Genomic DNA, 288,358 nt, shown 5'->3' with positions numbered 1-288,358 from the left:
AAATGATATATTATTATTGTTTCATATTTAATACTGACTGCTGCACCCCTTAATCCACATTTCTGTTATTTTTCCCTGTCGAAGGGGGTTATACATCCATCATTGCTATTAATTCCTCCTTACTTCCCACCCCTACTTCCCCCAACCTCCATTGAATTGCTATTCCTATTCCTATTTCTAAGGGGTTATCTGTTCTGGATTCTGTGTGTTGACAGCTCTTATCGGTACCAATGCACATACTCTGGTCTAGCAGGACTTGTAGGGTAGAACTGGGCTCATGATAGTAGGGAAAGTAAACATTAAAGATCTAAAGGAATATTGCATGTTTCGTTGGTGATGTGCTACACCCTGAATGAATCATCCCTTCTGTGAGGGAATGTCCAATTATCAGTAGATGGTCTTTGGGTCTCCACTCTGACCCCTCTCATTCACATCGATATAATTGTTTCATTTTGGTCTTCTGATGCATGACCCCATCTACACCTGGTGATCACACAGTCTGGTGTGCTTCCTCCATGTGGACTTTGTTGCTTCCCTGCTAGATGTCTACTTGTTTAGCCTAAAGCCTTTAAGACCCAAGATGCTATATCTTTTAATAGCCAGGCACCATCAGTTTTCTTCACCTCATTTGCTTATGAACCCATTTTATGTCATAAAAGTATCATACAGTGCCAAGTTGTTAGAACAAAGTGTTCTTGTGTTGAGGAAAGACTCAAGTAGAGGTCCAAAGGCTGTCTGCTACCTTAATACTTTAACATGTAAATATATGTACATACCGTATTTCCCCAAAAGTAAGACATCCACCGAAAAAAAACCCTATGTACAGTTTTGCCTCACTTTGAATTTTAAGGCATCCCTCAGAAAATAAGACCTCCCTCAAAACAAGGCTTCCCAAAGCCACTGTAACTCTGGACTCTGGACTGTGGCAGCGGGCACTGCTGTGTAGCTCACTGTTGGCTGTAGTGCAGCTGCACTAGACAGGAAGTGCAAGGTTTCTTTTAATAAAGCAATAAAAATAAACAATAAATGTTTACTGTATTCTTCTTGGAAAAATAAGACACCCCCTGAAAATAAGACCTAGCGCATCTTTTGGAGCAAAAATTAATATAAGACACTGTCTTATTTTCGGGGAACAGGGCAGTGTCCTGTCACCTAAGAGTTTAATTGGTACCAATTAACAATTCATGTAATGCAGTTCAGAGTTTCCCTATACGTGTATAATTTCCTTTCCTTGACCGTGTATTAAATTCTATACCAATGGATAATGACATGATCAGTAGAATTGTGTTAGGCCCCAGGTGGATGATTGATAATGTCCGCTATCATATAACAATAATGAGGACTCTAAAGTGATCCAGAAGGAGCACTAGTGATGTAGTGGCTACATGTTAGGCTGCAATCCCTATGGTTGGTGTTTCAAAACCACCAGTGGCTTCATTAGAGACAAACTGGGCTTTCTACTCCTGTAATCAGCCACAGTCTTGGAAACAATAACACGGGACTGGAAGTGTTTCCTTCTGTTGTACATAAGGCCTGATGAGTCATAGTCAGCTTGACAGCACCTGAAGAGAACCAAAGGGCCCTCATTCTGGGTTGTTTCATGATAAAAAAAATTAATTTGAAAAATCAGAGTAGAATAAAGAACACAGTAATGGATTAAACTGTATTTGAATGAGTTATCTGCTGGGATTATATGAAAAAGAAGTACTAATGAATAAAGAAAACTTTGTCCTACTATTCCCTCAGGAGTTTGCCTGGAGACATTTCTGAACTGCTTCTCACAGCAAGGACAGGCAATCTTACTTAGTGAAGGAGCAATATCAGAATGTCCAAGGCTGAGCGCACTGTAATTTGCAGGAGAATAGCACAAAGGTAGGAGCACGCATGAAGTGGGCTCTAAAATATATTAGAGGCTGCTCAATCAATAAGCAAACAAGTATAGGATGAGCATTTTATGGAGCTAACACGAAGAAAAAGAGAAAATCAGTGTTGAACACTGAAAATATTCAGAAGCAGCTTGGCAATAGTCATATATTAGGATTAGGGTCACAACACAATTTAAAGGACAAAATCTTCACAGTTGGACCAGTGGATACCATCTGGAGAAATGGAGAGAAGCTTGAAGTTGTCAAGGGTTTCATCTTGCTTGGATCCATCTTCAATCCCATGGGAGCAGCAGTCAAGCAATCAAAGGATGTGTTGCACTGCGCAAAGCTGCTGCGCAGACCTTGTTAAAGTGTTAAGAAGCAAGGTCTTTACTTTGAGAACTAAGGTGTGCCTGACCCAAGTCATGGTATTTTCAATAACTTCATATGCATGAGAAAGTTGGACATTGAGTAAGAAAGACTGAAGACGTATTGGTGCATTTAAATCATAGAGCTGTGGAAAATATTGAAAGTATCATATACTGCCGAAAGAATGAACAAATCTGTCTTCAAAGAAGTACAACCTGAATACTCCTCAGAGACATACTTGGGACCTGTTGTCAGACAATGGAAGTCCCTGTAAAAGGACATCATGTTTGGTAAAATTGTAGGACAGTGAAAAAGAGGAAGGCCTTCAATAAAATGGATCAACACAGTGGCTGCAACACTGGGCTCAATGTCAGAAACATTGTGAGGTTGGCTCAGAACCAGGCCGTGTTTCATCCTGTTATGCATACAGCCGTTTGGGGTCAGAATGGATTCATTGGAACCTAACAACTAGCACTGAACTAACTCCGGAGCAAAGGCCACAATCCACTTTTTAAAAACACATTTATTCTCATGGAAACTAAAACTCTGAAGAGTTCAATGTCTCTTTAAAAAATAATTCCTAAGAAAAAGCTCTTTCATCAGAAGACTCCATCCCAAAATGCTTCAGTAGTCAATTTTATCAAACAATAAGAAACAATAGCATTCCTGTGTTAGGCTGGGTTGACTAGTGAAACAATGACACACATATATGTGTAAGAAAGAGCTTTAAATCAGGAAGTAATTATAGTAATCATATATCAAGAAAATATCCCAGCCCAGGTCAACCCATGTCCATAAGTCCAATACTAATCCATAAGCTCCTTTTCTAACTCATGTAGTAGTCATATGTACTGATGCAGAATGCAGGAATATCACAGGCTGGTGGGTGCAAAGTCAGGGATCTAAAGTCGGTGGAAATATCGTTGGGCTCTGGCAACCTTCAGGGTGGCCAGTGAGCAGGACCATGAAGGCAGAGAGTGGCCCCCTTGTCCCTCCTTATGAACAGGCCACACCCACAGGAGGCACCACTAGGCTGTGACCTGATTGACAGGCTGGAACAGACCCATACATTTTTCTGTATCTTCAAGTTGACACCAAATTATGTAACTACCACAATTCCTAACCAAATTCTTTAAGAAAATAGAGAAAGGAAGATTAGCTTATTTTATAAGAAAATCCTAGTTGGTAATAGAAACAGGAAAAAACATATTTTAAATACTAATAATGGAGGAAGGCAGAACTCATGAGGCAGTATTATGCTCATACCAAAATCAGAAGGATAAAAATGCAAACTATAAAAATTATAAAAGAAACACAAGAAAATCATAAACTGATACTTCCATTTTGAAGAACCAAGAAGATAAACTCAAATGTTGGATTAATTACATCTTGGTTAACATTGACAAGCTACTTCTCAAAAGACATATTTTTATATGCCTTTGCTACCTATATACCCAGAGATTTTGTCTCCCCGGGGCAATAGATTCTTATTAGGCAAAACCATCTGTGAAAGTAGAAGGTGACAAATGAGAAGCTACATAATTGGAGGAAGAATATATATGCAAGTTGGGCTCAAATTGATGTCCCTATATTTGTGATACATATGAGGTAATAATTATCTAATCCTTAACTGAATTGCTGTATAAATATCTTTAGTGTTGCCTTCATGGCATTCAAAATCTGTCAGGAGGAAAATCAAATCTTAGGACCATTCTTCTCTGGGTTTTGCTGTTTACAATAATAATTCTGTTCCCCATCTACCTAGAGGTTTATCTAAAGAAAGAACTTTCCAAGAAAACAATTTTACTGAAAAGCATAGGTTTTGTCATTTCCAAAGGCACACAACAGTACTATGCTGTTAGAATATTTTAGCATCTCCCTTCAATAAATCTTTTATGCAATATATGTATCTTACTTCCTTGAGAATAGGGAAATAGAATGTTACTGTTTAGTGTTTTTATACTTGCCTGCCATAAATATTTAAATGTGACAGAACTTGTCTGAAATGTGCTTTTATTTTAGTCTAGCAAAAAGTTTGTGGGGAGGATCCTCTAAGTCTCACTTAACCTTGGGTTTTTTTATAATGTCACAATTACAGAAAGCCACAGTGCTTGCCTCAGCTCATTTTACTTTTAAACAAAGAGTATCAAATAATACGTATTGAGCCTGGCACTGTGGCGCAATGGATAGCGCACTGGGCTCTGAACTCTTCCAAAGAAGTCAATCAAATAATACGTATTACGCTCTCCTTTCCTCTCTCATGTATCCGTTCCCTTTTCTTCCCATAACCATAGACAGTTCCACATATGGTTATAGATTTTCCAACATGTTTGGTTCCTGTTGAATAGATTTTCACTGTTTTCAAGCTCTGAACAATTGCCTCAATATAAACAGAGAAATTTGAAATTTTTTTTTAACCTAGAGTGCTGCTTTCTGAAGTATTTCAGGGATCTAAATGTATCAATATTTTAAAATGTTCTAAATTTAAAAATACTTAAGACTAGCAGAATCCATCTTAAAATGTTTATTGATTACTTTGACATTTTGATACCTCGAGCATACTGTTTTTGCTCCTTTAAGTAGAAACCAAGAAAGTTTATTTTACATAAAAACACATGCCACATTATTTTTCTTCTTTGAAACTGCATACTTAACTGCCAGTAGAAGTTCCTCTGGGGCTTTAAAACAGGAATCAATTTCACAGCTGGAGCGAGGGTACATTTTTAGAGAACAGTTTTAGCCAGAAGAAAAAGCTTTGGCATTTTCCAGGCACACGAAGAGTTAAATTTAAGAAATTGCAAGAAAGAGTTTTCTGTACACTTTATTTGATGAGGAAAGCAGAGGAGGGGGAGGAAGTGGAGGAGGAGAAGGAAGAGGAGGAGGAGAAGAAAGAGGAGGAGGAGAAGCAGGAGGAGGAGGAAGAGGAGGAGGAGAGAGTAGGGAAAGAGGAGGAAGAGGAGGAGGAGAGAGTAGGGAAAGAGGAGGAAGAGGAGGAGGAGAGAGTAGGGAAAGAGGAGGAAGAAGCAGAAAATAGTAGATAAGGACCAACAGCAAGGCTTTACATTCCAGTAGGGCTCAGGGCTGCAAGCAATGAACTGTGGTGACAGACACAGGGCAGGCTCAGCCTGGGAATGGCGTTCGATCAAGTTTTTGAGACGGAACCCCGCTAAGACAAAAATACATTATTATTTGTACTCCCAAATGTATTCCAGGCTCAAGCCGGAATTTTAATAGGGCTAGAAATTTTTAATATAAAATAAAAGTTTTACCTTTTCGCATAGTCTAAAAATTGCGGTATTTGTTTTTGTGCTTGTTTGTTTTGATTTTGTTTTATTAGTCCGCACTTGGACTTGGCACTCACAGACATAGCCACCACATAGATATCATTTCATAAGGAAACCTTCACTACAAGTTTATCTCAAAGCAGGATAGTTGCTGTTGTTAATTCATTGAGATAGGATGTGAATTAATCGTATCCTCTTGCATTTGAAGGCAAAATATACTTTTTGGAAAAGAGACAATTCGTTGGCACATCTAATAGAACTCCATTCATAGTAACTTTGCTTCCGCTAGTGTTTAAATGAGATCATTTTCCTCCCTGTGCAATTGTCATCAATATGAAGTGGCGTGCACGGGACATTCTGAGTCAATGAGGAAATGTGCTACTTAATAAAGCGTGCTCAATTTTTATTGGTTGGTACATGTAAAAGGTGCCTCCTGTGACAGTTGAGCAAATGCTCTTTGAAAAACTTACAAATCTGTGTGCAAATATGTCTCTGTCGACGGGTTCAGCATTAACTAATACTTTGGTAATTAACATTTGATTTCACCCACAGACTGTTTTCAATAATAAATCACAGAGGATCCCCTCAGAAAATCTATCGGTCTGAGAAGCAAAGATGTTTTCTTTCTTTTTGTAGTTTTAACTAGCTTCTATTTCTGAGAATGAGGGGGAAATATTACCAACTGTGAAGAAGAAGTTGTGTCCAGAAACGTCACTGACATGCTCACTTTGATATGTATTATGTCAATAAAAATGTATTCTAATAAGAACTCTGCTGTAGCTCGAAAGAACAGCGTGAGGCTTTTTGGGTCTCTAGTACAGATGTTTGCTCTTGTTATTTGTCTTGTGCTCTTTGTTCTGTCAAGCTCCACTCTGACACCATCCATATTATCCAGACCACGTTTGCCAGAATGTCCTTTACAATACAAATGGCCCTTCATTGATGTCATCATTTCAGGAGTGTACTTTTTTCCTATTCACAAAACGAAAGCAAAACATACATAGAGACTGAAGGGGCATGGGGGATGGGGACAGGCCACTGATGAGTGACTGGGGAAGGGGAGGAGCAATCGGGAAAGTGGGAAAGAAAGAATGCATCAGTTAGCCTTGAAGTGAAAGGTTGCTGGGCATTTCATTTTCAGTTTTCCTAGATTCCTTGTCCAGTAATTTTCTTCCACTTTTTTACAAATAAGGGAACTGGAATTCAAGAAGATTTGCCCCAGAGAAACTGAGTTTGGAGCTGCGGTACAAAAGTCAAGGAGATAACTAAGTGCAATGGTTTGAACCTTCTGTATAGGATTGGGTATAGTCATATTATCCAATTAAAGGCTGTAAAGTGGACAAAATTTTGGTTTAGTGTCCTGAAGCTTTAAAAAAATTCATTGTGATTTAAGTGAAGCTTTAGAGTGCAAACTGGTTTTCCATACAATAATGTATCGGTGTTTTGCGTCATATCATTATGTCCCACATCCAAAAGGTGCAGCACTCTTTCCACTTCCTTACTGTACTTACTGTTTTCATTTGTCCTTCTTCCCTATGAATTCTTGCAATGGGAGACTGATCCCATTTGATTTCTCCTGGTTGATCATCCTTGGGAGTGCTTGCCTCCTTAGTGTAATTGTGCAAACTGTAGGCCTATCTATGGGGCAGCTGAAAGTTGAGCCTTGGCATGGGTACATACCGTTCCAGACCTCAAAGGCGACCAAGGGTCGTAGTCTCTGGCATTCCACTAGTCTCTAACAGATCAGTAAGCGTGGCCTTTTCTTTTTTGAGATATATATTTTATCTCACATTCTTCCGTTGCAGATTTGCCCAATGCAATACTGTTATTGATCTCTGGACTGCTGCTTACATGAACATTGATTGTGGATCCAAGTAAAATAAAATCCTTGACAACTTTCTTTGCTTCCTCACAGTCTGATGGGGGCAGAGGAGACAGGCTGGGCTTTCTACTTCCGTAAAGAGTTACAGTCTGGGAAACCCACAGAGGCAGTTCTGCCCTGACCCAATGGGTCGCTATGAATCGGCATAGACTCAGTAGCAGTGAGTGAGAAAATAGGGTCAGAGAAACATCTCATGAAGATATTCTAATTGTATGTATTAAATTTACAATTGCCCTTCATTTTGCCCACCTCGATCTTCAATCCACATTTCAAATCTCAAAGTAAAATGCCAATTTGAATATTTTACCCAACCACTTCTTCAGATACCCTATATGACAGACTAGAACTGTCGCATAGAGTTTCTAAGGTTGTGATGTTTATGAAAGCACACTGCCACACAGAAGCATTAACAGGGCTGGTGTCACCTGTGCAGTAATTTATGGTGCCCGCCCCCGTGAACCCCACTCATACAGGACACACATACTGCTCAGTGATATTATGTAATATGTTTAATATGTGATAAATATAGTACATTGTATAGTATATTGTACATTGTTTCAATATAATATTTCTGACATTATTTGAATACTAACAACGAAGTTGCTTTGTAGAACCTTCCTACTTTGGAATTACAACATTACTCATTATAGCATTATAAGTAACTGAGTGTCTTTTTTTGTTTTTTTCTGTTTCTTTTCCCTTAATCACTCCTTTATTCTCAACAAGTTTATTCATGCAGACTCACATATATTAGGTACTGCTTATTGTAGCTAATGGACTAAAGGCTCTAGCAAAGTCAGGCAGGAGGAAAAGACTGACAGCTATGAAAACGATGGTGTGTGCTTGCAATGAAAACAAATGAAACCACACGAGCTGAAGCATGATTGTAGTAATGGCAGCTCTGACCTGAGCTCATTATCAGGTTAAACAGTAAATGAGCACAGATCTGAATTTCGTAGGCATCCTGATACATGTAAGGTGGGCTTTCAAGAATATCTCTGCTCTTGTAACTGCAGCGTTATTTTTTTAAAAAACTTCCGCTGAAATAGGTGCACCTATACTTATGGATAGTCATTTGATGGCACACTCTCTGACAGTGTCACCCTGTGCAGTTACCCACTCCCCCCCACCCCCACCCCCACATATAAACACAAACATCTCTGGTGGGGCCATAAATCTTTGAGTGGCTGGTGCCTTTAAATGCAGACTGAGTTGTTAGTTCACTGCTGGCTTTAGTTAGTAGTTAACCTCTTAGGTATTATTCCACCAGGGATCCTTCTTCAATGAGACCAATTAAAATTAATCAAGATGAAAAAGGTTTAGTTCCAGCTAATGCTAAAGACAATGTACCTAAATATTTATCAGTAATAAGGACTTTATGAAATGTGACCGAAGTACGTACTTCAAAAAACAAAAACAATGGAAGCTAAGTTGATTCAAGGGTATTTTTTGTTTCACATTGCAGAATATCATCGATCAATGTGGCTGTACAAATTAAATTTCTTTAAAAATTGCCTCTCTATATCTTGATTGCCTAAAAGAAACACTAAGTACCTTTGTCAATTGAATAAGCTGCTGTTGAGTTGAGGTTACCGAAGAATAGCTGCACGTTTGGGCAGCAAGAAAAAGGGGGGTACTCAAGGGCAAATGCGACTTTCTGACCTGGGATTTACAGCCCCTTCTTGATGTGAAGACAGGTCTACACGTAAATCTTTGTGAACGGAGAAGTGAATCTATTCCCTAGGCTCTGTGTTACGTGGGGGAAAGAGAGCTCAGCAAGAACAGATGTGGCCATTCGTTCAGTTACCCAATGAAAACAAGTAATTACCATGGCAACTGGAAAATATCACACGGGGCACACACTGACCTCTGAGGCGCCGAGTGCCTGATTCTACACAAATGGAATCTATACATATTTGCCTGTAACGGAGACTTCCTTCCTGAGTGAGGCGGCAGCAGTGCGCGAACACTTATGATTTTTCTTCCTCCATTTAATACCCTCTAGTTTATTTTGATACAACAATAAATATACTGTTAAGAATGCACAGTCCTTGTTATCAGAACTATAAGATTTACTATTAAGAGACATAAATGAATGATGAATTACTATAAAATGATGAAAGGGTGCCTATTTACAAACAACTGAGGGAATACATTTCTCAGGTCATACCTGAAAGCAATTCAATAGCCCTTCAAAATAGGTGCAACTAATCAAAACCTGTATTCACATATTAATATATTAATCCATACATATGGTATATAAATACACACCAACCACTGGGTTTTTTCCCCCACTAGAAATAGTAACAACAAACCTCAGTGAATAAATTGTCTCTTGTAACTAATGGAGATGTTAACGTGAGTCTAATGTAAATATTCTGAAGATACATGGCATTAGGCATCTACTCTGCATAAAATTTTTCCTGTTAGAGGAATTGCAAGCACATGTTTCATTCAAACAACATCATTATTAGTGTAAGTACTCTGTGGTGAACATTCTCTGCCTTATGAACAATATCCCAAATTAAACTTTTGCATATGGAAACCTGGGCGTCGTTCAGCTTTTCAGAGAGAATTTCTCTGACGTGAGAACAGCTTTCTGAGAGCCGAAACTGGTAACTTCTGAAAGTTCGACTCATTTCCGGTTGGTCTCCCTGGCACCTGCAGAGGGGAGTTCACAGGAAGAGCAGCATGGGGGCTTAGCCTACACACATGCCTGACTCCTTCACTCGCCCGCTGAAAGGGTCTCATTTAATTGTTGTGCTCCTACTTTCCCACATTTTAAAGAAAATTGGTGTTATCTGAAATCAGGAGCCTGACTGTGCAATGGTACTCATTCCACAAAAGAAAGGTAACACGGGAGTTAGGGATTCCATTAACTCTCATACTAAAGTGTGAAATAAATCTATTTGCTCCTGGAGCTGCTTTGATTGTAGTTTAATGGAAATTGCCATAAACTAGGAAGAAATAAACTTGCTTCTATCTGCATGTCCACTATGGATAGTGGATACCTGATTAGACATAATCTGGACTTTAATTTTGTGTGGTGCCAAGTGTGGGGGTAAGGGGAAGTATTTCCAAGGCCCTTTCCAATCATAAAAGGTAGAACCTTTGTGAGCCTGGTCTGTAATCAATAGCATAGAGTTCCATACCCTGTGAGAATTCAAAGCTTTCTGATGTGCTACACCAGAGAAGCAAAAAATGTATAATGTATTCCCAGTAAGGTCATTCCTTCAAACAAATTTTTCCTAAATGTTAAAACATTCATTTTCAACTGTACTGTCAAGGTGAGACCAAGAAGAAAAATTGAAGCAAGAAATATTGTTATTACATTTGAATTGTCAAACAAAGGCGACATTTTGCATTAGGTTTTAAGTAACTAGAAACATATTGAATACAAAAAAACACCATAATCAAAGTTAAAACATAAACAACCTATTAGAAGGTATTTCAGACATATTAAATACCATCGTAACCAAATATATACAAAGAACTCTCACTTATACATGAACAAAGGATTTGAATAGAAAATTCACAAAAAAGAAATTCTAAGTATGAGAAAAAGGACAATCAATACCATAATGAGATACCATCGCACACTTATAATATTGACCAATATTCAATGTGTGGTGCCAGATGAGGCTTAATGCTCCTGTAAAGATTTACAGCCTCAGAAACCCACAAGGTAGAACTACGCTGCACTATAAAGCATCACAGTGAATCAGAATTGACCCGATGGCATTCATTTTGGACTTGAATGGCCTAACAAGGCTTAAGGTATCTAGTGTAGTGGAAAAATCCTTTCCACTTGGCTGTAAAGAGACACGTACAGTTTTCACTGCAAAATTGTTTATAGTAGCACAACACTGACTATCAATAAGCAACTGAGTAACCAGAACATAAAATATTTACAGAAGGAAAATATATACCATAGCAAATAAAGTACTTCTATACAAGAAGGAGCCAAAGTTTCACGTAATCATACTTTTGGCAAAACAATTTCTCAGAAACTAATCCGCAACTACTTGAGAGCTGGGAAGTCCTGCCACATTCTGAAGGAATGCAGAACAATGGATTTTTGTTTTTTAATTTTATGGCCTTTCTAGTTATGATCTTGTAACACACAAATGGATTGGCTGGGCCACAGTCTGGCGATTTACTATCCAAATATTGGTTTGAGCTTCTCCCTTCAATGGCATTGAGCCTCTTTCAGTCTTGCTACAGTATGGCTTTTCCAACATTGCCTTTTCCATCCTGTTAGGACTAATTTTACATCTCACTAACATCTTGAAGATTTGGGGGAGGAGCATTCTTTTGGCCCCAGAGTTCCTCTGCTTAGAATCTCCTATACCCAAGACAGAGTTGTGATACTGACTCCTGAGAGAGGTATCTGTGAAGGATTTGTTGGTCCACGGAGAAAGTACTGATCACCTTTGGGCAAGTAGCTTGCCAAAGGAGCTGAGTACTTCTGAGCAAGTTCAGGCGAACTCAAAGAGCTGTGACATTTGTCCAAGCAGGACAGAGGTGTTCTATGCAGATCTAGCACTCCTCAGGCAGCCTGGCAGGAGTCCAGTGGGCCCTCGGGCCTGCCAGTTCCCTAATAGTACAGTGATAGCAGAGGTGATGTGAAGATGGTATCTTATATGAGTCACAGCAACCTAAGAATAAAAACATAATTATAAGTATGGCAACCTAAGAATAAAACCATAATTATAAACCACTGCAATGAGTCAAGTCTGACTCCTAGCCACCCTGTTTCATGTTTCTGAGGTGATCCAGGTAGAGGAGCAGACAGCCTCACCTTCCTCCTGTGGAACGGCTGGTGGGTTTGAACCGTGTCATTAGCAATCTATGGCTTCCCCAGCAGTATCACTAGAACAGCAACATCAGAATGGGCATGGGGAGTTTCAGGAACAAAAAGGAATTTTTTTTCTTAACATTTTATTAGGGACTCATACAACTCTTATCACAATCCATACATACATCAATTGTACAAAGCACATCTGTACATGTTTTGCCCTAATCATTTTCTTTTTTTTTATTTTAACAATTTATTGGGGCTGATACAATTCTTTTCACAGTTCATACATATACATACATCAATTGTATAAAGCACATCTGTACAGTCTTTCCCCTAATCATTATTTTCTCTTTTCTTCTTTTACATTTTATTAGGGACTCAAACAACTCTTACCACAATCCATACATATACATACATCAATTGTATAAAGCACATCCATACATTCCCTGCCCCAATCATTCTCAAGGCATTTGCTCTCCACTTAAGCCCCTTGCATCAGGTCCTCTTTTTTTTCCCCCCCTCCATACCCATTCCCCCCTCCCTCATATGCCCTTGGTAATTTATACATCGTTATTTTGTCATATCTTGCCCTATCCGGAGTCTCCCTTCCCCCCTTCTCTGCTGTCCCTCTCCCAGGGAAGAGGTCACATGTGGATCCTTGTAATCAGTTCCCCCTTTCCAACCCACTCACCCTCCACTCTCCCAGCATCGTCCCTCACACCCTTGGTCCTGAAGGTATCATCCACCCTGGATTCCCTGTACCTCCAACCCTCATATGCACCAGTGTACAGCCTCTGTCCTATCCAGCCCTGTAAGGTAGAATTCGGATCATGGTAGTTGGGGGGAGGAAGCATCCAGGATCTGGGGGAAAGCTGTGTTCTTCATCGATACTACCTCACACCCTAATTAACCCATCTCCTCTCCTAAACCCCTCTATGAGGGGATCTCCATTGGCCGACACTTGGGCCTTGGGTCTCCACTCTGCACTTCCCCCTTCATTTAATATGATATATATATACATATATACACATACATATATACATATACACATACATACACACACTTATATCTTTTTTTTTTTTGCATGATGCCTTATACCTGGTCCCTTGGGCACCTCGTGATCGCACTGGCCAGTGTGCTTCTTCCATGTGGGCTTATTTGCTTCTGAGCTAGATGGCCTCTTGTTCACCTTCAAGCCTTTAAGACCCCAGACACTATCTCTTTTGATAGCCGGGCACCATCAGCTTTCTTCACCACATTTGCTTATGCACCCATTTGTCTTCAGCGATCCTATCATGGAGGTGTGCAGTCAATGATATGATTTTTTGTTCTTTGATGCCTGGTAACTGATCCCTTTGGGACCACTCGATCACACAGGCTGGTGTGTTCTTCCATGTGGACTTTGTTGCTTCTGAGCTAGATGGCCGCTTGTTTATCTTCAAGCCTTTAAGACCCCAGTCACTATCTCTTTTGATAGCTGGGCACTATCAGCTTTCTTCACCACATTTACTTGTTCACCCACTTTGGCTCCAGCCGTTGTGTCGGGAGAGTGAGCATCATAGAGTTCCAATTTAATAAAAGAAGGTATTCATGCATTGAGGGAGTGTTTGAGTAGAGGCCCAAGGTCCTTCCGCCACCTTAATACTTGACCTATAAATATAGACACATAGATCTATTTCCCCATCCTCCTATATATATTTGCATGTACATGTCTTTGTCTAGACCTCCATGAATGCCCTTTGACTCCTAGCTCTTTCCTCCATCTCCCTTGACCTTCTTCCTGCCCTACTACCATGCTTCATCGCCACCTGGGCTAGAGTATACCTCTTCTCTAAGCAACCTTACCCTTGATCGTTTTCCACCAGGCCTGCCACTCCCCCTTCTCTACCATTTGGGGTCCCATGTTTTTCCCTTGTCCCTGGGTTTGTTAACACCACTTCCTTACCCCCCCCTACCCCCCCACCCCAAGTCCCCCCGGAACTGTCGGTCCCGTTGTTTTTCCTCCAGATAGTTCATCCAACCTGTCCTATTCAGACAGACCTGTGGAGTCACTAACATGCACGAAAACTAGACAGAGGAAAACAAAGCAACAGTATACAACCAGACAACAAAACAACAAAAACAAACCACTGAAAAAGAACAGAACAAAACAGTTCACAAGAGAAAAGCTTGTAGTTAGTTCAGGGATCGTTTGCTGGCCCTTAGGAGCGTTTTCCAGTCCAGTCTGTTGGGGCACCATGCCCTGGCCCCAAAGTCCACTTTCAGCATTCCCTGGGGACCTTGCCACTCCATTCCCTTGCTGTTCCGCTGCACTCCCCCAGTGATTTGCCTCGGTGTGGTGGGATCAGGTCAGGTGCAATTCCCACACTGTGTCTCCGGTGCTGTCCCCTGTATCGCCCTTAGTCACTGAGGGGCATCATGTCTCATAGTAGGGCCAGCCATGTTGTTCTCTCTGTGGACTGGCTGCTCTACTCAGGAACATCATCATCACGGCCTGGTGGGCCAGGCTGTGCTCCACTCTCTCCTCCTGCCCCTTCATCTGCTCCCGTGTGCTCTGATCAAATATGTCCATCTCCCATAGCTGCAGAGTCAATGTCGTCCTTTGGAACAAATTCTTTTCGGGGGAGGGGCAGGAATCCACTTAATTTATGGTGCTGGGGCCAGCCTCCCAGACCTCTCCACCGGTTCCCTCCTCCACACTGGGATATTGCATTCACACCTTGCGACACTGGGTTGAAGTCTGGTCCCACTTTCCCTGTGGAGATATAAACAATACCCTCCCCTTCGGTGGATTAATGCCCCATGACCCCACTACCCTTTTCTTCCTTGTATTCATCCTCAAAAAGGAATTTTTTTTGATGATCAGTTTTATTGTTGACTGTCTGCCTTCTACAGTTAGGAATACCAGTTTGGACTGACAGCACTGCATGTCTCATGTGTCTGGTCCAAACCCAGATGAACTTAGCACTCGCGGAATGCTGGGTGCCCATGGATTCCTAACCGTGCGAAGGCTTTCTGGAAGTTTGAGACACAGTCTGTCGGTACGAGCGATGCTGAGAGACAGACCGTTCTGAGAATTTCATGGTTGGTTTTAGAATGTAAAATTTAGCCTAGAGACCTCACACAGAAAAGTGTTAGTTGAAGGAATAAGCAGAAATTTCTGAGAAAAATTTTCTCGCTCCTCATTAGCTACAAAATCAATCTCGCTGTAACTCTTTAGTTATGCTACGCTTTAAGGGTGTGTTACACGTTATTTCTGTGGTCTGGAAGCCTTAGAGAAGTCAAGTAACTTTGTCTCCACAGAATGAATTTGTTCTAGGCATGCTCAATGATAGCAAAGTAGGCACTAAAAGTTGGATGACATTTGAAGGTTCTGATTGGTTCAGGAAAAACAGAATTTTTAAAGTCTCCCCAACTGAGGAAAAAACTATACAGAAAAAAAGGCTGATATGTCTTTCCAAAATCTGATTCAACAAGCAAATGAAACAATATACAGAGAAAAAAATTAGTTCTTCAACTCTGAAGATTTAGGACATTGATTTTCTCATGTGAGTATTGATCAGCATTGACAACCTGAGTGTACTGAGTTTCTGATTCATAGATATGGAGTTGAATCCTAGAATCTGTTTCCATGTGATGTGGTTATGCATCTAGGAGATGTACATAGAAAATCATTATTACTTTGTAGTGGAAGTTCTAAGGATTTTATGTAGCTACTTTAACAGAACTTTGTTTCCTCCTTGGATTCAGTCTTTGGTGATGGTGGCATAGGGCACCTCGGGAACACTTAGATAGAAAGGATGGAAATATCAAAAGAGAAAAAACACTTTCTCTTCTTTAAGGAAATGCCCCCATACTGTTAGCATCCAGCCCCAGAGGTCAAAGATGTATTTTCTTATGGCAGATTGATTCACCAGCCCCTCCAGGAGAGCTTCAGCACCAGCCCACTAGGAAAGACCTTTGATTCGCAACTCACAGAACCATCCAGGCAAAGCCATGGCACTCAAAGTGAGTGTGAGTTTACGGAGGCTAGTTCGAGTTCATGCAGTTCTAGTTAAAATGGAGAAACAGTATGCCAGATTGCTTCAATGCAGGTTGCAGGTTTTAAAAATATTTAAAACCTTAAATCCAGGGGAAAATCAAAATTAATCTCTATCCAAACATCACAAAGAATTTATTGGTCTGGTTGAAGATCAAGGTAATGAAACATGAGACATCAAAAGTGGATGTCAAGCGAGGAAAGAGTTTAAAGGCTCGTTACATCAAGGTCCTTTTTCAATTGCCTGCCCATAAGAAATATGTTAGTAACGTGTGAGTAAGTCCTTCTTCTAGACAGATTACACCTCCTGAGCAACAGCGTGTGAGGTACTTGTCTAAAAATTCCACTGTGAGGAGAGAATGTGGGGTAGAAAGGGGGAATAGATTACAGGAATCTACACATAGCCTCATCCCTGGGGGAGGGACAGCAGAGAAGAAGGCAGGGGGAGACGTCAGACAGTATAAAATATGACAAAATAATAATATGAATGATAAAGGGTTCATGAGGTAGGGGGGAGTGGGTAGGGAGGGGGAACATGAGCAGCCAGATATTAAGGGCTCAAGTAGAAGGCAAATGTTTTGAGAATGATGATGGCAGCAAATGTACAAATGTGCTTGACACAATGAGGATGTATGGATTGTGATAAGAATTGTACGAGCCTCCAATAAAATGATTAAAAATAAAATAAAAAGTCCACTGTGATTATAACCAAGAATTTATATTGATAGAGAAATGTAATGTGCAGAATGCAAGAAGGATCTCTTTTATGCATTCAATCTCAGAGTACAGACTCTTTGGGGGCTTTGTAGACAATCATGTTTTCTGTGGCACATTGGTCACCAAATGTTAGCTGACTCATGACCTCAGAGTTCCATTTTTAGAAGGTTTCTTGTTGAATGGAGTTGGGAGTATTTGTGCCTTTACATTGACCTTATCCTGCTTTTCAAGTAGGCATGGCTTAGAGGAAAATGCCAAGTGACTCAGATAAAAGACAAACAGATTAATCTCAGATTAAAAATCCCAAAGTGTATTCACAATCACTCTTTTCCAGCTGATGCCTTTGACAATTAATGATGGTGGATTGGTTAACAGTTGGACTGCTACCCTCAGGTCCCTAGGTCAAAATCACCAGACAGAACCCTGGAGAAAGATAAGCCTCTCTACTCTTGTAGGAGCTACCTTCTGGAAACTCAGGAGGATAATTCCAACCTATTCCGTAAGGTCGCTGTGAGTCATAATCAACTCGATGGCAGAGAGTTTTTAATCTTCCCACCAATGATGTAGTGGATCTGGCTCATGAGAGCCAATTGTGAACATGTCTTCCCAGCTCTGCACTCAGTGGCACCATGTTGGGCATTTGGAATTGGCCAGCAGGAGAAGATTTACAGAAGAGAATTAGCAACCCTTGTGAATAAGAACTTCTGTGTTTCTGGAGAGCCAATTGTTTCTAGCTTAGCACAAAAGTACAGCATGTGTTTGTAACAAGTCAACAAGTTTCTGGACTGACTGTCCCGAGTCTGTCAGTGTTGCTTATCAATATTCGAAAGAGTTCATAATATTTGTTAAAAGTACGTATGCACTCAAATAATTGTGCCGCTGAAGTCCTCCAAAGCAGAACCCTCTAAGAAATAGGAAGAAAACACTCCCAGAAGCATTTTCCATTTTTCCATTTCCCAAAAGGGATAGCAGACTTCCTAAACTAAAGAGCCCAATATCTGATATTTGTTTTATGCATAGAGCAATGATTTATCATTAGATCATTGAGTTGATAAGCTTTATTTTATATAGAAAGACTTTATTGCACATGGAAAATTATCAGACAATCCCATAAGTATGATCTAAAGTCATTTAACATCCCAGACCCTGTGTTTTCTTACTTAAAAAGATTGGAGGAAAACAGAGACCCCTTTCCTTTCCTTCCAAAGGCTATATTGACTAAAATCAAGAGATAATGCACAGGAAAATACGCTTTACAATTTTAATTTGGTAATATCTAGTATGGAAGGCATTTCTTAGAAGCAAGAGAGATGGCCTCATGATTCTTTTGCACCATATTTCATACTGTGAAATTAATATACGGATTCCTCTAGAAAATAAAAATAAAAATCCAGCTTCTCTCTTTTTAAAATGATCGTTTTATTGGGAGCTCATAGAACTCTTATCACAATCCATACATACATCAATTGTATAAAGCACATTTGTACAATCATTACCTTCATCATTCTCAAAACATTTTCTCTCCACATAAGCCCCCGGCATCAGCTCCTTATTTTCCCCCTCCCTTCTTGCACCCCCTCCCTCATCAACCCTTGATCATTTATAAATTATTTTTTTGTCATATCTTACACCATCCGGTGTCTCCCTTCACCTACTTTTCTGTTGTCAGCCCCCCAGGGAGGAGGTTATATGTAGGTCCCTGTAATCGGTTCCTCCTTCCTACCCCACCCTCCCTCGACCCTCCTGATATCGCCAGGCTCACCACTTGTCCTGAAGGGCTCATCCGCCCTGGGTTCACTGTGGTTCCAGTTCCTATCTGTACCAGTGTATATCCTCCGGTCCAGCCAGATTTGTAAGGTAGAACTGGGATTATGATAGTGTGCGGGGCGGGAGGGGGGGTGTGGTGTGAGGGGGGAAACATCTAGGAACTAGAGGAAAGTTGTTTGCTTCATCTTGAAAAGCCAGCTTCTTAAAAATAACTACAAGTAAAAAGATCAAGGTCTGGTTTTCGTTTTTCCCCCTTCATTTTTGCTATTTCTGTTTTTAAAATTAATTAATTCTTTTCTTGGCTATTGGTTTTCTTCATTGTTGTCGTTGTTGTGTTCTCTTTTGTCACTTTGTCTTGCTATGCCTTGCTCTTTGGTGCATATTATTATCTCTGCACATCTACCTAGATAAGATAGGCTGGATGAACAGTCTGGAGGAGAAACTGACGGTTCCGGGGGTACATGGGAGAGGGGGGAGTAGGGAAAGGAGGTGGTGTTGACCAACCCAAGGACAAGGGAGCAACAAGTGATCCAAAATTAGTGGCAAGGAGGGTGTGACTGTCCTGGTAGGGATTCAGCAAGGGCAATGTAACCAAGCAAAATTACTGAAACTCAAATGAAGGCTGCGCATGATAGTGGGACAAGAGGAAAGTAAAAGAACATACAGGAAAGAACTAGGAGGCAAAGGGCATTTTCACAGGTCTAAATACAGGCATGTACATATGTACATATATTTATATAGGGTGGTGGGGAAATAAATCTATGTGCATATATTTATTGGTTTAGTATTAAGGCAGCAGATGGGCATTGGACCTCCAATCAAGTACTTACTCAATGCAAGAACACTTTGTTCTATTAAATTGGCATTCCATGATGCACACCTTCCTGACACAATCGCTGAAGACAAATGGGTGCATAAGCAAATGTGAAGAAAGCTGATGGTGTGCGGCTATCAAAATATATAGCACCTGGGGTCTTAAAGGCTTGAAGTTAAACAAACAGCCATCTAGCTCAGAAGCAACAAAGCCCACATAGTAGAAGCACACCAGCCTGTGTGACCACAGGTGTCACAAAGGGATCAGGTATCAGGCATCAAAGAACAAAAAAATCATATCATTGTAAATGAGGATGAGTACAGAGTGGAGACCCAAAGCTCATTCTGTAGGCAACTGGACATCCCCTTATGGAAGGGTTGAAGGGAGGAGATGAACCAGTCAGGGGGCAATGTAGCAATGATGAAACATACAACTTCTCTCTAATTTTTTTTCTTTAAATCATTTTATTAGAGGCTCATACAACTCTTATCACAATCCATACATACATCAATTGTCTAAAGAATATTTGTATATTCATTTCCCTCATCATTATCAAAACATTTGCTCTCCACTTAAGCCCCTGGCATCGGCTCCTCGTTTTTCCCATTCCTCCCCGCTCCCCCCTCCCTCATGAACCCTTAATAATTTATAAATTATTATTTTGTCATATCTTGCCCTGTCCAACATCTCCCTTCACCCATTTTTCTGTTGTGCCTCCCCCAGGGAGGAGGTTATATGTAGATCCTTATATTCAGTTCCCCTTTTTCATCCCACCCTCCCAGTGTCACCACTCTCACCACAGGTCCTAAAGGGATCATCCACCCTGGATTCCCTGAATTTTGTACCAACGTACATCCTCTGGTCTAGCCAGATTTGTAAGGTAGAATTGGGATCATGATAGTGGGGGGAGGAAGCATTTAGGAACTAGAGGAAGGTTGTATGTTTCATCGTTGCTACACTGCACCCTGACTGGCTCATCCCCTTCCCGTTGCCCTTCCATAAGGGCATGTCCAATTGCCTAGAGATGGGTTTTGGGTCTCCACTCTGCACTCCCCCTCATTCACAATGATAAGATTTTTTGTTCTGATTCCTAATCCCTTTGATACCTCGTGATCGCACAGGCTAGTGTGCTTTTTCCAAGTGGGTTTGTTACTTCTGCCCTCTAGTTCTTAAACGCTTCCTCCCCTCAACTATTATGATCCCAATTTTACCTTATAAATCCAACTAGAGCAGAGGATGTCACAGGTACAGATAGGAAAAGGAAACATAGGGAATCCAGGGTGGATGATCCCTTCAGGACCAGTAGTAAGAGTAGCAATACTGGGAGGGTGGAGGGAAGATGGGGTAGAAAGGGGAACCAATTACACGGATCTACATGTAACCTCCTCCCTGGGGGATGAACAACAGAAAGGTTGGTGAAAGGAGATGTCGGACAGTGTAAGATATGACAAAATAATAATAGTTTATAATTTATCAAGGATTCATGAGAGAGGGGAGACTGGGGAGAGAGGGGAAAAATGAGGAGCTCATATCAAGGGCAAAGTAGAAAGCAAATGTTTTGAGAACAATGATGGCAACAAATGTACAAGTTTGCTTGACACAATGGATGTCTGTATGGATTGTGATAAGGGTTGTATGAGCCCCCAGTAAAATGATTTTAAAAATAACCAAAAGTTTGTTGTTTTTTTTTTACTTTAGGATGCTATTGACATTCAGTACTAAGTATGAGATGCAATACTGTGTACTGTAGTGGTTACATGTTAGGCTGGTTTAAAGACATGAAGCCATCCTGGATCAAAAGAGTAATAAAAAAATCATCAGTTCAGGAAAATTAAAGGCATTTCATGTGATAGCTTTCAAAATGCTTTGTAAACAGTACAATTTCTAGCACCTTACAGTATTTATTGTGTTTATTGTCCTACAACTTGCCTTCTTTGATGAAATACGCCACTTACTTAACTTCTTAGTGCACTTCATTAAATTAACTATAAGCTGTCTCGTTAGAGGTAATTTAGCCAAGATAAAAGCCCAATATTGTATTCATTAACATCCATTTAGTAAAAAGGAGTGTGATGGACTTACTCACAGATTAATCTAGAACACAGACTAGCCCTGCAAGGACAAAGCAATGCATTGATTAGAGGAAGAGGCAGCGAAATTGGCTTTTAAAAGTTGAATCACCAGACTCAGTAAGACACACACACACACACACACACACACACACACACACACACACCTCATCTTTGGAGTTGATTCTGACTTATAGAAGTCCTATAGGACAGAGTAGAACTGCCCCGGTCAGTTTCTGAGACTTCAGCTCTTTCCAGGACTCAGGAGGACTCCTCTCTCTTCCCTGTGGTAGTTGGCGTTTCCAGCTGCTGACTCTGCAGAGGGCGATCTAACTAGTAACCCACTTCGTCTCCAGAACTCCTTCATCACCTGGGTAGGCAGTATAAAATCAAATAAAGTGTATGACTTGTCTCCTGATCTCCTCAAATTTTCAAATCGATTTGATAAAAGCTATTTTTGCCTGTTTTTCGTTGTCGATGGCTTCTGACTCGTTACTGCCTTGTAGCACAGGGAAATTGATGTGCCCAGTAAAGGTAATTAACACGGGCTTATTTGCTCTGATTTACTAATCACGTGACACTATTCACTTCAGGTTAGTTCATTTCCCTGCAGTGGAGTCCACTCGGACTCATGGTGGACAGATGAAAACTGCCCTGTTCCTTTCTGGGACCGTAAATCCTTAAGGGAGCAGAAAGTCCATCATCCTCACAGATCAGCTGGTGATTTCCAACTGCTAGCAAACCTTGGTTCCCGGCAACTTACCTTCTGTACCGGAAGTCCGTTCCTGTCAGGGATAGTCCATCTGAAAAAAGAACTTTTGATTCTGTGGAATGGTGCTGTCATTTTGGAAAGACAAGTGCCAGCACTACCCAGAAGCGGAATCATTGATGTGATGAAAAAAATGTAAATTATTTACCACAGATTAGTAAATAAGCATTGGAAGCCTGTTTCAAAAGCTGTCATATTTATGAAAATGTCTTTTTTTCCAAAGATGGCCGATGGATTTGAACTGCTACCTAGCACATCAGTATGATTCCATCATTGTGCTTTATGCAGCACGATACTCACAGCTTTGGGTTGATGCCAACTCCCAGGAGCCTTATATGGAATTTCCAATTCTATCAATAGTCACAGGAGCAGATAGCCTCAAATGCCTCCTTTGGGGTAGAAGTGGGTTTGAACCACCAACTTTGTGATTAAAAGTCCAATGCCTGACACATAGCTCCACCAGGTCAACTTATGCAATACATAATACATAATTCCTTCTTTAAACCTCGCATATGTATGATTCCATGTGAAAGACATAATATTTGTAGTGAATTGAAGCTAATAATACAAGACAATTGCTAGAAAACCATCCACAGTTCTTCACATATTAGGTAATGGTACCCCTCAAGCAGAGAAAAGATGGAAGTTTTCAAGGACTTCATCTTGCTTGGATCCACAATCAATGCTCATGGAAGTAGCAGTCCAGAAAGCAAAGGATGCGTTGCATGTGGTCAATCTGCTGCTAAAGAACAAGGCTATTCTTCTGAGGACTAGGATAGGCCTGACTCAAGCCATGTTATTTTCCATCGCCTCATATGCAGGGGAAAGTTAGACACTGAATTAGGAAGATTGATGTAAAAGAATCAATGCACTTGAATTGTGGTGCACATGAAGAAGATTGAAAGTACCGGGGACGACCAAAAGTATAAGCAAATCTGCCTCAGAAGTACAGTCAGAAGCAAGAAAGGCAAGACTTCAAGACTTCACCTCAAGCACTTTGATCATTTTATCAGGAGAGACTAGTCCCCGGGGAAGGACATCTTGCGTGGTACAACACATGGGAAGCAAGAAGAGGAAGGTCCTCAACCAGATGGATTGAAGCAAAGGTCGAACAGTGAACTCCCGCACGGCAAAGATTGTGAGCATGGCCCAGCTCAGGGCAATGTTTGGTTCTGTTGAACATACTGTCCCTGTGAGTTGTAACACAAGTGTATCTCATCGATTCTGTGGACATGTGCTGTCGACTTTGGAAAGACAAATCCCAGCCATACGCAGATGCAGAATCATTAAAGTAATGAAAAATGTGAAATCAGATGTTGTAGATGGAAAGTGTTTTCACTTTGCCATTTGTCTCTAGACTTAGTCATGCAAAACCACTGCTTTTGAAAAGAGACAACGGAATTTATCAATTTTTATGTTAAGTCTGCATTTTTAGTCACCTTTAGAATGCTTTCCTGCACTCAGATTATTGAGAAATGTACACATCTCCTTTTATGATTTGTGTGCTTTCGTTTATTGACTTGCTCTGTAGGTCCCTAATGTATTTGCTGTGTTCATTTGTTTCTTGGTTTGTTTGTAGGTCTAGTATAAGACCAGAGTCATCTTGATCTTCTTCTCAAAATGCCTATCCAGCTCTCTCTAGGCCTTTAATGAAAAGTTTACCTTTGCCCAGTTCATTGGTGAGGTCATGTCATTTTCCCCATATACTTAGTTTCATTGTGTATTTCTGAAGTTTCTCTCCTCTGCTAATCTGTCTTTTTACGGTCCCAAACTAGGCTGCTCTCTTTATAGAGGCTATCTCAAATGTTTTACTTTCTAATGAGCTTAGCTCCATTATCCTGTCACTGCTGGTGTTTCTGAGATATGCTTCCAGGATTGTTTTTCCCCATGAAATTTAGTATCAAATTTTCTAACTGCATAAAACGAGTTTATTGGTGTTTTATTAAACTTTGTAAAATTTACAGATTGCTTTTAGGAGAATTGACATTTTCACCATGTTGACGTGTCTTGTCAGAAGAAACAAAGGCTGTGTTTACTTTGCACAAGACGACACTTGTTTCTCAGAAGGGTGTTTTTCAAGTTTCTTCATGTGGGTTTCTTCTTTTCCTGCTAAATTTGTTTCAAAGTGTTTTATACACCCCCACCCCCACCCGCACCCAGTCCCTAGAACAAGACATCATGCTTGATATAAAGTAAAGGGGCAGCAAAACAGAGGAAGACCCTTGAGTAGATGGATTGACACAGCAGCTGCAATGTTGGCCTCAAACATAACAATGTGAAGATGGCAAAGAATCAGGAAGTGTTCCTTCTCCTATAGATAGATATGAGTTAGATATGCTATAGATATGAATTCAAACCAACTTGAAGTCACCTAACAACAAGAGAAAGGAACTCTTGTGGCCTTGTCTGATAAGCACCAGACCGCTAACCATAAGGGCAGTAGCTCAGACCCTCTGATGTGTCCTTGAGAGAGAGAAAAGGCTATCTGCGCCCATAAAGATTTCAGCCCTGGAAACCCCGTATCAGGTCTGTATGATAAGAGTCAAAGAATTGGCAGTGGGCTTTGGGATTTTTTTCAATGATACTAAATGGGGTTTCTCCAGAATGTCATCTTTTCCCCCGATATGATTATTATTGATTTTTATATATTTTTATGTATTCTGCCATATCATTCAATCACTCAATTTTATTTTTAGGTTGAAACTATTGTTAATCCTCTCAGGTTTTCTAGGATGACTAGTTTGTTTTCTGTTTGTCAAGAAATTTCAGTTCTTTTAGGTATGGCCTTGCACCATGCCTCCATCACAGCATTAACTAATAGAGAGGGAAGGGGGACATTGAGCTGAATCCTACACTAAGAGAGAATAAGGGGGGGCGGGGGGGACAGAGAGAAGACAGTGAGCTAGAACCATACTTGCACTTATGAAATAGTACCATTTTTTCTAAATTATGGTTAAATATCGATTTGTCTTCATGGATATTGTATCGATTTGTGTGCAGCTTCTTTATGGCGCTACTTGGGGAGGGGTCATTTATCAATGCACATGTCCTTTTCACGGTCTAACCTATTTTGAAGCTTCCCCATTTCAAGGGAAGTATAGGAAACGTATCCCCCTTTTTGCCTGCTTAGCTTCTCCCATATGTTTAAAATATTACTTTTATACACATGGAGAACCACATTAGACAGTATAATCAAATTTTTGGCTGAAATCATAAGGAACTCAAGAGAAAGCATATTTGCGTACTGTGTTTGTTTTCTTCTTTCCAGTAGTTTGAAGATTTCTTTTTTCTTTTATTTCTTTCCTGTTCAGAGGGTTTTTTTTTTCTAATCATAGAAATCCAGTGTGCGCCACAATGAAACCCTGCCCAGCCGTGTGCCATCTCACAATTATTGTCATGTTTGGACCCATTGCTGTATCCATTCCCTCAATTCGTCTCACTGGGCATCTTCCTCTTTTTCACTCACCAAGCGTGATGCCCCTCCCCAGGACAGAGCCTTCCTGACAGTAAGTCCAAAGTCCTTGAGATGAAGTCTCACCATCCCCACTTCTAGGGAACATTCTAGCTCTACTTCTACTGGTCAGCACCAACTCAAGAACTCAAACATATTAATTCATCTCTGGTCTTCCGGATTCATTCTCTAGCTTTCCCAGGGGCTTTAACAGAACATGGGTGAGGTGCACCTTACTCCACAAAATGACATCTTTGCTCTTGCCCACTTTAGAGAAATCTTTTAAGCAGATTTTCCCAAGGTAATCAGTATTTTCTCAATTATTGCTTCTATTAGCATTCATTGGGTAGACAAGTAAAACGAAAAGCTTGATAACTACAATCATCTCACAGTTTATCGTGATCTTGTTTATTGGTGAGGACATTTTTAGTTTGCTTTTAGGTGTAATACATACTGAAGGTTGCTGTCTTTGGCCTTCATCAGTAAGTGCTTCAAGTCCTCTTTGCTTTCAGCAAGTAAGGTTGTGTTGTGTGTTCATCAGCAAATTCTTAACGAGCCTTTATCCAATCCTTATGTGTGTTCTGCTTCATGTCATCCAGATTGTTGGATTATTTGCACAGCATGCAGGCTGCATGAATATGGCGAAAAGATACAACACTGATGCAAACTTCTCTTGATTTCAAACCGTATCCCATTCTGCTATTGGAATGACATATCTTGATCTAAGTGCAGATTCAACCTTAGCACAATAAAATGTTCTGGAATATCTTTTCGTCTCAATGTTATCCATAGTTAGTTATGATCCACAAAGTCAAACACCTTTGCATATTCAGTAAAACACAAGCAAACCTCTTTTTTTAATTGTGTACTTAAGATTCCTCTGACATCAGCAATACTATCCTTCGTGTTGACTTCTCTTCCGAATCTGGCTTGAGTTTCTGATAACTCCTTGTCATTGTGATGCTGCATCTTTTTATATTGCTGACTTCATGAAACACAAAGGAAATCTCTTGATAATTGAGACAACTGCTATCTCAATTCTGTTGTGTCACCTTTCTTTGGAATGGGCACAAATAGGGATCTCATCTAGTTGGAAAGCTAAGTTAGCTGTCTTCCAACCTTCTTGGGATAGATCAGAGAGTACTTCCAGCTTGGCATCTGCTTGTTAAAACATTTCATTGGTGTTCCATCAATTCCTGAGAACAGTTTTTGGTCAATGAATTCCGTGCAGTATGAATTTCTGGCTTTAATACTATTGGTTCTTGGTCATATGCTATTTCTTAAAACAGATGGACATAAACAGGTTCTTTCAGTACAGTGAATGTGTATTTCCTTCATCATTTCTGTATTTGTTACACACAGCATAGTAAACCAGATGGCTTATGATTATCTGATTCAAAATGGTCATGACCATTTCAGTTCAACTCACTAATACCTAAGAAGTAAATCTTTACATGTTTTATTTTTGATCACTTCTAATTTTCCTAGATTCTTAGTTCATACATTCCATGTTTGCATTATTCATGCATGGGTGTTGGCAGGAGCTTATTCTCGTTTTTGGTTTTGCCATATCAGCAAATGAAAGTCCCAAAAGCTTTGCTGGATCCATGTCAAAATAGCTGACGGTCCTTGGAGGAGGCAGCTCTTCCCCAAATTTCGATCATTTTCCTACCTGAGTAGCTTATATTCCAGTACTCTGTTCACAGTGTTCTGTTGTTACTCATAAGGTTTTCAGTGGCTATATTTTCATAAGTAGACCACTTTTCCTTCCCCCCGATCTGTCTTACTCAAATAGCTCTGCTGAAACCTATCATAGGTGACCCTGCTGGTATTTGGAATATTATGACATGGTTGCCAGCACTAGAGCAATGTGCAAGTCACCCCAGCACAACAAATTGATAGACAAGAAGTGAATTTAGGGGAAGCCTATCGGCAACAAATGCTGTTCATTTTTTGTTTTGTTTTTAAATAAGTATGCCTTGATTTTTTATGCCTTTTTTGCTGGATGCAGCTTTGTGGCTTAATGATGCTTTTTTCCCCAGCACTTTAAAGAATGTGCATCACTTTTTCTGGTCTCCATGTTTTTTGATAGATGATTTACTATTAAAATTGGTATTCCCTAACATAAGATGAATCAACTGCCTGCCTACTTTCAAGATATTTTAATTTGCCCTTACTTTTTAAAAGCTTGATTATAATGTGTTTTTAGCAAATATCATTAGTCAGGGCTCATACATGTTTTTTAATCTTTAGATTTGTGTCTTTTGTTAAATTTGCAAAGATTTCTGTCATTTTTTAGCACACTTTAGACCTGCCCCCTTTCTCCTCTCACTATTGATTAAAAACCCTGAATGTTTAATCATGTTTTAAAACTTCACACATCCAGAGACTTTGTTTATCTTTTTCCATCTATCCTCTCTTTTGTTCAGATTATATTGTTCCACACTTAATTTCACTGATTATTTCCCATGTTCTCTTCAATCTGCTCTTGAGTTAATCCATTTCATTTGTATTTTATTTCTTATACATTTTACTTTCAAAACTTACATTTGGTTCCTATTTATGTCATATATCTTTCCATTTTTAGATGCTCCAAGTGTGTTTTCAATTGCTGGCTGAAGCATATTGATGAGGGCTGCCTTAACTCATTGTCAGATATTTCTGTCATCTGTGTTATCTTAGCATTGGTCTCTGTTGGCTGCCTCTTCTAAGCCATGCTGTGATCTTCCTGGGTTTTATCCTTCCCCAGATAGTTAGTCTCAGAACTATCCTTTTTTAAACTTCATGTACATTGGGTTTAGTGCGATTTGAAAGTTGTTGTTTTTTTTTCATGTAACCAGTTCAAATTAGATACCCTTTTTCTTTCATTCATGGTGATATTGGGAGTAATATGGCTTCAAGTTTGTAAACCCTTAGTGTATATGTTGAATCATTCCAGCAAATCTTTTAGGTGGGGCTCATTATACTCAATTTCACATTTAAAGAACTTGAGGTTCACGAAATAACAAATGGTAGAAATGAGCTCCAAACATCGGCCAGTTTTGACAATCATTTTACTCATTGTCCCCATTTATTGCCTTTGGGCAGTTGTCATTCAGTATATGAAGGTGAGCGTATACACCAGAGCTTTAAGCTGGCTCATTCTGCTGAGGATCTGCTTTTCTACCGCAGAGGTGTAGAACCGGAGTCCACAGTGTAGCAACCCCTTCCACTGCTGTCCAGTTGATTTCCACTCCTATTAATCCTACAGGACAGGGTAGAGTTTCCCATTGTGTTTCCAGAGTGTAACTCTAGGTGAGAAGAGATAGCCTCTGATTTCCCCCTGAAGAGCAGTTGGTGGGTTTGAACCACTGATGGTGCTATTATCAGGCCAACACTAAACCACGGTGCCACCAGATCTTCACAAGTGCAACAAAATTCCCCCAAATCATCACTTTGGGATCTTATGAAATGTAGGTTCTGAATCAGTGTATCTGTGTGAAAATGCAAATTCTTAGCAGGGGGTTGAAATGGAATAAATTCATTATTAAGTCCTGATCAAAACTAAGATGACAGCTAAACCAAGTCCGTGATGTTCACCATGCTGCTTTCCATGGCTCACAGGTATTTTAAATGACCTAAAAGACATGATCGTTTTTCTCGTCCATATTGTGGCCGGTTCTTCTTCCTTGGTTCTCTCTCTCACATGCTGCAGGCATAATGGCCAAACTTGACCAAGCGAAGAGCGTATCCTCCATTACAACATGCAACAGGCCTTGAGATACTCAAACTCAACCCAGCATTTAGTGCCCTCATTAAAGTAGGGGGGCAGCGAAAAAGAAGAAGGTCCTCAAAAAGAGGTAGTGACACGGTGGCTGCATCAATGGGATCAAGCATGGGGACAATTGTGAGGATGACGCAGGGCCAGGCAGCTTCATTCTGATGGGCACAGGGTCGCGATGGGTCAGTACCAACTCAATGGCACTTAACAACAACAACCTCACCTATCAGACTTCTCCATTGTGAATAAGACCCATATTAGATGCATCAGATCAAGTCCCACATGCACCCTTGGTTCCTGGTTCAGCATGCTCTGTCTCTCTGCTATCATTTTGATTTCCAATCCAACACCTGCTTTGTAAGGTACTCTGATAGTGGCATGAATGACAATTCCGTTGACTGGGAGCCTTGGATCCTTGTTTTTTTTTTTTCCATCTAAACTACCTTCTAAGAGGTTCAATCTGCTGGGTCCCTGACACTTCTGGAACAATCTCTTGACGAGATGAATTTCTGAACCCACAGCCAGGTTGAGCCTTTCTGAGGCAGGTGTTCTTTGAGGCATAGTACACCTCACGCCAATAAAGATCGCTTGACAAACAGCAAAGTTCCAAACATCATCAGTCTCTCAAAAAGAAGCACGCATACTACAGGGCACATCTTAATGTATGTGTTTAAGAACTTAAAAATATATATTTATGCTTTTTAAACTTTTCCCAATAGTTTTATTGTGATAAAAGTCACATATCAATCAGAGAGTTCCATAGTTCAGTTGTATTGTGAAAGTGTTGTCTATACACCATCACAATCAGTTTCAGTGCATCCTGCCCTCTACCATCTTTCCCCCCAACATTCCCCCACCCTGTATCCCAGACAAACCATGATGTCAATTACTATCTACCCGCCTCTTCTGTGCTTCATATACTGGGAAACTTACCAAAGACCAAAAAAGGAAGGAAGGAGGAGACCACAAGCAGTATTAAAATAAGCCAGAGAGGAAACTCTGTCAAGAAACACTAGAGAAATATTTAAACCTAGAACAAATCCAGAATTAGTCAAAATATTTTTAAGGTTTTTACTTGTTGCTATTATTTGTTACATAGAATAACACTGGTGAACATGTCATGCAGAGAATCTGATCTATCCTGAAAGAAGTGAATGAATGACCTTATGAAAAACTGCCACAGAGGAGAGCATGCTGACGCCAGGCTCGTATACAACAGTAGGGCCTTCATAATAACTCCCTAAATGGTTTTCAAGGTCTCTGTCAACTACAAGGTCAGCTGTTGGAAATCACCAGCAGCTTGGAGGGAGAGAGATGCTTCTGCTCCTGCACAGATTGAGTCTACAATCCCCACAGGGGCAGTTCTACCCAGTCCTATAGGAGTGCAGTGAGTCAGAATTCACTCCATTGCAATGAGTTTTGTTTTGTCTTTTGGTTTTTAACCCATTGGTTAAAGGCTGCCTGGTGATGCTGCTGGGGTAGTGTTGGTCTGTTAAGCACAGGGTCACCAGATCAAACCTATTAGCCTTTCTGAGGGAGAAAAAAGGATTTACATATTCAAAAACCCTGTATTTAAAATGGATATGAGTCAGAATTGACTTAGTAGCATGGGATTGTGTTCTTTTTAGAGAACTCATTGATTCAGTCTCAACTAATTCAGTGCTTGAAAACATAATGAATTTTTGGAATATAGTAACTTAAGTGATAGAATATTTGGAATACTGTGTAACAAAATCAGGGGGGCCTTAAATCTTCTATATTTCACAGGAGTTGGAAGATACTCTGATAATGACCTAGTTTAAAGAGTTATTGTGCTGAAAGATAAACCACACCTTTATCTTTTCTTTTTTCTTTTAGAAAAACCTTTTGGCCCAACAGCACAGATTTTAGTTGCAGTAATTTGTGGCTATCAGAAGTAGCTATCTAAGAGATATTCATTTTTGTCATATTGAACTTGCTTAAATCTTTAAGGAAGAGATACAATTTCAGCAATAATTGAGAAAGTAGTTCATAGAATAAAAAAAGAACTTGGAAATGTATGTTTTAAAATGTTGCTATCATTATGTGATTTTTGTCTCTGAAATTTTTATTTCATCTCTAAAGAGTAAAATGATTTACTAAAAAAAGGAGTTCATACTTGACCACATCAACAAATTTGGAAAGAGAAAAATTTAACCTGTTAATCTTCCAAATAAAGAATTTCAGAATTTATTTTTAATCAATTTACTAAAAATTATTAAAACTCAGCATCATCAAAAATTCATTCTTTAAATAATAGATTTGCGAAAGAAGTATATTAGCTGAATAGCAACAAAAACCTTTGCATTGTTGATGAATATGGCTTTAAAATGTGTATGAAGGCTTAGTAAGTACAGCCAATGAAATCTTTCTCCCATTGATTGTATATCTCCATATATTTTTACATTGTGGTGAAAGGTACATAATTAAACATATTCTATTAAACGTTTCTCTATGTGTACAATTCAAAGTCATTGATTGCTTTCTTCAAATTGGGCAGCCAGTGCCACAATCTTTTCCTAAAATCATTCTACCACCATTAACTTCACATAAACTCACTAAGGGAAAGCTTCCCCTTGCATTCTCTCTCACACCTCTAGTAATCACTAAGAAACGTTGGGTTATATACATTTGCTTATTGCATAGGTGAGAACATGCATATTTTTTCCTTTGGCAACTGACATATTTTTCAGTGCATGATGTTTACAAGGACCATCCATGTTGTAGATTCAGACTTCATTAATGATGGTTGAGTAGTATCCATTGTGTGTATAAACCACATTTTCATATTGCTGCTACGTTGCACCCTGACTGACTCATGTCCTCCTCTAGACCCCTCTGTGATGGGATCTCCAGTGGCCGACAAATGGGCTTTGGGTCTCCACTCTGCATTTCCCCCTTCATTCACTATGGTAAGATTTTTTTCTGATGATGCCTTATACCTGATCCCTTCAACACCTCGTGATCGCACAGGCTGGTGTGCTTCTTCCATGTGGGTTTTGTTGCCTCTGAGCTAGATGGCTGCTTTTTCACCTTCAAGCCTTTAAGACCCCAGACATTATCTCTTTTGATAGCCAGGCACCATCAGCTTTCTTCGCCACATTTGCTTATGCACCCGTTTGTCCTCAGCAATCATATCATGGAGGTGTGCACCCAATGATATGATTTTTTTCTTTGTTGCCTGATATCTGATCCCTTTGGAAGCACGTGATCACACAGGCTGGTGTGTTCTTCCATGTGGGCTTTGTTGCTTCTGAGCTAGATGGTCGCTTGTTTATCTTCAAGACTTTAAGACTGCAGACACTATCTCTTTTGGTAGCTGGGCACCATCAGCTTTTTTCACCACATTTACTTGTTCACCTGCTTTGGCTTCAGCGGTTGTGTGGAGAGGGTGAGCATCATAGAATGCCAATTTAATAGAAGAAAGTATTCATGCATTGAGGAAGTGCTTGAGTAGAGGCCCAAGGTCCTTCAGCCACCTTAATACTAAACCTGTAAATACAGGCACATAGATCTATTTCCCCATCTTCATATATATATTTGCATGTACATGCCTTTGTCTAGACCTCTATAAATGCCCCTTGCCTTCTACCTCTTTCCTCTATTTCCCTTGACTTTCCTCCTGCCCCAGTATCATGCTCCATCCCCACCTGGATTACAGCTATACCTCTTCGTTATGTTACCTTACCCTTGATCATTCCCTGCCAGGCCTGCCACTCCCACCTCACCACCAATTTGGATCCCATGTTGTTCCCTTGTCCCTGGGTTTGTTAACACCACTTTAAAAAACCTATTCAAGTAATTGAAGTAATTCAGTTCTACACACAACGGGCTATCGTGAGTTTGAAAAGATTTAATGGCAACTGACAACACACACACACACAAGAAATGTGCTTAGATAGAGAGGTTTTAAGTTCAACTTCCCTCAGAGGGTAGATAATTATGCCACAGTACTCCACACCCACATGAACAACATAAATAAATGAACCCTTTGCCACAATCTCACAAATCTATGACTAAAGCTATTTACACATGAAGAAACATACATGCACAAAGTAGAAATGTATCAGCAATTGTTGGAAAATGGACAGGGAGTCAAAAGTACTACTATAAATCAAAAGCAACCTTTATTAAACAAAAATATGAGAATATGAAACTAGTGTTTCTCAATTACACCCCTATAGGTATATACATTTCTGAAGACAGTGTTTGCATCCTTCAAAGCTCTTCCCCAAAGAAAGCTATGCTCTTCCATTTACATCACATAACAACAGTAGTTTTGACATCCTTCACGGACTAAATTTGTGTTTCTTTAGTTTTCTTTGAGTGGCAACAGAGAAATCTCCAGGGGCAAGGGTAAGGGTCTAGGATCTGTTGGGTAATGTTTCCCAATGAACTTCTCATATGACTGCATTTGCTACCCTCCAACAATGCACAGCTGTCTCGTTGTGATGGAAAACATTCCTTGGTAAAATTTCCCGACCATTTCCTCTTTAATGCAGCTTTCAATTTTATAGGAATTGCTTCATAATTAACCCGCGTGACTATCCTGTGTTCCACAATAAATTCTGTCAGGATTACTCCGTTGGAATGGCCAAAAACAATGGCCATAACCTCCTGAGCTGACCTCTCAGCCTTGAGCGTAACTGGCTCCGTCAATTCCCTCGACAGCCACTGAGTTCCTTGCAACTTTCTGTTGAAGGTACCTTCAGATATTAAGCTATCACGGAAGCACTGGTCTGCATCCAAGCACCGATCACAGCGACATTTTTAAACACTTTTTGTTTGTAATACTGGGGTCCTAGCAGCAATAGCTTTTTAATTCCCCTCATCTGGATGCACCTTCTTTTAACTTTTGGGTTTGTCATGAAACATTTGTGGTAACAAAAGTTTGAAGAATAAAACTTTTTATCCCTAGATCTAAAAACCCTATAAAACACAATTCTGTTTGGACACACATAGAGCCGTCATGAGTCAAAGTTAACACAGCAGGCACTGATTTAGTATAAAGAGAATTTACTTCTCTGGTTTTAATATATATCCCAATTATAGCTTCTACTCATTATCGGGCTGCTGTTTTATGAAGATACCTATTTAGAAAGCAACTTGTATGATCTTTGCGTTAATATTCAACTGCAGTTTGCTCATGATTATACCATCTCGTTTCAACGACAGCTGGACCTGAATCTTTACCGAGGAAAAATGTCACACACACACACCACAAGTATCCTTTAAAACGGTTCTAATACATCTATTATAACACAAGATTTATTCCTGGCAGAATACATTCTACAGCTGCTATTTATATTCATTCTATTTTAATATTTTCTCTTTCTAATTGTAAACAGGAGGCCAGATAATAAAGATGAAATTCAAGAGGTTTGATGCTGCCTGAAAAGAAGGTGCTGAATTTTCTTCATCATGGGAACCATATGGGGAAAAAAATGTACACGGATTTCCAAAACAGTCTTCCACAGCTTCAATGGCATGAAACCTGAATGTTTCATGTCACCCTCCTGCATATGTATAAACAAAGAGTAGAAGCTCTTTCCAATGAGGAAGCCTGCTGTATCTAGATCCAAAGATTTTCATGACATTATGGTGAACACTAGAATGGGACTTGGGCAATTTATAATGATTTGAGAGTCTCAAGATATTGAGATTCTGTCATAAAATATTAATGAAAGAGTTAACAAGCCAATAAAGTTATAAAGGTGCACATCACACAGGAGAACTATTTGGTGACATTGATATTCCTAAGTGAGTTTTACGAACTAAGAATCTACGGATGTGCCTATTATTTTTTATCAGTTGAGTATGTGATGAATACATGCAAAATTTTCAGAGACAGATATCTAATTTGTTTCAGTATGTTCCAAAGCTATGGGCAGAGCAGAGTTCAGCTGGTGTTGATGTTATTTCCCTTTGGCTCTCATTCATCACTGGAACAAATGCAAAACAGTAGCACCACCATGAGAAACAGTATGGCAATTTCGAACAAAATTTAAAAATAGTCTTGTCATGTTGTTTATTATTATTCAGCTCCAACTCAGAGTGATTCTATATATGGTAGACCAGGATGCCCAATCCTCTGCCTAACTCAGAACTGTAATATTTGAACTTAGTATTTCGGCTGCTGTGTCAATCCATCTTATCAGGCCTCTTCTTTCCTCCCTGTTACCTTGTCCAAAGTAAGCGAGACAATATCGCACTAGCTTCGCTTCGTAGGAGCTTTCTGTTGGTTCCTTCTCCAAGACAGATCCACTTATGCTTCTGGCCATCTACGATATGCCGCAAATCCCATGTTCACACCATAATGCAAATAAATCAGTTCTTCAGCAGTCTTCCTTAATCATTGATCATATGGTGATTGAATAGACCATGGACATAAAACAATCAAATAGGCTACAGCTTGGGTCAGGCACATTGAAGTCCTCAAAGTGATGTCTTCACCCTTTAACAATTCAAAGAGATCTTGTGCAGCAGATTTGATCAATGCAATACACTATTTGCTCTCTTGACTTCTATTGAGTGTTGGTTGAGGATTCAATAAAAATGATATCTTTGACAACATCAATCATATTGCCTACTAGTACAATTAAAAGGATTTGGGTTTTCTTATGTCTTACCATATGATCCAGTAGCTTCACGCCTAGATATTTACCCAAATATAACTTACAAGCCCATGGAACCAAAAATGTATAGCCATGTACTCAAAATCCTCAGACCCTAGAAGAAATATAGATATCCTTCAAAATATAGATAAACTATGAGACATATAAACAATGAAATATTAGGTGCACTAAAAAGAATAAGGGACTGAGGCAGAAAAGACACGGTGATTCTAAAATAATTGCTCAGGGAAGGACAATGTGCGTGTGTGTGTGTGTGTGTGTATGAGTGTGTGTGTGTGTTTGTGTGTGTGTGTTAAGAACCAGAAAATAATGCCCTTTTTCACTACTTCTATTGAACATTGTACTGGAAGTCTTCGCCAGCGTTATTAGGAAAAATAGAAATCAAAAGTTATTCTAATAGATAAATATGTAAAATTCTTTCTATTTTCAGTTTATATTATCTTATACATAGAAAATAATAAATACTCATCAAGAAAGTTGTTGGGACAAATTAGAGGATTCATAAAAGTGACAGTAGAAGAGCAACATACAAAAATTAGTGGATTACCTTTACAGTGACTAATAGAGTTCTGAAAAGGAAATCAGGAAACAATGCCCTTTACAATAGTCATCTCAGAGATTAAGTACTTAGGAATAAGGCTAACCAGAGAATCAACAGGACTATATAAAGGAACATAAAAAGGACTACTGCAAAAAAAAGCCTACTCAAATGAAAGAATATATTATTCTTCAGGACAGTAAGACTAAATATTGTGAATGTGTTAATAGTACCCAAAAGCAATCAACAGTTACAGAACAATCCCAATGCAGATCCCAATATCATACTTTTAAATGCTTTATATAGAAAAGAGATGCCAGGTATGCAAAATACTACTAAAGAAGAGCAACGATGTACCTGTTCTCAATTCCCAATATCAAAACCTAACATAGAACCAGGGTAAACAAAGCAGCTTTGTTCTGGTACAATGATGAACACACATTGCAAGGGAACAGAACGGGGAACACAGAGGAAAAACCATATACTTACAGATTACTGATCTTTGATAAATGGCCAACACATATGAAACAGGAAAGGGATCATCTCTTTAACAAAGAGTGCTGGCAAAGCTAGATATCAATTTGCAGAAAATGGATCAAAGACCTCAATGTAAAAACTATTACAATGACAATGAAGTAATAGAATCAAATTTAGCAACCCTAATACATGGCGTAACTACACTATCCATCATGATGAACAATGCACAAACAACAGAAGACAAACTAGCTGAGTGGGGCCCCCTAAAAGTTAGGGAAATAAAAAGAGACCTCACAGACTGGGAAGAAGTTTTGGAAAATGATATATCTTACAAGGGAGAAAGACTAGACTTCTACTCCTGTAAGGAGCTACAGACTTGAAAACCCACAGGGGGAAGTTCTACACGGTCCTATAGGGTGTCTGTGTGGCAAGATGAATTCAATGGCAGAGGGGGAAGCTCTAAAATGTATAGAAAACATCAACACCCCAAGAAGAAAAAAGATAACTTAATTTTAACATGGATAAAAGACATAAACATACACTTTTCCAAATAGTACATCCAGAAAGCCAGCAAGCGTATGAATAAATTCTCAGGGACATTTTCCATTTGCGGGATGAAAATAAAAATTATAATGACATATTACCACACCCTAACATAAAAAGACACATTAAAAAGGCAAAAACAGAAAATAAAAAAATACTGGCCAGAGTGCAGAGAGACTGGAACACAGGTGCACGACTAAGCAGACAATGAAGCAGTGCTGGGAATCAGTATGGCGCTTCTTTCTAAAATCAGGAAGAAAAATACCATATGATTCAGGAACTCTTCACTTAGTAAATATCCAAGAGTAATAGGCATTATATAAGTAGATGGGTGGAAGCACAATCATTGTTGTAGTTACATAATTTCATGGCAACTTGAAGATATATAAAAGCATAGGGGTGGAGTTTAACCTGTCAATCAGGTCATTGTCTGATGAAGACTCCTTGTGGGCATAGCCTTCTCATAGGAAGATCCTTGGACCTCCCCTCCTAATTGTCTTCCCCTCCTTGCTAGTTGGCCACTCTGAGACTGACCAGAACCACCCCCCGAGAATCATTTATTGCCATTGGATCCACAAGCTTTTGCATCCACCAGCCTGTGATATTCTTGCATTCTGCATCATTGCTTGTGGCTGTGTGAGTCTGAATTGGGACTTATGGACTAATAATGGACATATGGACTTGAGCTGAACTGGGCTGGGATGTTTTCTTGATATATAATTACTTTTAGATATAAAACTTTCTTACACATCTCTGTCACTGGATTTGTTTCTCTAGTCAATCCAGACTAACACATCCATTTTCATTGCAGCACTAATTACAACAGCAAAAGATGAACACCACATAAATTCCCAGCAGTGGACGGATGAATATATATATATATATATCACATACACAAAATGGAACACTATATACGATTGTAAAATAATGGTTATGTTAAGCTGGGTTCTCTAGAAATGTCAATCCAGTGATGCTTATATGGGTATGTATATAGACAATGATTTATATCAAGAAATGGTCCACACAGTTGTAGAAGTGCGCAAATATAGTCTGGCTCAAGTATATGAGTCAGATATTGAGCTGGAAGCTTTTCGTGAATCATGTACCTTTGGGAGCTGATGAACCAGGAAGCAGGTAGATGAGGCAGGAAGACCACAAGCTGGGGTATACAAAACCTAATGAATCCAAAGTTGGCAGTCCACTGACCTTTCCTGGGGTCACCAGGTACTCTGGTAGTAGGTTGATGAGCCAGATGCAAGATCCAGATCCAGCAGACTTAGACGAACGTGCCCACAAAGTAAGCTTTAAAAGGAGAAAGCAATACCCTTGAGGAGTGTTTCTTCCATGTGAATCAGGGCTGTGACTTGTTCAAGGAGTCCCCACTCTACTCCAACTGATGGTTACTCACAGCGTTGAATACATTCTGTCAAGTACCGTCACGGAGTTGCTGATATTATGTTAGATTATAGTGTGGGAAACTACTATCAAACTACAGAGAACCCTGATTGGTGAGCCTGAAGAACATTATGTTTAGTGAAATTAGTCTATCACACACACACACACACACACACACACACACACACACAATGAGAGCACTATTATAAAAGTCAATAAAAGTTTTCACGTTAAAGAATACGTTCTTTAATTGGTGCGAGGGAAGGGGGGAAGGGAGGAATGGAAAGTTACTGGCTAGAGGGTAGGTGCTAATTTGAGTGAAGGGGAAGGCAGCATGCAATAATAGGGAAGATAGCAAAAAATAATGGAAGCAGGACAAGACATTGGGAGGTTTATAAGAGTTAAGGCAACAGAGGAAAATACCATTATATACTCAATGCTTGCTGCAATCGTGTTAATTGATAAATAAGTAGACACTCAAGTAAATCATAAAAAGGACAAAATTATAAAAATTTCATAGATATAACCAAACACCTGAGGCAAATACCATATGATACAGCAACTCTTCTATTTGGTTTACATCCAAAAGAAATAAGAGCTGGGCATCAGAATGATAGTCTTGGGGGTCACTAAGATCAATGGTCATCTCATAGTTCACAAAGACAATGTTCCGTACCCTATTTTGGTGGTAGCAATGGAATCTTAGTATTTTGTGAATAGCCATCTATGGTGCAAATTTGATCTCTCCATGTCTGGAATAATAAAGAATGAAGAAAATAAAAATGCATCTAGAAGCATTAGTCCTATGGACCATGCAAAAGCAGCCTTCATGAATCCATAGACCAGAACTACATAGTACCCAGTTATGACTAAGAACTGTTCTGAAAAGGATCGCATTTAAAGTCCTGATTAGAGTGAGAGAAAATTGTGAAACAGAACTCAAAATCAGAAAAGAGACCAGACCTACCGATTGGATAAATACCCCCCAAATACAATGGTCCTTAGCCAGCTTTAAGGTCTGGAACTGAATTCACCCTAGGTAAGAGTAACCAACCACTTAGATGAAAAGGGGCACATTTACTCATGGGCAAAGTGCAGGAGGGAAGGAAAGAAGGAAGAATGGGAGCAGGAAATCCAAGGAGGATGTGCACTAAGTGCTGGCACACTGAGGACATTGCAACAGATGAGTTTAAACAGATTTCATAGGAACTGTTGAATGTAAAACTGATATTTGCTCTGTAAGCTTTCATCTCATTTACAATAAAAAGTTTAAAACTTCACGGTTAAATGGTTTTGAAGCTTTATTGTATTAATTCTATTATGTAAAGAAGAAATATTGCAGATCTAAAATACTGAAAGTCATTTCCATTTCCCAATGCATTCTCTGAAGCCAGTGGAACTCTGGGCAAAGGCAGGCAAAGATATTACAAAGAACAAGAACTACATATCAATACCCCCTAGAAATCTAAATGCAAAAGTAACTAACTGACTTTTAGAAAATTAGATTAAGCAAAATATAAATGGATTATGCACCATAACAAAATAGGATTTAGCCCAGAAATGCAAAATTAGTTTAATATAAAAAACAATTAATACAATACTCCATATGTTATGAATTAAATTGTGTTCCCCAAGAAGTTATATTGAAATCCTAGTCTTCAGTACCTATGAATGTGACCTTCTTTGGAAATACCATGCTTGCATATTATATTGATTAATTTGCATGTTATTAGAGAAGCCCCTAATCCAATGTAATTGGTATCCAAACAAAAAGAGGAAAACATAATAGACATAGAGACTCCCAGGTAACTGGGCCATGTAAACAGAGCTCTGCTACCTCAAGCAAAGGAATGAGTGGATCAACCAGAATTTGAAGGAGACTATGAAGAAATCATCAGTAAAATTTTGCTGAATAGCATCAATAATAGTTGTAGAAGTACATTGAGAGGGAGCTGCCAGAGGTTCAGACCGGATTCAGAAGAGGACATGGAACAAGGATATCATTGCTGTCAGATATATCTTGGCTGACAGCAGAAAATACCAGAAAGTTTATTTACTTGTGTATTTGTTTGTTTGTTTTAACTATTCAAAAAGCATTTGACTATGTGGATCATAACGAACTCTATATGGCTTGAGGAAAATGGGAATTCCAGAACACTTCATTGTGCTTATTCAGAAGATGCACATAGATTAAGATGCAGATGTATAAACAGAACAAGGGAATACTGCATATTTATTCAATTGATATGCTGAGCAAACTAGAGAAGCTGGCTTATAGGAAGAAGAAGATGACATCAGAATTGGAGGAAAGTGTTTTTCTGGGTAGTCTAGAGAAACAAATTCATAAACACCCATATGTGTACAAAAAAGAGGTTTATATACAAGAGCAATTGAATATTGAGAAACATTCAGCCCAGTCCAGATCAAGCCCATAAGTCTGCTATAAAGTCCTCTTCAGACTCATGAAATACATGCAATGACAGCTCTTGTGGATCCAATGGTGGTGTAAGCATCTCAGTGCTGGCAGGGGTCTTCATTTGGCTTCTCCAGCGCCGAGGCACTGGCTGCCATCAGTCTGTCTCCATGTGTCTTGTCAGCTGCAATGTCTTCCAGGGAGTCAGCAGAGAGAGAGACAGAGACAGTGAGAGAGAGTCTCTGCCTCCAAGGAGGAATAATGGAGTTCCCAGACTCTTCAGGAGAAGGCAATGCCTGCACAGAGGCCTCATTGGCTCTGACCTGATTGACAGGTAAACTCCACCCCTTCATCACAATCCTCTCAAATTGACAGCAGATTATTTAACTACCACAGAAGGCTTATTCACGACTGAGATGTGCAGACAGCACATCCCTGCTTGCTGAAAGTGTGGAGGACTTGAACGACTGCAGAGAAGGATTGCAGTTTTCAGTACAGATTATGACTCAGCAGAAAGCAGACCCAAATCCTCACACCTGGACCAATCGATAACAACGTGGTAAAAGGGGAAACGTTTGAAGTTGTCAAGGAGTTTGTGGTGCTTGGATCCACAATCAAACGCTCAAGGAAGAAGTCAAGAGATCAAATGCTGAATTGTTTTGTGTAAATCTGCTACATAGACCGCTTTAAAATTTGAAAAGCAAGGCAGGGTGTTACTTTGAAGACTAACATGTGCCTGACCCAAGGCAGGCTATTTTCAGCTGCCTCCTATGAATGTGAGCAAGTTGGCTATTGAATAAGGAAGCACGAGAAAGGATGCAGCTGAAATGTGATGCTGGTGGAGAATATTGAAAGTACCGTGAACTACAAAAGGACAAGCACATCTGTCTGGGAGGAAGTCCAGCCACGGTGCTGCCTCGAGGCAAGAATGGGAAGACTTCATCTGACATCCTGTGGACGTGTTGTCAGGAGAGACCAGTAGTCCCTTGGGAAGAACAGTAAGCTTGCATGGTGAAATGGAGCAGCGGCACAAAAGCAAAAGACTCTCAGTGAGCTGGATGGACATGGTGGCTGCAACAATGGGCTCAAACAAAGGGTCAATGGTGAGGAAGGCGCAGCATTTGGCAGTGTCTGTTCTGTTGTGCATGGGGTCGCTATGGGTCAGGACCGACTTGGTGGCACTAACAACAACATGGATAACTCTTTCTTCAGAGCCTCCACTAAGAAGATGGTCCTACTGACAGTGTAAATTGGTGCTTTCTGCGTTCAAAGCCGTAAGAAAAGAAATCCATTCCACTCAGTCACCCTGTTTCTGACAATGGGGTACCACAGCCATAAGAATGTAGTACAGATAACCCTCACTTGAGGGTGGAACCCCAGTGGCATTGTGGTTAACCTCAGCAGTTCAAAAACCACCAGCTGAGGGAGAAAGATGAAGCTTTCTACTCCCTTAAAGAGTTACAGTCTCGGGAACCCAAAGCGGAAGTTTTACTCTATGTTAAAGGTCACCAAGAGTCAGAAATGGTTCTATAGAAGTAGGTTTGGTTTTGCTTTAGGACATAAATCAAATACCTCTCCTTTTTTTGTTTTTATTTTCATTATTGTCTCTTGGTATTATTATATATAAGAAGTATATAAGCTATTTATAGATGTCATTTGTCTTTAAATTTATACACATACCTATATAAACACATATATAGGAGAATGCTATTTGCATTTAGCTAGGTCCCCTGGTGGCACAATGGTAACACTTTGGGCTGCAAACTACAAGGTTAGGAGTTTCAAGCCACCAGCGCCTCTGCAGAGAAAGACGTGGCTTTCTATTCCAGTAAAGAGTTATTGTCTCAGAAACTCAAAGGGGCAGTTCTACCCTTCTTATAATGTTGCTATGAGTTGGCATTGACTTGAGGGAAGTGGGACTCCAACTCAGCTACCCCATGGAACAGGGCAGAACTGCCCCCTGTGACTTTCCAAGGCTAAAACTCTTTCCAGGAGTAGAAAGCCTCATATATACTCACAGATGTATTTTCTTACATACATACATTACAAATACAGATATTATAAAAATTGACCGTAGCAATGAAGATGAGTTGGGTAGTCATTTGTATAAGGTTCTGAGTCACGTGGATTATCCCTGGGAATGAGGATGATGGTACTAATTCAAAAGATTATTGAGAGAGCCCCAGTTGCATAGTATTGATACCTTGGGAAGCTAACGGTGAGGTCAGCCATTCAAAACCATTAGCTACTCGTGGGAAAAAAGAAGAGATTTTCTATGTCTCTAACAGAGTTATAGTTTCAGAAGTCGATGGGGCAGTTCCATCTTGTCCTTCAGAGTCCCTGTGAGTCAGCAGTAATTCGACTGCAGTGAGTTTTGAGTGATCTCCATGCTTCTTTTATCTTTTTTGTTTCATGAATTTCTCAGAACACATCACTGCTTCTGAAATCGGTCAATCGAATTTAGCAAACTGTAGCTCCTAATTAAGTGTAGTAATTAAGTGCAGCCCCTAAACATATATGGTAGTCATAAACAATAAATCATAAACCTGAACACCTGTGAATGAGGCATAGTGCAACATATGTTAGGTATATTATTAATAATAAGATGTACAAAAGGGTAATTGCACATATGAAGAAAATTGCATGTGTGTATTATACTAGGTCTGCACCCAAATGCATCATCATTCAGATTACCTGTACAGCATAGTAACTTAATTAATTAAGTAGTTTATAGTAATAAAAGAAAGGACAAAACCCAAAGGATTAGGTTAATAGATTACAAATGTTTTTAATGAAATCCAACATATGCTAATGAACGAAAGCCTCAATGAATTAGAATCAGAAGAGGATTTTTTCAATATCCTACAGGACATTTGTGTCAGAAACAAGCGGTGCTGTGGTATTAATCGCAAGGAAAATTGTCTGTTCTTACCATAGCTATCCAAATCCAGCATAGTACTGGAAATGTAAGCCAGTACAATAAAGGAAAAGTCAATATAACAATCACAAAGAACACTAAATTGATATTGGAAGAAAACTAGTAAAACGATTTTTATATACAGATGATACTATATTTTATGTCACTAGTTCCAAGAAATCTACAAATGCAACCTTTGATTGTTCAGAAGAAATTAATTCTGTATTTTATGTATATATAAAATCCATATACAATAATCAGATCCAATAACAAAGAAAACTCAGAAAATTAATTTAAGAAAACAACTTCATCTACATTAGCTTCAAAGAAATAAAATACTAGGGATATTTTCGGTTAAGTGTAATTCCTATACACTAAAAAGTACAAAACGTTAATGAGAGCAATTTACGAAGACATAAATCAACGTAGTAATACAAGACATTTCTGGATTGGAAGTGTCAACATTATAAAGATGAAATATTATTCAAAAATATGCAAAAGTCAAATGCCATATGTAAATACCAGCACCCATTTTGTGGTTATTGTAGTTGCAGACATTGATAAGTGGATCCAAAAATTTATGTTTAAATTTAAAGCCCTTTAAATTGCTGCATCAACTTTTAAAACAGATAATATTGGAGATATTATGCTACCTGATTTCAAAATGTACACTAATACTAATGAAATAAAAATAATGTTACTGATACAACAACAACAAAATCACACCAAAGCCATTAATCCTTACTCCATCTTGACCCTATGGGACAGATTAGAATTGACCCACAGGATTGTCAAGACTGCCACTTCATGGAAACAGACTTACGAAGCACCTGGGAGGCCTGAACCATTGAACTTTTGGTTAACCAAGCACTTAACCATTGAATCACCAGTCTTCCTTACTACTGATGTAAGGACAAACACATATGAGTATCATGCATAAATGAAGGCTAATCGAACCCATAAAAGCATGGATATAATTCAGTCAGCTATGCCAAGACAATTATTCTTTTCAACAAATGATGCTGGGAAAATGGAATACTCATATGCCAAAAACGATGAGCACTACTTAAGTGTCTGCTTGTTGTTCTATGGTTCTTTCTGTGTTTCAGTGATAATGGAAGTTATATCACTGGTATTTCAAGACTCCACCATGGTCATCTGTGGCACAGTTTTCAGCAGAGATTCTAGACTAATAACAAACCAGGAAGAAGGAATGGGTATTTCACATATGAGACATCAATCGCTAAAAACATTACAATAGTAGTAGAACATTGTCGCAAATCGGCTTCTTCAGTTGGAAATTATTCAATACAACTGGGGCAGAGCTGCCTCCTCAAAGCAGAATTGACCACAATAATGCGAATGAAGCAAGGCTTTTGGAACATTCACTTGTAGGTGGGGATGGCTCAAAATGAGAAGAAACAACTTCAAATGTTCATTATATTATTCAAGAAGACAACATAAAACATCATAATAAAATGTGAAAATACTGGAGTTAGACAGTCGAAAAGGGAAGATTCAATCAACATTTTTTAAGCTGAAAAACACCTGAAGAAATTCAAGCTTCATATTCAACGCTAAAGGATTTTTGTGAGGAAACTATGGAACAATCAGGTAGCATCAAAAGCAAATGGAATGAATACACAGTCATTGCCATATAAAATTGATTCACATTCAACCATTTCCAGAGAGAGCATGTGATAATTTTCATTTTTTTAACAAACCTGAACATATTGGATGAAAATTTCAAAGCTGTACTGAAGATTGCATCAAAAAACAAGTCTCCATGAATTGACCGAAACCCACTTGAAAGGTTTTACAAACTGAGGCATCTCTAGAAACACTCACTAGCCTAGGGCAAGAATGTTGTAAGACAGCTAAAGAAAGGTGACCCAACAGAATGGAGAGGTTGTCTTTCAATATTATTAGTGTCATGCAATTAAAGCTCTGTTGAAATAATTCTAAAGAATTACAGCATTCCATCAATAGGGACCTTCCAGAAACTCAAGCCAGATTTAGAAGAGGATGTGGAATGAAGGACGTCATGGTTGATGTCAAATGGATCTTAGCTGAGAATATCAAAACGATGCTTATTTGTGTTTGCTTATCTGTACAAAAACATTCAACTCTGTGGATCATAACAAACTGTGGATAATATTCGGAAGAATGAGAATTCAGAATACTTCATTGTGCTCATGTAGATCTTTTATATAGACATAGAGGCAATCATGAGGCCAAAATGAGGCCTAATTGTGTAGCGGTTACCAGTTGGGCAGCCATCTGCATAGTGAGGAGTTTGAAACCACCAGCAGCTCCTTTGGGCTTTCTACTCCCATAAGCAGTTACCATCTTGGAAACCCACACGGGCTCACCAGGAGTCGGCACTGACTCGATGGCAGTGAGACTGAGTTAAGAGGCAATCAATTGACAGAACAAGGGCATGTGCATAATTAAAATCAGGTATGTGTTCATCAAGGCTGCATTCATATTTATTCAATCGGGGTGCTAACCATGTAATCTGAAAGCTGGACTAGGAAGAACCATCGGGCATCAAGGCTGAATGAAGGCCCACCAACAACCTGCAATATAAAGGAGGAAAACTTGAGCAGGCATTGGCTGATGACAGATCAGAGATTACAGCTTTTGCTACAGCTCAATGTAAGGGGAAAAAATGATCACAAATGGATCAATGGACAACATCATAATGGAGGAAAATTTGAAATTGTCATTTTCAACAGTTTTCTGGGCATATAATTAACACATTATACAATTTAATAGTCAATTACATCAAGAAGAGTTGTACAATCATCACCATAATCATATTTAGAACATGTACTCATCATTATAGGCTCTGCATTTCCACACAACCTCCCCTACTATATCTCCTAGGAGCTATTAATCCATTTACTCTATTTATAGGTTTGCCTATCCTGGATTTCATATACAGAAATAACATTAAAAGCTAACTAACATTGACAAAGAGATAAAAATTCAATCAAAAAGAAAGAGAACCTTGTAAAGTTAACTACGGCAAACATAATAAAGGTAGAATGTAGTGTCTTATCACTTTCTCTCCATTTTGACCCATTTTAAAGATGTTTCCATTAAAAACAACTAAGGGACAGTCCCCACGGATGAAGCACCTGGTGAATCCCCTCTGACCATGGACCAGACATGTGAAGGGCCTTGCCACCATGCAGAGAGCATTGGAAAGTAGATTATTGCAGATACATTTAGTTCAAAATTTAACACCTTATGATTTTATCTTCCCTATGATCCATTTAAAATGTATTCCAGTGTTAAATCTTTTTTGCTATATTTTTATTTCATTTTTGATTTATGTACTTTAATATTTTTAATTATAGTTAGATGTACTTAAATTTTTACCAAGGGCATGTATTACTCATTTTTTATATTTAAATCATTTTATTGGGGACCCTTACAGCTCTTTCATAATCCATACATCTATCCATTGTGTCAAACACATTAGTACATATGTAGCCATCATCATTTTCAAAGCATTTTCTTTTTACTTGAATCCTTGATATCAGCTCCTCATTTTTTAACCTCCCTCTCCTATCCTCCCTCACTCACGAACCCTTGATAAATTACACATTATTATTATTTTCATATCTTACATCATCCACTGTTTCCCTTCACCCACTGTTCTATTGCTCATCCCTCTGTGAAGGGGATATTATAACTTGATCATTGTGATCGATTCTCCCCTTCTCCCCCCATCTTCCCCTTAGCCTCCTAGTATCTCTATTCTCTTTATTGGTCTTGAGGGGTTTATCTGTCCTGGATTCCCTATGTTGAGGGCTCTTATATGTAGCAGTGTACATGATCTGGTATAGTCAGATTTGTAAGGTAGAATTGAGGTCATGATGGTTGGAGTGGTGGGGGATGAGCTTTGGGTCTCTACTTCACACACCTCTCATTCACATTGATATAATTTTTTATTCTGGGTCTTTTATGCCTGATACCTGATTCCATTTGTGTTAGTCTGGGAAGACTAGAGAAACAAAATTCATAAACACTCATATTTTATGAGAGATTTATATAAACGGTAATTATACATTAAGCATCCCAAACCAATGCTGTCCAAGCCCATATGTCTGACATTAGCCCATATGTCTGACATCAATCTACAAAGTTCTCCTCAAATTCACAAACACATGCAATGACGCTGAATGCAGGAGGAAATCCAAATCAGTGAGCATGTAAGCAGGGCTTCTCCAGTGCCCAAGGCTGCATCAGGGTAGGTCCATGTGGCTTCTCCTCAGGGATGTCTCACAGGAAGTGAGCCTTGCCAGCTGAGGCAGAGAACAAGCTAAGGGAGCTGCAACTGGTCCAATCATCAAAGAGCAAGAGACCAGAGAACTTGAAAGGCAAGGCTCACCGAGCCATTTATCTCTCCGCCCTTCAATTAATCCCACATGCATTTATCGGCCAGGTTGGCACAATAAGCCTTAACTATCACACCATCGACACCTCATGATCACACAGGCTGATGTGCTTCTTCCATGTGGGGTTTGTTGCTTCTCAGCTAGTTGGTCACTTGTTTACCTTCAAGCCTTGAAGACCCCAGACACTAGATCTTTTTATAGCCAGGCACCATCAGCTTTCTTCACCACATTTGCTTATGTACCCATTTTGTCTTTAGCAATTATGTTGGGAAGGTGAGCATCTAATGATGCCAGATTATTAAAACGAAGTGTTCTTGCCTTGAGGGAGTTGAGACCCAATGTCCATCAGCTATCATAACACTTAACATATAAATATGTACTTATATAAATATAAGTACATATTTACATATGTACATGGCTATCTTTAGACCTCTATAAATGTCCTTTGTCTCCTAGTTCTTTCCTCTATTTCCTTTTACTTTCCTCTTGTACCACTATCATGATTGGCCTTCATTCAGGTTTCAGTAATTCCTTGAGGTTACATTGCACTTGATTAAGCTCCAGTAGATATCCTACACCCTTCTCTCCATCAATTTTAGTTCACTAGTTGATCCCTTGTCCCTGGGTTGGTTGACACCACTCCCCCCACCTTCTTTTCTCCCACCTCCCCCTCTCCCACATCCTCCAGGAACTGTCAGTCCCGTTTTCTCCTCCAAATTGTTTATCCTGCCCATCTTATCTAGATAGACATGCAGAGACAATAATAAGCTTCTGCTTCCTTTACAAATGATTTCATTTTATTTGAATCTACAATTGGTGTACATGGAAGCGACATGTCAAGAAATCAAACAGCATATTACATTGGACAAAGGTGCTGGGGGAAAATGTCTTTAAAGTGCTAGAGACTACATCTTTTATTTTGAAGACTAAGGTGCACTTGATTCAAGCCATGCTATTTTCAATGGCCTCACTGCATATGAAAGCTGGATAATAAATGAGGAAAACCTGAGAAGAAATTGATGAGTTTGAATTATGATGTGGGGGAAGAATGTTGAAAGCACCACAAGAAAGAGAGAAACTGTTGGAGGAAGTATAGTCAGAATTCCCCCCAGAGGTGAGCATGGCAAGACATTGTCTCACATACTTTGGACATCATGCTTGGTAGAGGGTCTCTGAAGAAGAGGAAGGCTATCGATGAAATAGACGGATAGAGTGGCTGCAAGAATGGACTCAAATGTAACAATAATTGTGAAGAAGGTGCAGAATCAGGCAGTGGTTAGTTCCCGTGATCCCAGGGTGACCATTCAGTAGCGCTTAACAAAAATAGAAAGGAAATGTTTGAGAATGATGGTGGCAACAAATGTACAAATGTGCTTGACACAATGAATGCATGTAGGGATTGTGATAAGAGCTGTACGAGCCCCCAATAAAGTGATTTTTAAAAAACTGAAAACTTTATCTCATACCATGCACAAAGATTAGCACAAAATTGATGATATACAAAAAAATATTTAATTTAAGGGTTAAAATTGAAGACCTACTAGGAGATATATGCACTTCTGACCTTAAGTTAGGGAAAATTCTTTAGATATGATGCTACAAATACACTCCACAAAAGAAAACATTTGGGGGATGGCATCCATTATGGTAATTGAAATCTTTTGTTTTTCAAAAGCTATCAACAATAGCTTATATATTATGTCAACTAGACCAAATCATTGATTTGGATAAACTATTTTAAATCACATATCTGATAATAACAAATTGTATGCCAATTACAAGCATATTTCAGCATTTCATTCTATTGTGCAAAGGTTGATATGAGTCAGAACTGACTCAATGACATCCAATAATAATAACTTAAATTAAAATATAAGAAGGAAGAACACCTATTGTATAAAACATTTGAATATATATTTTACAAAAATATAAGTGCTTCTTTGTAGGTTCATAGCTTCTTCAAAATTTAAATGTATATTTAAAATATTATGCAGTAATTTGTAATTTTACATATGTACTTTCTATGTGATTCAGTAATTCCACTTATTGGTATTTCCTGTGAAATATGAAATAGTCGTATAAAGAGTTGTGTACAAAGGTCTATAAAAGTGTCATTTAAAATAGACTCAAACCGAAAACAACCCAAAAATACTTCCAATGATGAATTAATATGCAAAATATTGAATATTCTTACATTAGGATACTTCTAATAAAAAGAAACAAATGCTAAAAATGATGGATTTTAAATACATTATGTTAAGTGAGAGAAAAGAGGTACAAGACTTCATGTGGTGCAATTCTATGTATAAGTAATTAATAGAAAAGGGTAAAAGAGAAAGATATAAATGAGATTACCAGGGGAGTGGCCCTGATGCTAGGAATGGGGGCTCAGCTTCACATAGGCATAACGATCCTTTATGTGGCGATTGAGAGTTTTTGCGGTAGAGTAAAGTGGTGGTTGTACAACTATGTACATTTATGAAAATAAAACTATTGAACTAGACACTTCCATTTGTGCTACACTAATTATATTTCAATAAAATTGATCCAACTGTAATAACATAGATGTCAGAGATACAATAAAAAATAATGAACAGCTTTTCATATACTCATACCATAGAAATGGAATTTTTTGTCAAAAACTTTTCCACATACACAAAGATAATAACTTCATTTCCAGATACCTTTAGAAGTAAAATCTACCTGATATTTTAGAAAGAAATAATAACAGTTCAACAAAAATGCCTACTACATATCAGCATATGGGGAAAATATACTCTTTCCATCAAATTTTATAAGGTCACCAATACCATGATATGAAGGCATTTCAAAAATATAAAAGAAAAGAAAATTAAAAACCAATATTCTGCATGAGTGTAGTGTGTTAAGCTTGGATGTCTACAGAAACACATCAATGACACTGGTATATGTGTAGGAAAGGGTTTCATATCAAAAAGGAACTATGTATCAAGAAGGCTTTCCAGCCCAGTCCAACTCAAGTACATATGTCCTTGTCCATAACTTCCTCTTCAGGCTCAAGAGGTACCTAAGAGCGAGGCCGGAAAATCACAGGTCGGTAACTGCAGAACCTCATGGATTCAAGGTGAGTGGAAGCAGAGCAGAGCAATCAGGGTCAGAAAGCCCACCTGGGGTTGCCCAGTGGAGACAGACTTTCAGTGAAATCCCAGCAAGGAGGGAGGTGAAGCAGCAGAGAGAAATTGTCTCTGTCCCATCATACTCTCACATAAAGGCCAGACCCCCAAGAAAGCTACCACTTGACTCTCAGGTTGAACTCTGCCCCTAGCCAGGGTGTCTAGTTGACAATATCTAACTACCACACATGCAAACAATAATCAATAGCATATTATAAAAAATAAACCCAATAACCTAAAAATATTATAAGAAAGACCATGTTTGTTTCTTTCTAGAAAGAGATGATTGGTTTAACATTCGAAAAGCTATCACTGTACCATTCTATCTTGAGAGAATAACAGAGTAATAATTTACTATTTTCCAAATAGATACAAAGGCACATCTAGAAAGTTGACAAACTATGAAAACATGCTACCCAGATATTCTACAACAAATATACAAGAGACCAAATCATTATGATAATTTGGTCTCAGATAATTATAATTATGATATGATAAACCGATAATTATGATAATCCTGAGTTTCCAAGGAAGATCCAGAAATAGACTGAATGCCAGGTAGGAGAAGAAACAACAAAAACAGTAAAAAGGAAACAGAGTAGCACGTTGCCAGCTAGCCTGAACGGGATAGCCATCTTGGACCTTTGTCAAGCAGTATTTCATCTGGACAGCAGCCTGGATGACCGGTGTCTTCAAAGAACTTTAACTGTGCTTTAATGAAGAGCAAACAGAGAATGGCACGTACAATGTCTATCACAACCACTAGGAGATGTAGCCAAGGTATCACCAACATACAATCATCAATTCAATACATATTTAAAAATTACGATGTCAAAAAAAAATTACGATGTCTCAGAGGTAATAGACAACTTCAGTTCACCTAAAGAAATAGAACTGTGTTAGTCAGGGTTGACTAGAGAAACAAAGTCATAGACACTCACATGTGTGTAAGGAAGAGGTTTATATACAAGAGCAATTGAAAAAAAAAAAGAGAGAGCAATTGAACATTGAGAAAACACCCCAGCCCAGTCCAGATCAATTCCATAAGTCTGATATTAGCCCAAATGTCCAATAACAATCTACAAAGCCCTCTTCAGATTCATGAAACACATGCAAAGATGTCAGATGCAGGAAAATCACAGATCAGGGGGTGTGAAGTCTTGTGGGTCCAGCAGTGTTATAAGCATCTCCGCGCTGCCAGGGGTCTCCATGTGGCTTTTCCAGTTCCCAAAGCAAAGTGTCTATCAGCTTAGTGCCATGTGCCCTGAGAGTGTCTCTCAGGGAAAGTGAGCTGAGAGAGAAGTGTCTTCCATCACTAAGGAGGAAAATACAGGAGTTCCCAGAATTCTCAGGAGAAGGCTATGTCCACACAATGGCCTCACTGGGTGTAATCTGACTGACAGACTAGACTCCACCCCTTCACTCTTAATACTCTCAAATCTCAAATTTACATCAGATTATGTAACTGCCACAACTCATATGTATATAAGAAAGAGGTTTATGTACAGAGCAATTGAATACTGAGAAAACATCCCAGTCCAGTCCAGATCAGTCCATAAGTAAAATATTAGCCCATATGACTAATACCAATCTCTAAATTCCTCTTCAGACTCATGAAACATATTCAAAGGCACTACATGTAGGAAGATCATGGCCAGTGGGTAGAAAGTCTTGTGGATCTAGTGACAGTGGAAGCATCTCAGCGCTGGCAGGGGTCTCCACATGACTCCTTCAATTTCAGCATTTTAACATAGCTCCAATGTGTCTTATTGTCAGGAATGTCTCACAGGGGAGTATGTGCCTTGCTTCCAGCAAGCTATTTGTCTCCTTAGTGTCTCAAAATGAAGTCGTCAAGCTGCGACCTGATTGGCAGGCAAAACCCCCCACCCCTTCACTCTTTAGTCTCAGATTGACAACAGATTATATAACTGCCACAAGGACAGCATGACTTAAGTAAGTGACTGGTTTACTGAGCAGGAGCACCATTTTCAGGACTACCTGATAAGGACTCCAAAAGAATGACATTTAGATTCTTTCAACAGATTGTGAGAAATATCAAAAGTAACAAGGAAAGCATTCAAACACAAAAAGTTTGAAAAATTCAAAAACCTAAAGGATACAAACACTAAAAAAAAAAAACAAACTAAAAGAACAAATCGAATGGACCATAATGTTAGAAGATGTTTTTCCTTCCCTCTCCCAGATTATATTTATATAAAGTTTATTTTGCCCAGTCACAAAGATAAACCTTTATCACCTAGAAGAGCAGAGACCAGAAACTTACCCTTTTGCTACATGCTGAGGCCTGTGCCCTGACTGGATCAGATGCTGTGAATTCTGAGGGTCATTCATGTGCTGATCTCCCTGTAATGGTATCTTTACCTCATGTCCAGCGTTTAAAAATTCAAATTGCAAACACTCGATAGGCATACCCAGATCTACTTGTTTTATCACGGGGAAAAAAAACAACCTTGAGAAATTTGTAGTTCAAATCTAGAATGTGTACGTGTCTATTGTTGACTGAAATTTTTGAGAATCAAAAGAACTGTCCAAACACATGAAAAATTTGAAATGGCACAAAATAATAATAGAAATCTAGAAGATTAATACCAAGATATTGGAAACAAATCATGAATTCAAAGAGGAAAACAGTAGAATTTAATCAGTGGAAAGTCAAATTAGTGAGCTTGAAGACAAATCTTGCAATATTAATCAGCTACAGAAAGAATTTTTATAAAAAGATGTTTAAAGAATAGTAGTAGCATTCCATGCTGCATGCTCTCTATGTAGTGTATATCTCAAATAAATAAGAACAACACATGAACAGATGTATATACATCCACGTTTATCACAGCAGTTTCTATAAAGCAGAAAGATGGAAACAACTAAAACTTTGTGTGGGGAGTAACAGATAAATAAACTGAAAATACACACAATGGAATATTGGGCATCTCTTAAAAAAAAAAAGATAGGACTCCTTCAAACCCCTCATGACATGGTTGGTCAAAATCAGTGTTTTGTAATTAGTCATAAAGATAAATATTTCATGACATAATTATAATGAAAGAAATTTGAAGACTATGATGAAGCCAAGTACAGGAGGATGGAGAGAGAGGAGATGTATTAGTCTGGGTACTTTAGAGAAACAAACCCACAGGAACTCATGTATAAGAGAGAGTTTTATATGAAAGTTAAGTGCACATCAAGAAAACATTCCAACCCAGTGCTGCCCAAGCCCACAAGTCCAACATTCACCCATTAACACATATCTCCAACACCAATCCACAAAGTCCTCCTCCATCTCACAAAACAGACACAGTGATGGCAACTGCAGGAGGAAAGCCGAGTCAATGAGCGAGTAAGCATCTCAGTGCTGGCAGGGTTCTCTACACAGGTGCTCCAGCACCCATGACTGCATATGGGTAGGTTCATGTGGCTTCTCCTCAGAGCTGTCTTGCAGGAAGTGAGCCTTGCCAGCTGAAGCAGGGAATTGCTAAGGTAGCTGCACCCTGGTCCGACCATCAGAAATCAAGAGAGCCGAGGACTAGAAAGGCGAGGCTCATTGAGACATTTCTCCCGCCACCCTTCAATTAACCCCACATGTGTTTATCCACATAGTTGGCACAATAAACTAACTACCTCAGGGGAGAAAGGGAAAGAAGGAAGGAGGGTGGGGACAGAGGGTGGGGCGATGAAAGAGCCACTACACAGGGCAGGGTGGAGGGAGGCGAGAGGTTTACTGGGAACTGTCACTGCTCTGCTGCGATGAGCTGTGAAACCACATAGAGCAGGCTTCCATTTGCATACATTATACTGTACTACAAATAAAGGGGGGTGTGATTTTGCAATGAATGCATCAATTAATTAAAAAAAATTTTTTTTACTTGTCTAATGCATTTAATGGTTGAAAGGTGTCAGTGGGTATTTGAGGGGAAAGACTTGTTATGACTTGTTTCATGTAATAAATTAAAATAGATGTGGCTTGACAGAAATATTTATATGAGAAAGAAGCCTTAACTTTTTTTTTACATTTTATTAGGGACTCATACAACTCTTATCACAATCCATACATATACATACATCAGTTGTATAAAGCACATCCATGCATTCCCTGCCCCAATCATTCTCAAAGCATTTGCACTCCACTTAAGCCCTTTGCATCAGGTCCTCTTTTTTTTCCCCTCCCTCCCCTCTCCCCCCTCCCTCATGTGCCCTTGGTAATTTATACATCATTATTTTGTCATATCTTGCCCTATCCGGAGTCTCCCCTCCCCCGCTTCTCTGCTGTCCCTCTCCCAGGGAAGAGGTCACATGTGGATCCTTGTAATCAGTTCCCCCTTTCCAACCCACTCACCCTCCACTCTCCCAGCATCGCCCCTCACACCCTTGGTCCTGAAGGTATCATCCACCCTGGATTCCCTGTACCTCCAGCCCTCATCTGCACCAGTGTACAACCTCTGCCCTTTCCAGCCCTGCAAGGTAGACTTCGGATCATGGTAGTTGGGGGGAGGAAGCATCCAGGATCTGGGGGAAAGCTGTGTTCTTCATCGATACTACCTCGCACCCTAATTAACCCATCTCCTCTCCTAAACCCCTCTATGAGGGGATCTCCATTGGCCGACACTTGGGCCTTGGGTCTCCACTCTGCACTTCACCCTTCATTTAATATGGTATATATATATATATACACACACATATACACATACATACACACACACATATATCTTTTTTTTCCATGAAAAAATTTAATGACAATTTTGTTTAAAAAATGAAGGGGTACAGCCTTTAAATCTCTCCAAATTCCAAAATGACTTTGATTTTTCTGTGGCACATAAGCTAGTTTTAAACAAACAAGATAGCTGAAGAAAGCCTAATAATTAAATGGGACACTTTCAAGAGGAATAACTTATGTGTGCTTAGATTTTAAAAACAGAAAGAAACAGAAAAACATCAGAGGGAAAATTGTTGAAGAAATTCATTGAAAGAAACTTCCCTAATTTCATCATGAAAGACTAAAAAATGTGCATTCCAGGAGCTGAACAAACCCTAAAAATAGATAGACTCTCTAGAAGAACATCACCACAACATTTCCTAATCCAGCTTTCCAAAGATAAAAGATAAGGAAATAATCTTGAACGTAGCTTGGGAAGAAACTAAAAAGTTGGCTACAAAGGGGAACCAATAAAACTAAGGTCATATTTCAAAGAAGAAACTTTGCAGCAAGAAGACAATGAGCTGATGTATATTAAGGTCTGAAAGAAATCATTGCCAACCAAGGATTATATACCCAACAAACTTGACTCAAAAATATGACAGCATTAGCTTATTTTCAGATGAACAGAGAGTAAAACAATTTGTACAAACTAGACAAAACTTATAAGACATACTAACGGGGATTCTTTGGGCAGAGAACCAGTAACACTGGGCAACAAACTGAGATTAAGAAACATGACAATATCCTGCGGAAGTGAACCCAAATATAGAAATATCTACATTGTTGCTGCTAGAGGTCATTAAGTTGGCTTTGACCCATAGCAACACTATGCACAGCAGAACAAAACCCTGCCTGGTCCTCTTCCGTCATCCCAATTGTTCCTATGCCTGAACCCATTGTTGCAGCCAGGGTGTTGTTGATGGCCTTTTGCTGCCCTTCTACTTTGTAAGCATGATGTCATTATCTGGGAATTAGTCTCTCATAACAACATGTCCAAATTATGTGTTCGAGGATGTCTTCCTATCCTCCTCTCTAAGGAGCACTCTGGCCTTACTTCTTCCAAGACGGATCTGTTGGTGCTTTTAGCAGTCCATGATACTCTCAACAGTCATCGAAAGCACCACAGTTCCAACCAATTCCTCTTCAGTCTTCTTATTCAACATCCATAATACGATCCACAGTAAAGCACCTGTACGCCATTAAAAATAAGGAACTAGAAGTACGCATTTATAACTACGATAATTACAAAATAAGTAGAAGCAATCATGTAGTTACAGAACTTTCAAATGGAGAAGAGGTCAAATATATTTCAAGATAAAACAGACTGCCTCCAAGTTAGGAAGCAATTACTAATTTACCAGGTACCCTTGAAGAATATGAACAGAACACATCCATTTTAAGGAAAATCTCGAAAATTTAATAAACACTAAAACAACAGAACTTTTTAAATGACAATAAAAATACTCAGCACAGAAATTTATGTGGAATAAACAAACTAGCAGCACCATGAAAAGCACACAATAAAATGTCAACAATAATGATACTGAACATATATTGATTAAATGCACCAGTCAAGAGACAAAGAGTAGCAGAATAGATGAGAAAACGGACCCCAACAATATGATGTGCTACTAGACACATGCTTCACACTAAAGACAAAGATGGGCTCAAACTTTTTAAATGGACAAATATAACAGCCAACAGGTGTGCCAATACTATTTTCCGATAACATAGACTTTAACACAAATTATAACAAAGGAGACTGAGAATGACATTATATAATGATTAAGGATCAATTACCAAGATGGCAAAACTATAATGAATATCTATGTACCCAATGAAAGAGTCTCAAAATAAAGTAATTAAATTCTTACAGAAGTAGAGGGGGAAAATCTCTACAAGAAGAGTAGGAGACTTTTCATATGCCACTTTCAACTAAAGCTAGGACACTAAGTGGAAACCCGGTAAAGACACAGAAGATCTAAAGGACACATTCTAGCAACCTAATCTCATAGACATAGACTGAGCACACTATCCAACAACAACACAATCTCACGTTTTTTCAGTGTACATGAAACATTCTCCACACTAGACCATTTGTGAGGCCACAAAGCAAGCCTCAATAAAATTTCAAGCATTGAGATATTACAGAGCATCTTCTCACATTACAGCACTAAAAAATTAGCTATCTGTAATAGGAAGATATACCACTATCTGTTGCTTTGTGGGCTTGTGATGGCTTATGTGTGGCTTATGTGTAACTGTGATGCTGGAAAATATGTCAATACGTCACCAGTATTTCAAATACAAGCAGGATCACCCAAAGTGATGTCAGCAGATCTTCCAAACTAATAATAGATGACAAAGGCATAGATGGTCCGCTTCACATCAATTAACCACTGAAAACCTTATGCATAGCAAGATAATGGACACAGTGTGGGAAACAATGGGCTCAAATATAAGAAAAATTGTTCGCATGTTCTAGGGCCAAACTGGTTTTTTTTTTTCTGTTGTTCATAGGGCCACATGAGTCGGACTCAAATTGACATCATCTAACAATAGAAATACCAAATGCAAAATATCCAACACATGGAAATTGAATAAAATTGTGCTTAAAAATGGATAAAAGAAGAAATAAAAAAGTTACTTCTCATAATCATTTAAGAACGTAAACACAAAATACCAAAACCTCTGGGACAAAGCAAAAGGTGTGCTCAGAGAGCAAATTCTATCAGTAAACACACATATCTAAAAAAGAAAAAGGAACCAAAACCAACACCTTAACCCACCATACCCAGCAATTAGAAAAAAAAAACCCAGCAAAATAACTCTATAGCCACAGAAAGGAACTAAAAAGAATTAAAGCAGGATTAAATAAACAAACACAGTACAAAGAATCAACAATAAAAGAAGTTAAAAGGATTGATAGAATCCACAACCCACTAGAAAATTGAACAAAGAGAATATACGCAACACTAATAAGAAATTAAATGGGAAATGTCACAAGAGAACCAATGGGGAAAAACAGTCATAACACAGTACTACACAGAATTCTACTGCAACAAATTTGAAAGCCTGGAAGAAACTGAAAATTTGGGGATAAATACTACCTCTCTAAACTTCCCTGGACAGAAATTGAAAACCTTAACAGACTTGTAGTGAAATAAGAAATGGGTCCGGTAATATTAAAAAAAAGCAGGACCCAGACAGTTTTACTGGTGAATTCTACAAAAAGAAGCCGACCCCAATTCTACTCAAACTATTCATTCCAGAGTGTAAAATAATGATAGAAAATTTAACTCTTGACATAAACGTATAATAAACCTGATACCCAAGCCAGACAGAGACATGATGAACAAAGAACACTGTAGAACAATATCCGTCATGAATACGCTGGCGTTTTGTCAGTCGCGACTCAGAGAGACACTGTGAACAACAATCCACTGTGGCTCCGTGCCAATTGTTCTTCTCTCTGAGCCCATTCTTGCAGGTGCTATGTCCATCCATCTGGGTGAGGGCCTTTCTCTTCTTCGCTGCCCTCTACTTAACCAAATATGATGTCCTTTTTCAGGGAATGGGCTCACCTGATAATGCATGCAAAGTATATGCGAAGTCTCCCCATCCTTGCTTCTTAAAAGAATTCTGACGATACTTCCAAGACAGAATTATTTGTTCTTTTGGCAGTCCATGGTACTTTCAATTCTTTGCCAGTACCATAATTCAAATGAAACTATTCTTGTCAGCCTTCCTTCTTGAATGCCCAACTTTTATATACATATAAGACAATGGAAAATACCATGGCTTGTATTAGGCATACGTTAGGCCTTAAAATAGCATCCCTGATTTTCAACATTTTACAGAGAACTCGTGCAACAGATTTTCCCCATGCAATGTGTCATTTGATATCTTGATTGATGCTTCCATGAGCACTGATTGTAGATCCAAGCAAGACGAAATCCTCGACAGCTTCAATCTTTTTTCTGTTAGCCATGATGCTGCCGACTGGTCCCGTTGTGAGGATTTGGGCTTTCTTTACATTGAGGTGTAATCCACACTGAAGGCTGCATTCCTTGAGCTTTATGAGCAAGTGCTTCCAGTCCTTATCGCTTTCAGCAAACAAGGTTAGGTTATCTGCATAGATCAGGTCATTAATAAGCCTTTCTCCAACCCTGATGCCTCATTATTCTTCATGAAATCCAGTTTCTCTGATGATTTGTTCAGCATATAGTTTGCATGAGTGTGGTGAGAGGATACAACCCCAACACACATTTCTTGATTTTGAAGTCTGCAGCATACCCTTGTTCCATTCACACAACTGCCTCTTGGTCCATGGAAGTCTCTTAATCCGCACAAGCACAATGAAATGTTCTGGAATTCTCATACTTCTCAGGACTATCTACAGTTTGTTATGCCCCACAGTCGAATTACTGTGTGTAGTCAACAAAACACAAGCAAACATCTCTCTGGCAGTCTCTGCTTTCATCCAAGTCCTTTTGATATCAGCAATGCCTTGGTTCCATGTCCGCTTCTGAATCTGGCTTGAGTTTCTAAGTCCCTGTCAATGTGCTGATTCAACCATTGTTGGACCATCTTCAGTAAAAATTTTATTGCGTGTCATATTAATAATATTGTTCTATAGTTTGCACATTTTTTGAAATTATTGTTCTTTGAAATAGGTATAAATCATGATCTCATCCAGTCAGGTGGCCAGGTGACTGTTTCCCAAATTTTTTGGCGTACATGAGTAAGTACTCCCAGTGCTTCATCAGTTTATGTAAACATTTCGATTAGTATTCCATCAGTTCCTGGAGCCTTGTTTTTGGCTAAGGCTTTCAGTGAAGTTTGGATGTCTTTCTTCAATACCATTGATTCTTGATCATCTGCTACCTTTTTGAAATCATTTTATGTCAATTTTTTTGTTCCTTTTGGTACAGTGATTCTGGCATTTTTCCATCTTCTTTTGATGGTTCCTATATCATTCAATATTTTGACCATATACTCCTTCAATATTTCAACTCGGGACTTGAACTTTTTCCTTAGTTCTTTCAGATTAAGATATGCTGAAGCATGTTCTTCCTTTTTGTTTTTTTAAATCTAGGTCTTTGCACATTTCATTAGAACATTCCACTTTGTCTTCTCGGGCTGCTCTTTGATATTTTCTGTTCATATCTTTTACTTAATCATTTCTTTCATTTGCTTTAGGTACTTGTGACAGTTGGAAAATCTCTTGTCAACTTGTAAAGGAGTGGAATCTAGCCTGTCAATCAGGTCATCACCAATAATGCCTCAGTGTGGGGATGGCCTTCTCCTGAGAATTCTGGGAACTCCAGTTTTCCTTCCTAGAGGCGGGACACACTCTGCTTTGTCTTCTTGCTGACAAGACACCTGGAGCTTATGCTGATGGAGCCATCACCTCAGAACTGGAGGAGCCACGTGGAGACCCCTATCATTGCTGAGATGCTTCAACCACTACCGAATCCATATGATTTTCCACCCACTGGCCTATTATCTTCCTGCATTCCACATCATTACCTGTGTTGTTGGAGTCTGAAAAGGAACGTATAGACTGGTATTGGACATATGTGCTAATGGACTTGATCTGGACTGAACTGGGGTGTTTTCTCAACATACAATTGCTCTCTTATATAAAGCTCTTTCTTATACACATATGTGAGTCTCCCTGGATTTGTTTCTCTAGTCTACCTAGACTAATAGACTACTTTAGTCATAAGGGCAAGTTTCAGAGTCTCTCCTGATATCCACATTGATCTTTCCTGTGTTTTAAATGACCTTTTGTTCCTTCGCGTATGATGTTCTTGATGTCAGCCCACAGCTCATCAAGTCTCTGTCATTAGTGTTCATTTAATCACATCTGTCCTTAAGATGTTTCTGAAATTTGGGCAGCATATATCCAAGGTTGTATTTTAACTCTTGTGGATTTGTTCTCATTTTTTTCAGCTTCAATAAAAACTTGTATATGAACAATTGATGGTCTACTCCAAATTGCTGGTTAGGTCCTGGCCTGGTTTACACTGCTGATGTTGAACTTATTTCTCATTTTCTCACAAATGTAGTCAATTTTATTTCTGTGTATTCCATATGGAGAAGTCCAGGCATATAGTTGCCTTTTGTATTATTGAGAAAAGTAATTTGCGATGAAGAATTCACGGGTCTTGGAAAATTCTGTCAAGCGAACTCTAGTTTCATTTCTATCCAACTACTTGTCCTTCCTCTTTGTTTCCAACTTTTGCATTCCATGAACATAAATTCTCAAAAAGTTCTTGCCAGTGGAATTCAATTACATATTAAAATAATAAAACATGATCAAATAGTACTCATAACAGATATGCCAGCATGGTACAATTTTGTAAAATAATTAATGTAATACATTACCTATATAACAATGGGGAAAACCCACACGATCATGTCAACTGTTGCAAACAAAAAAAAGGCATTTGACAAAACCCAGCATCCATTCCTGATAAAAACATCCAGCAAAACTGGAATAGAAGGAAAACTACTTGACATAATAAAGGATATACATACAAAACCAACAGCCAAATTAATTCTCCAACCATTTCTATCAAATATTTGCCAGATCTTAAGTCTTAGACAGATCTATAGAGAAATAAAGAACAATTAAAGGCACCTAAATTGGCCAACAATTAAAAGCTCTGTATTTGCAGATGAAATGATCCTATACATAGAAAATACCAAAGACTCGGCAAGAAAATTGTTGGAACTACTGGGAAGTTTCAAGGAGGTGGAAGGGTGGAAGATCAACTCACAAAAGCCATTGGTTTCTTTTATGCTAACAAAGGGATCTAGGAAAGTAAAACAGGAAAACACCACCATTTAAAATAACCACCACTGATTCTCTGACAAAATATTTCTGAACACAATTCCGCCTGTAACGCAGGAACACAGGATCTCTGTTCCACAGCTTTTTCCACTGTCCTCAGACATCAGTGCCACAGGCCTGGGTCGCCCCATTATTGTCAGATGACTCTGATTCATGGTGGCCATACGTGATGAAGCTCCAGCGTAATGTGCTATTTTATCTTAAAACATGTCTTCTTTGAAGACCATGTGGGGTTTTTTAGCATTTGCTAAAGTATTGAAGCATGACATCATGCTTGGTAAAGTGGAGGGGCAGCAAAAAAGAGTAAGGCCCTTGACAAAATGGATTGATACAATGGCTGCAACAATGGGCTCAAACAAGAAACTGAGATGGCCCAGGACCAGGCCATCTGCTGAACACTGGGTTGATCTGAGTCAGAACCGCCTCCACGGCACCTACAAACAAGAGGACTTAATGAAGGAGCCTTGTGCTGCAGTGGTTGCACATTGATTTACGAGCTGAAAAGCCATCCGTTCAAAACCACCAGACTCTCCAACATAGAAAGTCACGGGTTTCTATTTCCGTAAAGAGATACATTCTCTGAAACCCACAGGGGCAGTTCTACCCTGTCCTACAGGGTCACTATGAGTCCGCATCAACTAGAAGGCAGAGAATTTGGTTTGGGGTTGGATGTTTCCAACACTGCACAAGACATACTGATCCTCAATGTTCTTCCTTGTTTCTCTAAGATTCCAAGTTCACCAGGTATTCTGCATCCAGAAAACCTTGCTGTTGTTGAATTGATTTTGACTCAAACTGACCGGGCCTATGAGACAGACGAGCAGTAGCCACTGGAAAGCCATCTTCTTGACAGTTGAATGTCCTGTCTCCTTTCCCCTCCCATCTCGAGAAGTCCCACCAGTGACTGAGTTTAGAATGTACTCTTATGTTCTCAAGATCAGAGCATTGTAATGAATAATATTGTTCCTTTTGGTGTTGTAACCTGGATATTGCTATTTGTATTTTATTAACCAGGATGTTATAAACAATGCTGTAGCCTGTAACACTCACTAACTATAAAAAATAATAACATTAATTTTGCTTTCTTCTTCTGTCCACTCTTGCTCAAGTCCTAGACCAATGATAAATGAGTTTTTGCCTTTAGAGATGGACTGAATGTCCACTCAGAACTGCAATCAAAGAGTCACTTTTAGATAATCCAGTGATAACAGAATAAAACACTCTTTTAAATTTCAAGATAAATAAATAAAATAACCACCACAAAGAAGAAATACTTAGGAAGAAATCTAACCAGGAAAGCAGAAGATGTGCACAAAGGAAACCGCAAAACACTCTTACAAGAAACCAAAGGTGACCTGCATAAATGATAGAGTATACCTTCCTCATGGATAGACAGACTTAACCTTGTGAAAAATATCAATACAGATATCAAGCAATCCTGATTAAAATTTCAACATCATTCTTAAAAGAGATGGGAAAATTAATCAATAAGATTATATATAAAGGAAAGAAGCCCCAAATAAGCCAAACAGTACTAAAGTAGAAGAACTGAGTAGGCCTTTGACTCTCTGATCCAAATCCTACTACCCAGCCATACATAGTCAAAACACTCTGTTTTTGTAGAAAGATCAATACCGAGTTCAATAGAGCAGAATTGAAAACTCAGAGGTAAATCCTTTCGCCTAAACACAACTGATCCATGGCAAAGGGTCAAAACAAATAGAATAGGGAAGAGATCATGTTTATAAAATATGATGCTGGAAAAACTGTATATCTGCTTGCAGAAGAATTAAAACAGATCATAATTCACACCATTTACAGAAATGCACTGAAAACAGATCAAAGACCTAAATGTAAAGCCTAGGATTATAAAGACCATCAATAACATAATAGAAACAAAATTAGGAGCCCCCAAGCATGGCATAAATACAGTATACAGTCAAATGAAAAAAACAAACCACAGATGGCAAAGTAGGTAACTGGTACATCACTTGTGTGAGTTGAAAGATAATCCACAAACTTTGGGAAAAATTGCCAATAAACTATCAGACAAGGACCTAGTATCTAAAGTTTATAGAATTCAGGGGCAGTGGATTGTTTCCTGTGGTTCTTCTAGCTAAAGTCTCTAATGACCTTTGCCTGTATGGGTCTGGTCAGAAGGGGGAAGGTACTTTTAGTAGGCTTGGCCTGTAACTAATTGTGAACAGGATTACCTGGAAGGCAATCCTGCTGCATATAAAATGAGCCCTCTGGGGAGCAGTGTAAGGCATTTCATAACCAGGAAGAGCTAGGTATGGAGTGTGTCCTCTGAACCTGTGATCACAGTGCCGTGAATCTCCTGGGTCCAGAAGACAGTTCTGATAACTGAGAAGAAGCAGCAGAAGCAGGAGACAGAACATGGAAGAGAGTGGCGGACTTCCCAGTCCATGCGGCAAGTAAAACTGATTGCTTTTATACAGGAGGCTGGCTTGTGGAGGCGTATTTCTGGGCATTTACTTGGGGGAGGCGGCCTTGCTGACCCATGGAAGTGCAGCTGAGTAACTTTGGACTAGGATTTACAGCTGAGTGGTATGCTCTTTGAGCATCTATTGGCAGTCCTGAAAGAACTTTGTAACGTGCTGTTGAATAACTCTATCCTGAGCCTTTCTCAATTTCATTACAACCTATTCACGTCCTAATAAACCCTTCAATCCTGAATTTTGGCTGACATTTCTGTGTCGCCATTGCAATGGATATTAGAACCTAAATATAAAAATAGAGCTAGCACAAATAGTACTTCAACAATTCAATAAGACAAAAAAAAAAAAAAAACGGACAGAGGATATGAACGGATGCTTCATGAAAAAAGACATTCACGTGGTCAACAAATGTGAGAAACTCTCCTGCTCCTTAGTCCTTTGAGATATACAAATCAAAATCATAAGGAGATATCAGTCTACTCCCGAAAAATATCAAAATTCAAAATTATAGAAAGTAAAAGCACTACCGAGAGTGTGGGGGGTTGGGAATCGTCATACCTGCTGGGAGACTGTGAAGAGGTACAATTGAGGAAAGTAGCATGGAATTTCCACAAAAAGTTGTAAATAGAAATTTCACATGCTCCAGCTATTTTTGACTTAGCATGTATTTGAGAGAAATAGAATTTACCATATGAGTAGATATATACACACCCACATTCATTGCAGTACTATTGGGAATAGGAAAAATTGGAAACACCCTAAATGCTCATCACTGGAAGAACAGATAAGTAAGTATTCCTACATACACAAATGGGATATTATGTAATGAAGAGTAATGATGAATCTGAAAAAAAAATTCATATAATGGTGAACCTGGAGGATATTTTGCTTAGTGCTATTACTCAATCACAAGGACAAATATTGTCTGAGACAACTATCATAAAATCTCAAGGAAAAGTATTCACTCTAAGGAAACATTATTTTTTATGTTACCAGAGGTGGAGGGGAGTAGATGCATGTTCACTTTGGTGATGGGGATGCTAATATACAATAAAGGAGAGGTTATGGAAAAATCAGGAAAGCAGGTGAAGATACTGGGAGGTTTGCAAGAGTTAAAGGCAACAGATGATATACTATGATGTATACATAGTACACAGATCTACAGCTGTGTGATCTACAGGCAAACACCATGATATACACAATCCTGCAATAGTGGCGATCTACAGGTGATGCTTGGATAGACATGTAGGCTGAACAGATGGGTGAGGGAGAGTGAAAGTACATCCACAAATATACAAACGGTTTGGGCAGAGGCTTTTTGTGTATGTGCATTAATCTTTGCTGCAAATATATCCATGGTATAACATATAGAGGAAAAATTTGTGAAAACATTTTAGCTACAAAGACAGAGGGGATGAGTTTCTGGACCTGAGGGCTGCTAGGATCACATTCTGGGGAGCAGACACCAAGGTCAATTGGCATAACAATGTCCACAAGACAATATTCTACGACCCATTTTGATGAATAGTGACTGGGACTTAAAAGCTCCTGAGCAGCCATCTAAGGTGCAGCGATTGTTTTCCTTATCTGGTGGAAATAGGAGTGATGAAAATCGAAAGACCTGTGGAATGTTAGTCTAATGGACTTTGGAAACATCAATCTCTACCACCTTAGGACCCAAAATACTAGATGGTACCATTTGCTTTGAAAAAGGATCACATTGGAAGGTCCTGGAAATAAAATATAGAACAGAACTCAAAATCACGAAGAGACCAGTCTTCATGGTTGGATAGAGGATGAGGGGACCTCCCATATCTATGGTTATCAGTCCCTCTTTAGGTTGGAGGTCCAAAACTCCCATGTTCAAATCATCAGCCATTTACCATCAGAAGGGTAGCATTTGCCCAAGGAAAAAGAGTATGATCAAAGGGTCAGGAGAGAATGAAAGATGGAAATGGGTAACACAGGGCGACAGTGGGATAAGCATTGGTATATTGAGGGAATTGCCATGGATGAGTGGAAACACAGTATATTCTATGTGCTGAATGTTAAATGGATAACTAGCTCTGTAACACTTTACCTAATGCACCCAAAAAGGGGAGGGGGTGTTGATAAATAGATACTGAAAAGCATTTGATAAAATTTAAAACACATCATGGAAAAACAGTTTATCAATACTATGGTATAACAAAACATGCAAGAATACTCTATTGAACATATATTGTTTAATTTTATTTCATTAGGGGCTCTTACAGCTCTTCTCACAATCCACACATACAGCCATCTTGTCAAACACATCTGTACATATTTTGTCATCTTTTTCAAAACATTTTCTTTCTACAGGGCTGAGAGAAGATAGAGATGATCCTCAAAAGATATATATGACCATTTTATAGTGATGCAAATTTTAATATTATTAATGTTCATTTTCCCCTAAATTTGTATACAGACTCAATGTCCTTGAGTTGAACTGAGCTGCAATACCTTCTTCATATATAAAGTCCTTTCTAACAGTGATGCCATTACAAAAGAAGAAAGACAAACCTTTGGTGGGCAAAAATAACTTATTGCAAAGACAGGCCACAGGATCGCTGGTGGCACAACAGTGAAAGTGATCGGCAGCTACCCAAAAGGTCAGTTGTTCAAACCCACTGCCCCTGTAGGAAGAAGGCAGGTCAGTCTACCTGTGTGAAGACTTCAAGCTTGGAAACCCCCTGCGGCAGTTTTGCTCTGTCTCATGAGCCAGAATAGTGTTGCTATGGACAGTCAGGGGTACCAGGCCAAATTTATCTAGCGTAATAGAAACTGGGAAATGGGAGGTGGGTATTGACTGCAAATGAACTGAAGAAATATTTTGGAAATGCTCTGTCTCTTGTTTTGTATCGTTGTTACTGGGGTGTATACAATTATCAAAAGTCATAGAACTGAATACTTGAGCGCCATCCTTTCTATTGCATGTTAATTATACCTCCAGTAAAAAAAAGAATAGAAATGAAAAGTAACTTTACAAACAGCACTGAAGTGAGACTCCTTGGCTTCATAGAGAACTCTGCAATAAACTCACAAAGATATTGGTAGGATGGAGGCAATTCATTTTCTGAAACAGAAAGAAATGAAATAAACATGATTCCGGCAGATTTAACCCCTTACTCATCTATTAAAGAGCTCTGGTAGTGTAGTGGGCTGTGCATGAAGCTGGTAACCGCAATGTCAGCGGTTGGAAGCTACCAATCACTTTTTGGGAGAAAGATGAGGTTGTCTGATCCCATAATGATTTTTTGAAAGTCTCATCACCTAAAGGAGATGTTCTACTCAGTCTTACAGGGTCCTTGTCAGTTGGAATGGGTTGGTGGCAGTGGGTTTGTTGTGTTGTTTTTCTTTTCAGCTTGAAAAGGGTGTAAATTCCAAAGAAAAGGTTTTTCTACTTTAAAAAATATGCATCTATCAAAATTCTTACCAGCAACTCAATCCAAGTATTGTTAAAAAGCATGATTCATTATTTTGACATTGAAATGTCATAACTGTCTTTGATCCTGCTCCTTGGGGATACATTGCTTAAATGTGATAGAGTAATATTAAGTCAGAGGAAAGGAGTAAGTAAGAATCCCTTTTTCTGGATTTTTCTATTCTCAGACAAAAGGTGAATATGCAAAATCCAAACCGGCAGCTATCAAAATCCTGGACAGATTTCAAATACCGCAGAGTCATTGTTCCTTTTGCTGAAATGAAGTCCTGCTTCCTTTCCCCTTTGCTAGGCGGGTCTCAGAGTGGGTGTGGTGACTTCTACACATACACACACATTCCTCTTAAAACACACACACACACACACACACACACACACACACCCTTCTTTTCTCTCTTCTTGTGAAACACTGGACAATTGGATGGATTTCCTTGACCACAATGGGCTCCTAAGAATTCTCCCCCTTATGGTATTACTGCTGTTTAGCTAATCAATCATGTCACCCCATGGTGACTGGAAGTGCATGGTTTAGGATGATCAGCCCTGTCCCCTGCAATAAAACGTGACAGGAAAGCAATCAGAATTCTCCAGTTACAAAAGAATCCCTATCTCCAGCCCTTCGATCCCTCCTGGTAAAAGTTGCAGATGACCTTATAGAATCGTTGAGCAATAGGAGCTGTGCATTGGAGGGAGAGGACGTTCCAGTGATAGAGTATTGCCTACACTGCAAACTTCATATACTTTACCATGCACCTAAACTAGGGTGGAGGCGAAAAAAGTAATCGGAACCCACCACTCACCAGTGATTCCACTCAAGTGCTTCTTTTGAAGGCGGGGTTGGGTTAAGGATTTGCAATCACGATCTTTTTCTTTGGAATTGGAGAGCGGCTAGTACTAATGTAACTAAGGCTCCTTTGAATCAGCGTGTCTGAGACAGTAGTTGCCATCAGAATATTAGTCTTCTAATAGTAAGCATATTTTCCCCATAAAGATGAATTTAACAGCATGTAGTTTTGCTTCTTATCTACTAACTGTGGGACTGAATTAGAGTTTACCTAGAGAAATCTAATTTGTACTTTTGAAAACAACGAGAAAGCTGTTAGACTACAATGTTGTTATTTGGATCATATTACACATGCAACAAGAAGATAGTATGAAGCAAAGCTTTATTTACATTTCCTAAGTGTCTTATTTTCCCCCCATCTTGCTTTAAGTTCACTGCTTATAAAGGAAGGAGAGGTGCTGCTGGGAAAGATGTGTATCCCTCTTTGTGCAATGGATTAAGGGTGCAGTCTTGTTCAACATTAGGTCATAAATCAGACTGTGCTCTCTAGGGCTAATTAAGGGTTTAAAAGGGGAAAAGGTAAATTCTTGAATGAAGGGCCCTAGTCAGAAGCAGAGTTTGTTATTTCACAAAGGAAATAAAGAGATCAAGAAAAAGAGCAGTTTAAGAACATGAAGAAAGAGGAAACTATGACAGCATGTTTAACTACTTTACTTTCTTTCTTGCTCTCAGATGAAAGAATATTTGAGCTGCTAAATCTTTTGGTATATCGTGAACTATTTATTTTTCTATTGGGGCATTGAAATGTAGTAGCAATGTAAATTGATTACAGGATTAAAAATGAATCCCCAAAGAGCTCTTTTTTTAATTTTCATTTTTTTTCAAAGAGAGTTTAAGCATTGGCAATATAAGTAAAATCAGCTAAAGAAATATTAGGAAGAAAACTAAGTCTAAGTTTTCTTTAGCTACACGTATCTCCATAATTAGAATACACTGAAAAATTAAAGTGTTATTTTGAGTTAAAACAAACAAATAAAAAATAGTAAAAGCTCATTTCCCAGTTGATGAATTGTCTCAAGTTTTGATAAAATACTTCCTAGGTAATATTACTAAAGCACTTCATTTTATATTCTTGAGTCTAGTTAATATTTACATTCTTAGTATCAACTGATTTTAAACAGACACATCCAGAGACATACAGACCGTGTTACCTAGGAGATGTGGGATTCGAAAAGGAGACACAAACATTAACTTGGTACTAGGGAATCAATTCCCAAAAGGACACCAGAGGTCAACATTTACTTGGCTGTAGGACTATCACTCAATATTATCTGACTATCTATAATCACAGGAGCCCTTGCAGTGCTATCGTGTCTGGAAAAAATTGGACTGCTCACTGTAAGGTTAAGGGTTCAAGTCCACCTGTTGCTCTTTGGGAGAAAAACTAGACTAACTGTTTCTGAAGAGTCACAGCCCCTGACATCCTCCATAGGTCAACTCTGGGTCAGAATCAACCAGATGGCATGCATTTAATTTTCTTTTTCATACATAATTAATAACACGGTATATGCATTTTTCACTCCAATTTGTATTACTCATCAACTGCTTCATGAACTCTAGAAGAAAACATAACATTGGCTAATAGCAGGAAGCACTTGAAATATGCCTTGAATCACTGGTTTATTACTGTATTCATAATATCCAAACTTAAACCATTGCCATGGAATAGTAGTGTCCCATAGGGTTTCTGTCCTATGGCTGTGGTCTTTACGGAAGCAGATTGACACCTCCTTCTGCATAGCAAGTGGTAGGGTATTTGGTGGGTAACAGTCAAGACCTTAACTACTGTTCTACCAGGACTATTGGGGGTACTCATAATAAAAAGTGCCAATTTACTAATTTTCACTGAGTTCCGTATATTGATTAGACATAGATCATTTAATACTGGAAATTATGTGGTATCAGTAGTGAACAAGGGACAAAAATTGACCACCTTCATGGAATTTCCAAACTTGTTAGATCCCAACAGATATGAATTAACAGTGCATAGGAAATATGAGTATTAAATGTCTTCTTTGTAGCATCCAGAAATTTCCAGTTCAGGAATAATGAACATATTTTAGAAATATAACTCATGTCGCGTGTCCATCAGGGTCACATGCGACCACTTCCATCTCTCCATCAAAACCTACATCCAGATATTTGTACAGGGGTATTTTTAGCTCTGTGGGAAATATACTCTTGATTGTGGTAGAGCAGATCTTAGAGACATATCCAAACACCTCGAGGGAACGAGCCACTAGGCCTGGGGGAAATGAAGATTATAGATTTGGGGGAGCAGGGAAGACACCAAATTCAATTGGCATAACATAGTTCACAAAGACAACACATCCTATTTGGTGAGGAGCCACTGGGGGTTTAAATGATTGTGAGCAGCCATATTTAGGTGCAACTATTGGTCTTTCCAAGGAAAGAAGAATTTTGAAATCAAAAGACAGGTGGAGACAATGAACTCCATGGATGAATGGATCACATAAAATCAGAATCCGTGACCATGAGACCAGAAGAACTAAGCTGGTGCTCTACCAAGTCCTCTGGAAAGGCTCACATTGGAAGGTTCTGGATAAAGTGTTAGAAAATGTTTATTAAGAAAATCATTAAAAAGCTCTGGCTTACTGGTTAGTTAGAGGCTGGTAGAATCTCGAAGACTGTGACCCTTAGCCACCCTTCATGTTCAGAAACCCCATGGCTTAATTTTCAGCCAAACAACAGATCTTTAAAAGGAACAGTAATACTAGGGAGGTACCCAGACTTTAGGATAATGAACCATTTGAGATCAGAAGGGCATGCCTTAGCCAAGAACAAAGTTTCAAAGGTTTAGAAGCCAAGGAGGAATGAAAATATTAAACATAGGGAGAAAATGGGATAAGTGATGTTTATTATAGTGAGTAGATCACAATGAATGAGATGAAACAAGCTGTGTATATTTAAACCAAACTTGCTGCCATCAAGTGGATTCTGATTCAGAGTGACTCTGTAGGCAAGAGTAGAATGATCCCTGAGAGTTTCTAAGACTATAACTCTATAGGAGTAAAAAGTCCTGTCTTCCCCACAGATCGGCGGTTGGCTTCAAACTGCCCACCTTGCGGGTAGCATAGCAGCCCAACACATAACCACTTTGTCACCAGGGTGCCTCTGAGTTAACATTTACTACTATTTGGGTTTGAGTGCAGAGTGCTGATCAATTGTTAAGCATGTTATAATATATTTAAAAATTAACATTGCAAGAGAATAGATGAACGATGAAGGAGGACAAGCCCAACATGAGTTTTGATTTGTTGAATTCGGAACCTAATAGCAAGAAAGGAAATAGTGTGTGTGTGTGTGTGTGTGTGTGTGTGTGTGTGTGTACACAAACCCATACACGCAGAGAAGGCATTGCTAGCTGCCAAAAGAGCTCGGGAGCTATCTCCATTTAGGAGATGAGGTCTGAGCAAAGCCTTTGTAGGGCACTTTTAACTGGTTCTCTTTTCTCCGTTAAGGGACAATTCCCTGTTGGCCTAACGACAAGGTTAGTTAACCATAAGGTTTGCAGTTCAAACACAGCTGCCCCGAGTGAGAAAGGCTTGGCTTTCGACTCCTGTAAAGAGATACAGTCTCAGAAACCCACAGAGCAGTTCTACTCTATCCAGTAGAGTTGCTATCAGAATTGACTAGATCAGTGGCTCTCAACCTTCCCAGTGCCACAACCCTTTAACACAGATCCTCATGTGGTGGTGACTCTCCAACCATAAAGTTATGTTCCTTGCTGCTTTATCACTGTCATTTTGCTACTGTTATGAATTGGCGACCCCTGTGAAAGGGTCGTTCAACTCCCAAAGGGGTCTTGACCCACAGGTTGAGAACCTCTGGACTAGATGATAGCAAAGTAGGCTTTTTTTTTTTTTTTTTTTTTTGAGGCTTTGGTAGTGCTGTAGTTAGACATTGGACTGCTAATTGCAAGGTCAGCGATTTGAAACTACCAGCCTTTCTTCCAGAGTAAGATGACGCTTTCTACTCCCTTGAAGAATGATGTCTCAGACATCCACAGGGGCAGCTCGAGTCTTGTCTTCTGGGGCCTTTTTGGGTCAGAAGTCGCTCAGTGACAGTTAATTTGGTTTTGAGTTTCTTGAAATGCCTATGTTCTTATATGAAATTTATGAGAATGTTTGCAACCTGGTACATGTCAGAAATATTGTTTCTAGTTCTTAATTGTCTTAACTGACTTGCTCTGCCTGGACGTTTGGGAAAGCATTTCTTCATCCTCCAGAAGTTGAATATTCCAATCCTGCCCAACTAGTCAGGCACCCTCGTGGCCTAGGTAGTGTGTTGGTCAATCTGTGATCTGCAGGGTCAGCAGTCCCACTGAAGAAAGACGGGGTTTTCTAGTCCCACTGAGAGGTAAAGCCTGGGGAACTCAGAAGGTGCAGTTCTGCCCTGCCCTGCAGGTTCACCATGAGTCGGCATGGACTCAATGGCAGTGAGTTTGTGCGTCTTTTTGGTTTGGGGAGATTAAAGAAAATTCTGAGAGAAATCGGACTTGAATAGTTGGATCAACCCCCAAAACAAAATAAAACCTAACTTACTGTCAGTGGGTCAGTGCCGACTCATAGTGACCCTGTAGGAGAGGGCAGAACTGTCCCTGTGAGTTTCCGAGATTTTAATTCTTTATGAAATAGAAAGCCCGGACTTACTCCCAGAGCTTTTAGTGCTTTCGAACTGCTGGACTCCAACTGGTAACCCCTCTGCCTCTGTGGCTTCTCTTGAATCTCCCCAGCAAAGAGCTGATTTTTCTTTTTAGTTTTCATATCGTTTTCTTGTTTTTTCTTGGGATTAAGTTGATCGCTTTCTACTTCTACTTCCATTACTAAAGATAGTCATGCAAATGACTAAACCATAAAGTTGTATCATATACACCCATCCCTCATCGTTCTCAAACACAAACATTTCTTGAGAGAACGTGTGAGTTCTCAGGAAAAGACTGGCTGGCTTCTCTAAGGTGAATGTTGAAGGAAGCACAAGGACACCAACAGATCACCTGTAATGGTGGCCTCCTCTCATGGCACACCTGGGAAACTTTGTTCTTGAATATTCAAGCCTTTAACCCGACTACTGATCTCCAAGTAAACAAAATAGGAGGAGAATCCAAGCATCCGTTTATAATAGTGGTTATTTATACTTGGCTTACTAATGGGTACATAAACAATTGTTTTTATTGTCATTTTTGGTTTTATCTTCAGTTTATATCTGCTTATGTGGGGTGATATATTTTCTTTTCTTTAATAACTAGATCTTGGCCTTTCTGTAAAACAACTGAATATGCATGTTTTTCCTTAGCTGGCTCCAAAACTTCTTATTAAGCACTATTTCACAGAAAATAAAAAAATTACATGTTATGGTCTGATTGCTTAAAATAGGTATCTTTGCGTAGAAGGAAAAAAACATTAGAAGCATACTACTTTGGAAATATATCAGTTACTTTAGTCATAAAGAAAATTTATGAAAACAAAAGCAGATGTGAATGTGATTCAAATTTAATATACTTGTAATGTAAAGCAAAAATATAATACACCTGGATAGAGTTATGCAAATTGCTGGGGTAAAAATTTCCCCTAGGGATAGGTTCAATGTGTTCTCTCAATCCATTAACAAAAGAAAAAGTGGTGATAAGCTTTTAATATTTAATTAAACTGAGAGGGTTTTTTTCTCCTGTCCTAATGAATTAACAAAGCAAATATTTTTTACACAATTAGCATAACCAACTCTTTATGGTTGTGAATAGCCTCTGCGTTCTTTTTTTGGGAATCAAACCTTTTTATTACTTCATTCGATTGACAGGGCGCTCAAAGGAATCGGTTCGCTCAGACTTTTTCTCATTCGTAGACATAAGTCTTTTCATTGTATGTGGGTGTTCATTTCGTGAGCACAGTATTTATTTTGAAGTACTGCAATGTGGAATAGTAGAAATAACACGGGATTAGACTCAAAAGAATTGGGTTCAGTTCTGAAAAGTGATTTGGCAAGAGACCTTGGATATAATGTAATTAGTTGGCTTTTTAAAAATTTGTTCAGCAGTACGTTGTTTGGAAGATCAAACGGGATAATATATATATATATATTTTAAGTCGCAGTTATATACTATTATTATATTCAGGAAATAACTTTCTATAAACAATCCAGCCCGAGTGCCCCCGACACCTCTTTTTTACACACTGAAGGTAATTGCACACAGAATTAACATGTGGGCCACTTCTTTCTTTGACAAGAACTTTATTGAGCAATTCACCAACAATCTAAGAGGGTGGAAAAGTTACAATAAACTTTTTGATCTTAGCACATTAAAAAAAAGTCTGGTTATAAGGCGTGAGCAATCCGGTTCTTCACGAATCCCGAATCTGGTATTATAAAATAATTTCAAAAAGTTGCCAGCGCCAGCGGTGCCCTTGTTTTACATAAGCATCTCCTTTTATGCTACAGGGGCTATTTTAGAAGCCTTATGGCGATGGCGGCAGGGCATTGCGTTGAAGATCTATGACAAGAGTTCTTTCATCTTGCAATGTTTAAGATGATAGCGATGTGGCGCGACGTTGTGCCCGGATTCACGTTCATGATGAGTTCTGGGTCAGAAGAAGCCGGTTCGGTCCCCTTTGGACTAGGCAGGCTTTGGACTTCTGGCAAGAGGAGCAGAGAATTGGTTAAAGGACTCCAGTCTGGGGAGTTCCTGCGGACTTAGAGAAAGAAGGGGAGGGGGGGAAGAGAGAGGGAGGGAGAGGGAAGAGAGAGAGGAGAGAGAGAGAGGAGAGAGAGAGAGAGAGAGAGAGAGAGAGGGAGGGAGGGAGGGAGGGAGGGAGAGAGAGAGAGAGAGAGAGAGAGAGAGAGAGAGAGAGAGAGAGAGAGAGAGAGAGAGAGAGAGAGACACGCAGAGGTGGGGGGAGCGTGAGAGAGAGAAAGAGAGACCGAGAGAGGCCAGGAAGGGGGGCGGGGGGGGGGGCGGAGAGAAGGAGCTGCAGAGGCGTTGAGTTACGGGGCGGACTCGCCCACAAGTTCCGAAGGCCCCGTTGGCCGCGGGTTCTCGGCCCGCGCGTACGTCCCGGGGGCGCCCAGGGGCCCTGGGGGGTGGCTCCGATGCCGAGGGCGTGCTGCAGGGCGTGGCCGGAGCGGGGGCCGCGCGAGAGGGCTAGTGGGAGCGGGGCGAGTGTGCGGCCGCGTCGCCATTCCCCGTGACGTCAGACTGTATTGTTGCGAGCCGGGCCGAGCTGAGCATCCCCGGAGCTGTCACCGCGGCGGCCGCGGCGGCGGCGGCGCAGCGCGAGCCCCGCGCGAGCTAGCCCGGCCCGCGCCGCCCCCGCCCCCGTCGCCGCCGCCGCCGCCGCCGCCGCCCCCGCCCCGCCCCGCCCGCCGCGCGCCGCCGCCCGCGCGCCCCCACCCTCCGCACCCCTCCCCACCCCCTCGCTCCATCCCTCCCACCGCCGCCGCCGCCGCCGCCCGCGCGCCTCCCCCCGCGGAGCGAGTGCGGGTCACCGGGTCACTGGGTCATTGTCTCCGCGCCGGCACCCCGAGCACCCCGTGGAATCCCCCACGTCATCATCAGAACCATCAATGAGATGCAAACATGAAAGACAAGAGGAAGAAGAAGGACCGCACCTGGGCCGAGGCTGCCCGCCTGGTACGTACCGCCCCCCGCGCGTCCCGCCGGCCCCGCACTCGCCCCGCGCTCGCCCCGCGCCGGCCCGGGCGCCCGAGACTGCCACTTCCAGCCGCGCCGCCGCCCGCCCGCCCGCCGGGCTCCTGCTCTTTGTTATTCTGCCGGAGTGGGCTCGCCGGGGGCCCCGGGGGTGCGTGCGTGCGCGCGCGGAGGGGCGCCGCGATGATCGCGGGGAGCCCCGCGCCCGCCACCGCCCGGGACACTTCTCCCGGCACTGGCCGCCGGGGCTGGGGCGCAGCGCGCGGCCCGCGCTCCCTCCCCCGCCGCCCCGAGACCTTTGTGTGGCAATGCCCCCTCCCCGCCGGCCCCTCCACCCCCCGGAATGTCGTCAATCACTCGCTGCGCACGGTCTGTGTGTACGCTCGGCGGTTGTGAGTTCGTACAGCTTACACGTGCATGTGCGGTGTGTGTCGGACGCACACTGGTGGGGCGTGTGCATGTGGGCTTGGCCGTGGCGTGTCTGTGTGCCGTGTCCGGGGCATCCTGTGTGCACCCTGGTACGTGCATGTTTGGTGGGGATCCAGTTCGTGGGTGCTTGCAGGTATTGTGCTCCGCTCGATGTTTGTGTGTACGTTCTGTGCACGTGTGTGCGATTTGTGAGTGTGTGTCGGGTGTGTGTGTGGGTTTGGTGAAGTTGGGTCAGTGTCATTTGTAGTGGAAGATTATGAAGAGGGGACAGCTAGGTGTGTTTTAGGGCTGGCTTCCTGGGCGGTGTTACTAGGCGGCTTTTCCTTTGCTTTAACCTTTCCGAGTTTATGTTTTAATCATCGGAAGAATGTCTCTATAGATTGCCGGTTGGCATCGGGGCGGCGGCGCCTTTGGTTTAATTCATGTGTATATGTTTTTCTTCTCTTCAAGGACAGCTGTAAAAGGATTTTTTTTAAAGAGATATTTCTGTACAGTGGGTCTCCGGGGAATGCCAGGCATTACATTTGAAGTTGAGCCTTTCAGGGTTTTGACTGCATCAATTAAATATTTATTCTCCAACTTACTCTCTGCTATAAATTGGCCAAAAGCGAACAGACTGTCTGCAAAAGGGGAGGCTGGGAGAGGGGAGAGGCCGATCCCTGGACACGTTACAGGGTTGACTTCGCAAAGATTGTTTGACTGTACCTGTGATCATCTTTCAAAACGTTTGAGTAACTGTTATGGAGAACATTTGTCAAAAGTAATTATCTGAGTTTGGTTGAAGGGCCTTGCTGATATCTCTGGATTCTTGCAGAGGCTCTTAGATCATTGGCCCTATCGCCTTTCGAGGAAGTGGTAAAAGTCCTTTTTAATTGTAATCTAGTTATTGGTGGCGGGAGTGTCCAGGCCCTTTAACTTCATCTCTTAATGCTGTGGTGCCGGGTGTTATCATTTCCCCCTTTATCTGTAGTTGTGTTAATCACTAAATCAATCTCTGTGAATGAATGGGCAGGTGGTAGTCATTCGCTAATGAACTGCATCTGGGAGAGAAAATTTAGTTCATGGGGAAGATGCCAGGAAAGTGTGAAGTAGATGTCAGATGGATGCTATCGCTGAGTTTTTGCTAGCGCAGAGTACGTTACTTATTGTTTGCTCGGCCATTAATTCAGGGTGTGCAAGGCTCCGGAAAATGCATTATTCAGCTTTCTTGGAGTGGCAATCAAGTATTATTATAGAGTGACAGTGTATGTATTTTAAACAAGTGAACAAGGAGTTGACTTATAAATATTTTAAAATAATGATTCATGAATTGGCTATATCTGCCTGCAGAGAATTATTTAACACGTAACACGATTCTCATGGAATTTAAGACTAGTTGTTTGTGTTCAGTCAGTAAATGTTACCATTACCGAAAATACTGTGCTTTGTTTTGTATTCTAATCATAACATATCTGTATCGATACGTCTTGAAATAGATTTGTAAGCCATAGTTTTTGGTTAAAAGTTGGATTTTTCTCTAGCGAAGTTCATTGATGGGAAAAGACACTAGGAGTCATCAACACAAAAGAATTAATGATAGACCAGATGTCTCTATTTTAACCAGACATATTGAACTAGTAGTTATGGTAATTTTTCAATTTGGTTCAAGCTATTTTCTCCCGGTAGTTGTACAAATGTATACATGTTTAAAATGTGACAGTTGAAATAAAATCCTGAATGAAATGGTTAGTAATTGCACTGCAAACATCTTTTCCAGAAATTTGTGTATTGTAAAAGTGGCTTTGTAATTCTCAACTTATTTTGTGAAAAAGGAGACCCACTTGGATAACTGTGACCTTTTTTTTCTTCATGTTTTTCTTCTGATCCTGTGAATGCATATGAACTTGAAAGCTCTCTTCCAGACTTGCTCAATAACATATTTTAATTGATACTGAGAAAGGGCTACCTTTTTTTTACCGCCTTAGTGTAATCAGAAGACTGTAATGTCATTTTACAGTTTTACAATGCTCCTGATGATTTTTGTTTTTGTTAGGACTTATAACTTATTCTCCACCAAATGTTCATCTTGGTGACTGATTTTAGAAAGTAATGACTCAAGGTTGGATTGAGAGCCATGACTTTGTAAGTGGCTATTGCAATATGTGAACTAAAAGGAGAGTCCCCAGATCAACATTGAGAATAACCTTCCAGTTAGTACAAATGATCTGAGATCTTGTGTGTGTGTGTGTGTGTGTGTGTGTGTTTCCTGAAAGAGTACCTCAACTGAGGAAATGCAAAAATGATTTTTTTGAACTGGGACCTAAAGCTTATGTTTAAATGTAGCTTTGCATCCATCTTTAAAGAAAACAAATATATATGGAAGAACTGTTCTTTGTAGAGTAACTGAGAACTTTCCGGTAGCAGCCACATTTTTTTTTCCACCTCTTTCTTTGTGGGCAAAGTATATGGTCTACAAATCTGTAAACTCTGCCCCGGAGAACTCCAGGGATTTCTGTTAGCTATAGACACAGTTATCAAAATCTACCATTTTCTCCCTAGAAGTATGTTGTGTGTGCATGGGATGGGCTCACTCAGCTGACGGAAGCAGGAATGGTGATAAAATGTCCATGTAGTTTCAGAAATGAAATGATCCCTAACAGCCTGCCATTTAAGCACAATAAATACCAAATCTCTCCATATATATATATTGCTTTCTGCCCTGCATCAGTTGCAGAAATTTCTGCCTTTTTAGCTTTCTCCCCTCCCCCATGGCCTTCTGCAGTTGTGGTTGTTACTCTGAGCACTGCCATTTAATAGGGAGTCTGCTCCCCAACCAGATGCATTTTCAGCTGTTTTATTTGCTCCTCTAAGGTTGTAGAGTCTCAAAGGATCCCACAAAATCATGGACGTATCTTCTGTCTTAATATTTGTAGACCACAATAAGAATAAAAATCAAAACCATCACTCATGTGGAGCTGGGACTCTGACTTTAATCCCTTTGACTTTTATCTCAAGTCTTCAGTCTGTTACTATAAATACAGTTTAAACCATTGTGAAAGGATCTTCATGCTTCTTTGTAAAAAAAGGGGGGGTGGGGGAATTGACAGGACTTTGTTTTATGGCACGGAGGGGTTTCTTTGTTACTGGCTTAACACCGACCATACTGTTATTTCTATATTTATTCTACACTAATTCTCTCTTTTTGACATGCAAGAATGTTGCTTTGAGGAGTGCTCTGTGAGAGTCTCATCACTGTGTTCTGTAGGGAATGCTGCTGTTAAGGTAATGGTTCCAAATGTATTAATTTGTTCCCTGAGTTTCCTTGTATTTGTTTTATTCTTTCCAATCTTTGTTTAGTCTCAGTGGCACCTGAAAATAAATCTCTCCAGTTTCTTCAATAGCTTTGTGCTTGGTCGCAGGACAGATTTATTTGCTTGAGGTTTAGATACATTCATGTAGATACTGAATATCAGTTTTTTTGTCTCTCTTTTTCCTGGTAGTTCAAGGTGACCTTTGGAGGAGAAAATGTATATATATATAATGCTACAGTGTCTTCTTTTAGGGGAATTAAAAACAACAACCAGGTACATATTATTTTACGCCACAGCAGGGTTACTGAAGATTGTAAGTAAATCAAAATTTGCGAAGTCCTGTTTATTAAAAATTAAGCAAGTGGGATTTATTAATTAAAGGAAACCTGTGTGAATCTTTTGCACAATAAAGACTCATTTGCATAATGCATTACATTCTAAATAAACTATTAGGGTTTCATAAAACACGACAGAATGGTAACTGGTAGCTATTAAAATAGAAAACAATTCATAATTGCTAATTTGCTGGCTGCCTTGCCTTTTGTTTTTCTTTGTATTTTAGAGGTAAGTATAATTTTTCCTGAACGATGAGGATATTGGGGTAGGGATTGGTGCTGCTTTTGGCATGTAGTCATTGTGCTAACAGTGTTTGGCTTGTAGGTGAAGATTTGGGGTCTGGGTCACAGTCCCCAAAGTGAACATGAGCCTTAATTGTGATGATGCTCACTGGCTTAAGAGCTTGGCTAACATACTTGGGCAAGTTGAGTTTTATTTTCAAAACAAATTTCAATTGGTGTGAGTCAGCTGTTTTCTCTGATTAACACATAGCAGCATATCTTTATGTTTTTAGAACCTAAATTGTCATTTTGCAATTAGAATAGAGTTGAACAATTTCTAAGCCTGTGTGTAGGAGGGGGCAGGGGAGAGATTTTTAGCAGGGAAAAATGTGTTTGAAATGAGTTGTGGATGTAGGCTTAATGTTTAGGTTGTTAATCCTACTGACAAGAAACGGAATTTAAGGATTGATTCTTTTATGAGCCTTTCTCTTTCTTTTTCAATTTCTCTGGTCATGGATGATCTCTTGGATGTCAGAAAGGGAAGAGGTGAGAAGAGGTGACTTTTACACTTGTGGAATTATATTATACCTCTAACTAACTTTCCCCATAAGGTGAGCTGACTCACAAAGTCATTAAATTTATTTTAATTTTTGAATAGTTTCAACACTTCGGCAACCCAAATGAAAGTGTGAAATATGGCCCCTAAAACTTTGGAGGGCTACTCCAGGACGTTCAGAAGCTGGGAGAATACAAAGATGAACCCATCCTCACAGGAGAGTGGCGTTCATGAGAGACCAGAAATACAGGAGGACGACTGGGCAGACACCACCTGTAGCTGTCACAGGGATGAGGAAACAGGTGGAGGTGTACAGATTTCTAGCAGGGAAACACCAATGTGGTGGCATCACGAAAGGCTTAATGGATTAGGTGAAGCTTGAGTTGGCCTTGAAATATGAGTGAGGTGACAGAGGACATCATTCTGGGAAGAGTGCCGTGCATGCATGAAGGTGTACTGTCAGGTGAGGGGATGGGTTCTGGGTGGGATGAGCAGAAGACTTAGGGAGGTGGACACTGCGTTGAAATTGAAAATTCGATTGTGATCAAATTGGGGAGGGGTTTAAAGTTATTTTAAGTCAGCCTGACCTTGGAACTGATCACATGGGGCTAGTGGGATAGGTGGTAGTGGTTAGGGAATTAAAAACAAAACAACTTGAATGTTATGTTTGTACAGCGATATAATGACACCTGGGAGTGTTACTTAGTACTAAAGTCTTGAAAACAAAACTGATGTTAAAGACGAGGCAATATGAAACTCAGTCATCTCTATGGCATTTGTCGACGATGTGTGCACGACCCTCTGTTGATTCCCCCACAATATTCTCTGCAGATCAGCAAGGCAAGCTGTGATTATTACAAGTAACTGCCTCCAGTATGGTTTAGTGACTTGCCCAATATCACTAACTTACTCTTTAAGTAGCAGGCCTGGGATGTAGCCTGATTCTATAGTATCATTTAAAAAAAATGTTTTTTATTCTGTGCTTCCCTTCTGAGTTATTTAAACACAGCAACAAGAAGCCAAGGCGGGAATCTTAATGGATGTATTGAGTGGATTGGTGGCATTGAGGCATAGCAAACATCTTGCCTACAACAGATGTGCCCCTGCCTTTCAGATTGTCAGCTTTTTTTCCCACTTTTTTTAATAAAAATTCTGCGTGACATTAATTTTACTTAATTTCCAATTTTTCCTCCAAAGAACTATCTCTATCAGTATCAGATCCTGTCTTCTTCCCTATGGGCCCAGGAGGAGGGGGCATCTGGATAGAACCACTTTCAGCTAGTTGCCTGCACTGAGTGACTTGATTGTTCTGCTATTGTCCCCGCACAGTTGGTAGCTGCTGAAATCTAGCCCTGACTGAAACTTTCCATGAAGAGCCCTTAGGGAACAAATAGAAACATTCTATGATTAGCCACATTGTTTTCATTATTAAACAAATTTCCATAAAAGGGTAGCAATTAACAGCTTTATCAGCTTGAACTTAGACTTCTACCTCTCCTCTTCCCTCAATATTCCCACTTGAAGGGCTAACAATTAACTGTTGCTGGTTTTAATGTCAGCACTGACAACACCAAATTGGGACTAGGCACTTCTCTGGGTTGATTGACATGTAGCCCTCTGACACATTCTAATGTCGTTTCAAGGCAAATTCATGCCCTGGAGATAGAGCCAAAGGGCTTGTCAGAACACTGACTTTAATAGCTGGAATATATAACTTAAATGACACCCAAGACCTTAGCTTTGGTAGAACTTTTAGAACCTGAAGGAATTCTCCAAGGCAGGGTAATTTATCCTTAGTGGACAAGCTTGGGCATTGCATGGTTTTTCTAAGTGTACAATTGTGGAATACAATTTATGGCACAATTATTTACCATGAGCATATTTTGCATCTTAGTGTAACTCAGTCCAGAATAAACTAAATTACACTTTTTAGAGAAGATATTTTCCCAGTAACAGGGAAAATAATTGCAAACTTGGAATTTATTTTGAGCTTGTATTCTATTCTCTGCAGTTATGCAACAGTTGATCTCTGAATTTATTGTCTGTGTCTTAAAAGAGGGAATAATAGGGCAGGGAACTGTCTTCATTGTCTTCAGAACATAGGTGACTTTCCAAGATTTCATTCACTGTTATGCATTAGGATGTGCTTACTCTTTTCCACGAATTAGAAATGGATATTGGAGCTTGAGCTTGTTTTGTACCCACCCTTAGAGAAGGCATGATATGGTGAGGCTGTTGTTTATTTGTTTTAGTTTTTTTTCATGAACTCATATGTCATTTGTTTAAATGTGTTACGAACCCAAGTCTTGATTCAGTCGGGCTGAAAACCAAAGATGGAGACTCGGTGAAAGTGAAACAGGAAAGATCTACTTTAATTGATGGAGCAATGAGCAGACTTGGATAAATGAGTTCTTGAGGGGAACATGGGGGGCTTTTATAGTTTTATAGGTATATACTGGTAAGTAAATTGGGGGGGATTATGAATAACAAGCTTCAGAGGGATGGTCATGAATATGCCTTTGGGTAGGGTTATGATTCTTGACAGGAAATGGCTCATTATACTTCCCAGTTTCCAATGTCTTCCAAGTTGTTCTTGCTACTTCTTTCCGGGGACGTTTGCTTCCCTATCTGAAGTACTAGCATTCTGGGGTGACCTGAAAGTTGTGACTGCCCTTCTGAAGCCTGCTTAGTGGGTCACATCTGGTCAGGTCAAAGCTTGCTGGGCTGGGGTACTTTTGCAGAAGGAAAGGGCTCCACAGAGTTAGCAAAAAGGCAAGGACAGGTTAATTATGGCCATGGCCAATGCTTGGAACACATTGTCAGAAGAGACCAGTTCCTGGAGAAGAACATCATACTTGGTAAAGTAGAGGAGCAGTGAACAAGAGGAAGGCCCTGGACAAGATGGACTGACACAAGTGGCCACAAGAGTGGGCTCAACTGGAGGAACAGTCATTAGGAGGGTGCAGGAGCAGGCAGTGTTTTCATTTGATGGCCCTTCATACCAACAACATGTTCAGTATCGTGTGATTCCATCTCTTAACCTCAGGGTACGTACCTTGGACACTGTGATGAGATCTCTGTTCTGATCTCTCCCCCAAGTTTCTGACTTTGTTAACAATTTTTATTGTTTCTACCTTCAAACTGTAGCTATTTCAAATGAAATTATCCAGTGTAGTTCAATAGTTATCAGACACCTCCCATTCACAAGCCATGCATTGGGTACTCAGAGAAGACTAAATCAGCTTTGCCGTGTGGGAGGGACCTATCTATGTATATACATAAACACTGCTCTGGGAAGCAGCAGTCAACACTTGGTCAAAGGATGCATTCATTGTATTGGGCAAATCTGAGCCACAAGACCTCTTTTAAGGTGTTAAAAAAAGCAAGGATGTTGTTTGAGAGGACTAAGGTGCTCCTGACCCTAGCTATGGTATTTTTAATTGCTGTATATGTGTGTGAAAGGAGAATGTTGGACATTGAGTAAGGAAGACCAAAGAAGAACCAATGTGTTTGAATTATGGTGCTAGAGAAGGATGTTGAAAGTGCTATGGACTGCCAAAAGGACAAACAAGTTTTTCTCAGAAGAAGTCCAGCCAGAATGCTTGTTGAATACAAGGATCGCAAGACTTTGTCTAATATACTTTGGACGTGATATCAGGACAGACCAGTCCCTGGAGAAGAACATCATGCTTGGGAAAGAAGAAAGGCAGTGAAGAAGTGGATAAGATAAGATGTATCCACACAGTGGCTGCAACAGTGGAGGCACACGTAGGAATGATTATTCGGATGGCATAGGCTGGGGTGATGGTGCATCATCCATTATGAGTCAGAAGCTCCTCCTTCGTTATAATAACATGAAAACACTGAACTACTGGAGAGTAGTCAGTTCTGTCTCCTAAATATAGTTTAAATGTAGGCTTCTTCCCCCTGCCCCCTTCTTTTTATTCATTACAATTTATCTAGTTACCACCTTGGGGACCTTGTGCCCCTGACCCAAGTCATGGCATATTCAGTTACTCATAATCATTGCAAAAGGTGAACAACGAATAAGGAAGTGTGATGAAGAATTGGTGTCAGAAGGATGAGCAAATCTATGTTGGAAGAAGTAGAGCTTCACTATTCCTTAGATGGGCAAGTGATACATTTCATCTCACATACTTTGCATCTGGAGAGCCCAGTCACTGGAGAGACATTAGACTTGTTAAAGGAGAGGCTCCAGGAAAAAGAGAAAGAGGAATACTCCTAAGGAAATGGGTTGCCACAATTGTTGCAACAATGAGCTCAAACAATAACAACCATTTACAAAGTAACCTGGTCTTCTTTGATCCTCCCCCCCCCCCACCCCATTCTTGCATACTCTTATCTTTCTACAAAAAACTCTGATCTTATTCAGACATTTCTCTGCCGAAAAACTTAGTGATTACCTTTGTTTTATTGTAGTATAGTTCCATTAAAATCATATAATTTCCAAAGTTACAGAATCATAATAATAATAGCTCACCTTGTTTAAATGCTTTACTACAGTAACCAGTAATGGTTTCATGCCTGTCCAATGCCTGTGTGGTTGTTCAGAGTTCTAAGGTTGGTTTGTGCATATTGTTCAGAGATTAGTTGCTGGAGGAATAAAGGAGAGTGGCCATTGTCATCTTGCATCAGCTTCTGTGATTGCCTCTAAGATTCAACTGATCACGGGACCCATTGTACCATTGCCAGTGTGTTTATTCTGTAGCAACCCTATAGGATAGAGTAAAACTACCCCACAGGATTTTCAAAGCTGTAAATATTCAGAGATACTTTAAGTTGGAATTGACTTGAAAGCAATGGGTTTTTAAGTTTAAATAAGGAAACAAACTTTCACATCTTCCTCTGGTGGGTTTCAAATGAGTGAGCTCTCAGTAGACAGAATAGTAGTTATCCTCTGCATCACCAAGGTTCTCTTGTCCTGAGAAACCCTTTAAAATACAAGCAGCACATTAAAAACATAGGGGTAGATAATTGTTGTCCTTAACACTATGAAGGCCCTAGCATGCTTTGCCCATGATGAACCTGAGAAACCTCCCATCGGAGCTCTTGTTTATACTCTAAGACTTACGTTTTCTTTATAACTAAAAAACTGATTACTCTTAACAGTAATTATTTATATTCATAAATATATTTATCGACTATGCTCAGTGATATCCCTTGTATAACACTCTTTTTTACTAAATTGCCTTTGACTACATTTTTAAAGGTAAAGTTTCTGGAATGAACCCTTTTTGTTTTCACTTTGAAAACGGTTTTGTTTTTCTACTCACCTTAAAAAAAGAAATAAAGCCCTTTTTATAAAACTTTATTTTTAGATAACTATAGCCTCAAATGCAGTTAGACTATTTTGAAAAGGATAAAATATTATTAGCAAATTGCCACCCCCACTTCCCCATCCTCACGCCAAGCCTTCCCAACCACATGCAATAAACCTGAGTACTGTTAATCTGTAAGCAAACCTGAGTACGGTTAATCTGGATTTACAGAAGGAGGTAAAATTAGGAAGCATGATCCCTCAAGAAGGGAGATTATAATTCACAAAGTGCTACTATCACAAAGTTGAGCATGCATTTTAAAAAAAAAGAGAAATTTTGTAGGAAAAAATATCCCTGAATGATGTGCTTACCTCTGAATTATAATTGAAATGATACATTAGCTGGTTATAAAAGAGTATATAGTGAGGGGTGTGTGTGTGTGTGTTTATTATCAATAGTTTGGAATTGGTTTTTCATTGGATTATGGGATGTGGTGCGAGGTCTGTTTTGAGGTTAGTTCTTTTTTGGAAGAATCCTTTTGTGTGTCTGACAGTTGTTACATGCTTTCTTTGTTCTTAAAGTTCCACAATTTAAATTTGTGTCTTAAATGTTTATGATTATGGGTGGATTTGGCTCCATTTGTTCTGCTTTGTGCTTCAGAGTGTACATAATTGTTGCCTTTTTTATCTCCTTATGTCCATCTTAGTCCCAGCAGGGAACAGGCGGCATCATCTTAAAAGAGTAAGAAAGTGAAGGCAAAGAGAACAAAGGAGAATAAGGCATTTCAGAAATGGCTCAAGCAGAAAGCTGTTACCTCCCTTCGAAAGGAATGGTCAAAAAGGGCAAGGGGCTGCAACATTGTGTGTGGACATTATAGGGGAAAACTGCCGGACAGAAATTTCTCCCTAGTGATGCAAGTTGGGCCGTGATTCCCATTGGTCAGCAGTTCAAACCCACAAAGCTGCCCCACAGGAGAGAGTCTGGGCTTCCTACTCTTGTAAACAGTTACCCACAGGGGGTGGCAGTGAGTCAGTGTTGACTCCATGGCAGTGATTGTGGTTTTTCTGCTGAAGTAGTGGAACACAGTTACTGCCAGCCCTCACTCTGGCCCCGGGGAACCCATGGAAACCAGTACTCTGACTCACTTTTCTCTTCAATTCTCTCATCTCTAGTTGGTTGAACTTACTAAGAAGCAGAAGAAAGGGGAACTCCATTGAGGAGATTCCTAGACTCTGCTTCCTGGGCACAGAGCTGGGGGGAGAAGGCTAGAGAGTGCACATGGAAGAGCTAAAGAAGAACATTTAGAATACTTTGAATAGTCAGAATAGTTCTTTGAAGCCTATAGTGGCTTCTCATTATGCTAACTGTAGTCTCCACGTGGTTCAGTAACCCTTAAATAAGTCTCCTGCCTCCATCTCTTGTGTTGTCAGATTCCTCAACCACTGCTCTTCTAAACTCCAGTCCCATGGAAGCACTATAAAGTCTTTCATTTAAATTGATCACATTGTCTCCTCTTTCTGTTTGATCTTTGTACATGTTATTGCTTCTCTTGGTAAAATACTCTCTCCCCACACTTTGCTTTCTTTTTATCTGATAAATTCCTAGGCCACCTTCAGCTTTCAGCTTCTTTACTCCCAAAGCACTTTGTAGTCAGAACATTGTATTATCATTTGTTGTTCACTCTCGTGACTACTGTGGCCTCCCACGTGCCTGATATGCTACCTCTCATTAGGTTGGTGCTGATTATAGTTGAGTTAAATAAATGAGTTCAAGACGATGTCTCAGGGAGCTGTGTAAGCTAAGCTTTCAAAAAACCTTTTCAACGGATGTGTAGAAATGAAGAGCAGTTTCTCCCTAAAACGTATGCCCCCTGATTAATTTCTATATTGTACACTTGCTAAGTTGTACAATTCAGAGAATAAACCAGATTTTCCAAAAATCAATTAGACAAGTGGATCTTGAAAATCTGTTTATTTTCAGCCCACCCGTAGTACCTTTTATTTATTTATTTTTTGAGGGTAATAAATTTTGTAGAATGTATATATCATAACTTTTATATCACAACTAAAAGTAGGGGGGAAAAGACTATTCCTGCCATTAATATGTTGGTTGCCCATGAACAAAATAAGGTGGAACTTGACCTTTGAAAAAAGAAAACAAACAAACCTTAGGGCCAGAGTTAAATTCATCTGTGTAAATGTAAAGAGAAACTCAGTACATTGTCTTGTAGTAGAAATCCAGGAGCCAAACAGTAATAGTTTCACCTGTTTAATGAGGCACACTACTCTAGCTGATTTTCTAAAGCATTGTCTTCACACAGATTGTAAATGTTCATAAATTAAATATACTCCCTTTATGCATGTGAGTAAGATCTTCCCAAGTTTGGTGTCATAGACTCTCCTTCTTGAGAGTGTGGTAGTGTGTGTGTGCCGGTTGATGTCATCAGAGGATACTTTCAGTGTATCAATTATCTGTAGTAGAGTGTCACTGGACTAAACTTGCTGCAAGATGGAGCTTCAAAGAGTTGTTGGAAAATTGGGCTTAAATTGTTTAAAGAATTTCCCCACAGATTTCTGAAGCCCCTCATATATGCCTTGTCGCACTTGATCCTGGGAGAGCACACCCAGGAAACATTGCAATAAATTTTTCATTTGTCAAACGAGGAAATTGAGATGTAGAGAGTCTGTTAGTTGAATTTCTTATAGTGGCAAGTGGCATAGATTTAACTCAAACTGAAACAAAAAGACCCCTGTAATAAATCCAAGGGTCCTGCACAGTTGTGGGCGTGGGTAGGGATGTAGAAAATGCCATCAAGCTCTTTGCTTTTAATGCATCTTTGGTTTTGAGGTTTTTCCTTGACTTCCTATAGCAGGTAGGGATTCAAGCCAAGTCTTGGGCAAGTTGGTCACTAACTGCACACCCATGTTCTTCAAGCCTATCCCCATAGCATAAAGAGGATGTATCTTTTAAAAAACAAAACAAGACAAATCTCAGTGGCTGCTACACCCTCTATGATTGAGTCCTACACAGCAATGACATGGAGCAGGTAAACGTTTCCCAGAAGCACCACTTACAGGCAGATGGAAGGTACATTGAGAAAATTCATGATGACGATCATCATGCTTGCTACTGAGAAAGGTGTATTAACTTGCTTTGCTAGTAAGTTGAGGAATTCAGCACCCACAGCGATCAAGCCAATTTTGACTCATTGCAACCCTTTAAGAAAGTGCAGATGTGTACCTGTGGTTCTCTGAGACTGTTTTCTGGATTAGAAAGCCCCTTATTTCTCCTGCGGAGCAGCTGGTGGATTCGAACTGCTGATCTGATGATTAGCAGCCCCAATCCAGCTTTGCCTAACATTAGAGTCCCAGACCTTAAGCTGCACCAATGTAGGTACTTTCTCCTTCATTCTTTCTGGTATTATGTTAATGATCTTTGTTTTACATTGGAACAACAACAATAAAAGAAACAGTCATTGCAAGAATTCTAAAGCTGTCTTTAGTTCTGTTTTTACTGGATGGAGCTCTCCCTGAAGCCTACTTTCCTGATTTAGAGGCTAGATGTTGCCATGCATAGTTCCTGTTCTGTTTCCCCCACAGACCAGCTTTTTTTTTTTTTAACCATGACATATAAATAGCCTATATATAATGTTTATACCATGGGTTAACACAACTAAAAATCTGAGTACTATTTAGGTCTTAACTCTCTAAAAATATATATTTCTGGATGAAATTGTCAGGTACTTTCTGGATCCAACTTACAATTTTTATTCAGTCTCAAATACCAGTTTTCTTCTTAGAATTGATCATGGCTCTTCGAAGATGGTAGCTAAGGAAAGCCAATTTCTCTATAGAGTACATCCTCACTCATCCCTCTGAAAATTGAGATCCAGTCAGCAGCAGATAATGAGTCCTTCCCGTAGAATTCGAAGGATAGCATGGTTTTATTGCTGCCCTTTCTTTTTATTGATCTAACAAAGATGGTGCTTCAGAACATCTCTTCTTCACCTGTTTTATTTCCCCCCAAATCTTGTAGACATCTGTCCACACCCTTTCTGTTTGCATGGAGGTGGAGCTGCTGCTGAGTTGATCTTTACTCCTGGCCCCCATTGCACAGAGCTCTATTGTATTTAAAGAGGCTAACGTATTTAGCCCAGATCCACCAGGTTCTTTAATGAAGGGATGAGAAAGAGAAACAAAGGCACTGTTAAGCATAAGCACGTGTAATCTCCTTATTCTCACCTTTTCTCAAGTTTTTATATGTCTGTACCGCCTGTCGGAGCCAGAGCTACCTTCACACAGCAAGTTTCAGTCGCGGATGGAAGTCGATGGGCTCTCTCAAGGGCAGACAAGATTCGGTGGATGTCTGCATACATTGCGCTTCCTTTTTTTCACCTAACGCTTCTACTTTGCTTCTGAATTCACTATTTACTCGGCTCAGCTCCCTGGTCGGAAATGTTGGATTTATGAAGTTAAACAGGTTTGTTTTCATTTGTTAACAAGCTACCGTGGAGAATGAGGCTCTTGTGTGATAGCTTGTACTCTAAACTCAGTCCACCTTTTCATGAAAACCTGTCGTTGATTCTCTCAAGTGTGATTAACAGAGGTAGGCAGCTTTGGGGCAAGAAGAAACTCTTATGCATATAAAGGTGTCACTCTAAAGAATGGGTTATGGAAAAAGAGAAAGAACATTAATAGCATGTATTGTTTCCCTATTATTTTGTGTATGTGTGTGCATACATCATTGATAGTGTTGGACAGAGACCACAGTGGACAACAATATCTATGTTAACTCGAAGTAGCATTTCTCTGTCTGTAGCATATGGACAGCCAGCCATTCCCTTAGGAGCAACAGGTTGGTAGACGGTGATTTCATTTCCCCTTTTAGGATTGCATGTCTTTGACTCCTGGAAGGTAGGCATGATTATGTATGTGGGTGTTTTGTTATCTCCAACTTGAAACTTTTTGAGAACCAGTATGCAGTATACCTTATTTGCTTGCTGTGTGGATGACAGAAGCAGATATGACGGTATGAGTTAGATATCTGGTCAACCTCGTTCTTGGTTGGCCATGTAGTGAGAAACGAGCCTTCGTTTGAATGCCACAGATTGGGGAGTTGGTGTGGATCATTGTGCTTCCCAGCCTACCTTGAGAGATACCACTCTTATGAGAAAGCAGGTGTTTTAATTTCACTTAAATTGGTTTGTTTGTTTAGCATGACATTAATGTGCATGTACTTGCTCAGTGAGTCTGGTAAGGTAAACAGGATGAAGTCCTCTTTTTCTCCCCATTGCACTAAAATTGTGTGTGTGAAATACTCCATTCCAGAATGTATGCTTTGGTATAAAAGTTTAAATGGGTGAGAGTAAGAACATTTCTTCATTAGTCCAGTCAATACCCTACGCTCAGTCCATCTTTGCACGAATCTGTCTCTTTGGTGGGGAATAGTTTTGGGCGTTTTATGGTAAGAAGAAGCTCAAAATGTGCTTTTCTGGATTCCACAAGAGGAAAAATATGAACTGTAGGAATGAAATAAAATTTATTATTTTGTAATGGAAACAATAAGGAAGAGTGAGTTTTCAATAAGAAAAAAATTCATTCGTGTGTCATCTGAATATCATTCTTTTATATTTTTGACTTCTAGGATGGGGCTTCAAAAAGTTGTGGGAAAGTGGAATTTAAAGATAATGAGGTTTTTTTTCTCCCATGAATTTTTGAAGACCCCTCATATAAAGACTCCCTTTCCTCCCAACCTGTCTTCAGGGGCAGGCAGTTTTCTCACTAGAAAGAGTAGAACAATTATTATTAACGAGGACTCAAATTCCAAGATAGTTGAAGAGATTGAAAAAGGGCACCTGGACATTTTAAATGAGTTCAGGTTCCCGCGTTCAGACAAATTGTGCTTCATTAAAAAGGTCTTACCAGATTTCCACACCATTAAGAAAAAGAAAGCAGACACTGTAATAGTACCCCTTTCTTTCTCTCGCTCTCTTTCCTGCCTATGGGAATGCTGCTAGAAAGGAGAACCCCCACTAATGGATTATATTTCCAGTCTGTCTGAGAGATTCCTGTCTACATTGCCCTCCTACCAAAGGCTCAGTTGCCCTTGGGCTGATTCCCCCCAGTTTCTGCTCTTCGGTAGATGTAGTCTACAGAAACACCTAACCGCTTAGAGATTCCCCACTGTATCCTACCTGTTTATGTAGGAAAAGGGGGAAAATAAATAAATAAAACTGGTCTGGAAAGCCTGCAGATATTCATTTCCCAGGGAAGGGGTGGAACGTATGCATCTTAAAACAGAGCAACAATATTTGGCCAAACCTTCAACTCATCAATAGTATACCCTTATCTCTTTTGTGATAATGGAGCAAAAACTCAGAACATAACTTCCAGAATTTACTAGGAATTTTTTTTCTATAGTATGGATGGAACCCTGGTGGTATAGTGGTGGCCCGTTAGGCTGTGATCTACATGGTTAGCAGTTTAAAACCCGAGCAGCTCTGTGGGAGAAAGCCTGGGCTTCTTACTCCTGTCAACAGTTGCAGTCTTGGAAACTCATAAGGGCTTTGCTTTGAGTCAGCATTGATTCGATGGCAGTGCATTTGGTTATATAAATATAACCAATTAATAAACATCTATGTCAATCATAATGTATCCACAGAAGACATTGATTTTTTTTCCCAGTGAATTCTTCTTCTTGAAAGTGCTAGGTCTTCTGTGGAAATATCCCACTTACTCAAAAGTCACTGCCCTCGAGTCCATGTCTATTCACAGTGATCACCGAGGACAGGGTAGAATTGTCCCTATGGCTTTCAGAGACTAGCTCTTTATGAGAGGAGAAGCCCACTCTTTCTCCCTTCTTGGGTGTATAGTCCTTATAATCATAAGCAAGGCCACCTCTGAATTTCTAGAGTCACAAGACATCTTCCTGTTTTACATTGCAATAGTGTGGAAAGGATATGTTCTGCATTTACATTTCTCCTGCATCAGAGTAAATACAGATTACCCAGATGTTTGCTCTCCTATGTGCTTCATACACCTACAGCAGGTAGATGTGTCTCTTACAGTTGAATGCTAACGGAGTCAACAGTACCTGAAGTGTTCCCAATAGATGGCGAGTACCGTGAGGATTTTTTTCCCCTGTAGGGCTAGTGTCTTCTACATGAAGTGGGGTGAATATAAGGGGGAAAACCACCGGTCTACTTTATATTCAAGTGTAACTTATTCGTGCTAGATGGCAACCTTGGGGAGAAATCAAGTGTGACTTGATGTAGATGCTCACTTAGAGTTGGTCAATAGGCATCTCTTAGGATCTTTTTCTTCCAGAGAAATAGGTCTTTTGCTCACATCAGAATTAATATTTTTCCCTTCATTTTGACACTTACACATGGACCTTTCATAGAATTAGCTCCCAGCCAGGTTGTTTGCAGAACTCAACTGGGAAAATCTCGAGTGAGGAAGACGGGAAAGCCATAGAGACAATGTAATTTTATAAAGAATCTTTGGATGGTCCATGCACATTTGAATACTCTGTCTTGTCTCTAAAAAAGACTTGGTCTACACTTCATATCAACAAAAATGGGCTGATTGAAACCAGTTCTATTTGCTTTGTGCCATGACAAATCATGCCTTCGTTCCTCTAGCACACAGTGCAAGAAACAGGACTAAAAAGGGGGGCTAAGCGAATGGGGTAGAATAGAAAGATTTAGAAAACTTGACTAATACTCCAGTGGGTCGCAAGCCATTCAAGGAGAGTATAAAAGTGATTGTCAGAAGAATTTAACGTAAATTTTGATGGAGATGTTTTAGTTGTATCATCATGACTTGGATAAATCCCCATGGGAAATCTTTGACTTAATTTTAAGATAAATCTTTGCGGTTGATTTTTTGCCTGTGACACCAATTAATAACAGGGTCACACACACCACAGATGTCTCTTGGCTTGTAGGAGACCTCTGGTCAAATCTATAAAATCATTATATGCCTGCTTCATGTTTTTTTTTCTTTTTAATTGATAGCCCTCTCTCTATAGCCCAGGACTTAGGAATTATTCCCTTTAGCTATTATTTCTTAGCATTCTAGGCAAAATCTTTTTAAGACAAGAATTACTTAGAGCTTTGCCTTGTGACTCTCTGATGATGCAAAATGGCATAATATTGTAGAGATTGTCTCATGATGGATTAAAGTACATGTTTAACAAAAGGGCCCCGCTCTGCTTTATCAGAATGCTAGTTCATTGGGAATCTGGGTTACCAGTGATGAAGAAGTAGATTTTGGCAATTGCTGAGTTTTTATTCTTCCATCTTTAAAAGAGGTTAGACAAATTCACATCTGACTGGGAAATGTTTGTTAATGATTTTGTACCCTTTCCCCCCCAGGAAAGACATCAATGGACTTTAATAATTAGTCTAAGAAACATTCATGGATAGTGGACATTTGGTTAAAAAACTCAAACGGAAGCAGTTGCTGTTGGTTCGATTTCAGCTGTGGGCGACTCCATGTGCTTCACAGTAGAGCTGTGCTCCACAGGGTCTTAAGGACTGTCTGCTCTCAGGGATGGATGGTTAATTCTTTCTTTCAAGGTACTTAAGTTACTAGGGCAGAAGATGAGGTTTTCTATTCCCGTAAAGAGTTAGGGTCTTGGAAACTCACAGACAGGCTCCCTATGAGTGGGGATCGACTTGATGACAGTGTGTTTTTGGTTTTCAGTTACGATATCCCAACCTGAACCAGTAGAGTGAAAAGGGGACTTTCTGAGGGGTGGGTGGATTCAGATTACCCAGCTTGTACAAGGGGAATAACAGGTTGTCAATAACACCTGGGGAGGAGGATGGAGGTGTGCAGGCTCCTCTCTGTACAGGGGAGTTTCCTGAGCCTGGCTTCTTCCACTTGCCTAGAAAACATGTATAGCAAACCTGAAGGTCTCATCCCATGTCTTATCACCTGAAAGCAACTGGGGTTAGTTTCCCTGAGATTTAGGATTATGTATCCTAAAGAAGATCAATGATTGGTCCTCCCTTTGGGCAAAACCAATCACCTCATATTAGTAACGAGATTGGAGGCACCTACAAAAATATGACAGCTCCCATGTAAACCCAAAAGGGACAAGATACCTTTTTTTCAGAAGAAGGGACAAGGGAGTTAGCTATCCACCCAGCATCATACATGTGGAGTACCCATGTTTTCTTGTCATTGGTTCCTCTTGTGTGCATTCATTTAGGGGGTCTTTATTAAGTACTTATCAGATAGCAATCATTGGAAATTGCTTATGGTTGGGTACCTTCAAGTAGCCTCACACTCCAGCTCAAGCTTCTGTCAAGGAGGGAGCAGAACTGCGCATCAGTGTCCTAGACGGTAATCTCTCTGAAAGAGGCTTACCGGGTCTTTCCCCCTGCAGAGTAGTTGGTGAGTTCAAACCTCCCATCCTTTACTTGCACTGGTGATAGCCAGGCTCTTACTGGAGTATTGCTAGTGAGCAGCAGCAGCTGCAGCAGCAGCATCGACAAGAGCAACACCACCGTTGCCACCACTTTCATAGAGGGAATTAGAATGTATCACTGGAACTAGGCTGGATGGGGGCCAAGACAGCTTTTCTATGCAGATAGATTAGAATTTTGAAAGAACGTGGAAGAAGTCACATCTCTTAGCCCTCTTTCTTTGCTTGTATCTATTTCTAAGGAAGTGGATTTGCTTGTTTCCTTCTTCCTCCGCACTGCAGTATAACAGAGACTAATGTTCTCCAGAGACAGTGAAAAACTTCCAGAGGGTTTGTCCTGTGTTTCATTTTGGGGGGCGTGTGCTTGGTAAATATTTGTTAAACCAGTGAATTACTGAGGTGATGATACTATTGTCTAACTGTACCAGAGTCAGGAGAAAATGTTATTTAGTGTGACAAAACAAGCCTTATTGTCATTGTCATTCTTCAGCACATAACTGGTCAGAATCAAATAACTCCATGCAAGGCATTTTATATAGTTATTCGAAGATGCACTTCAGAGCGAATTTCTCCTGGCACATAGATCTGGATGCTCTGCCGCTTCACACTCGTCTGAGAAGAACACGGAAGGTTTTCCTCACTGATTGAATGATGAGTCATCTTTATTTTTTTTTTAACAATTTATTGGGGCTCAAACAATTCTTTTCACAGTTCATATATATACATACATCAATTGTATAAAGCACATCTGTACAGTCTTTGCCCTAATCATTTTTTTCTCTTTTCTTCTTTTACATTTTATTAGGGACTCATACAACTCTTACCACAATCCATACATATACATACATCAATTGTATAAAGCACATCCATACATTCCCTGCCCCAATCATTCTCAAGGCATTTGCTCTCCACTTAAGCCCCTTGCATCAGGTCCTCTTTTTTTTCCCCTCCTCCCTCCCCATTCCCCCCTCCCTCATATGCCCTTGGTAATTTATACATCGTTGTTTTGTCATATCTTGCCCTATCCGGAGTCTCCCTTCCCCCCTTCTCTGCTGTCCCTCTCCCAGGGAAGAGGTCACATGTGGATCCTTGTAATCAGTTCCCCCTTTCCAACCCACTCACCCTCCACTCTCCCAGCATCGTCCCTCACACCCTTGGTCCTGAAGATATCATCCACCCTGGATTCCCTGTACCTCCAACCCTCATATGCACCAGTGTACAGCCTCTGTCCTATCCAGCCCTGCAAGGTAGAATTCGGATCATGGTGAGTCATCTTTATTTTAGAAAAAATTCGATTCTACCTACTTATTTATTCCTAGTGTGCTTTACAGCATAAGGCTTATCACTTGTTCCAGCTGTTATTGTCTTGGTATTTGTTTTTGTTTGGGTTTGGAACAGAGTTTTAAGTCAGTTATTAAATATGACATGATGTCAATAATATGCATAAATTATATACACTCTAAGTTGTATGCCATAGCACTGATTCTCCCTCACAGTTACCACAGAGGAAAGAGTAGAACATCCACTAGAGTTTCCTAGGTGGCACTGTTTGCTGGAATTTTCACACTGATGGGTAAGCATTTAGGCTACTAGTCACGGGGTTGGTAGTTCAAATCCACTAATCTCTCAACAGGAGAAAGTTGAGCCTATCTGCTCCTGTAAGGATTACAGAGCCCCTATGAATCAGAATCCAGATTTGGGTTTTGGTTTGAATCTCTTCCAGTGCCCCTGGTGGCTTTGACTGCTGACCTTTGTTTGAACTAGCAGGAGAGTCTTCACATTGTGTCCCCCGAGCACTTTTATACAATGTATAACATGCATCATCTAAATAGATAATGTTAAAGCTGTTAAAATAAAGTGTACTTCTAAATACACAAACGTAAAAAAAAAAGGACTAAGTTTCTCACTTCAGCCTTTGTTTCTTTATCACTCTGTAGGGTATAACAATTTTTAACTGTCCAAATATTTTTGTACTGTCTCAATGTGTGTGTGTTGGGGGAGGGGTTGGTAGGTATTTCATTCTGCTGCACCCTTTCTGGACTGTGTATTATGTATTTGGGTGTATATAAATTGTTTTATTTCAAAACACATTTTTCCTGTTTTCAGCAAATGAGACTCACTTATTCTGTGCATTTAGATACCTACCCTGGTAAGATAGCCGGTTACGCATTGAACTGCCAACCAACAGACCAGCCATTCCATGGGGAGAAGATGACATTTTTTTACTGCAATAAAGAGTTACAGTCTTGGAAACCAATGGAGGCAGTTCTTTCCTGCTCTGTCGGGTCTGTATGTTACAGAATTGACTTGTTGGCAGTGAGGTGACGTCACAACCACGGAGTCACTTTCATCTCATCATAACTGTGTGTAGGGAGTTCAAAGCTGTACAGTTTTGCAGGTGGAGAGAGTCTTAGCTTTCTCCCGGGGAACTGCGGATGAATTTGTGCTGCCAACCTTGTGGTTAGCAGTTCAACCCAACCTGCTGGCACCATTTGGGCTCCTTGATATGTAGACACGAAAGGTTAGCCTCCAGATAGGTGTGTACCAGTGGGTGTGGTGATTGCTTGAGTTCGAATCCTAGTTCTTCTTTCCTGGGAACAACTTGAGATAAATTTTAGTTGTCTCATCTGTTAAAACAAAAAAAGAGAAAACGAAATAGTGACATACGTTTGGTAAATTTTGTGGACTAAATGTGTTACTTAACTCAAATTCTTAGAACAGCCTATATATATTTTTTGCAAAATGCTGTCTAGCATTATACAAGCTTTAGGTAATGTTATTATGACTTCAAATCCTTTGTATGGACTCTTGAAAGGTGGAAATTCTGCCTCTTCATGCCCCCATTTTTACCCAAATATCTGACACATTGTAGTTTATTTTGCAAATATAGCAGTCCCCGGGTGCATCACTCTCCTGTGAGCACTGTGCACATTACATGTGTGTGCAAGATATTTATGGGAACACTACAGCAATTGTTGCTTCAGAATGTTATCCTGAGGAGCATGCTGGCTTTGACTATTGATATCCCTATGGTTGGACAAAGCATTTAAGTCTCTTGTTCTTGGGGAGCAGGGGTGGGGTGGAGATACACATAAAGAATCTCAATTTTCATGATAAAATGCCAATCATCCTTTCATCTGCAAATCTGGTTTTTAGAATTGTGATATATATGAGGTCACCATGAGTTGGGATCAGCTCAACAGCCTTGAATAACCCGTGTTTTATCTATCATTAGTTCACACTAAAATATAAATAGATTCCAAGTCAGTGTTCAAAGTATATAATCTTGGTTGATCATGTTAGACCTTGGGAAGATTATCTACTTGAATTATTTCACCGACCATTCTCAGTTATATTTTTCATGTGATGTTTACCTTTTGGTGGAGGGTTGCAAAACAAATGTATCTTATCTGTATTCATATTTGTTAATGTTTCACTGAGCTTATTTTCCACTACCACTCTGTGTCTAAGTGTCTAGATGAGAATATTCTCTTCAAATTTGGAAGTCAAATCCTTTCTTTGAGGAACTCCAAAAACCAAACGCATTGCCATTGAGTGAAAGCTAATTCAAGCGATCCTATAGAACGACCCTTGTGAGCAGAAAGCCCTCTCTTCCCCTGTTAATTGACTAAGGTTGGCCTCTACGTTTAACTGCCATTAAATTAGGACAATGTTCTAGGTCAGAGTTGCAGCAAGCTTATCATCAGGCAAGATTTCTTCATACTAGAAGATTCCACTGGCATTTACCTCTTTTAAACTAATGAAGATTTATTTTTTTATAAGAAGACATGATAAGAAAAATGAGCCAGAGCAGCTCTGTGGCTTCACTGGCATAAACAATGATGGAGAAAAAGCTTGATGACATAGCCCAAAGAGAACGTGCAGCTAGGCGGAAGAGGGGTCATTGATAATGTCTGCGGCTGATCCATTTCTACAGGTGGACAGTTGTCCCGGGTGCTGAGTTTGACATCACGACTCTTTACATTTTTAGCTGTATGCCTCCGGTTAGGCTAAATGAACTCCTCTGTGCCTTAGTTGTCTCATCTGTTATGTTAGAAAATGATTTCAAGAATAGTCTCCACATGATAGAGTTGTTATTATTACAATTAGAAGCATTTACCTGAAGACTGGATTAAATCTTGATGCTGAGTAACTGCTCCGAAAAGAGTTGCCATTGGTTGTTATCTTTTTAATGCCAAAAGGAAAAAGAAATCGCCAACGACTGAGTTTCATCTCAACACTTCGCAACATTCCAGAGTGGATTATTAAACAGATGTCTGTGAGCATTTAGAAATGAAAGTAGTGATCCCACGAAGGCATTATGGATTCTCTTTAGTTAATCCATGCCAAACACCAATCATTTATTTTGATAGGATTACTAGACTTCTACATCAGGAGAATGCTTTGGTTAGAGGTACATTTCAGCCAGTCATTTGACATAAGTCTATTATGAAAGTCGTTTAGACCTGATAGACAATTATGAACTGGACAATACTGTAATGAAATGAATTTATAGCAGGCTGAACATCAATAGCAACAGCATATTGATTGGCTAGTCACTATCCATCTGCAAGGAGGTCCCAGTGAAACCCCAGTGCTTTGCTGCATTGTCTTGTTCAGCTCTGTCACAGAGAGCTGACGGGGGAGAAGAACACATCAGTCATGCTTGTTGGGTGCATGGATGACACCCAGCAAGCAGAGGAAGTGGGCAGCTAGACAATGAAGAATGATTTAGGGAGCAAACTTTATTAGTGTGAACAATAAGCTGCAGCTAAAAAGATGAAATTTAATTGTGATAAGTGTTTTTTTTTTAACATGGGTAATACCATAAAATGTAGCTGTCTGGGTGGATAATTAGACATTTGGGACCTAGAAGATTTCAGAGGCTGAAAAAGGGGGACTGAAAGAAACACTTTATTTCAAGATACATGTATGTCCAGCAGGTTTGGGAAATACATCACCGGGTGCTGATGTGGTTTCTGAAGCAGCTGTTGACAGACCTGGAGATTTCGGTTGACCCCATGCATGTTGTACTAACCCATGGCCACCTCATTGCTCTGACTCTGAGCAGCCCCACAGACAAGGGCCCAAATGCTCCCCAGGTTGCCAAGACTAGTTTGATGGAAGCAGGCTGCTGCGTCTTTATCATGTGGAGTGGCAGGTGGGCGGACCCACTGATCTTTGGGTTAGCAGCTGAGTGCTTTAGCGACCACACCATCAGGACTCCCTGAATGTGGCGTTAGCTTGTATGAATGGACTGATATAAAAACCAGTGGCTGCTGAGACAAGTCCAAGTCACAGCAAGACCAGGTGTTACAGAGCAGAACTGCACCTGAGGTTTTCAATTGCTGTGTTCTTTAAAAAGCAGACCACCAGGTCTTTCCTCTGAGGTGCCCCTAGATACAGACCACCACGCTTTCAGTTAGTGGTCAAGCACCCACACAATCTTTCGCACCGCCCATGGGCTCCGGATGTCCCTCTAGGGGATAGCAAAAGGGAGGTGCGATGGCTTCCCGCTGTGGTTTTTGACCAAATCTCATTTAGGATAATTATGTTTTGTATTCTGATGACTATAATTTTTGAGGACCTATTTTGAGAATTATATTAGCAAAAGCATTAGTATTCCAAGAAGTGAGTTTTGGATAAGAGAATGTCTTGAAACTATTTTATTTGAGAACTGCTGGGAAAACAAACAAAACTCCTAAATTCTGAGAATTGATTGACCTCAAAACAAAGGGAAATGTGGCCTCTGATCGTATTCCCAGCCTCCTAAAGTTATCTTCATTTTAAGCCTGGAAGTTAGGGAAGTGCTGTGGTTCATCGGGAGTAATTGCTGTCACATTCCAAGGTAACAGCCAGGGCTGGGTGGTAGAAATGATAGGAAAGCAGAATTTTCAGTTGATGCCAGCAGCACACTTTCTAATAATTACCAGTCTGAACACAATAGACTGCTTGCCTACTGCTACCGTGGCAGAAGGAATGCTTTGCTATTCATTAAAAAGGCGTTTTATGTTTTACAAGTTTCATATACATCATCATTTAAGTAATTGCTACTCTCTTTTGGTTTCATTTTTAGAACGTTGTGTACATGTGTTCTGTTTCTGACACTCTGTTTTCTTTCCACGTAAAAGGAGTAAAATTTTCCAAATGGAATGCGGGTTTTAAGTGTTTTAAAGATCAGAAACCAATTGAGGTGTAGAAAAGTTGCCAAGGACATTAGAATTCATCTTTTAGCTGCAGAGAATCCTATCTGTAAGTACAGGTAATGGCCGCTCTGTTTGAAACTGTTCAAGGACTCGTGAATTCATGTCTCTTCTCTCAGCTATGCTCAGGTTTTATGATGCTGAGCAACTGAAATCCTTTTACTGTAAGACAGAGATTTCTTTTGATGGATACTCTATGATTTTATATGTCATTGTTGCTTGAAAGTTTTCATTTAAATCTATAGTGTTGGAAATAACTTGTTACTGCTAAACATTCTTTTTTTGTACTTGATTTATAACACAAGTGTATCAGGATCATTTGTCCTTGTCTCGCACTATCAGAGCACGGTTTACAAGTAAACTGTATTGTTTGATCTCCTTTGTTGAAACAGAGAATACAATTGTTAGATGATGAAATGAGGCACCGTGTGGTGCAAGTTTACCTGGGAGACCTCAGTGGATACTTTTGGCAGTGGTCAGAGTATGAAGCACTTGATTACCAGGTTCCCTGGATTTGCCAGGTGTATTCACTCAGGGGAATCTGAGAGAGACTGTTTAATCTCCATCATTTCTCTGTAGCTCTTTTCCATGTAGTCACAAGATTCCTGTGTTCTTAGGCTGTGCTCAAAGGGATCTTAAAAAAAGAAAAAGAAAACCTAGCCCATGGTGTTAGCTAGTGTTCATGAACTCACATTACTGTAGGCCGCCATTTGAACATTAGAATAAATACTTTACCTCCATTGTCTCCTTTACTCTTCACAGCCCTTGTGTGAATCAGAAGGAACAAAATTAAAAGCCAGAGATGTAAAATATCTAAACTCAGAAAAGCAAAAAAAAAAAAAAGAAAGAAAGAAAGAGGTGGGGAGAGCCGACTCCTGCTTTATCTGACTCCAGTGCTGTAACCTTCACTGTAATGTTCTGAAAGAGCACCAACTCCTAGACTCTGTGCTCGATAGCATAGAGCAAGTCAAAGCATCTCTCCCAAATGAAGTTGGCCTGATGGCGTTCCAACCTGCATTTGTGGTGCAATAAGCTGGGCAGACGAATCTGAGCAAAAAGGCCAAGGTCATCAATCTCAGGATACTTGTAATATAGCACGAGGAATATCATTAAACAGGCAAAGCTAATTAATGAGAATTGTGACAGATGGTACAAGAGACAAGGACAGTTCAGCGTATTATCTGAGAGAGAGTTCCGGGAAAATATTGACCTGTCCTTAAGTGTGAGAGGGTCGAGTGGGGTTTATATGGTGGATAATTGTTTTCTGTAAAACCATGTGCTCATGGGTGAGAAGCAGTTTAACTTAATAGACAGAACAAACCTCAGTGGCAAATGGGCTAGTCCTGCCGCTCTGTAGCTGAGCTGTGAGAGCTCGGGGCTCGGATTGTCATAGAGGCAGCTTTCTACTTGGTGAAGGAGTTTGGGGTCTCAGGGATTGTACAGTGATCGTTTTTTTGAGTATTCAGTCACACTTTCATGGAACTACAACAGCATATAATTTCCCCATAAAATGCATTCAAGTGGAATGGAAACTTTAAGTATCATCTTTAAACCCTTAACTAGTAACCACATATGCTAAGCGTGGAAAACAACCTTATGGAACTGTGGTGCCTGGGCTGACACTTTCTACATGGTCTCTTCCGCATCTGAATGCCATCAGTGATCCAAATTCATGTTTTACCAGAAGGACACTGACACTGTGAGATTTCTCAAGAATCATTGAAATGGGGCATTTAACCCCAGAGTGTGTGTGATGATATATGCAAAAGAGAGAGTGCACAGACTGAGTTTTAGAGGTCTTCAGTGCATGCCCACCACAAGATGGATCGACCCAGTGGCTCCCACAGTGGGGCTCAAACAGAGGAAGGCTTGTGAGGAAGACGCAGGACTGGGCAGTGTGTTTTACTGTTGTGATCTAAAGGGCTGCTATGGTTTGGAGCCTGCCTTGGCGGCACCTAACAATAATAATGATTCTAATGATCTTGGAACAGTTTTACCCTTCATGTAATCCTGTATACATGTCCTGCTAGTCCACTTACTAGCTTTCTGACCTTGTTTCAATTGCTTCACCTCTGCGCATCTCAGAGAAGGGCAAAACTACCTCCTCTAGGGATCCCCAAGCTTCTTGGCGGCACTGGTCAAGTGTGCAATGAAAGGTTGGTGATTCAGACCCACCCAGTGGCTCTGTAGGCGAAAAGGTCTGGTTATGTACTCCTTTAAAGATTACAATGCAGAAAACCCAAAGCGACAGGTCTGCTCTGTCCCAGTGGATCAAATGGGCCTGCCGGCACACCACAGCTGTGCGTGTCACTGAATCATTACGTGCTGAATGAAAGCCAAACCAAACCAAAATCAACACACAAACCGACCATGACCACTGAGTCCATTTTATCCCGTAAAGATCTCACAGAATAACTACAGCGTTTCCAAGGCTATAATGCTTACGGGAAGCAGACTGCTGCATCTTGCTCACACAAAGTGGATGGTGGGTTTGAATTGCCAAGCTTTCGTGTAGCAGCTGAGCACTTAACTACTGTGCCACCAGGTTCTTTCGCTGTATGAAACTCAAAAACGTAATGCCATCAAGGCAATACTGACCTGTTGCAACCCAGTAGGACGACAGGGTAGAGCTGTCCATATGGTTTCTAAGATTATACCGGTAACTCTTTGTGGGAGTAGAAAGCCAGTCTTAGGATACCTTAATTGTGGAGTAGGATAAAATTGTGTGTGTATTGGGTATCACACACACATATATTATAACCCTCAAATCATTTACCTAGGGCATGAGACTTTGAACATCTAAACAATTTCTCAACTACTTATAAGGATTAAGCGAAGACTCATGAAGACTGATGAAGAAAGAAAATGCTTTGAAAATGAGGATGGCAATATCTGTACAAATGTGCTGACACTATAGATGGATGGATTGTGGTAAGAGATGTAAGAGCCCCCAATTAAAAAAAGAAAAGACAAAGCAAATCGGGCACAGCTGACTGAAAAGGAGACCGCAGAGCTAAAAGAAGGGAGATATCCATCAGTCAGTACACTGAAGTTGTACTTTGTGCTTGGTCCTCCCTGCATTCAAGTGGACAAAGCATACATAGGAATAGACACTGGTTTTCTTCCTATTGTGTTGTTGTCACATTTATTTGAGATATATTTATTTGTAGTGATGTTTGGATTTATTTGTTAGGCCATTTTTATCCATTCACTTTAGCATTTGTTAAATAAGCTTTAAAAAGTGTGTTTAAAAAGAGAAAGAGAGATAAGATGGATCAATGTTAGGAAAACATCCGTAGCCTTGCTAGTCATTTAGGATTACATAAATATAGACCTGTATCACTGAAATTAATCCCAGATTATGCAGACCTGTAATTTTGCAAGCAAATTATTAAGACCACTCTGAAAGTTCTCCATGGGGTCTGGCGGACCTACATTTCAACTTTTCAATGAACCTTGGCCTTGTGTATGTACTGCAGGTATGCATAGAATTACTTTTCTGTTGGAGAGGAGCCAAGAAAAGTTTGAGTTAGCTTTAAAGGGTTGAGGTATCATACTCCTGACAGAAAAAGTGCTTAAAGACAAGATCCAACAAGGATCTACATACATGTGACCTCCTCCCTGGGGGACAGACAACAGAAAAGGGGGTGAAGGAAACAAAAAAAAAAGACAAGATCCAAAACAGCACAGGTTTTCTTAACATGATTCTATTTATCAGGTACCACGGAGTTGGTTTTTGACTTGTTGATCTCCAAGTGACAGAGTTGACCTGCCTCATAAAGTTTTCTGGACTGTCATCTTTACAGAAACAGATTGCTAGGCCTTTGCCCCACAGAACTGCTGGGTGAGTTTGACGCACCAACTCTTTGTTTAGCAGCTAAGTGCCACCAAGTCTCCTTCACGTGACTAACACCTGCCCTGAAATCAATTTTTATTCATAATGGCCCAGTAGGGCAGAGTCTTTCACTGTCATCTTGTCAACCCCAACTCATCGTAACCCCGTCGGATAGGGTAAAGCTGCCCACTAGGATTCACAAGGCTGTGAAATTGCTGGAAACAGACTGCCACATCTTTCGTCCAAGAAGTGTGGCCAGTACCTATCAAATATTTGGTGATCTAGTTAGTTATCTCCTTCCGTTTATCTATCCTGCTGCATTTTAATTCAGATTTCTTTTTCTTTATCATTCCCTCTCTCGCTCCCTCCTTCCATTCCTTCTTCTGGGATAAAAGGTTGGATCAGGTTGTTTCTGTGACAAGACTGTCTAGTCTTAAGGCTGTTTATCTTTGAGATAAAATCTGATATAGTCACATAAGTAACTATAAAGAAGAAGGTAAAACCGGGGATGTACTCGCCAACTTTATGCATCTGTTCACATCATCTGAAAAATGGATGAGGATCTATTTTCAGACAATATCCCTTGCTGGGAAAGTAGCAGATTGCATGCATGTTTTTTTTTTTTTAGAGCCAGAGAGAACCCCCTTTTGGGAGAGCACATCCCTAGGAGCTGCAGCACACCAGAGAAAACTGTGAAGACTTAGGGGTGAAGCAGACTCCTGAGAGATGAAAGACCCAGCTCTAAGAGAGCGCAGGCAAATGAAATCATACATCCAGCTTCAACTCAGGAGAACCATTTCCTTTAAAAAGAAAGACAAGGCATTATGTGAAGACTGCTCACCTCTGACAGACTCCGATTTGTGTGAAAGAGACAGCGATATCTGGCCAGTGGTTTCTAATTCCGGTCTTCCTCTGGCAGTGCTAGCTTTAAAAGCCCCAGCTGTGCCTATTTTTTTGGAAACACTACATTTTTAAGGTTCTAATTTTGAAGATAAATTCAAAAGCAGCTCAATATTTTAGCAAAGTACATTGAAAACATGGGATTAAAAGGATCAAGTTGTAGCCAAAGAAAATAAGGTAGGAAAGAGAAATAAAATTTGGAGTTCATGCGAAGGAGACACAATTTTGACTATGATTTGTAAAAATATAATTATGTACCTCAACCTAAAAAAATTCAATTAGCTTTCATATAGTTAATAGTTATTCCAAGTCAGTGGCTTTCATATGTAGTAGCAATAAGTGCTACATGAAGAAGTGTATTCAGAGTTGCAACTAAAAATATAAAGCACTTAATAAAAAGCTTATTACAGTCCATAAAAGAAAACTTAAACAAATGGAACAATGAGTATGCATTCTTTCAAAATGTAATTAGGTTTTTCATTCAATATCAATCTAAATCTCATCTGGAAAAATAATGCCATGAATAATTAGAAACTTAGAAAGGAATAATGGAAGGAATGTCGTCCCAATATTGAATTAAGAAGGGTTTTAAAAAGTTCATGGAAAAGCTCTATCATCTCATCATTCATCCCCTCCCTCCCGAGTCTTTTTTAGCCTTCCCTCATATATTGCATTAGTTCAGCAAATAAAACCAGGGTGCTGCCAAGGCAATTGGCTGAAGGTTTGGCGGAACTTAGTAGGTCCCCGGAAGAGTCTCAGGATAGCAGTTTTCATTTTCTCCCCCCAGAGACCCTGCAGGTTCCCACAGGTATTTATAGTCACTGTTAGCTAAGGAGCCCTGAGGTGTACTTGCTTATGTGTTATTTGGACCCACCAGCTTCTCTGTGGGAGGAAGATGAGACTTTCTGCTCCTGTAATGATTTGCAGCCTTGAAAACCCACAGAGGCAGAAACTCAGTCTCTTATAGGGTCACTATGACTCTGTACGAATCCACTCAGTGCCAGTGACTATGGTAGACACGGAGCTCTCTTCTCCACCTCCACAAGACCAGCTATGGTTGTGCATATTTTACATATTGAATCTCTGAAATTATATATTGGATTTCCCATAAATATATTTATAACTCGAATATTAACGTGCAAGTAAAGTTTCGCAAAGTATCATCCAAAAACTGTTGCCACGGTGCTTTTACAGGCAAAGGCTAGAGGTTCAGGCTGGATTCAGAAGAGAACATCGAATAAGGGCGCTCATTGTTGATATAAGGTGGATTTTGGTGAAAAGCCTAGAATCAATTGTGTCAAGGCAGCTATCTGACTATGTGGATCACAAACTGTGGATAGCCATGAGAAGGATGGACACTCCAGAACACTTCCTTGTGCTCATGTGGAAATTGCACATGGATCAAGAGGCATTTGTGGGAACAGAACAGGGACATACAGGGATGTGGCTTAAAATTGAGAGGTGTGCATCAAGGTGTGAGAATAGAACAAGGGAATAAATACTGCAAGGTTTACAATGGAGGAGGTGTGTACCATGCTTACACTTCCTCAACGCACATGCTGAGCACGTCATCAGAGAACCTGGATTATATGAGGGAGAATGTAGCATCAGGATTAAAGGGAATCTTATTAACAACTTGTGATATGCACATGACACAACCTTGCTTGCTGAAAGTTAGGACTTGAAGCACTTGCTGCTGAAGATCAAGGATTGCAGCCTTCAGCATGGACTGCAACTCGATGTAAAGAAAACCAAAGTCCTCACAACTGGACCAGTAGGTGACATCGTGATTGATGGAGAAAACATTGAGGTGGTCAAAGACTTCATCTGGCTTGGATCCACAATCAATGCAAGCAAGTGGAAGCAGCAGTCAAGAGATCCAAGGATGTCCGCCATTGGGTCAATCTACTGCCCAGGACTTCTATAAAACCATTGAAAAGCAAGGAAGTTACTTTGAGGACTAAGGTGCGCCTAGCCCAAACCAGGGTATCTCAATCACCTCATATGCACATGAAAGGTAGACACTGAATAAGGAAGACCAAAGAATTATTGATGCATTTGAACAGCGCTGCTGGCAAGGAGTATTGAAAGTCCCATGGACTGCCAAAAGAACAAATCAGTTTGACATGGAAGAAGTATGAATGCTCTTTAGAAACCAAAATGGCAGGATTTTGTTGCAGGTACTTTGGACGTGTTTTCAGGATAGACCAGTCCCTGGAGAAGGACATCGTGTTTAGTAAACAGAGGTGCAGTGAAAAGGAGGAAGGCTCTTGACCAGATGGACTAACACAGTGGCTGCAGCAGCAGGATCCAGCACAACCGCAATTGTGCCCGGGGCGCCGCACCGCACAGAGTTTCCTTTCATTGTGGACCGGTTGGTCAGTCAGACCTGACTGGGCTGGCTCTTCACAGACACCCACCAGGCACGTTCGCACATGCGTGGTGGAGGTTGCCTGTCCTGTCAGAACATGGCCTCTGTGACCAGTTAGGGTGTGGAGAGATTTGGCTTCACAATTGAAGGTGGGGGCTAACAGTAGAGCTTACTTTGTTACAAACAATAAATTCCAAATGAGTTAACAAATAAGACCATGGAAGTAGTTGGGAAAATATTGATCTCTGTTCCTATACACTCCCTGTTGATGTTGTCTTCGTGGGTGATTTGTGACCTTAGACACACTATGTGTTAGGAAGAAGAACTCCTGGGTGGGTTTGAGCTACTAACCAACTTCAGGTTACCAGCTGAATGCAAACTCTCCCTCCCTCCGCCCCACCACCTTTTTGTGGTTAAAAGGAAATTCTAAAAGTAAAGGCAGCATTACCTTGAACACAGTGGATGTCAACGTGCATGTAAAAACAGAAAACTTTCCATATCTCCATTAAAAAATAACCCTAAAAAATAATAAACAAGGAGTAATCCATTTTGAGTATGAGGAACACTGAGTGTTATTCTTAATGTAAGAGAGCTATTTACATATGATTAAGGAAAACATTGATCTCAAATGTCATATCCCGTGTAATCATCTTGTAGGGAAAAAATAGTCTCATTAGTAGTTGCCCAAGTATCATTAAACTAACAATGAAATGCCACTGATTTCACCTATTAAGTTGGCAAGTATTACAAAAATGATAATGTTCAATACTGCCAAGTATGTGGTGAGAGAGGCAGGTTTTATCTCTCCTGGCAAGAGTATAAGTTGTTAAAATCTTCTTGGAAAGTATTGGCAGTATATCAAGAGACATGACAAAGTTCATGTCTTGTGATTCATAATAATAATACTCTAAGACTGCTACAGTGACTCTATATTTTGCAAATGTTTAATCACAATTTTAGTTAAATAACAGAAATGTCTACCAGTGGTGGGTTAAAAACAAAACAGCCAAAAAACAAAACGAACCTCCCTGGAGCCCATGCATGCCTCAATGGTAGACCTTCCTGAGGTTTTCAGCGGCTGATCACTTCTAGGAAGTCAGGAGCCAGAGCTTTCTTCCAAAGTGCTCTTGGAAAGATTCAAACCACCCACTCTTTGGTTAGTAGCGAGTACATTGACCATTTGCCCAAGAGTTATGATTTCCTTTTTGAAGACTTCACATTATACAGTTACAAGACACTAAAAAATGCTTTGGTAAAAAGAGGAGCTGATACTAAAAGCTCACATAGAAAGTAAATGTTTAGAAAGTAATGATGGCAATGTATGTACAAATGTACTTGATACAATTGATGGATGGATTGTTATAAGAGCTATAAAAGCCCCCAATAAAATGATCTTTAAAAAAAAAACAAAATACAAAATATTCTGTGGTGGAAAATTGAATGAAAAGATATTGGAGTTCTTCCACTAACTTTTGGAAGCCCTCTCCTATATACTGCATACTCTTTATATAATGTTATCCACATTAGGTTAAAACTAATATGTGTGAATGGGAAAACGTAGCAGGGAGGCAGAGGTATTAACAGTAGTTAACCTCGTGACTAGGCTAGTTGGGTGTATTTTGTATTTGATTTTCTTCTATGTAGGTATAAATTTGCATTTTTCCAAAATGTTTTTTTACCAGAAGACATAGTTATTTTAAGGAACTGTAATTACCAAAGGTAAACTTTAAAATTAAACTTTATCACAATGATGGCATTATTTCTGCTCCCGCGAGGTTGAGCCTTATTGATTTTCTGAAATATCTATTGGCTCTATTTCTGTAAAAGTTTGTCATGATAGTATTAAAGATTGTGGATGATCTTGCTCCCTTTCTTACCCTATTATACCCTGGCCCCCAGTTTCTCAGGGGGTAGGTACGATGTGACCAAGTGGAGAAGGTCATTAAATTAAAAGCCTATAAAGATATATTCTAATGCCACTTGTCTGCGTTTGATCATGTCAAGGGGGTGGTTCAGAAATCGAAACTGTGGGATGTCTGAAACAGCGGTACCTCCTGGTCAAGAGATTTTTGGAACAATCTAATAATTATGCCTGATAGCATTTCTAAAAATGCCTCCTTTATATTGGAGGGTTTTTTTTAAAGAGTATGACTGCCTTGAGAGTCTGAGTGATGTTTCTGCCATGTGTCACATCATTTTGCTGCTATCAGTGTTTTGTGTGTGAATGCAATTAACCCTGTGTTTGTTCTATTGGAGCCTTGGTGGTGCGGTGGTTAAAGTGCTCAGCTGTGAATGGAAAGGTGGGCGGTGTCAACCCACCACCAGCTGCCGCTCTTCAGGAGCAAGCTCGGCAGTCCGCTGCCATCAAGATGACAGCCTTGGAAACGCGATGGGGCAGTTCCACTCTGTCCTGTTGCGTTGCTGTGAGTCGCCTTCACCTGGCCAGTAGGACTAGGCTTGGTTCTGGTTTGGGAGACTGGTCCCACAGCTACTTGAGAACAACTGGTTCACACGCAGGCAGCCCTCCCCCTCTGTCTCCTTTCTCTGTCTTGCAGGAACTGAGGGTGGCTGGATTCTGGTGTTTTATGTGGCTTCCTCATTTCCTTCTCGTCTCTCATCCACTTCATGATGTAATTCTTGGCACTTTTACTTCCTTTGTAGAGTAGGATGTGATGTCATAGAGATGGGGACAGGGCTATCCAAATTCTCTCAATTGCTGGGAGGAGCTGCCCAGGTGTGCTGAGGGGCCTGTACTCAGGAAGAGAAACAGGGAGTCCTCCACAGTGAGTAACCCCGCTTTCAAGTGCACCCAAATTTCTGTTAAAACGTTGTCCCATGCGGTGGAGTTTCCTCTTCGGCCCTTTCTAGATTTAACCAGTTTGCCCTTTTGGATAGTCCCAGTTCAGCTCAATATTCCTCCTTTCTCTCCCTTGTCGTCGGTTTTTCCTTCTTTCTCTCCAGTGCTTCCCCTCCAGTCCCCGCTTTCCTCGCTTACTTGTAATATGTCTGTTGGCCTTCTGCACATACTTTGGATCAGAGATCATTCGTGCTCCCAGTACTGCATCTCAATTGGGGGTGATGCCTCATTTGGGATGTTGTCTATGTGACCAAAGCATCTCCTCTCAGTAATCCATAATTATGCATCATTCTACTTATAGTTCTTTATTTTAAAATTCTGTCAGCTTTTTTTGTGTGTGTGTGGATTTTCATCTTTTCTCTGTGATACAACCCTACCCCCCCCAAATCCATTATGCAGTTTCCTTATTGCCTCTCCCTCCCCCCACAAGATTTTTTACTGTTTTTTCCTCTTCCCTATACAGCTCTGCCCATGGCTGTTTTTGCCCCTTGACCTAGTTTTTGGTTTAGCTCTCCAAGTGTCCTCCTCTGTGGGAGCCATTTTCCTTCTTTCCGACTGACAGAAGGGTGTTTTCCGACTGATAGAAGGGTGCCACACCCAAGGCCAATGTCGGCCGTGGGCAACAAGAAGCCAGCCTCACAGTAAACAGGCACAGCATCAGGCATGTCGTTCAGTCCAGCACATCGATGGGCAGAGCCTTTGCAAGTGAAGTAGTTGAAGTTGGCCGTTGGTGGTAGGGGAGCTCATAAGGCTGTTGGGAACAGATTTGGAAACCTTTTTAATTTTTAGGTTGGCCCTCTTAATTCTGAATAACGATGGCCTTTTTTTCCCCATATCTACTCACATTTGAATCTTTAAGTTACACAGGGCCGTGACTTGTGTATGCTGCTCCTGTGCGCCATCTTTAAGTAGGTGTCATTCACCTGTGGAGAGGAGGTCATGGTCAGGATGTGTGCAGGCTTGGGTCTTGTTCCCAGATTGGGTCCCATAATCCCTGTTGGTGAGCAGTGTGGGACTGTCACATACTGCTGTCACTACATGTAACTCAGTCCCGAGAGGATTAAAGGAACTTGATTTCCTAGGCTTGTGAATGCTAGAGAATGAGCAACCAATCCCCTATGTCCCCCCAAAATAGGTAGGGCAGAAGAGGATAGAAGGAAAATGGGGCTTCGTTCATAAAATGGAGATGGGCTGAATGGGAAGAGGAGGGGGTTTCCTTAAATTTGAATTGGAAAGGCAAAGGAAAGGAAACTGAGCTGAACTGGAAAACGCCCTATACTGAAAACCATGGCTGTGTGCTGCTTTAACATTGTAGCCATGGCTTTTCCCCCCTACTCGTATGTTTTTGTTTTTTTAATATAGATGAATTTAATCATAAGATGAATCTGGTAAGGCTATTTCTGACCAGCACATTGTTTCCTGCTGTTGGTAGTTTTTAAACTCAATGTTTCCAGTGCTCTGGAAACATAGGAAGCAATTTAACAATGTGGAAACATCTTTACCAAAAGTATGAGCATTTTTATTAAAGTAAAGAAAATTGTACTCATTCACTAACTTGATTTCACATTTCCTTTTATTTTTTCAATTTCTGAAGAATGTCCCCTCAATGTTGCAGATATTGTCAAAATATTGAGAAAGAAGTTTGCATTTTTATTTTGGACACCTGGACTCTGTGATGGGACCTCATTTAGACAGGAGAGCTCCTTCCCCTTAAAAGAAATTGAAACATATATTGCATGATGTAGACACCTTTATCTTGTACAGTTTCAGGCAATAATGTAGGAATCTTATGTTTATGTTTACTTTTTAGGCACTAGAAAAACATCCCAACTCACCAATGACAGCAAAGCAGATATTGGAAGTCATTCAGAAAGAAGGATTAAAAGAAACAAGGTCAGTATTGGCATTTAATGGCTTGATGCTTTCATTGATTCTACATGCCACTAGTTGCAGAGTCATGGCTACGCTTCCACTTTGACATGAGAGTTGATTGAAAAGTCAGTGTATCCCTGAAAGTGCTTTTGTGATGGCCAAAGATCTGGATGACCCAGGATTTCCTTAGAGAAGTACCTGTTAGCTTAATCTGTTCTATTAGATGGATTGATAGGGAATGCCCTTGTTATTCACAAAGGGTAAGCCTGTACGGCGTAGCTCCTCCTTGACATTGCACCTGTTTCTCTTTCTCATTTAAGAGGTGATGATGTGTCAGAAAAATGCGTACTGAAAGAGAAGCATTGTTATGGGCCTAACAGAGAGATATAAATTGAACTTATCTGATAAAATGCATTCAAAGCGCCAACAAACGCACCCGGACATCAGGCCTCGTACATTTAGAATGCCACTACTTGAAACTTCCTTCTCAGCTGTTCGCTCTTTTTGGCTTGAGCACGGGTCTTGTTGAGGTAGGATTCGCCCACTGTGCAAGCCATTCGTTCAGCGCACCATTTGCTGCTTTTTAGTTTCTTCGCAAAGGAATCTCAATCTAGAACATGGTAATAACATTCAGAATGAAACCCTCTCCCCGTCAGCCCCTGGTAACCACTCATTAGTAGATTTTTGGCCTATGTGCATTTGCCTATTGTGGACATTTCTTAGAAACAGAATTATATCGTAGGTGGCCTTTGATAGCTGGCTTTTTTCACTTTGCATCTTTTTTTTTTGGTTGGGGGGAGGGTTCCTCCTTGTTGCTTCATGCACCGGCACTTTATTCCTTTTTGTGGCCCAAATAAGATTCCATCGTGTGAATATTTTTGTTCGTTCACGACAGCCCTTTATTTTCCTGTGTGCATTTATTTCCCAGTTTGCACTACCGCCAGCATTAGGCCATATAGTTGATCGTGCCCAGTGTATCAAGCACAGAGGACATTATCGGTTAAAGTACCCGCAGTGTTGCCACAAGTGTCCAGTACCAGCAAGAGATTCTCTCCCTGCAAACCATTGGGCAGACAGCAGGTGCAACTTGGCGCAAGACAGAAGCCCCAGAACTTCACTTGTGAATGGCTTTGACCGATACTAAGACAGTACAACAGAAATGAATATCCTCCCGAGGCTGTCTTTTCCCAAGAGTGGGGGGTCTGTCACGTGAGACTCCTCCGGTGATAAAGTGTGGGGAGCATCCCCTCTAGTTTAAGATGTCTACTTTGAAGTTAGATCCATGGATGTCACAGTATAGTGGGGCATGGGACGCCTGTACTCGCGTCTTTGACCTTACTTTAGAGACTTTTTTCCCTGCTTGGAGAACAGACTCCGGTCATGTCTCTGCAAACATGTGTTTGCAGTAACTGTTCCCCTAGCAAGTGGAGGCCGCCGTAGGGAGGAAAGCAGCTGACATGGCCTGGACAGCTTTGCTAAAGGAGATCTTTTGCTTTTGAGCCTGCTCTCAAGGTGAGGGGTCTAGGGAGCAAGGTGGGGATGGCCTGGCAAGTATTTTTTTCTCCTTGTCGCCTGTCAAAAGTCCTGAAAATATTTATGCCACTTAGAAAGCATTGGGAATGTTTGTGTATGGCCCAAATGAAAAGAGGAACTGAGAAATCTAAGGATCTCAATTCCTGTCAAGTATGGGCTTTGTGCCAGAGAAATCTGCCATCACGGACCTAAAAAGCATCTCCTGTAAGCAGACTTTGGAAGTTAGCTCATTGAGCTATTTTTCTGCCCTGAGTGACTGTGCTGCTCGCGGTAGTTACAGATTGTGCGAGATAAAATCCCTGCGCTGCGGCTCTGAGCAGCATTTTAATCCCACATATGACTGTACCAGCGTTATTTCCCATTTTCCTCAGCGTGCTGGTCTTGCTAGAACGGGGAATTAAAGCTCTTTAGGCACCCGTGGTTCATAAAGAGCAGCAAGAGGAAACAGCCCTTCTTTAAAGAGTAGTGACAAACAGCATTGAAATAGGAAAGAGAGCCTCTGGTCATCTAAGTAGGACCCTAGGGGGTGCAAGTGGTTGTGCCAAACCATTAACCACAAGCCTGATGGTTCGAGCCCACGCATAGTGTCGTGTGGCAGAAAGATCTGCAGATCTGTGTCCCTAAAAACTACAGCCAAGAAAACCCTGTGGGGCTCAGTGGTCCTCGGGGGCACCTGGGGTCTCCATGTCTGGGAATCAACTGGACCATGATGGAGACGCCCATAAATGCACCCCACTGGGCACAAAGGAGGAACATGCCTGTTATTACAGGAGACTGCTATTGAACACACCTGCATGGAAATCATGGGTGGAAAGTAAAGGAGCCAGGCCGAGCAAGGGAACACAGTCTGTTTAAGCTATAGTCTGTCAAATCAGCGCTGCATCGGCAGGCGACTGCATGCTCTGTTCTCCTTGCTTTTCCTTGTGTTTCCACAAATCTCCTTGCTCCTGGCAGGCCGTGCCCTGTTCTCGATGCTCGGCTTTGCGTCTGCTCTTCACAGCCCCTTCGCGAGTGCTCACGTCTTGGAATCATCTCTAAAATAAAAGTATATAGCTTCTGAGTGGGCAGGGTTTTGAGACTTTCCCTTATGCTCTGCCAGTGGCGTTGGGCCTTAGACGCTGACGTTTAGTTTGAGTCTATGTTAGTGTACTGTTGCGGCACCCTCTACGCGCTCAAGTGTTTTCCAAATATTTAAGGTAGCTGGATAAATGAACTGCAGCTGTTTGCATTGTTCTTCAGTCATGCTCAGTTTAGAGTCTTGGTAGAAGGTCAAGCCCAGCTGCTGACTTTCTAGGTAGGTGTTAATAAAGACTTGTGGATGAAGTGCAGGTTTGCAAGATGGCTGATTCCATACAGGTGCTTGATTGTTGAGTGGTACTAATAGCCCTCCTGCGGTCTTTTGATGAGAGGCATGTAGTTCCAGGCTCCCCCAGGCAGACCGAGGTTGTACCTAGCATTCCTGAAAAAGACAAGATTGGGCTATTGGAGGTCATCTTAATGAAGGTCATTTGTTTCAAGTTCAAGGGGGTACTAGATTACTTGTGTGCCAGGTCAGGCTTCTCCTATCCTTGACCTCACTGTAGTATAATCCCCCCCCCCCCATGTATATCTAACATGCTGGTCTGCTAGCTCTTTAACTGCAGGCTGGCTCATGCTGTTGGTACTCAGCAGGGACTCAGTACATATTTGTTGAGCAGGTCTTCCTTCTCAGGATGTTAATTACTGAGATCTAGTTGTGGCTTTCGTTTGCATTCAGAGTTAGCTTCTTTTAGAGCATTACAGTTCTTTGTCCTCTTAGTGAACAGTTGTGGTTCCCCCTCCCTTTTTTAATTGATTGGGCTTAAAACATATATTAAGTCATTCCATAGTTCAATCATATTCTGCAGAATTGTGCATTTGCTACCACACACCACAATCCTTTCTTCTTCTTCCTTCTCTCCTCTTCTCTTCTCTACCAGGAGTGCAATGATTTTGTGGGACTCCGCGCAGATTGACAGTCTACGTACGGTTCTGCTCCTGTTGGTTTTCAAATGCTCTAAGAGTCTCCGCTTTCACTATGTAACTTGCAACTGAAAATACACTGGTACTTTTGGTCGAGCTGGTGTAGTATTTGAATGTATTTAGACAGGAGATCTTGCTAAAGGCATACCCAGGTTGTGGGTAATTATGGACAACTCATATGGCCCTTAGTGTTGTGGACATTTCCCCTTGCTTAAAATTATTGAACCAATCCCTCATCTCAACAATTCTTCATCACAATCATCTTCATTTGTTGCACATGCAGCTTTTGAATTACTGAAAAGGTGCTCTGGGTCTCTCCTTGCAATTATTGTGATTAACATAGGTCAGTGAAGCAAAATACGAATGGTAAACACCTGTTTTGACTTACCTATAAAACCTCCTAAAAGACACGCTTAGGAAAAGATCGCCTTCGTAAACCGGGGACTGCCGGTGCTTTCTTTGGCTGAGATGAAATCTTGACATTTTATGTGATCTTTTCCTCATTTCAGGTAATGTACTTCAACTATTTTCAATGTGGACATGATAAAAAGACGGACATCTGTTTTGTATCTTCTTTGTTCTTTTGATAGACTGTGTATTGTATGATTCAATTCTGTTTAGAAAAGCCAGACTGGAATATGGACTTTCCATGTACTTTGAAAAAGATGTATAAATATTAATGAGCTATCAGAGGAACATGTGGATTTCATTGAGCAGATTAGTAATATGATCAGGGCATCATTTTTTGTGTGTGTGTGTGTGTTCAAAAACTTAAAAAAATTTGGTTAGTTTTACTTCCTTTCGCTATAAGAAAAAATTTTAATCAATATGGTTTTGTTCTACAATATCCATCCATACACTTGCTTAATGGATTCTGCGTGGGCATTTACAGGGTTGTGTTATTTTGTGGAGCCCTGGTGGTGTTGTGGGCTGTGGGTGGGCTGCGATTCACATGGTCGGCAGTTGGAAACCACCAGCAGCTCCAAGGGAGAGAGACTGGGCTTTCTGCTCCCGTCAGCACTGACAGTGTCTGAGACCCAAAGGGGTAGCCTTGTGTCACAATGACTCAGGGGCAGTGCGAGAGCTCCTTTATGAAGGTGCTCTGCGGTGCAGTGGTTTAAGAGTTGGGATGCCAATGACAAAGCCAGCAGTTAGAACCATATAGTCGCCCCACTGGAGCAAGATGCGGTTCTCTGCTCCCGTAGACTCTGTAGCTCTGCAAGTCCCAGGGGCGGTTCTATACTTTCCTATATTACTTTTTTCTTAACATTTTTTTTGGTCCTATAGATTTAATAAGAGCCATAGTCAACTAGATGGCAGTGAATTTGGTTTTGGGTTTGGCTACTTTGTGCTCAGGAATTGCCACTCATCGACCAGACAGCTGTTTGCAATGCTTCTAGATGATTTGAAGCCCTGAATTAATCCATTAATCATGTTGCTATGGAGAGGGGATTCAAATATGAAGGTTGCAGTGCGCTGCTTTTGTGGATGGCCACTTGCTATTCCTCTCTGGATTCCTTAGCTAAGAAGTCGCGCGTTCTCCCGGAGCTAGGGCACTGTTTCAGAAGACCCTCGTATGCACACTCATTCAGAGGAGGTGGCTGGAAGAAGAGGAGCACTACCTACCAGTTACCAGGTTGCTTTGGACAATTTGTTGTTGTTCCAATTCTGCTTTTGCTTTGTTGATTCACAAGCTATTTCTTTGCAGACAAACTGGGTTGAGGGGTCTTTGACAAGGAAGACTTTAGTTTGCTTCGCACCTGTAATCTGGGAAGCAACTCTTCCAAACAAATAGGTGTTTTATCATCGGGGCCTATGGAGGAGCTGTCAGGTTCTAGGGGAGACTTGTATTCCTTAGCTAGTAAGAGCCGAATAACCATCCATCAGAGGGATGAGGGGTAATTTTCTATGTGCTGGCCACTACATGAAAAGTGTCCAGCCACAATATAATTTGGACTCTGATACAGTGTTTCTATTCTTTAATGATAGAAAAATCATTTTCTAATGGGAAGTGAGATGACCATAACATTTAAAACCAAATGAAACCAAGAAAACACATCAGGAAACAACAACAGGAAAGGAACAAAAGCCTTTTGTTGGGCAGGGGGCCACCAAACTAGCCCAACAATATTTATGAGGCACTTTTTTTTGCAATATTATAGATGTCTTACTTTACAAAATCTATATTAGTGTTCATCAATTATTTACAGCACAGCAGACTATAATTACATGTCACAGTGGGGACATTTCAAAAGTTTTATAAACCATCTCTGCTGTGTTTACTGTTACTAAAAATATGGAGATTTTTTTTGGTTTTTGCAATGTAGAACATGTGGTGACAGCCTTAGATTTTGCGATTATTCTGGTTTCAATGAGAAATTTTTATTCCCACTGATAATTCATAGAATAAATTTGTTTTCGCCGCTTGTCTTAAGGCTTTCTCATGTTTTCTCTTTTTGCGACCTCTGTTATGATATGCTGAAATTAGGATCTCCACTTTGCACTGTGGTTTATTAAAGATGGTGCATTTTTCTAGGAGGATTAGATGCCAGAAAATTCTATTACCATCTATAGTGACAGACAATAAAATGTCTTGACATTTCTCTTGGTGAGATTTACGTTTCTAATTAGTGCTATAGGAGATGATTCTTTCTGGCTGCTGAACTGTTTTGTCTAGAGATAAGGAAGAAACACAGATAATTTCTATTGCAAAATCAATTCTTATCTCCAGACTCCATGTTGGTACCCTTCCTTTCATACAGAAGGGCTGGCCTAATTTGTTTGTGTTGAGCCATTTTAGAATAGCGTGTGAACTCACCGTGCCAACTCCACCATTTGTTACAGCCAATCCTTTCATTGGGCGAATGGTGTGCAAGATCAGCTATTCAGAGAGACATGTAGGGGTGACTCTATGGGGTAGCTAATTAGGAGCACAGGGTAATCTGCATATATTTGTGTGTACAGGTTTGTGTGTGATAGCGTCTAAGCAGCCTCTAAGCATACTCTAGCTCTTTGTTGACATGCAAACAAAGATTGTACTTATCATTGCTTAGAATAGAGATTTCTGTCAGATTCTACCTTCACTCTCTTCTCCTATAAGTCCACTGATGGTCCATTTTGGGGGAAGGGCTAGTGTTACTTTCCAAGTGCTCCTCTGTATCCTTCCTTTTGACCTTCTTGAATCACGTATCGATTCTTCCCCAGATTCTTGTACATTTTGCCTTATTTGGATCTGTTCTGCCCATCTGTGTCCCCTCCCTCTTTAAGCCCATTTTCCTTAAATAATCATTATCTTACTTAAATTTTCAATATTCTTACTGACAATCTATGCTGTTCCAAGGGACACCCTCTATCTAGTAAGTTATAGATCAGAAGTTACTGTCTGTACATTTGATACTTAGATGAAATCAAGTCAGTGCTCTTTCCTAGGTACGTGGTAGCTAGATGCATGATCTTCTGATAAAGTAAGGTGAGCGAAACAAATGATGAAAGTATACATTGTATCTTGCAGTTAGATACCATTTTCATAGGCATTTCTAATCTGTTTTTTTCTGTATTCATATTGTATCCTTCAAATGTAACGTAACATTCATCCAAAATGCTTTTGTTCAGAATCGGTTGTATTAAGTATAGTTGTTTCAAAGTCCGTGGTTTGGAACTTACTAAATAAGTCACAATCTGTTTGCGCATATCACTATTTAAATTCTTCATGAGACTGGAAGCATTCCCTGAGCTAGATGAACAATCATTCGAGAAACCATTGACCTACAAGGTCAGGTTCCAACTCCTCAATGCAACCCCAGCTGACTCACACTTTGGACAGCTTGCTGCCCAGCTTTTGTGGTCAAGCATGGGCTGCTGCAGCCACTGCTGCCCACTGTTCTCTTCCTCGGAAGTTTCTCTCATTATCTTATGACGTTATGTACGTAGGAGTGGCGCCCCCTAAAGCATGTGTAAAATGTGTACCATGTCTGTGTACACACAAGTACTCTTGCATGTGCATGCTTCTGGTCAACCCGATGGTGTTCTTTAAGAGGCTGTCATTGCTGATTGAGGAGGAAAAGAGGCACTTTTCAGACCGACTTCCTCAGGATTTTGATGGAATAATTCAGAATACAAACCCTCCCAGTTCCCCAACAAAACCCAGCCTAACCCATTACATTTTGAGTAGTCTACTTTAACTCCTAGCCGCCCTATAGGATAGTATAGACCTGCTCCCTAGGTTTCTGAGGCTTTAAATCTTTACAGCTGCATTCTGTGTCTTTGGCCCTTAGAGGGGTTGGTAGTCTTGAACTACTAACCTCATGGTTAGCAGGCCAATACGTAAACCCCACAATAGCACCAGGGCTCTTTGAGTCCCAGAGAGACGTCTTACTAACAGTGATTCAAAATTTGGGACTTATCTCTAAGGATTTATGGCACTCCAAGAGAGCATTTCTGAAATTTCTAATATCTGACTGATCTTGAAGGTGTTCATAACACTATGCTTAATACAGTACTGTACTCTGTTTCTTAACATAAGAACTAACGGAAATACTTGGTTTAATAAATTTCACATCCAGGAGTAATGTGTATCATCACATAACATAAACTGATTTGGATTTTACTTGAAGCCTTTTATAAAAATAGCTGCAGTGACTGCACATACCCCTGAAGGCATCAGCGTCCACTAAAATATCCAATCATAGCTAAGACATGGCAGGTCCCTAATACGTCTTTTCATTCTGTCAGGCTTTCTCCATTCTTCCAAATAATTGAACAAAAAAGGTAATTTGGGCGATTTTAGCTTTATCAAGATCTAGGTATAATTTACTCCAGAAACATGGAGTACTCTATAAATATTTCAGTGCAGAAATAGAACTAGAAATGGATATAAAATTACATTGTCTCTGAGCCTTTCGAAGTATCGGAAGCAGGTGAAAGTCTTTGTGGAGGAAAAGGCATTTAACAGGGGTGATTTTATTTGATTTCTTCTAAGTGGCGCTTTCCTCTTCATTTTCATTTTATTGCTTGTGCTTTTAATTGCCATAAGCCTAAATGATTTTAGTTTTGCTTTATTGTTTTGAACTGACAACATAATTCAAATGCAAAACAGTTGATATGCTGACATGGGGACTTCTTTTTATAGTTGATTTGTTTTCAGAAGGAATAAAATGTATAATACTATGTTAAGTCAGGTTATCTAACACTTACAGTACATAATTCCTAAGAATAAATCCTAGCTCTTTGTGTACAACCAAAGGCCCGTTTATCTTTTCCCTTCCCATGTCCTCACCAAACACATAGATAATTGTCGACTGGAATTCCATCTGAAATCTGAGGCGAATATCCCAGTGACTTCTGTTTTAAATCCTCATTTTTGCTGCCCTGCTACTTTCCCAAGCAAGGTGCCCTTCTCCAGGGACTGGTCTCTCCTGATAGCATGTTCAAAGTACGCGAGATAAAGGCTCAGCATCCTTGCTGCTAAGGAGCATTCTAGCTATGTTTCCTGTGAGGCAGTTCCTTTTTTGTTCTTTTGGTAGTCCATCTACTTTCAGTGTTTTCACAAATACCGTAATTCAAATGCATCAACTCCTCTGTAGTCTTCCTGACTCTTTTGTCCGGTTCTCATGTGCATATGAGGTGATGAAGAATCCCACAGCTTGGATCAGTTGCACTTTTTCAGAATGAGGTTTTTTGGAATAGACTTGTCCAGTGAAGTATGCCATTTGATATTTTTTCAATGCAGTTTCTATGCACATTGCTTATCGACTCAAAGTAAAATTAAATCCTTGACAACTTCAGTCTTTTCTCCATTTTTCAGGATGCTATTTGATGGTACAGTTGTGAGGGTTTTGTTCGTTCGTTTTACATGGAGCTGTAAAGCATATTGAAAACTGTAGGTAGGTATTAGCTATTATTGTACTTTCCATTTTACAGATAGAGAAAGTGAGGCCAACGAGATTAAGTAACTTGAAACAGGTCACCTAGCTAGCAATTGTCAACATGGGATGAGTTTTCTAACTCATAGCCAGTCCATCTTAACGTTTTAAAACATTTTAGCCCTAGACTAATAAAATTACAAGTTAAAAAAGCAGTTGGTTAAAAGATTCTCTTAAACATTCCTCCACTCCTTAGAAGTAGAGAAGCAAATTTTCTGGCTAATTGGTGTGTTTTATGTGTGCATATTAATTACTGAGACAAAATTCTGACCTGTAGATACATGTGTTAAGACACTTTGAATTGATGAAAGAAACATTTCTAAAACCACTTTGATTTCAAAGACTGCACCCTTTGGAAATCTTTACCTGTTAGGTGTGTCAATGGGAGAAGGATCACAGCTTTCAGCACAGAGCTGGACCAATGGAGAACCACACTTGAAGGGGAAAATCTTAAGGCTGGTTCAGAGGCTGATTCTGTGAGGAAGGGAAACATGCTGTGGGGAGTGGAGAACAGAAGCATCCTAGGGTTTATTGTGGGCTAGCTGCTCTCTGGAGAGAGGAGGCTGCCTGCTCCTGTAAACATTTACAGGCTCAGAAGGATGGCCGAGCTCTATAGAGTCACCACTATCAGTTGGAATCAGCTCTATGGCAGTGGATTTCATTTGGTTCAACTTTGTGTGTGTGTGTGTGTGTGTGTTGGTTTTGACCTTTAAAGTTAAAATTCTTTCCCGTTGGGAACACTTGTTAAATAATGCCAAAGAGTGATTGCTAATAAAGTATAGTTTATATAAAAGGAAATTTTAGAGGATATCAATTAGTACATTAAAAAAATTTTATTGAGGGTTCATACAACTCTTATCACACACAATCCATCCATCCATCCATTGTGTAAAGCACATTTGTACTTTCATTGCCCTCATCATTCTCAAAACATTGCTCTCCACTTAAGCCCTTGGGATCAGCTCCTCATTCCCCACCCTGCCCCTCCCCGCTCCCCGCTTCCCTGTTCTCTCAAGAACCCTTGATCATTTATAAATTATTTTGTCTTTATCTTACACTGTCTGACGTCTTCCTCTCTTCACTCACTTCTCCGTTGTCCGTCCCACAGGGAGAAAGTTATATGCAGAGCCTTCTAATCAGTTCACCCTTTCTACTGCACTTTCCCTCCACCCCCTGGTATCACCACTCTCACCCCTGGTTCTAAAGGGATCATCTGTCCTGGATTCCCTGTGCCTCCTGTACCTATCTGTGCCAGTGTACATCCTCTGGTCTAGCTGGATTTGTAAGGTAGAATTGGGATCATGATAGTGGTGGTGGTGGTGGTGGGGCACTATTTAAGAACTAGAGGAAAGTTGTATGTTTCATTGTTGCTGCACTGTACCCTGACTGACTCGTCTCCTCCCTGAGACCTTTCTATAAGGGGATGTCCTATTACTTACAGATGGACTTTGGGTCCCCAATCTGCACTCCCCCTCATTAACAATGATAGAATTTTTTGTTTTTTGATGCCTGATACCTGTTCTTTTTGATGCTTCGTGATCACACAGGCTGGTGTGCTTCTTCCATGTGGGCTCTGTTGCTTCTCAGCTAGATGACTGCTTGTTTACCTTCAAGCCTTTAAGACCCCAGATAGCCCGGCACCATCAACTTTCTTCACCACATTTGCTTATGCACACATTTGTCTTCAGTAATCAATCAGGAAGGTGGGCACACAAAAAGCAAGAGGACAATATTTGGGGTTTCATAACTTTGCTTAGATGGGGTTGGTCATTTTAATGGCAGTGGGCTTGGCTTTTGTTTTTAGTGTGATGCTAAGTTATTAACTTTTCTCTTCGTTATAGATTTTCATCTAAGGAGAGAAAAGACAAAATAATGTAGTTCTGGAAACAGTATTGCTACATCCTTTAGGAATTTTTTAAACTGAAAACTCAAAGATAATTTTAATGTGTACCAGGACTATTTGTTTTCTACCACCTGCCCTTGTACTTCTATTTAGGTATTTAGGAACGCCACTCTTTCCTTTTATTGTTCATATATATATATATATAACACTGCCAGGACAGGAATGTTCATCAGGACATTACACCTAGCTTGAATTCAAGATTTTATTATTTTCTAATATGTCTGCATGGGACACAATAATTTATAAAGGACTCATTATTCAATGTGTTGCTTACTTGATATTTATTGAAGATGATCTGCTAGCTATTAGATACAGGAAAATGGCTTTCATGAAGATTTGTTCCAACAAGCTGTTGCTGGTGGGAGATTGCAAAGAATGGATCACATCTGATGTTCTTAGGTGTTAAGATTAGCAAGAATAACATTAAGATACCCCCCTACCCCTGGCAAACAGAAAATACTAACTAAATCAACTGTACCAGAAGAACTGTTTGAAATGACCTAAAACAATTTGTACTACTTATTCTTTTAATGCAACCAGAGCACTGGAAATAATTGTGTTGATTTTAAAAATTATACACATTGATGTTGTTACTTTATTTTGAGCTAGAACGGTACAGTTTTTAATTTCCCAAGTTGGATGAATTGGTTTATTGTGTCAGTGCAGCAGTACAGGCTTGTGAAGTACTTTCAGTCTTCAGAACAGTCATTTCAGGAACACTCTGAGTGACCTGAAACAGAGGTACCTACATTCGCAATTCGCTTCCCCTCACCCAGCATCCAACCATCAGTTACCTAAGCCATGAGTCTTTGTGATCAGAGGTGAATGGGCCGGGGAGTCGCATCCTTTGGGGAAGAGTAGGGCAGGACTCATTCCCACAAGGAGCCGTTGACTGCTGTTTGTACCACTCCAGCTTCAAGCCAGGCATTTGGGGATTGACCTGAGAACAAGCTCTCTCTTTACAGTAGGAGGCATTCTACCCCATTAGGTCGTAATCTCAGACGTAAGTGTCAGTGAACTCAGAACTGTAACATTTTGTTTCTGGAAAGGAAAGGCCTTTCTTTTAAAGGCCAATGAGCAATACTTAGAAGAGCTGAATGGATTGTTCACAATCACAGAGCTAATGAACCTTTGACTCATCCTTAAACGTAGAAAGGAACCTTGTTTGCGTAGTGGGTTATGCCCTGGACTACTAACCATCAGTCAGCAGTTTGAAACCCCCAGTGGGAGAAAGATTGGGCTTTCTGCTCTGGTCGAAACTGGAAGGCTAGTAGCAATATTTTTGGATTAAGCCTCATCAATATTCATCACTTGTCTTACAGTCTGAAAGTAGGTAGCCCACAAGGGGTGATCACTTTGTCCCACCAGGCCATCCCGGCAGCTTCTGTGTTACTGCTTTTTTGTCCCTTGAGCTCTGTCCTAGTGCCCTGGTCTGTTATAGTCTGCCTCCAGACTCATATTCCAAGTAGGAAAAAGAGGAAGCAGCCTACTCAGTCCGCTAAAGATCAGTTCTTCTACTTGAGAAGATGGAAATGCGCTTTGTAGCTCGATTTCTCCTTCTCATGTAATGTATTATCCTGGATAAGTTAATCAGTGTTTGATTTTTTTCATTAATTTATAGTAACATGGGGTAAATTACAATTCCTATGTACATCTTAAGGCTGTTATAAACATAACATCATTTGGAAAAGATTGAAAATATGTTGGCAATTTAAAGGTATTCCTTTATGTGATTTTCTGACTTTCTGCTGTAATGGGAAGTGGATGGTTATCAGGCGAGAATGAGTTATTAAGCCAAGTTTTATGCTGAAGAAAAACATTATGCTAAAAAACATATTTTTATTAAAATATTTCATAAAAGTATTTCAGCACATGAGTTGGTTTATGTTTCAGTAAGAAATAGTTTAATGTACTACTTATATCAGCTCAGGCACCTAATTTTACCACAAAACTGTGTTTAAAAGCGTGCTGAAAAGCTCAGCTGTACACGGATGTATATGGGAATTGTTTTACCTGTAGTCTCACGAGAGGTTAGAAAGGGGATTTCTAGTTACTGTTCTTTACTCAGTTTCGATGGTAAGATTTAGAACTAGTTTTACTTGATGCAGCAGAGTCTGAGTTGCTTTTAATATGACTCGTGCCATTGGGACTGGTGGGCATTGATAACATAAAGACAATAAGTGGCATTTCATTAAACCAGGGACAATTTCAAGGTTGTATTTTTAACTCCAGGAGCCTTCATGGACCAGTGGATAAAGTGCTTGGCTGCTGAGAGGGAGGTGACGATTCTAACCCACCTCCACTCGGTGGCACAAAGTTGTGACCATCTTATTACATCAAGACTTAGCCCCTCTGAAGCCTGCAGGGCAGTTCCACTCTGTTCTGTGGGGTGCCTTGACTGAGAATGGCCGCAAGGGCAGCGGCTTTTGTTTGAAACGTCGTGCGTTTCTTTAGCTAGCTCTCATAATTAGACTACTTTGGCTCCCTGAATGTATACTGTATAAAATATAATATTTGCTCTGCTTCCCCAGGCTTCAAACTAATATATGTTGACATGTACTAGCTTGGCAATATACTCCTCTAATTATCTAATTGGTATGCGATTTTGGAGAAAAGAAGTGTTTTAAAATACTTAATTGGGTTGAGTTTATTTGACATTCAACTCTAAAGCTCTAAATACATAAAATGAAAATTTGGAGAATAGACTTTAATGAACAAACCTTTTTTGCTCTCACATATAAGAAGAAGCCAAAAAAGAAAGAAAGAAAAAGCCAACATATAAGCATTCGGGGGGTGGGGGGGATCTGTCTAAAACCTATGTCATATCTGTGTGATTCTGTCAGGGATAGTGTGAGTTTGGGCTTGTTTAATATTTAGAGAATGAATGTTCACAATATGCTAGGAGCTTTTCTTTATACTGATATAGTTTTGCTGCCTGTTTAAGTATTGGTAAAATACATTTTAGCTGTGAGAAGTAATCTGATTTCCCAGAACCTTGTACATGGTGTATTTGCTGATGCCACAGCTTCTTCAGTTGTTAACATCACTCCCACTATAAACACCTATTTATCATGGAAGATGCAGATTGTCACCTCCCCTGATAAGCTATCTGCAAAGTTCCCAGACAGAAATATGGTTTCTTCATTTGCATTTCCAGGGAGATACTTAGCATACTATTATCACAGTCCTTTCGTTTAGTTTGTCATTTCTAAATGGCCAGGGGCATCTCTGATGCATGTCTGTGTGCTCTCGAGCAGTGGTTCTCAACCTTCCTAATGCTGCGACCCTTTAATATAGTCCATGGTGTGGTGACCCCCCACCAACCATAAAGTTATTTTTGTTGCTACTTTATAACTGTCACTTTTGCTACTGTTATGAATCTGCCGACCCTTTTGAAAGGGTTGTATGAAAGTGGTCATGGCCCACAGGTGGAGAATCACTGCTTTAGATAGTCCCTGGATTATAGTTGCCATCTCAGAAATGCGTACCCAATTGGGCGTGGTTCACTTAAGATATTTTAGCCAATAGTTGTGTAAGGGAGGAGGTGTGAAGAGTCTAGTCTAATTCATGGGTGTGAAATGGAGGGTCAGTATTATGTCAAACTCAGGGTCTTACAATTTTGGAAGAAAAGTCACTCTGTACTGCTAAACGTCCAGTGGAATCTGAGTTAGAATTAAGCAATTTTGTGGTCATTCCCTTTCCATGTAATATTTTCTGAGTTCTCTGCCTGTATGAGTCATTCATTCCTTACTTTATCCTTTGTGAGAGAAATTCTGTTTTTCTATGAGATGCTGTAAAATCAGTGGGGAGTGTCTGGAAAACACAAAACCATCACGAGTGCTATCTTTGGTATTAAGCTGGGTTCATGCTTCTAGACAGGTAGCAACAGCTGAATAGCTGACCCCGGAACCCAAGTGTATCCTGAGTGGATCAGGGGAGGCAGTGCACCTGATGGGCATGGCATGTCAGTTTGGGGGAGCAGACTTTAAATACAGGAAGGAATGGTTCTGATCAATAGAAGCTGTGAAATGGAGAAGAGAAACAATTCCAATAATTTTAATTGGAATGCTTATATGTGATAAGTTATCAGAGGCAAATACTAACCCAAACTCAAACTCACTGCCATTGAGTTGATGCCCCCTCATAGCGACCCTGTAGGACAAGGTAAACTGCCACTTTTTGAGTTTCAGAGACTGAAACTCTACGAGAGTAGAAAAGCCCCATTTTTCTCTTCAGAGTGGCTGGTAGGTTCGAAATGCTGAACTTAGAGTTAACAGCTCCCCCCCAACCCCCCACCCCTCCCCCCGCCGCCCGTAACCACGGTGCTCGCCACGTGGGCAGAGAATAGATCAGGGTAAGTACATAGTTATTTAACCTGTTCGATTTTATACACCTTCTGGAAAGAGAGTAACTTGAAACTCCGCTCTCAGAGGACTCCAAGTTTTAGTTGATAACAATAGCTGGAGAGGAAGAGGCAAACAAAAAGGAATTTCCATCTCTAAGCTGTTGCAATAAGAAGACAGGCGAAACAAGCAAACAAAAAGCAGTGGATTCTCTGATCAAACTTTGAACACCCTAGGGGATGCCTATCACTTTGCTTCTAAAAAGCCTAGTTGTTAAAAAGTAAGAAGGAGAATGGATACTTTTTAGTTGGTGTGAATTGCTCTTGCTCTTGAATCTATAATAGGTGTTGGAATTCCCATTGATCATGTTTCATTGTTCTTACTGTTTCAAATTGTTATTCCCTCCAAGGGTCCTGGCTGTGTCTGCATGGTCAGCAAGTGTACAGCACAGAGCTCTTTGATCAGGAGAGTCTGGGTAATGCCACCAAGCTGCTGGTCATTAGAATAATGAGAGTGATGTGCACACCATGGAGTCCCAAGGCAGCAGGGCCCACGCTGACACATCAAATAGAGGTTCAAGGGTTACTCAGGCATTCTTTGGCCATCTCCTAAAAACCCAAACCCAAAACCAAACCAAACCATAACCAAAAGTGTCTTTGAGAAACATCAGCATAGTTTGAACCTTATAACACCTAGTTTGGCTTTCAAATTCCCAAAGAAACAAGACACTAAAAAATACCGAGAGAGTTTGATCCTGCATGCCAAGTTTGGAAGATTAGCCTTAGACCAATATTGTGTTTTTCTCTCTTCCCTTCAGGGCAAACTATATCCCATTTGGGACCACCTCAACTACCTTACCCGACAGCACCTGTTGTAATGTGCCTTAAGCTTACCTTCTGCTCTGGAAAGGATCTCTTCTTGATGTTTTGTACTTTCACCTTGAGAAGGCAATATTTGTAGGATGGACTGAGCAGCTGTAAATTAATATAACCAAATAGCAGCGTGATTTATGGGCGATTGACTATATACATATACACATATATAATATTTTCCAGTCTGGTTTCAGACCCCGGCATGGCTCGGAGACAGCGTTGGTGTGTATGAAGGATCTTCCTCGAATGAAGGATTTGGGACAACTTTCCATGATGATTATATTAGAGCCTCAGCTGCTTTCGTGTTGGTCATGAGCTGATGCTGAACCGAATGCTTGAACTAGCAGGAGTGGCTGGGATTGCAGTGGAGTGGTTCCGTTCATTCCTTCCGGGTAGGTACCAGCTAGTGGCAATGGGTGATAATGGACATGAAGGGACTTCCCGTATGGAACCCCGTAGCTGTCAATCATTCTCCTGTTCATGTTTAGTGGGTGCGAGAGGATGTTGGCCAGGCTGCGTGCTTTGAATGACTGTGTGAGAAGGGCAGGGAGCGACCCCCAGATTGCTACAGCTCACATTTGTTATTATGCTCTGTCAGGGTGCTGGTGCAGAGTAGACTCCAAACTGAGAACCTAAGTGTGACCTGGTGGAGAGCAAACACTTGGGAGGCCTTTGTTTGCTTTCTGATTTCTCTGTTTGCATGACAGTTTGTCTAACCAATGCCTGCTTTTTGACCACACATCTCCTGAAACAAGACATTTTGATTGCCATGTGAGCTACAAGCTCAATCTAACCCAACCAAAACAAAACAAAGTTGTTGCTATCAACCCACTTGCTGTGGGCTTCTCAGTCTTTCTCCCTTGGAGGTGCTGGTGGTCTTGAACTGTTGACCATGTGGATTGCAGCCCAAAACATAATCACTCTGCCATTTTAGCTAGAAATGCTTTATTTTCTTTGTTGTATACATGCAGAGCCTTCTTCCCTGGGAACAGGAACTGCATCTCCATTATCTTTCTGGCTGAAGTTGTAGTCTGCTCTCATGAGCTGGGTGCTGTTTTCAAGCACAGTAGCCTGACTATATTAATATTTTTGAGAGTAAATACTAATTTCCTCAGTAAATGTTTTGGTTTATCTTCACTACAAGTGCATTCTTCTACTATTTTACCAAGATTGAAATGGGGTTGTATTTTAAAGGAACACTGCAGCATAAATACTGCCTCCTCTTAACTTGTTCAAACATTTTATGCTCATTTTCATTAAATATGCTAGAGTTTCTTTAATATCCATTATGCTCTTTCGACATTTTGTGCCTTCTCTTGTATGCATTTGTATTTTTCTTTATGGGAACGAAAAGCTGGCTGAGCATTGGGCATGGAGGAAGTTCATTGGGTCTAAAAGTAGAACGCAGTGTATAATAACTGAAAAGAATATATATAGAAGCACATGCTCATCAATATCATTAGAACTGTCTGTTGATTGTCATCTTGGCATAAGGACTAGGAACTAACATTTATGCAGGTAACTGATCAGTGTCAGGCATTGGGCCAAGTAGTTTCTATTTATTTGTTGGCTCATTTAGCATCACAGTAACATTGAGAAGTGGGTGGTGCCACTTTTTCATTTTACAGATGAGGAAACTGATGGGAAGTGAGATGTCTTGCTTAATTGCACACATCTCTAAGTGGAAGATCTGATCTTCTTGCCGCTGGTGGATGCATTCCAGAGCTAGCTTTCCATCACCGTTGGCCACAGCAAATGCTGGAGGTGGGGATCTCCTAAGAATGAAGGAGGGGGCAGGGAGGGGGATTTGAACAAAGGTGCAAAATGAGAGGCAAAGGCATGCACTAGGAGAGTGATTCCCAAAGTGGGTGACACTGCCCTTTGCAAGTGGTAGAATGTTGGGGGTGGGGGTGAAGTGCTGCACAGACAGATTCCTACACTTTTTCCTGGCATCTGGGCTATGGTACAGAAATGTTTAAGTACCAGGGATGCACTGTTTTATTTTTTCCTTGAAAAGGGGGTGGTAGGCCAAATACGTTTGGGAACCTATGCATTAGAATGATGTTTATTTTGAACATTTCCAGAGTTAAAGACAATTTAACAAGCCAAGTAATGGAGTATTTTTTTCAGACCGTCTGATGTTCATCCTTTGTGTAGAATTTCAGTTCTTTATCATTTTGGATTGATCTCTTGTTCTGACATTTGTTTGTCATTAATGCTGAGAATGACATAATGATGTGCCCCATTGACTAGCAGGAAATTGTAGGGAGCAGTGTATGTCAGTTGATATGGCAGTTGGTGACAATTTAAGGGAAGTTGGTATTTGATGACAAATACCAGGTGTTTACAATTTATTAGACCTTATTTAAAGTGCCTATAAAGTTTTCTATATGGAACCTAGTTTACTTACTTTAGCCTATAACATGATATTTGTGACTGAGGGTCTGACAATGGTGAATTCTTGTGTTTATTGGCACAGCCACAGAGAGGATGGTTTGTGTGCTCTGAGAGGACCGTTCATATTGGAAAAGTACTATGCCGGGCATTAATATGGTCATTGTTATCCTAACAAAGTAAGTCCTTATTATGTTAGCAGTACCTTAGGAAACAGATCTTGGGCGAGGTGAAAAAAAAAAAAGAAGCTAAAACTTTTTTAACTATAATGATTTTTCACCTGTAATGTTATCTACTACCCATTGGCAGCTCACGAAATAACGTACATAATTGAGAAACACCTAAGCTTTCCTGAATTAGCTTTAGTGAAATATTGATTTCATGGAATTAGATGGCAGGTGCTTTGAGGAACTATTTCCCAAAAGCTCCAAATGGCAATATAAAACCAACTGAAACCCATCAAACCCACTGAAATGCAGTTGATTCTGACAGGATGGGACCTGGCAGGTCCGGGTTCTGAGGTTGTAGATCTTTTTAGAAGCAGATGGTCACACCTCTTCTCCCAGTGAGCTGCTGGCGGGTTTGAATACAGACCTTAGGAGAGCTGCCGAGTGCTGTAGCCAGTGTGCCACCAGGACTCCTAATGTCAAACCACCAGAAAATCAATTCAAGTTAAACAATAAGTTGGTTAGGATTGTGCTTATTTCAGTAAGATGTTTGCCAAATGGCCGGCAGCCATGCTTTTTCGAGATTTGTATTTTAAGACTCTAAAATGAAGGCAGAACAGACATTTCCCTTATTGTTACATAAAATACATTGTTTTATGTAATTTTAGTAACTTTAACATCAATTACCAATTAGTCATTTGGTTAAATAGGCCCCAGGTTTAAAATGCTATTTCTTGAACTTTGGTTTTCTACCTTTCCACCAGATTACATTTAAATTTTGTTCTATTTGTTACCCGAGTTGTTCTCTGGAGGATCCCTGTGTACCAGGTTGGAATGTTGATATTGCTGTGAAATAATGTACAGGAAATCTTGGTTTGTCTAGAGATGCATTTCTACCCACGGGTCATCAAAATGCGCATTTTCCTAAGGAAGATGTTTACTTCTTCAAAATAGAATGCACATATAACCTCTTAGTAGCATTGCTTTGGGAATTTATTAATAGGTATATGTGTGCGTTTTTGTCCTTTTTTGAGAACTATTAGGTTGAGACATGATTATTTATCTTCCTTTCTTTAACATTTGCATCGCCTTAGCAATCCTTACTGACTTGGGTGCTTTTCATTTATTAAAGAATTCTTATTACCGACTTGCAGCAACGGTAGGCTTTTCTGCATCCCTTTCCCTGAATCTAAGGATCTCATGAATCATATTTCTCTGAGGATAACATGACAAGAACTCAGAGGATGGAATTTCTTTCAGGACTAGTTCTGGAGCTTCTTGGTTTTTTAAAGGTCTCATACTATCTTTGGGGGAAGTGCAGTATACTAAAGAAAAGAATGTAAATGAAAACAATTAGTTTGAAAAGCGTCTGGCAGTATTTGCCCCCTCCTCCAAAAAATGTATATTGGAATTCTTGTTTCTTGAAGCGTTTCTACATGAAGTTTAGGTAGTTGGTAAATTGAGGGGTTTCCCCCTAATTATTATATCTAAATTTTGTTGATATATTAACAAATATTGTTTGAATTACATAAATGTAATTCAAAATAATTGTTTGAATTACATAAGTCATATTTTGTAGCTGAAAGTTAAGTTCATAAAGCATCTTCTTATGGTAATATTTCCAATCTAAGAAAACCTCCATTGATCAAATTAACTTTCAAATATAAGTAGACCAAAAGGAGGAGGGAAAAAAAGGAGGAGGTAGATGAAGAGATGAGGAAAACCAAATTAAATTGACATCTGGCCTGTGATATGAATGTCAATCATAGTAGTAGTGGTTGGTTTATTTTAGATATTTTCTTTATCAAACATTTAATGGTAAAAAATTTCCCCACAGCCAGCAAAGTTTTGAGTGAAATTTTTTTTGACATTTTGCTGATCAAGGAATTTCAAATGCATGGAACCAGACTCTCCTGCAGTACAGGAAAGGAGGATGAGTCAGGGATTCAATAATGGACAAGGGGCTCGGGTTTACTTTCCCTTCCTTTCCAAACCAGAGAGAGTTCTTCAAAATAATGTTTATTAAACATTAGTGCTTATTGAACATAGACTGTTATAATTTGTTTTACATGGAGGAACATAGACTGTAAACACAGAACACCTGAAAATTTAGATATAAAAAAGTTATATCATTGGACGTAATATAGAAGAATTTTGAATTTGAGAATTTAAATCCAGCTTAGCCAGGGAAATGACTTTTTATAGTTAGTACTTGAAAAGAAAAGATGGACATAATTGATGACAAAATTTTACGTGTCTACATAAAACACACACATACAAAAACCACATTAAGTGACAGTCAGCTGATGAAGAAATATTTTTAGGAATTACACTGAATGGTTTTGTAAAAAACATGCAAAACCTGTAGCATCGAAGTTAAAGCAACATGAGCAGAGGAATTCTGTTTTAGCTTTAGCATAAAGCTGAAGAATAAACAAATACACAGCAAACCCTAGACATTCACATAAAACTAACCATTGGGAATTAATTGTTGGTTTTTAGTTTATTTTCCTTTACATAATAAATTAATCAGTCTATGCACTTAACCCTGACTCCATTTAATGCTTCCTGTGTATGTGCTAGTGGTGAGAGTGTAAACTAAAGCCACTGATTTGAAAAGCCATTTGGCAGTTTTTGCAAAAAGTCATTAATCATTTCCATCTGTGGCCTAATGCCACTTTTTCAGCCCTATCTTAAGAAAGTATTATTAATATGCAAAAATATTGCACTAAGGTACTCTTCTTACTGTTATTTCAATGACAAAGGACATACTTTTAAGGAAAACTTTTCAAGTTTTCCTGCATACTAGAATTATTTGGAGGCATATAAGAAAATGCTTGTGACTAGGCCTCCACCCGAGGTGGTGCTGTTTTTGTTTTGTTTTAATAATTTAGTAGGTATGGCGTTGGTTGGAAGAAGCCCTGGTGAAGTCTGCGGGTTGACCCCTGCCCTCCCCCTGCCCCCAGCCATTCTGTGGAGGAAAAATGGAGCAGTGAGCATTTGGATGCATTAGATTCGAGCCTTAGAAACCCTGGAGAACAGTTCTGTTCTCCGCCATCCTGTTGGATCACTGCACTTTGGCTTACAATCAGTGGCAAGAGGTTTGGATTTTTTTAAATTGGCCCCAGGCACTTGTACTGTTTCCTCTTAATTCCCCTAGTAATTCTATTACACTCTCAGGTAGAAACATGATTGGGCTCAAATAAGTTGATAAAGTATTTTTTTACGTGTCAATTTATTTATTTTAATCATTTTAAAATCATTTTATTGGGGGCTCATATGGCTTATCACAATCTATACATCCATCCATTGTTTCATGTACATTTGTACATATGTAGCCATCATCATTCTCAAAACATTTGCTTTCTACTTGAGCCCTTGGTATCAGCTCCTCATTTTGCCCCTCTCTCCCCTCTCCCCCATGAACTCTTGATAATTTATAAATTATTTTGTCATATCTTACACCATCCAATGTCTCCCTTCACACACTTCTTCATCCCCTAGGGAGGAGGTTATATGTAGATCCTTATAATCTGTTTCCCCTTTCTCCCTCACTTTCCCTCCACCCTTCCGGTATCGCCACTCACTCTCACTGTGTTTCCAGTTCCTATCTGTGCCAGTGTACATCCTCCGGTTCAGCCGGATTTGTAAGATAGAATTGGGATGATGATTGTGGGGGGAAGAAGCATTCAAGAACTAGAGCAATCATTTTTATTGGGTACTCTTACTGCTCTTATTACAAGCCATACATCCATGGTACCAGATAAACTATTTTTAGCTTTAAACAAACAAACAAACTCAAACTCTTTGACATTTAGTTGATCCCAATGTATAGAAACCCTGTAGGACAGACTGTAATGTTTCCTGAAGCAGACTACCACATCTTTCTTCCTCAGAAAGACTGGTGGGTTGGAACTGCTAACCTTTTGGTGAAGAGATAACACTTGTTATAGGTGATAATATATGTAATATGGTATGACGAAAGGTTCAAGATTAAATAAACATTTGATTCCACATTTATGTAAGTTACTATAAATTTTAAACACACTAGAAAAGTGAACTTCGTGAACATTTTCAAGGCTCAACTGTGCTAATGAGTTGGGATTTGGGGTGAAGTCTTTAATTGGCAGATATTAGTAATGTTTCTTCAGTATATTGTTTTTTAAAAGAAAAAATGTGTTTAGAAGAAGGACTCCTGCTGGCATGAAGCTCTAGCTAACGCTGTCTCTGGAACTGCGAAGGGAGGTTGACTCAATCTTCTGACACAGTCTTGAATGGCCATCAGCATTACAGCTCTTAGGCTTGTCAAGGAATCCTCCATGGGCATTTGTTTCTCCCCACCCCACCCCCCTTTTGTCACCTTAGGAATACGTTTTCCTACAGGTTTCCAACTTTAGGAATCTGATAAAGTCAAGGCAGTCCTGTTTCTCGTCTTCCTCTACAATTGTGTCTATCAGGGTTGTAAAGACCATCAACATCCTAACGGTTCCCTAGTGTTTCTCTTGTGACATGTGTGCACAAGCAGAATTCTAAATGCTTACTTTTGAATAAGTAACGTAAATCCAAAATTCACCACCTTCATCTGCAAACCACCCCAGGTTGCATTGTCTTCTGACTTGATTGTTCACCCTCAGCCACCCACCCGCATAATCTCATATATACAGTCAGCTCCCAAGTTCACCTGGCATTTTCCTTCCTTTCTGGATGCCATATTTTTGCCCCTTCCATTCTTGCTCTGGGGAGACCTTTGTTGTCTTATCTATTCTGCAGACCATTAGAGTCCGATTCGAATCGATTTGCTGTCTAGGTGTAAGCTTTCTTCATTGTAAGCGTATCCTCATGCTCATGGGGACAAAGGCAGATCCCCCTTACATTCCTTTGATGTTCTCCATCATCTCCTGGATGAAGTGTAACACGTTAGCTGTGGCCCCCCAACCCCTCTGATACTGTGGAGAAGCCCTAGTGACGTAGTGAGTTGGGCTGCAAATCCCCCAAGTGAGTAGTTCTAAACTACAAGCCACTCTGTGGGAGAAAGATTGGGCTTTTTACTCCTGTAATGAAGTACAGTCTTGGAACCCCACAGCGACTGTTCTACCCTGTCTCATAGCATTGCTGTGAGTCAGGATAGGCTTTAGGGCGGGGAATCTTTTATGATATTACTTGCAGGATCAGCAATTCAGACCTGTTTGGAGTTCTTCAGGGGATAGACGAGGCTTTCTGCTCCCATACAAATGTGCAGCTTTGGAAACTCAAAGGGGCGCTTCTGTTCTGTTCAATGGAATCAACTGGATCGCATGAAGATGAGATGGCGCTTATCTTCCCCTTAGATTCTCATACCGTGCCTTTTCTCTTCAACCCCTGCTCTGGAAAGACCAAACCATCCTCTTGTGTACCACATTCAGTTCTGTCCACCTGTCACGTTTTCATGTGGCTTGCTCTTTCTAGAATGCCTTCTTACTCTCTATTCCCTGGTTTTATTAGCAAAAAATGATAAAGATTTTGCTGCTCTTCCGTGACCTCGGACTCATGAAGGCTCCTGTATGACAGAGTAGAGCTGCTCCTCCATAGAGCTTTCTTGGCAGTCACCTGTATTGAAGTATATTGCCAGCTCTTTCTTTTGTGAAGTCATTGGGTGCATATCGTAACTGCCAAATTTAGCTGATGGCAAACGGTTTGTTCCATCGGCCTCCTTAGGTGAGGGAGATAAATTTTGAAGGAGCCATTAAAGTTTGAAAACATCCTTTCACATTGTAGGGATTGTGGTCAATGACATAAAATAGCATGTGTATGAATTGTTTAATGGAAAACTGATCAGATCTGTAAACCTTGACCCAATTCACAATAAAATTAGAGACCAGAATTAAAAATATGTATACATAAAATTAACAACAACAACAAAACGATATCTGAGGAATCTAGCCCCTGATGTTTTACGCTATTGTATTTTTGCATTCAAATGTTTAAACACTTTTAATACAGTTGAATTGTGGGGAGAACCTAGTAGCGTTAGAGAGAAGCCAAATTTGGAATAAAAAAAAACCCCGGTAGCACTCATTTTTCTCTGCTTTGGAACTTTTTGAAAATAAAGCACAGTACCCATATGCCAACAAACACCAACTAGAATGAAGAGTTGTGAACATGTTATCACAGTTGCTTAAGATTTCTTTAAAGTACAGTTCAGTAGAAAATCTGAGGTTTCTTTGATTTCTTTCTCTTTCTCCTCAGAGGCAAGCAGTGACATGAATTTGCTGTGTATTACTGGAGCTCTGGGTTTTTACTTTTAATATGAATACACAGATCCATATCTAAAAGTATATTTATGTATATAGCTACATTCCATTGCTGGATAATTAGGTTCTTTCTGTTTTCAATCACACATGTCTCTGTGTGCTTTTCTGACATCAGCCATGAAAGGTGGAATTGCTGACCTGGGGAACACGTGCACTTCCTTTCAGCCCTCACCCCCTTGTTCACTGGATATTACTAAATAGCTTAAATCGTATTCTCACCAAAGATTTCCAGAGTTTCTGCTTCTGGATTTTCTCATTGCTACTTGATATTGTCAGACTTCACATTTTGTTATTTTGAAATGCTGGCTTCTCAGCAGGCCTTTGCGTGCTTTCTCAGTGTTTGGGCAGGACCCTAAAGAGGAACACAAAGAAGAGTAAGAGAGTTTCCGTTCTCAGAGCGCTGGTAGTCATGTAGGCTCTCACACCTGCAGAGGTTACGAGAAGATTGCTGTCCACAAGAGAACTCATAAGTTCTGTCTAGGTGGTGACGGGGGATCCTAGCAAGTGACTGGGGGGAGAGCAGGAAGATGGCATTACGAGGTAGTTCAGTTAGAATGGATAGTATGCTATTCATCAAGTCATTACACAATGCAGAATTAGTAGAGCCTTAAAGCATATCTATTTTCAAACTCATCATTTTACAGATGAGGAAATTGATGTCTGGAAAATGGAATAAGCTCGCACAAGTCACCTAAGCTATTACTCAAGTGACAAAGGTAAAAGAAGCACGAAGATTTATTGGCTTACTTGACTTGGGCATCCAATAGATTGATCTGCATCATGACTAGACAATCCAGAAGTTCATTAGATCATCACACCATTTTTATTCTCATTTCATGTTTTACCCTGCCTTCCTCTGTCAGGACTTATTCCCTCCTCCTCCCCCCCCCCTGCCTCCCCCAGCTCCATCCTTAGAAAGGCAGGGGTGACATTGGCAACTCTGGTCTCTCCTCTCTTTGATCATTAAATTTGATGTTCCCGTGGAAAAGATTGTTTGCTCTTTTATTTCCCTTTATTAATTCCCCCAAATGTAGCCAAATACCTACCATTTCACCAGTCAGGGTGCCCATGAAACTTGCTCAAAAGCAGTGTTTCTCAAAGTAAACAAGAGTATTTGGCTAGCTTGGATGAGAAACTCGCCCACTGCGAGTCAGGATATTTTCTTTGATGGCTACTATGCAGCCACATTGACTATGAAAAACAGAACAAAACTCATACGCACTGCCATCAATTTGATTGAGTCATGATGATTATATGGAATTTCCAAGCTGCAAATTGGGGGAGCAGATGGCCTCCATTTTCTCCCTCTGAGCAGCTGGTGGATTTGAACCACCGAATTTGTGGTTGGTAGCTAGGGCTTTCACTGACGGTTGTGACCTGGTAGAATGGCAGAGCTGCCTCCAGGGTTTTTGACTCTATAAGTCTATGCAAGCAGAAAACCATATCCTTTTCTGTGGCACTAGCTGCTCTTTCTGAACTGCTGACCTTGCAGTTAGCAGCCCAAACACATATCACTCCCTCCCCTCCCCCCCCAGCCGTGCCTGTTTGACCAGTCAAAGTAACAAATGCAGGCCTTGCTAATATAGGATGGCCATTTCAATGTTTATATGTAGAGTGGTTGTCAGACACGACTGATTCACGAATAGTTATGCTTTTTAAAAGGATGTTGGCGTTATTCATTGCAGCTGCTTTTGGTCCACCCATCTGTGCTGGTAACATCTTTGTCATGAGTACATTAATCCCAAGAGCACCTTTTGAGTAAATGGGCACAGCTTGGGTGGGCCAAAAATTCAAAGGTAAGTGAAATGCTCTTCTATCACTCCAGAGATTCCTAACTTGTTGAATGAATGCAAGAAGCATTGAAAAGTTCGATACATGAACCATTTTGGTGGAAAGAAACCATGAAAAGATAAGCTAGTTTTCAGATTCCTCTAAAACAGCACTTCTCAAAGAGGCCGATGTGGAGTGGCAGTGGGGTCGATGGTGGGGCGCGGAGGAGAGGGGAGAGCTGCACAGGCAGGTACCTACACTTTCTCTGGGATGATGACTGTAGCATCCAAGGAAGTGTTTAATTGCTGCGGGGAGGAGGTGGAGGTGGGTGCTGAGCAATATTTTCTTCCCTGGAAAGCGGGCAGTTGATCAAATAAATTGGGGAACCCGTGTTCTGAAGGAAAGGAGAAAACCTGGGATCACAACATTTAACTTGAATGGCACACAGGAGCACAGCAGAGCTGAGAGGTCATGGCAGACAGGCTGTTTTCTTAGGAGCGAAAGACAGAGATGGGAATCCTAGGAAGCAGAGTGATTGATTGATGAGGATTGGATTTTAGGGGAGCCTGAAGGAGAAGCTGAGGTAGGTCTCAGGTAAATTGTAGACTGTCCTTCATGCCAGCTTTTATGCTTCACTGGAAGGCAGTGGAACCACTGATTAAAAAAAGAATAAGACCAATAAACAAACAAACACCAGAACTTGTGCCTGGTCTGGCCAGTGCACAGGGGCAATTGCTACTTGGGAAAATGGCTCTTTCACCAGGTGCAACTGAATTAGCCCAGGGAGACCTGGAAGGCAGAAGAGCTCGGAGCTCTCTGTAGCATGCTCCTTTTGTGAAGGAAAGATGAGATTAGAGTGTGAGGATGTGTAAGTGAAGATTCAAAGACGAACCTGTGGAGTCTCTGTGCAAGCAGAGTCATGGGAGTAGTCTGAGAGATGTTTCCACTTTGGGTGATGAGGCATTAGGAGGTTAACTGGGGATCAAGGGGAAGATGTGCAGGGCGGGAAGGATGAACAAGATCTTTATGTTGAGCGTATCACCTGGTGAATAATATTACATTGCAAAGGCATACTGTTTTCCGTTATGTGTGGATATAATTTGCAATATGCTATTATTGCAAACGCTATTTAAAATTCCTACATAGACACTGAACACCAAAATTAGGTTTCATTTTCAATTTGGCGAATTTACACATGGCAAAATAATCATCGCCACATTGTTTTTATCAATAGAAAAAATACTGTTTGTTTTGTGATTGAACATGTGACTCATGAAAATAAGGCTTCGTGGGAGTGATGAATGCGAGGTGTGCTTTTGTAATGGTCCTACTCTTATGAAGATAGGGCAGTTGTGTTTCCCTAAGTTTATTTCTTGGTTAATAAGTGTCATGGTGGGAGGATGCCTTCATCATCCTATATGTTTAGGAAACATTGAGCTTCAGCAGGTTTCTTGACAGAAGGACTTCTTGTTTGATGTCACAGGCTTTAACATGCACTGTCAACATGAGTGGAGGTGTTTGCACAAGAACACACTATGCTGCTTTTCCCAAGCTCATTTGGTAGGCTCTTTTCGTTTCTGGTCATCTCTTGGGACTAACATCCCATCAAACGCACTTCAGGAATGCAGTTTTATTCACTTTGCAGACCTGTCGGATCCGAGCCTTGAGAACTCTCTGGCTCACTCTTGACCCCGCACCCTCGGGTTGGCGTGGGTTGGGATCAACCACAAGACACCTGAGGATAGCAGGACAAGCTGAGGACTATGCATAGCTACCAGTCGAGTAGACGAGGGCATTTTTAGAAGGTCGTGGAATTTTTTTCACCTTTCTCTTAAATTTTCCCCAATAAACATTTTGAAGTCCCGTTGTAGACGTGTGCATTTTAATACAAAACTGATTTATCATAGCACATGTAACTACAATGTCTTTAATAAATGAAATTTACAGTATTCTTTTGGAAGATTCATTCTTGGGGGTGCTGGGGGGAGAGTTTAATTGGAAACACTCTCCTTGAGTTTATTAGAGTAGAGCAATAAATTATAAAGACTCAAAGAGCCACCTCTTGCCATAGGTATTCTGCCTCTGCACTGGAGTTGACAAGATATGGGCACACGATCATGTCTTCCTTAGCTGCTCAATGAAAGTGAAGGATAAGCTTTATATTCCAAATGGCTTTCTCCTCTTGTACAAAGTGCTCTAAGACTGCCTTTCTCCTTAATCCTTGCCCTTGCCTGTGCACTCAAGGGCTGCCATTCAGCCGAGCGTAGATTTCTATTGTGTGCAAACCAATTTCAAGGTACAAATTAACGTCAAGAATAGCCCGAGAGTGATATTATGTACCCAGTGAATACGTGTATGGCCAGTGACTGGAAGGTGTTGCCTTTTAGTAATACGATTCTATCAAGAGTCCCCTCAGTTGTAGATTTGAATTCACTCCCATATTCCTTCAAAGTCCTTTCTTCCTTAGTTGTCCTGGATCTTAGCAGAAGCATCTTCTCCAACCTCGCTGTGGATGACTTGGAAATCTGCCCTAGGGAAGGAAGGCATGATTGTAGGCAGTGTTGAGAGGAGACGGAGCCACCCACCTGAGCATTTAGTAGTTTCTGGTTTTTTGTTATTTACTAGTTGTTTCCTTTAGCAGTGATACTATTTTCCCTTAGCAACCAAAATAAATCAAATGGAGGAGAATGTAGTTTATTGGAAAAGGTTGGTTTGGGTACCAGATTAAAACTTTAACTCCAGTTCTGCCACTTAGTTGTCACCTGACTTGGTTCTTCTCTTCTGGATCGCAGTACTAAGAATCATGTTAGTATGAATTAAAAGGAAAAAAAAGATTTTTTTCCATAACCTTTTGAAACCACCTTTGTATTTTGTGGTAACTGTGAGGGATAGAGGTAATAGCAGAGAGAACCTGGGCATACTATGAAATCCACTTCTGGTGAGTGACTTCCGACTCCCAATCATCCTATGGACCAAGTGGAACCGTTGCCTTCTTGGGTTTCTAAGGCAGAGACCTTGATAAGAGTGAAGGGACCCATTTCTTCCAGCGACAGGCTGGTGGGTTTAGCTTCCGATTCTGTGGTAACCTATGTGCTCAAGAACTATGCTAAGCAGGATATTTATTATTAACAGTGTTCTTTTAATATACTCAGGGAGTATCATTCACATGTGAAAGACTTGGAAGAGGGATGCATCCATTCTTTGCTAATGAGGAGGAAAGGAAATAAGAATAAATTAAATACAATTGTAACTGAACTAATCACTTGAACAAGTGATGCAATGTTAATTTCTTTCCTTTGCCATCCATTACTGTGCTAGACTTTGATAGTAATTAAAATATTTTCAGAGGTTTACATTTTTTAAACACTTAACCACATGTCAGAACATGATTCTAAATGTTTAAGGTGTATTAGTTCAGTGACTTTTCAGAATAGTATTATATTAAATAGTCACCTTTGTTAATTGTGTTTAAGTCACACAGCTGGTAAACAGTTGTGGCCTGCAGTGAAGCCAGTCTGATAGGCTAACTCTTTGTTACCCCCTTTGCGTATTATAGTCTGTTGCCTTTCCTATCTATAGCAGCACCACTGGGTCATGGGGTGACGCCATAATTGTGGGAGAAAAGGGGCCAGTATCCACCTATATATGCAGTGTTCTTTCCTGGATGTGCATTATAGAAGATGAACACTTCACCTCCTATTTTAGTAAGAGGTCTTTACAAAGTTCATCCATATTGCTTTGGTTTTATATGTCTGTAGAGCTATGTCTTAATTTTCCTTACGTTGTTGTGCATCCACTCCCGACTCAAGGCCACCCTGTGTCACACAGAGGCGGCCTTCCTTTAGGGTTTCCTAGGTGATCATCCCTGGGGGAGCAGACCACCAGGTCTGAACTGCCACCGAGGATCTGGGAGTGGGTTTTGAATTGTAATGTTCTGGTTAACAGCTGAGCGCTTGTACCGTGCTCTGTAAACCAAACTCGCTGACAGCCAATACCTTTGGACTCATAGGCTCTATACAGGACAGATTAGATCTATACATTTGGGTTGGTGAGCCTGTAAATCTTCATGGGAACAAAAGGCCTCACTTTTCGCCTGCAGAGCAGCTGGTGGTTTCGAACTGCTCACCTGATGGTTAGCAGCCTGTCATGTAATCCAGTACATCAGGGGACCTTAATTTCCTTATCCAGAACCCGTGGCCATGGAGGTTATTCCAACCCACAGTGACCCTCTATAGGGTTTCTGGGGCTGCAATTCTCTTTTTTAGAACCTTTTAATTAATTTATTTAAAATCGGGGGAGGGGGGAAGGGTTTTTTTGGCATTTAATTCACATATCGTATAATTCAATAGTTCAATCATGTCGAGAATTGTACAATCATTACCACAATCAATTTTAGAAACTTTTCTTTTTCCATTTATTCACTGTTATTAGCATAATTATTATTTTTTAATTGTGGCAAAATATATGCAGCAAAACATTCTCCCATTCAACAACATCCACATGTATAATCCATTGTGGGGCAACAGTCTTCAGGTGAGCAGATAGCTTCAACTTTCTCCCCCAGAGTAACTGCCGTTTTGAACCGCCAACCCTGTGGTTAAGAGCCTAAGGCTTACCTGGCAGCACGAGCAGAGCACTTACCCTTGGTTTGGGCTCTGAAATACATGCCTCCTAAAACAGAAAGCCACGTTAGTGCCTTTAGAAGGGTGCTGGTGGGGATGATGGTAAGCGTTGGCTGCTAACTGCTAGGCTGACAGTTCAAACCTGCCAAGACCCTCAGAGGTAGAGAAATGAGACTGTCTGCTCCACCCCCAAATTTACACAGCCTTGGAATGCTTCTAGAGGACTGTTATGAGTCAGAATCAGTTCCGTGCCAGTGAATGAGTATGTCTGTGACTCACTAACGATGACTAAACACGTTTTGGTAGTGTCTGTAGAGTAGATGTAATATCTGTGTTCACATGTTTGTTTATATTTGATGAAAAATGTATTTTTGTATTGTTCAAGATATCCAGGACTGCTTGTTAAAGTTGAAAGTCTGAAATGGTCTCAAAATGTAGCCATTGCAAATTGTAGAGTGTATGCCATTTGGCAATTTATTTCATGCTTCAGTATTCCTCCCTACTTGATAAAGGAGGGCCAGCGTTACATTTCTGACTTTGCCTTAGAAACGTGTTGGGTATTAAAGGTCCCATTCTTCCTCTAGAAATCTGCGCAATATCTAAATTTTATATATGACTTGTTATTTGAGTGGGTTAGTCATTTCTACTTATATGCTCCTGAACTCTAATCTTTGTGATTTCTCATATGGTGATTAAATGGCCAGTGGGCTTAAAACAAATGTTTGTTGCTGCTCTTCTTAGTGGGGCTATGAAGTTTGAGACACTATTCTTTTCATCAATATCAATTTTCAAGCCTCCTATAGGTCACTTTTCCAGTGAATATTTTATGTGCTGGGTTTATTGAGAAGACCTGCAAAGGACTTTGGTTTTATTTCCACTCATTTTAGGGAGTTCCTGACCACCAGGAATATTTCCCAAGATTAATAGGTTTGTTTGGCTGTGATTTTTTTTTAAAATCAACTCACTGACTGCCATTGAGTCAATTCTGAGTTCGATGGCTCTATAGGACAGTAGATCTGGTCCTGTGCATTTCTGAGACTATAACTCTTTACAGGATTAGAAAGCTTCATCTTCTGCAGAGCTCAGGGTAGTTTCAAACTGTCAACCTTATGGCTAGCAGCCCACAGCATAACCTTTTATGTCACCAAGGGTCCTTCCATGAAGTAGGTTTCTAATACAGCAAGTAACACACCCCGAGTACATATGAGAATTTGATTCATCCTCATTCAATGGGACGAGTATATTCTCCTCCTTAATTTCTACATATCCTTCTCAGTGCGACAAATAGGGGCATTCAATATCTAAATAAAGACATTATTCCAATGGTATAGTAGTCATTAAGAAAAATGTAGAGGTGTAAAATATATTAAGTACAAAAACCCGAATAAAATTAAATTTCTACTTAGTGAATACAAAGGTCCATGTTCAAGAAGGAAAACCTTACCTACTTCCCAGGATCTGTGATAATTTCTCTTCACAATATATCCTGGTACACAGTGAGATGTTTTACCCAATCTAGCCATCCTGCACATATTGACAAGGTGCTATTATTCGTTCCTTTCTTTTTGAATGACTAGTGAATGTTTGTTTTTATTTAGTTAAATTAATATCACTAGCACAATAACTTAATACTGGTGCTTGATGATTTCTTTGGAACTGTTGAATTTTTGGATATATGTAATGTGGGTAACATATTTAGCAAATGGGATTTAATCATAGGCTCTAGTAGAAAGAAAATGTTTTGAAAATGAGGGCAACAATGTTTTGAAAATGGGCAAATGTCCTTGACACAGTGGATCGATGGATGGATTGTGGTAAGAGTTGAACGAGCCCCCAATAAAATGATTTTAAAAATGAAGAAAATGAGATCTCAAAATATTTCCAGGAAATTGCTTTCACTGCAGAATTCTATTAAGCAAGAGATACTGGAAACATAAAATAGTAAAAAAATTTAGATTACCTAAATATCTTATTAAGCATCATTGTCCTGTAGACAGCAAACTGCAGGTCCACAGTGATGATATTTTTTTTCTATGTCCTAGGATTCGTCCAATTGTATCCACCACATAGTCTTCTTGGTTTGGAGAATTAGTAAAATGGATAAGCCATCCATTCCTCTCACTGAGTGCTCCCTGTTAGTAAAATTCCCTGTGTTCCATTAACAATCTGATGAGAGAAAGCACTGGTGTTTCTATTTCTCACAGTGCTGGGGTTCTGCCCAGCACCTCTCGGGGTTCTTTGATGTCTAGACAGTATAAATTGTACCTGCTCCCCTGCCTCCAAACTCTACCCATTCTGCTTCAGGCGATATGGGAAGTGAAAACAAACCAGAAATGTTCCACCACTCTGAAATCTGTGGTCAAAAAAGTAGAGTAAGTGGTCTACCTACCCCAGCAGGTGTCAGAGAGCGGAAGTGCAGGAATGGGAGAATGAAACGAATTGAAGGGAGAGGGGCTGACACTACCTTGAGTTTTGAGTAATTAATATGTGAATGGATGTGCATTGCGAACAAAGTGGAAACATTATAGAAATATTAGTAGGAGGAGTAGGAAATCCCCTTTGCTTCAATCCAACGTCCCCCCCAACCCACTTCCCCACTGGCAGCCAAATCCAACAATTGGACGTGTTTTCTAGTCTTTGTATTTTGAAATGATAAGAAGGAAAATTGTGCTTTTAGTTGGACAACTAACTTTATTTTCTTTCTTTCTGTTTCTTCCTTTCTCTTTCATAAACTGGAATATCGTGGTTCTCCCAATTCATCTTGTTAGGAAGTAAGTAACTTGATATTTCAAAGATTGCCTTGGGGGTGTGCTTACATGCATGAGGCAGTGTGTGAAAATATTGATGCCCATGACTGCAAAAATACTGATTGAAATTTTTTAACTTTAAAACTCAGACTGCACTGATAGCCTTGGCTTTAACTGTGAAGAAATCATTTTAAAAATAAATTAAGAATAATAAATGTTATATGTTTTCTAAGAATACAAACATAAAATACATCATCTTACATGCTCACTGTTGATCATTGTTTTGAATCAATTATGATTTTTTTAAAGCAGGCCCATCAACAGCACTTATCAAGATTTATTTTCTGAAGCTGAAACTAATATAGTTATATAAATACTATTTAAAAATTATTCTGCTCAATAGCAGTTAATTCAAGCTTTTCTTTTTTATATATAAAACGGTTTTATTGGGGAATTATGCACATATCATAGGATTCAATAGTTGAGTCATATGGAGAAGAGTTATTCAGTCGCTACACAACGGATTCTAAAGCAATTTCTTCTCGTGCTCTTTGTTTTAAGGTCCCCATTTCCCTCCAACATGCCTTACTATATATAACCCAAGAAACCAGTAATCTAGTAACTGCCTGTTGAGAAGCAACCAACCTAGATTTCATAAACTGGAAAGCAAACAAAAACAACAGAAAATCAAAGAAACAAAAAAAGCTAACAATAAGAAAATAAAATAGAGAAGAAAAACCTGTACCAAAAAGAAAGCACGAAATATTAAAAACTAAATGAGTCAAAGGGGAAATAAAATAATAAGGTGGTCATTTTTAACCTAGATACATAATCCACATTCTCAGCCATATATTCTTTAGGAAAGTATTTTTCCATGTTGCTGAGTTCAGAGTGAATAGTAGCACTAAGATAGTTAGTTATAAGCAAGGTTTTAAAATATGCTTTTCATGTACATTGTGCATTGAGTAAATTATTTTTATACTCATTTGACTCTCAGGCTACTAATACTTTATCATGTTTAAATAAATTTGAAAGTATTAGAAGTGTGATTTTTTTTCTGTAAGAAGTGCCAGTGATATGCTGAAAACTAGATGACTGGTTAAGGAGTACTTGAGTGGGTTATTTGACACCTGGCAGTGCTGTACATACAGTTTAAAGTAAAACAACTTTCATAGAGATTGGGAAAATTGGGGGGAAATTACCGTAAGTGGTATGACTTTTGGGGATAAATTGTCATGTGACTGTGGATTTCAAATTACACATTTGAAAATATTTCTAAGATAAATCTTAAATATATTGACTTAATAAACAGTATAATTTAATAATGTGTTCATGCTTACAGAGCTTATTATTTGTATGAAACTAGGAGCTTATCACCTATATTTTCAGCAAGCATAGTAGTAAATTGACTACTTAATAACCAATTTATCTTCTCTAATTACCTTCAGTTTGCCATACCTTAGAAAGAAAATATAAAATATAGTTACTTTAAATTATGCTTGTTCAGTAATTTTTAGTTTTCTTTAAACCCTGTATTATGCTTTTATGTCCTAAATCTGAGTTCTTAGAATTATAGTTATTAAGACCTTATGAATCAAAGGTATGTGTGTAGTTTGGTGTGAAGTGGACAATTTTATTAAGTCTGGATTGTGTCATTTTTATCTATTGGCTTCTATTTCATGTGCAGTGTTAACATTTTCTCGCCAAGTCCCTACGGGAAGTCTGCTTTCCTGACAGCTATACTAAATTAAAATTCCACAAATCTGGCAAAATCACTGCAAGCTTCAAATTGTCTATGCTTTTGTATAAAGTATAATGACAAAAATGTTTTTTTTATAGTATAGAGTATCACATGTATGGCATTACTTACTGGGAATTTCTTCACTGAGAGACATTTCTGGGGAGATGAACATATTTTACTCTCTAAGTATCCTTGAGCCAACTAAATAATAGCAAGAAATCTTTTGTGAAGGATATTAATGAAATGAGTTCTGTAGGCTTGTAGGATCTTTATGAGAAAGAAAAATCTAACCATATTACGCTATTACCATGTTACCTTCCTGTTCTAACTGCATTGTACTAGACCAGATTTCTGTTAGAGTTCTTGTTTCCTGCCAAGCTCAATGGAATCATATTTATGCATTGGCACAGAACAAGCACTTCCCAAAATACTGTAGAGTGTTCTTCCTATTGTAGTACTTACATACTTTTATGACCGTGATACATGTATGTGTATGTTGACTCACTATTAAATATGTTCTAGATATTCAGCAAATTGATGTTTCATTGAATTGTTAAATTTTCAGAGGAGCATTTTTATTGAAAGAAATAGATTTATACTATCTTTTAAATATTTTAGTAAAATATAGCAATTCTACCTGAGAAATTCCTAGTTTCAAAGATTAATGGCCCTAAAGGTTTATTTTAGAATATTTTGTGATAAGCATGTGGAACCCATAAGAGGCACTTGGGTGAGGTGTTGGGCAAGCGAGGCTTCTAATCAATACTGGCTGGACCAACTATTGATCTTTAGTATATTAAGAAGTAAAATGTATATGGCTATGTTATCATTAAGTGAAAGCATATTTCAAGCCCTTGAAAAGTAACAGTTGGCAAGCAAAATACAAAAAAAGAAGGTAAAATCTACCACAGCCAATATATAAACATAATACTTTTATAAACATCATTCCAAGTGCACGAATACATTTCAATAATGTTTGTGACACCGAGAATGGAAGATTTGAAATTTTAATGCTGCCTCATTTAGTCTTGAAAACAAAAAGTTGATGTAATCATTTAGCTACTTGCCTCTTTACTACAGAACATCATCATTAGCTGGGTAGCATTCCCAAACACTTGTTTATTCATTTGACCTAACTAAATAAAGGTTGGCACCAGAGAAGCCGTGTCAGCGACATACACACAGACGCGGGTTCTCTTTTATCCATGTGAGAAATGCAGTCCTGAGAGTAACTTAAACACTTGTAATTTCAAATCAGTTCTTCCCTGGTTTCTTATTATTCCTTTGTTGCTTCTCAACCTATAGCATGGATCTGCCCTTGAACTTGGTTTTTTTTGATCATTCAAGTGCAACCATCAAATTGTCTTTATTATTGAAAAACAGAGGCTGCATGGTGTTACTTGTAAAATAATGCCACATAAATGTTGGGCTTTGCTTTCTTTAAAGTGTAGCCTTGGTGCCTTTTGAATAAAAGCAAAATTTTAATTCAGGAGACTTTTTGCCTGGAGCCTATAAGACAGATGCATCTGATTAACTCTCGAGAAACTAGACTGGCCCTTTATTGTAATGTAGATGCTTTTGGGGTTGGGAAGATATTTTTAAAAGGCACGGAAGAATTTATTTTTAAAAGAGGGTTGAGAGAACAGTTTTGTCACAGCCACTCCATCTCAGACTGCTTCATCTTTGCACACTTTTATTTTCTAGTGGAACCTCTCCATTAGCCTGTCTGAATGCAATGCTTCACACTAACACTCGAATAGGGGATGGGACATTCTTCAAAATCCCTGGGAAGTCAGGCCTCTATGCTCTCAAAGTAAGTTGGTTTGCTCTGCATATTATATCTGTTAAATTATTGCTATATTTCATGTGGTTTTTTTAGACAGGTGAAGGTAAACACAGTTAGGTTTGGTGAAAGATAAAATGGCCCAATAGGCCTTTAAAAAGTTTTCCTATCTCTTTAAAAATGATTTCATGGTAAGAATAAACAACGACAGTTTTCTTTCAGGAAAAAAAAAATCTGTGGTCTCACTCTGGCATATGGTGGTGGGAGATAGTTGTGGCTTCCTTGATTTATAAAAGAATTATTTGAAGGAACGCCAGGGATCTTTAGTAGGGAGTTCAAGATGATCATATTTGCCATAAATATTTGACTTAATGGCCATCAGTGGATTCGTAGCTTTTTATACTTCTGTGCCTTTCTTTTTAGAAAAAGAAAAGACTTATTTTTCTTGAAAACTTGCTGATTTTAATTAAGCATTTTCTTTTAAAGCAAATAATCACCTCAAATAAGTTGTGCCAACAATGCATACATGCTATCAGAGGAGTATGGAGAAAAAAACCCCCAAAAATGCATTGCCTGAGGCTTAATTATTTTTAGTAGAATTTAGTTTTTCTTTTCCTCTGAAGCAATGTAAAAACTCCACCTAAAACGGGAATTTCTAGGCAAGACTGAATGTTCCTATCTACATAGAGTCGCATCGATTAACGCAAGTAAAGCCATTCCATTCGCTCATAGGTTTTTAAAAAGGCGCAATAAATGATGGGCTACATTTAAAGTTCATTCATTTCCTTTGAGAAGGGTTTTTTTTTGTTTTTTTAATGCCACAAGTTTTATCTGGCAATGGACCAAGGAATCTCTCAGCTACTCAGCCTCTGGCTCTCGTCCCTCTGTATGTTTCAGAAAATAGCACACATTAAATAAAAGGGCTTGTATCATTTCAATTGCTTTTTGTAGCCACTTGAGTTTTTATTATATTTGTTGAAATTTAAGTGATTAGGACACTTTTTTTCACATTAAGAAGAATGTAGAATTGAAGACATTGAAACTACTTATTTCAAAAGGAACTTTTCTTTCGATATGTGCTTTTACAAGATTTTCACAATAATCAGCAGGGACTCATTCTATTTTTTTCCCTCCCTAGTTTGCCTCATCCTGTCCCAAGCAGTGATTTCCATTAGAAAGTAAATTATTATTGAAAATTAAAATAATCAATAACTAGACTACTTTAGGATTCTGAAAGTATTTTGCATGTTTTCGTTGTTAATACATCTTCCTAAACCATCATTTTTAAAAATCACCTAGAAAGAGGAGTCGTCATGCCCAGCTGATGGAACGTTGGATTTAGGCTGTGAATCTGAATTAGATGGCACAGAAATGGCTGAGGCAAATGCTAATGGAGAGGAAAATGGAGGTAAGTGCGATGAACATTGGTTCTCTTAAAATTCATGTGGGAGTCTAATAAGTCACTAATTGAATTCCCTACCCTAGAGCTACACTTTTCTGTTGCATTTTTTAGAACCATCTTGTAGATTTATTTTCAGAGAGTTTTAATTCAAAAGGTTAGCATCTATGATAAATATGTAATTCCTTGGTTTTTTATTTTGCTTTTGTTTTTCCCTGGTATGCATTTCCATGAATAATTTTCTTGAGTGTTATTAGTGTTAGTGTATTTCTCCTGTGAGGTGAGTGGAAACATGGTTTGATTTGATTTGATGTGTTGTTTTTAATTGTATTTTACCTTTTATTTATATCTATATATACATTTATTTTTATTAGTTGGGATTTAATACATATATCATTCCACATTTCAGTCTCATCTGGTTTTATTTTTAATGTAATGATTTAAAATAATAGTATTTTTATTTCTGATTGTATTCTCTTTTGTCTTGTGATCATAAGTACTTTTGTAATAGCTCTGCTCTTTGGTTTGTTGCTTGTACATTAGGCTTCCTGTTACCATCCCTCACAGTGAAGCCCGAGTTAAACAAGATATGTTCTTCTAAGAGTTAAACACTTCTGAAAATTGAGTCACCCTGGGCAGTTCTAGAGGGGTTATATTCTGTTTCTGAATTCTATTCATGTTCATTCGGATTCATCATTCTAAGACACTGGCACTGTGAGCTTGTTGGTTATGTCCTGTAACTTTGTAGGTCTTTCTGTCCCTTATGGAACTTCTCCAGATTCCTCAAATGGACCCAGATAATGATTGGAGGGGGAAAAAACAATTCTTAGACTCCCTAAAAAAAAGACAGGAAACATGCCGGGGTGTGGATTCCAATTCAGAGCAAATTTGTGTGGTAGCGGAGATCGCCACAAAGGGTTTCCAAGACTGCAGCTCTTTATCGGGGGCTGGTAGGTTTGAACCACCTTTCAGTTGGTAGTCCGGTACTTAACCAACCAAGGAGAATCATATAGTAGCCTATAAATTATCTTCAAACAAACCTTCCAGGACTCTTGCAGAAATATCATATTTCAGTAATAGCCCAAAGAAGCCATTCGTTTTATTAATGGCTGTAAGGAGCCCCTTTGTATTCTCTATGCATGCTGAGTGGACACTCCTGCCCTTTAACCTGACAGGCTTTCCATGGGCCCCAGGAGACTGAGTCTGCTTCAGCTCCGATCTGTTCTGTCGTAGAGGCTTGGAATTTAACCTGGGAAACGGATTCTTTTCTTCACAAAATGACACAGGACAAAACTTTTATTTGATAAGTTAACTCCCTTGGTGTCATGGCTGTGGTGTAATTGTTGGCCACTCCTTGTTGAGAGAGAGAGAGAGAGAGAGAGAGAGAGAGAGAGAGAGAGAGAGAGAGAGCAAAAGCCAGTGTTGCCTGGCTCTTTATGGCTGTTTAGCAAGCTTGTCATTGGACAGACCCTTCTTTAGTGGGATAAAGGAAGAACTTATCCAGGTAATTGCTGCCATTGCAATGCCTGCTTGTGTGAACTTTTTCTTTTTCCTGGCTCTTTCTAGGATGTCTTTCAGGGCACTGTATTAGCAGCAACAAAAAGACCAACTTTTCAAGAATTATGTGTTTTTGAGAGACAGGCATTAACAATATAAATAGGAACCCTTTTTGTAGCATATTAAAATATTTGAGGAGCCCCGTTGACACAGTGGATTAAGTGTGGGCTGCTAACTGAAAGGTTGGTGGTTCAAGCCCAGTCGTTGTTGTGCTGGAGAAAGATGAGGCAGTCTGCTTCTGTAAACACTGGTGGCGTGGATACCCTGCTCTGCCCTATGGGGCTGCTCTGAGTTCGAATAGATTCAACAGCAAGGGACTCAGGTCCCCTCTGGCTTGGCAGTTTGAATCCTTCCAGTACTTCTGTAGAAGCTAGGACTAGTAATGAACTTCTTACTAATGTAAGATTATAGACACCTTGCGCCCCCCTCCGACAGAAACAACTACGAAGCATCGTTTTACTCGGAATTATATAGGTCTATCATAAGTTGAATAAATTTAATCTCAGTAAGTTTTGATTTATAGCTTATTATATGGTGGAACATGATATCGTATAAAATAAATGAGGGGGTTAGGAATGTAGAGAAGAGATGCATTTCAGTAAAGACGCAACAGAAGTAGGAAAGGAGTATATAAGGAGAGAGTGTAGAGGAAGTAGGAAAAGCAGCACAAACCCTAGTGGTAGCAGAGTGCTGGGAATGTTCTCCAAATAGCCAGAAACGCGTGTCGCTGGGAAGCTGCAGTGAGCACGGTAAGACAGAGAGCCTTGCAGGGGTTGGGGGCTGGAACATGTGGTGCCTTTCCATATGGGTTTTGAGCCTCAGGTTAAACAAAAGAGGACAGCAAGATGTCCGAGAAGAGAGGAAACAGGGGGAGACCCTTACACACAGAGAGACCAGTTGAGGTCTAATTTAGGTGAGGGGCTGGGGGCAGTGGTGATTTGAATGACAAGAGAAAATGGGAGAAATTTGAGACTACCAGGATAGACAATTCTGTCAAAGAATTTTGAGAGACAAAGAAGTGGAATGGGGAAATAGAAAAACATAGTACAATCAAAAGGGATTTATTTTAGGATCTGATTGTAAAATGAAGTTTAGGATAGTTCTGTATTGATGGAAAATTCCTGATAAAAAGGAGAATTTGGTTATGGGGAAAGGGTGTCCTAGGGCCGAGGTTGTATATATATTTATGTAGACAGGAGTAAATAGCTCCATTACACAAAGAAAGAGATTTTATAAAGCTAGATTGTAGAACAGCCCTCTAATGTAGCAAAAGACAGGATGCCCAGGTGGAGATCCAGGTAGGCGATGCGTTGTGGAAAGGCCTTATGGAAGCTCATTCCTTACTGCTTCATTTTTGTTCTAGTGAATAGCAACATAGTTGATCATCTGAGGTAAAGGTGTACAGGAGGTGGTTTTTGAGATTTAAGCAAGAGATGCAATGTTTTGGGTTGTTTTTTTTTGAGTCTGACAGCCTGAAGATGACTGTTAAGGTTGCTCATTCTGCATTAAATGTGAGAGCAACCAGCATGGTTGAGCATGTTTCTTCAGTCATGTACAGGGCCACTGGACATGGGCAAAGTAGGTAGAGAATGATATTTCACCAACGTTCAGGTGTTTTCCACGTGTGGATGAGGAAGCAAGGGGGAAGGCAGCAAGTTGAGGGAATGTGAGAGGGAGTGATTCAAATGATTTTCTGTGAACTTGAAGTTGGATGTAGAGGTGAAGGAAGACATGGTTGCTTGAGGAATGAGGTAAGGATGGGGTTTCCCTGGGGTTGAAGGAGTGCATAATTGGGTGTCCTAGAGGAAGTGAGTTAGCCTGTTAGGTCATGTCAGTGAGGAATGGTCACAATGGAGCGTTAGGTAAGTTTATCGAGTGAACGTCTAGGAATGGAGGCAGGGAGAAGACGACTAGGTTTAAGGTGGCCACAAATGATGCGTCTCTGGGTGATTGTGTCAGAGTTGCTTGCATGAGAGGCAGGGAACTGAAATCCGATGGTGACATTTAGTTGCCTTCAGTTTGCCATGTAACTGGAGCTCGATTTATGAAAATACTGTGTCCAGGGATCATTTGCGTGGAATTGTCCACAATCATGACTGCACGAGCATTAAATCAGGGTCATGTATAAGAGCTAAAATATTCAAGAACTGATGGAGACGAGCACTGCTGACTCATAGAGACCTCTGTGGTTTCGGAGACAGTTCTGTTTCCTAGAAGGTTTCGGAGACAGTTCTGTTTCCTAGAACAGAAAGCCCAGGCTGGCTCCTGCAGTGAATACAATAAGGAGGGCTAATTGGTGGTAAAGTTTAATGACACAAGAGACAAAGCTGATGGTAACTAGGGAGCAGGCAAGGAGAATAATCTAGAAGCCACAAGTGGGGAATGGGAGCCCCAAGGCGGAATGCTTAAGCTTCCAATGCTAATAGAAAGGTGTGTGAAGTGAGCCCCCAGCATTTCTAAGGAAGAAAAGATCTGGCTGTTTTCTCCTGTAACAGTCACACTTACAGCACTTCCACTCTGTGCCTACCAGGTTGCTGTTAGAATCAAGTTCCACCCCACAATTCACTTCCAGGCACTGTAGTACAAGAGGGGCGGGCAACTAAAATGCCAATGACTCTCTGAGAGTATGGGCTCTACCAAAAACCGGATTCACGGGCGCTGGCGGGGTGTGTAGCCTAAGATGGGCAATGAGTGTTGAGAGAAAGAATGTAGGATAGGGGAGATTTGGCTGGTGACTGCCCCTGAATTCCAGAGGAAACCATTGAAGGGTATGACTAGCTGGGAAGGGGTGAGGAATCTGGCGGAGGGCACTCACCCAGTAATGAAGGCAGAGCAAGGAGAAAAGCAGGCCCCCTTCATTTTAACAGTGAGTGAGTTCTTCACAAAACAACACATAATCACATATCTTCAGCGAATGCAGCCAACATTCAATTTCCTGACCTATCCTTTGTAGTCGCAGCCGGAAGATTGCATTAAAGAATCACTGGGAGAATGAGTGGTAAGAGCGTATTTCTCCGAGGATCCCTCGGCTTGCCCGCGTTGCCTCTTATAAAAACTATAGTTACTTCTTGCAGGACACGTGTATTTCCCACCCATGGAAGCATCTGTCCGACTCACACCTTCAAGTACATCCTGCCATTCTCCCCTTAGGGCATTGGAGGGAAGCTTCACTTCTTGACATCATCTTATTATTTCCAAACCTAGATTTCAGGAGTGTTTTGCAAACTGCTTATTGCAAACTGTTTATTGCAAACTGTTTATTGACACATTCTTTCGTCTTCCCAACAGTCCTGTAAAGTAGATGTTGGTCATATTTGTTAAGCAATGTTGGGTCCAGTCTGATTCCTCCTGTTCGGCCCTAGCAGAGTAGAAAGCTGGTCCCGTAGGAAAGAAGACCTGGTGGCACAGTGGTAAAGTGCTGGGCTGTCAACCAAGAGGTTAGCAGTTTGAACCCACCATATGGGAGAAAGGTGTGGTAGTCTGCTTCCATAAGGAAGCAGTTCTATAGGGTCACTGCATCAGAGTTGACTTGACTGCAGTGGGCGGCAGTCACTGATGCAATTTGCCCACCCCACCCCCCAACATTTGTCCAAATCTGACCTGATTATACACATGAGGATTAGAGAAGCCACTGGTTTACTTAAACTAAGGAGCAGCTTTTCTAAATAATTAAAAACTATCCCATGGTTTCTTGCAATTCAATAATTTCACAGTACTGAGTTGGTGGATTAGATGCCTCCCTTGCTTACTATACTGTCTACTTCTTAGTTTAACCAGAAGTTAGAATGAATATACAGTCTACCCTTCTTTCAGTTGTATACATATATCTCAAATTTTGAAAATCTGAGCAGAGAGAGGTCAAGTGAGGAAAACAGAAGAGACAAAGAAGAGGGAGGAAAGGAAGAAAGGGAGAGAAAGGGGAAAAAGAGGAACTACCATCCCCTTTTTAATCTGTATCCCCCTTTTCTTCACATATTGAGGGGAACAACAACAGAAGTCACCCCCTGAAGCAATCAGAGGATGAGCTCCTGCTAGCTTCAAGATTTTTATTTCATATTAATTAAGACTCAGTGGCATTTGCTACACCATTAAAAGGAAGTAAGCAGAGACGTGTTTAAGAAAGCCCCTTACAGAACGACTGTCAGTGAAGAAATTTAGCTCTGTGTCTCCAGTGGTTGATCACATCCCTGAGCACTTGAGACCTTAGGCAGAGCTAAGGTGATGGCCAAAACCTTCTTTGGGGATTTGGTTGGCCAGGGAAACAGATTCCTCACATATGGGTGGGGTGGTATATCACAGAATATTGAACCTTCGAGACATAAAAAAATGTGAGTTTTTTGCTGTGGTTCGTTTCTTTAACTCTTAAATAATTTCTCCCCTTACTAAGAATTTGACATAGAATCGAGAAAATAAGCTTCAAAATTTACAAGCTCAGCTCTAGAGACCAAATCATGATTTTAGGTGAACCACTTGATACATCTATGTTGACAACCCATGACTATAAATATATGCTGATATAAATATAGATCTGTGTCATCCCAAAGAAATGTTTTGAGTTTTATGGACCATTTGAGGTAGAGATTTATGAGTCTCTGTATGAGTTGTTTTCTGAACTTGATGCGTTGGTTCACCCATACGAGGGAGCATATTGGTACACAGAAATGGGAAACTTAAAAGAGTTATAAGGAAAATTAAATGAAAAGATAGGACTTTTTCCATGAACTTTGAAGCCTCCTTGTATTAAGTTAACTTACCATATTCTACTAGTCTGCAGGATCTACAGTTACTTTATTGAAGTGATATCATCACCTTTAGTCTTCATCTTTTATTTACAGATCATGATTAACAAGGAAAAAATAAGTCCTTTTGTAATTTTAGTAAATTTCATGCTTTAAATCAACAGGCATTTACTTTTTAATACAAAGAAAGCAGGCTGTGTACACTTTTAAACCAAAGTTCTGCTTGTTTTTAACCTAGTGGCTTTCAGGGAAGATGTAGAGCTCAAGTGGGGGAATTGATACTGTAAAAGTTTCTTTTAGGAAATAAAAAAATAGAGAGAACATGTATCTTAGGTTTTAGTCTTTAGATCTATGAGTAAATAATGATTCCGACATTTTATATGACTGCCTTTAAGTATTCTTAATGACAAGTTTTATATGTTGGTTTCTGATGGTATGATTCTTGGCAGGCAGAGTTGTATTGACTTAATGAAACGTTAATTCAGCTCACGCTTTGTTTCTGTTGGCTCAGAACCCAGAGTTTGAGGGGATCATTTCTGCAGAAGTGAAGGGAGTCTGAAGATAGCCTGAAGTATGTGGCAGGGCTCTCTTTTGAGACATCAGTTATCATAACAGTGAGCAGCCCCGAGAGAAAGTGAGGCGTGCATTCAAAACGCTGAACAGAGTGGCATCATTTAAGGCAGTGGATCTCAACCTTCTTCACGCCATGGTCTTTTCATACAGTTCCTCTTGTGGTGACCCCCCAACCATAAACTTATTTTCGTTGCTACTTCAGAACTGTAATGTTGCTACTGTTAGGAATCGAGTGACCTCTGTGAAAGGGTCATTTGACTCCCAAAGGGGTCGTGACCCACACGTTGAGAACCACCGATCAAGGCCATAGTAGTTTTATTGGTGCCAGTTTACAGTGATAGAGTACAGGAAGGTGAAGTTGGTAGGATAGTAGAATTCTTGCCTCCCACAAGGGGACTTGGAGTAAGTTGCTTATGCATAACCACCACTTTGGTGGTCTACATGTTTTAAGGATGCTAAGTCCATTTCAATGGCACTGTCAAACTCAGGAATGCTGATTGGTCTACTTCTGAAATTCAACCAATGAGAACAACCCTATAGAGGGTGACCATGGTGCTTTGCCCTGGGGATGAACAGGCTTAGAACACATTTTTTTCCGTTTTATCTGGACTCGCCATTATTGGGTAACAGCTTGTTGGCAGCTATCAACAAGTGCCACAACAAAGAAAGTAAGAAAGTGATCATCAAGGCCTTTATGGAATTGGAATGGCAGTGTTTAGAGGAGTTTTTGAGGAGGGTGCTAGCCTGTTTCTTATCTTTCTCCTTATGATGGATTATGATCTTATGATGTATTATGACCTTATGATATATTATGATCTTATGATGCATTATGATTATGATCTTATTTTGCTTGAGAGTTTCAGGAGCTTACCTGTCTGCATATCAGTGTTGGGGGTTTAAGAAGGTATTTACAAGTTTGAGTGTTCCTAGAGAAGTGGTTCTCAACCTGTGCATCGTGACCCCTTTGGGGGTCAGATGACCCTTTCACTGGGGTTGCCCAATTCATATCAGTAGCACAATTACAGTCACGATGTAGCAACGAAAATAATTTTATGTTTGGGGGGTCACCACAACATGAGACACTGTATGAAAGGGTCGTGGCATGAGGAAGGTTGAGAACCACTGCCTAGAGGAAGATTAGATGGTGTGATCAATTCCTATTTGTCAGCCATTGCTAAGCACCTTGTCAGCGATGGAAAGGCATTCTTATGGTGACTGTACTAGTCCCTCTGGTTTTCTTAGAATAGGGTCGGGTGGTTTCTGTTTGTTTGTGGTGGTGGTCTGGGGGTCTTTCATCCGAGAGCTGTATTGTAGTTCCTGGTTTTGTGATTTTATGGAGACACTTGGTCTTCATTGGTGGCCCCATGAAACCTAAGCATGTGTAACTAATGTTATGCTAGGTTCACGTGTAAGAAAAGAAGAGTGAGCACACTCTGTGGTCACAAGGGACCACAGGGAGGAGGTGACCCTTCCTCTGCCCACTCCTCCTCCCTGCTTTCCTCCCAGCCTGCAGGTCTCACTGCTCAAGGGACGATGCGGGACTTCGAATGCTGAGGATGTTCATGGGGAAGATGAGGACTTCGTGGGGAAGATGAGGGACTTCTGCCCAGAATCTTCTCTCGCATTATTTTTCTTAAACCCATTAATTAAGTTAGATTCTAGTAGATGTCCAGAAGGATAGGAGTCTCACAGCCTCCCTTGTACTTGCCTTTGAGAACCTTTCTGGTTGAGAACTTTTTTCTTATACGGACATCTTTTGTACCTCAAATTAAAACCAATTTTCTTTCTTTCAACTCCCCTCCCCCCCAAAGTCCAACCCCCAATCAACTCCTCCTGCTGAAGAGCTGAGCACCATCTTGATCTCATCGCTGTTAGGGGTGCCTCTCCAGATGCCTTCTGAGAGCTCCTGCAACGTCACTTATAGATGCCACTCCCATCTCTTTCCTCCTTGAGGGACCTCTTCTCACATATTTTCCCTTGAACTCTGGACTTCGTGACAAAGGAATTTGGGTCCATTTTTAGAGTGCAAAGGTCAAGGAAGAAGAAAACGTTTCTTTTTCAGTGCAGATAAGGTGGCCCACTTAGGGAGTACATTCTTTTTGCTCACGCTATGAGAAAAATAATTTGTAATGTCATGCTAAGCATTGGACGAAAAATATGACCTCACAGTAAAAGCACACTCTCAAAAATAAACAAAAATAAAAGGTCTTTTCTCAATTATTCATCCTAACTAATCAATTAAAAAAATAGCAGATAGTTTCGTGTGTGTGTGCGTGTGTGTGTGTGTGTGTGTGTGTGTGTGTGTGTTTTCTTCCTCTACTGGGAGCCCTGGAGAAATAGGCATTTGCACCTTAGGCAGCTAACCACAAGGTCGGCATCTGGAAGCCACCAGTAAGTTCACTGGAGAAAGATGGGACTTTCTACTCTTATAATGAGTTTCATTTTCTGCTTTTTTAAAAATCGAGGTTTTTATATGTCTTTTTAAAATAATTTTTAGGAGCTCATACAACTCTTATCACAATCCATTACATCAATTGTTTAAAGCACATTTGTACATTCATTGCCATCATCATTCTCAAAACATTTGCTCTCCACTTAAGCCCCTGGCATCAGCTCCTCATTTTCCCCTTCTTCCCCGCTCCCCTCTCACTCATGAACCCTAGATAATTTATAAATTATTATTTTGTCATATCTTCCATAGTCTGATGTCTCCCTTCACTCATTTTTCTGTTGTCTTTGCCCCAGGGAGGAGGCTTTATGTATATCCTTGTAATTGGTTGCCCCTTTCCACCCCACTTCCTGTTAACGCCATTCTCACCACTGGTTCTGAAGGAATCAACCACCTTGGATTCCCTGTGTTTCCAGTTCCTATCTGTACCACTGTCCATCCTCTGGACTACCCAGATTTGTAAGGTAGAATTGGAATCATGATAGTAGGGGGTGGGGGGTAGAGACATTTAGGAACTAGAGGAAAGGTGTATGTTTCATCATTGCTACACTACACCCTGACGGGCTTGTCTCCTCCCTGTGACCATTCCGTAAGGGCATGTCCAATTGCCTACAGATGGGCTTTGGGTCTCCACTCTGCATTCCCTCTCATTCACTATGATATGATTTTTTTTTGTTCTGATGATGCCTCATACATGATCCCTTCGACACCTCGTGATCATACAGGCTGGTGTGCTTCTTCCATGTGGGCTTTGTTGCCTCTGAACTAGCTGGCCGCTTGTTTATCTTAAAGCTTTTAAGACCCCAGACACTATATCTTTTGATAGCCAGGCACCATCAGCTTTCTTTGCCACATTTTCTCATGTACCCATTTGTCTTCAGCCTTCGTATCAGGGAGGTGAGCACACAATGATATGATTGATGTCTGATAACTGATCCCTTTAGCACCTCGTGATCACGCAGACTGGTGTGCTTCTTCCATGTGGATTTTGTTGCTTCTGAGCTAGATGGCCACTTGTTTACCTTCAAGCCATTAAGACCCCAGACTCTCTATATTTTTTGATAGCCGGGCAACATCTGATTTCTTTACCACATTTACTTATGCACCCACTTAATCTTCAGCGATTGTGTCAGGAATGTGAGCATCATGGAATGCCAGTTTAATAGAAGAAAGTATTCTTGCAATGAGGGAGTACTTGAGTGGAGGCCCAGTGTCCATCTAGCAGGTAGTGTTTGATTCATATATAGGACAAGAATATTTGCTGCCTTTAAAAAAAGGCCTTTTCATTGATATAAATAATTCTTTCTTTTTTCTCTTGAGACATTATATACCAGTTTCCCAAGCCATTAGTTACCTTCTCAAACTCCCTAGTTATTATACACTAGAATTTAGAGTGTACACATAGAAATGTCAAGTTATTCATAGGACACAAGAACTTTCCTTTCACCTGGACCAATTTCCACTGTGATCCCTCCTGTCCTCCTACCTTCCCACTCAAGAGGTCTCTTGCTTTGTTCTCAGGCAGATATTTCAGTAACCTGGTGCAGCGTTGAGGCTCACAAGTGTTAGTGTAAATGACATCTCCTCTAGTCTCTTTGCTCACTGCTCCATACAAAGGCCATAAAAAGACATTAGTGAGTCATTAGTCTCCATAACTCTGAAAGAAGTTCTTGTTGGTTCTGTGACACACAATAACAAGAACAACAAAAGCCCAGCGCCATCCAGCTTGATCTTATAAAACACAGTGTCAGTACTCTTTTGGGTTTTAGAAGCTTTAGATCTATTTTTTTCTTTTAATATCATTTTATTGGGGGCTCTTACAACTCTTGTGACGATCCATACATTAATTGTATCAGGCACATTTGTACATATATTGCCCTCATTCCTTTCTAGACATTTACTTTCTATTGAGCCCTTGAGATCAGCTCTACGTTTAGTCCCTCCCTCCCCCTCCCCCTTTTGTGGCCCCTTGATAGATTATAGATTGTTATTATTTTCATATCTCACACTGAACACTGTCTCCCTTCCCTTCTGGTTTTTGTTGTTCTTCCCCCTGGATGGGGATATGTGGTTATGTGCCATTCATTGTGATTGGTACCCTCTTCTTCCCCTTCCCATTCCTGATCTTGGGGTGTGAGCTTTACCTCTTGTGTATACCTATGTACATGTTCCAGTCTAGTCCAGAGTGAGGAGCAGCACTGGGGCCATGATACTGGGGGGGTGAGGAAGTCTCAAGAAACCAGAGGTATATTGCGTGTTCCATTGGTGCTCTTCTGCACCCTGATTGACTCATCCCTTCCTGAAGCCCTCTGTGCGGGGATGTTCCATTGTCTACAGATGGGCTTTGGGTCTCCCCTCCAACCCCCCTCATTATCACCAACACATTTTTGTTGGTTTGTTTGTTTGCAATGGATCTTCTGATCCCTGTTACCGGTCCCGATGATACCTCAAGACCAACCGGCTGGTGTGCTTCTTCCTTGTGAGCTTGTTGCTTCACTGTTGGGTGGTTGCTTGTTTAACTTCAAGCCTTTAAGACCCCAGGCACTTTATCTTTTAATAGCTGGGCACCATCTACTGTCTTCACCACATTTGCTAATGTACCCATTTTTTATTCAGTGATCATAGGGCAGGGGGTGGGGACCGAGCATTACATAATGCCATTTTACTACAGCACAGTGTTCTTGTATTGAGGGAGGGACTGGGCAGCCTCAGTATATTGCTTTATAAATATATGTGCATAGGCCAATACCTCTATTTTTATGGCTTGATGTATTTACATAAGTACATACCTCTATTAATACCTCTGTTTATAGCCTTGCTTCTTAGAGCTTTCCTCTGTTTCCTTTTGGGAGACTTTAAATCTTTTGGGGAGCAGGTGGTCTCACCTTGCTTCCTCAGGGTGGCTGCTGGTTTTGAACGGTCAACCATGCCATTAGCAGCCCACTGCTTACTTCATAGCACTACCAAAGCTCCTAGAGTCAGTTCTGAAATAGAGTCTTGGCTCCAGTTGTATAGCTTACTGGGCATATTTTATTCATGGAAGGTGTTGCCCTGATCATTCTTAGCAGTCAGTAGACTCTGTAAATAATTTCACCACTGAATATTGTCATTGTCATTATTGTATTGCCAGCACTGCTTCCTTGCTGTTCATGTCCGCTAGCATTATTGGTCTTTCTGGCATCCTATGCCCTTGGAACACTTTCCTTGAAGGCCGCAAGGAGAGTTATTTCTCCCCAAAGACTATATGCTTATCTTAGAACAAGGAATGTTTGGAGCAAGGGCAGCTGCCCTTAGTCTAGATACAGACAGGATTAAGGGATTATCTTTTCTGTGAAAGAATGGAAGTCCAGGAAAGATTGCATTTGGGGTCAGACGTGCTGCCTGTACTCCTTTAAGTCATTTTTCACCACCTTTTTACCACTTCAGACTTCATTTTGTTTCTTAAACACAAAGAAAGTTGGAAATGAGCAGTTTGGGTCCCCTACGGCTGGCAGGGCTGCTGTCTGACATGCTGTCAGTGGGGAGCACCACGTTCTATAGGCAAGGGCTATGCATCGCCATCAGGGGTTTTTTTTGACTCATCATGGCTGTACAGGAAAGAGTCCAACTGGCCCTGTGCATTTCCAAAACTCTCTGTTAGGAGTAGGAAGCTTCATCTTTCTCCCAGAGACACTGGTTTCTTCCTTAAAGGTGGTTTCGAAATACTGACCTTGCAGTTAGCAACCGAACACATAACCCACTATGCCACCAGAAATCCTTTGGGCAAGGATTGGAGAGACGGAGACACCACCCACAGTAATGTATAAACCTAGGTGGTAGATATATCGAGAAACAATAGCTCTTTATTTTGGAATTTTTGTATGATATGTTTCTATGATTTTGCAGCAATACTCTTTGACTTGTCTTCACCTATTTTCTAAACCTTAAAAATGTCTTCAATGATGAACCCATTCATTCAAAAATGAATCCTTGAGTCCTGTTGCCTTTTTCTAGCTCTTTCTACTAGAGCGCTCTGCAAACATCATATGAGTGACTGAATGATTAATACATACATAGACTCAAAGTAAATAAGCTTCTCTAAGACCTAGCCTGCTTTTAAAATGTGTCTTGAACGATAACAACGAGTCAGTGTTATCTCCAAAATGTCACACAAATTTGACTGCATTCTTTTTCATACATGTTTTATTGAGCCCATAGAGTGTATTGGGTTTATTTTTCTAGGAAATGGATCTGGTTTGAGAGTATATCGTTTGATTGTTCACAAAATTGAAAAGGAGACATTGTAGGGAAAACTGAGAGAAACGAATTGGTCAAAGAAGTTCCCTCTCCTTGCCTTCCTGAACCCTTTTGACCCCTGGGGCCCGTGATAGCAGGTGACAGTCTTTGGGTTTCAGTGGGATTATCACAATTAATCACCGAATGACTCGTGTGCTGTGATTATATGATCACCATATCCAGATATGTGCGGTGCCTGCTGCCGTGTAATATTGGTTTTTCTTTGAGCATTTTGATTTTCTTCTGTGGACTTTAAATCTTCTTCATCTTTTTTTAATCTCACCGTGCAAAACAACAGTTGTTTGCTTTTCTCTGAAAACAAAACAAGACCCAAGGTAAAACTTTTTGTAATTAGAGGCAGGTCATATAACTTCCCACTGACTTGCAAAAGAAGATTTGTGGTTGAGCTTCCTTATTTATTTATTTTCTCTAATTGAGATTAGGATAATTAAAAAATTAAAAGAATGCTTTTGTTTTCATTTAAAAAAAAGAATTTTCATTTCTCTAAGTAAGCTTTCTCATAATACAAGTTGCTTGATCTTCCCTTTTGTGAATGCTTATTAAAAACAATAATGGAAGATTAACTTTAAAATGGGTTGGACCATTGGCGAGAAGCCTGAGGAGAAGGCACTGGGGACAATGGCCCCAGAAGGTAGAGGGGGAAGAAGGAGATGTGGAGAAGGGTGTGGTGAGCGGAGAACATCATGGATAGGGGGACAGCTAAGTACGCGGAATCAGCATCTAGGAGAGGGTAGAGGTCCTGTGAGTATTAGAGCAACACCAAGCTGGTGGAGAGAAAGCACTAAGAGGGAGAAGAAGGGGGAAAGTGTTGATGGGACAGGAGGAGGCAAAAGAAAACAGAGGCAAGTTCTAAGAAGCAAAGGAAAAGATAGGGAGATTAACAGAGGTGTCCACTTCTGTCTGTAAATACATTAATCCATAACTATAGTGGTATTGGCTTATGTACATATATTTATAAGGAAATACAGTGAAGCTGCAGTTGGGGCTTGGGCCTCGGCTCATACCTTCCCTCAATACAAGAACACTTTGTTCTAACAAATTGGTATTTTGTGATGCTCATCCCCCCCCCCCCACACACATATACATGATCGCTGAAGACAAGATGGGTGCATAAACAAATGTGGTGAAGACAGAGGATGGTGCCTGGCTATTAAAAGATACAGTGTCTGGGGTCTTAAAGGTTTGAAGATAAATAAGCGGCCATCCAACAGCAAAGCAACAAGCCCACAAAGTAGAAGCACACCACCTGGTGCAATTATGAGGTGTCATCAAGACCAGGCAACAGGCAGCAGAAGATTCACAACAAGCAGTACATTAATACAAAAATGCATGGGTGAGGATGGAAGAGGTTGCAATGGAGAACTCAAAGCCCATCTATGGACAATGGAACATCCCCCCGCCCACCCCCATAGAGGAATCTCAGGGAGGGGATGAGTCCACTAGGGTGCAGTAGAGTAACCACGGAACACGTAACATATCTCTGATACCTGCAGGCCTCCTCACTGCTCCCCCCCCCCCCCCGCCCTCTGCTATTGTGACCTCAGTGCTGCTTCCCAATATAGACTAGGCGGGAGCATATACATAGATTTAGGGAAGAGGAACGGGAATGGGAATCAATACCAAAAAGGTAGGGGGAAGGGGAGCAGAGGGTGGTAGGGGGGCACCGGTCCCAATGAATGGCACATAACCACACACCACTATCCAGGGGGAGAGCAACAGAAACCAGAGGAGAAGGGAGACAGTGTTCGGTGTGAGATTTGGAAATAATTAACAATCTACAATCTATCAAGGTCCATGAAGGGGGGGGGTCGGGGAGGAGGGAGGGAAAATAAGAGGAGCTGATCTCAAGGGTTCAAAGAACAATGGAATATTTGTCTGAATATGTCAGATACAATTGCTGTATGGATTGTAACGAGAGTTGTAGGAGCCCCAATAAAATGATTGTTGGTTTTTTTTAAGTTCCGTAAGTGAATGAAAATCAAATTCAGCAACTTAGTTTAACAATCACTGTTCTGCACCCATCTTTGCTGGGTTGCTGAGCCTGTGGCTGCTGAGGCAGACTGAACAGTATTTCAGGAACGGTTAGAAATTCATGTGCCAATTTCCAAGGAAGCAAGGGTATGGAAGAGACTAGCATGTCTGTCTATCCCCTCCCATGTCCCCCCAAAAACAGATCTCAAAAAAGCCAATGTTCACTGACACACAGTCAAATCCTACTATAGTGACCCTTTCTATGGACAAGGTATAACTCCCCCTGGGTGTTTCTGAGATTGTAACTCTCTACTGGAGTAGAAAGCCTCATAACATTCTCTCTGTCTCTCTGTCTCTCTGTCTCTCTGTCTCTCTGTCTCTCTCTCTCTCTCTCTCTCTCTCTCTCTCTCTCTCTCTCTCTCTCTCTCTCTCTCTCACACACACACACACACAGTTACTAATAGTTTCAAACTGTTGACCTTGCACTCAGCTGCCTCACACAAACCCACTGTACAGCCAGGAGCTGTTTGGGATTTTAGTGAGATTAGAAAGGTGGGTATGGAAGAGGGACACAGAGAAGGAGAGCAACAAATACAGCAAGTGTGCAGGTTCAGGAAACATTCCTGGACATAGATTGACTAGATTCAAGGTGTGAGTTGGAGACGCATCCAAAATGCAAATCCAGAAATAGAATCCATTTGTGTCTTGAGGTAAACACTAAAGCCCATATGGGGTTGCCACTCTGCACCTGCCAGTAGACTGGCGTTGGCATTATGATGGTGCCTCCCCCCCACTCTTTTGTTCCAGCACTGAACTTCCCAAATAGAGCTCTAACCCATGTTGTCTTGTCCCCCTACATTTTATGTTGAGGGGTGAATGAAGAGAGAGAAGAGTCACTTGGATAATTTTGAAAAAAAGAACCAACTCCACAGCCTTGCAGGGACACAGCCACTGGTTTTCCAGCCTTCAAGGCCACCTCTGGTTACTCATAAGGCTCCACCATTTGGTGTGCTTCTAAATAGAATATTTGCGGGTAGAGGTTCAGGAGTGGGAGTGGAGGCAGAGAAATAGAAATGGTGAGAATCTCACTAAAGTATTTAAATTTAAAACCAGCAGATTAGCCTGTCTAGTTTTGTTAGACAAGCAAAATATCAGTTGCTGTCCTGTGCCTCTTTTATTCTGTTGGAAGGATAAACAGCTGGGGAGCTCTGGACTTCTCAGGTTTGCTTTCTCGTCTTCAGTCCGCCCAGCCACACTGAGAGCAGCCAGTATCGGGAAGGTGCCGTGTCTCAGAGTAGCAAGTACTGGCATGTGTTTTGTGATCATGGGGACACATGGTTAGAAAAGATAGTTTCCATTTTACATCACATGCCAAGAAGATAGCCCTTCCTAAGCTGCCTGTCAGTGTTTGATATTTATTGGATAAAACATCTGCCCCAATTCTTCAGCTTCCTGACTTCTGTTGTAATTTTACAGACAGGGGATTTTTCCCTGATCCTCTTTTTGACATTCATTTTTCCTGGGCTTGTATTTCAGAGGCCAAACTCAGTCCCTTAGGTAAGTAGTCAGGCAACTGTTTAAAAGGAGCCTTTCATTATTTATTTATCACATCTATTATTAAAAGAGCTGCAAGAATAATTACAAGTCTAAACTGTGTGTTTTGTCAGAATGTGAATCGGCATGTACCTGCATAAAACCTCTATCCTGAGTGAGTGTGTGGCGTGCCCACCGCCCACGTGTGGTCTAAGGAGACCAAGTGTAGGAAGCAACTCCTTCGCTCCCATAAGAGCCCTTATCAATCAGGCCTTCAAATACAATGGAGCTTCCAAAAAGGTTCTGCTAGGTTTTCATTCCATTTTCCCAACGTTTGAGCCCCGCTCACGTACATGTTCTCAAGTAGTGTCAAGCCCATCTCAACTCCTAGGGGCTCTATGTGGCAGAGTCGCTCATTCAGTGCCATCCCATCAGTTCTGAATTGCATTAATAGTAGAGGACAGAATAGAACTGCCCCTTTGGATAGCTGAAAATTTAAATCTTCACACGAGTAGACAGTCTCATCTTTCCCCTCACAGTGACTGGGGGATTTGAATCACTGATCTTGTGGTTTTGTAGTTAGCTTGGTGCATAACCCACTGCACCACTACTGCTGATAAGGTTCCTAGACTGTAACCTTTATGGGAGCAGATCACTAGGTTTCTTCTCCGCTGGAGCCAGTGACAGGTTTGAATCACCAGTTTTTCAGTTAGTAATTGAATACTTTAACTATTGTGGCACCAGAGCTGCCCACTTGTCTGTCTGTCTGTCTGTCTGTGTCTGTCTGTCTGTCTCTCTCTCTTTCTCTCTCTCTGTCACACACACACACACACACACACACACACACACACACACTGCTTTGATTGCATTGCATGTTGCCTTATCCCTACCTTAATGCCCAATTGTTCTAAAAAAAATTAAGACCATCTCCACAGGAAAACTGCTTAGTGGGTTTTAGCTTCTATTAAAATTTTAACATTATTGTTGAATGACATACAGCATTTCCTCCATGTGCAATTCAGTGACACTGACTGTGATCTTCAAGTGTTGCAACCATTCTTACCCTCATTTTCCAAATGGTTCCTCCTCCATTAACATAGACCCCCAGCTTCCCATCACCCCCAGCTGTTGTCTATTATCTCTGATATAGATAGTCCTTTAAGCGAATATGATGGGAGGCATTTTCTACTAATTAAGATAGATTGCTATTTGGCGGAAGGCCATGATGACACAGTGGTAAAAATGCTTGTTGGATAAATGGAAAGGTCAACAGTTGAAATCCACTAGCTGCTTCATTGGGAAAAGCTGATACAGTCAGCTTGCACAACGATGACAGCTTTGGAAATGCTATGGGGCAGGTTGACTCTGCCCTGTAGAGTCGCTCTCAGTGGGACTTAGCTAAAGGCAACAGGCTCGGTTTGCAGGATTTTACTGTTTGGTTTCACAAAGATTTCAGGGAGTAATAGTTTTTTCTTTTGGTCCAAAGTTTATGGAGTATCCCAGGGTAGCAATTTGGGGGATTCAATCAGCATCTAGGTTACATTTCATTCTCCTTTAAGGTACAATATTTATTTTATTAAAAATGAGTAATTAGGGGTAAAGAGTTTGATGGGTTAACTGGAAATTGAGACCAAGGTTCTAGAAAAGGGGATCATGGAGGAAGATGCCTGACGGTGTTTTCAAGCATCTTATGATGCTTCCTGTGGGTGTAAGAGGAAGGATAAGATACAGGTAGCAGGGTTGGGTGAAAGGAAACTCCATTAATTGAGAATAAGCTTCATTCATAGTAGTTCCTGTTGCTACTTCAGGTCTACGAGCCTGCTGTCCACCTGAAGTTCTGGGCTCTCCAGTGACCAGAATCTCATATCTGGAAGTACTGTGTGTGCACGAGCGCAAGTCACTGTCCGTGAGATCGCACAATGCAATGGCGAATTTAACCCCAAAGAGGCAGCAGGTCTGCTGATACTGCAGAGGTGCTCCCATGTCCTGTGCCGTCCTAGATCCGAGGCATGGAGGGAGCTGGGAGCTAGATCACTCCTACCCTTGGGAAAGGCAGCTGATGGTGTGCTGCTTACTGGAGCAGGCAGAACATTCGAGGGCCGTGAGCCCTTGCTTACATATACACTGATCCCTGACCTGTTATTTGGTGCTGCTACTTTGACATTTACTTTTGAAAGACTTAGAAATGAAAGCCTTGCCTAAGGAAATCGCTGGTAAGTTTGATTCTTAATGTCCGGTGTGTGGGAACTTTCTCATATTTTCCAAAAATTTCTCAAGATTCCATGCAGTGCATTTGACTTTATGTTTTTAAAAACTCTCAGTACTTTTCCAATTTTCAAGGTAGAAATACTGCTGTAACCATCAGAAAGTAAAAAGACACGTTTGCCAATGGGCGCTTTCCTCTTTCAGCCGGCCTGGTATTGCATCCGTGTGCGCAGAGATAGTGCTCTCTCTCACCCCTCCCCACATTGCCACCCTTCAGAGGCACACTGCAACCACGAGAAGACTATATATTGAGGTTCCCAACTTAATTGACCCACTACCCCCTTTTCATGAAAAAAAGTAAAAATAACTCGGTATGCCCCTTACCACCCCCCCAATAATGAGAAATGTGGGTGCTATCGTCCACAATCCAGGATAAAGCGGAGGTGTTTGCTTTTGTGGTCCCTTCTCAATTGTTCCAGAACCTCCAGGTGGGATAGTGTCCACTCTGGGAAACACTGATCTATATAATTAGTATTCAAAATAGGTTTATTTGTGGAATACAAGCTGATCATTATTTCCAGTATTTCTTGGTAAGAATGAATAGTGTTACAGATTCATGATCCTTTCCAGAAGAGAAATTTAGAAGCCATAGTTTTATGTAAGCAGTATTTAAAAATGTAGCTTTACTGGAACATTTAGATTGTCTTAAGGAGGAAGAGTGTTGTAATGCATTGAGTTTTACAAAAAAAAAAAAAAAGTCCCCCGATGATTAGTTCAAGGCCTACTCTCGCTCTCTCCTACTTTAGCCATCATATCCCTTGGGCCCATCCCACTTACCCACAAGTCTCAATTATTTCATGTTCAGTTCCAAATGATTTCTTCCCCTGATCTTAATACTGTCCTGTATCATTGACTCCAAAATGATGCAATCAGATGAAACTTCTTTTGACAATGACTTTCTGCATCGCCTCTTAGAATTTTCCATCAATGTAAGTGGGAAGATCCTGGACTGTGGGGCTAGACCAGCCTGGTCTTAGAGCCCAGCCCTGCTGTACCGTTGCACCTATGAGCACTGCTGAGTGACTTTCTGAGTGTACTTTCTTACTCTCCAATCTGGAGACAATATCTTTCTGTCATGGAAGGACCCTGCAAGGATTGAATGAGATCACAGATGTAAAGCAACTGGCATTTACAACTGACCCCTTCAGTCCCCTTCTCAGTAGGTCATTAGTTTTCCTGATTACCGTATATACTCCAGTAGAAGCCATCCAAATAAAAACAGCATTAAAGATGTTCTGAAAAACTTGGCTTATACACGAGTATATAGGTACTTTCTGTGTAAAACAGACTTGATTACTTGCCCCTCCAGGCCCCTACCGCCCCACCGCTCCTTCACAGCCCTGCATCTTCACGGAAGCCTTGATGGTATGGCGTGGTTGCCCAGTGGCGTGTGATCTGAAAGGTCAGCAGTTTAGAACCATCAGCGTGCAGAAATATGGAGCTTTCTACCCCTGTAAAAAGTTAACAGTCTCAGAATCTCACGTGGGACGGTTCTCTTGATGACAGTGACTGGTCAAGGGCCCGCCTCTGTGATACTTGTAAACTCTTGTCAGTATTCAGCCTAGTCATTCAGGTGGAATGCGAGTTCTCACTCCTGCAGGTTGTCCCTAGAACTGAGGTGCCTTTGGATTTCCAAATTACTCGTGACAAGGAGACTTCGGTTGGACTCCACAGAATAGGTGAAAGAGAAGGCCTACTCTAGTCAATGGGTACAGTCAATGATGTGGGGGTCCGCATCTGCCCACCTTTGTCTACCCTGTTTCCACAAGAGGGGTCACACCTGCCACTCCACGCCATTCTTCTCTTCCCAGTCTGACCCCATCATTCCTCCTGCAGCACTCTACTCTGCTTTTGGTAACTCACTGCAATTGTGACAGCGAACTCATAGGCAGGATTCGCAATAAGGGGTTTTATGAGGGAAGTCCATGGTGCGTTCAGTATTCTTTGCCAGCACCAGATTCCAGTCCATTGAGGCTTCTGCAGTGTTCCTTATTCAGTGTCCAAATTTCACATGAATATGTGGCATTGGAAAACACCATGGTTTGGGTAGGCACACCTTAGTCCTCAAAGTAACATCCTTGCTTTTCAATACTTTAAAAGAGCATAAGAATTACTCAAAGCGTGCCTCATTTGCTTTCTTGGCTACTGCTTCCATGAGCACTGATTGTGGACCCAGAAAAGATGACATCCGGGACAAATTTTTCATTGTTTATCATAATGCTATCTATTGTTGATTTGTGAAGACTGTTGTTTTCTTTACCATATTTCGTAAAGTATATTGATCTCCATCACCAAGTACATCACATCCTCATGACTTTGAGCAAGCAAGGTCATGTCATGTGCATATAGCAGGTTGCCTTACCCAATCTTAATGCCACATTCTTCTTTATCTCATCTAGTTTTTCTGGTTATTTGCTCAGCATAAAGATTAACTAAGTATGGTGGGAAGATACAACCTTGGCACAAACCTTTCCTGAATTTGACCCGTGCTACATTCCCTCGTTCAGTTCAAAGGCCTGGCTCATGAACATTGCACAAGTTCTGCATGAGCACAATGAAGCGCTCAGAAATCCCCATCCTTTTCAGGGCTATCCATAGTTTGCTCCGATCCACACAGTCGAATGCCTTAGCACAGTCAACAAAAACAAGTAACCATCTTTCTGGTATTCCTGCTTTTAGTTAAGATCCATCTGAAATCCACAAGGACATCTCTTTTAACACATTGCCTTCCCAACCCAACCTGAACCTCTGGCAGTTTCCTGCCAATCTAGTGCTGCAGTCATTAGATGACCTGCCAAAACATTTTACTTGCATGTGAGATCAATGATACTGTTCTGTTATTTGAGCATTCTGTTGGGTCACCTTTCTTTGGCATGGGTACAAATAAGAATCTCTTGAAGTCAATTGGCCATACGGCTGTCTTTCAAGTTGTAATAGATGAGTGAGTGCTTCCAGTGCTTCATCAATTTGTTGAAACCTTTCAATTGGTATTTCATTGATTCCTGGAACCTTGTTCTTGGCTCATTCTTTCAGTGCAGCTTGGACTTCTCCTTCAATACTATTGGTTGTTGGTCATCTGCTACCTCTTTTGATGGTTGAATATCAACTAGTGCTTTGGGGCACAGTGATTCTGTGTATTAATTCATTCTTCTTTTAATATCCTGCCTGCATAGTTCAATGCTTTGCCTATACAGCCTTTCAATATTGTAGCTCAAGGCTTGGAATGTTTGTTCAATTCTTTCAGTATGAGATATGGTGAGCGTCTTATTCTTCATGGTGTACTAAATCTCGATCTTTGCACAATTTATTATAATATTTTACTTCATCTTCCTGAGCTACCCGTTGGAATTTTCTGTTCACTTCTTTAACTTCATCATTTCTCCATTTGCCTTTGCTACTCTGTGCTTAACAAGTTTGAGAAGAGATTCTCACATCCAATTTGAACTTTTATTTCCTTCCTTCTTTTCAGAGACATTTTGCTTTCCTCATGTATGATCTTCTTTATATCACCCACACAGCTCATCCAGTGCTTCAAATCTGTTTGGGGGATGTTCTCAAACTCAGGTGGAATAGAACTCAAGATCCTGTTTCGGCTTTCATGGACTTGTTTGATTGCTGTTCAGTTTCAGCCTGAACTTGCATCTCACCAATTGATATAGTCTGTTCCACAGCCAGACCCAAGTTGGATTTCATCTGCTGATACTTAGCTTCTCACCAGTCTCTTCCCACAGATGACGTCAACTTGATTTCCGTATATTCCCTCGGGAGATGTCCATGTGTGTAGGCATCATTTGTGTTGTTGGAAAAAAACCACATTTTCTCTCAAGAAGTCATTGGTCCTGCACAATGACATCATGCAGTCTCCAGCTTCATTTCTATCACCAAGACCACCTTTCCTTTAGCCCAGAACAACTATAGTTCCATCCTCTTTCTTCCCAACTTTTGCCTTCCAATACCCAACAATTATCGATACATCTTGATTTCTGTTTCATCAATAACGGATTAAAGATAGTGGTAAAATTTTTCAAGTTTTTCATCACTAGCTTTGGTTAGTTGGTGTGTATATTTGAATGGTAATTGTATTTGTTGTATTTCCCTGTATGTAGATACATATTATCATATTACAGAAAGCTTTGTAGTTTTAAGATCTTGAAATGTCATTTTTGGCAAATGTGAAGCCATTGCCATTGCTGGAATAGTCAACCATAGGACTATCTGATTGAAAATGGCCTAGTACAGTCCATTTAAGCTCACTAATATCTAGGATATTGATCTTTATGTATTCCATTTCATTTTTTCTTCCTTTAATTTATTTTTTCATCCTTCAATTTTATATTTTCCCTTTATTCTGACTTTATTTTAAAAATATATTGTTAATTGGGAGTTAATACATATATCATATTACTCCATAGTTCAAACACCTCAAGCAGAATTATACAATTGCTACAACAGTCAGCTTCCAGACATTCTTTTTCTTCCTGGACACCTTGACATTGTATCCCTTTCACTCCTCACCCCCCTAACCCCCACTGAATGCCCCCCACTCCAAAACCCTTTCTCCACCACTTTACATAAGGCATGGCACCTCCAAGGGCCATATTGATTGGCTGCATATCAATGGACCAATTGTATTATAATCTGCAAGGCAAACCAAGGCAAACTCACTGTCATTGAGTCGATGACAACTCAGAGTGTCTATATAAGACAACGTAGACCTGTCCCTGTGGGTTTCTGAGACTGTAACTCTTTGTGGGAGTAGACAGCCTCATCGTTCTCTTAGAACACTTCTGGTGTTTTCAACTGCCGACCTTGTGGTCTGCAGTCCAACATGTAGCCCACTACACCACCATTGAGTCTATTTTGTTGAAAATAATTGTCTTGAGCAGACAACTGTCATCTCAGATTTCATTTTTTCTTCTTCCGCAGGAGTGGCTAAGCATGCCACCGTGGGTCATAATGTGTAGCGATGCAGCCCTGTTGAGTAGAAAGGATCTAACATGTTGACCTGGGGATGTTGAAACCAATTTCATTCACTTAGATTTGTTTCTGCAGACCAATGTCCATTGTCCAGTTCCCACATTTGGCTTCAAGAAATACCTGCTGACTCCCAGCTCTTGGGCCGAGTGTTACACTGTGTTGCTGCTGCCGCTTGGGGAAGGGCCCACACAGCACCCCATGCACCCCATGGCTTGGGGACGATGGCCCGCTAGTGGCTGAGCAGACAGAGACGTAGAGGGGGTTCAGTGTCTTATAACTGTGGCCAAATGGCTCTTAAATGCTGCTCTCACTTCAAATCGGGATATGCTTCTTTTCACGGAGCTCTTTTGCTTTATTTTAAGTATCCATTTTCAGTGGAGCACAGCTCCAAGAGAGTTAATTACAGTGGATATAAAAAAAGGAATTCCAATTAGTAATATCATTATCTCTCTCTGTTTCTAGTTTGTGCAAAGCAGGTAACTGATGAAGCGTCTTCCACTCGAGACTCCAGCCTGATGAACACAGCGGTGCAGAGCAAGTTAGTGTCTTCCTTTCAGCAACACACCAAAAAGGCTCTGAAACAGGTAAGGCAGGCTTGTTCTTGGTCCCCATTCTACCTAAAGAAGGTTATGGGAGCTTTGGTGATCAAGTAAAATGAAAACAAACTTAGCGATCAGAAACAGCCGGTAATTTATGTTATACTACTTCCAAAACATTCAGCATAATAATTTTCATCTATGCTAAAAACTAGAGGAGGCATGCTGAGAATTTTTCCTGTGGAAACACAATTTAAGAGGGAAAATATTCTTGGAAACATTAAAGTGTCTATAAACTATAAAAATGATTGATGGAAAATATATTGGGTCCACAGATGCATATTTTCAAAAAAAATATTTCTTTATGATCTTGTGGTTATGTATTAGTTGCTGAAAAAGTCCCAGAAAACCTACAGGCAGCTTCTTATTACTGTGTGCAACAAGTCACAAATAAGTAAAAGGAATTATTTTACTTATATCTAAAAATCGTATGAGGGAGTGTTATTTGGTACTGAATGGCAGTTCACGTTCTCTTATTATCTTGGTGGTACATATGTGATCTAAATGTGGGCAGTCCTGCGCTGAGATGGAAGGGAGGTAATATTTACCAGGTTGGACCCTGGATGACATCGCAGTTGTCATTGAATCATGTGACTCACAGTATCTCCGCCTGTGTCAGAGCATAACTGTGCTGCATCAAGTTTGTCCTTGGTGACTTTTAAGAAGTCATCTGTTAGGCCCTGTCTCTTTGGTCCCAATCATTCCATCAGCAGTTAAGGAGACTTTTCAACTCCTGACAGATCGCGGTTTAAATCTGTGCCATTCTCTCCGTGACTCTGGGCAAGCCAGTCATTCGCTTCGTATCTCTCTATCATCCTTTTTCCCCTATAAAATATGGATAATAGGAGCTCTTGTACATGAGAGTGATCTTATTTATTCTGTGTGCCGGAATGAGTGGTGCATGACAATTGCTCAGCTAATGTTGCCGACTGCTGCCTCCGTGGCACATGATGAACTGTGTAGGGAACGAAAGGAACAGATTCCGTGGTTGGGTTGGGCACTGATTTATGGTAAATCATATGTTTGCCCTCAAATGTATGCTTCTTCCTTCGCTGCTTTCCTCTCGTCTTCCTTATTTGGATCCTTCTTTGATTAGCCTCATGCACATCACTCATCAAGGATCCCAAACAGGCCCTGGGAATAGAGGTACAACTCAGGAGGAAAAGACACCACATTTTCCAAAATGAACTTTAAATTATTTGTAAAGCTCACTGCCACTGAGTCAATACCGGCTCATAGTGACCCGGTAGGACAGGTTAGAACTGCCCCTGTGGATTTCAAAGACTGTAACTCTTTATAGGAGTAGAAAGGCACGTCTTTCTCCCACAGCATGGCTGGGGGTTTCAAACTGCCGACCTTGCAGTTAGAAGTCCAATTTGCATCCACTACACCACCGGTGTCCTTAGAGTCCCAGAAAATCAAAAATTTATTGCTCTCATCCCATCTCTTAGATGCCCCCACCGCCTTTCTCCTCCACACCAAACACCTCTTAGGGAATAAACCACCTTTTTTGTACCAAATGATATTATGTTTCGTTTCCTTTTTGGTGGTTGGAATTGCAGCACTGCTGTTTGTAGGTGATTTTTAGCATTTATGTCGTTGTCGTTGTGCGGAGCTCTCGGCATGAAAGAACAAGACTGAATTGAGGCTCAGATTTCTTTTTTAACTGATAGGACAAAGGATGGTTTAGAATGGGGAGCCTGGCATTCCTGTGCCAAATAGGAGTGCGGGTAACAAAATACTAACCAGGACAGAGCAAACGACATGAAACTGGAGAAGTGAAGCTTATGGAATTCAAGAAATCTAAGTGTGCTCAGAAATGAAAGCTATATGGATGTGTAGGGTAAGGGAAAAATAATATTGCCCCCAGGATTCTAGTTCCTACGTTCATACATTAATGGGTTTATTCTGACCAAACTGTGTGTAAACCTATCTCTACAATTAATAAATGGCTGAAGAGAAGTTCTTTTAGTAGCACACTTGTGCTCATCATCTTAGGGTGCTCTCAGAAGTGCTTATGATGCTATGGAAACAAATGATTTTAAGGTCACATTCTTAACCAAATTCAAGTGGACATCTCCCCCCATAATTGAAGCTTTGCAAGAAGTGTGTGAAAAGGCTGCCCTATGTGAAAACACCGGTATCGAGATGGAGCCAACATTTTAAGGAGGAGAGGGAAGACCTCAGAGAAAAGCCAAGAGAGGAAAGACTATCAGCCTCACTGAAGGAAGAAACTGGGGCTAAAGTTCAGGAATGGTAGAAGGCAGTAGAATTACCACGGATGCCGCCTCAAAAATGGATCTTTCCATCAGACTTGTAAGGAAGATCGAAGCTAATTTAGATGGTTTTATGAACTGAGTCTTAACCAGGGACAAGTCTTGGATTAACCAAGAGCAAGGCCCAATCCAAACAGTACCTTGCTTAGCCTATCAGATTCAAGGCAAAGAGGTCAGTTCTGACATTTGCTGTTTGGGATTTCCAAGGGATAATTCATTTTTGCTTATTATTATTTTTTTATAATTCAATAATTAGATCATATCAAGGAGAGTTGTACAAATATCACCAAGATGCATTTTAGAAGAGTTTCTTCTTTTTTGTATTCTTTGTTATAACTACCCATTTCCCTACCACCTCCCCTACCATATCCCCAAGAAAACATTAATCTAGTTACTGTTTCTAGATTTACACATCCTCTATTTCTTCTATTGAAAAACATGGGGGGAGGACCCTGGATTTTGGGTTTTCCTGTTATGTATAGCCTTCTGCAAACTGAGTGCTCAGAATTTTAAGCTCTAATATTGTTCCCTTCTCTGGTTTTAGATTCTGTTATTTACAATTCTTGAATCACACAGTCTTGTGTGCTTCTTCAGTGTGGACTTGTATCTGACATCATACTTATATGGCTGCTTGTTTTAAGACAAGCCGTTTGGGCACCATCTGATTTACTCGCCACACGTTGGTATGGCACCCATGTCATCGGTGCTCTAGGAAGAAGTTTTCAGGAAAATATAAACTGCACTGGGGGGAAACAGGCTGAGAAAGGTACACCAAGGGACCCCCCCTCCCCAGCATGACCATTCCCTGCTCATTCTTTCAAGGACAGCAAGCGGGGGCCCTGGAGTACACCACTGGAACACCTTTCCCTTCTGCCCAACAGCCTTAATCTTTTTATTTGTTCATCACACTCAAAGAACTGTGAAAAGGGCCAACATGTGAGCCCCCCAATCACGCTGAAGCTGTAGTTCTGTGTTGCATATAAATGGAAGAGATCATAATTCTGTAGGGACAGGTTAGACAGGGAGGCAGGCCACCTTCAGAAATAATGCAGTCTAGATGGCAGGTAGGTTGAGAACCGATAATGTCACGTCTTAATACTTTTGTTTAATAATGGTTTCGATGATCTTGTAGCAGTATTTCTGGACTCACCTTTGTACATGTGAATAGCGGCAGTATAGCCTACAGGTGCCTGCTCAATCCTTCTGAATCTGAAGAGCAAGGTAGACTCGAATCATTATATTGATATGCACCATTATATTTCCTTTCTTAGTTTGGGCTCGTGTCATTTGGACATTTTTTTGTTTGTTTGTTTTTTTAACTAAGCATAGCTCTACTTTGAATTAGTGTTTGTTTGCTGTTGCGGCATGTGCTCATGGGATGTGCCCATGTTTGCTTAAGATTTAAGTAGTGTTTCAAGAAACCTCATTACTTCTTGAATGGCTCTGTCATACCCTGAGTTTTTAAAATTCATTTCTTAACATCTGCTCCCTTATGATGGAAAGGAACGGTGCTACCTCGGAGAATATGGTTTGATATAATAGATATGTTGATGTTTGATTAATAATCAAATTCATATTGGAAATACATTTACAAGAAAAGCTGCTCCTGCAGGATTTTGCCTGGATTCCCTGTAATTGCTGAATTTCTTAAGACAGCATTTCAAAAATTGAACATGCGGCATTTTAAATTGTAGCAGTCTCAGCAGATCTGCAGCTTTCTTTTCTTTGGGATAGCTGAATAGCTAGGACTAGGTAGAATTACTTGTAATTATATTATATACATGTCTACATATATGTGTGTGTTCCGCATTTTAAAATATATATCTATGTATATGCATACATGAAATATATGACATGAATTTACCAGTCGAGGCCAGCTGGGTGACTGTAAAAAGAACACTGACATTTACATTTTATATGGTCTGGGCATATCACTATGCGTTTACATGTGACAGACCATTGACTCATCATATAAATTCTATAAGTATGTGCAATAAGGAAAATGAAGAGCCATGGGCTAGGTAAGAGAAGTTAAATGGCATGTTCAAAATCACTCAAGGGTAGTAGACCCCTTAGAGAGAGTATTTGAACCCAGAATATAATTTCAGATTCTGTCCTGTTAACTAACGTGATTTTCAACACATGGTATGTAGTAGAAGAGATTACTTTTTGACACTGTTAAAGAAAATTCACAAACTTGTATGTGACATAGCCACTATTTCTGAATGATTTATGAAAACAGACCACTAACGTTCAGCACTAGCACAGATATCTCAGTGGCATGATTTCCCGAAGTTTAGACCTTACTATTTAACCAAAATACATTCTAAGTCAGTGGAGCCTCAATAGTCCCAAGTATACATCAGTCAGGGTCAATTCTTAGGAAGAAGTGGGTGGGGAAGAAAAACAAAAGAAGTGGGAAAAAGCCCCAAACCAGTAGCTTTCTAATCATCAACATAAAATCATTAAAAATAAACTTCTGAGAAGAAATAAGGCAGGCATAATTTACCAGATCTTAAGACCAATCCCCACCGTATTCTTGTTCAAAGCATGTGGCTGCAGACTGGGGATTCATTTTCCTTTATGACACTGTTGATTGCACTGTAATTACAGACTAGGCAATATGGGAGCCATAATACCTCTTGACTATTGACATAGGATATTTTCCCCGCCCCCTAATATTTAAACCTCTTTTGCCTTGTAATCATCAAACATCCGATGCTGTGTGTAGCTACATGAATAATATATTTCTATTCCTGTAGTGTTTTCAAATTTTGTTAAACATAATGAGCTTATTCAGAAGCTTCTGTAGAGGAACCGATGGCTGATTATTACCTGGTTACTTCTCCTCTGCCTGCTCTGTCATTTTAGTTGTAATGATTCCAAGAGTACAGAATGATTTGATCTTGGATCTTGAAGAAGAATGAAGAAGGACTACATTTGTGGTTAAATAGCAGAGTAAAAGCAAAGCTTAATATTGAGCACATTCTTTCAAAAGAGAAATGGCTTAGCCTCTGTTGTTTTTGTTAGTTTATTTGGGTCCCTCATTAATTATTCAAGGAGTAGAATTTATTCATAAAGTAGCAAAGCGTTTTCTCTCTTGCCACGATAAAGCAGATTCATTCTTGACATTTTGCATTAACTCTGTAATGTTTGGCCAACACTGAAATTCCAAGAGTTATGTTGGAGGAAAGCCGTTTCTGGGTTGGCATTTAGCGTGCTAGCAGCAATGCTATTGCTGGCACTGATGGAGCCGGTTACTCCTTAGGTGTTGCTTTCTAATTATGGAAGGTAGAGCATTTTGCGTGTGATGGTTTCCTAGTATTACTAAAGGATTTATTGCACTCAGTGCTTCCCTGGTTTGCATCATTGACGGTCACATAAAACAGGCATTCCTGTCTATGCAAATTACACGTTAATTCTTCCAGTAGAGTAGACATGAGAACCTTTCCATGTCTTCAGTTATTTGACAAACTGGTTAGGAAAGAAAATATTTAAAGATTTCTCTCTATTTTACATGAGAATAGCAGACAGCATCGCTAGAGAAATCCTGTTCAGCCAGTCTATTTTGATTCCTTCTTTCTTCCTTTTTGCTCAAAGTCAGAATTGTAATTGATGTGAGTGCATGATCTTCAGTTCTCCCAGACTGTTCCATTATGCGGGCTTGCTTTACAAAGTAAGTCTGCTTCCAGTTTTTAAGCCTGTACGTTTCTCTCACAAAGAACAGTTCCTGGCCACATTAAACTTGGTAAGTTCAATTGTGCTGCTCCTAACCGGTGCCGTAGAATTGGAAATTGTACCGTGTGAAGTGAGCACCAGAACATCTAGGTGAGACTACATTCCTTCAGAGTAGAATGCACCTATGCTCGTCACCTGCTTGTTTGCTGATGTATGGTACTTCCTTACTGGCTTTGAACTTAAGGGATATAAAATTGTTCAGTAAGATCTTCCATTAGCTTTGCCAGTTAAGCTTGAGACAATGGAAGGTGTCTCCCAACATGAATCGAGACTATTAAATTGAGACTTCTTATATAATGTGGAGGTAAAAGTAAAACCATATTATAAGAAAATCAAGAGGGCCATGACTAGCTAATTAAGTCCCTTTGTGTGGAATAGAAAAAAGGTGTTCCCTAGCATTGCAGCAAAATAGAACATGCCCTCTTTCGGGACACACTTATGGGGGACACGGTTTCTACAGCTGCCATAAGTCGTGTCCCAAGCCTATTTTCTTGAATACATGGGTTTTAATTTTCTAAGTTATGGGGTATTCGAATTGAGATTCTTGCCAAATAAATTCTATTTGGGATTTCCATTGAGGTTCCCAGGTGAAGCTGAGGTGATACAAGTAATCCCCCATTGCGAAGAGATTCCCCAGACTCAGGCCTGGGAGACTGCCTAAGGGATGGGCAGACTGATCATCCCTATCAGATTGTATATAAAAAATTCACTTGTGATTCTTGGAAGATTCCTTAAAGGAATATTACAAGAAAGGGGAAAGGTGGATGCCCACCTACCTCCCAAGTCTGTATTGCATGAAGACACAGAGGGAAATATTCTGGCTGGTAGGATTTTTACTAGGAAAGGCAGTCTGACATCTTGTTTGCTGCTAGGAGACTTTCCAGATTAAATATAAATACACATATTTATATACGTGTACACCCATTCCACACTTATTGGCATGGATAAGTTCCAAAGAGCATGTTATTATGTGGAAATCTGTGTTAGGTGAAAAATGGAAGATGGCTGCATCAGTACAGAATTGCCAAATTCTATCATGACATAGCTGTCAAACCACTAAGGACAATGGCCCAGTCTCTTGTCACATACTCAACATGATAGCCAGTGTTACTCTCACCTCACAACTTGGAATTTGTTACTTTCAGACAACATCAAGAATACGCTAAATTGTCTGATAAGATATATAGGATAGTAGATGCAAAATGTGGATAATGAGATAGTTGATAAGTAGGGAATAATTATACATAGTTAGGTATATCTGTCCATATACGTAAAAGGGTAAGTAAAAATGTACTGCTACTACTATTCCAGTTGATATACGCCTGGCTTTATCCCAAACAACGCATAAGCAGACGTGAGACTGCGCTTCGTGGATGGCTGCAGGGCAAGCACCTCATGAATACTATTGTCACGGTCTTGATTTGGGTGCCTTCCAAAAAAAAGCCCCGTTAAAGCAGTGGCTTCACATGAGATCTGCTTAAATTAAGCAAGTTACATTAAAGGCCGAGAGGTGAACTTAGAAAGTTATGGAGACTGTTTTGGGGATGCTAAAGGTTTCATCTTGATAGATTGTTATCGAAGTCTACATGATGATTACTATGGGTTCTGAAGTAGAAATTTAGGAAAATTGAAAGCTGAGTTTTGAAATTTGAAAAAGGCCATGAGAGTTGGGCCAGAGATGTGTTTTCCATCTTGACAGCGCACTTGCTCATTCAAGGGAGCCAGGGGTGTGCTGTGAGGCTCTCCTTGGGAACCATTACCCCATTGACATAGAGCCCTGGTCTTGCCCCTTTCGTACTTCGTTTTGGTCACAAAATGGTCAAAACAAAAAAAAAAACAAAGGAACACAATGTGAGTCTTTCAATGATGCCAAAGCCGCCATTTCTATATGGTGCAAAATGAAGAGCGCAGGAGCCTTTTGTACTAGCTACAGAAAGACGAAACACTGCCTGCAAAAGTGGGCACACTTAGCCGGGAGAATATGTTGCTAAACAGCAGCTTCACGTGCGGATGTTTTCAAGTTTCTATGGTGTGGAGAAATCAGTGGATGACTGTAGACAAAATATTCCAGTAATTCAGTTGTCATCGTCTTGTGACGTGCCTGTCCAGAAAAGTCCTGTCTAAACAGTGGCTCCTCAGGGGCTCTGCTTCAGCTACTTAAAGGCAGATAAGGGCAATGGTTTTGTTTTTGTTTTCCTTCCTTATCCTCCTGCGTTAAACACATACCTTCCATTTATTTAATTTGAGGAGCTATTGAAACTTTGGAAAGTCTGTCGGCCCATAATATAACTAGGGAACAAAAATCAGCAAGCTGCGCTCTGCAGGAGTGGCTCAAAGCTGAACCGTGTGCTTGGAGCCTGAGTAGGTGCCACACAGGTAACAGAGCAGAAGGACTTTGTAAAAACCTCAGCCCCCGCCCCCCAAAGCTGCCATTTTTTGGTTGAAAGGAACCCAGGTATGTAGAGTCTCTGCTAAGGGAAGCCCTGGGGACCAGCCTCAAGGAAGGGTGTAGCTTCAAAGGCCTCTGAAGTATCCCTAATGTACCCCTTACTGTCAGTTTGGAGGAGAGAGGGAAGAAAAATGACATTGTAGAGTATATTCTTGCGGTTAGGTGACATCGAGTCAGGTCAGACCCTGGCACAGCCGCCAGGCGCATTTCTCAGTCCTGCATCACCAGTCTCGCAGCCCTCGCGCTGGGGGAGCCCATTGTTGCTGCTCTGGTGTCGGTCCATTTCGAGGGGCTTTGCCTTTCTGCTGACCCTCCCGGTGGGTTCCCCCAGGGACTTGACATATGACTGCCTAATACAAAGGCTCTTCCCTGATGTTCTGAGTGCCTTTCCGCCTGGCGCCCCATCTCCCAGCCTTACATCAGACATGTCCTACTGCCATGCATAAGCTTTTCCCTGACCAGTTATTTAGAAGTAGATTTCCAGGTCCTTCTTCATAGTCTGTCTTAGGCTGGAAGATCCATTGAAACCTGGCCACTACAGGTAAGCTGCTAATACTTGATCCATTAGTTCCATAGCTTTCATCACTACAGCAGTGTGTGCACACTGACACACAAATGGTGAAATGGGTGTGTAGGGAGCCCAGCCAAAGATGGAATCTAGAATCTTCTGACCTGTATTCCATAGAGAGTATACAAGCTAATTAGTACTATGGGAAGAAAAAATACAGGGAGGGGAGTGGAGTGGAGAATATGATGGGAAATCAACATTTGTAAACAAAGACATGAAGTATCTGAGAAAATGAGCTTTTCACATATTAGAAGGAAAATCCTGCCTGGCGTAAGAAATTGCTAATGTAAAGGCTCAGAGGCAAAAAAATGTGCCTAGAGCTTTGAAGCAAGGGCCTTTTGGAAATGCCCTGAAGCGTTAAGAGACTTGTCCAGGATCTGGAATGCAATGTGTCACCTGCAGTGGAGCCTTGTCCATATTTTCTGAATAAATAAATGAAACCGCATTTCATGGTTAGCACACACCCTGGGCTTTTTGTTTGCTGTGCTTCATCTCGAAGCTTTGCTCCGGAAGCGTTCCTGTGGTGACGCCACGGTGGTGAGGAAAGAACTGGGGTGCATGGGCCAAGTAAAAGCCCTGTTCCTTTCCATAGGGGTCCTGGTGGCTTCGTGATGTAGACTGCAAGACCAGTCAATCAAATCCACCAGCCAATGTGTGGGAGAAAAGTAAGACCATCGGTGCCTGCAGAATTTCGTCCTGGAGACACCTAGGAGAGTTCTGTTGCGCCCGAGGTTGGTCCCCTGTGTGCTGAAGTTGACACCCTGGCAGCGTCTTTCATTCCTCCCCATCGCTGCCATCTTTCTTTCCTTTCCTCCAGCCACCCTAGCCGTCCACTTGGCTCTGGAGCCAATCGTTTCTTCCTTCCAGGGATCTAGTTTCTCCACTCCCTGGGGACCCCACAGTCTTCATATGATTGGCTGCTTCTTATCATTTTGTTCCCAACTTCATCATGGCCTCCCAAGAGAGGCCTTTTCTGCACTCCCAACCTAATGTTAGTGGTTCTCCCACCTCAATTAGGCTGCCTCATTACATTGGTTTCTGTTTTTATAGCTCTGTCTGTGTATGAAGTGATCATGTTTATTTTATGTGCTTGCTTGTCAGTTTCCTCACTGAAATGTAAGATAGTGAAAACAAAGCATAACAAAAAAATTGTCATGTTAGCTGATATGGATCGGCACTGCTCACAGAGCAGCCTAGCACAGTACGTTACAAATGCACATCTCGCAGGAGGGATCCATAATCTAAATACAGAATATTGGCTGTGTCTCATTAGGTGTGGGTGTGCAGTACTGTTCTATGGCTGTCCTGCTTGCAACGTCTTCGCAACAGCACTGCCCTGTTTCACAGCCTCAGTTGAGAGCTGACCCAGCATTGCTGAGCTAGTTGAGTGTTTCCTGGCTCTACCACCTCACCCCTAACAATCTCATCATCGCCCTAAAAGCATCTCTGTAGCAATCCCCTTTCTCTACAGTTCAGCTCTTTAGAAGAGAGGTCTTTCAGCACCTACACTGGGTAGTGGTGTGGTGGTGGCCTTGGGCAAGAGATGCTTCCTACTTAAAATCATCATAGATCGGTGCCTTCAGGCTAAATTTGGTCCCCGTCATTTTAGTTTAAAAACAGGAAAATTGACCTAAAAATCCCGATCCGTTGCCTTTCTCAGATAGCAACTGCCCCCTCAGACAGAGTAGGGGCTTTCCCACTCCCTCCAGTCTCTCTCACTTGTGTGGCCGCTGGTCCTACTCCCAGTCTGCCTGGACCATACCACTTCATGTTTTTTCCAGAAAAACTGAGACGACTAGTTGATGTGTTTTCAGTTGTAGAAGTTGAGCGAAATAGCCAAAAGAGGTGTGTGTGTGTGTGTGTGTGTGTGTGTGTGTGTGTGTTGGAGGGGATAAGAGTGGGGGAAGGGGAAAAAAAAAGACAGGCAAGCCATACTACCCAAAGCTAGAAATCAGTATTCAGCATGCCTCTGGGTACAATAAATACACGGTTACTTTTCGGACAGCCCAACCATCCCAGGCATCTCAATTGAGTCAACATGGCTTTTTCTCCCACTTTCAGCATGTTCTATAATGCTCGTTGTTAAAATTTTCTAATAACCAAGAAATACATATTAATAGATACATTGAATATTAATGATCATTCATCTGTCCCTGCCTTGACTCTATCTTTACCCTTTAAAATAAATTAGAAAGAAAACTATGGGTTTTTAAAAATCATTTTACTGTGAATTTGATGAAGGTTTACAGATTAAATCTATTTGACACTCAACAATCTCTACACATTTTGTTTCACTTCATTGACGGCAACTTCTATAATGTAACATTGTCCATCCTACTTCCTTTTGTTTCTTCTTTCCATTCCTCGTTTTCTCCGTGCCCTTCCTGCTTTCTGAACGTTGTCTTGGGAAAATGCTACTCTCTTGATCTAGAATGGTTGGTTATTTTAAGGAGTGTATCTGTCCCCAGGGTTACTGTTTATGTTAAAAAACTTATTGCTTGCCTGATAATTGAACCATGGCATTGAGTTCCGTTCAGCCTCAGGGGTTACACTAGTCTCTGTTTGAGTAATTAAATATGGTCTTATAATTTTTTTTTCGTTTTGCTCCACATAGCGCCTTCCACACCTCTCATCCTGTTCAGGGCCTTCTAAGGTGATCTCTCTCCTAGTAGTTGGTATTGGTTGCTGGGCATCACCCAGTTCTTTCGCTCTTTTTTTTTAAAGCAGTAATAATAATGTTAATAATGATTCAGAAGGGTAGCATGCTTGCCATGCTCACTGAATGGTCTGAAATTCAGGTCACCCCAAAGAGCTCTGATGGTCTCTGAAAAATCCGCTGTGGAAAACCCTGTGGAGCAAACTTTTACTTTGCCACACGTGGGATGCCACGAACAAGTCAGAGCCTAGCTGATGACACAGTTGTGTTAAGGGACATTCTATGGGACACCAAAGTGAGTATAGGGCTTGGTCTGACATGGGGAGCCTCAGACACCAGTAGGTCTATTACAGGCTGTAACTTATGTGGTCATAAATGCTATAAGGTATTTCCTAAAGATTCGTTCACTAAGAGAGCTTAGTGAACCTATGGCAGTTTAGATTGTAACCATCCTCGACGTGAACAAGAGAACAGTAGCGTTAACCTCTCTACTCTCACCCCAAACATCTTAGCCTTGTCCAGACCCAGTCTGATATTAGCCCATATGTCCACTACCAGCCTGTGATTTCCTCTAGAGACTCACAACACATGTGATGATGCTGAGTGCAGGAAGGTCACAGACCAGGGGTGGGTAGTCTGTGTATCCAGTGGCGGGGGAAGCATCTCGCACTGGCATGCGTCTCCACCTGGCTCCTCCATTCTTTGGCTTTAAGGTCATAGAAGCTAATGTTTGCATGACCCATTAGTCCACTGCACTAGTTATTTTAGGGTGTCTTTTATTTACACATCGAGAGACAAATAATTGTACCTTAGAGGGTTGTTTAGCTGCGTGTTTTCAACATATACAGTGAGATTGGGGGAACACCCTAAATTAACATCAGGAAATAATCTTTACATCTACTACTTAAACTGATTCATCAAGCTATTTTTAGCCCAATTAATTAAAAAGATGTTTACCTTGAATTAGTAAGAACTAGTCTATGGAGCTTAATCTGATAACAATTAAAACACAGCTGAGAATTTTAAGGAGCAATGAACCTAAATTAATGGTCATGAACATATATGGGTACAGAGTGAAGCTGAGATTCAATGTGAAGTATTTTATCAGTGTCATTGAGCTGTTAGTGTAGAAATCATGAATGATATATTTGTATGTTTATTTCTAACAAATAAAATGTTAAAAAATAGCGATGGTTTCTTTTTGTCATATTCTTTTGGTCATTTGCCGTACCTTTGGTACTAATTTATTGATTCTTTTAATTAATGCAAATCCCCTCCACTGTAGTAATTGAAGGCAAACACTTTGCTTTTATAGTTAATATTTTACTTTATGAACTTTTCATTGCAGTTTTAGAATTCCAGTAATTATTTTTGTTATTCAACATTTAAAAATAATGACACACATGTGTACACAAACATGCGCACGCACACAAGATAACAATCAAAACATTCCTATTTGAATTGCCAAGGGTCATAGTTGAGATCTATGGTGCATGCCAAAAACAGAGCCCACTTCGATCAAGCCAATCCCAACTCCTAGCGGCCGCACAAGACCGAGGAGAACTCCTTAGGGATTCCCATTCATCGCAGCTCTATAGGTCAGAAAGTTGTTCTGTAGGTTTTCCAACTCCTGATGACCACAGGACGGAGCAGAACTGCCCCATGGGGTTTCAAAGGCTGTCAATCTTCTGGGGAGCATAAATCCCCTGCTTTGTCCTGTGGAGCTGCTGGTTTGAACCACCCATGGCCTGTGCGTCTAGCAAACCCATGCCTCCCCCACCCAATATAACTTCCTGGAAATTGATCTGTCTTCCCCCAGCCTTGACTGCTTTGTGAAGTCATCCTGAGTGAGCAAAGGTGGATTTCATTGTCATCTGAAGTACAGTGTTGTCTCATTTTGTTTTACTGCTGGACTGATAGGTTAATGTCTATAAAGTGCTTTGAGTTCTCACACAAAGCTAGAGAAATTTATGCAATTATGTACATTCCCGGGAAGAATGAAAAGAGTAAATGCCTTAAATATTTTATAGCACACAAGCCCTCGGTAGATGAATTAATGGAAGTGGACTAGAGATGAGGAGAATGAACCTATTAATCTTGTGGCTCCTCTATTGTGACGGTGCCTGGCACTCTGTAAGCACTCAGTGAATGTAACAATTGAAAGCAGACCGTCTCCTGTTATCATTAGTAACAGTAGCATTTGTAATAGATTCCCCAAGTCATTTACTTCCCCTGTGCTTTCAAACATCATCTTACTATGCCTTCTGTGAGTCCACTGGTATTTAATTTTTCACATCTGTAATTATTTGATTTGCTAAATTCCATGATCAACAAGTTGGGCATTGAGCTAATACTCTTCCCAAATAAAGTGGGATTATTTCTGGCAGGGAGGGGATATAAAGTCAGAGCAATATTTCAGGAGATTCTGACAACTATTCGTTGAAGAACATTAATCAAGTAACTGAGATGCTGTAAAATTGACAGAAATTACCCAGAAACCAGGAATAAAAAGGTTTGAGACAGTCTACAGCCAGCCTTTTAACCTTTGGAGGAGATTTCGCATTTCCTGCGACTGTGAATTTAATGGCTCTTCAGTTTCATGTGCTTAAGACTCTATTTTATTACAGGTAATTTTCTGTATAAAACGATCAGCTAGATAAGCTGTATTTCCAAACTTTTAAATGCCTTTTACTACGTTATCTTCACCGTGGCTGATTCATTTAAGGAAACACAAAGCGTTCCCGTTTGTAGAGATTGACTCTCTTTATCATTTTCAACGCCCCCCTGCCCCCTCCCCCCCTTTCCCGGATTTGCTGGAACGCTGTCATGTTTGTGTTCTGAAGGTTAATGCCCAAAGTCAAGCAGACAGAAGCCAAGCGCTGCACGGTTTCCAAGATCAGGACTGATTCCCTTCACAGAAATAAATGATTGCTGCCATGTTCAGTGATTTTGTGCAGTGCTCCCCACGGCTGAGCGAGTGCGTCAATACGGTTGTTCTTACATGCTGTACATACTGATGACACTAGGTGTTAACTTGATTGACTGAGCAGTGCCCGGGAGAGCACGCACCTGCGAGAGAAGTGCAGACACATATATTTTTATCCTGGTTTCGACACATTTATTTTACATTTATTTTACTTGGGAGTCGTAGTTTCACATTCCATGGTGCTCCAGCCATTCTGCCAACGTAGAACAAGCCGTTCGTTACGTGCTGCCGTGTTGTCAGAAAGGCGCTGAAAATGGTCTCAGGTTTCTACCCGGTGCCAACGCCTGGCTTTTATGCTTTTGAGGGAAAATGACCCGACGGTGACTAGTCAGAATGCTGACAATGAGGGGCTCTGTGCAGTTGAAGTTTCTGCAGAGGCTCTGTGTCCAGCTGGGCAGGGGATCGTGCTTAATGCCATTATAATTGCATTTTAGTTACATATTTATGCTCTCTTTTATCATCATGTTTTGTAGGCTCTGAGGCAGCAGCAGAAAAGAAGAAATGGAGTCTCAGTGATGGTCAACAAGACTGTTCCTCGTGTTGTCTTGACACCGCTAAAGGTGTCTGATGAACAGTCGGATTCGCCTTCAGGTAAAAAGCTAAAATCTCGTCTGCTCGGCCAATTTCTTCCCTAAGGAGACGTCCTGGCCGAGAAAGATGTCATTGTTTCTTTCTTTTTCTTTTCTTGAAGCAGAATAATATTTCTACTTGAGGTTTGGCTTAATTGAGAAAAAAACATTTAAAAAAAATCTATTTCAGGAATTCTAAAATGCAGATTATTTACCTCTTAAAAAAAATGGTGGGGGGCTTAGCTCACGCACCGTTCACTGAGTGGATTTGCCATGTCCACAGTTTGATGAACCCGTGCCGGGCGTGAGCCTCGCTGAGTTTGTGGTGTCCTGTGACTGTTGCCTTTGTGTGAGTGTGGGACTTGAATGGTGGGACCACATGCTGGTGTGCATTGCCATCAAAAGCAGTTCTTCCCGGAGCGGAGCGAGAATGTGTTTCTCGGGGCTCTGCTACACAACCAGGAATCCTTCCTTCCTTAGTTCTCTGTTCCGGCAACTGTTCTCACCTCCGGGCGGCCCTGCCCTTTCCTTCTCATTTACCTTCTGTCACTTGGTCAGCTCTACTCGGCTGTACACTGCTGCTTGCATTTTCTCCTCCTCCTTCCACATAAAGTTATTTATAAAGGTACGATCACTCCCTCTGCTCCGGCGCCCCTTCCTCTCTCCTCACTCTTCCTCTACCTTGCATTGTATCCGAGTGGCGTCAGGACTGTTGAGAGACATCCGTGTTATTATTTCTAAACAAAAGATCTATTTCTTGTAAAAGCTATCAGATACAGGAACGTGTTTTTTTGCTCTACTGTTAGGCCATCTGTTCTGGCTTTTTGTTCCGTTTGATTGATTTATTGGTCTTCTCTCTATATCCAGTAGGGGAATCAGATTGTAGCCAAAGGGAGTATATTAACTCTTAGAAAAGGAGATGATATCTGCATTAAAAAAAGAGAAACAATTTTAGATTTTTCTTTTCAAGGACAGCACAAGGAAGATAATGACATAATAACTATTTCCTTTTTTAGGATCCGAATCTAAAAATGGTGAAGCAGACAGTTCAGATAAAGAAATGAAACATGGGCAAAAATCTCCCACTGGAAAACAAACAAGTCAGCACTTAAAACGATTAAAAAAGTCTGGTTTAGGTGAGTGTTCAATAGCCTGCCGTGTTACATTCTGGAGATTTATATTTTTTTCAAGTAACCTTACAGGAAGTTTTTCTTTCGTCTCTGAATGGATAAGTAAGGGTATAAAAACTCTTTCCAATTCATCTAAAATCAGTAAGGATGCAAAATAAACACTATAGTTAGTAATGGTAAACATGTGATTGCGGTAAGAGATTTGAAATATTAATATTCAAATGTCTGCTAAGTCATGATTCCTTTTAATTAATGGGCAAGGGTTTGTTTCTGCAACTGGGTTTTGCTTTGTGGAAACACACCACTTGAGAAAGCCACAACTTTATGAGGTTTGCATTCAATTGAAGGGTGTGCGAAGGGTCTTGGGAAAGTTCATGGAGAAATAAAATAAAAAGGTAATGGAAATTTTGCACGAACTTTTTGAAGCACTTTCCTGTTTTCCTTGGGTTCTGTTGCAGTATGAGTGCTCTCCCTTGCTCGCGATCAGCGCCGCTTCAAATACTCAGTAGTGCCTGCTTCAAATCATACCGCAGTCTAAAACGAGGTATGGGAGACACAACTCAGGACTCCTGGCAAGTCTGCGCTAGATTTTATTCGGAAAGTTTCCTTTCCGCTAGCTCTTTCTGTGGAACCCTACAGCAGCATCTAGAGAAATAGAAACTTGTGAATTAAAAAGAAGAAGAAAGAGGACATATTTTGACTTTAATATTGTAAATCTCGACTATGCCTGCCTTGTTGACTGACCTGGACCTGATGGCTTCATGTCTCTTGCATAGTGATTACTTATGTGCTTAAGGGCAATGATCATGACCTGGGTCATTGTAACATTTTGTGACAGGATCTGTAGAGACTACAGATTTATTGACTGGAACTTTATTACTGGTTCTGCCGCTTGCTTTCTTGGCAACTTAGAATAGATACTTGCTGAGTTTTATCTGTTTCGTCAAAGCAAGCAAGAATCCAATCCACTAATTTGTTTTTTTCCACAGAGAGTTATTGATTGCCTACCATGTACTGGGAATTTTGCTAAAACCTAGCACTAAAACTTTCTATTTATTTTTTAAAAGCCCTTTTATAGGATTTTTAAGACCTTAGATTTTTAAAAAAAGAACCAAGAAGCAGAATTCATTTTTTTGTTTCAAATTCTTTAAACATAACATACTTGTTCTATTTTGCATCCTTTCCTAGTTGAAATAGCTATATAATTTAGTGTCTAGCCAAAATGCATTTGTGTGTGATTGCCCTTGGTGTACACGCGCATGTTTGTTTACCAATTCTGTCAGTGTTGTAAGTACTTTAACATGAGCAGCTTCTGTAACAAAACCGCAGAGAGCTATATGTAGAGAGTATGGAAATAATTTCTTTTAGAAGAATTAATACCAGATGATTAGTCCCAAGGAGTTGGACATTAAATAAATGTCCAACTGTTCCAAGATGCTATTTTGCTTCATTTTCCCTCCTCTCTTCCCTAAAGTACTATATTTGCTCATGTCCCTGGGTTCTGTGATTCTCTGTAACATCCCACAGAAACTCAAGAAATGTCTCCCATGGTGGTGAGTGATGTCCAGTCCCCTATCTAAAGGTCAGACAGAGGTGAGCCAAAGGTAGGGTCTAGAGCCAGAAGCCAAAGATGTCCAAAAGCCACATCAGGTCTTCTTAATTCTACCAGAGATCATTCAGAAAATAGCAATATGGTTGTCTAGGTATGATGAGGTGTGCTAGAACTCTATGGGGGTACCAGTATACTGCATACAAGGAAAACAAAGGATGATGTCTTTAATCACATCCTCTACTAAGGTAGGGTCTTAAAGATGCCCCGAAAGAAACAAAAGGTGGAACTTGGTTCGAATCCCCTACTAAAAGTCATGTCTTAATCTCCCCCTATCGCTGTCCATTAATATGTAGAAAATGCCCTCCAAAATGGGGTTATGGCCACAGTCATATAGAGTCCAGAATTATATATATCACATAAGGAATTATGAGTAGAAGGGCCATATTAATTTATTATAACTCAGGAACTTAAGAAAAAGAACAAAAACAAAACAAGGACCCACTGAAATAAAACTAGGAATTATTTTTTTCAGTTGTCCTGAAACTACCATATTATGACACGCTGTGTAACTCCAGGTCTTTTGTTTTGCTTTTAATGCTGTCAGTTGATTTTTGCATGCTGTTACATAAATGGGCTTCGAGGAAATCCTAAAAAATTCACCTTATGAAAATTAACTTCAGTCAAAATGCTTTGCTAGGCCCCTCAGTTCAGCCAGCACAGTGTGCGGAGTGTAAGAAATTCAACCGTACTTCGGTGGTGGGTGCTGCCAAGTCAATTTTGGATTCGTGGTGAGGCCAGAACGGTAGCACGCACTGGCCCCTGCGTGTTTGCTGTGTTTCTGTGACCTTTCCAGAGGCAGATTGCCAGGGGTTTCTCCTGTGGAGCTGCTGCATGAGTTTGAACCACCAGCCTCCAGGTTACCTGTTGAGCACATAGCCCTGTGACAGGCAGCCTCTCCATTTATTTGTTTAGCCAGTTTAAGGACTAGAAGTCAATTAAGAATGGACGAGGCTATTAGGCCCTTGCCAAGTACTTCAGCTTGTCTGGGCTTCTTGCTGCTAGTCCTTGTTTAACTGGATGTCCACCATGCTCAATATATCTTTAAAGAAAGATTTAAAAAGAGAGCCAGTTACATATATCCATGTTATGTAAATCAATGTTAGGAAATCCTGTAAGATTTAGTGGTTGATTGTCTAGAAATCAAAAAAGGAGGGAAAGGAGTAGGGATTTAAATTCAGGTAGTTAAAGCAAATCTCTACCCCAAATCAATGAAGATGCTCCCTGGGAAGGAACTGTGACCAACCCGGCAAGCAGCGGAAGGGAGTGGTTTATTTGATGCAAATGAAGGAAGTCGGATTTCAGTCTCCCGAGTATGGATGCCCATTACACATGTATCTATGTATGTCCTTATTTTGGATGTTCCGTGCTTTTTGGTAGTAGCCCAGGTTGCACAATACTTCTCATGCCCCGGCTGCTAACTATGGGTCTTGAGCATGGTCCCACCAACTGCTCCACTGAAGAAAAGAACTGATGGTCCAGTCCCCTAAAGATGATTCCACAGACCTCCTATGGGCAGTTCTGCCCTGGCACGTAGAGTTGCTATGACTCAGAAACAACTAACCAGCATGGAACACCGAATGATAGTAGGCATTGTGGGTGGTGTGAAGACATAGTGCCCGTAGCTACTAACTGAAAGGGGGAGGTTTCCCTCTACCCTGGCAAGCATAATCAGAACGAAGGGCAGTGCAGCCTTCTGCACCTACCTTCCCCGAGCCCATTGTTGCAGCCACGATGTCAGTTCATTTTCATGAGGGTGTTCCTCTTTTTTTCTTATATACTTTTATTGGGGGCTTTTGGATCTCTTATCACAGTCCATACATTCCTCCAATGTGTCCAGCACATTTGCACAGATGCCGCCATCATCATTTTCAAAGCATTCTCTTCCCACTTGGGCCCCTGATATCACTCCTTGTTTCTGCCCCCTCCTTCCCCTGCCCACCCTCCCTCACGGACCCTTGATAAGTCTTAGATTATTTTTTCCATATCTTATATTGGCCACCGTCGCCCTTCACCCACTTTTCCATTCATCTCCCTAGGTGGGGGTTCTAGTTGATCCTCGTGATTGATTACCCTCTTCTCCCCCCACTCTCCCCTAATTATCCTGGTACCTCTACTCATTGGCCCTGATGGGTTTATCTATCCTGGATTCCCTGTGTTGCGAGCTCTTTTCTGTAGCAGTGTGCATGCTCTGGTCTAATCTGATGTGTAAGATAGAATTGACATCATGAAAGTGGGGTGAAGGAAGCACCAAAGAGCTAGAGGAAAGTTGTGCATTTTAATAGTGCCATACTGCACCTTGACTGGCTCATCTCTTCCCTGTGTCCCCTCTGTGAGGGGATGTCCAATTGTCTACAGATAGGCATTGAGTCTCCACTCCAATGCCCCCCACTCCCCATTCTCCTTGGGTATGGTTTTATTCTGGGTCTTAGATGCCAGATCCTGATACCATAAACACCTCATGATAACACAAGCTGATGTGCTTCTTCCATGTGGGTTTTGTTGCTTCTGAGCTAGATGGCTGCTTGTTTACCTTCAAGCCTTTAAGATCTCAGATGCTATATCTTTTGATAGCCGGGAACCATCAGCTTTCTTCGCCACATTTGCTTATGCACTCATTTGTCTTTAGCAATAGTATCAAGGTGGTGAGCACACAATGATATTATTTTTTGTTCTTTGATGCCCAATGCCTGATCCCTTCTCTAGGGACTGGTTGATCACTCTTGATATGTCCGAGCATATGAGACAAGTGTCTCCACCGTCACTTCTAAAGGAGCATACTGGCTGTACTTTTTCCAAAGCAAATTTGTTTGCCTGGCAGTCAATCTATGCTTAATTCAATATTCTTTGCTAAAAATCACAATTTAAATGTATTGATTCTTGTTCTCTCTTCCTGATTTATTATCTAGTTTTCACATGACAGAGGCTACTGAAAATACCATTGGTTGATTCAGGTGTTCCTGAGTCCTCAAAGCAATAGCTTTACTTTGAATAGTTTGCCTGATGCGATGTCCTTTGATTTCTTGATGCTGCTTCCGTGGGCGTTATTGTGGTTCCAAGTGAAATGGAATCTTCGCCAATTTCAGTGTTCCCCTGTGCTTGTCCTGTTGGTGCTTTCTGACCCAGTGGTGAGGATTTTCATTTTCTCCATGTTGAAGCGTGTAGAGCCTTTGATTTTCTTCAGTAAATGATTGAAGCCCTCTTTGCCTTCAGCACGCAAGGGTGTGCCATCTGCATAGCAAAAGATGCTCATGAGTTTTCCTCTAAGTCTAATGCCTTGTTCTTCATGTAGTCCAGTGTCTCCGGTAGTCGTTTTGCATACAGATTGAATAAATACAGTGCAGGGATAACACGGTGGCACATGCAGTTTTATACTTTAAAGTGCGTATATCCCCTTGTTTTCTTCTAGTGACGCATCTTGGTGTTTGTCAAGGTTCCAAATAAGACAAGTGGATTGTTCTTGAATTCCCATTCTGTTGTCCTTAACTTGTTATGAGCCACTCAGTTGACTGTTTTTGCCTAGTTAATAAAACACAAGTGTATATCTTTTGAGTTTTGTAAGTACTAGATGTACTTTCGAATTATTTTAAGTAGCAGAATGGCCTCAGAAGTGGAGAAATTAGGCAGTGTAGTAGTCTAGCTACTTGTATTGTTGTTAGGTGTCATCATGCTACTTTGGACCCGTAGAGACCCAACACCCAACAGAATGAAGCCCCGCCTGGTCCCACGCCACCCTCACAATGGTCCCTGTGCCTGAGCCCATTGTCGCAGCCACTGTGTCCCTCCATCTCCCTGAGAGCCTTCCTCTTTCCCCTGCCCCTCTGCTTGACCAGCTTGATGTCCTGCTCCAGGGACTGGTCTCTTCTGACATGTCCCAAGTACGTGAGATGAAGCCTCACTAGTGTTGCCCCTAAGGAGCTCTCCGACCATATCTCTTCTAAGACGAAATGTTGACCTTTAGGTAATCCATGCTACTTTCAATATCCTTCACAAACACCACAATTCAAGTCTTCCTTATTCAGTGTCTAACTTTAACATGCAGATGAGATCATTGAAAATACCATGCATTGGCCCTGCTCAGTACTCACCTTCGTGAGGAGATCACTGAAGACGAGTACTATAATGCAGTGTGGTGAAGGAAGCAGATGGTGCCCAGCTATAGGGTCGGGGTCTTAAAGGCTTGTATTCAAGCAGGCAGCCATCTAAGTGAGGCATCCACCAAGTCCGCACAGGAGAAGCACACCAGCCTGTGTGATCTTGAGATGAAAATAACAAAGTCCAAATATGATGAAAGGAAAAGTATCAGAACTTAAATTGTGAATACTCAATTCATAGAAGATTGAGGACAGTGGGAGCCCCAAATCCATCTATAGTGTATCTACTGGGATTACGGTTCTGGTAAATATCCTCTGGACATGGGCCAGGGATTCAAACAGCCTCACTATCAAACAGAGACTATTGTAAACTTGATTTTGTTGGAATAAACTGTATAACCTAAATTTACTTTGGCTTAGATATTTCTCACTTGTGCTATGATAGAAATTTCTTCGCTGTTTTTTAACATTATTGGTGGTCTTTTCATTACCCATTTATTATTTTAATCTTTGCATTATTATTATTGCTTTGTTTCTGCTTCATTTTGCCTTTTACTGTGTATGTTGTTTCTCAGTTTATTAAACACAGAGAAAGGATGGATGGAGATAAAAATCAATGCAATGAGTTCTTGGGGACGGGTGGGGTGAGGGCAAATGGGGAGCAAACAGTGAATGCAGGAGGGGAAAGGGAGCTCTAGAATTTGTCTTTTTTTCCCACCCAAGGCAAACACCTAATATATATAGTTTCAGAAATGTGTTTCTAATTTTCGCTCCTTTCTCTAAGTAAGGGTTCCTGCAAATAAATCCTAAACTGTTGAAACTATTGTGCATTGAAACTAATGTCATAAATCTGCCCTAATTTTAATCGGTAATTGTGAAACTATTGTTGTATGCCCGCCAGCAATTCCTGCTGACCGTGACCCTGGCGCCGGATTAGCACTGCTCATTGTGTGTCATCAAGTGCAGTCTTTATAGGTGCAGATTGTCAGGTCTTTCTTCCTGGTGGTGTAGTGCTTGCAAGTTGCACTATGATCCCTCTGGTCAGCAGTTCAAAACCACCAGCAGCTCTGAGAGAGAGAGAGAGAGAGAGAGAGAGAGAGAGAGAGAGAGAGAGAGAGAGAGAGAGAGAGAGAGAGAGAGACACACACACACACACACACACACACGGGGATTTTTACTCCTGTAAACAGTTCCACAGAGTGTCGCTGTGAGCCAGCATTGACTCCATGGCAGTGAGTTTCATTTGTGTTTTCTTTTGTCAGGTGGCTGGTGAGCTCCAACTACAGACTCTTTGGTTAATAGCCAAACCCCAGTCAAACTTAAATGTGCATAGTCTTTCTTACCTCAGTGTCATTAAGCCGCTGCTGACAAGAAGCAACCTTTTAGGTCAGAGGGGAATTGCCCTTAAGGGTTTTTGAGACGGTAACCCTTTATGAGAATAGAAAGCCTCCTCTTTTCCCCAAGGTGTGGCTGGTGGTTTAAAACTGTTGACCTTGGAGTTAGCAACCTAATTTATAACCACTGTGCCACCATCATGCCCTCATTATGAGGCACGAGATCAAATATGTAACCACCATGCCACCATTATGAGGTGGGAGATCAAATGTTTCCAGTATTCCCCCAGGGACGTTGTCGTGTTCCCTGGCAACTACCTAATTTGCCAATTCTCAGGCTATTCGCCCTATGTAAGGTGTATTTCACCTGTGTCTTGGAAAAGGCAAATGGTGGTGCAGTGGTGAAATGCTCAGCTGCTACCCAAATGCAGGCCCCAATCAACTCCAGGGCAGAAAAAGTGGGCCCCAGTTCTGTAAATAACACAGCCTTTGAAACCATATAGGGCAGTTCTCCTCTGCCCTGTAGGGTTGCTATGCGTTGTGAAAATCAGCACGACAGCAATGGGTTTGTTTTTTAAAAAAATCTGTGCACCTTAGAATCTAATGAATATAGTTAAGGCACAATGGAACCTATGACATATTCCCAAGAACTCTACAGTAGGGGATACACTGTAGACGTACCTCAATGGATCGATGGCTGGCTGGCTGGCTGGATGGCTGGATGGATGGCTGGATAGCTTGAACAGCTGTCAGCAGTTCTAGTTCTGCTGGTAACTTGAAATTCTTATTAAAAATCTAGCATGGAAACCTGCCTTTCTGGTTTTTGCTTATTGCCTTTACATGTAGGTTTAATATTTTGTTTCGTTTTTGTTTCTTTTCCCTTGGCTAGTGTTCTCTATGAAGGCAAAGGAGAGAATCTCTTTGTGTAACTTTCTGTTTGACATGGTAATGTGTGATGAATGAATACTAGTAAACATATATAGATGTAGATATAGTTTCATGTATCTAGATATCATCATGTGAACCAGAAACAATCAGGAAAAGAGTTTACAAACCCCTCTCCCATTTCTAAATCTTTATGGTAGAAAACATCATCTGAAATGCCAGGAAACAAATGCAAACAAGCATGAGAGGTCTTAAAAAAGTATTATGGTAGTAACTATAATAGACTACCAGATAACTAGGCCGCTGAGAGACTGGAATGAAGGGTATGGGCCAACTGTAGATGAAGTTCGAGTGCATATTTTTCTTGTCTAATCAATTGTTTAAATACATTTCTTTTTACAAAGAGTGAGAAACATTTAAGACCTGTACGCTGCCATTACTTTTCCTGAAACGGGTGCCTTATCATCTAACCATCTTTGAAACATTTAGAGACCATTCATGAACTTAAAAAAGAAAACATGTGTTACACTCTCCTACCAATTCCTTTACTTCTCACATTCCCCAATGCTAAAATATAAGTTCTTTGAATTCAAGGTCTTTGACCTAAATCAGTTTTTAATTATATTTCTTCTGACCCAGTCACCCAGGAGGAGTTTAAAAGTACATGCTAAACAAATCTAAGCTTTTAATAGACGTCTCTGCAAGAGCTTTAATAAATGCCTTCATAGAGCCCAACCTCTGGGATCCGTTCCAATGTATTCTGTTTAGTTTAATCTCTTTGTAGTACAGAATCATGACTTTGCTGGTTTTCTAAAATGTTTCATATTCTTTAAATAAGTCAGTGTAGAGAAATAAAAATAAAAGATAATAAGTCTACCTACTATCATCTAAAATAATTATCCCTAGGAATTTATAAGCATTACTTAACATATCTTAGTATATATGTATAGCCAGAGGCCATTTTAGAGGGGAGAAAAAAGTATCTTACTATTTTAAATAAAAGTACTAAATTGTAAAAAAAAGTACCTAATTTAATTGCATTTAGGTTAAAGAATTTAAAAATCAAACAAATTCATGTGCTTTCCCCAAGATGTTCTGAAAGCTAAAAGTTGTCTCCAAAAATACAAATGATACGAAAACCAGACGTTGCAAAGATTATCTTTTAACTCTTTATTGAAAGTGGACAATACAAGGGGGCTTCAAAAGTTCATAGGAAAATTCCACTTTTTTCATTTACTTTTAGAAGCCCTCTTGTATATTATAAAAGAAAGTGAAATAAAGTCACTTACATCGCCCCTACCTCCACGTAAGGTAAGTTATATTCGTCGTTCGGTCTATATTTTGGTAAGTTATATTCGTTTGTAAACATCAGGATTGATAAATTTGTATTTTATTTTATAACCATAATTCTTTTGGTTCTATAATGGTCACGCTCTATTTTAATGGATTCACTACACCCCAGTGGGGTTTTACACCCCTTTTTGTTCTTGAAGACTACAAGGTCTCATGCCAAAGATGCCCTCTGATAAGATTTTTCCCTACTGACGTTTCTGCTCCGAGCTCCCCCTTAGATTCATTCTCTAAAATATTGGAGGTGACGAAGATCTCTTTGTAGCAGAAGAACCCGGGTTTTCTTCTGTATGTGCGACTAACCGGTGTTTAAATGTGTGCCATTGTCTCTTTGTGCACATTCTGTGCATGCTATGCATAAATCCCATGTGGCTTTCCTTCTAGAAAATTGGATTCTTTGAGCTGGTGGCTAGCAGTCAATCAACAAGTACTCCAGAGTCTACAGCCTTTATGCAGATTGGTAGCCTTAGAACTCCCTCTTGTCAAAATAACAGGCAATGTTCTGGGGCACATTCCCCATGATTTTTATCAGTAGCTTAACGTAGTGTGTTGTTGGATATAGTAGACTCTCCTTGTGGCAGTTTGGGTTGGGTTGTTACTTCCCCTCCTGCTTCTGCTGTATCTCAGCTGTAATAGCCAGGCTAAGTGGCTGGATATGAGACACAAAAAGAACTGTATCTTTTTCTTCCTCTGGAGACTGGAGAGAGATGAGGTACCAGCTTTAATAATATAAGACAATCAGATATAATTGGATTGTTCTTAAAGCCAATTAAGAGTACATGTGTAAGGATAATTAAAATGGAATTAAACATATTGTGTGGCAACAAATTGAATAGTTCATCTGCTCTATCTTTGATCCAGAATTTATAAGACATAGTTTCTCTTAGGTGGATATCTTTGAAATACATCTTTGGGCCTTTGGCACAGGATTGACTAATCTTTAAACGTGAGATTCCCCGGGGCTTCTTTCCTTGTCTCATCTTCTTAAGGATTTTAAACCGTACTAAACGGTAACCTGCAGCATATGTCTTAATATCTTACATTACTCAGAGCATATGTTTCAAAAGTTTTACAGGTTTCTTAATACTCCAATATTTCTCTCAATGAGAAGAATTTTAATAAATGACCTGCGAGTGCCTTTAGAGAAGACTAGATTTAGGCCATGTAGTAAGAATGGAGTGAATGATTTCCCTTTATTTTAACCTCCCTCTTTTGCCATTTCTTTCATTGCGGAGAAGATAATCTTCTCCCTAATCTTTCTTGCCCTGTGGTCATAATTTTTTTAAGTTGTGTATGACTAACTCAAGCATATAGCACACACATCCAGCAGCCACCTAGACACGCAATTCCTTGATTTGAAAATGTTCAGTTTGCCTAATTACTGATTTTTTTCTCAATGAGAGTAAATATATTTTTTCCTTAAGTAATGTTGACTGATACATTCCTTTCTCATATTAGTTCCTCCCCCCATTTATTTGGAATAGAAATTAATTAACTTTACAAAGCGCATTACAAGCTTTCTTAACTAGCTCTTTAGAATTTATAAAATTAACTGGTGGGAGAGTCCATAGATGCAGTAGTAAAAGTTATATCTGGAACCCTTTATCATTTGGACTTTCTGTGTAATGGCTGGTGGAATTTTTTTCTTCTTAAGCCAGTTTAAAACATTTTAAAATGAGCATCCTCAAATTTTCTATTTGCCAAGTTAAAATTAGAATCATGTTAAACTAAAATAATTCAGCTTTTCTGTCTTCAAAGACACTGACAAAAGTCATAGTTGTTTAGTGCTATGCCTTTTAGGTCCTGTTATTTTTTTTAATATGGATTAATTCAATCTGCTTTTAAAATGTACACTATGTCTCCTATTCTCAACTTTTCTTCCTTTTCATGTCTGTTTATGCAAGTATATCCCTATCAGTCAAATTGAAAGCAAAAAAAAGTGTTGGTTTTATTCTTCCTTCTTCATGAATCTCTACTCATATTTTATACTGCTTTGTCAAGTATTGTTCTGTTACTCCTTGTTTTATTTTTACAATGAAATGTTAACATATCAATCTCTTCACCCACTAATATGTATCATTTATAACAACCATGTAGCTTGAAAATCAACTTTATTTAACACATTTTAACACTGCCATTTAGAATCCAAATGTTTTATAATTCCCACTGCTAATTGTTTTCTTTGGCTTGTGTTGTGCTCAGAAGTGTGCTTTTGGATGTTCAAATATACAGTGGGAGTATGGGGGCTGAAAGTTATCTGTGTGCTATTGTTACCATATTTCTTCATATGTAGAAAACAGGGATTTTATATTTTTCAGTTATGTGTTGAGATTCACTTGTCAGTTTTTGTATACTTAATGTTTCTTGGATGCTGAAAAAGAAATGGCTTTTATAGTGCCATGTGTTTATTTTTTTTTGCTCAAATTTAATCATTGAGTTTTTAATGTCTTCTCCAGTCTAGAGGCCAGGAGACCTGGTGGCAGTGGGCTGTTGGGGAACCATTGGTTTGTCAGCTACAAGACTGCTGTTCGGCCCACCAGCAGCTTGGATTGATGGAATTAAAAAGCAGGCTGTCTAGTCCTGTAAAGCTTTACAGTCTCGGGGAGCCGATGTAGGCTCCGTGTGTGCAGGAATCAGAATAGAAAGGTTCTTTTTTCAGATAGAGCTGCTGCTGGTTGCAAACTGTTGACCTGTGGTTGGCAGCTAATGAAGAACCAACAGCACCACCAAGTATTGTAGTATCTCTTTACTGCTTTATTGGACTTTAAAATTGTTCAGTACATTTTCCCCTCATTCGGTTATTTGATCATTGGTGTTCTGTGAAAATGGAGGTTAAACACAGCAGATCGTAATATGGAGGATTATTTGATCATTGGTGTCCTGTGAAAATGGAGGTTAACCACAGGAGATCATAATATGGAGGATGATTACACCGTTATATACCTCCAAACCACTGGGAATCATGACCTACTCAAGTTGAAACATAACCGTTACAGGCAGCATAAACTGCGGCCTCAGACCTTAGTATTTGTTACTGTGAGACTGATACTGTTCCTGGTCAAAGTAATCTAATAGTTGAATTTTTAATCGTTGGCTGTAAATGTGAAATATTGGATAATGAGAAAATTTATACCTGAGGAATATGCCATTCTCATGCCATTGCTTCATTTTCTTCCTTTCTGTATAATTTTTTGTATTAATCTTATAAGCAATATACAGAGATTATTTTTATGTCATGTGAAAATCCATTTATCTTCATTTTGATGGATAGGCTTATTTTGTTTTACTTTTCCCCCTCTTCTTCATTTCCACCTTCTGTTTGATTGATTGGATGCCACTCTACCTGTTTAGTTGAAAGTTACAGTGATTTTTCTTCTCAACATCTTCCTATGAATTTTTTTATTCCTCCTCCCCATGAAGTTTTAATAAACTTAAGAAAGACTTCATATCTCTATCTTATTCTCAAACAATGGCAGGGCTGTAATTTTAATCATCCCTTCCCATGTTGGGTGCTTGGTGCAAAAAAATAAAAAACCTCTTTAAAGTGTTAAAATGCTAAGATGTCACTCTGAGGCTAAGGTGCAACAGAACCCCAGCCATGGTATGTGAATTGGTTTCATCTGCATTCAAAAGCTGGAGACTGAATAAGGGTGGTCTACAAAGAATGGATGACTTTGAATAATATTGCTGGCAAAGAATGGCAACTCTTCCATTTCTGTCAGAAGAAAGAACAAATGTGTCATGGGAGAAGTACAGCCCACAATGCTCCACAGACTTGAGGACGGGGAAACTTCCTTTCATGGACATTCTACATGTTCCTCAGGAAGGGCCAGTTCCCGGAAGTAGGACAGCAAGCTGGGTAGAGGGGAGGGTCGGCGAAAAAGAGGAAGGGCCTCAAAGAGATGAATCGATGTAGTGGCTGCAACAGTAGATGGAAAATAACAAACGACTATGAAGATGGTTCAGGACCCGGTTGTTCAGGGTTGTTTTTTGTTCTGTTTTGCAAAATGTCACTCTGAGTCAGAAGTGACTCAACTGTACCTAGCAATCATTTCTTTATAATCACGGAACTAGTGTTGGTATATTCTTGATGTTACACAGTTCTGTTGGTTGGTTTTGACAAATACATGATATCATGCACCATAGCAGAATAACACAGAATAGTCTTATTATCTTTAAAATATCCTGTGCTCCACTTGTACATGCCACCCTTTCTTCCCCAGAGCCCTCATCCACCACTGATCTTTTTATTGTCTCTACTTTGACCTTTTCCACAATGTCATAGGATTGGGATCATACAGAGCTTATTTTCATCACAGAGTTTTTAAAATTTTTTTGTTCATTTACCTATTGTATGGATTTACCACCATTTGTTTGCTCATTTTGGTTACTTCTGATTTTTGGCTATTGTGAATCATATGATCAGCCTTTGTTTACCTTTGTACAAAATAGCCAGATTGTCTTCCAAAGTGATAAATGCCGTTTTTATCCCTCCCAGTAATAAAGTCCTGTTAGCGTTGCTGTGTTTTCATGTCCGTGGATTGGATGTTAGGGGTATAAGGAACACTGGTGGTGTAGTCGTAAGCATTAAGTGGTGGACTGCAAGGTTGAGAGTTGGAAACCAAGAGCCTTCCCTCGTGAGAAAGACAATGCTTTCTAGTCGCATAAAGAGTTCCAGTCTTGGAAATCTACAGAGACAGTGCTATCCTTTCCTATGGAGTTACCAGCTGTCAAAATTGACTCAAAAGCCATGAGTTTGGTGTGTGTGTATGTGTGTGTGTATTCCCACAATGGATGTGAAATGGTATTTTGTCTTAAATACCTATTTTTTACAGTGAATTACTGATATTTTCTCAACTTTATATTTTTATTTACTCTGTAGTATGTTTTTCTTAATTTTATTGTGGACTCATACAAATCTTATCACAACTCATTCATCCATCCATTGTGTCAAGCACATTTATGTTGCTTTTATTTATATAAAACAGTGGTGTTTGTTTATTTTTTAAATCTAGAATTTCTCTCTGGTGTCTAACCTATATATTCTATTTCTATACTGTTCATAATGACTTTCATTCAGAATTTTTTTTTTTGTTCAGAGCCAGAGAATAAGTATTTTGGACTCTTTTTTTTTGCTGTATAATTTGTCACAAGTATTCTACTCTATACTTTAGGTCTAAAGCAAGCATAGGCAGTATGTAAACAAGTGGGCAGGTCTGTACCCTGAAAGAAACATTATTTACCACAGTAAGTATTGGGCTGTGGTCTAGGTCAGGAGACATAATTTCTGACCACTGAATTAAAACATACACTTATCATTTCATTCAAATGATGCTCAAAGCTCCAATAACTGAGAGTAGCAATTCTCCTCTGTGGCTGTCTCCTGTTGCAGTTGATTTTCTTGGGCGTGTCATAACCTTGAGTTGAGAACTCAACACAGCCTTTTCTTTGTTGGAAGTAAGTGTGTATTGAGTGGTAGACATATAGCCTTCAGCACATTTTTACATCTCAGATATTACAAGTAATGCTCCAAAGGAGAAACTTCCATGCCTGGCATATGGAGAGTGCACTGTTCCCATCGCTATCATGTATGTTTATTAAAATAAGCCATGCGTTCCTTGTAATCATTGATCCATCATTAAGCCTACAATCTTACATACATTGTAGGATTTCAGATTATGCTTCCAGCATTCTAACAAGTGATTCATTGAAATATCATAATTAAAATGCTTCTTAGTGGGTTATTCTCCACAAGGTTAGCGGTTTGAAAACACCAACAGCTCCATGGGGAAAAGGTGAGTTTTTTGTTTGTTTTAACACCTGGAAAGATTGATAGGCTTGGAAACCCACAGGGGCAGTGAGTTCTACTCTGCCCTGTAGGTTGCTGTGAGTGGGCACTGGCACAGTGTCACCGAATCTCTTTGCTCCTTACTCTGGACCTGATGCGAGGTGAATTAACATGCAATGTCAAGGGTACAAAATGAAAATTGAAGCTAGCCAGGCAAGATGGAAGTGGCATGAGGAAAGCTTTGGAGATTTTTATTTTACTTGTGTGAATTAAGTGTATGCCTTATCAGGCATTACATATTAAGAATATGTTATTGGATAATACATATGTATAGGTGTGTTTTATTTCCCCAGTCTACAGTAAAGTTATACTTTTGCTTGTTTCTCATAGGACACTTGAAATGGACCAAAGCGGAAGACATCGACATAGAAACCCCAGGATCTATTCTTGTCAACACGAACTTGAGAGCACTTATAAACAAGCATACGTTTGCTTCCTTACCTCAGCACTTCCAGCAATACCTCCTGCTTTTGCTCCCGGAAGTGGATAGGCAGGTAAGTGGAAGTTTTAGACATTTGATAACAGTCGACTTACTCGTATGCTACCATGATGCCTCAGGAGTTTTATGAAAGACAACCGATAAGTGGGTGAACCCCTTTCTAATAATATCGTATGTTTGTGTAACTTATTTATGCATATATCTACTGTTATCATTGTATTATTTGTATAATCCTTTAAAACAGAACCATTTTTCCATCTCCATAGTAAGCCAGTTCAAATTTTAAATAATGGTACACTACTGTCGAGAGAAAACAAGGGCCTACCCATGCTGGGCAGAGAAAACAAAGAAATCAAACATTCCATTATCAAATAAATCTTTGAAGTAGCTGCTCTTTTGCCCAGAGGGAATATTGAAGTACAGCAATAAAAAGCCAGGGTTTCTAAGAAATTATGTAAATGTTTTTATACTCAACTCTTTCCAAAAAGCATTTAAAATTTATGTTTGCAGTTGCCTTCTGAGAGTCTATCATCATGAATAAGATTGCCTATAAATAATCACCTTTTATCTTTTTTTCTACTATAACTGGAAGTGTTTTGAATTATAAGTGTGTTTTTGTATTTTTGACAAGCTTCCAAAGTAAGGAATTACAAATGTAGACTCATAATAGCAGGCATCAATCATCATACAAAGCTGTTTCCTTAGAAAATAAAAGAGAAAAAATATTTCATCACATAAACTTTTATTAAATTCTACAAAAATCATGAGATGTTATCTAGGAAAACTTCCATATGGTTCTTCCCTCAATAAATCCTGACACAGTTAGTTTCTCATTGTTGAATATAATGGCATGTGCATTTACAAATTGGCTGCTCCTAATGATATACACATCCGTGAAATGAAGTGGCCAGGATTGAATCAATGTTTTCTTATTACTTTGAATAACTGTATTTAGCACTTTACCTGATTCTGTTTTTTGCTTACTTAACCAATCTCTTCAAACAAACTTAAAATTTGATTAGTAACTATTGGCTACCAGTGCTATGTATTTCTTTGTTGGGAATTATAATTCATATTTAGGAAAAAGACTATTTTAATTTAGGGTGAATTTCATCTAGCCGGGGCTTTACCTTTACTCAACAATTTATTTAGTATATGCTATGAAAATCAGATGTTTGGGATAGTAGACCAAACTTATTAAATATTATGAAATGAATGACTAAATGTCTTCCCATTTATGTGCATAAAGTATATTTGTAAATAACCAAAATATGAGGGATGAATGGTCAAGTTTGGGGGGGAGGGTACCAAATAGTATTGCTCTTGTGTAACCAGAAACAATTTTAATATTCATGAGTTCGATGTTGACATAGAGCTAGACTTTAAGTACAAAGGGATGGGAAAGTACCAAGTGACGGGGCTAAATATACAGAAAAACAAGCGTTAACACAGTGGCGGTCTGGCTCATTGAAACAGCACAGGTGAATCTGGAAACACAGATTAGAACCAGATTTTGGGTGACACCTTGAGCATGAGGCGAACGGGTCCAAACAGTGTCTCCTTGTGTCTGCGATGCAAAGTCGTTGAGGGCTTTTGAGCAGAGCAAAATCCAATAAGAGCATTGCTTGTAAAGAAGATTTTTCTGGCAGTACTGGAGGCTACTGTTAGGGATGGAAACCCTGAAAAGGGAAGGAATAGTTAGAAAGTCATGTTACTTGTTTCCAAAGACACGATGAAGGCTTGAACTTGGGGAATGGCATTGGAATCCAAGATGAGGATCATGCAGTCATCACCATCATCACCGTGCACGGGTGGAAATCTTGCATTTGTCAAATCATATTGGAAGCAAGGTAAAGGGAGGACCAAGGCTGACACTCATGTTGAAACTTGTGTGAGGCATTACACAAAGCTTACATTGGTACTGGATTACCTGCCCTCCGCCTCAACATGGGTGGCGTTATCTGTTTACAACTCTCTCTCCAGCTCCTACGATAAGAGTTGGCATGTGTCTTGGGAGTGAATGCTCAGTGAGTCATTTACAAATGAAGAAATTACAAAAATAGCCTAGGATTAGCCAAACACTTCAGAGGCCAGAATCTAAACTTGATTTATTATTCAGGCCGTAGGAGTTTTTGTTACTCAGTTCTTTCTAGTCACAATGAGAAATTAAAATGGATAAAGTATAATACTTGCTTTCAAAAAGCATTTAGTGCACTGGGGACATATTTATTTAGCCAAGGATTATTCATTGAACATCTGTTTTATGCTGCATAGAGCTGTTGTGAGGAATCAAGGATGACTCTTGTGGAAGGATGGTGTACACGACCACCTCACACTGAGTTACACTGCTCAGTACTTTGCAAGAAGTTGAATAACCAAAGAAGTCTACACCAAATTGAGTGACAAGACATGGGAAAACAACCCTATGAATATTTAATTGCAATATAAAGAGTCCTGCAAAGACATAAAGAGCTTTGATCAGGAAGGAGACATTGGAGAATATCTGGGGTTGAAAGATACTTAAATTGGAACGTAAAAGACTTCTAGGTGTTTCTTAGGTAGAACTAAGAGAAAGTGCATTTTACAGCGTGAGAGTCTGTCCCTTAGCAAGACTACCTGTTCACTGTGCTCTAGAGAGTTCAGTAGCTTGGTGTGACTAGAGTATCTTCAAAGAGAAAAACCAATGGAACAGTCTGCTGAAGGAGACTATGGTGTCCAACCTTGAGGGCGATATTACAGCCTAAGCTTGTTGAACTTTCTGTGATATCAGTGGTTACTAGCAATTATGTTTCAAGTGAAACACAGACTGCATAGGATAAGTAAGCAAGTTAACGTATTTTAAAGACTGGATTTAGAGGAGAGGAGAAGGATCCAAAGGATAAACCAAATATGGGCACAGTCCTCATTTTCTCTCAGGAGGATGTGTGACCTCAGGATTGATGGATTAGGCAGACACCAGAATTGTGGTTAAAAGACAATTGCTGTAGTTGAGATTCTTGATAAGGTTCTGACCTTGAGCCTTGGCCTTGGAGATGAAAAGAATAAATTCCAGACATTTTTTCAACCCAGACTAAGTAGGCATGAATGATAGACTGCCTGTAGGAGGGTGACTTCTCAGAACAGAGGAACTCTGTAGACCTGTCAGCGCATGATCACCAGAAATCTAGAGCTCTCTCTGCCCTGCTCGAGGTGGGTCACAAATTCATACACAGCTGAATGGAGCAGAGTAGTTGATTCAGTAGAAGACCCAAAGGACAGCCATCTCAATCTAGTTTATAAAATCTAAATAGAGACAGACATCACTGTTTCCTGGGCCAGGATAAGTGAAGTAGGAGGTGTGTTAATTTAATTACACAGGTATGAGCCAGAGAGGGGTACTATAATTACATCACATACTTTAAAAATGACAAATATAAGAAAGTTTTACACATTTGGAAACATTCTGTTTTCTTCTTTTTCCCTTTTGAATAGCCTTGGACTTCAGTCGAATTTATTCCCTAAAGCAGCCCTACCAGGTCTCTTACTCTGGGCTTCCTCTTACTCTGTGTCTGCAGTTCATTTCACCATCACAGCCTCACAATATGGGCATTCCTATTTTTCTTGTCAGTGCCACCTCACTCTAAGGATATTGTGTTCATACAGTTATACTTCTGGTTGTACCTTTTTTGGGGGTTGGCCTATTTATGTTAGATTGAAATTTGTTCTTCCTCTTGTCTACTTAGAACATTGTCCCACTTAGTTTGATATATAATTTCACCCATTGTACTGCAAGTCATAACAACAAAATCCACTTGAAACCTATTAAAACATAAAGGGTGTTTTTTGGCTGAGAAGGCTTAGATGTATTTAGGTTAGGATGGGCTTCCGGTTGTTACTTCGTGCATTCATTTATTACCAAGGGCTCATTTAATGATTATTTACTTACTTCATTTTGAAAATCCCTTCCCTTGTTACTGGCTTTATACTAAAATGAAATCCTCATGTGATGGCATAGCTATCTGAAGCAAATAAAGGTATTTACACAGATTAAAAGTCCTCTCTCACAGAATACTCTGTCATTATAAAGTAGGAACTCTACCTGGTCTCGTGTGTGTGTGTGTGTGTGTGTGTGTGTATGTGTGTGTGTACTGTCTTATCATCACAGACATTTTTCTGTTGTATGGGGACAACAGAGAATTCAAATCTCAAATATGATTCAGAGAGATACATGTATTGTCTTAAACCCAAAGACAGAGAGGTCTATGATGTTTGTGAGCAAATAATGCAGTAGCCATGATGTCAGTTGGGGCCAACTTAAGCAAAAGGCCTGCCTGCCACGTGGGTAGGAATTCATGCAGGCAGCAGGACCCTGCCTGTAGGGTAGGATGTCAGCTTCCATTCGGGACATGGCAGACTGAGATTAATATTTTAGATTAAAAACTCTACCAAAGGAGTGCTGTATGATCACAGAGAGACCCGCCCAGTCTCCCCCTGCTGTCCTGGGCCACCCTGTCCTTTGCCCTGTCTCTCAGACCTAAACAACTTTCCATCTGGAACCCTTTGGACTTCCCATCCACCAGTTGTCAGTGGCATCTGACACGGGCATTTTGTGCCTCCCCTCCCTTTGGAAGGATCCTCCATCCGTGATTCTCTGTGTTGGTTTTCTGTTGAACGCTTGCCAACTGCTCAGCGTAGTCTGTCGAGAAGGGTTTCTGCTGGATGCTGATGTAGTGTGTTCTGAGATCTTAGGACCCAGGTTCCAGCAGGAGAGTAAAAGGGATATGAAAAGCAGCTTTCTAGAGTATGATAGGCATTCAGCCTGAGCACAGAGTAGTTGCCGAGTAGCATTGAAGGCCCGTGTGAAATTAGGTGGCAGTGGGCAAAGTCAATTATGCATGTGTTCCCCCAGCAATGCTGCATATTTGGGTCTTTAGCCTGGTAGCAAGGAGCCCGTTGCCTTGGTCTGATGATGGGCCGCTAACCCAAAAGTCCATGATTGGAACCCATCAACTGCTCCCCAGGAGGAAAAGGAAGCCTTCTTTTCCTGAAGAGATTGGCAGTCTAGTGTCATGGCGAGATAGAGTCACTCTGCAAGGCATGGCTCTGGTTTGGAGGTGGTATGGGATCAAGGGTGCCAGGCATTGGACTTTGCATGGCTTGGAGACTTCAAAACGATGGATTTGAATGGGGTGAGAGAGAATGAAGACTTACGAGGTGCTTATTAAAGTCGTTGCTAATGCAGGCTGGAGAGGGGAACAAAGACAATATCAAAACAATGGAGGCGGGGGAGTTGCAGAAAAAGGCAAAAGGTTTGGTAGGAAATGAAGTATGATGGAGACAGAATAACATGCTACAGATGTTGTCATCTCTGTGTACACATATGGCTCAGAAATCATCTACTTCGCCACATATTTACTTCAGAGAACAAAGAAAAAGTGGAAGGGGTAGGGTCAGTGTTAGTGAGTTGGTGGTTTAGTGGATTACATGTCGATCTGCAAGCTCAGTAGTTCAGATACACCAACCACGCTAAGGGAAAAAGATGAGGCTTTCTGCCCTTGGAAAGATCTCCAGCCTCAGAGACGTACAGGGACACTTCTGCTAGTCTCATATAGTCTCTCTGAGTTGGAATGAACTTCATGGCAGTGAGTTTTTTAGTGAGGGGGAGGGAGTGACTAGTAGACAGAATGATAAGTATCTCTTGCCTCGGTTCACATACAGGAATATTGGCTTAATACGCTGATTGGGTTTGTAGCCAGACATGCATTTGTGTAGAACTCTGCAAGATGTGCTCAGAGAATGTTTAGCACCTCCTGGATTATCCACATGAGTAGATACCTCCAGTCTTTAGAATTGATACTTTATGACCTGTGTTTACCTAGAACAATTTTGTGACCTTTGACAACTAGATGGCAGCAACTGGTGATATATAAATGTCAACTAAGGGGAGTCGTCGTTACGTTTTTATTACGCTTCCAAATTGAACCTCACTGATGAATAGGCTGTTGTCACTTCTGCCATCCGAATCATTTTTTCATCGATGCTCATCTCTGCTTCCATGAGTGGTACCCAAGCCATCTCTCCAAATACTTATACCACCATCCCCTAACTGCTTCTAAATAAATTATGCTTATTGTCTTTTGTCCAACTGGCAATTGCAGCATTTTGATTCATTGTGATGAATCTCCAAATTTGCAGTGTATTCCTATCTGTGAGCCTATGGTCTGTTAACTGGCTCGTCACTGACGGAGATGTACTGTGCAGGCTCTTTAAAATCCCATCCAGCTATGTGCTCTTCAGGCTTCTCCACTCACTGGCAATAATGCACATAATTTTAACTGTGGAGAATGTCATTAAACTAAAATGGAACATTTACACAGTCCCTTTTGCAGAGAATTTTGGACTAGGAAAATGAATGTGTATGTCAGGCATTTTACAGCCAGGAGAACATGATTTATTGATTTCTGATGGCTCTGTTGGCATCAGTGTATATATTTAAAGAAGTCACATAGCCTTTATAAATGCAAATGGGAAAAAGCTTTCCATCTTTTTTCCTCCATGGAAATAGCTCATACATTTGCAATAACTCAGGGTCTCTTAAAGATTGCTCTATGTACTGTATATATTGATCTAAAAATTATACTGTTATTTTATTCCACAAATAGCATATATAATGAAATGTCAATTTACCTAACAGGGTATACAAATTCAAACATATTAAAGATATGAAAAAATACTTGTATCTTAAGCCTGGGGGTAAAAGTAAGCATGTACTTGAGTTGTAATTATTTTAATGGAACTGACACTTTGGCTTTTTCCTTGCTTCTGAAAGCATGTCTTCAAGTACTTAGGAAATCCAATATTCCTTGTTGCCTAAGCTACTTACTGGTGATAGTAAATCACAGGTGGCCAGAGATACTCTGGCAGATGATGCCTGGGTATTTCCAGTCTCATTTGAGCTTTATGTTTATGGAAGAAGCTGATTTTTATCTATATGTTATTCATTACCTAGATAACTGGAGAGTTAACATCAATTCCTGGTTCAATGTATGTGAAATAAGGTATAAACTAGATTGAATTACAGATTTGCAAGTAATTGCCTGAACTAGACAGTCCGACAAGCAGAGTCAATTTAACACCCCCTCCCCCCCAGTGCATGATACTTAATAGAGAAAGGCATCATCTTAAGCATCAAACTGCTGTCCCCTTTCTTTGTGGAGGGACTGAGGCATACGAATGCTGGTTAATGACTTACTATCCTATCAGGTCATTCAGTATTTCCTGTTATCTCAGATAAACATAATTTGTTAACATCTAATTTATATACAACACAGGGGCTTGTGTGCAAACACACACACAAAGTATTCAATGAACAGTTTATATGGGAATGGAGAATAAGGACTTTATCCTTCCATTAAGAAACCCTGGCGGCATGATGGTTAAGTGCTCAACTAGGAATCCACAGTTGCATGGTCTGAACTCATCAGTGGCTCTGTAGGGGAGAACTGGGAGGACGTCATACAGATGACAGCCAGGAAACCCGATGCGTCTGGCGATTCGGCTCTGTCTTCTGTGGTCGCCAAGCGTTCGAGTGGACTCCACAGGACACAGCAGCAATCATAATCCCAAACCAAACCACATCCACTGCCAACTCCTGCCCGTAGCAAGCTGGACAACAGAACGCAGCTGCCACGTGGGGCCGTATCTTTCCAGAAGCAGACTGCCACACCTTTCTCCCCGGGAGCACTGGGCCCACTAAACATTTTGGTTGGCAGCTGAGCGCTTAAATTTAGGACCCCCCAGAACTTCTCTACCAGTAAGAGAAACCTTATTTTATATGCAGTGCCTGTCAGTTTAGTAAGGCCATCGCCACCACCGACCACTATGATCAGGTGTCATTCAGAGATTCAAACTTCATTTGGGTCAAGGAAAAAGACTGATTTTACTTATAAAATCATCTTTGAACTCCTCCACAACCATATGAAACTCACTTCAATCCATTCGATTCTGACTCAGAGCAGCCTCATAGGACAGAGTTGAACTGCCTGTGTTCTTCCAAGAGGACATATTTATGAGAGCAGACAGCTTGGTCTTTCTCCCTCAGAGCAGCTGGGTTGGTTTTGAACTGCTGATCTTGTGTTTGGCAGCCCAATGCATAACCCTCTACACCACCTGGGCTCTCTTTGAACCCTTCTTAGTGAGTACACACTATATAAAAATATTACTGGCAAAGAAAGTACTTTCATTCCAGTTGTAAAATTGATTAAAGACCATTGTAAAAGAATAAAAATCGGTTATAAACTGACGGCTGCCTGACTGGTTGGTGGTTCAAACATACCCAGCAGCTCCATGGGCCAAAGACCTGGGGATAGGTTTCCTTGAAAGGAACCCCAAACAGCCCCAACCCCCCTGGAGCAGTTTTACGTTGTCACCGGAGGCCAGCAGGCATGGGAACGGGCACAAGGGTTCCTGACCACAAGAATGGAACCCTTGTGTAAAACATGCATATGTAACTTTCTCCCCTGCTTCCACATTATTATTAAGATGACATTAGCTTTACTCCATGAGTCAGAGGAAGAATAACACCCAAATTCATGTCTGCAGCCTGTTCTGAAAGTAAGACTAACCAAGACACCAAAAATCCCACTACCATCAACTCCGTTCTGACCCAGACTGATTGTGCAGGGTTTCTGAAGCTGTAAATCTTTCCAGGGGCAAATAGCTTCATCTTTATCCTTTGGAGCAGCTGAGGGCTTGACCCACCAGCCTTGTGGCTAGCAGTTAAAAGCTTACTTAACAGAAGGTAAGATTAGATTGAAGGCAGGGGAAGATGATCAACATGAGGATGGAAGGAAAGTTCTGTGGGCTATTACTGGAAGGGTCTGGAAAATTACACTGGACCCATCCACCTATGAGTCACAGGGGCCAGAGACGAGTGCGGAACAGCAACTCTCGGTCCTACTGTTGTTTCCTGGGGAGGCTGCTAGGATCGATGCTCTAGAACAGCAGAATCGCAGCCAGGATCGATGCTCTGGAACAGCAGAATCGCAGCCAGGATCGATGCTCTGGAACAGCAGAATCGCAGCCAGGATCGATGCTCTGGAACAGCAGAATCGCAGCCAGGATCGATGCTCTGGAACAGCAGAATCGCAGCCAGGATCGATGCTCTGGAACAGCAGAATCTCAGCCAAGATCGATGCTCTGGAACAGCAGAATCTCAGTGTAGAAATGTTAACACTCTATACTTGATACTTGTTATGTGCCACTTTGTGCCTTTGGTCCAAACACAAAATGATTACTCTGTTAGCCAATTGGAGGAGACCCAGCCTTCGTTTCTTTTGAGATTAGTAAGTTTTTTTTTTTAGCTCATGATCCAGACCATTCCTCAAAAATACTTGAATCTTGACTCTAGCAAGCATCAACTGAAGTTACCATGTACCTTCTCAGTATCCCTTCATCTGAGCCCGAAAGATTTGTACAAAGTACAGGAACATGTATAACAAAGCATCTCACTATCTAACTGATCCGTCATCTATTGCTTCTTCCTCTTAGCATGAAAAAAACAAAAGCCAAAACCCAGAGATAAGTCAATCAATGTAGGAGCTCTTTGACAGTTCATAAAGAAGGACCCAGTGACCATGTAGAGGACAAGGCCCCTGAATGGTCCAGCAGGGTAAAAATCACCCCAGGCCAAGCTCTCTTCGTGAACTAAAGAGGTCATTCAAGAGAATCCACATATTTTACAAATTGTAATTGAATTTTTACAGAGGTCCAAGTATTGTGTTAGCCACTGGGGAGAGTGTGTTTAGTGATACTGCTCTGAGTGCTGCCTTCCTGGAGAGACATGATGGATAGCCCTGCGAGTGGTGCATGTATGATGCTCCCTGGAAAGGGGGGCAAGGATCATGAACAGGCACATGAAGGAGGTTGATGGCTGGAATGTGATTTTTGAGGCTTTCTCTTGATTTATTCTAAAGGTTGAAAACCCTTGAGCTTATTGGTATATCCATGGAGAGAAACGGTAAATAAAGACTGTTGAAGTTACAAAGGGGACAGGGCCTCTTGCCTAGAGCAAGACCCCTGTGAAGTAGACAGGTTTAATAGTAGAACCTGAGTGAAGTGGGGGAAAAGAGCCTTCACATGAGAAAGTTGCACTTCCATAAAGATTCACAGCCTTGGAAAACCCTTTGTGGGGTTGCTGTACACATTCAATAGACACACACACACACACACACACACACACACACACACTAGTTTGAGTGGCCTTCAAAAGGGGGATTTAGAGATGATAGCATGTCGTCAAGGTACATGAAATGAGCTATCACCATCCTCACCTCTCAGGAGGGCCCTGGTTGTACTACCAAGACAGATTCGATGTTTTCTGGCAGGGCATGAGACTTTCAATATTCTTTTCTGACCCCTTAGTTCAAAGGCATCACCCTTTCCCCAGTGGTCCTTATTCACTGTCCATCTCTCACATCACATGCATGCCAGATGCGAAACACCATGTCGTGGGTCAGGCACACTGCAGTCCCCAAAGTGACATCTTTACTCTTTGGCAATTGAATGAGGTCTTTTGTTTGCGGCAGATTTGCCTGATGTGGTAAGTTATTTGGCATCCTGATAGCTGTTGTCGTGGGCATTGATTGTGGATCCAAGTCAAATATTTTTAAAGCAGTCTTATTGGCATATAATTCACATATCATACAATTTGATATTTCAATAAAATGCAATCTTTAAAATCTTCAGACCTTGTCCATGTATCATGATGCCTGCTTGTAAGGATTTTTCTCGTATGTTGGCCGTGTAATACACACTGAAGGCTGTGGTCTTTGGTCTTTATTATTTAGGGTTTTGGTCTTCTTTACTTTTGAGAAAAAAAGAAGAAAGGGTTGCAGGTGTTACTGAGTCTGACGCAGGGTTCTGTTCACGTAATGTATTCTGCTGGGAGTATTTGCTCAATGTATGGATTGAGTAAGTATAGTTCAAGGATAAAGCCCTGGATTATTTTTTTTAAACCTTCCACTATCTCCTTGTTCTGTACAGAAACTGCCTCTTAGTTTATGCCTAGGTTCCACATGAGCACAATAAAATATTCCGGAATAGCAAGCAGTCTGATGACTTTGCCTAGTCAATACAACATAAGCAAGCATTTTTCTGTTATCCACTTTGTTCAGCCAAGATTCATCTGAGATCATCAGTAGTCTTACTTGTTGTACATCCTCTTCTGAATCTGGTTGAATTCCCGATAGTTCCCTCTTGATGGGCTTCTGTAACACACACACACACACACACACACACACACACACACACACATCTCTTTAGCAAAACTTTACTCAAATCATGTGGAGCCGTTCTATTAAGGGGGTCACTATGAATCAGATTTCAATTTGATGGTACTGAGCTTAGTTTCATTTATTTTGGTCACTCAGAGCTTTTAAGTATAAGAATTGCTTTGCCCCCATTATTCCTTTCCAATGAGATAGGTGTCTCTTTCCTAGGAGCTAAAGGGATAATGCGTTTCCTCTTCTGGGCCAGGTCCCCTGGGATAAGGAAGAGATGTCATGCTGAGCTGACAAGTAGTGAGGTGGAACTGGTTTGGGAAATGTGCACCACAGCTTCTTGAAGTGGCCACCAGGATTTAGAGGATTTGAATCAATAGTTGTCATTTGCTATATGCCCTTAGAGGATTTTACATGATGGTGGTGGTGGTAGGGGTGGGGTTGGGTGCCGTTCGTTCTTTGACGTGGTTTTAAAATAATGTTCTCTATATGGTTGTTTTTCTGGGAAACAGGTATACAGATCTCTACTACATTCTTTCTATAAGTGGAATTCCACTACCTTTAGATTTTTAATATGCCTTTTATAAATGATAATATATGTTGGTTTAAATTTCTTTGCTAGATTTCAAACTGTGCTAAAGCAATTTATTTAATTAACCACCAGTTTCCCAAAAGTGATATATTAATGATGCATGGATTTTCAAAATGTGCTATACTGAAGTAGATACTCGATAAATATATTTTTTAATTAAGACTAGATAGCATCTTACTTCTATGACTAAAAGCATCTAAAATGCTTTGTCTTATTTCTATTATTTTTACATTCAAATTTCTAAGACAAAAGTTGCAATTTTAATTAAGCTGTCTAATATTTAGGAACTTGGAAAGAGAGGGTTATATTAAAGTATAAATTCACTGAAATACAACCCAGGAAATTGTGTGGCTTACATTAAAAATACCTCTGTTAAATATAGTAGTTGCTTTTTTTTTTTCTTCAAAGAAAGAGTGTATTTTGTAGTTAAATCTTTAAATCATCATTCTTTCCCTTAATGTTGGTGAATTTTATTTATATATGCTGCGGGGAAGGGGATAATTAATTTATATTCAGTTTTCAATAGTGATGATAAACTTGTATTTTTCATCCATAAATATTATTAACCTGTTTCTATGTATTTCTTCTTTGGTAGGCCCTGATGATAAGATAAATGCATAGTTTATATTTCTATATTCAAGGATTTTCCCAAATAGGATAATTAAGTATATAACCATATAAAATCTAAAATGCTTTGTATTCCTTCTATTATTTTTACATTCAAATTTCTAAAACAAAAGTTTTAATGTGAAATGCTCAAAAATGTACCCTTAATAATGTGAGTATTCAGAGATAATAGTGATACTTAAAATTTTACTTCATTTATTTATACTTTCGCATGCAATAATTTTTCATCAGCCCTTTACAGGTTTTTTTTAGATCATTTTATTGGGGACTCTTTTTGTGAGTTAGAGAGAGTGAGTGAGAGTGAGTGAGTTAGGGAGTTAGTGGCAGGGTGAGTGAATGAGTTAGTGAGAGTGAGTGACTGAGTGAGTGAGAGAATGAGTTAGTGAGAGTGAGTGACTGAGTGAGTGAGTGAATGAGTTAGTGAGAGTGAGTGACTGAGTGAGTGAGAGAATGAGTTAGTGAGAGAGTTATTGGGGACACTTAAAGCTCTTCTAGCAATCCATACATCAAGCATACTAGATACAATTGTTGCCATTATTTTTTAAACATTTACTTTCTATTTGAGCCCATTGGTATCTGATCATCTGTTTTCCTCCATCCCCCCTCCATGACCCCTTGATAAATGATATATTGTTATTATTTTCATGTTTTACACCGACCCCTGTCTCCATTCCCCCTCAGTTTCTCTTGTTTGGCCCCCTGGGGTGGAGGTGGGGATGGTTATGTGTTGATCATTTCTGTGAGTTCTTCCTTCCTCTCCCCACCTTCCGCCTACCCTCCTGATATCGCTACTCCCATTTTACAGATTTTTTTAAAGTGATGTTTGAAGGCCAAATACTTCATTTTTAAAAGGTGGTGTTGTATATTTAGAGGTATCATTTTTAAATGGCCCACAAAAATGGCTGTATTTATAAAAGGATGAGAAACTATCTTCAGGTGGCTCAAATTCCCCATTTTCTTCAATCTCCTCATGGGATATTTTCTGGAGTGCATTATTTTTTGTACCTTGTGTTTCTATTTAAATCATTCACATAGGGCTTTATCTATCCAACAAACACCAGTGAGAAGGAAAGAAAATCTGTTCCTGGAAGCCAGAAAAAAATTCTGGTCAACTGGCTTGAGTAGCTATTATTTCTACTCAAGTTGTATTGAAAATATTTGATAGTTTAGCTCTATTAATGAGGTTTAATATATGAATATACAATAAATATTCATTTGATATGTTGAGAAATAAGGAATGTTTGTATTTGTTAGACACTTAAAATATATATGCAGAAATGTATATCACAAGGTAAAAATAACTTTCAATTAACAATAAAGCTAACATTTAATGTGTTTTTAATATATATAATGGTATATTTCACTGGAGAAAGTTTTGGGATACCATCTCATCAACTTTTTACACAAACACGTTTCTGAAAATTGAGAATACACTATAATTTTTCTTCTTTAACTTAAAATATGTTCTCTGTATCAAGTGGACATGAGAGTGGTATTAAATTTTCTAGATGCAATCAATCAATTAGCATAAGCTTTTACTTTATATATTGTAAGCCATGTGGACCAGAAAATCAACTTAGAATTCTACTTTTTTAACAGCCACCAAACTACAGCTAATAGCAGAGACTACTAGGCCTATATTATTTTTATCAAGTTAAAAAAATGTACCACGGGCATATCTGATTTTATCAGTGTAAAGTCTCCTAGATCAGCACCTTGTTCCTGCCGGCCCTAGAGCTCTTCTGATGATTTAAGAGTGGAGTTGTTTGTGTGTGTGTATTCTTTTATATCTTACATAATAGTTTTTTGATAGTTGTATAACTTGATTATTTTTTTAAGTAAACATACCCATTTAACTGGTGTATAGATTTTTAAAAGAAAGCAAACCTATCTACCATTTCAGAAAACTCTCCTTGCCCTCTTAAGCAATACTCACACAAAAGTTGCCACTATCCTGACTTTTATAACTAATATTAGTCAGTAGATCTTATATTTCCTTAGGTGCCGTGTGACACCCGCCTGGGTGTTGTCTAGGTTCATATATCTCCGTGATCTCCTAAGGTTATAATGGAATTCAGAATCCTAAGGGGACATAGTTGAAGTACTTTGCTGTGGACAGGGTGATCTGAAGATCCAGTTGGTCTCTTAGTAATTCCCCAGGGTCTCTTGGTGCCCTGGCTGTGTGACCAGAGGCACTCATGCACACGCTGCCTAGGCTACCTTGCTCATTTCAGGCAACGTCCACACAGACACTGATTGAACCACTAAGGGGACTTCTCCAATGAACCACTGGCTCAGCTTAGATGCCCTGGGTGGATAGTAAGTACGTAGAGGCAGGTGCCAGGCTGTGGCAGTGGATAGAGGATGAGTAGAAAAGGGCTTGGGGAGCAGGGTGTCGGGGAGATTAGGGCTGGTGGAGTTTAAAGCTCATTAGGGAGACAAGAGGAAGGGGAGGGAGCTAAGAGTAGTGGGCTGGCAGGCAGCTGCCCTTTGGAAAGTGAGTATCCACCATGGCTGTTGGGTGGACACAGTTCTTGGATACCAGGCGGCTATCAGGCATAGGGCCAGCCACCAAGTCATGGTGGTTTCCAAGCCAATCAGTGACTGTCATTCATCTGTCTCCCTATACATAATACAGTGTTTACACTGCAGCCAAATCACCTAACATCCTAATTCAGAGAATGTACCATGAATGTTAAGTAACCCATAACTGCTGTGCTTTGAACTGAGCCTGTTGTTAGTTGCTGTGGAGTCCGTTCTGATGCATGATAACCCCAAGTGTGACAAAGTACAGCTACATTAGATTTTCTTGCCTGTAATCAAAACAGAAATAGATCAGTCAGGTAAACAGTCAAGTGCAAGCCTTATGCTAATAAGGAGCACAAATGTCCCCATGTGCGGAAGAAAGAAACCCCTATATTCTCATTACTGTAACTTTACATGATTTTCTTTCTTACTCTCTTGTGAGATTAGAAATTGATTCCTGTTTGGGGATATTTGGAATGGCACTGCTGTGGACATTTCTGTGTCTCTGTCTTTGATTCCCCTAAGTACCTGAGCACACAGTGGGTTATGCATTGGGCTGTGAGGTGGAACCCACCAGCCACTCCTTAGGAGAAAGATGAGGCGTTCTGCTCCCATTCAGCGTACAGCCTCAGGAACCCACGGGGCAGTTCTGCTCTGTCCTATAGGGTTGGCATGAGTCAGAATCGAGTTTACAATAATGGGTTTCGTGTTTGGTTTTTAAGTACAAAATGTTCTGGGATCTAAAGAGCAAAACAAAACAAATTCAGTATCGTTGAATCAATTCTGACTAGTAACACTGTAGGACAGAACCGACTTGCTCCTGTGGATTTTGGAGGCTGTACATCTTCACAGGATCAGAAACACTTCATCTTTCTCCCTCAGAATGTCTAATGGGTTCAAACTGCTGACCTTGTGGCTCACAGCCCAACATGTAACCCACGAGACTCAGTGCTTTCGGAGTTATACAGCGCGGCTGCTAAGACATGATGGAAAAAGGAAATTAAAAGATACTGGGGTTTTTCCACGAACTTTTGGAAACCTCCTAGCATGTTTAAGAATCAAATTGCTGGCTCCAAGAGAACATATATGTTCAGCTTCATTAGGGTTAAACTATTTCCCAGTACGGTTATATCAATTTGTACTTCCATCACTGGTATGAGAGCTTTCAGGTAGTACACATTCTTACCAGTATGGGATAAGATAGCGTAAGTCTTTACCATTCTACTTTGTGGTTTTAATTTTCATTTCACTAATAACTTGGGAGGGTAATCAACCTTCATAGGCTTTTGGATATCTGTTTTTCCCCTTTTTAGGTTGAGTCATCTATTTATTGTGAGTATTCTTGTAAATTCATGTGTCCTTTGTCAGATACATTGTTCATGCCATCCTTCATATTGCAGTTTGTCTCTGGACCCTCTCCTTTGTGCCCTACGAAAAACAGAAGAACTTCATGTTAGTGCAACCCCCCCCCCCCGTTTTTTTAGTTTCATGAAGGCATTTTTGTGCCGTGATCAGAGGAATCTTTGTGCATTTTCTGTGTTATTTTTACAAAGATGAAGTTTTTTGTCTCACAAATTTAGATCTACAAACTGCATGGTGCTGAATTGAGTATGATATGAAACAGAGATTGGTTGATTTGTGTTGCATAGCTATCCAGCTTACTGAACATAATTCATAAAATAGGCCATCATTTCCCTCGGCGTCTTATCAAAAAACAAGGGGGCTGCGGTATTTGTGCTTCTGTTTATAGCCCATACTCTTTTCCATCGCACCTTTTGTCTGTTTTTGCAGCAGAGCCAAAATGTCTTCATTATTGTTAGCTTGTTACGTAATGGAGGGAATCTTCCAGCTTTGGTATTTTCCTCTGACTATTGTGGCCCATTTATTTTCATTAAAATCATCCTATCAAATGCCATACAAATATTTGGATTTTTATTGTACAATCTAAATGAACCACTATCGATTTAGGAAAAAGAGACGTTTACTAAAATGAATATTGGCCTTCACATTCACTCTACTTTCTCAATCTGGATGCTGAGCAAATAGTTCAAAGATTGGGACCACATGAAGAAACATGTGGTATCAGAATTGTAGGAAGGCTTAGTAACCATTGGTGACACTCAGGTGGTAGACCTTTGCTTGCTGAAAGTGAGGAGAAATTGAAGCAGTTGCTGGTGCAAATCGAAGGCTGACGCCTGCAGTACAGAAAGAAAACCCAAACCCTCACAACTAGACCGCCCGGTGTCATCATGATAAGCAGAGATAAGATTGAGGTTGTCAAGGATCCCATCTGGCTTTGATACATAACCAATACCCATGGAACTAGCGGTCAAGGAAGGAAGTGGCACTGCATTGAGGAAATCAGATAGACAAGGTTTCTTGGAAGCATTGAAGAGCAGGAATACCACTGTGAGAAGTAAGGTTCACCCGACCCAAGCCACGGCTGTCTTAATCACCTTATAACGCATGTGCAAGCTAGCCATGGAATAAGGAAGACTCAAGAACAATCAATTGATTTCAGTTACGCTGCTGAGGAGTATTGACAGTATCGTGAGCTGCCAGAAGAAGAAACAAATCTGTCTTGGAAGAAGTTCAGCCAGAATTCTCCTTAGAAGCACGCATGGCAAGGTTTTGTCTCATGTACTTTAGATGTTCTGTCCGGAGAGACAGTCCTTGGGGAGAAACATCCTACTTGATAAAGAAGAGGGTCAACAAAGAGCAAGTCCCTCAACAAGATGGGGCCACAAGGGGCGGCCACAAGGGGCTCAAACTGTTGGGAGGACCACTCAGGACTGGGCTGGCTTTCCTACAGGTGCACACAGGGTAGCGGGGGGGCTGGCTCCGTGCACCCGATACCTCGATGGTTTCCCCCACCTCTGTGGCACATGACAACAACCACACCCTTTGGTCTGCTGACTGCAAGGCCCTTGAGGCATATTGGTCCATGCTACAGGAGCAAGGCCGAGGCCAGGGCATCAGGTGGCTGAGGGGATGAGAACCAGGGAAGGACATGGCTCCTGGCATGGCTGAGGAGGGGCTTCAAGAACAAGTGACAGTATCTTTCATGTTTTCTAATCTTGCCTTGTGGTAAGCATTAACTTCCCTAAGAAACCTGCGTATTCATGAATATTGTCTGTGAGTTCTGAGAGTCACCGTAATGGATTATTGAACCCAGCAGGGAAATAGTGTGTCATGGGGGAGCATGCTTGGTACCAGCATAGGATAAAAGTGGAGGAGGCAGCATATCTGACCTTTGCCTCCTGGGAATCAGTCTTGGGCAGATAGGGAGTTGAAATTTCCTCCTTTGTGTCACCAGAGAGGAGGTTAGATGTGGTCCCTACACCATTTCCTCCATCATCCCCAAAGAACTTCTTCCACTTCCAGGACTGTAGCAGGCGTATATAAAATATTGCATCTTCTGAGTCATAAGCATTGCATATCTCTCCATTCACTTAGGCTTAATTAAAAATCTTTTTTGAGGTCATACTTTGCAGTGTAGACCAGGGATTCTCAACCTTAACCTTAAGACCATATGTACTCGTTTATAAGCCGAGTTTTTTCAGCATATTTTAAATGCAGTTTTTGTGGTAAAATTAGGTGCTTCGGCTGAAATTCGGGTCGGCTTATACTTGAGTGTAGACAGAAACTAATATTTTACACCAGATGATTATTTGTTTCTGGGAATTGAAGGACGCTGTCTGGCTCCGTGTAGAATATTTGTCAGCAAACCTGTCGTCTGCCTGTTAGATGTCAGTAGCACCGTCCCCTCAGTTCAAGTAATCAGCAGTGTTGTCTAGAATCTGTGACATGGCTTGTGCATGATAGCCATTCAGGTTTAACTAGTTAAAAACCTCGGGTACAGAGGTCTCACACACCTTTCAATTAGATTGATCCAAGATAATTTTCATGTTGTTTTATATAGTCTATTACTGAATTTGTATTTTATATTTGTTGCTGGCAGTTAGCAATTAAATTGATTTTTATATATTGACTTTGTGATCCAACAGCTTTGCCTTTAAAAAAAATTAAATTTAAGGAAATGGGTGAAAAGGTTGAGCTGTCACGTCAGCGTATGATCTCCAAATGACTAATAAACAGGGGCATGTGTTCAGCCTTATTAGCCATTAAAAAACCCACAAATTAAAATCACCATGTAGTACAGCTACATAACTAAGAGGATGGTTAGTTTTACAAACAAAAATAATCAGACCCAGATAGAAATGATCCGTGTGAGTAAGGAGGTGTATTGGGGGACTGGAAAGCATTTTGGAGTGGCTTGACAATCTTAATTGAAGTTCACCTAGCCTTTACACTCTTATATTTCAGTTCTAATGGAAATTAGACATGTGTTTGCCATAAAACCTGAGCAAAAGAATGTTTATAGTCATACCATTCACAACAGTCCAAACCTGGAAACCATGAATATAACCCATAGACAGCAAAATGGATAAATAGATTCCTTAAAGTGTTCTCATTTTAAGTTTACCACATTGTGAGTGCGCAAACTCCAGCTACATAAATATGGATGAGTCTCTCAAACATCATGTTAACTACAAGTGCAAAAGAATGTGCACTGTGTAATTCTATCTCTATAAAGGTCAGGACCGTAATCTATAGTGAGTGTTTAATTAACCTTGGGGATTAGTACTCCTGAGTGCTGTTAATATTCTGTTTCTAAATCAGGATGCTGATAACATGAGTGTTCCATTTGTGAAAATTAATGAAGCTTATGCTTGTGATTTGTTCACTTTCAATATGTATGCTACCCTTCAATTAAAAGTTGCAAACCATAAAAGAAAGTAACTATTCATTTGCCTGTAATTTGGCTGTGCCGTAGGGAGTCTGTCCTGTCATACATGCAACGTGAGTTATGCGACCCCTCTTTTCCCACCATCACTTCCTAATCATTTCCACTCCTACTCCAGCCCCCGACACATAAGGTCTTACTTAGTAGGTTTGATTTGAAGGCCTCCTGGTGGCCACAGAGCTGGACAAAGTGAGTTATTGTTATTCTCCCCACTTGTGCTTTGTTGCATTGGCGTTTCTCCAGAGTCAACTAGGAAACTGTAATTAGCAATAGTTTCAGTTTAGAAATTGTGACCACAATTAGAATGTCTTGACTAAAAAGAATTGTTGATAATTATCCTTTGGTTGGTTGATCGTTTTGTGTGTGTTTAAGTTTATTCTTGCAGTTGATCATAGTTTAACGTACATGAGCTTCTACAGATGTTCAAAGACACACACAAAAACAACACTATGCTTAATAAAGACATACCTTACCTTTTAAAGTAGGATGGATTGCAACAAATATAAATGCTCCTTGAATTTTTCTCCTCAACTTGATTACGTTAATATAGGAATCCTTGATGAAGTAGAAGGAATAGGTGACTCTTCTCATTGGTGAGCACTTCACCTGATTTATTTTCTCATGTCTTTCAACCATCTGAAAAATTTGTGATCAAATTATTGATCAACCCGAAAATGAAATATATTGATTTTTACTTTATCTACTATATTGAATATTTGATTTAGTTCTTAAGTAAGTATCCATGAAGTTTGTGTTTGGAGAAGATTTATTTTAGAATGCCCCTTTTTATATAACATGCACAATTTTTAAGATAAAATATATAAACAAAACACTCCTCGGTGCTATCATGCTTATCAAAGTACTCTTTTCTCTAATTTTTTTCCAAGTGCTATGCTTTTTTTAATGCCAGATTTATTATTTCATTTTGACTTTGTGTCCTGTGTTCTGTTTTAGCCCAGCAGGACAATTTTGCCATCCTAGAATGAATATACATATCACAGTATTTTTTAATGGATTTCTAAATTAACCGAAATACATTTTGCTTTGTAAACAGATGTTTGTATTTGTTTTTATTGCCATTATGTCTCTGTTCCTTTTGGGGAAGTAGATAAATTTTAATTTTATTTCTAGCGTCATTGGCATTCACATTGGTGTGCTTCGTCTCCTTTTTGGGGGGATGGGGTGCCCTTTATATGCAAATGTGATGAATAGTCTTCTCGTTTAATTTTTTGATTTGACTTTGCCATATGTTTCAAATTCTCTTTCAAAATATATTTGATTATCTTTGAAAATCAGGTTTGGTTCTCTCCACTGGTTGCTTAAAATATTTACATAACTGCATTTTATTCTTATGCATCGGGTAACAACCCTATCATGGTCTATACATGAATTCTCAAATGACAAATTGTTAACTTCTCTATATATAGTTGTTATTTAATTAAATGGAGACCTTTTCCTGTTATTATGATAATTGTGTCACTGGTAACTGATTTTTAAACAGCTTGGAATTTTAAAAGCCATTCCTCCTGTTTATAATTTGAATAAAATTAGATGGTTGGCTTGATTGTTTGCAGGAAGATCATATGTGTCCTGTGGGTGAGAGCATATGGTATGACTAGATTATTTTCTGGGGAGGGGGCAGGGGACTCCGGGGACCCCCTGCAGAGACGCCTCTGCAGTGTGGCTGTTCTGCCTCTTCCAAGGAAATCCCTCTCAAGGCTCAGTGTCACATACGTGGCCAGTCATCTGTATGTTCCTCGGGAACCCAAGCCCTCCACCCAAGCATTAGAATTCTGTGCATTCCTCCCATTGCTGGAGGAAACAATGATCCAGTCATGAAACATGCAGGGTTTTTTCTTACATTTTTATACTGTATGGAATCAATTAATTAGTTCCGCACCCTCCTGCTCTCTAGTTTACTGATAATAGATTTTTCTCCCTCTAGATGTTTTTTTTTTCTTGCTGTGAGGATAGCTTTAAAAGGAACACAGATCATGGCTTTAGGCAAAAAATTAAAGAGCTGCTATTGATCAGAGAGCTGCTAATACTTGGCTAAAAAGCTTGCATTTTTAATGTATTTGCTGATAGAGGTTCACAAAGTATGATTTAAAAATAATTTTGTTTTCCACGTCAGATGTTTTTACAAGACACATTTGCTTAATAAAATGCCCCTATATTATGAGCGAAAGAGAGTATGGGGGAGAGTGGCTTCAGTGATGTCCCTCATTTTAAAAACAAGCGTGTCATTGTATCGTCGTTCCGAACCCGAGTGATTCTTGCCCCTGTCGTTTATGTGGGCACACAGAGTAGGCTGGGACTTTCCTTGAGATGACTTGGCTACGGACCTGCAGACAGAGATGAGTGAGAAAAGATTCTCAGTGGTGAGGAAAGGACCCAGCCATTGATTTCCGAATGCTCCCGTTTCCCTCGTAGATTATAAAAAACAAAATTTCCTTATGACTGCTCTAAAACCAAAGCTCTCCTGGTGGTTTTTAAGTCAGATTTCTTTCTTTATTTTTAAGTCAGTTTTCCTAGGAGCACTTTTGCTGTTCCTGCTTCCAATGAGGCAGCTCTGGTGACACGATGGGAAGCACTTGGCCGCTGATGGGTGGTTTGAACTGAATCAGTGACTTCGCAGGAGACAAGTCCTAGTGATCTGCTCCTGTCAGGATTCTCGCTTAGGATCCCCTAACGAGGCCGTTCTACGTGGGTCACAGTGCCACTCCGAGTGGAAATCAATGTGACAGTACCTGACGACAAGAACATATGGTATCCTGTAACTGGAATCTACCTGCAGGCAGCCTCCCGGGGTCCCTGAAACTCCTAACAGGTTAACCAGCATTCCCCCTGCCTGTGTTTATATACGTATGTGTAGGTTCATGTGTTTGTTTTCAGAACGTGTCAGGCCAGGTAAAGTCTCTGGTGGTGTGACAAGGGTCTTGAAGCAGCCATGTACATGCTAGCAGTTTTTCCTCACCACCGTGATCCGGGGTAACTGGGCAGTTCTGCCCCCTTGGGGTTGGTTCGGGGGCACATGGGTTTCTTTTGTCGTCTTGTCCTGTCTGCTGTCCTGTCTGAAGCGTTCACTTCATTGTCAGTGGTTGAAGCTGGTTCACCCATGTTCTAGTTCAAGGGCATTGTGGAACAAGGAATGCATATGGAGCATACATCACATTTGTTCATATTCTTTGTTGAGAAATCATCACACATCCACACCTGACCATAAGAGAGCTTGGGAAACACCATCTCTGATGTGGTTCAAACTTGGTGTGGGTGGAAGTCGTGTGCAAGGTGAAGGTGAGTCTCACCAAGAAGGACGGTGGCAGTTTTGTTAAATACAGAAAAGACACTGCAACCCCAAACCACTTAAAGCCATTGATGAAGAGTGTGAATTCGTAGTAGTAATCACCCTCTTTAAAAATGCATGTTCAGTAAAGTTCTTCTTAACTGTCTTAGAGCAAAAGTTATAGAAAACATAACCTTACTACATATATATTTAAAATATTTAAACAATATACCATGATATCATGTAAGTTAAAAAGAAACTAATAATGAATAAAATACTAAAATGTTTTTGATGTGAGTGGCAGACAAGAGCATGTGTGAAGGTGTGATATGGGCAATGTCCACATGTGTACTGCAATTTTCCATGAATGACTTTTAGAAAAAGTATTAAACACAATAAATGATAATGCTCTCCAATTACAGGCTCGGTGCACTTCTAGAAAGAAAATTCAATATAAATCAAAATGTCTACTACCATCTGGAGTGATAGTCTAGTCTGGGAGCATCATCAGTAGGTACTTCACTCGCACGTCCACTGTGTGACTGAGAATATTGCAGCGCCTCTGTTCTCTCACAATAGTTGTCTTTTTATTTCTCTCTTCTGAACTAGGAGCTAGTAGCTCTCATGGAACTCATGAAGCAATCCGGGTGTCAAACTCCACCCCAAATGCAGCAACGTTGAACATTCGCCGTAGCTCTACATGTTCTGCTCCAGTATTATCTCTCTGCTTGGCACATTAGTCTCCTAAATACCACGTACTCCCTTTTTACCCTCAACTGAGCCTCCTGTTACATCTCAAACCACAGAAATGAATTAAAATGGTGGTGTTTGCTGGAGGATGATTTGGGGTCTAGTACTTACTAAAAACCCTTAATGTGATTGATGCTCAAAACATCATCATTGTGCAGCTAGTGTTTTTGTCATCAGTGATGGCGCTTCTATTTTTATCTTTAGAAAGGCTATTATTTTCCTTTATACAGGCTTTATTCTTAGTGAGAGGAACCATATATTTGCATGAACAAAATAATTAACATTTGAGTATTATTTTAATGACATTTTTTTAAGTGTTGAGGACTTTTCTTACCCTCACTTTACACAAGTTGAGAAACTTTAAATTGAACTTTGTGAATGTGTGTCTCTTGGGGATTAGAGTGATAAAGTCAATTTTTAGGTCCTCCTGCTGGCTGTAGTTTAGATCCTTTCAGGCTGCATTTCCTACAGTGAAATCAGCCTGTAGAACATCAGTCCCATGGGTTATCCAATGGAGAGCTATGTTCTGAGCTTTGAGGATTTTAGGGAATGCTGCCCTTATTTGCATAGTAAAGTTCCAAACACTATAAGGAAGAAAACACTTGAACTTTGTGTAAACAAAGTTGCTCTAACTTAATTGGTCATAAAATTCTTTATTTTCATCAAAGTATCTCACGGATCGCTACCATAGAAATAAGGATATAAATGAATAAAGTTTTGGCATATCACTAATCTTTGAAATGTTGGTGGTGGCCCTCTGCACCACAAAACCACTGGCCAAGCCCGTGCCATCCTCACGGCCTTGCTATGGTTGAGCAGATTGTGGTAGCCGCCCTGCGGGCCATCTCCCCGAGGGGCTCTCTCCACCTTACCAAGCATGTTGTCCTCTTCCTGGGATGAGAGCCTCCTCCTAACGTGCTGAAAGTACTTGAGAGACAGTCTTGTCATCTTCATTTCAAAGGAGTATTTCAGCTGTGTTTCTTCCAAGACAAATGTCTTCCTTCTTCTCATAGTCCTTGGTATGTTCAGTATCTTTCTCCAACAACATAATTAGAAGCTATCATTTCTTCATCAAGATTCCCTATTCACTGTCCAGCTTTTGTAAGCCTATCAGGTGATTGATAAACCAGTTAAGTGTTCCGGAATGTTTTCTACAATATGATTAATAACTTGATGTGATTCACATAGCTCTTTTGCCTACTCAGTAAAACACAGATAAACATCTTGGAGTGTTCTCGGCTTTCAGCTCAATGTATCTGATTTCAATATCGACACCCCCCTTTCTAAGTCCTCTTTGGAATATAGTTTGGATATGTGACAGTTCCTTGTTGAAGTACTGCAACCATTTCTGAATTGTCTTCAGTAAAATTTGTGTGTAATGTTTATGATATCGTTCGACAGTTTCTGCATTTTACTGGATAAACCTTCTTTGGAATGGGCAGTATTAATGGATCTCTTCCAGTCAGTTTGGGCTGGGAGGCTGTCTTCCAAATTTCTCTTCGTACATAGTGAATGTATCCAGGGCTATATCATTTTGTTGAAATGTTTCAATTCATCAAGTCCTGGGCCCTTAGTTTCCACTAATATCTTCAGTGTAGAGTGGACTTCTTTCCTCAATGCCATCAGTTTTTGATCAGGTGTTATTTCCTGATATAAATGAATGTCCCTGATATAAATGAATGTCAACCAATTCTTGCTGGCACTGTGTCTCTGTGCATTCTTTCCTACTTTGTCCAAAGAATCCTTCAGTACAGCAGCGAGAGGCTGAATTTTTGTCTTCGTTTCTTTCAGCATGGGAAATGCTGAGTGTGTTCTTCCCTTTGGGTTTCCTACTTCAAGTTTTTGTACATTTCACTGTAATACTTTATCTTCTCAAATTCTCCAGTTGAAATCTTCTCCTTTGTCATTTTTTCCTTTTGCTACGCACTCTTCAAGTACAAGTTGCAGAGTTTCTTTTGACATTTGTATGTTTTTTTTCTTTCTTTCCTCTCCCTTGAAGTGTGATGTGCTTGATATCATCCGACAGTTTGGTTTGAAGTCAACATTCAATACATCAAATCTATTCTTGAAATGCTCTCCAAATCTAGATGGGATTAGATACAAGGTTATGTTTTGGCTTCATATACTAGTTTCAATTTAAAGCAGTTTCCACTTGAGCTTGAACATGATCTATTCTGTAATCTATCCTTGATCTTGTCTTAACTAATGGTCTTGAGCTTCTTCATCATCTTTTTTCCCAGAGTCAATTTGATTCTTGTATACCCCATGCAGTGGCTGGTGTTTAACTAAAGGCATTTATTAGTAGGCCATCGGTACTCTAGATTTCTGTGATGTGTTCTCTGGCATCGTTTCTGTCCCAAAGGCCGTGTCTTCCAACTACTGATCCGTCTTCTTTGTTTCCACCTTCCTCAGTGCAGCTTGATGACATGTTGACCAATTTTAGTCTACAAAACTTGATCGTTTTTAAACATTTTTCATCTTTGGCATTAGTGATTAGAGCATTAATGGGAAAATAGTCTTTGAATTCGTATTCCCAGTCATATGGCTGTTAGATCTCAAATGGCTCATTTGACCACGGATGTGATGCTCTTCCTCCCCAATCTTCGTTAGTCTAATAGAACCTGTGTTTTCTGATGTCAATTTCATGAATACCTACAACATTGACCTTTAAGTGTTCCACTTCATTTTTGATGACTTCCAATTTATCCAGGTTCATACTTTGTACAGTCCACCTTCCAGGTACTAACAGGTGCTTGGTTAATGTTTCTCCTCCGATTGAATCCTGTAACAGCAGCAAATGAAACTCCTCTAAAATCTTTACTTTCCTCCATCCTTATCATTAATCTCAATGCTACACCAAGGAGGCAGTTTCTTTCCCAGTTCAATTGTTAGTGCCTCTGACCTAAAGGACTCTTCTTCCAGCACTGTATCAGACAAATGTCCCACTGCTGCCCACAAGGGTTTCCTGGCCAGTTGTTTTTTGTGTCCATTGTTTTTGGTCTTGTAGTAAATTGCCAAATTTCCAGGGTCTTCTTCCAGTGCCACTGAAACCTGTCTACCCTGAGCGAGCCTTTGGACTATTGAAGCCCCTGTGGTATAGATTTTCAGAATGACAGCGACACATAGGCTACAACTGCCCTACAAGTGGTGGGATCTGTGACATGGACGTTATCGACTGACTGGCATACTCTTACTAATGAAAGCAGATTTGTGTGTTTTAGGATTTTAATCTAGGCCTGTAGTATAGGTGTAACATAGGTGGTGGCTTGGGATTCTGTTTAAGGACTAAGTGCCATAGCTTTAGGAAGTCCTACCTTTATGAACTCAAACCTACTGCCCCCGAGTCAATTCTGAATCATAACGACCCTACAGCCTAGAGCAGAAGTGCCCCTCTGGTTTCTAAGGCAATGAACTTGATGGGAGCAGCCAGTAGGGCATCTGGTGGATTTGAACTGCTGGGTTCTCAGGTAAGCAGCTCTGCCTTGTTCCCACCAGGCCATCAGGCCTCATACTGCCTTTATAGTGTAAAGTCAGTTGAGCTGCTGATTTATAATGTGTTTGTAATCCAACTTTTTTCATGGTCTCTGATTTTCTTGCAAATGGAATTTCTCTCTCCATTGAACTGTACCCTGTCTTCAAAGTAGAAACGTGTTGAGTAGACTACTAAGTGTAAAGCTTTGTAGTTTTACTAGTTTGGGCTTGCTCAACTTAGAAATATGCTGGGGGGTAAAACAAAACAAAACAAAACAAAACACAATTAAGTAATTGGAGTTGGGGCTAAAGAAACACTAATCTATCTGATCTAGGGCTGTACATTTCTGAGTGACTTTTTGTTCCTCTTAAAGTATTTATTTCATTTTCAACTAATGCTCTTTTCCTAGGAGGTTGGAAATGATGACTGGGTGGTCATACAAATAGTTGTGTTTGTCCCGTGTTTGTTTGTCACCCACATCCTTCCCTATATTTACGTTAAAGGAGCTATCCTTATTTTGTAGACCCCCACCCCCACCCTCCACATGGCATAGCCAGCCTACAAAAATGCCTCGTAGGTAGTGGGCATGGTTGGCACACAAGCGTAGAACTCATGATTTCTATAAGAGTATTGTTTGGCTGTGGTTCTGAGTTGAGATCCGGAGATTGTTTTCTCTGAACAGCAGTGGTCAGGTGAGTCCCCAGCACACGGACGCCCCAGTCATGCTAACTTTCAACGTAGCTCGTCTCTTCCAAACCTTGCTTTCACAGTTATTGTGAGATCTGTATTCAGATGTTATAAATTTAAGATGACACATTTGAGAATGCTGAGGTTTAAAAGAGTGCAAAACTGAGCGCCGAGCAAATTATTGGTGGTATTTTTCTGCATAAATATTTTCAAACTTTGCTCCTCGATTCTTATTTGCCCGATAGTCTGCTGGGTTCTCCGCATTTATTATTCTAATTCACATGGCAGCTCTCCACGTTAGGGTGTTTGGTTCCTCCATTTGTACAACAGAGACTCAACGTACTTAAGGACCTGGAGCATCTTCCAAAAACTGCCAAGATGCACAGCAGGGTTAGCAACCCGACTTCCCAATGTTCAATCCGGGCCTTTCCTACTGCGCCATGTTGGGTGACTATGTAAGCAAAGAATCCAAAGCATCTAGTGAATGTTCTGTGTATGTCAGAGAAATCACACTCACACCCCCTTCAAGAGGGTGCTAGGAGATGCAGTTGTACGTGAAATTCAGATTATGCCTAATAATAAAATGATTTTTAATATTAAAAATTCAGATTTTGCCAATGTACTCCTATTTGGGGGGGTTTCCCCTCAGCTGACTGGTTTAACTTTAAGAAGGACATTATGCATCACTGTAGAATGCTTTGTGACAGGAACATGGCCTGTTCCGATAGCCCGGAAACTAAAGTTTAAGGTTAGGTGTGTTTCCTTTATCACTTTGTTATTCAACATCCAAGGCCATCATTACAAATAGTCCCTGCTGTCTGTCCCAGGTTCCTTATAACATCACTTGTTTTTATGTCCCCTCACAAAATTATTTTGGGGGCACAATCGTTAAAATAAAAACTTGATAGAGTTACTGGGATGCATTGAATAATTATACTACTAACCTACAACAAAGTGAATTGAATAGTATCGAAGCCCTTACTTTGTTGCTGTTGTTCCCAAAAGGCCCAAAAGGAAGAAAAATGGGGTTTCTCCTCCTAAAACTGTTACAGTCTCAGAAACTCAAAGGGGCAGTTTTCCCCTGTTAGGTGTCATCAAGTAACTTTTTAAATTCTTCTTCAGTAGCCTTAGCAAAATTTTTACCCAGAGCTTTACAAGGCTGGAACCATGTCTCTTTTTTATTGGTTCTTGTTGTATTCTCAGCACCAAGTACTTCAATGGTTTAACTTAAAGAATGAATTCTTTCACATTCATTAAAGAAAGCCACATGGTGTAAAGGAAGATTGGTCATTTTAGGTCATCAAAACCTGTCTCTCCTCTTACCTACCTTCTGAATTGTGCACAAATTAAGGCCGTTTATAATTATAGGTGTAATGATAGCTGGTGTTGAGAAATAAATAGATTGGGATCATTGTTAAACTTGGGAGAAGGGAAAACTGGTACCTTCAGGCAGGGTACTAGAACACAATCACAGGGGAGTTACAGCACACTGGTACCTGGACAGTTGGGGGCATTACATACATCCTTGATTTCTCTGCATGTTTACCACTGGATTTGAGCGTGGTACTGTTTTATGATTTGTAGGCGCTAAGCTATTGTGGCAGCAGAAACTTTCTATTCACAATTCTTGGCACATAATATAAGCTTATAAAATGTTTGTAAAAGAAATGAATGACTAATACGTAGTTATTTAAACACAGCTGTTCAGTGTATTACAAGCAGAGTGATTCACTGATTCCCATTACATTGTGGCATAACCTTATTTTATTCATATAAAAATATGAGCTGGAATTTCCCTAAACAAAGCATTAGTATTCTGGTTCATGGTTGGCTGGTTTGGAAGCTTGCTTCCCCAGGCCCTGGAGATGAGACCACTGGTTAAACTACAATTAAAAGAGAGCGTGTCCTTTTACTACATACACACATGCCACGCCTGCTAAATTTAAGTTACGTTGACAAGATCACTTCTCATGGAAGCTTGTCCGATCATCCCGGTGTGTAAACAGAGGTACCTGGAAACTGCTAATGAAGTAGATGAATGATGAATATCAAAATATACTTGCTTAGTTTTGGTGAAACTGACTAAAAACCTTGATCTAATTTTATTTATTTGTTTGTCTTTATTTTTGGCCTTCAGGCATCTTTACATTGTTTATTTTTACTTATTTTTGCCTCAGGCTCTACGTCTTTTAAGTAGAGTGCTAAACATATGAGAAACCAGACCACTTAGACAGATTCCCCCTTTGACATTGGAAAATGGGATGATTCTCAGCAAAGTGGCAGAATGTGGAAGTACAGAAAAATATTTTTGGAAAATAAGTAGTGTTTTTAATAATTCGGCGAAAGGGAAAACCCATGTAAGTACTGTTGGTGAAACTCAGTACTTCAAATGTTAAGAATAAATTTTAGGGTTCTCTTTCTTTTTTCATAATTATTTTTGTTTTTTGGCCTGTGCAACAGGGAATCTGGTTGAATTTCATTAAACTGAGAATTCCTGTTGTAGATTCCTCTGGCACCCTGTCACCCCCATTATCTTCATGCTACCATCACAACCTCCGGATCCCCCCGTTGGTAGAGTGGTTACATGTTGGGCTGTTCACCACCACAGGGTCAGCAGTTTGAAACCACTAAGTGCTTCACAGGTGCAAGATGAGGCTTTCTGCTCCCTTAAATTGATGCAGTCTCAAAAACCCACTGGGGCAGTTCTGCCCCGTCCTCTTGGGTCACCCTGTCTAGGAGTCCACAAGGTGGCAGGGAGTGTCTGAGTTCGAGTACAACCACCCTGCTTCGCACCCCCACCCTGACTTCCCTTTTTCCGCTTGCTTGCTTGCTTGCTTGAAACTAGCCCATGAGCCACAGAGCACTGAGGCCTTTTCCTCTGTCCCTGTCTTTCTTTCGTAACCACGCAGACCAGTGTTTACATTTGATGCTCAAGGTAACTGGAGGGTTCTCCCTGCCTCCCTTGTTCCTTGTCTTTGTAGAGTGTGACACACATAAAGAACAATGTGTGACACATAGTTGCATAGCCCATGTCTTCCAGACAGTCCAGTCCGTATTGCAGTGCTCTGTTCCTGACTCTTCCCTGCCACCCCAACCCCGCCACCCTTATGCAGGGCTTTATTGTTCCTCTTCCCACTCCCCCTTCGGACCTCACTCCACCTCACCATAACCTTTTGAAGTCTGCTTCCTAGGTTGTCATAACCCTTTTTTTTCTTTTTTACCCCCATTACGTTAATATTGTCATGAAGTCTTTTTCTTGATGACATTGGCTTTCTGAACATGCTTTGCAAATTCATCTGTTTCATGAAGTGTTTGACAATATCGTCATTGTTTATTAGAGATGCTTCATATTCCATTTTGTGAATGTACTGGAGGTTTTTATCCACGATTCCACAGATGGGTTTTTTGGGTGGTTTTTGCTATGATAGAAAGCATTGCTAAAATAGGATTAGGCATATAGTTATCCGTATTTTTTCATTATTTCTTTGGGGTATGCCAAATAGATTATAGGGTTATGTAGTTTTTCTATTTGCATTTGTGTAAGGAAGCTCCCTACTGTGTTTCATAGCAACTGTAAAATTCTCCATTCCCATCAGCGACGTAAAGTGTTTCAATCTCTCCACATCCTCCAGCATTTTTTAATTTCTGATTTTAGGAATTTTGCTGTCATTGTCAGTGTGAAGTGTTATCTCATCGTTGTTTTATTCTGAATTTCTCTTATAGCTAATGATCATAAGCATTTCTTCATATGATTATTGGCCACTTGAATGTCATCTTCAGGAGATTCTCTACTCTTGTCTTCCCATTTTTGATTAGATCACTTACATGTTTGTTATTAAGGTGTTGCAGTTACCTATTAATTTTTGACATTAGCTCTTTATCCAGTAAATCACTGCCAAGTTTTTTCTCCCAATTTATGAGTTCTCTTTGTGCTTTACTGATGGACATCATAAGTGTTGTAATTATTGGAGGTCCCAATGCTCTATTTTGTCATATATAGTGTGGGTGTCTTTCATTATGTTTGGTAGGAATCTGTGTCTTGTATTAGGGCCCTAAAATCTGTCCCTATTTTTTCATTGATATCATCATAGTTCTAGGGTTTATCGATCTTGAAGTCCTTTGAATTATTTTAAATATATATATATGTTGTGTGTGTGTGAGGTATGAGTTCTTTTTCATTCTTTGTAGTTAGAGATCCATTTTTTCTAGTACCATTTGTTTAAAAGACTATCTTTTCCCCATTTAATGCGTCTTAGTCTTTATTAAAAACCAGGTGTCTGTACATGTTTAGAAACCTTGATGTCATAGTGGGTTATATATTGGACTTCTAAACACAAGATCAGTAGTTTGAAACCACCAGCCACTCCACAGAAGAAAGATGAAACTTTCTACTTTCATGAAGATGTAGAGTTGAAGGCAGTGAGTTTATTTGGGAGTAGATTCTTTGTTCTATTCTGGGGTTCTCTGTTAAAATCCATTGGTCTATGTATTTATCATTGTACCCATACTAAGCAGTTTTGATTATTATGACAGTATAGTAGATTTTGAAATCAGTTAGTGAGAGGCCTGTGACTTCTTTGTTGTAGTTGTTGTTTAGTGGTAGTTTGTTTATCTTGACTTTCTTTTCTTTAATAAGTTGGTGATTCGGGAAGATGAGCATCATAGAATGCAAGTTTAATAGAAAAAAGTGTTCTTGCATTGAGGGAGTATTTGAGTGGAGGCCCAATGTCCATCTGCTACTTTAATACTAAACCTATAAATAAATGCACATAGATCTATTTCCCCATCCTTATATGTAAATATATTTGCATATGTGCATGCCTTTATTTAGACCTCATTAAATGCCCTTTGTCTCCTAGTTCTTTCCTTTTACTTTCCTCTTGTCCCACTATCATGCTCAGCCTCCTACAACCTCCGCACCACCAATTTTGGATCACTTGTTGTTCCCTTGCCCCTGGGTTTGTTAACACCATTTCCTTTCCCCAAACCTCCCACTCTCCCATGTTTCCCTGGAACTGTCAGTCCTGTTTTCTCCTCCAGACTTTATCCTGACTATCTTATCTAGATAGACCTGCGGAAATAATAACATGCACAAAAACAAGACAGAGCAAAACAAAGCAACAAAAGAAAAGAAAACAATAACAAAAGAAGTGTCAAAAAGAAAAAAACCAAAAAAAAGAAAAGCTTGTAGATAGGTCAAGGACTATTTGTTGGCCTTTAGGAGTGTTTTCACTGAAGACAAAGCTGGTGCATAAGCAGAAGTGGTGAAGAAAGCTCATGGTGCCTGGCTATCAAAAGATATAGCATGTGGGGTCTTAAAGGCTTGAAAGTAAACAAGCTAGCTCAGAAGCAACAAAGCCCGCACGGGAGAAGCACACCAGCCTGTGCGATCATGCATTGTTGAAGGGATCAAGTATCAGGCATCAAAGAGCAGAAAATCAAATCATTGTGAATGAGGGGTTGTGCAGAGTGGGGACCCAAGACCCATCTGTAGGCAGCTGGGCATCATCTTACAGAAAGGTTGTGGGGAGGAGACAAGCCAGTTGGTGCAGTGTAGCAATGATGAAACATACAATTTTCCTCTAGTTCCTAAATGCTTCCTACACCCCACCCCACCCACCACTATCATGATCCCAATTCTACCTTACAAAATCTGGCTAGACCAGAGGATGTATACTGGTACAGGTAGGAAGTGGAAACACAGGGACTCCAGCACAGATGATTCCTACATGACCAGTGCTGACAGCGGTGATACTGAGAGGGTGGAGGGAGGGTGGGGTAGAAAGGGGGAACAGATTTCAAGGATCTATATATAACCTCCTTCCTGGGGGATGTACAACAGAAAAGCAGGTGAAGGAAGATGTTGGATAGTGTAAGATATTACAAAATAATAATAATTTATAAATTATCAAGGGTTCATGAGGGAGGGGGAAGCAGGGAGGGAGGGGAAAATGAGCTCAAGTAGAAAGTAAATGTTTTGAGAATGATGATGGCAACAAATGTGCTCAGGAGATGATCATATTCTTGAATCTTTATTCAAATTTATGAATCTTTATTCAACCTGTGAAGTCCACATCCATAAGCAAAGTCAAATCAAGAATGGCCATCCATGAAGTCTGCAGCAATATGACCAGTTCATAGGCTCAGAAATCTTCTATTATTCTGGGCAGGTTCTGATCAACTCAATGTGGGCTGCCTCACTTAGCCTCATCAGGGTGCCCATGGGTCCCCTTGCCTTTAGATCCTGACTCCATCACAAATGCTCAAGAAGCTGAGTCCCCTTGTGCTAGGTCATGAACTTCATACCAGTCAGCTCTCTCTCGTCTTCTCCTCTAGTTCCTGTAAACAAGGTCCACTGGTATCAGTGGCCAGACTCAACCCGTCTCTCTACTGCTGCTCTTTTCCCCCTTCCACTCAACAAGTGGATCCATGTGGTCACCTAGCAAACATTTCAACTTGTCCACAGGTTCCATTTAACATTTGGTCCTAGAGAGGAGTTTTCTTCAGGGTTCCAGATTCTTTTCCAGCTTCTGACAAAACCACTAGTTCAAAATTCAGATATCCAAAGAGTTCCTTTTCCCCCCTTCAATCTGTCAACAATTGCCCCTTAAGCAAAACTCTTCAAATACATCCATCTTGAGTACTCCAAAGCATTGCTGGGGTTTATCTTTTCAGAGCCTCCTTTGAAGGCATGTCCTACCCCATTTAAATATTCAAATTTAATGGCTCAAGGAAAGTAGACTTACAAGCTCTCTATATTCATACTCCCCAATAATCATTTATATCAACAGAAATAAACAGAAGAAATCAGTATAAACAAAGTAGAATCAGTATACTAAGCTCAATTCTTAAAACAGTCAAGTTCAATCCTTATTAAGCTTATCTTAATCCTTATCTAAACTATTCCATTGATTCCAAGTGATCCAGGCTTTTGAGCAGCTCTGAGAAATTCAAATTGCGATTTCACCCCCTCCGCTCAAAATATACATTAATCACATTCACTTTCACCCTTCACACAGGAAACCAAAGATTTCAACCACACAAAATATCAAAACTTTATCTTTTCATACTTTCCAGAAAACAACCCAGTAAACCACAAGGACATATCTCACTTCTGACTAGCTAAAGAAACTACAATGAGGCAGACGTCAAATAAACATCCACTCTCCATCTTTATGATTTCTCTCTCTAGTGCCCAACTCCTGGTACCATAATGTATTAGTCTGAGTAGACTAGAGAAACAAATCCATTGACACTCATATATATATATATATATATATATATATATATATATATATATATATATATATATATATATATATATGAAAGAGCTTTATATACAACAGTTGAATGTTGAGAAAACATCCCAGCCCAGTCCAGATCAAATTCATAAGTCTGATATTAGCCCATATATCTGATACCAATCTATAAAGTCCTCTTCAGACTCACAAAACATGCAATGACGCCAAATGTTGGAAGATCACAGGCCAGGGGGTGGGAAGTCTTGTGGATACAATGGCATTGTAAGCATCTCAGTCCTGGCACGGCTCTCTACCTGACTTCTCCAGCTCTAGAGGTCTGGCTCCATCAATCCCTGCCTATGTGTTTTCTCCACAGGGATGTCTTACAGGGAGGAAGCAGAGAGAGTGTGTGTCATCTGCCTCCAAAGAGGAAATATAGTAGTTCCAAGGATCTTCAGGGGAAGGTCATGTCCACACTGAGGCCTCATTGGCTATGACCTGATTGACAGGCTAGACTCCACCCCTACACCTTTAATCCTCTCAAATTGACAAACGAGTATATAACTACCACACTGTCCTTTCATTACTGGGAGGCATCAATCCTACTTGTTCATGATGCATTTAAAAAGTATTTTTTTTACATCCCATTAACTAGGATTCTGTTGAAAATTGTGGCACCTGTGGTCATAAGGCTTATTGGTCCATATTTTCTATTCTAGAGTGTCTTTGCCTGGTTTGGTTACCAAGGTTATACTTGCTTCATAAAATGGGTTTAGAAAAAAATGGGTTTAGTAATATATATTGTCCTTTCCTGTATTCTGGAATAGCTGTGTAGAATTAGTGTTTCCTTTTCTCTAAATGGTTGGTAGAGTTCCCCAGTAAAACCATCTGGTGGTTTTTTTTGATGTTTGGAATTAAACTATTTCTTTTTATATTATATGCCTATTAAGATTTTGTACATCAGTTTGTGTTATTTTAAGCAGGTAATATATTACTAGAAATTGGAAACTTCTAGGTTTTTCAATTTGCTGAAATACAGTTTTTCTTTTTAAAAAAATCATTTTATTGGAGCTCGTACAACTCTTTCCACAATTTATACATAGATCCATTGTGTCAAGCACATTTGTATATTTGTTGCCATCATCATTCTCAAAATATTTGCATTCTACTTGAGCCTTTGTTATCAGCCCCTTATTTTTCCCCTCCCTCCCTGCTCCGCTCCCCCATGAACCCTTGATAATTTATAAATCATTGTTATTTTGTCATATCTTACACCATGTGATATCTCCCTTCACCCACTTCTCCACTGTCTGTTCCCCAGGGAGGAGGTTATATGTAGATCCCTATAATCTGTCCCCCCTTTCTCCCTCACCTTCCCTCCACCCTCTGTAGAATACAGATTTTCATAATATTGTGTATTTATCTTTTTCCCCCTTCAGTTAGTTGTGTTGAGTTGTGATGCTACTAGTTTCAGGTTTTTGTTTGTTTGTAATATTTGCTTTATCGCCTTTGTAGAGTTTGGTTGTGGTTTATCAATTCTGTTAATTCTTTTGAACTTTTCATCTTATTTACACTCTTTTCCCCATAATATTCTGGTTTTATATACATCTTTCAAAAAAGATTTACCTGATAGCATTTGCTGAAATTCATAGCAGCTGTTCTAACAAAATTTTTCTTTTTAAATGTTCCTGGATTAAGCATTTCGTTCCTAATGGAAGATTGGGTAGTTCAAACCCAATAGTCACTTCAGGATAGAGAGATAAGGGAGCCTACTTCTATAAAACAGCAATATCTAAGAAACTCTAGGGAGCAGATCTGCTTTGTTCTGTAGGGTCGCACTAAGTAAGAATCACCTCTTTGGGAATGAGTTTATTTCGGGTCTTGGTTTAATGACATTTTATAATCTTCTTCAATGTCCACATGTCACTATGCACTTCTCTTGCCCACAGGACACACTGGGAAATTTCTTTCTAGTTAATGATTACATCTGCAGATGGGTTTGGGGCTCCCCTTGCCCTCCATAGCCTGCTACAACTTGGGTGCTCACAATCTTAGCTCTGCTACTTTTCTCTTCACCTTATTTGAAATTTTAATTTGGATCACACAAATGGGTGTACTTGATTTCTCGCTTAGATAGCTGCTTGAATATAAGCCTTTAAGGTTCCAGACATTGTTCCAATTGCTAGCCAGTATCATCTACTTTCTTCACCATACTTTGCTGTAGTACCCTTTTTTTTTCTATGAGCCTTTCATGACTGTGAGCATTGAGCAGGGCCATGATGTAAGAACTAATTGCTCTTAAGTTGGAACTAGGATTTAGTGGGAGCCAGGAACACATCACTAGATCTATGTCTTTTTTAGTTTAGTTTTGTGTTTTTGCTATGACTTGCGGGTTAACCCATAGGTCCTATCATTCCATAGTTCAATCATGTCAAACATAATTGTACAATTGCTTCCCTAATCGGTGTTGAAACATATTTTTCCTTCATGTTTGTGCCGGGTGTGAGAAATGCTTAGTTGCTCCAAGGTAGAAATGATTTCCCTGGCTTTGGGAATGTTGATGGAGGGTCTGCTCTTTCTTATGTGCCATTTGCATTTTTGTTGTTTTACTAATATGATCTAATCTTTACCACCTTAGTGAAATTTTTAAAATTTCACTTTCTGTTGGGAATCTCAGCTGTGAAGCACAGGTGGAGCGGAGGCATAATGATAGTAACTCATACAAGGAGTTGTAAGGAATGCAGGGGCAGGGGGTGGTGACCAATGGGAAGGACAGCGGATTTGGGAGTAAATTATGAAGACAGGAGGGCGCACTAGAATGGATTGTGATTACACAGCTCATTTTAAAGGAGATTTAACCATTTGGGGAGGAGGGTGCTCGAAGATCGTACAATTTGGTGGCAGTTGTAAATTCCAAGATTGATGTGGTGATGATTGTACAATTCCCCTTGATATGATTGAATGAATGAACTAGTCATTGGTATGATGTGATTGTTTTTATTGGCATATAATTTATATATCTGCTGGGGTGGGGGTGGAACACATTTACATCTAGTGTGGTAGTGACATAATCTGGTGTCACTTTGAGATCTGAGAGTGAAGGGGTGGAGGTTGGCCTGTTAGGTTGCAGCTTGATGACCTCATTTGGAGAGGCGCTAAAGAGATAAAAATAGCTCACTGGAGGCAGGAGACATGCTTACTCCCTGGAAGCCATTGCAGCTGACAAAACACATTTAGCTACACTAGTGCCCTGAGCTGGAGATGCCATGTAGAGACCCCTGCCAGGGTTGAGATGCTTACACCACCACTGGATCCACAAGACTTCTTACCCACTGACCTGTGATCTTTCTGCATTTGGCATCATTGCATGTGTTTCATGAGTCTGAAGAGGATGTTACAGATTGGTATCAGACATATGGGCTAATATCAGACGTATGGACTTGATCTGGACTGGGCTGTGGTGTTTTCTCAATATTCAACTGCTCTTGAATATAAAGCTCTTTCTTGTACACGTATATGAGTGTCTATGGATTTGTTTCTCTAGTTTACCCAGACTAACACATCGAGTATGAGCCATATAGGAGCTTCCTTGTCCCAAATACTGCATGCTAGACAGCCTACCTTGTGATTTCTTCCTTACAGATTAGCAGAGATTACCAAAGCAGTAATTTAAAACAAAGTTGTTACACATATGCAGATACGAGGAGGCTTCTCAAATTTCATGAAAACCTATTTTAATTCCATATGTCTATGAACTTTTAAAAGCCATTCATATATATATTATCAAATTAACAATTCAGTATCATGCCGTGAGCAATGAGCTGTAGGTTGCTTATCAATTAGAATTATTGACTTTTTTATAGCTTTGTATCTTATTTATTTTCAATATTTGATTTTTACACATTTTTGGAGAATTATCACTCTTGTAGATCTTAGAAATTTTTATTCATTTGCTGCACAAGGCTTGCATATGTAATGTGCTAGGTATATCGTATTTGATTGCTTTTGGCAGTAATGGTTTCACATATCTTAAAGCATTGACTTTCCAAACTACCTCAGGGGGAATGCTTATTCCATAAGATAGTGATGATTCCATTATGAAAGGATTCTCAATAACTCAAAGCTCCCTGCCATTGACTCCACTCTGACTCATAGCAATAGTGGAGGACAGAGTAGAACTGCCCATGCCAGTCCCTGAGGGTGTGAATCTTTATGGGAGCAAAAAGCCTCATGTTTCTCATGTGGAGCTGCTAGTGGTTTCGAACTGCTGACCTTGTCGCTGGTAGCCCAATTTGTGCATAACTCCCTACGGTGCCTTCTTTCTGAGTGGATCACTATGGTAAAAAGTATTGGAGTGATTACATCATAAAATCTGTTTTTAGGGGTTTAAAATAACCTCTTAGCCTATTAGAGAACATTTAACAACAGAGAAACCTATTCAGCCATATTCGGTCAATCCAACCTCTATTCCTTGGATAGGAAAAATCAATTTTCTTTAAATTGAATTATTTATTATAATTTAAATGGCCAAGTACAGTTCCTGTTTTGCAGAACACAATTTGGGAGACATTATCTCAATGTAATTTTGGGAATAACTATCAAAAAGTATTTGCAAGATTCTTTTTAGCAAATGGTTTATTCTATTTCCCTTACTCTCTCGGTGACCCTATTTCATTTTTCTGCCTAATTTTCTGCTTAAAAATATCATTTTACTTAATGGGTAAAAACTATAGAATATTTACAGACTCCCATAGATCACTTTTTTGTATTTAAATGGTAAGGTTTTCTATTTTTGTTTTTTTAAATAAAATCACCTTTTAGAGTGAATGAATACCCAGGCTTTTATTCACAATGGGGCATAAAACACTGTGCAGTGTACATATTGGTCAGTGATCATAGCTTGCATTTTATATTACCATTATTCTTTGGATAATTTATTAGGTTCATCGTTGGTCTTCTCCTGTTTAGATTGCCCTTGCTCCATAGATTCTCTGTGAATGACTTCCAGATGAGTACTAGATGTGAATACCATATAGATTATCTCATTGAAACACTTTCGTCTCTGGCATCGTGATCCCCCTGCCCTGACCTTCATCCTGCCTCTGGCTGGGTTTGCAGTCTGCCTGACAATCGTCACTTCTGCCCACACCTTCTGTTTCAACTGTTTTTCAAGTTTCACTTTAATCTGTTTTCTGTTTTGGTAAATTGTCTTTAGGAATTCTCATCCATATTCAGTCCCTACCACACTGTTGAGCCTCTTACTTCCCTTCTGACTTGATCAGTAGCATCTTTCAAACTCACTGCCATCGAATTTATTCTGATGCATAATGACCCTGTCTTTTGGGTTTCTGAGACTGTAAATCCTTAACGAGTAGAGGGCCTCCTCTTTCTCACTTAGAGAGTCTGCTAGCTTTGATCTGCTAACATTATGGTTAGCAACCCAATGCACAGCCACTAGCATTACATGTTCAAAATAAAACCTATTATCTCGGCTTTCAATACTGCTCCTCAGTACTTTCTTATCTTGTCCTGATGTCTGGTGATGGCATATACTCAATCATGACCTGTATTCCTGGGAATCCTCTTCTCCTATCTTTGTCTCATTCGTGCCCACACGTCTGCTCACCTTACCAAATCGATTCTGGTGCCTGTATATTTTTTGAATGTGTTCTCTTCACTTTTGTCACAAACCTGACCTGTTGTTGGTCAGATTCTCCTATTTTTGGTTTTGTTTTGTGTTCTTTTCCTGTGCTCTCGCTTTCAATGGATTCTTCCTGGAAATTCCTATCGCTGTTCTTGTTTTTCTCTAGAACATCCTGTGTACCAAATTTAGAATGACATAGCTAATACATGTACTTAGAGGCATAGTCAGCATTTCTACCTAAATTGATTCAAAACCAAACTACCTCTTCCCAGCTTTCTCTAAAAAAGTAATTATTTTTAATTGTCAAAACCAAATATCTTTGGTGTCAACCTTGCCAAGTCTGATCCTGTCATACTACACATCATCCATTTCTGGCACTTCTATTCCTGTCACCCTCCGCCAGGGCACCATCATGGTTTGCCTACATTATTGTCATTCTTTACACTAGTGTCCAATAGTAAGACTCTATCTTCTAAAAGGGTGCTGTTCAGTACAATAGCTACTAACCATCTGTGATTGTTGGGCATTTGACATATGGCTAGTCTGAATCAGCACATGCTACAAGGCACACTAGATATTAAGGGCTTGATATATAAAATATTACAACACATCTCCTTAATAATATCACGTGTTTATGACCATTAAAGGGCTTTGTGGATATGTTAGATTAAGCAAAATATATCATTGAGTTAATTTAGCCTTTTTTAGTCCTGTTAATGTGATTAGTAGGAAAAAAATTGAAATCATGTATGTAGCTCAATAGCTGTCTGAACTGTCCCGTTGCACTGCTAGGTCTTACTAATCTTAAGTCCAATATAATCAGTAGCTTCCGTGGACATTCAGGGCAAAAGCCAGGCTGTACAGTGACCTACCAGACCCAGCATGATTCTGTCGCCTCATCTTCTGTTCCTCCCTCTCTCTTACGGTTCTCCAGCACAGAGCACATTGCCCCCACCCCACCTCTGCAGTTGGTTGCATAGTTTGCCTCCTTAGTTCTTTTATGTGCTGCTTAAATGTCCTTATTAAATGTATTAGGCCTACCCCGAATTACCCAATGTGAAACACCAATCTTCATACCCACCCATGCTGAGCATGAGTCTTTCCATCACATTTTGACTTTAGTTTGAACTGTACCCCCTGTGCCCCTATCCCATTCTAGAATAAAATCGAAATTGCTTAGTATACCTAGATGCCCCATTGTTGTTGGCCACTTTCCAACTTGCCAGCAGACTTCTTGCTATTCTTCCAAGCAGCCCAGACTGGACCTTTTGATTCACTTTAAAACAAAAACACAAAAGAACATGGGAAGTTAAAGAAAAGAAGAAAAAGGTGGTAAAGAATTGTTGAACTCTCTAAAGAAGTGTTGCTAAATGCACTGTAGTAGTTACATAATTTCATGTCAACTTGAAGATGTGAGTCAAAGGGTGGAGTCTAGACTGTCAGTGAGGTTACAGTTGGATGATGCCTCCCTGTGGGCATGACCTCCATATCAGTGCTCTCTGCCTTCGCCTTCCAATTGAAGATCCATGTTGGCAGCTGCCAGAGCCCTGTGAGGCCACCACCACCATTGGATCCACGGACTTTGTACCTACCAACAGGGGACGTTTCTGCATTCTACATCATTGCATGTGACTGCGTGAGTCTGAAGAGGGACTTCTGGACTAATATCAGACTTCTGGACTAGTATTGGACTTATGGACTTCCTCTGGACTGAACTGGGATGTTTTTTGATGTACGATTACTTCTTGTTATAAAGTTTTTTCCTACACATAGATGAGTGCCACTGAATTTGTTTCTCTTGTCTACCCGGCCAGCCAAACACCCCAGGAGTGGGGTTAATCTTTTCGGAGCCTTCTTTGCAGGCATGTACTAACCCGTTTAAAGATTAAAATTAATGGTTGAAGACAGCTGGCAAACTCTGTTTTCATATTTCCTAATAATCATTTCTATCCATCATTATATCAATAACTATCAGCAGAGGAAATCACTATAAACCCAGTACAGCCAGATCCTGAACACATTTACAAAGTCTAATTCAATCCTTATCTACACTCGCCAATCCATATGCAAGATGACCTCAGCCCTCTGGCTGCCTCAAGCCATGGCCAGGCCCTCTGTCAGAAGAAGTTCAAGGGGCCATTTTGCCGCAGAGCTCAAATTCTACCTTTATCACATTGATTGCTGTCATTTGAAACAGGATTAACCAAAGACAACAACCAGAGAAAAGAATCAAATCTTTAACTTCCCATGTTCTTTTCAGAAAGCAACTGAGTAAACTGCAGGTCCAGATCTGCCCCGGCTAGCCAAAGAAGAGAGTGCCGTGAGGCAGCAGTCAGACAAGCGCCCACTCTCTATCTTCAAGCTTCATTTCTCTAGTTCCCCACTCCCACGCGCCCATACGTGTGTGGCCGGGTAGACTAGAGAAACAGATTCAGTGACTCTCATACAGCTGGCCTGCCTATAAATGAAAGCGCACAGAACCGATTTGAATCGGATTTGTTATACATGGACAAGGTAAAGTACATTCTTATACTGATTTAATATTTATGGAACTTCAAACTTTAGATGGCATGTATGTGGCAGCCAGATTTGTGTAAACCTTTGAATACTTCGGCTGTCTATCTCCTAAGATTTACAGTAGTAGAATCAATGTCAAAGGTGAGGGATAAACTCACCACTAAGGAGTTTGAAGCTTTATAAAGGGTTCTCCAGATAAATAGGTTTCTCTTTAATAGCATTCATTTTTCTCTTCATTAAATGGTAAATATAGCCATCACTCATATACTTAGACACTTTATTAAAAAAAGATTTAGGGGATTTTTAGAATGAATATATCTATTGTGGCTAATAAGACAAACAGGACTTCATAGTTCAATAAATAAATAAATAAATAAATAGATAGATAGATAGATAAATAAACCTTTCAGAAATGTTTATTGTTCTAGCCCATTAAAGTGTTAGATCTTGTGAACAGTGTTTCTTAAAGGCCATAAAATTAATAGCATATTTTAAAACCATTTTGTTGGCATGTACACTTTCTAAGTCTAATTTAGCGCTCGTGTTTAATTGGCCTGCCTCATCTGAGTTGGAAATCTGGCTGTAAATATTATTTTTTCTGTTTTAGAAGAAAAGCATTTTCCTCCAGGGTTGGCTTCCATATTTTTGAATGTGTTTATTTCACGCTGCCTTGCATTTTCATGTTTTAAAATCAAGAAAATCTGTCAGAGCTCATCTGGCTCTGGTGTTTCTTTGTGTCTTAAAATTATGCTAAAACTTCAATTAATAACCAATCATGGCCCAACTTGGCAGAATACACAAACTAAAAATCACATGTGTCCCTTTTCTCATTATGACTATTTATTTACTGGAGTTAAGCATTAAGGCTCCCACTCTGAAAAGCAGGTACAGTACAGCAATCATTTTATTGAATATCTGCAGTGGCCTTAGCACTGCATGGACCATAAAAATATCATCAGATACTACCCATATCCTCAAATGAGGAATACTTGTAACCTCTACACTGTGTCTCCTGCAACTGGACCCCATAGTAAACAAATTCCTCTCCCTCTTCAAAGAACGTGCTTGCCTCTGACACTGTCATTCTGCAATGTCACCGAGTGGGTCCTGACTCACAATCACCCACTCTGTACCAGACTGGACAACACTCGGCCCTACACCATCCTCAACCATTGCTTCCGTGTTGGAGCTGCACAGTTGAGAGCCATCTTTTCCACTGACCCTCTGCTTTAGGTATATTTCTTATACCCAATGCATGATCTATTTCTTTAGGGACTAGTCCCTGAAGGCGCGTCCAAAGTCTGTGAGGCAAAGGGTAGCCATTTTTGCTTCTACGGAGTGTTCTGGTTGGACTTCGTCTAACAAAAGATGTGTATGTTCTTCTGGCAGTACCTGGTAAATGTAAGTCTTTGCTAACATCATAATTCAAAGACCTCTCTTCTTCAGTTTTCCTCCTTCATTAGTCAGCTTTTACATGCACGCAAGGTGATTGAAACTACCACGACTTGTGTCAGGCATTCCTTAGTTGTCAGTGACTTCTTTAAGCTTTAACACTTTAAAGAGACCTTTTGGAGCATATTTGCATATTACTGTATCTCCTCTGAGATTTTTAACTGTTGTTGCTATGGGTTTTTATTGTCCGGGTGCCTAAAATGAAATCTTTGACAGCTGCCATCGTTTTCTGTCTAATAATGTTGCTTATTCATCCAGTGGATGATTTGGTTTTTTTCTTTACATTGAGGTATGTTCCTTACGGAAGGTTGTCGTTTCTGATCTTCATCAGTAACTGCTTCCAGCAAGCAAGGTTATGTCATCTGCACATCCTCCTCTTACCTCGTTGTTCTTTATATGGTCCTGCTTCTTGGATCATCATACAGATCAGGAGACACAGTGAAGAGGTTACCATTATTCTTCATTTGAGGACTTGGGCAGTATCTGATGATTCTCAATCAGCACACAGGTGGAATACTTAGAAGGGGAGAATACAAGCCTGATGCACATCTTCCCTGGTTCTAAACACCACACAGTATCCTTTGTTTTGTTCTAATACCTGCTTCTTGGACTATGTACAGATTCCACATGAGCACATTTAAAATGTTCTGTGATTCCCTATTCTTCTCATGTTACCCAAATTAATTGTGATCAACACAGTCAAATAAAGAATGGGTAACATTTTTTCTGATATTGTCTGCTTTTAGTCAAAATCCAGTTGGTAGCAGAAATTATATCTCACATTTTCACATCATCTTCTAAATTCAGCTTGAATATCTGGCGGCAGCTTGTGGACATATGAGGGGGTCCCCCCCCCAAAAAAAAAAACCAGAAAGGGCTCTGCTGGGCAGAGCTTTTATAGTATGCATTTTTCCCACTAAAAGAGCATCAAGCAACTAGACCTGAGTTAGGGCACCCAGTGGTGTCACCCGGGAAGGTTCTCTCTGGTCACTGAATTTTTTCGTAAGAGCAATTTTGTTTGAACCTTGCTATTGTGCTGGCCGGTTTAAGATAACAGTGTGGGGCTGTGAAATTTTGTTTCCTGCCTGGGGAAATGACGCAGAAATGGCTGTGGTGTTGAAAACAACTTACACTGACAGGACTACGAGAAAAACGTGTATGAGTGGTTTTCTCATTTCATCAAAGGTGAAGTACTTCATTCTGGACATCCATCAACTTCCCGAACAAATGGAAATGTTGACTTTTAGTGTGTTCCACCAAGTCGGACTGTTCATCAAGCTTTCTATTTAGAGGTTCTAAAATGATAGTGCAAATGTGTGTGACAGAAAAAGGCCTGATTTGTGGCAGATGGGGGACTGGTTTTGCCACCATGACAATGCACCTGCTCATGCAGCCATCTCAGTGTGCCAGTTTGGGGCAACAACAACAACAAAAAAACCCAGCATGCTTCTCTCACCCCTTACTCACCTGACCTCACTCCATTTGATTTCTTTTTGTTTCCGTGAATAAAGAGGGACATGAAAGGATGGTGATTTGACGACATAGAAGAGGTACTGTCACCATCCAAACAGAGGAGTTTGAAAAATGTTTCTGAGAATGGAATCGAAGGTTTAACAAATTTATTAAGTATAATGGAGAGTACTTAGAAGGTGATGAGATTGTTTTTAAAACACAATTAAATACATAGCTTTGAGGGGAAAATTCGGTTTGGGGAGGAAGGGGGCTTACCTCCTGGTACTAATGTTGCAACCATGTGAAAATTAGATTCAGCAAATGTTTTACTTGCATATAATTATATTGTTCAAATGTTTCTGTATTCTTCTGGATCACCTTTGTTTGGAATAGGCAAGTAGATGAATCTTACAGATCACTGTCTTCCCAGTGTCTTGAAAATGAGCACTGTAAACACTGCATGTGGAAAAACGTCTTAACGGCAATGCTTTCGATTCTTGGAAGCCTTACTTTTGCCAGTGCCCTCAGTACAGCTCAGCCTTGATTTTTTCAGTACTATCGATTCTGGATCATAACTCCTGAAATGACCGAACATTGACCAGTTCCTTTTGTTAAAGTGAATCTGTTTGTTCTTGCCATCTTCAGTCCTTTGCCCTGTGTATTACTGTTACTGTAGGCTTGTGTGCACGACAGCATGGACCTCTGTTGCCTTTAACAGAGTGTGTACTTCCCGTTTGTTTAACTCCAGGGCTTGCACATTTCATGAACATACTTGTTTGTCTTCTTAAGCCAATCTTTGAAATCGTCTTTTCAGTTATTTTACTGAATCATTTCTCTTTTCACTTTAGCTATTCTTACTTCAAGAGGAAGTTTCTAGAATCCCCTCTGATAATTTGTGTCGGATCTTTCTTTCATGTCTTTTTATGGCCTTTTGGTTTCTTCAGGTGTGATATATTTAATGTCATCCTATAAGTCAGAGAAGTTCTGCTGCTGTTTATTCAGTTTCCAGTTGTTAACTCTTTTGAAAGTGGTCTGCTTTTTCAGTCTGTTATTCATCTGGAAGCTTCATGGAAACCTGCTCTGCTGAACCTGTTGATATTTGATACACTATTGCATTAGGTTCCAGTGTCACTGTAACATGCAAGTCGCCACAGTAGGAAAAACTGAAAGATGAGGGTTGCTTGTCTCCCCAAACCAAACTCACTGCCCTCGATTCAGTCCTGACTCATAGCAACCCCATAGGGCAGCGTAGAACTGCCTCAGCAGTTCTGAGACTGTAAGTTTCTATGGGTGTGGAAAGCTTCACCTCTCTCCTGGTAGAGTGCCCAGCCAGTTGTTCATAAACATGTAAGGATAAGAAATTGTTTGAATATGTTTTCAGGGAGGCATGAACATCTTTGCTTACTAATGATCCTGTAGAAATAACACAAGTGTGTATTTTTAGAGCACAGGAATTACTTAAAAAAAACAAACACTGATTGATTATGGTTGATTCCAACTCATAATGATCCTCTGTATGATTCCCAAGGCTATCAATCTCTATGGGAGCATAAACACTCAATTCTCTCCTTGCCATTAGAGCGCCACCAGGATTCCTCAGGAAGACAGAACTCACTGACTGCCGAGGAAGGCCCTCTGACTTGCCTCTGTCTCGGCTTTCCTGGCTCCTGTCTTCCTCAGCTCCTTGGCAATGCTTAGATAAGCTTATGTCTTCCCCGTTGGTTCTTGCCCCTTTGTTTACCCTGCTCTCTTTTGACCCATAACCGATTGGGAAACACCAATAGTGATCGGGATGGTTTTACTAGCAGGACAAAGAGAAGAGTATTCTCAGTTGGATTAAGGCCACAGGTATAACCACTTGCCTTTGAACTGTTTCCCACTCAGAAAGACCTTGTATGTCAGAATTGCTCCTAGGGGTTTCCGAAGCTGTACAGAAGCAGACTGCCACATCTTGGTGGGTGAGAGGTTCAAACCTCCAACCTTTCAGTTAGCAGCTGGGTACTTAAGCACTTCACCCCTGGGTGCCTCCATCATCAGATCTAGGGGTTAGGATTACAAGTCTTATTTGGGGCAGACACAATTCAGTGTGTAGCATTAAGTAATTAGAACTCAGGGTGTATAGTGTGCATGTGTGTGTGATTGTGTAAGGAAAACTAACATTGAAAATGCTGTTGGTGCTATGTAGCCTTAAAGGCCTTTGAGTGCTAGATTAAAGCATCTTACCATATCGATAAATTACTATTTTATGAAGCGCTCCCTCTACAATATGGCTCCTGTCCTCTGACACTATACTGTATGTTTTGAGCTCTAACCACTTTCTGTCCAAATCCTGTCCCTGGTGCCCCTGGACCAGCTCTCCCTCCTCCGTCAAGTTCTTCCTCACCACTCAAGTTCCCTTTGACGTCTTCCTTAGCTTTTTCTTTCTTCGTCTCTCATTTGCCACATGCACACAGAACCCTTGGCTGGGTTTGACCTCTCATGTCTCTTCTCTTCACTCCCCAACTAGAGGGGAAGCCAGTCACAGACAGCAATCTATTTTGTCTGTTCTCTACATCAGCAGGCAGCACGCATGCACCTCGATGGTGCAGTAAATAATACATCCTTCAGAAGGGAAAAACAGAGAGCTGAATGATGCTCATCTGAATCATTTCAGTATATGTGTTTTCAGACATTAGTGTGTTTGAGAGACAGTCTTAGCAACATATAATGGCACAGAAAACCCAAGCCAAACTCTCTGCCATCAAGTGTTGACTCTGAGTCATAGCAGCCCGATAGGGCAGGGTAGAGGTGCACCAGCGGCTTTCAAGACTGTAACACCTCATGGGAGTAGAAAGCCCTGCCGTTTCCCATGGGAGTAACCGATGATTTTGAACCACTCACCTTGCGGTAACCACTGTGCTACCAGGACTCATTAAGAGAGGAAAAGGGGGGATGTAGAGCATCGTTATTTTAATATATCGCTAAACTTTTTTTGTCTAAAGCTCAGAAAAAGCTGAGGGATTAAACAGTTTCTTCAGCTTTTGTCAACATCAGAAAACTCATTTAAATAGAGTTTTATATCTCTGAATATGTGGATTTAAGTAGTTTTTAAATTCATTATCCCTTTGTTACTGTTTAGTTGTGGTCGGTGGGGGGGGGGGGCAGTGGCTCACGGGGACCCCGTGTGTGCAGAGCAGACTGCTCTAGATGGTTTGCAAGGCTAGGGCCTTTTGGAAGCAGATCTGTGGGCCTCTCACACCAGTGCCTCCACTTGGATTGGAACAGCTAACGTTTCTGCTACTAGTCAAGTGCTTAACTCCTTGTGTCACTTAAGGTTGCCTTATTCTCACCCGTGCATAGGAAAATAATAAAGTTATGCATATTTCTGATTGAAACACATCTGGTTCTTCTACCCACCGCCACTAATGGAAATGCCTAATAAAGATTTCCTTCAGATGGACTTGTTTAGTCATGTAATGGTCACGATAGACAACTCAGTTTTCATGCCACAGAAACTCATCTCTTTTCGAATGCCTTTATTCACTTCTTCAATCCCAAATGTTCTCTCTTCTCACATCACCACATGTGCGCCTCTTTCCCGCGTGTCCTTTTGCTTTGAATTGTTCCTGATGGAATGTGCTCTCTGTCGCCTTGTTTTCTAGATGGGAAGTGATGGGATTTTACGCCCCAGTACTTCAGCTCTAAATAACGAGTTCTTTGCATATGCAGCACAGGGTTGGAAACAGCGGCTGGCAGAAGGTAAGGTTCTATTTTCTATTATTATTTGACATATCTAAACACGCAGACTGAGTTTTGTGGTCTTTTCCCCCCGAGTTTCAAATGATTTTTCCCTCTGAAGTTTAATTTTAAAAATCCCATTCTAGGAAGCTCCATTGCACTAAAGAACAGGCATCCTTGTTGTCGCTGTGCATTCTAGTCTTGATTTCATGTGGATGTGTGAGGGGTACCAAAAATAAACCTGAGGGGTTTTTTTTGAATATCTAAATGTTGATTACAAAACAACATCGCCTTAAACGTACTCTCCATTATACTTGATACATTTGTCAAATCTATGATTCCATTCTTGGAAACATTTTTCAAACTCTGTTTGGATGGCTGGCAGCACCTCCCTCGCTTTTTTCCTCACCTCTTCTCTGTGGTCAGCTTACTGTCCTTTCATGTCCCTCCTCATTCGTGGAAACAAAAAGAAGTTGCACAGAGCAAGGTCAGGTGAGTCAGGTACTGGGGAAAGAGAGGCATGATGCTGTTTTTTGCCAAAAACTGGCACACGGAGATGGCTGCATAAGCAGGTGAATTGTGTGGTGGCAAAAGCCATCAATCCTCTGGTTTGCTACAAGTCAGGCCTTTTTTGTCACACACTCTTGGGCTATCTTTTCAGAACCTCTAAATAGAAAGCTAGATTAAGTCTGACTTGGTGAGCTTTTGGGAGGCAAGGTGACTATGGCATCTTCCAATTGCTTAACTGATGCTTTAAGGTTTGTGAGACTAGCTAGCATCATGTCTCCTTGCCAGTAATGACCTTGGAAACAATGTCTGGGTCAATTTGAAGTTATTCTTTCAAAGCACAGCATGTTTCCACTCAATGTTCTTTTTGCTGGTCAGTCAGAACCCAAGGCTCAGATTTCGCAGGGACCCTTCTCGTTCCCAAATCTGCTGTTAAAGTTTGCTGACCCGAGCTCCAAGCTAGTCCAGACAACTCTCTTGTCAATGGTCTGTCGTCGGTCTTCCATCATAAGTGCACACATGTGTGAACCTTTTCATCCTTTCGGGCAGTTGATGGGCATCCAGAATGAGGTTTGTCATCAATTGACATTTCACCTTTTTTGAAAGGAAAAATCAATCATGCACTTGAGTTTTGCCCGTAGTGCTGTTCTTGTAAACTGTATTCTACTTTACAACAGTTTCTGTGGCATATTTCACAACTACAGCACCATTTGGTACACTAACTCAGAGTGAGTTGCTAGATGCTTACCTAGTGGGGGTGGGGGTGGGGGGGGGAGGGTGCGAGATAATGCGTACTATGAAAGCTCCAACCAGGGTGGAGCCTTTTTCAGATATTTTTGGGTGGGACGGGGGAGGGGGGTTACTTCATATTTGAAGGAAAGGTGGCATTACCTGGGAGGTAATTTAACAATTGAATAGTGCAAAGTGAAATGGTCATTTAAATTACTGCATGGTGCATTTTGTAATCTCTCAAGTGTCCTGGAGCCTAAAGAGACTTCTTTTAATAACATCATCCTCTGCCCAAAGCCACGACATCACCGTACCCTGCCTTCATTCACAGATTTCCTAAAACATTGAAAACTTCATGCTACCAAATTTCAATCCCTACTTCCTCCTAAGATTGTTACAGTCTGATATGGTTCAGTGTTCCAAAATTGCAATATTCTTCCTAGAAAAAATATAGTCTAATGGCTAAGTCCATCTTCTTTCTGGTCCTCACATGCTATAATCCTTCTGCAGTATCATGTATACGCCATTCACTCCATCCAACTTAGCACTTTAGACAATATGCAGATAGGGCAAATGGTTTGTTGCTACTACTTTTCTGACAGCCCTTTCATAGGTTTCTCCAAGAACCATTTGCTGGTAAATATCCCGTGTCTCTAGCCTTCTTTTCTGTGCTTTTCTTTTGTAACTTGTGTGTTCTCTCAAGTGTCTCACTCATGGACCTGGCTTCAGCTATCCCCCACATGCCAGGAACTTGGGACTCTGGCTCTGAGCATTTCTCCAGATTCTGCCCCTCAATTTGCAAATGGCACCTAATAGCAGACACCTCAAAACTAACACCCCCAATATAGATCTCATAATCTTCCCTTCTAAGAGGAGTCTAGAGATTGAACAGTACATTGCATTGGATAAATTGGGTACACAAGACTTTTTGAAAGTGTTGAGAAGCAAAGATGTCCCTTTGAGGACTAAGGTGTGCCTGACCCGAGCCATGGTATTTTTCAATCAACTCATACGTATGTGAACATTTGGACATTGCATAAGGAAGACCCCCCAAAGAATCAATAAATATGATTTACCCAATATTGAAAGTGCCATGGGCTGCCAAGAGAACACACAGATCTTGGAGAGGTACAGCCAGAATGCTCTCTGCAAGCAAGAATGACAAGGCTTCCTTCACCTCATGTACTTTTGACATGTTATCAGTAGAGACCAGTCCCCGATCAAGGTTATCATCCTTCATAAAGTAGAGGGACCACAAAAAAAGAGGAACACCCTGAGCTTGATGGATCGGCACAACAATGGTCTTAAACATGGCAACAATGGTGAGGACGGGGCAGGGCTGGACATTGTTTCATTCCATTGTACATAAGGTTGCTATGAGTCAGACACCTAACAACACCTTCCCTTATCTACTCTCCTTCTTTTTCTCTATAAAGCCCCTACTGTCTTCACAGTTCCTCAGTTTGCAACTTTCATGCAATCTTCTGCCCCCCTCGTTAGTCTTGGTTCAAGGTGGGCTTAAAGTACATCTGTGACATGAGTCTGACTCCTCTCCACATTCCCAGTGCTACCCTTCTGATTGTAATCTCCCATCTCTTTGTCCTAGTCAGTGGTCTCATGGCTGGAGTCCTCCACTTTCCTTCATACCTTTATCATACCTGTTTATCAAGCCTGCTTTCCTGACCTTATTTCCTCCTCCTTGAAAGCCACCATGCCGTCCCCTCCCACCACACCTCCTGTAGGGGGAAAACCAAAACTCAGAACTCTCTTTAGAACACGCGTTAGGTAATGAACTTCAACCAACCCTTCCCATTTTCAGTCGTTCTATATTCTACTCACAGCTGACTGTTCAAAAGGACCTTCTGCACATTCTTCTCTCTCTTCCTGCTCACATTCTTCAAAAGCTAGCTCAAGTGTCAGCTCTCAGTATGCAGTTCTCCAGAATCTACATAGAAGTATGCACTCTCCCGTTCATATTTATATGACATTCATTCCCCTAGCATGTCAGGACTTTTGGTCTTATATTACGGTCAATTGTGCAAATGGATAATGTTCTCATCTGCTAACCCAAAGCCTCCAGATTCAAGAGCACTTTAGGGGTACCTCAGAATGAAAGATCCGACAATCTACTTTGGAAAGCTTTATGGTGCACAGTTCTACTCTGAAAACATGGCTGCTGTGACTTGGAATGGATTCCGGGTCATTTGGTTAAGGATGCCTTTTCTCTCATCAGACTTATCTCTCTTGAGGACAGTGAATATACCGTATATACTCAAGTATAAGCCGACCTGAATATCAGCCAAGGCACCTGATATTGCCACAAGAACTGCCTACGAATGTGCTGAAGGAACTCTGCTGATACACGAGTATATAGGGCATACTTCCGTACTGGAAGCCCTTAGTCTTTAGAGCAGGGGGCCAGTTCACTGTCCCTCAGACCCGTGCAGGGCCAGACTAGTTTAAAAAAAAAACTATGAACAAATTCCTATGCCCACTGCACATATCTTGATTTGAAGTAAAAAAAAAAATGGGGAAAAAACACCTGGTGGGCCAGATAAATGTCCTCAGCGGGCTGTATTTTGAAGACTCCTGCTTTAGTGTTTTTGCTAAATGTTAAGAGTTCATCTCTAAGTAGATGGCTTTGCGTGATGTTCATTAAAAGGGAAGTTGAAGAAATATTCTCAGTATTCTTCATTTCACCCTACACCATCCATGCAAGTTTAGTTAAATGAATCACATGTTGTTCTTCGTTAACTGAAAAAACAAAAAAGTGCCCTCTTTTCCTCACCGTATCAGTATTTTTCTTTCTAGGAGAGTTTACCCCAGAAATGCAACTACGAATAAGGCAAGAAATTGAGAAGGAAAAGAAAACAGAACCTTGGAAAGAAAAATTCTTTGAGCGGTTTTATGGCGAAAAGTAAGTACTAGAACATTTTTTCTCATTTCTTTTAGAAGGAAATGAAAATGTAATTCTCTGCTTCACATAGCACACTCATATGCTGTAAAACTTAATAAGCCTGTGATAAAAGGCAATCGTCCCTCAGTGTAAGAAAGAGCGGGTAAAATTATAGTGGCATATCAGCACTTAAATTTTAAAAAGTGCATCTTCAAGGGTTTAAAACTTGTCCATAAAAATTTATCTGAGACTGAAAATAGCACATGAAATCCTATAGAAGTCAATTTTGGTTTACTTAAGTAGATTTTAGTAAAAATTTCCTGTTTCTTAATCCAATCATTTTCATTAATGAGTACTTTGGAGTTTAGTAGTTTTAGGCATATATTTTGCCCTCACTTCTTTTGTCAGGAAATATGCTTTGGGCATGTATACATTTTAATGTACTTTAACTTCTTACTTTTGGGAGAGGATGAGTTATTACATTCCCTCTATCCATCTTACTCTTCAGTTGTAGTTTTAAGAAATATATTATTAATGATATGCTATTAAATATACATGTAAGTGATGGTGACTGAAGAAACTGAAAATAATTTCTTTTGCATCACGGTGTACAGAGACCAGAAGCATTTGATTCTGACTCGGGGCAGCCATATGGGACAGAAGAGAATTGGTCCTTGGGGTTTCTGAAACTGTCAGTCTTTATAGGAGTGCCCAGCCTCATCTTTCTCTCAGTGAGGAGCCAGGAGGTTTGATCCACCACCATTACAGTTAGCAGTTAATGCTTAGCCCCCTATGCCACCAGGGATCCTCAGACATGTTTCAGCAGGCCCAACTGCAAGTAATTCATATTGCCCTCACATATGACTCTTAGTAGAATGGGCCAAGCCCACAGGCATCAAAATTCTTATTGGAGTACTCCAAAAATGAGCATAAAACTCTAAAACCTTACCCAAATGTACTCACGGAAACATCTTTAGGAGGCAAGGAGAGATGTTTGCATTCAGAAAGGGTTCCAGGTCCTGCAGTTGCCCGGCAGGATTGAAGGCTCGAGGACACTGTGGGGACCGCTCACAAGCACTGCCTCTCCCCGGGGCTGGGAAGGAGAGCACTGGGAGCTTTCTGGACTAGTGGCAGAAGCATCACTAAGTTACTGACTGCTGGAGTCCGGGGCCTTTAGCTGTGGCTGAGAGATGGACTCCTTCTTGGCCTCTGCCAACAACATTTATCCAACACCGTGGTGACAGAGACTGTTCTGGATGGCAGGGTTTTCTGTAGGTCTTCCTCTTCCATCAGGAACCAATCTATAGTCAAAGCACCAGACAACACATGAAACACACCATGGAGCATCCTCTATTTCTGAACTATTTCTCATTGTTTTGCAAATATTATTTCATTGAAGCCCCCCCCCCAACAACCCTGTAAGTTATATATATCATTATTCTTATTAAAAGGAGTTTAAGAAACTGAGATAAAGTGCGGGTAAGTCATTTATGCAAGTTCATATTTTGAGGCTAGGTAACTTGCTCAGGGTTAGTGCTACAAACCCTTCTCATAAAAACCTCTTTCTCTCAGACTGGTATGCTTACACATGGACACACGTGCATTTTTTTTTCCAGTGAACCTTGAGGGCTCAGCAAGGGAAGGGGCATAAATCACTAGCTAGAGAGTAGACACAGAAACAGCACAAAATGGTCAAACCAAAAGCCGACAAGGGAAGGAACACAGATTTAAAGGCAACAGAGGCAAATACTGTGACATACACAATTTTGCAATAGCAATGACAATAATCTACAAGTGGTTACATAGATAATAAACACAAACTGAACAAGTGTGAACCACTGAACACAAATGTAATGAGAGGTAAAGAGACTGCACTCATACATGTGTATAGGTTTGAGAGAGGATATTTACATACATATCTCTTGCCAAAATACTCATGAATTTAGTCTCAGGTGACACCAAGATCCATTGTTACAACACAGCCCACAAAGAAAATATTCTACATCCTACTTTGTTGAGCATGAGCAGCACCTGGGATCTTAAAATCTGTGAGCAGTTCTATGGCCGCAGTTCTCAACCTGTGGGTCACGACCTCTTTGGGGGTTGAATGACCCTTTCACAGGGGTCACCCAAGACCATCAGAAAACACATATTTCCCATGGTCTTCGGAACCAAGACACTGCTCCTCTATCCAACTCCAGGTGGGTCTGCCCACATGCACATACATAGGAGTACCCAGCATGAAGACTGTTATCCATGCTACAGTCATACAAAAATTCATTGATTTGTAATTAGAAATGAATATTTCACAATATATAATTACATATTGTTTTTGTGAGTAATCACTATGCTTTAATTATGTTCAATTTGTAACAATGAAAATACACCCTGCATACCATAAATTTAAATTATTGTTCATAACAGTAACAAAATTACAGTGATGAAGTAGCAACGAAAACAATATTAAGGTTGGGGGTCACCACCACATGAGGAACTGTATGAAAGGGTTGCAGCATGAGGAAGGTGGAGAACCACTGATCTAAGGTATCACTATTGGTCTCTGTCCATCTGGCAAACGGGGATAAAGAAAATCAAAATCAGTGATGCCTGGAAACAATTGCTCCAGAGAACTGATGATGGGACGATGCAAACTGCAGCCTCCACAGTCCTGGGACCAGAACCAAATGGTACCCAGCCGCCACTGCCAACTACTCTGGAAGGGATTGCAATTGGGAATCTTAGATAAAGTAGAAGAAAAATGTGGACCAGAACTCAAAATCATTATATATAGAGGGAGTGGAAAAGAGTGGGGGAGGGAGGGAGGGTTTAAGAATTGGATAGAGACCAATGAAATCCCAGAGATGGTTCTTAGTCTGCCATCAAGCCTGGAACTGAGCTCATCACTTTGGTTCAGCACTCAGTTAAACAAGTCTACATGTGAGCAACAACACCTGGGAGGAGTATAGACCACTTAAAACAGCCATTTGAGATCCGAACATTTGCCCAGAGGTGAAGAAAGCTCGGAGGGTAGGAAGGGACAGGAAAGAATGAAGGGGAACACTGTGGAGGTTGCTGTCAGTGGCGGGGAGGAAAATGTGTGGGTTATTGAACAGGAAACTTGATCTGTAAACTTTGACCCAAACAACAAAAAAGTTAAAAACAAAAAAGGAAACTCGGTGACTATCAGGTGAAGGACCCCTGCTCTGTAGTAAAACCTGTGAGTAAGCATGGCTCCCTATCATGCCACTATCCCCATGCTCTGAATTATTATTTTTTAATCTACTGACTCTTCTTACTATAGTTTATTGATATGGGTAATTTCTTCTTATATCAGCAGACTTCCTTCTTGTCCTTTTCCATCTCTGAATAAATGTTGGGTGGTAAATGAATTTTGGACACTTTATCCACTGCCCCTTTAGATTTTGTTACTTCTAGATTACCTGCATTCCCCTGAAGTGTCAGCTGTTTTCCTTAGTGTCCAACAACTTAATTTAACAAATGACACCAGATACCTTTTCCCTGTTTTAAGTTTAACTCAGCAAATGCTATAGTACTTGTCTCTCACTGTCTTTATATGTGTATGTCTGTGTATGTACATATATATGGTTTGTGTATATGTAAAACTTAGAACTCACCCACATATATGCTAATGCAGCATGTTGTTTTGTGAGCCTTATGCTGCCTTCAATCAGTTCTCCAGGTGTTGCTGTCAGGCAAGCTTTGAACTGTTAAGTTTAAGGTCAGCAGTTCAAACCCACCAGCTGCTTCATGGGAGAAAGATGGGGCAATCTGCTCCTGAAAAGATGGACAGTCTTAGAAACCTGATATAGGGTAAATACACTAAATGTGCTACTTGGTGATTATAAGAATGGATGTGATACAGTCACTTCTGTTGGAGACTATTATTAGCATTATGAGAGAAGCATTTGTACTGTTCCTGGGTTGTTTGATTAAGCAATAACTGAATATCTCCAATTTTGTTTAGGTTGGGCATGTCAAAAGAGGACTCTATGAAGCTCACTGCCGGACCCAACACTGATGGAGCTGAAAGCAGTTCCGACTGTGGGCCCTCTAGTCTTCCGGGTTCTTCTGCGCAGACGCAATTGGAAGAACAACAGCCAAAAAGCATGAAAAGCCCAGCTTCCCCAGAGCCCGATTTCTGTGCAACACTGTGTCCTATGGTGGAAGTTCCAGCTAAAGATGGAATGGCTGAATCTGAGTCAGAGGATATACTGATCCCCGAAGAATCTGTGATCCAGGAGGAAATTGCAGAAGAGGTAGAGACGAGTATCTGTGAATGCCAGGATGAGAGTCATAAAGCAATTCCTGAATTTTCCGAGGAGTCCGAGAGTACCAACAACTCCCAGGAAGAGCCCCAAATCTCCCCTCCTGAAGGAACCTTGGAATCCTGTGTTATGATGAATGACATTCTGGAAACTGTGCCTCATATTGAAATTAAGGTGGGAGACAAATCCGAATCTCTCCAGGAAGACATGTCCGTTGTGATTGACCAAGTAGAAGTCTGTGACTCTGTCCTCCCTTCCACGGCACCTGTGCCTCAGGTCAGGGACCCGGAGCATGAGGAGTCAGGAGCTGCAGCAGAGAGCAACACTCCGCCAACAGAAGCAAGGCCGCCTTTGCAAGGCCAGTTTCCAAATGAAGGAATTGCTGTGGACATGGAGCTGCAGAGTGACCCCGAGGAACAGCTTTCTGGGGATGCTTGCATATCTGAAACGTCCTTCTCCGTGGAGAGCCCAGGAGGAGCGTGTCCCAGCCTGCCATCTCCAGGGGGGGAGACACAGTCTCCTTCTGAGGAGTCGTGTACTCCAGCCTCCCTGGAGACAGCATTTTGCTTGGAGGTGTCCAGCACCGAAAACACAGACACGTATAATCCGCGAAAGCCCACCGATGAAAACCCCTCTGCCTCTTTGATGTCAGAAATATCTCTAGTACCCACTTCACCGGAAATATCAGAAGTGTCTCTAATGTCAAGCTTGCCTTTAACATCAGAAGCGTCCCCGGTATCAAGCATCCCTTTGACATCCGAGACCTCACCGATGTCTGACTTACCCTTGGCATCAGAGACCTCTTCAGTGTCTTCCAGGCTTCTCACAGCTGAGACCACGTTTGTATCCAGCTTGCCCCTTCCTTCAGAAACCTCTCCAACATCTCATGCTCCTCTGAGCGAGAGAGCGGTGCCTCAACAAGGAAAGTCGCCTTCCTTAGCTGAAGAACCACTCTCCTCACGGAAAGAGGACGCGCCCATTCCAGTCAAGCCACTTGGAGAGAGCCTTCTTTCTCAGCTGGAGACCCTGCCAAATAATCCAGAGCCAATCACAACAGGCCCCCCTTCCATTTCTCCGGATGCACTTCCTCTAGAAGAATTGCACAATAACGCCTTGAATCAGCAGCCTTGTACGGCACATGCTGCACCTGAGAAGGCCTACCTTCCTGCTCCAGAACTTCCTTCCCCAGAAATGATGAAAGGCAAAAGTCATAGTGTCCTACAAAGAACAGAAAAGAAAGGTGTGCCCTCGGCATTGGAGGTGTCCGCATTTCCGGAAGAGGCAGAGCATAAAGGGAGCGAGCCACCACCGTCAAACAAATTGCAAGACAAGCAATATCCTCCGTCAGCGGATAAGGTGCCGTTTGCAGAAGGCCCTAGGAATCGGACACATAAGCAAGGGAGCACACAGAGCCGATCAGAGTCCTCACATGCCTCCAAGTCTTCAGAGCCTTCCATGTCACCTGACGGCACAAGGAATGAAAGAGAATCGGAAATAGCAAAGAGGAAAACTGCAGAACAGCACAGTTTTGGAATCTGTAAGGAAAAGAGGCCGAGGATCGAAGATGATCCATCAACCCGTAACATATCCTCCAGCAGCCCAGCTGAGAAAGAACAGCCTCCCAGGGAGGAGCCCAGAGTGCCACCTCTCAAGGTACGGCATTCAGAAAGGTGGAATTCTGGCTGAAAGGCTTTTCCCACTTAAGGCAGACTTTGTGATGTGATTAGGTGCTTATAGTTTCAATAATATAAGAAAGATTTTCTTCCAGATTTCTGCAGCGCTTTACACTCTAATCCTTCCAGTCCCCAGGGTCCTTTTTAAGACTGTGTTCTGAGTGCACATGGAAGATCAGCAACATGTATGTGTTTGAGCATCAAGGAAAATGATGGGGAGAGGAGAAAGTGCCTCAAGACCTTAAAACACTAGGCATCCTAAGGTTTAGGAGTGAGACCTGCATACATTTAGGAAAATTGGAAAAACAATGTAGTCACTTATAAAAGTTTGACAGAAATAGGGAGATAGTAAAAAGTCAGAAGCATATCCTGAACAGGTGAAGATACATATCATTCATTCTCTAATAAACTTGATATAATAAGCATTATACAATAGCCACTAGCATAAGGGAACTGGCTTAAAATAGGGCATCAATAATTATTGAATAAACAACTGAAATTGCAAATGTTGAGAGATAATGCTATAGAGCTATAAGTAGATAAATGCTATCATTGAATTTTCAAGATACTAAAGAGGTCTTTAACTTGACAAAAATATAAAATTCCTCTACTAAGCTATTCAATTTCTATAAATTCATTTGCATCAGATTTTACTGCTCAGAAAACAAATTCTGTAAATTTGACTCGACCTCAGTCAATTCAAAAGTAAGGTTATTTCAAAAGGATCTGTTTAGTGTTTTAAAACATCCCATGTTTACCCAATTGGGCTTGAATCTATTAATTGTGTTCTAGAGTGAATATGGATACCTCTATTATAGCATTGAATTAGGAACCTGAAAATATTTAAGTTTTTTTTTTTCTTCCTTAATTGCTCTCTCAATTTTCCCATTCTCTGAATTCTACCCTTTTTTAGGTAGGAAATGGGATCACTACAAGATTGACATTTGAGAACATGACCAGAGTTGTTCTACTTAAACACTCTTTTTAAGTAAAGATGTAAAAGATGGACATTAAGTAAACATCCATTTTAAAAAAGCTATTTTCAAGCAATGGTAAACAAAACATAAATTAGTTTTAATAAATGTGTTTAAATGTAACAGCCTAAATATTGGGTAGATGGGGGTGATACACGGCTTATTTTCAATGTAGTATATTCTTTATTTAAAGGTAGATGACAGATAGATGAAGTTGATGGAGAAACTAGAGGTGTTTGCTTGGCGTTTAAGCTCTTCCTCAATGATAACTAGTTTTAATCTTTGAATTGCTTTTGACATTTTAAAATAAGGGTAACATTTACAGGGGAAAATGGTATCCCCCCCTACTAAATTCACCTTTTCTCAGAAGACTTTGGATGCGAAGAGAGACTGCCTAAGCAGTTTGCTAATGAGACCAGCTCCTTACATGTATCAGAATCTCTCAGTATAGGTCTGGATTCATACGATCCTGTGTTTGACAGGCAGTTACAATAAGATAAATAAGCCCATGGTAAAGGTGAGACCTAGGCTCTGCAGTGAAAGCTTTTCCTAGAGGGGGACAGTCCAGGGAAACAGCACTGAGTTGAGGCGTGGCCGTGGGCAGGACAAGGTTAGATGCCGTTTTTGTAGCTGTAACCTGTGGCATTCTAAGCAGCCGCCTTCCAGCTCCAGACTGTGGCTCTCCGAGTGCTTAGTGGCGGAGCTCATGGGTGCTGAGATAGGGCTTGACTTGCATTGTTACGATGGCCATGCGTTTCGTGAGCCCGACCCTGGGAGGGGAGGAGGGGGTCTCTTAATTTACACAGGTAGGTTAACCATGTGGATGGGGTCATTTTCTGAATTCAGCGCACTGCGGATTCTGTGACCAAAAGAAACTGAGCAGCTGGCACTTTCTCTTAGGGAGGGGACGCCAGCGGGTAGCCTTGCTTTTATGAAAACTTAACATTAATAAAATGAAACCAGCGGATTCGAAAGCAGCGGATTCTCACAAATACAGTCTCATTTCAGCTTCATCACAGCTCAGTGAAGGAAATAGACCAGAAAGAACTAGTCTAATTCTACAGTGGGGTTTACACACTAGCATTGTGCACTTAGTAGCAGCAGGGACGACAGTGGGTGTGACGCTGTGAGAATACATAAGAGGTCTACGGTCCCTGGATCCCAGCTGTCATCGGAGGAGACAGGGAAACCATGATTTGAGCAGGATCACAAAGCTCCTTTGGGGCCACAACCAGCATAAGAATTGTAGTTTCTGGACTGGGTGCCCATGGCTTTTTCTTCAGGGCCCGAAAGAGAGGTGTAAAACTCCAAGTCCACTTCAAGCCCCCAGTGTTTGAAATCAACAGTAATGATCATTTTAAAATGAAGGCTCCCTAAGTCTTTTTAACTAGGATCCTTAAAAAAAAAAGTTAGCTCTATTTCCTTTGATAGAAGGGATCAAGAGGATTCCTAATTTCCCTGCCAAATGAAGTAACTGGGTGATGTTTTTTAATAGATGAGAATCTTCACCTTCACACTCAGGCTTCAAGTATTGGGGCTCTGTTCACAGAAAGTGCCTTCGGGATTTAGGAACCACCACCCCTGCCACCCCCCACCCCCCTGTGCACTATTAGTGAATGCAACCAGCCGTTTCCCTTGTATCATATGCTATGCCTCACCTTTGTGGTGATGTAGCCAATGCTTCATCTCTCCTCTCTCCCCTTCCCTTAGATCCAGCTTTCAAAAATTGGACCACCATTTATCATCAAGAGCCAACCCATCTCTAAGCCAGAGTCTCGAGCTTCCACTGGCGCGGCCGTTAGCGGTGGGAGAAACACAGGCGCCAGGACCCTCGCAGACATCAAGGCCCGTGCCCAGCAAGCAAGGGCTCAGCGAGAAGCTGCCGCTGCCGCTGCCGTGGCTGCTGCTGCCAGCATTGTCTCCGGAGCCATGGGGAGCCCGGGAGAAGGTGGCAAGGCGAGAACCCTGGCACATATCAAAGAGCAAACGAAGGCCAAGCTCTTCGCCAAGCATCAAGCCCGAACCCACCTCTTCCAGACCACTAAAGAGGCTTGGCTGCCTCAGCTTAACTCCAAGGAAGGGTCTCCAAACTTAGAGGTCTCTTCTGTCCCGGAGACAAAAATGGAAGGTTCAACCGGTGTCATCATTGTCAATCCGAACTGCAGGTCTCCAAGCAACAAGTTGGTACACCTCCGGGAGGTCACCACGGTATTACCACAGTCTCTCAACCCACCCAAAGTTCCAGAAACTGCCACTGACTTATCTGTGCATAGTTCTGATGAAACCATACCTGTGTCACATTTATCTGAGAAAATTGTTTCATCTACCTCTTCGGAAAATAGCAGTGTGCCCATGCTTTTTAATGAAAACACTATTCCCATGTCTGTCTGCAGCACTGCTTTGTCAGGAGCAATTAAGGAGCATCCCTACGTGGGTTCTGTGGACAAATCCTCTGTCCTCATGTCTATCGACAGTGCAAACACGACCATCTCTGCTTGTAATATAAGCATGTTAAAAACAATCCAGGCAGCTGACACTTCATGCGTAGCCATTATACCCAAATGTATTGAAAGCACTCCCATCGCAGTCACGACAGAGAGCACGAGCCTATCAACCTCCCTGGGTGATAAGCAGTTGCTGGTGCCACCGAGCAGCAAGGCTAGTAACTTAGTCTCTGGTCCATACACCTCTGTGCCAACTCCCCCTGTTGGAAATAATTTGCCAAACCATCTCTCCGCTAGCTCTGTCTTGATTCCCCCAACAGGAATGAACAACCGGGTTCCTTCTGAGAAGATAGCCATGCCTGGGAGTGAAGATCAGGCCACCGTATCCATGGGTACCACTGTGAGAGCGGCTCTCAGCTGCAGTGACTCCGCAGCAGTCCCAGACTCTCTGGTTGCACGCCCACCCATCGCGATGTTTACTGGAAACGTGTTCACCATAAACTCATACGATCCTCCTTCCAAGTTAAATGTCGAAGGCTTGGAGAAAAATACAGGGCTTCGAGCCAGACCCGATAATTCTGCAAAACCTCAGCAACCACCAGGGGGCTTTGCACCAGCAGCTGCCAACCGATCCATTCCGTGTAAGGTCATTGTGGACCACAGCACCACACTGACCTCCAGTTTGTCTCTGACCGTCTCCATTGAAAGTGCCGAAGCCAGCCTGGACCTCCAGAGCAGGTCGGTGAGGACAGATGCACCCATCCAAGCCGTGGCATGTCCCCAGGTGTCGGTCATCAGCAGGCCAGAGTCAGTTGCAAGTGAAAGCACTGATCACAGTTCCAGCTTCATCGCTGCTCCCGCAGCAAAACAGGACTGTAAAACCTTGCAGGCCCCCTGCACAAGTCTCCAAGAGCTACCCCTTGTGCCAGACAAATTGAATGAGGCTCCTGCCCCCAGTCACAGCTTTGCTGAGCAGGCACCTGGACATGGCCCAGCTACTTTCCACAGCGACGCGGACACAGCCTGCAGCAATCAGTACAGCCCAGGCAGCCGGATTTGCTGGAACGAGGACGGAGTACGCAGCGCAGCACAGCCGCTAGTGAGCCATGCCGCTTCAAGTAAACCGAAAGAGTATCTCGAACCGAGCGGTCCAAAGGCGATCAAAACCGAACACGCCAGCTACTCCCACGTGGCAGAGCTTCACCCCAGGAATCTGATAACCAGCGCCCCCCTCCCTGTGAAATCCGAGCCTCATGACGTGGACAAGAGCTTTAGAATGGACACGGAAGACTTCTCCGGGCCTGAGCTGCCCCCTCCCACGACAGAGGGGACCGCTAGTGTCCAACAGACGCAGAACGTGAAGGTTTCCACCTCCAGCCCCATGGAAGAGGCCATCTCCCTGGCTACAGACACCCTGAAAAGGGCTCCTGGCACAGGGAGCTCCAGCTGCCGCCTGTCCACTGTGGAGGCCAACAATCCGCTGGTGACCCAGCTACTGCAGGGCAACCTGCCTTTGGAAAAAGTGTTGCCTCAGCCCAGACTGGGAGCCAAGCTGGAAATTAACAGGCTCCCCCTGCCTCTTCCAACTACCTCAGTGGGCAAAGCAGCCCCCGAGAGGGGCGTTGTCGAAATGCCATCCAGCTCGCCCAACCCAGATGGTAAGGGCTACTTGGCAGGGACCCTAGCGCCACTCCAGATAAGGAAGCGTGAGAACCACCCCAAAAAGAGAGTGGCCAGGACCGTCGGGGAACACACTCAAGTCAAATGTGAACCAGGGAAACTCTTGGTGGAGCCAGATGTCAAAGGGGTCCCCTGTGTCATCAACCCGGGCATGAACCAGCTCGGGCCCAGTCAGCCCTTCAAGCAAGAGTGGCTGAGCAAGCACGCCATGCAGAACCGGCTGGCCCACAGCCCCGAGGTCAAGCAGCAGAAGCGGCTGCTCCCCCCCTGCAGCTTCCAGCAGAACCTGTTCCAGGTGGACAAGAACGGCAGCTTCCACCCTGACGCTGCTGCTGTACACAGACAGCAGTTTTACCAAATGCCCATGGTAGCCAGGGGCCCCCTGCCTTCCCCTGCGCTGTTACAGGCCTCCTCCAAGAACCCAGCCGGCTGCACTGCCTTTGCCTTCAACAGGCATCTGGACCAGAAGGGCCTGGGAGAGGTGGGTGTGGCTTCAGCTCCTCACCAGCTAAGGTTAGGCAACATGTTATCCCCCAATCTCCCCATCAAAGAAGGGGATGACATGGGGGCCACAGCCCACCCCATGCCGAGCAAAGCTTTAGTGCTTCCTCCACCCCCACCCCCACCGCCGCCTCCCCCGCCACCCTTGGCTCTTCCCCCACCGCCACCGCCACCCCCACCCCCGCCTCCACTACCTCCACCTCTTCCTAATGCAGAAGGCCTGTCCGAGCAGAAACAGCCACCGGTCACCATGGAAACCACAAAGCGACTCAGTTGGCCACAGTCCGCGGGCATATGTAGCAATATCAAATCGGAACCTCTTTCTTATGAGGAAGGCTTAAGCAGCAGCTGCGAACTGGGCATGAAGCAAGTTTCCTATGACCAGAATGAAATGAAAGAACAGTTAAAAGCCTTCGCGCTGAAAAATGCAGATTTCTCTTCCTATTTGCTTTCTGAGCCGCAAAAGCCTTTCCCCCAGTTAGCCGCTCAGAAGATGCAGGCGCAGCCACAGCCACCGCTCTGTGGAAGTTACCCCACAATCCACTTTGGTAGCTCGAGCTTCAAAAGGGCAGCATCAGCCATTGAAAAGTCCATCGGGATTTTGGGCAGCAGCTCCAGCCCTGCGACGGGCCTGCCTGGGCAGAATGCCCCGGCGCCCGTGCAGAATTTTGCCGACAGCAGCAACGCGGACGAGTTGGAGCTGAAATGCTCTTGCCGGCTGAAAGCCATGATCGTGTGCAGAGGCTGTGGGGCCTTCTGCCATGACGACTGCATAGGGCCTTCGAAGCTCTGTGTCGCTTGCCTGGTGGTGCGGTAAGCGCGAAGCGAAAGATGCAGTATCCCTTTGGTGCGGGCCAGAGCCTCCTGCCTCAGCAGCAGCAGCAGCAGCCACCACAACCCCTGGAGTAGTCTGGTTTGTGCCGATCCTGCGAATTCCCTTTCCTTTGGAACACGTGGTCATGATCTTCACTCCTTGGGGTTATGATTTCCATGCATTCTTTGTTGGGGTCGGCGGGGCTTCCCCAACCAAACAGCTCCGCAGCATGACCTTGACACGTGTAGTTGCCGGTCCCCACCTTCGGGGAGTTTCTGTCCAGGTGTAGACAGTTCCCTGCCCCCAACCTTTTTTTTTTCTTTTCTTAAATTGTCTAGGTATAGGTAGCAGTCCTTGGGTGGACTAATGCTCTTGGCTGCTAATCTAAAAATTACAGGTACGAGTCCATCCAGAGGGGCCTCCATGGCCCTTGGCTGGTGGTTGTAGCAAGGAAGAGAGCATTGCTAATTCTTTTTTAATCACCAGAAATGCAGAGGCAGAAAAGGAATGAGGATTCTACATTCTGTCACTTAGCCATTGCAGCAAGAGTATTCACCCTGCACTCTTTCGGGACCTTTCTTTCCCACGAGGTTGGCAGAGGGGAATCTGAATTACACGGCTGAGAATTATCCGAGTGTTCACGCATATCACAGAAGGTACATTAAAGGTTGTGTGCTAGTAGTGAGAGCCACTGTCAGGCTGCTTCTCCCCCCTTTGCTTTTAGAGACCATGGCAGACTATCCGAGTCCCCTTGGGTTTTTACACATGCAGTGTAGCTAAGTGCATCTTCCACTGTAGGTCAGTGTGGGCCTCAAGTCTAGTCATCTGACACTAGCGCTTGATCATCTGGTCATGTAAGACCTTGGCCAATGGAGGGTCAAAGGCCCATTGGTGGTGTTTTTTTTTTTTGGTTCTTAAGAGCAAGTGTGAAAAAGAAATGCCTAAAATGAAAAAGGAAACAGACAAAATAGTATATATACAAAGAAGCTATAAGTAGGTTGAGACTGTAAATATTGGGCCATTTTGTTCATTCTGATAGAATTACTGGATGTGGAAATTGGGGCTGGAAGTCACAGCTTTGATGTCAGTTTGCTGTGGTCTCCAGGTTTGCAGAGAGAGGTTGGCCACTTCTCTCCCACAGTGTCACTCACAATGAATGGGATGCCAGAAGGCTAACATGTTGACCTTCTTCTTCACCTATTTCCCCCTCAGGAGTTACGGCCTCTATAAATGTATTTGAAGTTGCCCTTATTTTAATAATAGTTCCAGGCAGTGCATGTTTTATTTTATTTTGCCGTGAGTCCAGTCACTGCATTGCTCATATTTGGAGGGGAGTGGAACTGCTTTTGAAAAAGGGATACTGCATCTTCAAGCTGTCGTCAGAGTTTACCAGTAACATCTGCGTGTTGAGTAATTTAGTGACTTTCCATTTCCCTTGGTCACCATCACACTGGAGAACCACCGCCATCGTTCAGGAAGCTCTGTTCCCTAAAGCACGTTCAAAAGCACATGCGCACTGTGGGAAAAAGAGCGTCAAACAAAAACCATGCCCTTTTCACTTCAGATTACAGAGCACAAAGTGTGGGCTGCCATGACCGTTGGTCGATTGTGGCTGTGGAAGAAGAGCAAAAGCATGGGGGAAATCACTTGTATCCAGGGTAAGAATGACCAATATATTCCACGTGGGATCATCTCGATAACGGAAACTTTTCAACATTCCCTTAACAATCCGTCTTAAGGATTAACTGGAATGAGCAGAAATTACATTCCTGGGTATGGGGGTGGGGGACTCGTGATTTTTTTTAATATATATATAATTGTGATATGTGTTTTCCTTCATATTTATTACTGTGATGTTGCCAAATTACTTTAGGTGTTGAAGACGTCATTTTTATTAACAAATTGCTGATATTGACAGGTACTTAAAAGAAAAACGGAAAAGGTTCTCAATGGTCCAATTCGGTGCTCTACAACTGCCAATTCTGTTTTCCAGATTGACATTAAGAAAAAGAAATTTACCACTATGACAATTTGCAATGCACTTAACCAGCCCTTGCTATGGAACTGAGAATAAACTCCAGCAGGTCCTTACTGAATGCTTTCTCTGTGCCAACCTGTGCTTAAGAGGCATCTTCTTGGCAGTGTCTTTGTGGTTGGCATGTCCGTGACGATGTCCCATTTCAAAAGAACATCTCTAGTCTGACAGTGTAGCACCCCTAAAATGTAGACGCACGCATGCCAATTTCCCAGTGCCACCACCACTATACCAATATCAGCTACTATCTACACCAGCAGATTGAAAAAGAGCCCAGCAGTCCCTGACACAGTGACGAGACAGACTGCAGTCTACCAAAGCTGTTACACTCTGCCTGTGAGGCACCACTGAGGCTGGTGTGATCCTGAGCTTAGTACCTGCTCTGCGATCGTCCAGTGCTGCCTGCACGCTGCTCACTGGAGAGATTAAGGAAAGTGTCCTCTGTGTTTTGATTTTTTCACACAAGAGATTTGGAGAATCAACTGGTGGTAGCAAATGAATTCGATCACCTAAGAATGAAGAGAGCATTATAACACAAACAACATTGTTCTGTGCCCGTGGTTTTTGTTTTTTTTTGTCTCAGTTCAGGTTCTTAATGACCTTGTGTGGTTTATATATTTTTTGAAAAGATGCTTTATTATTTGGGGACTAAAGAAAAAAACCAAAAGAACAAATTGAGATGTAAAACATGGGTCAGATATCTGCGTAGTATACACACACAAGCCAGTATATTTGAATTGGACTATTAAATTCCTAATTTCCTTATTTCCACAAATGTCTGCTTATGTGCAAATGGAGTATGTTATTTGCTACATGGTTATTGTGGTATAATGTGCAAATTTTAGCGTGTGCATTGTCCTGGTTATGAGACATTATGATAGCCCTGTCAGGTATAGGACTTGCACATGTGACATCTTTTTGTTCCCCCCCCCCCCCATTATTTTTGTTTTGTTTTGAGTCTCAAAGGATGTATTTTCCTACATAGCACTTTGGGAGCAGGGAATGGAAGAAGACTGCTATTCCCCACCCCCTCCCTCCTCTGTGATATGCATATGCCTGAGGTGTACAAAGACATTTGGTAGTTCATGATGGGCATGTTAATAAGAAACAATTCTGATGCAAATTCATTTTCAAATGGAAAATGTTTCCTTCCCCAAAGTGAGAATAGCAAAAATGTTGGCGAACTGAGCACGTAATGATATGTAATTATTACATGTTGGACCCACTTGCTGTTCCACGGGAGACAGGTGAGACTTAACTGCTCCCATAAACTTTTGCAGCCTCCGAAAACGCAAGGGGCAGTTCTACTCTGCCCTAAAGGGCCAACTACGAGTCAGCATTGACTCAATGGCAGTGAGTTTGGTTTGGTTGTTGGAAGGTCTTGTCTCTAGTAAACAAACTAAAAACCTTGAAAAGCCATGAGGTGTTCAGCCTTGTTGCTGTAAAGACTCGGTGGCCATGGTTTCTAGGAGGAGCTACAGAAGACAGCGGGACAAAAGAAACGTACGGAAGCAAGCTGGTTCCTACGGTGCTTTACACTGCAGTGAGAATCACATGATGCTGCAGCCCCCCCATTTCTTGACAAACCCTCTTGCACAATTCCAAAAGAGGAAGTCACTGTGGCCTCGGGTTTCCCCGTTCCTGCAATGGATGGAGAAGCCCGAGAGGCTTGAGTCTGAGCTGAAGGCTGCATCGTCCCCCGGCCTTGCCCCAAGTCAGCTGCCCCGTGGAAATACCCGCCCACCCCCCACCTCTTGCACGGGGCAGAGCGCAGCCACTGTCCCTCTGTGTTTCCAGACAACAATGTGAAAGAGCCCTAGCAAAGGACCTCCTCTCACTGTCAGGGGCCGTCAGAGCCAAAACGTCCCTGAAGATAAAACCGACGTGTAGTCGCCCTCAGTCCTCCCATGCCCTGTCACTGTAAAAAGAGCGAAACACATTTTTACTATAATTTAAAGGAGCTGCTTTTTTATAGCACATACTATTTCTCTTTGTACTATATTTGATAGTCGCAGAATAATCTAGACGGTAGGGAAGCTGTTGTATTCGTACTGTTCATGAATGTTTCAAAGGAAGTGCTTTACTTGTTTGCCATAATTTCCTTGTACTGCTGTACAACCCCCCCCTCAGCCCCGCGCCCCCTGCTTCATGGAAACCTAATCTGATTCATATTTTCAGTACAGTTCGTTTCGTTTTGTGTACATGTCTGTTTATTTGGTTTGGTTTTGGTCAGTATTCTGAATGTTTACATCTGTTTGACATTAACCATCGAAAGCCTTTTTCTCAAAGGCGGTATTACTCCTACAGTGTAGCAGCGAAATGTGAAATCGACCTAAATGTACCATGCATGACACGCAGGCTAGGGGTGAAGGCCCTGAACATACACAGACACACGATATCAGCATACAGAGAAGTCAAACCCTCCTTCAGCCCTCTACCAAAGAATATAGTATCCCCACAGGAAAAACTCCGTCAAGGTGTGTGAAATCCTCACAAGGGGGAGCCGTTGATTCGTAAGACTGCGACAATTTCATACTGTCACGCTCGCTTTGATACCTGACTAAATGTGACTGAGAGCAGAAAGCATTTTAAAAACTTTTAGACAGTGTTTGTTTAGAATTCAGGGATCATGCATTCTTTAATGGTGCTGTTTGTTTTTTATTTCTTCTTTTCTACAAAGGAAAAAAAAGTGTTGCCTACAAAAGTGACTGCTCACAATATCATAAGTTAAATGAAATGAAATGTTTGTCTTGTCATGTTTCTCTGTTTGTTTGTTTTTTTTCCCCCCCGTTCTCGAAGTAACAGTTTGGGTTTCAATATTAAAATATTCTGAAGAAAATAAAGAAATTAAATATGAAATCGTTGTCATTTTTCAGGGCTTTTTCCGAAAAATGAAGTGGTATATGTATATATTTTATATATATAGTGTACCATCATTATGTAGATATTTTGCTAGAAAAAGCATTATAATATTAAATTTACCTTTAATTTCCTTGGGAATGATAGATTGGCACCATAAAAATTAAAATTGAACCAACTGAAATTAGCTTATCGACTATACTTAACATTTAAATTGTATTTGAGACTTGGTTTTTATGAGCCTTTGTTAATTCTTTATACCAAAATATTCATATCAAGCACATTACTACTATACTATTTAACTCTTTAAAACCAAATAGTTTGGAAGATGGTATTTTTAAAGAACTGCTTGGTTGGATCTCTCTCTCACCCTGCATTAAGTATTATGGCTAGAGTCATTTGAACAAAATTCTGCGAGTCATTAGAACACAGTTGTCCCAATTATATTTAAAAAGGTTAAATTATGCATCTATCTTTAGTAAGATATGAATTAAATATAAATGACCATTGATCTGAGTTTAACTAAATGGAAAATGTTTTCATGTGTTCAGCCACCAGATGGCGAAAGAGGATGTTTCTTTTGGGGGTGGGGAAGGGCGTGATGCACAACAAACACAAACCATTGGCCTCTTCCAACTCCAAAAGTTAAATGAAATGGTAATTAAACAAGGTACTTGCTCAACAAAATAATGGAGGGTAAACATTTCTAAGTTTAACTCATTAAATTGCCTTTTCCCTGCTAATACTCCCTCCATTCGCATATTTACAAAGTGCTGAATTTTTAGGTGTCCGTGTTTTAGTAGGTACTCTTTCCATTACTGCACAAGCATCGTTTAGTCCAAAGTGCTTTAAATAATAGTGAAAAGTTCAGCAATCGTTGGCACTTACTAGAAATTCAGGATTCTAATTTTACTTTGACAAAATGAGAATATTTGCATAATTTGTATCTACATAGCAGACTATTCTTCATACAGAAGAAATGTGAGTGCCCATCTTTCTTAGGACCTCAAGTATTTATTTTTTTCCCATTGTAGCTTTTACTTCAAGAACAAGCAATTCATTCAGTGATATGTCTGTTTTCAGATAGATAAAAGAGTAAGTCAAAAATTATTTCTACTAGGGTTCCAATTTATATAAGCAAAAAAAAGTGTTTAGAACATGTCTCTGTGACCAGTGAATGGCTGCAGGCATTCTTAATAACACAATTGTCTCTTTAGACTATCTTCAGAAGGTCCCAAACAGTAGCTACCAGAGGGATCTGCAGGATCAGTTAAATTCAAAACCAAGGTCAACTTAATAGGATTATGGTGACTCTTGAGGGCAAGGTGAATCCCAAGGGTATCCCTTCTGTTATGCATAGAGTCCCTGTGGGTCAGAACAAATTTGATGGCATCTAACAAGTATGTCCAGACCTGTTTTGATGTGGTATAAATGGAAAAGCATAGAGTCCTTCAGGGAAGGAAGGGTCAGAGAGATGCAAATACTGCCTTCAGAAGTGTATAGACTGAGTTGGAGGATATATGTCCAATAGCTTCACAGGTTGATACTTTGTTTAGTAAAAGTTTCTATGATATAGCATAAGGAGCCCTGGTGGTGGAGTAGGTTAGACATTGGGCTGCTAACCTTGAGATCAGCACCAGGAAATCACCAGCAACCAGCTCCTCACAAGAAACATGAGGTGCTTTGCTCCCATGATGATTTCCAGCCTTAGGAACCCAGGGGGCAGTCTACCCTACCCTGCAGGGCTGGTGGCAGTCAGTTGGAGTCAACTCCACCATGACATTCATTGGTTTGGTTTGGGGCTAGGGTGTAATTTTGTAGCAATATTTTTGACTTACCCTTGTATTTTCTTTTAATCCAAGATGAGTACACGTATACAGGGCATTCATAAAGCTTGTCGAACAATTCCACTGTTCACAAGCATCTTGGGTTCTCCTGGCACCTAGCCAGGAGAGTCGTTGACTTATTAGTTTTTAGACTCTACGGAAAACATTTTACCAGAATTCTGAGAAAACTACTTGTTCTAGAGAATTAGTCTACCCTTTAGGAATGGGTTTCCTCAACTTAGTGTTTCAAGAGCCGGACACACAACAATCACAGCGATAGGCACGGATGAAATGTTGGAAGAGTTAAGTGCCACAACTGACCTGGAAATCCACTTTCGATGGTAAACTTAGTTCTCTCCTCTAAAGAAATGTGTATCCAAGTTGCCAAGGCCACTATTAATTATAATTAGCCAAGGCAGACCACCTGATTTATGAAGCCAAAGCCCATCATTTAAAAGCCACTTTCTTTCATCAGTTTTGTTGGATGTTTTTCAGCTATATGAAGCGCATCTCTGTTGTGATGCCTCATTTTAAATAAAAGCAGGCATTACCTAGTTTAGCACTGGATAAGGCATTAACCTATCAGGATACTCCACAAAAGGGAGGTCCGCTGTGATGCCCCACTCTGAACTTTCACTTTTGTGAAGGAAGGCTTTCCCTGAATTGACTTTTGTGAATAAAGTGATTAATTCTAGATACAATCATCGTATTTATGCGAAAGCTGGAATACTTTATGTAAGGTGAATATTTCCTTGTACAATCTCAAATATTAAGGCAATCTATTAGCTGGTTTGAGGTGGCTTTAACCCAAATTCAATGAAATCTCCAGGGTTTTTTTCTCCTCACCCCTACCCCACTCCCCAAGCACACTGTTCAGTGGACAGTTGTCATAGATAAGAACATGATCACAAAGTGGGAGCAGCCACTGCTGGGTATAAGATTTGAGACCCTCAGGTCACATAATGTCCACCTCATTTTCTCCAGATTCATCACAAATCTTTACCATAAGGTTGTAAATGGAAAATAGCTTTTGCCTGGATCCAAACATACCTCTCATTTCAAAGTATGGTTTTTCATTCATGAAAAACACTATTTAGATAGCCTTATTCTTTAACAATGAGTGGACATAGAGGAATTTCATGGGAGACAGAGCTCTGGTTTTTGTTTTCTTTCATTCACTTCTAGTAACCAGTTCTGGGATGCCAAGCTATCTAATAGCTCTGTCTTTAAAAAGTAAGGTTGTCGTGGGCACCATGTGTGTATCTCCCACGAGATGATTTCCCAAATAGAAGCTCCAACATTTATGCATGGCTCTCTGTATGGAAGAACAGACCCAATGTATTGCTGTCACAGAAGCATTATTTGTTCATCAGCTTAGATGTCACGGTTAATGTCTAAGTAACAGTTATCTCCATGATGATTCCAGTGGAAACCACCGTTATTTTCCACACTCCTTCCTCAAACGTGGCTTCAAAGGAACTTCCTAAATACACTATTGGTAAAACAATCTTTTTATTGGGAAGTGGGGGTGGAATTCTATGCTAAACTTACCGTATATACTCAAGTATAAGCCTACCTGAATATCAGCTGGGGCACCTAATTTTAACACAAAGACTGCATTGGAAATGTACTGTAAAACTTGGCTTATACATGAGTATATATGGTAGTTAGCATCTTGATATATTCAGTGGTTCTAAAAGAAAAATTGTTACACTGAACTTAAAGTAAAAATCAATAGATAATTTTTACCACTAATCTTGAAACACTTAGCTTTCTAACTATCAGAGAAATAGTTTGGAACATACTGTATGCTTTATGATTGCTTTCACATTTTTTTCATTACTGACACTTTGCAGGGTGAGATTGGTAGCGGTTCATTTACAGAGTTTTTTTTTCTTTGACATTTGAAGCATAGAAAATTTTCTGTTCAAAAAGTGTATTAGGCTTTGTTTGTCCAAAAGTGAAGGTAATCAAGGATTCTACTCTGTAGTCCCAGTTTTCTAATTTTAGATCAGAAATCAATCACTTCCAAATCAGTCTTTGTGATCTGAATATGGAGGAACTCATACATGTCTTCTTCATATTATAAACTTTTAAAAATCTAACTGCATCATACCAAATACAACAACTTCCCAGACTTAGGCTGAAAATCAGTCTATAGGAGAATTTAGTCACATCCATGAAAGTATATGCACCCAGCGCTACAAAGCTCTTCACAGATATTGATCACGTTTATCCTAAGTAAAACCCTAGACAATAGGTAGTATCAGTATATCCATGGGGTCAATGAAGAACCTGAGTTCCAGAGAGTTTAATTAACTTGTTAAAGAACACACAGCTAAATCAAGGTCTTGTTTAAGAAGTACAAGATCTATAGTGTGAAAGAAGGATTTTCAGACCCCAAATCCCATGCTCTTACTACAGGACTTCTCTATAATCTGCTACACAGACTCTGATAGAGGCTAGAGATGCCAAGAAAAGTCAGAGGGCCCCAAACCTTGAAAATCAAATATAGGTTAATGGTAATAAAGTGATAATATTTTGTGATTACAATTTGATGTGGCAAGAGTCTAGCAAGATGCAGTGGAGTAAACCCAGTTGATGAAGCAATTTTGGATTCCTATTGGATGCATTTGAAATCTCCAGCGAAACTTCCATTTCCCACACTTGACATAGTGGTTTAAATTTCATTCCACTGAAGAGCATATTCTCTGCTGGGCAGCAGACCAATCATTTCCACAGAATGGAATCATCCATGAAGACACTGCCCCTTCCAATAATGATCCCTTAAGGGGCATCCTCATGTATGCCACTCAAAAGTCTGTCCACTAAGGCCTTTTCTCACCAAACCAGGACTGTGTTTGGGGGCTAGTCGCCTGAATTGATTTTGTGAAAGTCAATAACGTATTCAAATGATGGTTTGGGGGCCTATGTTTTGGGGTTATTGATGTTTCTAATGGATATATGTGTTCCTATATTCATAAGTAATATTACAGAGACAACAACAAAAGAGTTAATACCCTGATATAATTGCCACAAGGGCTTTTTAAAAAAATAGAG

At 40.5% G+C, this 288,358-nt stretch overlaps 1 protein-coding gene across 1 annotated transcript; it reads left to right on the top strand.

Moving 5' to 3' along the window:
* Positions 1-77,888: 77,888 nt before the first annotated feature.
* On the top strand, positions 77,889-283,418 carry ASXL3 (ASXL transcriptional regulator 3). The gene is made up of 12 exons (XM_075532834.1): positions 77,889-78,071; positions 115,612-115,694; positions 153,682-153,790; positions 155,060-155,168; positions 179,982-180,103; positions 195,262-195,379; positions 196,374-196,493; positions 211,938-212,101; positions 261,999-262,095; positions 266,122-266,227; positions 270,192-272,145; positions 274,850-283,418. Exons 1-12 carry the CDS (start codon positions 78,018-78,020, stop codon positions 278,579-278,581), a joined length of 6,768 nt encoding a protein of 2,255 aa, XP_075388949.1. The 5' UTR covers positions 77,889-78,017; the 3' UTR covers positions 278,582-283,418.
* The last annotated feature ends 4,940 nt before the right edge of the window (positions 283,419-288,358 follow it).

The sequence above is a fragment of the Tenrec ecaudatus genome, chromosome 15 (assembly GCF_050624435.1).
Source record: "Tenrec ecaudatus isolate mTenEca1 chromosome 15, mTenEca1.hap1, whole genome shotgun sequence".
In the NCBI taxonomy this organism is placed as follows: Eukaryota; Metazoa; Chordata; class Mammalia; order Afrosoricida; family Tenrecidae; genus Tenrec; species Tenrec ecaudatus.
This window is presented reverse-complemented; position numbering and strand designations above follow the sequence as displayed.

Excerpts from the sequence above, each read along its gene's own strand:
- ASXL3 (XM_075532834.1), top strand. The coding sequence starts at position 78,018 with ATGAAAGACAAGAGGAAGAAGAAGGACCGCACCTGGGCCGAGGCTGCC. Across the intron at positions 153,791-155,059 it reads CAGGCCTCTATGCTCTCAAA|AAAGAGGAGTCGTCATGCCC; the intron begins GTAAGTTGGTTT and ends AAAATCACCTAG. Across the intron at positions 266,228-270,191 it reads GAGCGGTTTTATGGCGAAAA|GTTGGGCATGTCAAAAGAGG; the intron begins GTAAGTACTAGA and ends AATTTTGTTTAG.